Source organism: Rhincodon typus, chromosome 5 (assembly GCF_021869965.1).
Source record: "Rhincodon typus isolate 14 chromosome 5, sRhiTyp1.1, whole genome shotgun sequence".
NCBI classification, from domain to species: Eukaryota; Metazoa; Chordata; class Chondrichthyes; order Orectolobiformes; family Rhincodontidae; genus Rhincodon; species Rhincodon typus.
In genome coordinates this window covers 81,342,745-81,631,102 of record NC_063336.1, presented here as the reverse complement: position 1 = coordinate 81,631,102, position 288,358 = coordinate 81,342,745, and the positions used below count along the sequence as shown (strand labels likewise).

The 288,358-nt window shown below is 40.8% G+C and overlaps 5 protein-coding genes across 13 annotated transcripts in view; 3 read left to right on the top strand and 2 right to left on the bottom strand.

Annotated features, from left to right (window-relative positions):
• Positions 1–122,280, bottom strand: part of dst (dystonin) — a 536,191-nt gene extending 413,911 nt beyond the window's left edge. Inside the window, exons 1-5 of the mRNA XM_048596444.1 lie at positions 121,904–122,280; positions 121,058–121,089; positions 102,122–102,310; positions 99,168–99,375; positions 12,099–12,160 (exon numbers count right to left, since the gene is read on the bottom strand). Coding sequence (XP_048452401.1) covers positions 12,099–12,160; positions 99,168–99,375; positions 102,122–102,310; positions 121,058–121,089; positions 121,904–122,084 — 672 coding nt within the window. The 5' untranslated portion in view covers positions 122,085–122,280. The remainder of the gene's footprint in view (positions 1–12,098; positions 12,161–99,167; positions 99,376–102,121; positions 102,311–121,057; positions 121,090–121,903) is intronic.
• Positions 122,281–137,480: 15,200 nt separating this feature from the next.
• On the top strand, positions 137,481–202,746 carry znf451 (zinc finger protein 451). 4 transcript variants are annotated; one of them, XM_048596958.1, is made up of 15 exons: positions 137,481–137,522; positions 139,494–139,578; positions 142,930–143,010; positions 148,860–148,985; positions 166,934–167,045; positions 171,849–171,996; positions 173,767–173,893; positions 175,409–175,568; positions 179,221–179,368; positions 183,475–185,084; positions 190,862–191,023; positions 195,575–195,705; positions 197,925–198,111; positions 201,029–201,115; positions 201,912–202,746. In XM_048596958.1, the coding sequence occupies exons 2-15, from the start codon at positions 139,510–139,512 to the stop codon at positions 201,956–201,958; spliced, it is 3,195 nt and encodes a 1,064-aa protein (XP_048452915.1). In that variant the 5' UTR covers positions 137,481–137,522; positions 139,494–139,509; the 3' UTR covers positions 201,959–202,746. The 4 variants fall into 4 exon arrangements, with proteins under 4 accessions (XP_048452915.1, XP_048452916.1, XP_048452914.1 ...); XM_048596957.1 differs by lacking the exon at positions 137,481–137,522 and adding an exon at positions 137,533–137,974; XM_048596956.1 differs by lacking the exon at positions 137,481–137,522 and adding an exon at positions 137,533–138,031.
• A 6,078-nt stretch (positions 202,747–208,824) lies between these two features.
• Positions 208,825–217,512, top strand: bag2 (BCL2 associated athanogene 2). Its single transcript, XM_020528158.2, has 3 exons — positions 208,825–209,043; positions 213,291–213,400; positions 215,521–217,512. Exons 1-3 carry the CDS (start codon positions 208,922–208,924, stop codon positions 215,913–215,915), a joined length of 627 nt encoding a protein of 208 aa, XP_020383747.1. The 5' UTR covers positions 208,825–208,921; the 3' UTR covers positions 215,916–217,512.
• A 5,340-nt stretch (positions 217,513–222,852) lies between these two features.
• Positions 222,853–255,306, bottom strand: rab23 (RAB23, member RAS oncogene family). 5 transcript variants are annotated; one of them, XM_048597394.1, is made up of 8 exons: positions 255,212–255,306; positions 253,981–254,334; positions 242,003–242,246; positions 237,999–238,084; positions 236,823–236,979; positions 233,254–233,336; positions 228,876–228,968; positions 222,853–226,809 (listed from the first exon to the last, which is right to left on the bottom strand). In XM_048597394.1, the coding sequence occupies exons 3-8, from the start codon at positions 242,155–242,157 to the stop codon at positions 226,670–226,672; spliced, it is 714 nt and encodes a 237-aa protein (XP_048453351.1). In that variant the 5' UTR covers positions 242,158–242,246; positions 253,981–254,334; positions 255,212–255,306; the 3' UTR covers positions 222,853–226,669. The 5 variants fall into 5 exon arrangements, with proteins under 5 accessions (XP_048453351.1, XP_048453350.1, XP_048453352.1 ...); XM_048597393.1 differs by having other exon boundaries at positions 254,116–254,334; XM_048597395.1 differs by having other exon boundaries at positions 254,147–254,334.
• Positions 255,307–266,322: 11,016 nt separating this feature from the next.
• The window catches only part of prim2 (DNA primase subunit 2), a 166,070-nt gene continuing 144,034 nt past the window's right edge, over positions 266,323–288,358 (top strand). For both annotated transcript variants that reach the window (XM_048596997.1, XM_048596998.1), the window contains exons 1-4: positions 266,323–266,546; positions 267,910–268,013; positions 271,121–271,209; positions 273,857–273,974. In XM_048596997.1, the coding sequence (XP_048452954.1) occupies positions 266,399–266,546; positions 267,910–268,013; positions 271,121–271,209; positions 273,857–273,974 (459 nt within the window). In that variant the 5' untranslated portion in view covers positions 266,323–266,398. The remainder of the gene's footprint in view (positions 266,547–267,909; positions 268,014–271,120; positions 271,210–273,856; positions 273,975–288,358) is intronic.

Below are 288,358 nucleotides of genomic sequence, written 5' to 3'. Positions count from 1 at the left end.
TAGAGAAACACAATTGGCAGCCTAATCATTGCAATATCAGGAAATCCCAATTTCCAGAATTAATGCAGCACAGTTTGGAGTATTAAGAGCAGCATGACATTATTTAACTCTCATATTCACAGCAGGTGAATAAAGCACACAATAACCAACAGCTAACAGAATCATAAGTCACAGGAGGGGGAAGACTGGCACAGCACTCACTTTTATGCAATGTCAGAGCCATCTATCTATCCTTACAATAATCTTTAGCATTTTTCACAGCACGTCGGAATATTAGGCAAGAAAGACAAAGGACCCATCACAAGATACAACATTAATGGAATTATTGGCTCAAATCAAAAGGCTAAAAACATCTATTTGTCCCACATTCCTAAACTTGGCATGTCATGTCTCAAATTACTCATACACTAAGTAAAAACATTTTATCAAATGTCATTTGCATTTGAATAAATTCATATGAACTGCCCCCACCACATTCCAAGGAAGCCTGTTTTATTCATTACCTTGTTGTTGACTGAAATATTGCTCATCATTAAATTCTGATCATTAGACCAAAACAGTGAGGTGGAGAAGTGATGGTGGGTAACGTGAAGGGGTGTGGTGGAGAAGAGATGGCAGGGGCGTCATCAGCTCCCCTCCCTTCATAACCATAATCAGATATTCAATTATCTCAGCATATGGTATCAGACAGAAGAATGAAAACCGGTGCTGATGCAGATAAATGAAGTGTTTTCTGTTTTAGGAAGCTGTTTATGCAAAAACAGCTTGAAATTAGCACGTACGGGCTACACTATGCAGGAACATCTTGCAATTATTTTGGGAAATCTGAAGGCTGCACAAAAGCCTAAAGCAACACGTCCAACCTCCACTGCTCGTGAGCAGTGTTTCAATCACCTTCCTCAACCAGAGCCCATGCCCTCTCTACACAGGACATAATACTGTATTTCTCTCTTATTTGAAACTTGGGCATGGCAGGAATTCCAATCAGTTAGTGTCCAATACACAAGCCCATTTGGATCACAGCATGTTTAGTCAAAATTTGCACTGGACCCATCACATTCATACTAATTGCCAACTTATAAAAAAATAAATTAGCCCAAAATAATAGAAATATGCAAAGGGAATGAAATATACAAGGTACAAAGTACACATTGTGCAACACTGAAATTTTTAAGTTAACAAAATGATTTATGATCTTCTCCAGAAGAAAACTACTCTAACAGGTAGAACCCCATTTAACAGCATATATATTTTGTTTTCCCACACAATCTGCTTCTTCCACAAAGCCATCATACATCGACAGAGCACTTTAGTTGACCAGAATCTTGAAATTAAATATTCACATTCCAATAACTGGCATTGAGAAAGTGCCCAAATTTAGAATGTCAAAAGTTACTGATGACAACTAATGAAGGCCTGTTCATTACAAGAAGGTGCAAAAGGCTTGATCATAAGCTAACACAATACCAGTTTCCAAACAACTTCTTCAAAATTCCCATATGAGAAGCCCAGAAAACCCACACATAGAGCTTACCAGCAGGAATATGGGCTATAGCCAATGCACTTCCCTAAGAAATTAAGCTGTTTTTCAAAGAAGTCAGCCTTGGATTTTCATCTACTGTGTGCAAATAGCCTCACTCATGTTTTCCTCCCTCTCATCTTGCTTTCTGCAACTAAAAGTGACATTCACAGCAAGCTAGACTCACCAAGCTTCTGCTTTCAGAAGTGTTGACCAAGATGGGCAACTGATTTCTTGAGTACTATTGCTGCTGGCAACACAAAAGAACATTTGTGTAGGTGTTGGGGGTTGGAGAGAAAGGAGAGAGGAGGGCGGACAGAGGGAAGGAGAGAGAGAAAGAGCAAGAAAGATGAGGAAAGAGAAAGAGAGAGAAAGAAAGAAGATTGCATAGCACAAACAGGGGGAGCAAATGGCAGTGCATTTGTACTAGTCTGTACTAACTTCGGCAGTAAGAACACTTCTTGATTCACTGTCTACTGCAAAATAATAGCTTCTCTAGTTATACATATGTCTGTCATTGCAAAGATATATCTGACCATTCACCATATGAGATCAAGGTGACAACTGATCAACACAGGTTCCAAGTTGCAACAGGGGTTGACATCTGTTGAGAATGTTTAATGTTTGAATTCTGTCTCAGCTCTAGCAGTGACTTCACAGTTTTATCAAAGTGCAATGTGACTTTCTGTTGCTTCACCCTGAATTTTTCACCCCTGTCTGTTCCTATTTCTGACTTAGTAGTATTTTTGGTTTAGAAAGAATAGTTTATGTGAAGTGTGATAGTAGTTTTTGGAGTGGACTACTTTCCATGCTCTAGCAGGTCTATTTCTCCACTCAAAACCTTGATTTATATGAGTCTGTATTGGAATTGCCAAGTGGTAGAAGATGGGACTTGTGTAGATCTGGCGTAGTTTTGGCAGTGCAGAATTCGATGAGCCGAAGGGTCTCTTTTGTACTGTATGATTCTATGTAGAGAATTTTCTTCACTCAAAAGTTTGTGCATTTCTTCATGATCCTTTGAATGCTTTTCACCGCTACCTTAGCATTTCCTCAAAAATTTCAGGGTTGCACAATGAGATGGTAGTGTGAAAATGATATATGGTGTTGGATTTCCCAATCCTTTATGAAACAGTAGAATTCTTCATCCATGAATTGGCAGTCATCATTACAATTTCTGCAATGTGAGAACATTCGGGTGCTTTCAGGCATTCGATAATCTTACTGGCACTCAGCATTATCAGCTGGACTAACTCCCAATAATCAAAATCGTGGTCAATTGTGACAACATAATCAAGTTGTGTGAAAGTGAAGAGATTAAGAATCACAGAATTATTATAGCATGAAAGGAGGCCATTTGGCCCATTGTGCCTGCAGTGACTTTAATATCCAGTGTCAATCTCCTGCCTATTTCCTAAATCCCTGTACAATATTACAATCCAAAAAAAACCTTTTGAATGTCTCAACTGAACATGCCTCCACCACATTTCCAGACAGTGCATTTCATGCCCTAACAACTTACTGTGTGAAAAAGTTTTTTCCCACATCACCCTTGCATCTTTTGCACATCACTTTAAATCTAAATCATTCTTTTTCTTTTACAAATGGAAACAGCTTCACCAGATCCAGTTGCTCATTGACTTTTAACAGCTCTACCATATCTCCTCCCGGTCTTCTTCTCTCCAGGTAAAACAGTCCCAGTTTCTTTAATATATTCTCACAGCTGAAACTTATCATATCTGGAGCCATTCTTGTAAATCAGTTCTGCACTCTCTCCGATACACCTGGCTTGCTCAGTACAGAAAAAATGTACTTAACTAGAAGACTCAGCAGACATGCTCTAACTGCAGGACCTTTTAGGCTTAAAACATTCCTATCTCTTGGGGGCAGCACGGTGGCTTGGTAGTTAGCACTGCTGACTCATAGAGCCAAGGATCTGGGTTCAAAATCAGCTTTGGGCAACTGTCTGTGTGGAGTTTGCACATTCTCCCTGTGTCTGCGTGGGTTTCCTCCAGGTACCGTGGTTTCCTCCCACTGTCCAAAGGTGTGCAGGCTAGGTGGATCAGCCATGGGAAATGCAGGATTACAAGGATAGGATAGGGTAGGGAATGGGTATGGGTGGGATGGCCTTTGGAAGGCTGGTGTGGACTCGATGGGCCGAGTGGTCTACTTCCACAGTGTACAGATTCTATGATTCTCTGATGAGATCATCTTTCAGTTGCCGAACATCGCAGCATTTAGCTAGATTGGATCAGTTTGGTCACACAGTGATCAACAGTCTCCTGCTCCCGGAGATATGACATTGAATACATCGGGAAGAATTTTACAATATACTTTAACAATTTAGCAATGAAATTCATCTTGTTTAATAGAGGAGCCGCTTCTTGTTAGACTAGTAAGTATTTTTTCTCTACCATAACAGACCAAGCAGGTTCAGGAATTCCCTAACCTAAAAGAGAATGGTGGCAGCAAACCTCACCCAGGATGAGCAAAAGTGCAGACAACCTCATATAATATGGTAGACAGCGATGTTCATTACAACATTGTTGATGCAAAAATATCACGACCAGGTTCTGGAGGCTTTTGACGGATGAAGATTGAAAATTAATGAACATTTATTCACTATATATTCTACTTCCAAAGACATGGGTCAACAGACTCTTTCCTAACCCTTTATACCATATTTGTAGGGATTGGGTGAAGAAGGGTTGAAGTAGCATTTCGGGAAGCAGTAACGCCAAACTAAAGCAGCTAGACAACATGTCACTGCAGCTGTATGTAAATGAGCTTGTCTGGAAAAAAAAGGTTGAGAGAAGCACAGAAAATTAGCCAAGTAAAGTTGGCACATGGAGAGCAATAACGACTCTGTATACTTGAAGTGTGGTTCCTTCCATACATACTGATGTGATATATAGAGTTTGTTGTGTCTCTAGCAAAGTCAAAAAATTAGTGCTGCTGATATTTCATGAGTGTTTCACAAAACTTTCCTTCCCCCTAAAATCATAAGTAGCTGTTCAGAGCACAGTTTTCTTAAAGCTCAACATTTTGACTCAAATGCATTCATGCTCCAAGCACATCTGTTCTTGATATGAATAGGCAGCACAATTAAAGAAAGAAGCCTGGAACATTTAAATGTAAAACAACTTGCATTTGGCTATAAATCATATGGAATGGAGCCACTGCTTCTGAAAAGGCCCTCAGCTCAAAAATGAAGTTTTTGCCCATTGGTCAGCACTAGCCCTGTGGAGTAGCACAAACCTCTGGATGAGGAAATTGTCGTATCCAGCTCCACTCCAGAGATTTGGACACACAATCCAAGTTGACAGTCCAGTACAGCACAGAAGGAGTGTTGCACTGCTGGCGAAGCTGCCTTTCAATGAGGCATTAAACCAAGGCCCACCTGCCTTCTCAGGTAACATATCGAGTGGCACAACTTCAAAGAGCGTGAAGTGTCTAGGCTTTCCTGCTCCTCTGATGCTGCTTGGCCTGCTGCGTTCATCCAGCTCTACACCTTGTTATCTCAGATTCTCCAGCATCTGCAGTTCCTACTATCTCGGAAATTCTCTCTGGTGTCCAGACCAACCTTTATCCCTCAAACAACACCACAACAGAATTATTTGGTCATCATCACATGGTTGTTTGTGGGAGTTTGCCGTGCACAGAAGTCACTGCCACTTTTCCTTTAGTACAGGGAATAATTAGGAAGTACTTCATTGCAAACCACTTTGGAGCAGTTTGCGATCATCAAGGAAGGCATGATACAGATGCCAGTCTTGCTTTTTAACAAGTCTCCCAACAAATGCACTTCTCTATCATTTAATTTTCAAAATGGAAATGTAAACTTCAATTATGTCACTGTTAAATTTTAACAGTAACACAATTAACACAACACCTTTCAAAATCGGGAAAAGCACCCAAGGTTAGATTAACCTTCCTGATTAATTATTATCAATACAAAGGAAAACAAATCAGAAGCCTATAACCTACAGAAAAATGCCATATGTACTGTGTTTGAATGCCCCCCCAGCAGACACTGAATATCAAACGTGATTAAGACTGATACCAAAGATTACTCAGCAATGATCAAAATTGCCTCTCTGAAGATAGTTCTCAAATCCTTCTCTATGGAGTTTTTCATGAAAAAGTGCCACACCAGCTCGTGTAGAATAGGTCAATTAAATCCCTCAAAACATTTCTCTAAATATGTCCTGATTGGCAGCTAAGATTATGCGCCTGAAAATTTATAAAAAGACTACGCACATTAAATAACTTGCAAATAAAATCACAAAATCTAGCTGAACACAACAACTGCAATCTTCAAAAAACCTTTCCTACTCTGCAAGTCTAATTAGTGTGCTGTTTCCAGGGGCTGAATCTTTTCCAAAGTATAGATTTCTGAGCACTTTCACATCACTCACACCCACAGGATATCTGAAAAATGTTCCACAAACCAGCAAAGTACTTATCATGTGTAGTCACTGCACCACTTTTTGCACAGCAAGCTCCCACACAAAACAATGGTTTAGCAGCTGCCTGTGACTTGCCTTGCTCATTAGGAATGGACTGTTTCATTTGCAGACGTTTACGAAAGCAAATGGTGTGTCCTGGTCATACACAGATCAATTAGGATGAAATTCAAAGGCCCTGACTTTTAACATTTCTGGAATATAGCACAAAGATGAAAAAGGATGATTGAATTTTTAACCCCATCGACCAATTAAAGACCTGGGACTTTCATGGACTGAAATGGTTTTAAAAAGACACCAACGTAAAATGACCGCAGTCATCAATCATCAGTGACCATCAGTCACCAAATAGCTTATTCATGTTTCATAAAACCAAAATAACCGAAGAACTGCAGATGCTGGAAGTCAGAGACACAAGCAACAATTGCTGGAAAAGCTCAGCAGGTCTGGCAACACGTATGGAGAGAAATCAGAGTTAATGTTTCCAGCCCAGGAACCCTTCTTCCGAATACTGTTGTATTGTGTTCCAAAGAAGGGTCACTGGACTCAAAATGTTAACTCTGCTTTCTCTCCACGGATGCTGCCAGACCTGCGAGTTTTTCCAGCAATTTTTGTTTTCATTTCATAAAATCAACATAGATTACAAAACAAAAATAAAATTGAACTCATTAAAATTTTATCCAAAAGCTATGAAATTGGTTGACCCAACCGTGGGAGACGTGAAAAGATGCTCAGCTACCATATGATGTTTACGATGTTGAGAATTTTCATATGTTCGAGATGAACTATCACCAACGATTACCAATCCTGGACACAATAAACTCAGTAGATACCAAATACAAAGAAGCTACTATTTCTAGAAGCTCTTTCTGTGGCAAAATCAGAGGAGTTGAATTTTTGCCTGCAGAACACAAACAAGCTGAAGAAGGTTCCTACTTTCTGCTTCTTAGGAAAAGCACAGTACAAATTTGACAAGTGTTGTGATCCCAGCTGATGGTACCTGACTTGATAAGTCTTTTTTTTGTTTAGTTAATATAATGATTATTCACTGAAACGTATTCACGCAAGGCTGCGATATTATTTAACAATAGAACAGAAGTTTATGACGTGATCTCTCAGTTAGCCCTGTGTATGTAGTCTTTTCTTCAAATAAATCACCCACATTGTGTCCTTGTCCTGAGATTGGTAAATTTTCATTGAATGGAGAACATGAATACTTTGCATCAGTCTTCACCAAAGAAGACAGTAATAGCATTCCAAAAATGCAAAATATTCAAGGGCCAAAAGTAGAGAGGAAATAAAATATAATAACCATCACTAGAGAAAAATTATCTTGGAAAATAAAGGGGTTAATGACTGTTAATTTCCCTGGACCTGATGGGATGTACTCCTGGACATTCAAGGAAGTGTTTACAGAGACAGTGGATCACTGATGGTCATTGTAGAGTCCTTACAGCTTGGAAGCAGGCCATTCGGCCCATTGAGTCCACACCAACCTCTACCCTATAACCTTGCATTTCTCATAGCCAATCCTCCTAACCTGCACTGTGGCAGGAAGCTGCAGCACCCAGCAGAAACCAACGCAGACACGGAGAAAATGTGGAAATTGTATACAGACAGTTGCCCAAGGGTGGAATTGAACCCAGGTCCCTGGTGCTGTGAGGCAGCAGTGCTAACCACTGAGCCACCATGCGGCCCTGATCTTCCAGAAATCCATGTCCTCTGGAAAAGTCCCAGAGGATTGGAAAACTGCCAAAGTAACAACCTTATTCAAAAATGGAAGGAAACAAAAGACAGGCACCTACAGACCAGTTAACTTAACAAATTTTATTTGCAAGATGTTCTATTATGAAGCAGAGCATTTAGGGATACATGAAATAAATCAAACAGAGTCAGCATGGCTTCATGAAGGGGAAACAATACCCTTACAAATTTATTAGACTTCTTGAAGGAGCTAACAAGCAGGATAAACAAAGGGAAAGCAGTGGATGTAATATATTTGAATTTTCAGAAGGTGTTTGAAAAGGTATGTTAGCGTGGATAAAGAATTGGGTAACTAACAGAAGACAGATTTGGGGAGAATTTTCAGGATGACACCTGTAACTAATGGAGTGCCGCAGGGATTTGTGCTGGAGGCACAATTAATTACAATATACATTAATCACTTGGACAAGGAAAGTGAATGTAGTATAGCCAAGTTTGCAGATGACACAAAAATACGTGGGAAGGTAAGTGGCAAAGATGACTCAAAGAGCCTACAGTGAGATATAGATGAGTCAAGTGAGTGGGCAAGAACTTGGCAGATGGAATATAATGTGGAAAAGTGGCAGGAAGAACAGGGGGGACTTAATATTATTTACATGGAGAAATACAAATAGTGTCAAAAGTTTATGGCATAGAGGGATTTAAGAGTCCTCGTACAAAAATCTCGCATGCAAGTTTAGCAGGTAATAAGGAAGACAAATGCACTGTTGGCCTTTGTGTTAAAGTGAATGGAGCATAAAAAAATCGGGAAGTCTTGCTAAAACTATACAAGGTACTAATCAGACCACGGCAAGAACACTTCAGAACAGGTCTGCGCCCCTTACCCAAGTAAAGAAAGACTAGTATCGGAACCAATCCAGTGAAGGCTCACTATGTTGATCCTGAGCGTGGAGAGATTGTCTTATGAAGAGAGGTTGAGTAGGTTGGGCCTGCACTTGTGGAATTTAGAAGAATGAGAGACAGGCTTACTGTAATGTACAAAATTGTTAGGAGTCTTGACAGGATAAATGTGGAGAGCTTGTTTCCCTTCATGAGAGTCTAGGACCAGACAGCGTAATCTCAGAGCAGGGGGTGACCGATTTAAGGCAGAGTGGAAGAAAATTTCTTCTTTCAGAGAATAGTGAATCCATGGAATTCTGTATTTTAGATGTTATAGAGGCGGCGTTATTAGTTATATTCAAGGCTGATATAGGCAGATTTTTAATTAATAAGGAAATCAAAAGTAACAGGAGAAAGGCAAGAAAGTGGAGCAGACTCAATGGACTGAATGGTCTAAATCTGCTCCTATATCTTAGTATCATATGGTAACACAACTGATCTGACTTTCCTTCTTGAGGACACTCTTTAAAACTCTGATCAGGTCACCTACCCTCATATCTCAATATGGCTGAGAGTCAAATTTTGTTTGATAACACTTTTGTTAGATAAATACAAGTTGTTATACGCTTCATATCTAAAGCACATAATGTCACATTCGAAAATGACCACATTGAGGCAAAAATAGAAATTTCCCCCCAGTTGTACATTTTAAGTAGGGTAATTTGAAGGTAATCTCTAAAAGGGTTCTAGTGATTTTCACTTCCAGCAAAGATCACTGAAAATGTACATCAAGAGATGAGCAGACCCAGTGAGCTGACAAAGTCCCTGAATCACAATGCTGAAATAACTCCACAAAAGCCACTAAGTCACCATTTATTTAGAAGTGCATAGTACATGACACTGATCCAGCTAGCTCAGAGTCAGCTCTCAGCATTATATGTGTCACCCAGGGCTTCCTGATTGGACCAGGTTAAAAGCCCCAGGCAAGAAACTCATATTTTATGAGATCTACCAAGCTGTCACTGTTCCAATCAATATAAATGCCAGAGCTTCTTATACAAGCTTCAAGCAAATAAAGCTCCACCTGGAGAGCACAAAATTCATACAAGTACAAAATAAACACACTGGTTCAGTGACAGCCAATGAGGTTCAAGATTTTCCAATAAAAGCTTTCAGCAAGACGTCTTTCTGTAAGTGGTACAATTGCTGAATTAACTGCGCAAGAGAAAATGACTCCATAAGACTTCACTGCACTATCTGTCCAGCCCCAATTATAACAAGCAGAATGTTTGAATAAACAAGCCCATTGTCAGAAACACATTCAGCACACATCAAGTCACGACAGAAACATCAAGAGTCCAAAGTATGACCCAAGATGGCATTTGCACACAATGTTCACTCTGGATTCTGTCTACCTCTGCTTCACATCTGAGCTGAGTTTTCTGGTCAATGTTGAACACCTTTTGATTGAACGCAACACTCCTCTCTCTCTGCTTGGAATGAGAAAGCACCCACCACAATTAAATAAATTAAGTTTACCAAAGGTTCTGATTGTACTCTAACACAATTAAAAAAGAGATTGCAGGGAGAAGGAGAGTTACAAAATCTGGAGGAGGTTACAGATATAGGGAGAATTGCAGTATCTAGAGGAAGTTATGTAAAATAATAACAATGGACTAAAGATGTCAGCTTTGTGGAGCTGCTGGAGTCAGAGATCCCATTGGGTGGGCAGCATTTCTCATATAGTTCCCAACGAAGCCCTATGCTGGGAGGCACATTTGTGTGGGCATACCATGGAAATTTACCAATGTGCCAGATCTTGACAGCTGTTGCAGGTCAATTGACACACAAATTCTAAACATAGATTGTGTAACCGCACTCAATATATTTGCTTGTCATCTACTCAAAAAAGATGCATTCAGTCGCAAGAAGGAACACCCAGTCATTTCATTTGAAGGGCCAGCCATCAACTTGCAGTTAAGATATTTAAGACTAACAACTGCATGAGAGAGACTGTGAAAATACTGTGGAGTGTGTTTGGAGGTTGTGGTGAGTCCATGGATCAGTCGAGGACATAGGAGCAGGCGATCCTTCTTCATAACAGGCTGCAACGGATGAAAGGTGGTGGGGTGGGGCAACAGTTGCAGTGTCTCATGGTCTGCAACATGATTGGAGATGAAGCAGAGAGAAAAGAGATATGAGAAAAGACAGAGACACACTGACACCAAGAATGGGCCGTACAGACACGGGAAGGGTTGTAGGAAGTTAGAGAGTGGGAGGGTTGTGGGTCTAAAGGAGATTGCAGGGAGAAGGAGAGTTACAAAATCTGGAGGAGGTTACAGATATAGGGAGAATTGCAGTATCTAGAGGAAGTTATGGAAATACGAGGGTAGTAGGGGTTGGAGAAGGGGTAAAGTTGCAAAAGGATTTCCTCTGGCTCTTCTCACTCCTCTCCTTTACCAATAAATACTTTTCAGCAGGAGACCAATTCACAAGCCAGAGATTCTTCACAATTGCAGCTATCCCGCTAATCGAGGGAGTGTCAGGCACTCTCAGATCATATTTTTCTTTCTAAAATGGAAACATGCAAGTGGCAGGATTTGACTGTATTTCTAAGCATGGTGCGTGTTTTGGAGGAGAACTTCAATGTGGTGGAGGTCACAGGTTTGAGAGGTAGGCTTTCTTCTTGATATCTTCCAAACATGTTCCATTTTGGTATGAATCTTGTAACCATTTTTAAACACTTAGTTCCTTTTAAGTGGAGTCACTGCACTATTGTTACATTGCTATCTACAGACTCTCTTAGCCAGTATGTTCAGCATCCAGAAGTACTCTGATATCCACTGGCAAATGTTAGTCCTTCCACTCAGGGGCTCCCCTCAGCAATGACAGGCAATTCACTCTTGCCTTCAGTAGTCAAAGTTTTCCACTGAAAAAGATTTACTGAATCTGATCCAGAGCTCGTGGGAAAACATCAACTCTACTGACCTGAACCACCAGTAACATCACTGCAATTGCAGTTCCACATTTCACAGTGGTACCAATTAACCTCAACAGTTGCAGCACAAAAAAGGCAGGTTTCATAAGGAGCCCAAAGTCCATGCATAGGAATAGCTGACAACACTGAACTCCAGACCTAATTAATGCAATAAAAGCAGCAGATTGATCCATGAACAACAAGAGAGCAGTTACAGAACAGAAGGTTGCCCATCAAGCACCTACTTTTATTTCGCCACAGGTATCTTAGCTTTCAGTGAATGATGCAAACTCTTCAGCTTGTTTTAACCTTTATGAGATATTATCAAACACAAATGTTCAGGGAAGTTATTATTAGAAAACATTACTTTAATGTTATCCCTGGGAGTAAAGGAGGGTACAACAAAAATCATAAAATTGTTATATTGTTTGTAAAGACTAGGAGAGGAAATACATTAAGTGCCATGGCACCTTATGCTTGAAGCGTCCAGTGGATAATCAGTAAAATGTATTTAAATAAAACAGTTGTGGGAAGTGCCCATGGGAACCTCACTGACCTTAATGAGGTGTTTGTTGATCCATTTTGTGAAGGTCTTCTTCTGCACTTTGTCCCGTTCATCTGAAAGAAAGAGGGAGAAGTAGATGTAAGGTGGGGCTCACAAATTTACCTTCTGAAACATCTTTCCTCTGAGTTAGTGCAAAGGAGTCTGGATAAGGGAAATATTCAGTCTCATAACTGCAAGCTAAGAAACATTTTCTCAGTTGCTGTTGCAAACAAACCTAACAAGAAAAAAAAATAAACATTCCTAAAAGTCTCCTCAGTTAGTTGCTTTTTAAAGCATTTCACACATCGATCAGGAAAAATATTCTGTCTGCAGCCTGCACTCAAAAGCCAGAGACTATGAAGAAAAGGAGTTAGGATCACTCATGCTTTTAGTACATGTCCATACAGCATAGAAATAGGCCATTCAGTCCATCATGTTTGTACAGGGTCTTTGAAAACACTATTCAATTGGTATGACTTAATCATTACTTCTCCCTCCCTCACCAACACATAGTCCCCACACATTTCTTCTTTCCAAGGCAGATCCAATTTCCTTTTGAAACTTATTTCTAAATCTGCTTCCACCATATTTTCAGGCAAGGCATTATAAATGAAACCAATCTTTTACATAAAAAGACCTGGTTCTGTCGCCAATCATTTTAACAGCTCATTCTTACCTACACCATCAAAACCCATTTGCAACTTTGGACAACTCTTAAATCTCCTCATTGAGAAACAATTCCAAGTTTCCTGTCTTCTCACATGACCAAGTCACACATGTGGCATCATTCTAAGTATTACTTGTCAGTCAGATCTCAGCGGAGTTTATGGATGGTACAATAAAACTCATTGTTCTTGTCCAGTTCAATGTTGAGGAGCACCCAGTAAAATCTATGGCATAGATCACTTTCAGCACAGCTTACTCATTCTCTCCTAATCTCAATTTGATGATCACTTATTCAGCCTCTCTTCTGTCCTGGTCTATCAATAATTCCCTCACCTGCCAACCCTTTTCATCTCTCTCCCTCTCTCTGGGCTCCATCACCACATACCTGCTCACCTCCATCACCCCTCCCCCAGTCCTCCCCCACTTCGACATAAATTCAACTTTTTCTTCACTTCTATCAGTTCAGATGAAGAGTCACCAGATTCAAAATGTTAACTCTGCTTTCTACTCACGGATGTCGCCTGAACTGCTGAGTTTCACCAGCAATTTCTGTTCTTGTTTCACAAAAATAGTTGGGTTTTGTCCAAAGTCACATCAATAGGTTAGCTCATTTGGCTGGTGAGTGAGGCCAAAAGCATGGGTTCAATTCCCACACCAGCTTAGGCCACCATGAAGGATTCTCTTTCTCAACCTCTCCCTTGGCACAAGACCCTCAGGTTAAACTACCGCCAGTCATTTCTCTCTCATGGGGTGCAGAACAATGGGTCTGGGAAGTCTCTGACGATGTTGCCCCTGTTTGACAAGAGGGAGCTGGATGTGGCACTTGCGGCTAAAGGGATCAAGGAGTATGGAAAGTGAGAATGGAATACTGAGATTGCATGATCAGCCGTGATCATATTGAATGGTGGTGCAGGCTTGAAGGGCTGAATGGCCTACTCCTGCACCTATTTTCTATGTTTCTATGTCACATTCACCCATGAATTTACTCTCTTAAATTGGTTGCTCGTTCAGCAATACCTTAATTTTAACATTCTTAACCTTGTTTATGAATTTTTACATGGCTTTATCCATCTTATGCCTTTAACATCCTCCAGCTCCACAACACTCCAAGTTCAGCACTCTACTTGAATTCTGACCTCTTCAGTGTCCTTTTGTCCCATCAGTCCATCATTGACACTCGTTCTTTCAACTGTCTAGGCTTTTCAGAAAGTTAATTTGCTTCTTCAAGTCAGTCCCTCATTCCCTTTCTTTAAATCGGTCCTTAAAACTTCGCTCTTTGACCAGCTTTTGGTTTCCTCTCATAATGTCCCTTTGGCTTCATAAAGCACCTGACATGGCTCAGTATGCATTTAAATATTTAGTTATTTAAATATTTAAAACTGGAGAGAAAAGATTGGGCTAGATGGCTGTCCTGACTTCTTTTGTGAATTGAAAGCAGTCCTCATCTCAATAGTGAACATAAGGAACACTGATGTAAATCAAAGCACTTCTCTACAAACAATCAATAAAAGGTATAACCATCAGAATGAACAGATCTTTCAAAAAACAAATACTGACAGTCTCTATTCCTCAAGGTGTTAAACAACTCAGAAAATAATGGAATCAACAAGAATACCTCTCTTTGTTTGGGTAAGGACTTTGACTATATAAAATGTCAAATGATGAGGGATCCAAGTTGTTGTCTGTTTTGAAAATTAGTTGGAAGCTGTTTGCAGGCAATTAGAGTCACAGATCTATAGCACAAAAAAGGCCCTTCAGCCCATGATGTCAGCACCTGTCAAAGACAACCACTGAACTATGCTAACCCCATTTTCCAGCACTTAGCCCATAGCCTTGTATGCCCTAGCACCACAAGTGCACATCTGAATATTTATTAGATGTTATGAGAGTTTCTGCCTTTATCACCCTTACAAGTAGTGAGTTCCAGATTCCCACCACGCTCTCGGTGAAAAGATTTTCCTCACATATCCTTTAAACATTCTGAACATTTTTAAAACAATTTCAAGCTAAAATGTATGCTTCCTGGTCATTCATGCCTTCACCAGGCAGAAAAGTCCCTTCCTGTCTACCCTATCTATGTCCATCATAATTTAATATATTTCAAATCATAGAGTCATAGAGTCATACAGCACAGACACAGACCCTTCGGTCTAACCAGTCCATGCTGAACATAATTTCAAACTAAACTAGTCCCACCTGCCTGCTCTTGGCCCATATCCCTCCACACCGTTCCTATTCATGTACTTATCCAAATGTGTTTGCAATGTTGTAATTGTGCCCACATCCACCATTTCCTCAGGAAGTTCATTCCACATACGAACCACCTTCTGTGTAAAAGATTTGCCCCTCATGTCTTTTTTAAATCTCCCACCTCTCACCTTAAAAATGTGCCTCCTTATCTTGAAATCCTGTCCACTCTCAATCTCGTCTGCTCTCAGGAAAACCACCCCAGTCTGTCAAATCTCTCTTCATAACTAAAGCTCTCCAGACTAGGAAATATCCTGGGAAACTTCCTCGGCACCCTCTCCAGTGATATCACATCCCTTTTTTAGCGTTGATTCTTGAATTGGGCACAATACCCTAGCTGTGGCCTAACCAATGTTTTATACAGTTCCAGCATAACTTCACCACTCAAACTCTATGCCTTGACCATTAAAAGGCAACTCTACCATATGACTTGTTACCCACTTTGCCCACCTGTCCTGATACCTTAAAGGACCAGTGTACATGCACATCAAGATTCGCCTGATCCCCGTTGCTTCCCTAAGTCCTACTGCTCATCGTGTATTCCCTCGTCATGTATGCCTTATCGAAGTGCATCACCTCACATTTATTCTCAGTTCTATCAGAAAGCCAGCAAACTGGCTACAAGTGATCCAAGCAAACAAAGTAACTACAACAATACCTTGGAAGCCAGAAATCCCAACGGGATTCCAGTAAAAGTTTTCCTGAGAACTAGCCTCCTAGAAATTTGACTGTAGGAAACCTCACAGCCTACTGATAATCCTTCTTCTTACAGGCCCCTCACTTCAATTTTAAAACACCAAATTCTGTGCAGGAGATGAGAATCATAAACCAGACGCTGCATTAACCATAGTTTATAACAGTATATACCAATTTTACCTGTAACCATTCATGGTGTGAGTGTGTGTACAGGTTGGAAAGAACGGGAGATATTGTGGTTTTACATTCGGGTAAGTGTGTGACAATAAATAACCTGTGTATTAAACTCACAAAAGTCTGCTGCCGAATTTAATCTGGCATCCAAAGTCAAATGGTAAGAAAAGGACACATCTCTTACCTAAAAAAGTACTGACATGGGCATTAAAGGAAGCATAGATTTGGTCTGTGACAATACCTGTAAAGCACCTTGGGACATTTTATCACATTAAGGGCACTATAAATGCAAGTTACTGTGTTATAATTGAGTGTTTCAATGCTTCTGGAATACACTTGTGGCTGCTGTGATGGGCCCTGATTACTGGGCACCTTAAAAAATGAGCTGGACAGTTTGTTTAGTGGGACAGTGTTTGCAAATTAGAAGGTAAGTGCCTTTATAGTTATGGTCATTTGGTCTACTGGAAAAGTTTCCACCATCCAAAGGAATTTAGAAATAGAAGTAATGGCAAGTCAGGTAGCAGTAGCAGGTTGTATCTAGTTGCGATGCATCAACATTCATGTGTGTTGGGCAAGTTTGACATGGCACAGAGGTGCAGCAAGTAATCAAGTTGGCAAATGGAATTTGGCCTAATGCTCAGGGATTTGGAGATTTTTTTTCTTTATTTATTCACAGGATGAGAGTGTTGCAGGCTAGGCCAGGATTTATTGCCCATCCCTAATTGCCTAGAGGGCAGTTAAGACCCACTGCTGTGGGTCTGGAGTCCCATGTAGGCCAGACCAGGTAAGGATGGCAGTTTCCTTCCTAAAAGGACATTAGTGAACCAAATGGGTTTTTCCAACAATCAATAATGGAGTCACAGTCATCAATAGACTCTCAATTCCAGATATTTACTGAATTCAAAATTCTACCATCTGCTGTGGCGGGATTCAAATCCAGGTCCCCAGAACATTATCTGGATCTCTGGATTAACAGTCCAGCAATAATACCACTAGCCCATCACCTCCCCTTTGCATAAAATCTCAGTTTAAAAATAGGCAGTCTTATTACAACTATAGAGGGCAGTGATGAGGCTGCACTTGGAGTACTGTGTACAGTTTTGGTTTCTGTGTTTAAGAAAGGATGTACTGATATTGGAGGTAGTTTAATAGAGATTCACGAAGCTGATTCTTGGGATGAAGGAGTTAACTTATCAAGAACAGCTAAAAATGTTTAGCTTTTATTCATTAGAGTTTAGAACAATTATTGAAATGTGCAAGATTCTGAAGGGGTTAAATAGAGTAGATGCTGAAAAAATAGTTAGATTCCTCCACAAGTGGAACTAAGGGACACAATTACAGAATAATAGGGCACTCACATAACACTGCAAGAAAAGGAATTTCTTCTCCTGGAACGTAGTGAATATCTGAAATTCTGTGCCCTGGAGAATTATGGAAGCTAGACCACTGGAATTTTTAAAGAGATTTTTAGATAGATTTTTCAAATAGACCAGTTGATGGCTACATTGAGCTGACATGAAAGAGGAGTCAAGGCCTGGGGCAGATAAGCCATGATCTTGTTGAATGGTGAGACAGGCTCAAGGGATGATGGGCCTACTCCTGTTCCTATTCCGTACATTCTTATACTAACTAGTCATTGCTTGTCCATTACTTCCGTCAAGCACTCCAGAAAAGAACAAAACCTCATTTGTATAGCAGCCTTTGTAATTTCTGTAGGTTTTAAAGCGCAATATAGCCAGTGAGGTGCTTTTGAAGATTCATCCATTTCAGAACGTCAGAAAATCTGCAGTATATCTGTATGCAGCAAATTCCCAGAATCAGAGATGAGGTAAATTCCTAGACCAGTGTTTTCTGATGGTGTTTGAGGGAGGAATGTTGCAGAAGAAGACTTCCCCAGCTCCTCCTTTACATCCACCTGGAAGAGAGGAGTGAGCCTTTGCAATAACACCTCAGTTAAAGAGTGCAGCACTCTCTTAGTACGGAGTGTCATTTTGGGGTGGGATCTAAAGTCAACACCTTCTTACAGCTGCATACAACAAGGCTGAACTTGTTAATTTTCATTTTTCCTGTCCAATACCAGGACCAATTTGCTAAAAATTGGCAGCACATGCACAGGAAACGCCTTTGCCAGAAGCCAAATACTTGATATTTCTGTTTCTTTCTTACTATTCTTCGTCCCTTCCCTTAAAGGGATAGACCCAAATTTACCACAGCATGACTGACATAACAGAACACCAACTGAGTCAGTCATCCACAACACACTGAACTGAACAAAACCACACTAATTCTTCAAAATAATGGCGCTGCTGTGGACAAGAATTGTGTATTTGTAGCAAAGAGACTTTACAGAGTGGGGCAACCTAAATAATTGCCTGACTGAGTGATGTTTAGAGGCCACAGTTTGGTAAAATGCACTACATAGGTGGAGAAACAGTCACTGATTCAGCCATGAATTTGCGATGCCTCTGGTACATGCTGGTTTGTTCTTTGATGGGGGAGTGGGGAAGACTGACTGTATTTTTTCATTATTGTGAAAGCAGTGATGGCCTTGCCAGAGAGTGTTTAAAACAACATTGCTTTTAACTTTGACCTCCTGAGCATTTCCAGTATTTTCTGTGATAATTTCAAACGAGATAATCGCTCATAAAGGAATTATCTCTTTTGCATTTGTCACCTCAATGCCTTTTATGAGCAGTCCTCAGTCATTCAAACAGTCCTCTAGGTGCAATGGATCCTTTTAGCAGTAGATCAACAAAGGCCACATCTAGTTTATACTTTAAAATAGTGCTGCCATGGCACCAATTCATGGCAAGTTCAAATCTAGCAACTTTCAATTTTGAAGTTCTTCACTGGAAGGAAAACAGAAGGAATTCAACCCAAAAGTTTCTTCAATGTGTGAAACTGAGATCAGAGGATGGAGTCAGATATTAAAAGCAGTGTTTAAATACAGTGCACTGAAACTAGAACTAGGTGCACAACAACATGGCAATATTCCCACTCCCCAAATAAACAGCTTTATCAATTACTAACAACTGTGAAAGATAGCAAATAGGTGTACTGCTAACAAACAATGTACTGCAATTAATAAATGACCAGTTTATATCAGCCTTGGTGGTGCTGTCTGGAGAATAAATATTTCCCAGGATGCAGTAAGTCACAACCGGCTTGGCAGCTGCTTGAAAAATATGGGGTGTCTCTGACAGTGTGGTACTCCCACAGCAGTGCATGGAAGTGATAGCTCAAGTTGTGTTTCAGCAGTGGCCGCGGTATGAACCCATGACCTTCTAAAGCGATACAGAGGTGTGAACTGGAAGGACCAGGCCCTCTGGATATCCTTGCACACCTCCATAGACTCCAGCATCAACAAGGGTTGGTTATATTCTTGGCCAGGAAAGAAATAGCAGATGCAAAACCATGGATGGGGGTACAAGAAGCAAGGGAGAGACAGTGAGCAGGAGAGGAGCGGTTAAATCCAAGGGAAGACAGGGGAGAAAGAAAATACAAAAAACAGTAGATACACAAATGAGTTGCAATGATTACCAACAAGGACTTTTCTGATTAATCACGACAGGAACATAATTTTTCTCATTCACTTTACCCTGCGAATGCAGACTGCAGTACATTTGAGCTGATCAGTCAGTGGAATGGAGTGGAATGAAGGAAAATCTAGTGATAGTAGGAACTGCAGATGCTGGAGAATCTGAGACAACAAGGTGCAGGGCTGGATGAACACAGCAGGCCAAGCAGCATCATAGGAGCAGAGAGGCTGACGTTTCGGGCCTAGACCCTTCATCAGAAAAGGGGGAGGGGAAGGGGGTTTTGAAATAAATAGGGAGAGAGTGGGAGGCGGATAGAAGAGGGATAGAGGAGAGGATAGGTGGAGAGGAAACAACCAGGTCGAAGAGGCGGGGATGGAGCCAGTAAAGGTGAGTGTAGGTAGGGAGTTAGGAAGGGGATAGGTCAGTCCAGGGAGGACGGACAGGTCAAGGGGGCGGGATGAGGTTGGTCGGTAGGAGATGGAGGTGCGGCTTGAGGTGGGAGGAGGGGATAGGTGGGAGGAAGAACAGGTTAGGGAGGCAGGGACGAGCTGCACTGGTTTTGGGATGCGGTGGGGGGAGGGGAGATTTTGAAACTTGTGAAATCCACATTGAAAATCTAGTGGTCTTTTTCTAGGACACATGGAAATTTCCAGAATTGGTTCACAAGAATGAACTGATTTCGAGACGAGTTTGAAATTTACATACTGTCTTTATGAGAAGAAAACAGTTCAAATGTTTCTCTGACATTCTGTATTCTCCCAAAAGAAGGGATATTTAATGGACTGTATCTCATCTAAAGCCTCCATTTGAGAATGTACACAATTCCAATGCAGCTCTGCTGCTGCAATTTGTTTGATGGATTTTAAATTTGACCACCATTATAGCAGATAGCTCCCTAAATAATGATGACTCAACTTAGATGATAAGCTCTTCACCATCACTCTCAGTTTGCATTTGTACTTAGTCAGTTACAAGGTGTGAGGATAGCATTAAATATTCTGGCCCAAACCCAAAAGAAGTAGGTAACAGCCGCTTAGTTGTAGGTGGAGGGGTGAATGGAGGCAGCCAGGAACTGAAACTTCATTATACCACTGCACTTCATTAAGATATATCTGAGTCAGAATGTTGTGCGGTCTAATCCCACCGTGGATATTTGAGGACCTAATCCAGGCCAACACCATCAGTGAATTTCAACTTCCACCCCCAACCTCCCTCACAATTCTGTGCTCCATGTATCATCCAAATGTGCCTTATTATTTTCTTTCAACAGTTCATTACGTTGGTTTTGACCAAACCTTTTCTCACACAGCAAGCTTTCTCAGATTTTGTCTTATAAAATTGTCTGAAAACAGCCGTGAAACACCTCAAATAATTCACATTGAAGCTTCCCTCCCTCCATCATCCCACAGAACTTTTGAAATAATCTACAGTCTCAAATGGAAACCCAGGCATTGAGGGTTGCCATATGTCTTTAAATGTTTTACACTAGCAGTTCACTTAAACACAAAAGATTGAAGCACTTTTGGGGACTCCATCACATAAAAGGCAGAATGGAGGACAAGTACAAGTTTAATTTAGATGCACAATAAAATGCAGTGTCTTGAGAAACAAAATTGTGAAATCCTCCAAAAAAAAGAAATAAAAATTTTCCAATGGGGCTAATTCCAGCCAAAAGAGATTATCCTTGTCTTCACTGAAGAGTGTTAAACCTTCTAAAGATTCTCTGACACAGTTGTGGTGCCTATTGAAATAAAAGACCAGCAGAAACTAACTGAATTGTTTAGACAGCTCCAGAGTTAGTTTCATTTTAGTTTAGCCAAGTGGAATGCTGGGTGTTCCAGGGAATGATATGCTGTAACATCTAATGCAGCAGTCTTCCACTACAGCACACTGTATTTTATCCTTGCGCTGACTTGGCTTCAGGGAGGGCCACAGTGTGGCAGCAAGGAGCAAATCTGAATTAGATGCACATGTGGTAGAAGTTCCTGGATGGGGATTGGGAAAAAGAACAAGTTTTGGAGGGGACAAAAGGGAAACATAAGAGAATGGTAGGAGAGGGAAGTCAGAAAGAGAGTGGGATTCAGGGAAAGAGAACAACAATGGGAGAACTCCTCTGCTCTTCTTCAAAACAGCATTGTGGGATCTTTGATGCTCAGCTGTGAGCGAAGATGGGACCTTCAACAGCTCATTCAACAGACAATACCACTGATAGTGCAGCAACACCCTCAGTGAAGTGTCAGACTACATGCCCTACTACCACTGCGGTGCAACTGTCTGCTTCAGAGGCAAGAATGCTACTCACCAAGCCTTAGTTGTGTGAAGGGATATGGTTCTAGGGCACACGAGAATCTTCCTGTACCACATAACCCATCATTAACAAAGTGGCAGCCTTGGTAGCAAGTATCAACAGCCAATTCTACAACAGGAGAGGGGCAGTTGTGGGGGGAGGAGGTGGAGGTGGGATTAATAGTGGTGGAAGGCAAGTATTTAAACTGATCCAGATACCATCCTCTTTATATACCCCTGCAAAATAGCAAGAAGCCAGAGGTGATCAAAAGAGTGATGATTATTGACATCATTCACAGGAGCATCATGATCACATCTGGAATATTTTAATCATTCTGTGATTGGCTTGAAAATAATTCAAGTCTTATGTAAGAGTCTACAAACATAGGTAAGCACGTGCATTCCTAATCACAAAGCTACAGACTTCAGTGATACAGGATAAGCAGTATCAGTGTACACTATCACTGACCACTAATCACCTTAAACAGCCAAACAATGAAAAGGACAGATACCAGTCACAAGTCAGATCAAGCTCAGGAGACTGTCCAGTTTCCTCACTGAGCAAAATGTGGAAAATTGCATTTTTGAGCAGAACCCAAAGGCAGCAAAAACATAAATTTGAGAGTTGTAACAAGTTGTTCATTGCAATATACTGCGCCTAGGTTATAAAGTGACTCATAATAACCGTCATCAAAAAAACCTTGAATCTACACAACACATCTAACATCCGGAGGCACTTCACAGAATGTGGCACAGAGGCAGCAAGGAAGATACTGGCATAGGTGACTGAGAGCTTTGTCACAAAGGTAGGTTTGAAGGAACAGGGTCAGTGATAATACCAATCCACATGCACTCAGTACAAATCACATAAGCACAGCTAGCTTAATGGAAGAAGCCAAGAAAAAAAATAAAGAATTTGCACAAACTCCAATCAAACTAACTTTGGGTTACAGTTTAAGATTTGATTTCAACATTTATAGATTTGTATAGCACAGAAGGCACTCGTTCAGCCCATCATGCCAGTATCAGCCTTTTGAAAGCAGTCCACAATAGTCACACCACTGGTGTTCAATCCTTAGAGCCAGCATATTTTACTTTTCTTCAAGTATTTAAAGTCCCCTTTCAAAAAGTTACTTTTGATTCTGCTTCCACCACCCTTTCAGATATAGCACTAACAAAAATCCCACAGCCCCGCTGGTTTCTTTGCCAATCACTTTGAATACAATCAGAGAGGACAGAGGTTTAAACTGTGAAGTGACTAAAGCTGCAAACCATGAAGGAATGAACAGCCACAAGCATTTCAAGTTACAGCTTATTAATGGAACAGCATTTAACCGAAGCAGTGTCTGACTTTACAGCCTGGGTTTGAATTATACACTGTAGCTGAGCCAAAGATACATTTGAGACATACAAGATACTAACCCATACAACACATCCGGTTCACCAGTTGAGCGTTCAGCTCTCTTTCAATGCTGAAAAGGCCCATCTCTCGTCCAGGTTGTTCAATGCAACGATCTGACATTTCCACTTTCAGTGCTGAGACATACAGAAGTAAGGCAGGCGTACTTACTAAAGAAATCCTCCTACTTCATCTCAAGAACAGCCACTCCCCCAACCCATCCTACTGGTCTGGATGGAAAATAAATTTAGCACACCTTTTCTCAAAATTAAAAGATATTCCTCCCCAGCAGTTATCACAATAAAATGTATGTGGTTGAAAAGCATGTAGAATCATGGTATTCCCTGGAACACTCCTATAACAAACAAAACCAGTTTTAAAAAGTTGTCTAATTTATCATGGAACAAAAACATAAAGACACAATTATGAGGGTGAGTCAGAATGACTCGCCAAAGAAAAATTTGTGGGGCTTGTTTTAAAAGTTACTTTATTTGTTAAGTAACTCAGTGAAATTAAAGGCAACGTGTGATTGGCTGACTTGAGGAGGTCCCTCTCTCTCTCTCTCTCACACACACACACACACACAAAAATTCCTTCCGTCAGAAAGGAAAGTGCCTCAAAAGCATTGCACAGGCACAGACCTGCACCTATAGGGATGTCTCCCTTATAGCAAAGCATGCAGTTTTTCATTCCAATCTTCTCCAGTCACAAATAAAGAAAGTTTATTCAAGATTGTGCACAATACAAGATTTCTTATGTACTGCTTTCCAATTATTATCCAACGTGGTAGGGACATAGAAACATCAGCCTCCGGTCTCAGCTTGGCAAGTCCTATCACTGAAACAAAGTAAAAGATGTGAACACAGAAATGGTAAATACGAACACCCTTTTGTTTCTAGCACGGAGTGAGACACACAAGGAGATTATTGCAATCATTTAGCTCAATTTTAGTAGAAAACTCTAATTTTTCCACTTCAGGAGGTACTCCATATCAGTCCTGCAAACCCTACAGGATAGTACCTAAAACAATGCTCACTTTATAACTGGTGTATTTTGATGATGTGAAGGTGATGGTGGTGGACTGGGGTGGACAAGGTCAGAAGTCACATGACACCAGGGTACAGTCCAACAGGGTTATTTGAAATCACAAGCTTTTGGAGTGCTGACTTCGTCCAACAAAGAGCAGCGCTCCAAAAGCTTGTGATCTCAAATAAACCTGTTGGTCTGTAACCTGGTGTAGTGTAATTTCTGACCTGGTGTCGTGTGACTTCTGACCTGGTGTATTTTGAAGTCTTGTTTACAGTAAATTGTTGCATGAATCTCTTCCACTACAATGGGACCTTGATCAGATGGGCCGAGGATTGGCAGATGGAATTTAATTTAGACAAATGTGAGGTTCATAGTTCCTTGAAGGTGGAGTCACAGGTAGACAGGGTAGTGAAGAAGGCATTCAGTACACTTGCCATTTTTGGTCAGTGCATTGAGTTTAGGAGTTGGGAGGTCATGTTGCGGTTGTGGAGGATATTGGTTAGGCCATTTTTGGAATACTGTGTGCAATTCTGGTCTCCCTGCTACAGGGAAAATGTTATCAAACTTGAAATGGTTCAGAGAAGATTTACAAGGATGTTGCCAGTGTTGGAAGATTTAAACTATAGGGAGAGGCTGAATAGGCTGGGGCTATTTCCCTGGAGCATTGGAAGCTGAGGGGTGGCCTTATAGAGGTTTGTAAAATCATGAGGGGTATGGATAGGGTGAATAGCCAAGGTCTTTTCCCAGGGGTCCCAAAACTAGAGGGCATAGGTTTAAGGTGAAAGGGGAAAGATTTATAAGGGATCTAAGGGGCAGCTTTTTCACGCAGAGGGTGGTGCGTGTATGGAATGAGTTGCCAGAGGAAGTGGTGCAGGCTGATGCAAATACGACATTTAAAAGGCATCTGGATGGTACATGAATAGGAACAGTTCAGAGGGATATGGGCCAAATGCTGGCAAATGGGACTAGATTAACTTAGGATATTTAGTCAGCATGGATGAGTTGGAAGGAAGGGTCTGTTTCCATGCTGTACAATTCTATGGCTCTATGAGTAAATGGCTTGACTTATGGTGGCAAATGTGTTTCTCACTCCTATGGTCTAGTTCTAAATGTAAGGTCATGCCCCATTGTCAAAGAATCATCGAATGGTTATAGCAAAGAAGGAGGCCATTCAGGCCCTCAAGTTCATGGCACAAGCCCCTGTGCTTCTCCCTTCAGCACTAAAATCCTTTTGTTCCGGAAAGGAAGACAATCTACCACCACCACCACTTTCTTGGCGCTAACTCCAGGTCCTAAGCACATGGTAAACAAATTTCCCCCTGTTACAGTTAATAGTAGGGAAGTGTTGTCACAATTGTATAAGGCACCAGTGAACCAGCATCTGGAGTATAGCAAATAATTTTGGGCCACTTACTTGAGGGGGATGTATTCTCATTGGTGGCAATTCAAAGAAGGTTCACTTGGTTAATTCCAAAGATGAGGGGTTTGTCTTACGAGGAAAAATTGACCAGTTTAGACCTCTCCTCACTGGAGTTTAAAAGAATGGAAGGAGATCTAATTGAAAAATATAAGATGCTAAAGGAGATTGACAAAATAGATATTGAGTGGATGCTTCCCCTTGTAGAATAATCGAGAATGAGAGGGTATCATTTTAGACGAAAGAGTGGCAAATTTAAAACAGTGATGAAAAGGAATTACTTCTCTCAAAGAGTCACGAACCTGTGGAATTCACTATCCAAAGTGCAGTGGAGGCTAGAACATTGTCCACAGAGTGGACAGTCAGAAGCTTTTTCCCAGGGTGGAAGAGTCAGTTACTAGGGGGCATATGTTTAAGGTGCGAGGGGCAAGGTTTAAAGGTGATGTATGAGGCAAGTTTTTTTACACAGAGGGTGGTGAGTGCCTGGAACTCGCTGCCAGGGGAGGTAGTGGAAGCAGATACTATAGTGACTTTTAAAGGGCATCTTGACAAATACAGGAATATGATGTGAATAGAGGGATACAGTCCCGGAAGGGTAGGGGGTTTTAGTTGTGATCGGTAGCATGTCGGTGCAGGCTTGGAGGGCTGAAGGGCCTGTTCCTGTGCTGTAATTTTCTTTGTTCTTTATTGATTAAATTTAAAGGAGGAGATACAGATTTTTAAATTAGTAATGGGTTAAAGGGTTATGTGGAGTAGGCAGGAAAGCTAAGTTGAGGCCGAGATGAGATCAGCCATGATCATGGTAAATGGTGCAGCAGGCTGGAGAGGCTGAATTGTTTACTTCTGCTCCTATTTCTTCAATCATATATCCTCTGGTTCCTTTGCAAATCATTTCAAATCTGTGTTCTCTGAATATCAACTCTTCTGCCAGTGAGAAGAATTATTTCTGTCTGGAATCCCACTGGCAGGAAAAATATTTTTCTTTCTGAAACTTATCAGGATAATCTAACATGTTAAAGATCTCAGATTAAATAAACTCTAAACTCCAGAAAATACACAATAGGTGGTGGAGCCTGTCTTCATAATTTAATCCATTAATAGATTAGGAATAATTAAATTAATCAAGGGCATAGCAAACAGTTAATTAAATTTGTGATCCTGAAATCCCAGTGAGTGATGTTAGTTACTCAGGTCACACCTTCAATATTTCTCCAGTCAAAGGAAAGTATTTGGCTGACAGCTTTCGTTTGAACAAGTGACCAAAGTTCTAAAGAACTTCAATGGCTTATAAGCCCCTTAGGCACGGTGGCTCAGTGGTTAGCACTGCTGCCTCACAGCACCAGGGATCAAGGTTCAATTCTACACTTGGATGACTGTCTGTGTAGCATTTGCACATTCTCCCTGTGTCTGTATGGGTTTTCTCTGGGTGCTTCAGTTTCCTCACACAGTGCAAAGGTTAGGTGGATTGGCTATGCTAACTAAATTGTCCATAATGTGTAGATTATGTGGATTAGCCATGGGAAATGGAGGGTAATGGGGGAAAGGGGGTGGGACTGGATGGGATACTCTTCGGAGGCTCAATGGGCCGAATGGCCTGCTTCCACATTGCAGGGATCCTATGACTTCCCAAGGTTCTGAAAAATATTATATAATTGCAAATATTTCTTTTTCCATTCACATTTTTGCAAAAGCATTCTACTTTCATTAACAGTGCGTAACCATTTTGTGAACTGCTAAAGATAAAATAAATCAAGTTTGCAATCAATAGCTCCATTTTGTTAAATGTATGCTACTTTTCATTTGGACAGTAAAACTTCTCTTATGGGTGTATTTTGTTTATCAAAACATGAAAACAATAAAAATCTGACTATTTGGGCTTAGGGATCTCTTTTTAAAGAAATTACATATCTGCTGTGTAAATTTTAAAAGACTGCAAAAAACCTTCAGCAAGTATTACTCTATGATTCTACAAAATGAGCATCCACAAAACAATGGTGCAAATAATCTTCTATACTTTCAATGGATTGTCCATGAAAAAAAAATAACTTTCACAAATCCATTTTTACCACTAACTCAGTTGAAGTTTTCAGTTCCACCCAATTCCTAAGTAGTGATGAACATTCTGAAATTAGGTCATTTAAATAAATACAGACAAGAGTCAAGAATCAAAACCACAACATGAATAGACAAGACACAATAACTTGTAGTGTTAGCAGTGGATCAGTTGAATGATCCATACACAGCCTCAAGAGTGAGAAGATTAGAAGTTTAAGCTCTACCTCAGAGATCCAAATATGAACCAACGCTAACATTTTGGAGTTGTACTGAGGGAGTGCAGCACTATTTCAGATGAGACATTAAACCAGGTTTTCAGTGGATGTAAATGATCCCACAGCACTATTCATGCAAGAGTAAGGGGTTTCTTCAAGTGTCCTGCCCAATACGTATCCTGTGTCTAAAACAAGGAAAAGGTATTGTGTAGATGTTTCTCGGATCTTGCTTTGCACAAATGAGTGACAGTGACACTTTTCAGGAGTGCTTCTTTGGCTGTTAAGTGCTTTGAAATATAGTAAGGTTGTGAAAGTGATGCTTAATAAAGTTGACATCCTCTTCGAAATCTATTCCATTGGTCGTGAACCTTTTTAGAACCTTGTTTTTCCTCCAGCCTTGATGATTCATTCCAGGCAAGTAATTATAAATTCCACAAGCTCCTGCCAATTCTTTTTCAAAAATGCTTATTCCTTCTCAGCATATAGGTGTCTCTGACAAAGCCTGTATTTTTGGCCTTAATTGTCTTTCAGAAGTAGTCATGGATCCCTTCATTGAATACTCGGGCCATTACGGAGGAAAGTAAAGGGTCAAAAATGCGGCTTTGGGTCTGGAGTCACATATGTAGCAGACCTCAATTTCCAAAATACATATGTGAACCAGATGCATGACTACATGTAATTCCATGGTCAACGGATACAGATTTGTCTTCCAGATTTTATATAATTAATTGAATTTAAAATGTCTTATTTGCACAGTGGGCTTTTAATTAAGGTTTCTAGATTAAGAGTCCAAAAACATAGCCGCTGTGCTAATATACTTCAAGCCTCTCCAAACTTCCTGGAAAAGAATTAAAGGGGATGACAGGTGGGGGGCAATATGTGGGACAAAGAAGGGATAGACAGGGCAATGGACCATGTCAGGCCCCTTAAGAATCTTCTGTGTTTCAAATAGGTCATTTCTTATTCTTCTAAATTCTATTGAGTACAAGTCCAATCTACTCAACTTCTCCTCTTAAGACAGTCCCTTCATACTTAGTATCAGCCAAGTGAACTTCCTCTGGACCACCTCCAATGCCAGTATATCCTTCATTAGATAAGGGGATCAAAGCTATTCACAGTATTCCAACTGTGCTCAGACATGTGCCTTGTCTAGTTTTAGCAAAACCTTCCTGCATTCTCTTTAAAATAAAAGCCAACATTCCATTTGCCTACCCTATTACTTGCTGAATTTGAATGCTAGCTTTTTCGTGATTCATGGATGAGGGCTCCCAAATCCCTCTGTTCCACAGCTTTCTACAGGTGTTATCTATTTAAACAATGTTCAGCTCCTCTATTATCCTGCCAAAGTGCATAACCTCATATTTCCCCACGTTATATTGCATCTGCCAAGCTTTATCCACTCACTTAACCTGTCTATACCCCTCTGTCATCCTCACCATTTGCCTTTGCACCTACTTTTGAGTCATCTGCAAACTTAGCTATTATATATTCCTCATCCAAGTCATTAATATACATTATGGCCCCAGCAGTAATTCCTACAGCACACACTAGTAACAGGTTGCCAAGTGAAAATGCTCCCCTTATCCCAACTCTGCGTTTCATTAGACAGCCAATTCTCTAACCATGCTACGATACTGCCTCCAACATCATGGGTTCTTGTCTTAAGTAGTCAAATGTGTGGTATCTTATCAAATGCCTGCTGAAAATCTAAATATATTACATTTACTGCTTCTGCTTTATATATCCTGCTTGTTACCTCCTCAAAGAATTCTAGTAAATTTGTCAGGCATGACTTCCCCTTCATGAAGTCATGTGGACTCTACGTGATCTCAGTTAGCATGGTGGCTGAACGACAAAGTGGTGACAACTGCATGGGTTCAACTCCTGTTCCAGCTGAAGTCACCATGAAGGTCCCACCTTCTCAACCTTGCCCATTCCTTAAGGCATGTGACCCTCAAGTTAAACTCACCACCTGTCAGCTCTCTCTAATGAGATAGCAGGTCTATAGTGCTTTGTAACTACAGTGACCTGACTTAATATTATAATCATATTAAGTATTTCCAAATGCTCTGTCATTACATACTTTATAATAGACTAACATTTTCCCAATAATACACATCAGGCTAACCGGTTTATTGTTATTTGCTTTTTGTCTCTTTCCTCTCTTTAATAGAGGTGTGACATTGAAAGTTTTCCAATCCTCTGGGACTTCTCCAGAACCTAAAGGTTCTTGGAACATTTGTACCAGTGGATCCATGATCTTTGGAGCTACTTCCTTGAATATTGTAGGATGCATCTCATCATGTCTGGGGAATGTTAATAGTCTTGAGCCTCATTAGTTTCCTAGCATTTATCTCATATGATGGTTATTGTATTTATTTCTTCTCTTTGAATATTTAGTGATTTTGGAATGCTATTAGTGTCTTTTACTGTGAAGATGGATGCAAAGAATTTATTCAACTCCTCTGCCATTTCTGGGATGACAAGAGACATTATTGGTTCAATTGAAAACTTGGAAGATACTTTTGGAATAAGCAGTGCAGGCCCATGTTCTATTAGAAAACTAATCACATACACACGAGACAATGCTAATATTTTTAAACAGGGTGGAAATAGTATATTGATTTAATTAACTACAGATCAAGGTGTTTCAATTACTTGTATTAAAAAGAATCAGATAAATTACAGCTTGAATGGATGAATTATTTTGCTGATCACATTCAGCACTCAACTGCAATGGCTGTTCAGTAACCATATGCAAATGAAGCTTTATTGTGACACTAGCACATACTGCCCTGGTAGTTTAGTGACAAATGTAATACTCGACCGCTGTGAGGGTTTAAATGCTGCTACAGGTTATGAGAGGCCCAATCTGGTTGAGTGTTCAGTGAGTTGTAACTAGAAAGTTAGACTATTTCTCTGAAAGTAAGGGAAGACAAAGTTTCTGTAAAAACAAAGCATATGAAAACATGTTAGTTTAAAATTAACCTAAGCAAGGCTGTGTTTTGAAAATTAATGATTTCAAATGGGGTTGTTTTGCTTACAAGGTTCAACAAATGGTGGTGTGTATATGTGTGTGTGCACTTGTGCCCACACTTGCATGCACACACACACGAAGAAAGAGGCCTAATTCTTTTACTGACACTTAACCACCAACCAGCAAAATTAATTATATTCAATATACATCACCAACTAGTTGGACACAATGGTGAAATTCTAGGTTGTTATTTACATTCCACACAAGCCTCCTCCCACTCTTCTTGATTTAACTCTGCATTATATCTTTCTGTCACTTTCCCTACTGTGTATTTATCCAGCTACCCTCCAATTACACCAACAAGTAGCCGACATTTTGCAAATCAGGTTTCTTCATGGAGGTTGGTAAACTTCAAAGCCAGACAATTCACAAACTCTCTATTCTTGGCACTGGTTCAAAGGCAGGTGACAGCTCTGTCTAATCAAGAGAACTGAAGTGGATGCAACCTCACAAAAGGGAGAGTAAAGTCTGATTAACTGACATGAAAGCTTAATTATTATTTCCAACACATAACAATTCCAGTGGGTTGTAAACAATGCTCCCTTGAAGATGCATAGGTGTGCAGCTGTACAACCAGTAATATGCCAGGCAGAGAACAGACAGGCTGCATACAAACAACCTTTACTTCAGGGTGCATGCATGTTTTTTTCAATCTTGAAGGAACCATGCACTGCAAAAACCATGCTCCATATAATAAACAGAAATGACAGGAAAGACTGGTTGTCCTGGGGCTTCAGTTGCAGGTCAAACATCAAGCAAAATGTGGATGGAGCGTACAAGTTTGCATGGTAACTAGACAATCCACAACCAAAGTACAGATATAGAACTGAAAAGCACAGCAATTGTGTTAAGCATGCATGAAACCTTGTTTGGGCTGCACTTGGAGAACTGAGCACAGTTCTGGTTCTCAAATCACATGCAGAGCCACCATTGCTGAAATCTGTGCCACTAACATTTTTGGCTGTTGTGATACATGGAATCAGCAAAATCTACAAGAGAACTAAACACTGGCATAGACAAACTGCCAACCCCAAGAGATCACCCAACCCCACCAGCTGGTCAATGCCTGACTTCCTTCATACAAGTCTCATTCCTGCACAAATAATGAGAAGAATGGTCGATCACATTGACCTGTATGTAACTAGTCACGTACCAAGCACCTTACAGAGAATGAGATCAGCCACTGTGTACAGAATATGCATGTATCAAATGCCTTTGACATTCGTGCTTGGAAGCAGTCAAAATAAAAAGAAAACTCCTCAATGCTGGAAATCTAAATGACAAAAAGTGCACAATATGCTGGAAATACACCAGCCACTGGGAGAGAAAGATGATTGCTTTGAATAGAATCCTTTGTCAGGTCACTGATCAAAAAAAAGAGCCTTTGTCGTGACATTCATTTTATTTTCAACAAAATGTTGTCATTGTCTTTCACTGCCACAAGGATATTCACAATAACAAATTAAAATTACAACCTTAAAACACTGAGGCAACTTTGAAAATATACATAGAAACTTCAAAAGCATGTGAATTGCACAGAAGTAGCTGCCATGGAGTTTACGGTGTGCACTTTTATGATGGGCCACAGCTCCCTCCAATGGCAGGGAAAGTTACTGGGTACAAAAGTCTACAAATGGATCTAAACAGAAATAATGCAGTTTTATTATGGAACACAAATAAAAGGATTCAGGTTGGTCTCTGCTGGCTACAGGTAGAATATGTCCAATGAGTTTCAATGGCCTTCAGTGGCAAACTCATCAGCTCCAGCCAGCTGATAACAATGGGTGAGTAGTTTCTGAGAAATTCACACTGTTACAGCACACTATTGGGAAGAGGTATCTATTCAACCAAATGCAAAAATGTCAATGTCCAAAATGGACTCCAGAAAGATTGGCATATATGGAAAGCTAATTCCATTACTCAGTATTTTAGAACGTCAAGTGCTTGTTGAAATCCCCATACAAGCCTTTGTTACCGCTGGACTTAACGACTCCAACACTTCCATTGTTAGTCTCCATTTTTCACCTTCCATGAACTTAAATCCATCCAAAACACCACTGCCCTCCTCCTAACTAACAAAGTGCAATTCACCCTTCACCCCTCCTGATCACTCACCTTACAGTGGCTCCCAATGTAATGCCTCAATTTTAAAAATTTCATCTACATGACAAGAAAATAGGAACAGGAGTAGACCATTCAGCCCTCAAGCCTGTTCCACATTCAAATGAGATCATGGCTGATCTGTGTTCTAACTCCATATACCTGCCTTTCATGCATATCCATTAACACCTTTGCTTAAAAAAATTATCTGAGATTTAAAATTAATAACTAATCCAGAATCTACTTCTTTTTGGGTAAGGGAGTTCCAAACACCTACCACCAAACATCTTTCCTGAACAGTCTGGTCCCAATTCTTAGATTATGCCTTTTAGTTCCAGAACCCCCAACCAGTGGAAATAGCTTATCTTTATCAAACCTGTCTTTTTCTTTGCAGTCTTCAAGATATTAAATCAGTTTACCCCTTAACTTCCAAATTCGAGAGAAAACCGGCCTAATTTCTCCTTATAATTTAACACTGAAGTCCAGGTATCATTCCTGCAAATGTATGTTGTACTCTCTCTAAGGCCAATATATCCTTCCCTGAGGTGTGGTGCCCAGATACAAATATTACTGTTGCTCTGCTTTTTTGTAACCTCACCAGCCCTAACACCCTCCAAGATACCAGTGTTTCTCCAATTCTAGCCCCCTGTGCATCAGATTTCTTTCACCCCAGCATTGGTGGCCTCACCTTTGGTTCCTAAGCTCTTTAATGTCATTTTGAAGCCTGTCCTCCTTTAAGTGGCTCCTCAAAACCTAGCTCTTTGACTACTGTTTGGTCATGTGACTTCCTTTGCTTTGAATGCTGAATTTTATCCAATCATGCTCCAGTGAATGCTTTGGACTACTGCTTAAATTTAGATAAATATTTTCATTTAGATGGGACAGGGAAGCAGTGACTGCAACATTAAGACATAATTGACTGTCAAAGCTTTGAATTTTATCAAACATTTCACTGGCTTATTGCAATAATATAAGACAAAGAACTGCAGATGCTGGAGATACAAAATAAAAACAAATTGCTGGTGAAACCCAGGAGGTCTGGCAGCACTGGTGGAAAGAAATCAGAGTTAACATTTTCAAGAACAGTTCTGATGAAGAGTCACTGGACTCAAAATGTTAACTGCTTTCTTCCTACAGATGCGGCCAGACCTGTAGAGTTTCATCAGCAATTTCTGTTTTGGTTACTGGTCTATCACAGATTTCTTATCTTAATTTCAGCACAAAAAAATCACCACTGATTGAACTTAGATAAGATGTTTGATAGTAACCTTTTAAAATCACTAATAAATGAACAGAACTAGGTAGAAACAGTGCATTGAGTGTTACATCATCAGCGTTGCCAGTAAACTAAGGTGCTGTATATCCTCTCTACTTGGATGTAAAAGATCCCAAGATACTATTTTAAAGAAGACAAAATAAGTTTTCACCAGTGTCATAGCTATTATTTACGCTTCAATTAAAGCAACTTAAAATAAAGTTCTGATCTGCTAACTACTGCATCGATGCTCAAAAGGAGCTTACGTTGCAAAGTTGGGTAGAGTATTTGTGGATTGGAAGACAGGATGTTAGAATGTGAACAAAAACAAAGTTGCTGGAAAAGCCCAGCAGGTCTGGCAGCATCTGTGAAGGAAAAAACAGAGTTAACGTTTCGGGTCCGGTGACCCTTCCTTTGAACTGGTTTTGGCTGGGAAAATGTCAGTTTATGTGCAGAAAATAGGGAGGTGGGTGGGAAAGGGAGTAAACAATAGGATAGGGCCCAAAGAGAGAGAAAGACAGTTGGACAGACAAAGGAGTTGGTAACAATCAGGCTGGGAGGGTGAATAGTTGTTAATGGGGACTGTTAGTGACTAACAACAGGGGGTGTGTAATGGCAGGCTATGTGATAACAAGGCCTGGTGTGTGGGGTAGGGGGCTGGGACATGGGAGGGGTTAGGCCCTAAAATTATTGAACTCAATATTGAGTCCGAAGGGCTGTAGGGTCCCCAAGTGGAAAATGAGATGTTATTCCTCCAGTTTGCATTGGGCTTTGCTAGAACAATGCAGCAAGCCAGAGACGGAGATGTTGGCCAGGGAGCAGGGTGGTGCATTAAAGTGGCAGGCAACAGGTAGTTCAGGGTCTTTTTTGCGAGTAGAACGTAGATGTTCTGCGAAGCGGTCGCCAAGTCTACACTTCATTTCCCCAATGTAGAGGAGACCACATTGTGAGCAGCGAATGCAGTAGACTAGATTCTAGGAAGTGCAGGTGAAGTGTTGTTTCACCTGGAAGGTATGTTTGGGCCCTTGGATAGTGGGGAGGGAGGAGGTAAATGGGCAGGTGTTGCACCTTCACCGGTCACAGGGGAAGGTGCCGTAGGGCTGTGGGGAGGTATTGGGGATGAAGGAGGTGTGGACCAGGGTGTCCCAGAAGGAACGGTCCCTGCGGAAGGTGGACAAGGGAGGGGAGGGGAATATGTATCTGGTGGTGGAATCTCGCTGGAGGTGGCAGAAATGGCACCTGATGATCTTCTGGATGTGGATGCTGGCGGGAAGGTAGGTAAGGATAAGGGGAACCCTATCGCTGTTGCAGGAGGGAAGAGAAAGGGTGAGGACGGAAGTGCAGGAGATGGGTCAGACCTGGTTGAGGACCCTGTCGACATCGGAGCTGGGGAATCCTCGGTTGAGGAAGAAGGTGGACATTTCCCAGGCTCCCTTGTCAAAGTTGGCCTCATCTGAACATATGTGATGGAGACGGAGAAACTGAAAGAATGGGATGGAGTCTTTACAGGAAGTGGGGTGTGAGGATGTATAGTCCAGATAGCTGTGGGAGTCAGTGGGTTTGTAATGGATATTAGTGGCCAGTCTATCCCCAGAAATGGAAACAGAAATGTCGAGGAAGGAAAGAGAGGAGTCAGAGATAGACCAGGTGAAAGGTGAGGGCGGGGTGGAAATTGGAGGTGAAATTGATGAAGTTTTCCAATTCTGGACAAGAGAGGGAAGCAGCCCCAGTGTTGTCATTGATGTATCGGAGAAAGATTTGTGGGTGGGGGCCGGAATAGGACAAACCCACTGACTCCCACAGCTATCAAAGGAGCCATCACCAGAAGGTATAGCAGCACTCTTAGCTAATATTCCTGACACAGTAATTCAACAGAGAGAGGCGTTCCTGACACAACATGTCAGCGGAGAGAGGCGTTCCAGACTGGGGGTCAGCGGAGAGGGTGCGCAGCATTCCAGAAAACATATCCTGGCTGTAATTTTAAGACATTAAGTTTCAATTTATTTTATTTTGGTTTATATAAGTGGGACTTATATTTATTGGAACAGCATATCATTAGAATTTTGTTTTATTCATGAATAGTTAGAAGTTATAGGGGAATTATTCAGTTTGTTAGTAGTTCTGTTAATTTGTTCACCGCTAAAGTTAGATAAATAAGTTGTTACTTGTTGATTATAGAATGAGTGAAAGGATTTCATTTGAGTTAACCACTCCTTGATATGGGGGGTGAGAGGCAGCTTATACCACTTTTCACACTTCTTTTAACAGATTATGAGGAGAGGCGAGCCTCTCTGGGAGTTCTGGTTTTAGTTACCGACTGGCGGAGGGGGAGGGGTGCTTCATAGCACTTATAGTACACTTTGATGAAAAATCTATTTACGTTTTGGGATTTCGATTTAAAATTGAGGCAGATATATTTTGGTTACATTTGTGAAGGTAACTTTATTTAAACAGTGCAGAAATTCATTTGGACCATGACCTAAGAATATCAGTTCCAAGAAAGCATTTCATTGCAGACAACAAGGTGCAGAGCTGGATGAACACAGCGGGCTAAGCAGCATCATAGGAGCAGAAAGGCTGACGTTTCGGGCCTAGACCCTTGTCGTCTCGGATTCTCCAGCATCTGCAGTTCCTACTATCTCTGAAGCATTTGATTGCAGTTGAGTGCCTGGGAGAACATCTTCAGAGTTAAAAGATAAATTGTTTATACTCTTGAGTTTACGACAGGCAGAGTAAGGCAATTACTTTAGTTTTAACTTCAGAACAGATGGTTCAAAGTTTTAGTTCTGAAGAAGCAAGAGTTCGTTCAGAAGGCAAAACATTTTTCCTATGAGGGAATCCAATCAGTTCAGGGGAACCAGTCACTTCAAAAGAAGTGGTTTCTAGTCTGTAAAGTGTCCAAACCAGGAGAGTCTGGATGGAAATCTTGTTATAATTGAGAAAGTTTAGACCATCAGAATTGTGAAAGATTTATGCCCATATATTTGGAAAAGAATCGTAAAAAATATCTTCACAATTCAAGAAAAAGACACTGAGAAAAGTCAGCTGGTAGATTTTTAAAAAGCTTATCTCACAGTGATATCGCTTTGAGATTGGATCTCTGTAATAATGGTGTTGGGAATCTAGGTGAAACTTTATTTTGATGTTTGTGTTAAGAATTTTCTAACTGTCTCCTGTATGTTCTCTGTTTGTTATTTATTCTGTTCTGTAAAGATCATTATAGTCTTATGTGAATGTTTCAATTACTAAGTACCACATGAACTAACAGAAAATATTAAATTTGGTGATCTATCAAGCCAGGCTTCAAAAACAAGAACAGAAATTGTTGGAAAAGCTCAGCAGGTCTGGCAGCATCTGTGGCAAAAAATCAGTGTTAATGTCTCGGGTCGAGTGACCCTTTCACAGTTCTAAGAAAGGGTCATTCAACTCGAAACGTTAACTCTGATTTCTCTCCACAGATGCTGCCAGACCTGCCGAGGTTTTCCAGCAATTTCTGTTTTTGATTTACAGCATCCACAGTTTTTTTGGTTTAAGCCAGGTTTCAATCTGGGATCTGACTTGTCCAGTATTACCATCAGTTGGGATCATAACAGAACAAACGGATTGCTGCATGACCTATATTACAATAACAAGTCCACTTCAAAAATCTCATCAGCTGTAAAGTGCATTGGAGAATCCCAAGGCGGTGAACGGAGGAAAACAACACAAATTATTTCTTTCTTTCAAGTGGTAGCCAAGGATTACTAAAACAATGTCTCATCGCATGAGGAGTGGTCATGAGTCATCACAGCCTTGTTAGCCAATCAGCAGCAATTGGTCTTCAGCTGGGAAGGTGCTTGCAGGAAGGGGAGGAGTCTACAAAATGCTGAATACTTGGACAATTTTTAATTTTGAAACCTAAAAGCAAAGTGTTGCTATGTTAGTTTTACATGAGCGTGCAATTCCTTTTTTATGACATACGATTTTCCATTTGAGTGCAGTTTTTTGCAACTTTCGTCTAACTAATTCACATTTAAATTACCCCGATGTTATTTGGAAAAGGCGTCATAAAACATTTTCAACAGTATTTTCTGATCTTTGAAGATATCCCTTGACTTAAGACATCTAAAGAGAGTTAAGGACATTCCAGTTATGGAAATGCAGCAAAATGGTTGACATACATATCATCCTCAATGAGATATTAGATATTGGGGATGATGGGGGAAGAGAGAGTTGGACAGATTGACACTGAGGGAGAGAGACAGACAAACAAAGACAGACAGACAGACAGACAGAGACACAGACAGACAAAAAGAGACTGACAAATGCAGGAATAAACATACACTGAACTACATTGGTTTAGGAAGGAAGCTCAACACCACCTCTCAGAAGGGGTAAATAGGGATGGACAATAAATGCTGGTACACTCAGTGGCACCCACATCCCATGAGCAATTAAAAAAAACTCGAACATTCAACCCATTAAAGTGTTGCTCAAGAGTAAAAATTCATTATATCAATACATTGCTGACCTACCTAACCTAAACAAATATTCCTGGACTTTGAATTATCTGGAAGAACGTGTGTTCTTTTGGGCCCTTTACAAAGGTGCCATGTATCCTGAAACCATTGAGACTGACATGGAGAATTTAGAAATCCTCAGAGAATTGCAAGCAGAGCTTCTATGCAGCTTCAAGCTCTCATGAGCAGACATTTAGGGGGCCCTTTTCCCTGCCCAGCTTGCACTTGTGCCCAATGATTCACTACATGCTGATTCTGCATCTATGTGCAGCACACATGCACTCTCAGTATCTGAATTAGAAGGCTGTATGCACATGAAAGCCACCAAAAAAGTCATAGGTCTCAAAAAGAAGAAAGACACAAGGGCACGATTGTCATGCACTAAGATCGGAAAATGTCAAGCAGCAGATGTATCTTTAAAGGATATGTTCATGATGTCATCACTATATCATGGCACGTGAGGTAATTCTACAAAGTTCGCACCTTACCAAGTTCTCTTGCAGTATGACACACTGAGGAAAGCATGCCACTTTATACCCAAATTGCTCAGCACAAGCTCAGAACTTGTGATTGTACTGGACATATATGACAGCACCTGGTGTCCACAACGGTTCATTGAATTCTTGAGTGCAAGGAAGAATGCATATGTGAGAAAGACAGAAAAAGAGAAAGAGAAAAAGAGAGAGAAAATGTCTTTGAGATTGTCTTGTTAGAAATATTCTGGTTTGCCTGCTATAGGAAAGATGTTGTTAAACTTGAAAGGGTTCAGAAAAAGGTTTACGAGGACGTTGCCAGGGTTGGAGGATTTGAGCTGTAGGAAGAGGTTGAATAGGTTGGGGCTATTTTTCCTGGACCATCAGAGGCTGAGGGCTCTGACAGAGGTTTATAAATTCATGAGGGGCATGGATAGGGTGAATAGCCAAGGTCTTTTTCCCCAGGGTAGGGGAGTCCAAAACTAGAGGACATAGCTTTAAGGTGACAGGGCAAGGATTTAAAAGGGATCTAAGGGGCAACTATTTCATGCAGAGGTGGTGCATGTATGGAATGAGCTGCCAGTGGAAGTGGTGGAGGCTGGTACAGTTACAACATTTAAGAGGCATCTGGATGCGTACATGAAGAGGAAGGGTTTAAAGGGACATTGGCCAAATGCTGGCAAATGGGACTAATTTAAGTTAGGATATCTAGTCAGCATTGACAGGTTGGACTAAAGGGTATGTTTCCGTGCTGCACAGCTCTATAACTCCACGAATCTGCACTGTCAAAAAATGCTGTTAAAATATGGTTAGTTTATTTCTACCCAAGTCTAGCCCCACTGTCTTTCCAAGCTGAATGCTCCACAAGCAACATTTCATCTCCCAATATGTGACCTTATAATTTAAGTATGAATCTAACAAGCATGCAAATTTCTTACTGTTGACTTAAATGTAGTTTTATTGTCTGTGAACAAAATGGTATTTGCAGTGCCATTTCACACTCCCCCACATGGATCAATGTTTACCATTGTCGTAACATTGTGTAAGCTTTGAGATATGGGAGTAAGGTTTGCAGCAGTGACAAATTAGTATCTTCCTTATACGTTCCTTGGACTTGCTTCAATCTGTGGTCAAGTAAAGCAGAGCAGCCATTCTTGACAATATTTGTCCTCTTTAGAAAATCATTTTAGTCCATGAACTGCTGAGGTATTAATATCAGGTGGTGGAAGATGGATATCAATAGTCCACATTTATCATTACAATAACACGAGGAAAGCTGATAGATGTGGACTAAATATAGAAACATAGAAGATAGGAGCAGGATGAGGCATTCGGCACTTCGAGCCTGTTTCACCATTCTTCACGATCACGGCTGATTATCCAACTCAATAGCCTAATCCTGCTTTCTCCTCATAACCTTTGATCCCATTCACTCCAACTGCTATATCTAGTCGCCTCTTGAATACATTCAACATTTTGGCATCAACTACTTCCTGGGGTTAATGAATTCCACAGGCTTACCACTCTTTGGGTGAAGAAATCCTCACCTCCATCCTAAATCGTCTACCCAGAATCCTCTGGGACATCACTATATCATGGCACGTCAAGTAATTCTTTGTGGACACCAGGTGCTTTCATATATGTCCATTACAATCACTGGTTCTGGGCTTGTGCTGAGCAATTTTGGTATAAATTGGCATGCTTTCCTCAGTGTGTCATACTGCGAGAACTTGGTAAGGTGCGAACTTTGTAGAATTACCTCACGTGCCATGATATAGTGATGACATCATGAACATGTCCTTTACCCTGATACTGTTATCCCTGGTTCTGGACACACCCACCATCGGGAACATCCCCTCTGCATCTATCCTGTCCAGTCCTGTTAGAATTTTATATGTCTCTATGAGATTCCCCCTCTTTCACCTGAACTCCAGTGAAAACAATCCCAACCTAGTCAATCTCTCCACATACGTCAGACCCCCCATCCCCAGAATCTGCCTGGTAAACCTTTGCTGCACTCCCAAGAGCAAGAGCATCTTTCCTCAGAAAGAGAGACCAAAATTGCACACAATATTCCAGGGGTGGTCTCACCAACACATCCCTGCTCCTGGACTCAAAACCTCTTGCAATGAAGGCCAACATACCATTTGCCTTCTTTTATCGCAAACTGTATCTGCATGCTTACCTTCAGTGACTGGTGCACAAGGGCACCCAGGTCCCCCTGCACACTCCCCTCTCCCAATTTACAGCCACAGCAGTGCCAAATCAGTGAAGGTATAGGGCAAAATTTGAAGTTTGTTAGGGATGATAATTGTTGGTTGGCAAGTGATGGACCTATGGTGAATTGAGCAGTGGCTGAAGTCAGTAGTTCAGTTGATAAGAGATGACAGTTAAAGACGCATTTATTTAATTGAACAACTTGAATGAGTGGCTCATTTTTGTTGCAAGACTTAAACTATTTTCTTCCAAAATCATGTCAAATCCCTTGGGGTTTGCTGACCAGCATCGACATATACACCTTGCTACTCTCACTGCCTTCTGAGCATGTGATTGGAGAGCCTTCTGGTCCTCTTCAGACCTCTTCCATTTCTGCTGAAAGGTCAGTGACCTGAAATATAGTTACTATTTATGTCTGTTGATATTGTATTTTAATTTCAGATTTCCAACAATAGCATTATTGTTTCAGTTCATTTCCCAGAACCTGACGTTTTTTGGCACACTTAGAAGTGGAAACATCTTACATTCCAATGATCAATCCGCAGCCAGTGAAGTTGCCCCTGTCATTTCTAATCCCCATCATGCTTGAAATCTATTCTCACTGCTCAGTTCCATGCTCTGACATGTGTGTAGTTTCAGTACAGTGCAGTAACATTGTGGAGGCTGCCCAGTCAGCTTCATGTCTCAGTTGAGATTTTCTAGACTTGTAAACCACCATGCTGGGTACAAAATTTTGGCATATTAACCTGGAATTCTATCAGCTATTTCAATTGCTTCGGTACAATGAGCATTCAGCAGGAGCTGGCAGTAAATACTGTTGCAGCAATTTCAACATAAATATTTTCAAAAGTGACATTCCTATTTATCAGCACTAAATCGTTAATCAGCATTCAAAAAGATAGCTTTATGCACTGTTACTGAACACGAGACCCATTTCTTACTGTAGCTAATTTCTAATTCCAAAATAAAAAATACAAATATTGCGCATTTGGACGTGACCTGTCTTTATATTTATAGTGAATGTGTGTATTTGTCGTCAAAACATTGAGATGGAAAGCCGGAGTGTGGAAGTAATTTTTACTCTGAGTGCACTCATTTTCCATGGTTAATGAATGGTGACAGTTCTTTGCTCAGTAAATAACACAAGATACAGTATTCTGTGTAAGCTATTTCCTATTGAAGTTCAGGCACAAGATGTAGGTGCCACTGGCAAGGTCAGCATTTACAGTTCATATCTAATTACCCTGGAGAAGGTGGCAGTGAGCTGCCTTAGAGTGAAAGATCTACAGCATGGAAAAGGGCCCTTTGGCCCACTGCATCTGCACTGGTCAAAAACAACCACCTAACTGTTCTAACCCCATTTCCCAGCACTTGTCCCATAGCTTTGTATGCCTTAGCATCCCAAGTGCACAAATAAATACTTCTTGAATGTTGTGAGGGATTCTGCCTCTACCACTCTTACAGGCAGTGAGTTCCAGATTCCCACCCCGGGTGAAGTTTTTCCATCACATCTCCTTTCAACCTTCTGCTCCTTACCTTAAATCTATGCCCCTTAGTCAGTAATCTCTTCATCAAGGTTGGGCGGGGAGGGGGGAGAGAAGAGAAAAAGAGTCCCTTTCTGTCCACACTATCTATACCGCTCAAATTTTATGCATCTCAATCATGACCCCTCAATCTCCAGTGCTCAAAGGAAAACAACCCCAGCCTGATCAATCTCTCTTAATAACAAACTCTCCAGCCCAAGCAACATGCCGGTGGAATCACATCCCTCCTATCTATGTGGATTCCAGAACTGCACACAACACTCTAGCTGTGGCCTAACCAACAATTTATACAGCTCCAGCATTCTGCTCTTAAACTGTATGCTTTGACTAATAAAGGTAAGTGTACCAAAGGTGTTCTTAACCACTTTATCCACCTGTCCTGATGCCTTAAGAGTACGGTGCATATGCACATCAAGATCCCCATGATCCTCGGTGCTTCCCAGGGTCCAACCATTCATCATGTATGCCTTTGCCTTGTTTGTCCTGCCCAAATGTATGACGTCATGTTTATCTAGATTGATTTCTGTCTCCTTGTGATCAGTCCACCTGACCAGCCTATCCATATCTTCTTGCAGTCTAAGGCTATCCTTTTCACTATTTACCACCCCACGGATTTTTGTATTGTCTGTGAAATTATTGAACAACCTTCTTACATTCAAGTTTAAATCATTTATATAAACCACGAACAGCAAGGGCCCCAAAACTGACCTCTGTGGGACACCAGTGGACACAAACATTCCGTCAGAAAAACACCCTTCTACTGTCACCTTCTGCTTCCTACCACTCAGCCAATTGTGGATCCAATTTGCCAAATTTCCATGGATCCCATGGTCTCTTAGTTTTGCTATCAGTCTCCCATGCAGGATCTTATCAAAATGCTTGCTAAAATTCAAGTGGACTACATCAAAAGCATTGCCCTCATCTATACACCTGGTCACCTCTTCGAAAAGTCCAATCAAGTTGGTCAGATATGACCTCCCCTAAGAAAAGCCTTGCTGCATGTCCTTGAGTATTCCTGCCTTTCCAAATGCAGATTTATTCTGTCCCTCCAAAATGTTTTCAATAGCTTTCCCCACCAGCAAGGTTAGACTGACTGGCCTGTTGTTTCCTGGTTTATCCCTTGCTCTCTTCTTGAATAACGGTACTACATAGGCTACAAGACAGGTGACGGAGGACAGCCAAAGAAGAATTGAAAATTTTTGCAAGCGCACCTGCTATTTCCTCCCTTGCCTCACGCAACAACCTGGGATACATTTCATGCAGCCCTTGGGATAAATCTACTCTATAGCCTGCCAGATCATGCAGAACCTCCTCTCTGTCTATACTAATTTTTAAAATTGTATCACCGACCTTCTCTCTGGTGTATGTGTTGCGATCAAGGAGATTGCTTTATCCTCGATGGCATTGCACATCTAAAGTTGCATTCATTCAGGCAAGTGGGTAACATTCCATTACATTATTCACCTGCGGCCTCGTGGATAATGGATAGGTTTTGGGGAGTCAGGAGGGGAGTTACTCGCTGCAGAATTTCTAGCCGTTGACTTGCTTTCATAACCACAGTACTGAAATGGCTGGTCCTGTTAAGTATCTGCTCAATGGTAGCCCCATTCAGGGTGCGAACAGTGGGGAATTCAGTGATGCTGATGCCATTGAATGTCATGGAAAAATGATTACATTCTCTCTCATTGGAAATGTTGTTGCCTGACATTAATAAGGAAATGTTGTCGCCTGCCATGTTGCCCCAAGGCTGGATATTGTCTATATCCACCTGCATTTGGACACCGACTATTTCAGCACCTGAGGAGTCACATATAGTGCTGAACTTTGGGCAATCAGCAGCAAACATGCCCACTTCCAACTTTATCAGGGTTGTTGAAGAAGCAGCTGAAGATGGTTAGGCCTAGGACACTAACCTGAACTTAGGGGCCCTTGTGGCAGCTGGTGTCCCTATCCGAAACCTGGGTTCAAGTTCCACCTGCTCCAAATGTGTAATAATATCGGATTTTCTTAGTGTTGATAAAAAACCCATCTATCCCGAGAACTCCCACTTGATCTACTTTACTGTCCTTAATCTCCAACATTCTGGTCTATAAAGATTGCCACTTCAAAACCAAGTCACTTATGAAGAATGATTAATCTCCCACACACATTTAAGCTATACAAAATACTTCGAGTATGTGTAGAATCATACAGCACTGAAGGTGTCCCTTCATCCAACCAATTATCCAACTGGTTCTACTTACTGCTCTTTATGCATAGCTTTGCAAATTTATTCTCTTCATGCATTTATCCAGTTGCATATTTAAAGTCACTGCTGACCCTATTTGCACCATCTCTTCGGCAGTGTATTTCAGATCTTCATAACGCACTGTACAAAAATACTAAGCCCCCTTCTGTTTTTTTAGAAACAGTTTAGGTCTGCGTCCTCTGGATGACAACCCTGACCAGTAGAAATTGTTTAACCTTATTTACTGTATGATCACAACTTTGAACATCTTGAACAAATCCCTTTCCATGGCTCCCTTTGCCCCAAGAAGAACAGCACAAGTTTTTCCAGCATTTCCACGTTTCTGAAGTCTTCCATCTCTGGTATCATTCTAGTAAATCTTCTCGGCATCCTCTCCTAAGCCTTGAACTGGAACTTCCTTCCTAAAGTGGTCCCAGAATTGGACAATGCTCCAGCTGGGGCCTCCTTGTTAGTGATTTATATAACATTTAATGTAACTTCCTTGATTTGTAGTTGATGTCCCTATTTATAAACCCCAGGATCCCTGACTCTTGCAGACATCCAGGCACGCATTGTAATAAGGCAGAATGACGTCAAAATGTTTCATACTTCACCTCTTCGCGTCTATGCTGAAGGGAAAATGGAGGAGGCAGGGAGAAGCAGGGCAGACTTGGAGCTTGTCAATTAGTACACAAGTCAGATGATCCACATCCAAAACACTGTGAATGGGAAATTAGAGGAGAATAAAGCAGCGAGCGGATGAAAACTGACTAACTGACTGAATTTGAATTAGATTTGAATTGCACTGCTTTAAAACAACTCCCCTTCATTTTCCAGTCAATTCCTGTCTTTGTTTATTAAAGGTTGAGCAGTGTGTATTGAATAAGTTTTCATATCATCTCACAAGCAGCAATGTAATTGCTGCTTTAATTATGGACAAGGCAAATGCCTTTAAAAAATTCTAATCTTAAAATTAATTACTGGATTAATTCTGGCTATATTCCAAGTCATTCACAATCCATTCTTATCACTATCGGGTCCACTGTTTCCAGAATTTCACATTTTTAGATCCAAGTTATATTTGTGCCTTCTGTATTCAGGTCTGCAAGAAAAATAATAAACCTAACAACCATCAATATTACAGCAAAGTGTAAAATTGCTCAGATCATGTCATGAAGCAACATATTTTTAATTCAAAAACACTCTCAGGACATGGGACAAGCTAATATTTATCTTGTGCCTCTCATATGCACAGATGACTCCAAAGCACTTTGCAGCCAAATACCTCCCAAGTGTAGGCTGTGCACAGAAACACTCCATAAGTAGCAAGCCAAGAACAACAAATGTCTAATCCTTTGCTGACGGTAATAAATAAGGGAGCAATGCTCGTGAGGATTGCAGAACTTCACGTTCTCCTTGGGACTGGGTTAATGGGTTTTTCATGCATCCACCCAACCACCTTCTGCTGTTTGATCAATGTCCTTCTCTGCATTACAAGATCAGAAGTGAGAATGTTCAATGATGATTGCACAAGTTCAGTACCATTAGCAACTTCACACATACTGAAACAGCTTGTGCCCATCTGCAGTAATACCTGAACAACACCCAAGCTTGGGCTGAACATTTGCATCACAGAAGAGCCACCTCCAACAATAAAGAATCAAACCATCTACCCGTAAGTTCAATAACATTATCATCTCTGAATCTCCCACTATTCAACACCCTGGGGCCCACCACTGGCCTGAAACTGAACTGGGCAAGCAGACAAATACTGCAGTTACAAGAGTGCGTTAGGAGGCTGGGTGCTCAGTGGGTGAGCAATGCACTTCTGGAATCCCTAAAACCTGTCTACTCTCTACAAAGCATAAATCACAAGTGTAAGAGAATGTTCCCCACGCCAAGATGACAGCAGCATCAATAACAGTCAAGACATTCAACACAATCCAGAAGAAGGTAATCCGCTTCATGCAGCGCTGCTTTCCACCACGTGGTTTTGTGCTATAACAAGCTCACAACCCCTCCCACCGAAAAACTGGGCAAGTATGCTCATTGGAACCCCGCCACCTACATGTTCCCCTTCAAGTCCTGAATTCGTAACATATTGTTATTTCTTTAGAATCACTGGCTCAAAATTCAGGAAGTCCACAGTGAACGACACTGAGTGTAGCTTTGCCACATATATTAGAACGCTTCATGGAGGTGGCTTATGATCTGAACGGTAATTTGGATAGGAAATAGATGCTCATCTTTCCAGCAAATAAAAATGTCTAAGCAGAAAGAGAACACCCCTTACAACACTGCAACACTTCACTGTCTTTGTCAAGAGACTCAGTTTAGGTGATTAAATGTCGAGAGTGAGGCTCAAACCCCTAACTACTTGACTCAAAGTTCTGAAATTACTACAGCAGTACTACAGCATTTTGAAAGTACAGTGTTGGCTGTGAAAACATGCTCTAAGTTTGTCAAATGCACTGCATTGAATCAATTTCCTTACAGACGGAACTGTACTATGTCTCAGCCACTCTCCATGCACTATGGCAGAACATCTTATCTCAGTAGAGACAGGACGGTGAAGAAGGCGTGTGGTAGCTTGTTTTTATTGGTCATTGCATTGAGTATAGGAGTTGAGAGGTTATGTTGTGGCTGTACAGGACATTGGTTGGGCCACTTTTGGAATACTGTGCGCAATTCTGGTCTCCGTACTATAGGAAGAATGTTGTGAAACTGGAAAGGATTCAGAAACATTTAAAAGGCATCTGGATGGGTATATAAATAGGAAGGACTTCGAAGCAAATGGGACTAGATTAATTCAGGATATCTGGTCGGCACGGACGAGTTGGGCCGAGCTGTACAGCTCTATGACTCTACGATTTTGAATTTCTTGAATGTTGAGTCAAAGTGTGCACGGAATCTTAGCTAGATTTCTGATTGGTAAAATCATTCCTTAACCCAACTAATGTGCAGGAAACTGAACCCTAGCCTGAGCTAGGATTAGTAACATTACTGGCTGTCATTGTATTTCTGTCTCAATAGGCCAGAGAAAGAACAATAGCAAAGCTGTTGAATCATCAGGTAGGGTAAGAAATAAGTTAATATTGTGAAATTGTGTGTTTGATGATGAAACCACAGATTAACCTATTCACACATGAATATTCACCTCAAAATGAATTTGCAAAGTCATTACACTGAAAGCAACTTACCCAACGATTACTACCTTTGGTCTAAATTATTGATGCTACACCCAGTGACTATGTTACAGCTGTATCACAGTCAACTTATGATGAGTTACTCAGCAGCCAAGCCTGATAAAAGGCTGACCTATTCAGTAACTACTACTTAAGTAACAAACTCCTGTATTGACTGAAAAAGCAGACTATTTACTTAGGATAAATTAATCCTCTGGATCAATAAGAGAGTTTTGAAAGATTTTGACAATTTCCAACTGCAATTTATTTATTCAGTACAGCAATTTACAAAATCCAAGAGTTCACAAGAGTTGATTTACAAGAAAGTACATAGTCAAAAGACATTGACAGAAGCTCATTTATCTTTGTCAGTCAGGATCAAGGCTAACATTGGGCTGCCAAGTTCTGAGGTACAGTCATCAAGACTGGACCTGTCAACCACAGCTTTAGACAGGGTAAATAAAAAGCAAGACCCATGTAATATTGTAAAAAATAAAGCTAACAGCTATACAGAAAGGAGTGCTGGATGTTCAGCTTCCTAGACAAGTTCCATGGACAACTCTTAGATCCCAACAAGACTGAATACTGCAATATCAACTAAAAGTAACAGTAAATACAAGATCCAAGAAATGGGCAGTGTGTTGTTTCAGACACCAGATTCAGAGATTCATCGTCGGAGAAAAAAAATCTTCCAAGAAATTTCTATTTGAGGTTAGTATTTCCTACTTTACAGTGACTAGATTTCAAATGTACTTGAAGGTGATAAAGCATTTTGAGATGTCTGAAGATCATGGACAGCTTTTTATAATTTTACAAAACATTAAAATTGGATGCATGAATATGAACTAACTGCCATTACAGAGATATATCGACATGGTGACTAGGATTGGGAACTGAACGTGCAAGGATATTCCATGTTTAGGAAGGTCAGACAAGAGGGAAAAGGAGGTGGAGTTGTGGTGATAGTAAAAAATGGGATCAGTACATTAGTGAGGGAGGATCTCCGATTGGAAAAACAACATGTGGAATTTGTTTGGGTGGAACTAAGAAATAGCATGGTACAGCAGACATTGGTTGGAGTTATTTTCAGGTCACCAAATAATAGTAGTAGTGTTAGGTGTGCTATTAATCAGGAGATGAGAGAAGCATGCAGCATGGGCTGCACAGTTGTCACGAGTGACTACCTATGGGTGACTGCAAAATTTGTTCTTTTAACTTGTTTAAAAAAATATTCATTCGCAGGTTGTGGAAGTTGCTTCATTGGTCATAAAAGCAAAATCCCGTGGATGCTGGAAATCTGAATAGCTCAGAACACCAGAATCTTAGCAGGTCTGGCAACATCTGAAGAAGAATCAGACCGGACTCGAAACATTAACTCTGCTGCTCTCCCAACAGATGCCGCCAGATCTGATGAGTTTCTCAGCATTCATTGGTGGCACTGAGCTGCCTTCTCAAACCACTATTGCGGTTACAGAGTGCCACAATACAAAGGGGAGCAGATTGACTAAAATATAAAGAAATTGGAAAGCAAACTCATATACTGACATAACGGAATATTTGTTGCTGTTCCTTTCCCTAAATATTTCAGCCTTGACCACAGAAAATGAGGATCTGAATTACAGTCAGTGTTTGGAAGGCTGCCCTTGGAAGATAGCTGAAACTGATGCATTTTTCAGCTGTTTTACAGTCAGATAGCAATAAACATTCATCACCAGAATTTTACTGAAGAATTCTGTTGGAAAATGGGTGACCTGATGAGGTAACTGAAATTTACGGGGCAGGAAAGTCACACACTTGATCCTCGACCTTTAGCAAATTACCTAATGCAGAGTAAAACAACAGCAGCACATTGGCTGGGAAAACTAAAGCTACAGCACAGTCATCATGCAACAGCCAATAATTGAATCATTTGACGAACATCCAAGCTGCAGCTTTCAGAGATATCCTCCAATTCTAGTCTCTTGAATATTCCAGGTTTTCCTCACCTCCACTACTAATGGTTACAGCATTAGCCACTGTATATAACAATACACCGCACAGTACACTACAGTACAGAAACAGACCCTTCAGTATAACTCATCCACGCCAACCAGATATCCTAAATAAAACTAGTCCCATCATGCCAGCATTTGGTCCATATCCCTCTAAACCGTTCCTATTCATATACCCATCCCGATGCCTTTTAAATGTTGTAATTGTACTAGTCTCCATCACTTCCAATTGCCAGCTCATTCTATACATGCACCACCCTCTTGTGAAAAAGTTGCCCCTTAGGTCCCTTTTAAATCTTTCCCCTGTCACCTTCAAACTATACCCTGTAGTTTTGGACTCCCGTACCCTGGGGAAAAAGACCTTAGCTATTCACCCTATCCATGCTCCTCATGATTTTATAAACCTTTAAGAACCCTCAGCCTCTGATGCTCCAGGGAAAATAGCCCCAGCCTATTCAACCTCTTTCTATAGCTCAAACCCTCCAACTGTGGCAACATTCTCATAAATCTTTTTTGAACCCTTTCACGTTTCATAATATCCTTTAGCAGGGAGACCAGAATGGCACACAGTATTCCAAAAGTGGCGTAACCAATGTCCAGTACAGCCATAACATGATCTCCCAACTCCTATACTCAAAACTACAATAAAGGCAAGCATACCAAATGCCTTCTTCACTATCCTGTCTACCTGGGACTCCCACTTTCAAGGAACAATGAACATGTACTCCAAGGCCTCTTTGTTCAGCAATACACCCCGGGACCTTACCATCAAGTGTACAAGTCTTGCCTTGATTTACCTTTCCAAAATGCAGCACCTCACATTTATCTAAATTAAACTCCATCTGCCACTCCTCAGCCCATTGGCCCATCTAATCAAGATCCCGTTGTACTCTGAGATGACCTTCTTCACTGTCCACTACACCTCCAATTTTGGCGTCATCTGCAAACTTACTAACCATACCTCCTACGTTCATATCCAAATCATTTATATAAATCATGAAAAGCAGTGGACCCAGCATCCATTCCTGTGGCACATCTCCAGTCTCAAGCTTCCAGTCTGAAAAGCAACCCTCTACCAGCACCCTCTGTGTCCTACCTTCCAGTCAGTTCTGTATCCAAATGACTAGTTCTCCTTGTATTCCATGTGATCTAACCTTACCAACCAGTCTGCCATGATGAACCTTGTCAAACGCCTTACTGAAGTCCATATAGATCACATCCACTGCTCTGCCCTCAATCCTCTTTGTGACTTCTTCAAAAAGTTAAACAAGTTAATGAGACACGATTTCCCAAGCACAAAGCCATGTACCTCTCTTTGCTTCTTTTATGGAATCCCTAAAATCGCCATCTTCACATTGCATCCTAATGTGGATTGGTGGCAAACTTTGTTTCGATAATTGCTCATGTGAAGCTCTTTTAGACAATTCACTCTGTGACATGTTCCAACAGATGGTGGGGTTGGAAAGGTAAATCTTAAAGTAAAAAGGAGGCAAGAAAATTTGGAGAAAGAAACCACAAACAATTGGAACAGCAAAAAAGGCCAAGAGGAACGTTATTCAATAAAAATCACTGAAGAAATGAAGATAACACTAACACAATTTGATGCAAAATGCAAAGTCATTCACAATTGCCCTTTATAAACAGAAAAACTGCCCTTGGCCTAACACAAATATGAAAAAAACTTGTCAAGAGAGAGCAAGGAACTGTACGTTTCATACTCAGCACAATGTCCTATTATTAATATCCTAGAATAAAATCAGCGTCAGAGGATCATCTGATTAGATGGAAGATTTTTTAAGCATTCTCTAGATATGAAAATGTAACGCTCATTATGTACAGACTCTTGTTTTGCTCATTAGCAGAATATGGACATGCGCTGATATCTAATTTTGTAGTAACAACATTAAGTTAAAGGAAGGGACCAATCAAACGAATCAACAGTGTCACAAATAAGGTTTGATGATAAACCATCCATACAACATGGCAGTATAATTAACTAACGTCGATAGAAATCTTGCAGAGAAGAGGAGAGGAGGAAGGACAGAAGGAGCAAGATGCACTGAACAGATGATGACTGAAAACTCAAAGGTTTCCTTCCACATCCATCCAACATGTTGACACATGAAACCTACACTCTGCTTTGGATCATTACAATGTATAATGTCTACTGTGAGCCAGCCAAACAGACATTATAGAAAGAATGCAGCAACTGGACAACTCATCCGAGTAAAATCTCACCTAAACCGTGTTTGGAGACAGACAAACTACAGGATACAGATATAGACTGAGCCACATCTTGTACTGAAGGGCTAGGGTTCGTCGTGGCCTGCTCTGTGTTAGCAAAGGCCACACATAATGTGAGCTTGATCTACACACAGTGAATACTCGTTTCCAGGGATCACAAAAGAACAAAGAAGCATCTGCTTTAGTTACCAAAGGCAGTACTCAGAACGTGGTGGGGCGGGAAGGGACTGATTTTATCTGATTTGTATCAGAGTTAATTATTACATGGTATTAACTACAAAATATTTAATCGTAATTGTTCAAGTCGGTAATACATTTCAAGTTGGGATCAAAAAATTGAAGGAAAGAAATTATCATTCCAAATTCCAAATTTGTGGTACATGTAACTCAGTGATCAAAGACAGATTTACTAATGAATACTTGAATTAAGTTCAATCTCAACCCTGTTTATTATTTACTGTAATCTGCTGTCAGCCAAGGTCATTTGAGGACTATTAAAATTTAATGAAACAACAAATTAACGTTGGCTCGGATTTTAAAATTGACGGATGAATAGCACATCTCCGATTTAGAGAAGTCTAATGACCAGCCAGTATGTAATTTTGTACTGAAAATAACTCTTAATTGGTAGGATCGATGAAATAAACAATGCTTCAGGTAGAGGGGCCATATTGCAACAAAAGTCTCTTTGCTCCTAACCGAACCCATAAAACTGAGCATTGAAATGCAAAACAGTCAGTGAAGTGACGACAACACCTGAAAATATAAACACAGTGCTATAAAGCACGATCACTTCATAGTCAAGCGTAGCATCCATAAACCCATGACAAATTAATTTGCGAAGGCATTTTCATTAATGAACCTTATATTCCCATTTCATCAAAAGCTTAGTGATGACGAGATAATGTCCTGATAAATGAATAAAGCTCTGATTCACATGGCACAACTTTATTTGTTCTGAAGGTATAGACACTTGCTGAAGCTTTCCACTTGCACCTCTCTCATTACAGACACCCAGCTGATAATTAAGTACTCTATCTTGATAGTACTTGGAGGAAGCAATGATAGTGGTAGGGGCACAGCAGCATGTACTCTAAGTGTGGGACATCAATGCCCATCACCAAGAGTAGCTCAATGGCACCACTGATCGAGTCCGAAAGGGCACTTCTGTTGGACTAGGTCTGCATCTAGTGGCAAGGGAGCCAGCAAGAGAGGAAAACATGCTTGACTTCATCCTTACCAATCTGCCTGCCATAAATGCATCTGTCCATGACAGTAACAGTAAGAGTGACCACCACATAGTCCTTGTGAAGATGAAGCTGTGTCTTCTCTCTGTGCCATACAGCAGACAGACGGTGTCCTCAATCACCATGCTAAACGGGCTAGACTTTGAACAAATCCAGCATCTCAAGACTGGGTATCCATGAAGCATTGAGGGCTATCAACAGCAGTAGTAAAGTTGTAATTCAACCACAATCTGCAACCTCATGGCCCAGCGTAATCCCCACTCCACATTTACTATTAAGCCAAGGGATCAACCCTGGTTTAATGCAGGAGGATATGCCAAGAACAGCACTAAGCATACCAAAAACATGAGGTGCGAAGCAACAACACATGACTACTTGCATAAGAAGCAAGTAATAGATAGGGCTAAATGATTCCACAACAAACAGATCAGGTCTAAGCTCTGCAATCCTGCCACATCCAAACACGAATTGAGCTAGACAATTAAACAACTCACAGGAGATGGGGTTCCACAAATATCTCCAGCCTCAATGAGGGGAGAGCCCAACACATAAAAGTGTAAGAGATGGACTGGGATACTGGTAGTCTAAGAGACAGGTGATCCTACATTATGTTCAAGAGAATTTTCTAAGGGTGTCTGTATCCAGGCCAACAAGAATGGACGCACTATCGGATCCAATTCTTGGAAATGAGTTGGGTCACATAGATTGAGTGTCAGCAGGAGAACACTTAGAAGACTGTGATCATTGTATCATAAGGTTCAGGATAGTGGTGGACAATGACAATCGTTAATCCAGAGTATGGAAAGAAAAAACTGGTAGACAGCGAACTTCACTGGGGCAAGAAGCGAGCTGGGCAGAATAGAACTGAACAAAACAATTACATGAAATACTGTAGCTAAGCAATGAGCTACCTGCAAAGAGCAGATGATTTGGGTACAGTCAAGATGGATTCCCTCAAAGAAAGAAATAGTTAGGACAAACAAATCCAGAGCTCCCTAGATGACCAAGAAGCTGGAAATTAAGTTAAAGAAGAAAGGTGCACTCTTGGCAGATGGGAGGTAGAAAGTACAATTGAGAACCAAGAGCAACACAGAAGGTTCAGAGGGGAGGTTAACAAGCATATTAGAAAAGCAAAGAGAAATTATGAGATAAGACTGGCAGCCAACATTGCAGGTGTCCCAATGTCTTCTGTAAAGCATATAGATAGTAAAGAAAGTGGTAAAAGGAGTAGGGCAAATTAGGCAAGAAAAGGAATTACACAACTAGACAGGGCTATCTGATTTCACCAAGGAGGTGGATGCTATCTAAGCTATGGTGACAGAACAGGAATCTCAGTAACTAGAAGGGCTCAAAATTGATCAGGATGATGTTATGGATAGACTGCTGGTGGTACTTAAAGTAGTCAAGGGATCAGATTAGATGCATCCAAGGATTCCAGGGAAAGCCACAGTGGAAACTGCAAAGTCACAGTCTTCCCTAGACACGGGAGGTGTTGGATGACCATTAAACTGAATAAAAAAACACCCTTGTTTGAAAAAAGATTCCAAGGATAAGCCCAGGAATTACAGACCAGTCAGTTTAAGTTCCATGGTGGGAAGCTTCTAGAAACAATTATTCATCATAGAATTAGTAATCAATGCATTTTTGACCACATGACTGCATATAGCCAGCGTGGATTTCTAAAAGGGAAATTGTTAAATTAATTTGGAATTCTTTGAGAAGGTAAAAAAGGGTTGATAACAGTACTTGGACTTCAGAAGCTGTCTGACACAGTGCCACACAACAAACTTGTGGGAAAAGTTACAGGTCATGGAATGACAGAACGGTAGCAAGATGTACACAAAATTTCTCTTTAGAGAATTTCTCCTGTTCTGCTTAAAGAGAAGAAAGCAAAGATGAGATCTCATAGAAGTTTTCAAAGCTTAAGTTTTTTCAAAATTCAGCAGACTAGATGCAATTGATAAAGAAAAATTGTTCCTGTTCTTGTAGAAGCATCAAGAATGAGATGGCACAGATTTCAAGCTATTCGCAAAAGGAGCAAGTACGATGCAAGAAAAACTTTTTCACACAACAAATTGAGTGTGGAATGCATTGCCTGTAATTGTGGTGGAGACTGTTTCAATTGAGGCATTCAGGAGGGCATTAGTTACAGGGCTAACATTTTATATGTAGAAATTTTACAATAAACTGTTATAAAAGGCAAATTTTGAGGCCAATTTTTAAGCAAAAATTTAAGAAAGTCAGCTCTTACAGAAATACAAGTTCATGCTGTTAGGAATGTGAGGTTTTATTAAAAATAAGCTATGTTTTAACCTGACTCAGGGTAAAATAGAGCATGTGACCTCTTAAAAATTCTGACCAATGATAAGCCAATATGCCCTGCTTGGCCTCAGGATTGGGTATTTTGGTAAAGTTGTTTTGAAACCCAACCACGAAATGTATTAACTGAACATAAAGGCAGAAGCAGCTGGCCTTGCTTTGTGTAAATTCGGACACTGAGACCCAGAAGACAGAGGAAAGATGTTGCTGAGTTAGGGCTCAGAGGGGCTGTTATTTGGAGAGTGTAATCCTGGTGAGAATGGATTTGCCATTGGAAGAGATGCACCATATAGAGGTGTAAAGACTAAAGATTTGCCAAAAGATGCCTTGCTGCTGGAGGTCCATTCGGGTTTGTTCCGGGAGGATTGACTGAAGGAATTTTTAAAAGGACTCTAGAAGACTTGCCTGATGTATCGGGAAGGAAAGCCTACTGAGACATCATAACGGATTCAACATTTTGAAAACAAGGCTACAGTTCTGCTGAGAGCCCAGCATAATCAAGCCTGTCCCAACCTTAAGAGAGCCAGAGTCATAGAATCAGAAATTGATACAGCACGGAAACAGATGCTTTGGTCCAACTTGTCCTTGCCCACCAGACATCCCAATCTGACCTAGTGCCATTTGCCACATTTCGCCATCACGAATGTCCCTTTCTTCTCCCCCAGCTGCATGTAGTCTCCTGGAGAACATGACCAACCTCTTGTGATTCATGCACCAGGGCACCAGATCCCTGCAAATCTCTCATCATTTAGATACTTTACTTATTTTTACTCTTCCTGTCAAAAACCACAATTTTACATTTTCCCACATTATACTCCATTTGACAGATCTTTACTTACTCAGAACCTACCTTTATCCCTTTTGTTGCCTCCTTATGACCTATTCACACCTTAATTTTTCATCCGTCCTTGTCATGAGCAAATTTAACAACTATACCTTCCGCCCATTCATCCAAGTCACTGAGATGAATTCGGAAAGTTGAGGTCCCAGCACTGATCTGGTAGCACACAATTAGTACATCTTGCCAGCTGGAAAATGACCATTTATGCTGACTGCTTCCTGTTAGCTGGCCAATCTTCTATTCATGCCATATGCATTTTATCATACACCAGATACATTTCTTTAAAAAAAACAGTTAACATAACTTTTCAAAAAGCAAATTACTTTGATAGTATTATCGAAATTCAGCTTGTAGATATAGACAAGTTAATTGTTTAAAGTCACCACTTTCCCAGAGGGCTGCTCTCTCACAGAGAGATATGACTGGAGGTAGTTTAACCTAGGGGTCATCACACCCCAGGCAAAGGGTTAAGTTGAGAAAGTGGCAAATTCATGGTGACGTCAGTTAATATTGAACAAAGCTGTAAAAACGGACCAATATCAGTTTTCATTTGTGACTGCCTCTCATCTTCTACACTCTGCAAGCTCGAATTTATCAAAAGTCTTGGTTTTCTTCCCAATTTGTACTGCCATCTTCATCCATCACCCGTGTGCTTGTTTCTTAACACCTCAATTTCAAAGCATTCAATCTTGAGGTCAAATCATCTGCATCTCTTTAATCTCCAAAATCCCTAATGCCTTCAACAAATTTTGCATATATCCAATTCTTGCGCATCTGTCACATGTTTCAGCCTACCAGGGGCAGCCATGCTTTCAGCTGTGTAGGCCTGAGCTACGCAATTCTCTCTCTAAATTTGTCCACCTTCCTATTTCCTTTTCTCCTTTCAGATACTTCTTAAAGTATATTCTTTGACAAAGCATTTGAACAATGTGAAATGCTTCTGTGAAGCGAATTTGGGATGCTTTACTAAGGGACCTTGCAAATACAAGTTGTTGTTCAAAATAAAAATTTCCAATCATTTCTGAGCCAAATCACATGCTTCCTGCAGTTGTTGCAGCTATTAGTGCAACATAATGACTTGGTTTAAAATGTTTGAACATAAAAATATTTCAACAGGGGTTGAAAAGATTTAGAAGTCTAGTAACTCATATGAGGCAAGGGTACTCAACGGACTCACCTAAATACCATTGTACTAAATCATCAGAAATGGGAGCATTTTTTACAGCATCTGCAGGAAATTAAACTCCCTGATAATACATTAGGGAGCGTGAGGTAACTGTATATTAATGAAACAGATTATGATCCCATAGCAACAGGCAGCTGTGTGGATTTATCAAAAAAAACAAAGAAGAATATTCCAAAACATAAAATTAAATTTGGTCTCAATTTAAAGCACCATTTTATTTTGGCTACAAAACGTCATAAATCTCTTAAACTTTGTGCCATGTCAACGGTGCATCTGAAGCATCATCCAATAATTTGGCACTCAAGGCCCTGGAAACGATGGTCAAACTATATATTTCCTGGGACTTTCAAACTGGATTACATTGGGTAAGGGGCTTGAGACAGAGAGGGAGAGATTGTGTCACTGCTGTGTCTGAGGCGCTCACTAATTTGCTGAAATGACTGCCCCGGCAATCAAGGGTTCAACAAGAAGTTGGTTGGGGAAGGGTTTTACAGGAAGCAGGCAGGAGATGAACTATATTACACTCTGGTGGTACCATCATTTCACACGTGACATCTATGACAGGAATAATGTGGATTTTAACCCCCAGAATTTAAAAACAGGTGGGGAATTAACACAGCTTGATCATTTGGCACAGTGCACCCAAAACATAGTATGATCCAACCAACAACCAATTATTTAAACAGGTCTTCAATCATAGAGTTATACAGCACAGAAACAGACCCTTCAGTCCAACTAATCCATGCTGACCATGTTCCCAACCTAAACTAGTCCCAGTTGCCTGCATTTGGCCCATATCTCTCCAAGCCTTTCTTGTTCATGTATTTATCCAAATGTCTCTTAAATGTTGTAACTGTACCTGCATCCACCACTTTCTCTGGCAGTTCATTCCACTCACGAACCACTCTCTGTGTAAAACAACTTGCCCCTCATGTCCTTTTTAAATCTTTCTCCTCTCACCTTAAAAATATGTCCCCTAGTTTTGAACTCCCCCACTCTAGGGAAAAGAGCCTTGATATTCATCTTATCTATGCTCCTGACGATTTTGTAAACTTCTAAACACCCTCAACCTCCTATGTTTCAGTGAAAAAAGTCCCTGCCTATCTTATAACTCAAACCCTCCACTCTCAGCAATATCCTGATAAATCTTATCAAAACCTTCTCCAATTAATGATATCCTTCTTATAGCAGGGTGACCAGAACTACACATAGTATTCCAGAAGAGGCCTTACCAACATCCTGTACAGCCTCAACATGACATCCATCCTTGTACATTCAAAGGTCTGAGCAATGAAAGCAAATGTGCTAAATGCCTTCTTAACCACCCTATCTACCTTTAACACAAATTTCAAAGAATTATGTACTTGAACCCCTAGGCCTCTCTGTTGAACAACATTACCAAAGGCCCTACCATTAATTATGCAAGTCTTGCCTTTGTTTGTTTTACTGAAATGCAATATCTTGCATTTATCCAAATTGAACTCTATCTGCCACTCCTCAGCCCATTGACCAATTGATCAAGATCTTTCCCTCTGCAAAGTATCATCTTAGGTTGGTAAATAAAACTAAATTACTTAACAAGGAACTAATGGTATACCTTCCTGCAAGAGTCAGTCCTGCACACTTCCGAGTCAGACCATTCAGTTTGATGCATCTTGCTAGTGAATAAACCTTTGCTTAGCATTCTAACAACAGAAACTGACATTTCTCGTGCTTCACCGGTTCAACCACTCACTCCGACATTTAACTGAGAGATGAATTGGATACATTCCATTCAACGACGTCAAATGAAGGAAAATTAATCCAAAAATATCATGGAATAGGAAGACTGGCTGCTATTGTCAATGAACTAATTCATTGGTAGTTGCACCACTCACATCAGCCTGTGTTCATTGATCTACACTCACTCTTGGCTCAGCAACACCTCAAATTTTAAATTTCCATCTCTATTTGGTTATCATTCAATGATATATTTTCTCCCGTATCCTCCTCCAACCCTATAGCCATCAAATATCTCTGCAATCCATTAACACCAATCTCTTGCACATTTGATTTTCATTGCTCCACTATTGGCAGCCATGCCTTCAGCTCCAGACTTTGGAGAAACACTGAAACATTTTGGCACAAAAGAATTTACTCAGTGTATCCCCTGATGTGCTCAGTACAAATAGTGTCTGGTCTAGAATTCCAATCACACCCATCTCCAAACTTGGGCAATGACTTGTTGATGCTCCACCATGACTGCACTCATCTATATCCACCTTAATCTAGACAAACATGAGGATGTCCAAAGCTCTGCTTCAAGGCTTGAAAGTGAATATCAGAAGGTAAACTCTCCGCTAGTTGGAGTCACATCCAGCACATAGAAAGATGGTTGTGGTTGCTGGATGTCAGTCATCTCAGCTCCAGGACATCTCTGCAGGAATTCTTCAGGCTGGTGTCCTAGGCCCAACCATCTTCAGCTGCTTCATCAATGACCTTCCCTCTATCATAAGGTCAGAAGTGGGGATGTTCACTGATGACAGTGCAATGTTCAGCACCATTCGCACCTCCTCAAACACTGAAGCAGTCCATGTTCAAATGCAACAGGATCTGGAAAATATCCAGGCTTGGATAACATTCGTACCACACAAATAGCAGGCAATAACCATCTCCAATAAGAGACAAATCTAACCACTGCCTCATGACATTCAATGGTGTTACCATCACTGAATCTCCCATCATCAACATCCAGGGGGATACAACTTACCAGAAACTCAAGTGAACTTGCCACATAAACGTGATGTCTACAAAACAGCTCATAGGAGGCCAGAATACTGCGGTGAGTAACTCAGCTCCTGACTCCCCAAAGCCTGTCCACCATCTACAAGGCACAAGTCAGGAATGTAATGGAACACTCCCCACTTGCTTGGATGAGAGCAGCCCCAACAACACTCAAGAAGCTTGACACCATCCAGGACAAAGCAGCCCACTTAATAGGCACCACTCCCTCCTTCACCGGCAGCAGTGTTGTGTACTATCTACAAGATGCATTGCAGAAATTCCCCAAAGATCCTTAGACAGTGCCTTCCAAACCCATGACCACTTCCACCTGGAAGAACAAGGGCAGTAGATACATGAAAGCACAACCACTTGCAAATTCCCCCCAAATGCCTCACCATCCTGACTTGGAAATTTATTGCCCTTCCTTCACTGTTACTGGGTCAAAATCCCTGAATTCCCTCGTGGAACTGTAGCAGTTCAAGAAGGGAACTCAATACACCTTCTCAAGGGCAACTAGGGATGTGCAAGAAATGTCGGCCCGCAAGCGACTACATCCATGAGTGAATAAAAGAAAGTATTTCTTGAAGGCACTAGGCTTTGGTTATCACACCCGAGGGACACGAGCTAACAATGGAGAAAGTGTCAGACACATGAACATATAAATTAGGAGTAGACCGTTCAGCACCTCCAGACCACTTGGCCATTCGTTAAGATAGGTATTTAGGAACAGCAGTAGGCCATTCAGACCCTTGAGCCTATTCTGCCATTCAATGAGAAATGCCACTGGTTCTAGAATCTCTAACCCATGGAAATAGTTTATAGAATCATAGAGTCATACAGCACAGAAACAGACCCTTTGGTCCAGCTCATTCACACCGACCAGACAGCCCAATCTGACTTCGACCCATTTGCCATAATTTGGCCCAAATCCATCTAAACCCTTCCTGTTCATATACCCATCCAGATGCCTTTTAATTGTTGTAATCGTATCAGCCTCCACTGCTTCCTCTGACAGCTCATTCCGTACATGCACCACCTTCTGCGTGAGAAAGGTACCCCTCAGGTCCTTTTTAAACCTTTCCCCTCTCACCTCTCGTTTTGGACATCCCCTACCCTCAAAAAAGACCTTGGCTATTCAGCATACGCAAGATCCTCATGATTTTATGAACCTCTATGAGATCACCCCTCAGTCTCCAACACTCCATGGAAAATAGTCTAGCCTATTCAGCCTCTCCCTATAGCTTAAATCATCCAAAAGCAGCGACATCTATGTAAATCTTTTCACACCCTCTCAAGTTAAACAACATCCTTCCTGTGGACGTGAGACTAGAATAGCATGTAATATTCCAAAAGTGGCCTCACCAATGTCCTGTACAGCTGCAACATGACACCCCAACTCCTATACTCAATGTTCTGACCAATGAAGGCAAGCGTGCCAAACACCTTCTTCACCACCCTGTCTATCTGCAACTCGACTTTGAAGGAACTATGCACATGCACTCCTAGGTTTCTTTGTTCAGCAACACTTACCAGGAGCCTACCATTAAACCAGTCCTGCCCTGGTTTGCCTTACCGAAAATGCAACATCTCACATTAATCTAAATTAAACTCTTTCTGCCACTGTTCAGCTCATTGACCCATCTGATCAAGGTCCCGTTGTACTCGGAGATAATCTTCTTCACTGTCCACTACACCACTTAAAATGGTGTCATTTGCAAAACTTAAGAACTATGCCTCCTACATTCACATTCAAATCATTTATATAAATGACAAAAAGCAGTGGACACAGCGCTAATCCTTGCGGCACACTGCTGGTCACTGGCCTCCAGTCTGAAAAGCACCCCTGCCTCCTACCTTCAAGCCAATTTTGTATCCAATTGGCTAGCTTCCCCTGGATCCTATGTGAACTAACCAATCTACCATGTGGAACCCAGTAGAACACTTTAGAGACGCCCATATAGACGTTTACTGTTCTGCCTTCATCAATCTTCCTTGTCACCTCTTCATAACAAGTGAGATATGATTTCCCATGAACACAGCCATGCTGAAACTACCACTAAACAGTCCTTGCCTTTCCAAACGCTTGTAAATCCTGTCCCTCAGAATCACTTCCAACAACTTACCCACCACTGACTTAAAGGCTCACTGGTCTAAATTCCCTGACTTTTCCTTACAACCTTTCTTAAATAATAGCTCCACATTAGCCAACATTCAGTTCTCCAGCACCTCACCCGTGGCTATCAATGACACAAATACCTCAGCAAGGGCCCCAGCAATTTCTTCCCTAGCTTCTCACAAAGCTTTGGGAAACACCTGATCAATTCTCGGGGATTTATCCACGTTTATGCATTTTAATACCTCCAGCACCTCTTCTTCTGTAATATGAACACTTTTCAAGACATCATTATTTATTTCCCCAAGTTCCCTGGTGTCCATGTCCCTCTCCACAGTAAATACTGACGCAAAACATTTGTTTAGTGTCTCATCCATCTCCTGCGGTTCCATACATAGACGATTTTGTCAATCTTCAAGGGATCCTATTCTCCCGAGTTACTTTCTTGTCCTTAATGCATTTGTAGAATCCCTCTGGACTCCCCTTAACTCTATTTGCTAAAGCTATCTCATGTACCCTTTTTGCCCTCCCGAGTTCCCTCTTAAGTATACTCCTACTGGTCTTATACTCTTCTAGGGATTCACTCAATCCCTGCTGGCTATACTTGACATATGCCTCCTTCTTTTTCTTGACCAGAACCTCATTTCTCTAGTCATTCATCATTCCCTACACCTACCAGCCTTGCCCTTCACCCTAACAGAAATATACTGTCTCTTAACTCTTGTTATCTCATTCTTGAAGGCCTCCCATTTCCCAATCATTCTAACTATGAATAACCTCCCCAGTCAACTTTTGAATGTTCCTGTCTACTACCATCAAAATTGACTTTACTCCTATTTAGAACTTTAACTTTTTGATAAGTTCTGTCCTTTTCTATAACTGTTTTAAAACTAATAGAATTGTGATCAGTTGCCCCAAAGTGCTTCCTCACTGATACCTCAGTCACTTACCCTGCCTTATTTCCCCAAGAGAAGGTCAAGAATTGTTCCTTCTCTAGTAGGTATATCCACATATTCAATAAGAAAGATTTCTAGTACACACATAACAAATTCCTTCCCATCCAAGACCTTAACACTATGACAATCCCAGACTATGTTTGGAAAGTCCCCTGCCATCACAATCCTATTTTCATACAGATATCTGAGATCTTTTATCTACTCTGTCTTTTCCTGCTAATATCTTGAAGAATTCAACCAAGTCACTCCTCAACTTTCTAAATTCTAGAGAAAATGGATCTATTTTGTATAATCTCTTGTGATAATGTAATCCCTGAAGTCTAGGTATCATTCTCGTAAACCTATGTTGTACTCCCTCCAAGGCCAATATGCCCTTCCTAAGGTGTGGTGCCTAAATCCTTATCGATCTGATTATTCCACATACCTGAATAGCTTTAATTATCTGAGACCAGGTAACTTTTCACCCCTGTCCTTATGAAGAATCTATCTACTTCTGGCTTAAAAATATTCAATAATTCTACTACAGTTGCCTTTTGGGGAAGGGATTTTTTTTTAAAATTCATTCATGGGATGAGGGCATCAATGGTTAGGCCAGTATTTAATTCCCACCTCTAATTGCCCAGAGGGCAGTTAAGAGTCAACCACATTACTGTGGGTCTGGACTCACATGTAGGCCAGACCGGGTGAGGATGGCAGTTTCCTTCCCTAAAGGACATTCGTGGGTTTTTATGACAATCAACAATGGGGTCTTGGTCAACATTAAACATTTAATTGCAGATTCTAACTGAATTCAAATTCCAGAATCTGCCATGGTGGGATTCCAACCCAGGTCGCAAGAACATTACCTGGGTCTCTGGATTAACAGTCCAGTGACAATACCACTAGATCAATGGCTCCCCCTTAATTGTCAAAGACTTGCAGCTCTCCAAAAACAGACTTCTTTATCCGCACCGTAAATCGGTGGCATGATCTTTTAAAGAAGTGATCCCTCATTCTAGATTCCAAGATGAGCAAACATCTTTTCCTCAAGAACCCATGGGATGTTTTTTGTTCCCATCTAACTCTCTGAAGGTTGGACTCACACCTTGCACAAGGAAGAGGGTTATTGTTGTTCAAGGTGAATCGCCTCAGGCCCAGTACATCTCTACAGGAGTTCTAGGGTGATATGCTAGGCCCAAGATCAGAAGTGCAGATGTTCACTGATCAATGGGTAATACTTTTGTGACAACTCAGATACTGAAGCAGTCCATGCTCATGTGCAGCAAGTCCCAGACAACAGTCAGGCATCAGCAGATAAGGGGTAAGTAACATTCTCACCACACAAATGCCTGATAATGACCATACCCAACAAGAGAGAATCTAATCATCACCCTTGACATTCAATGGCATTACCAATGCTGGATTCTACAGTATCAACATCCTGGAGGTTACTATTCACCAAAAACTGTATTGGTCTGGCCATAAAAATATTGTGGCTACATGAGAAGGTCAGAGCCTAGGATTCCTTCAGTGAATAATCCACCTTCTTATTCCACAAAGCCTGTTCACTATCTACAAGGCACAAGTCAAGAGTCTGATGAAATACTTTCCACTTGTTTGGAGGAGTGCAGATTCAACAACACTCAAGAAGCTTGAAACCATCCAAGACAATGCAGCTCGCTTGTCTGGCCACGCACGTTCAATATTGATACATTTTGTCACCAATGCACAATGACAGCAGTGCACACCATCAAAATATACATGGCAAGAACTCAACCAAGGCTGCTTCAACAGCGTAAAAAAAAACACACCAAAAGAACTGCGGATGCTGTAAATCAGCAACAAAAACAAAGTTGCTGGAAAAGCTCAGCAGGTCTGGCAGCATCTGTGAAGGAGAAAACAGAGTTAACGTTTCGTGTCCGGTGACCCTTCCTCAGAACTGAGGAAGTTCTACCAGACCTGCTGAGCTTTTCCAGCAACTTTGTTTTTGTTCCTGCTTCGACAGCACCTCTCAAATCCATGAGTTGGCTGCGGACAAAGGCAGCAATTGCATGGAAACAACAGCATCTGGAAGCTCCCCTCCAAGTCACACACAATCCTGACTTGGAACTGTATCAAAGAAGAAAACAAACTGCAGAGGCTGGAAAGCTGAAACAAACACAGAAAATGCTGTAGAAACTCAGCTGGTCTGGCAGTAACTCTGTTCCTCTCTCCACAGATAATGTTTTGAGTCCAGTAAGATTCTTTTTCATCCAAATGACAGGAGGCAACAGGCAACAGTGGATCTATGATTCCCAAAGTTCTCCACCACTGGAGAGTTCTTTGCTTCATCTCTGGGTATGCTAAAACCCCAGAATAGTACTGCACAAAAGAAAGCCATTTGGTGCACTGTTGTTGTGTTGATGTTTTGAAAAGAGTTGTCTTATCACTCATATTCATTTACTCTTTACCCATTGCCATCTCAAGATTTTTTTTCCTTTAAGTACTAACTTAACTTCCTTTTGAAATTTATCTATGAATCCATTCCCACCCTCCTATCAGGATATGCTTTCCACATCGTAACATGTTAAATACTTTGTTTCCTTCAAGAAACCTGTTTCTTTGACCAATTGACTTAAACCTGCGTGATCTGGTCACGCATTATCTGCTATTGGAAATAGTGTCTCCTCAGTTGTTTATCAAAAAGTATTTGACTAATCGATGGAGACTGACCGCTGTTCATGAATGATTCAGGGTCACTGGATCAAGAAGGTAGAAAGGGAACCAGTTTCTTCACTCTGCAATTCCTATGTCCCATAAACAACAAAAATGATTTTTCAGAAGTGTCCATTGAACCGATCATCCCGACATATAAGCACACCAAGATTGGTTCAGTGGGGTGTATAACCTTGTCTGTCCAGCTGAGCAAACTACTGCTAGATGAACTGGCAGTCAGGTTTGGATGGGTTCTTGATTTCCTCCTTTCCATTCCCTCTACACTGTTGGGCATATGATGGGTTTGGAGAGTGCATAGTACTGCATTTTAGTGAGAGCAGTGCAAATCTGAAATAAGTTGCAACTAATAGCCCATACCAAGCCTCCCAAATCCCCCATGTGAACCTCTAAAAACAAACATGGAAGTTTCCCAGTGGTGGAGGGTCCTATACGTTAGCATCTGTGTTACTGACACAAACTAGCTATTTTGACATTTAGACCAGAATATGAAGCTTCGCCAGGGCATTCTTTTTCATATAGGCGAATGATGGATAACATGAACTTTGCTGCACAAACTTGATTTAACTCAGTGTCCAAGTTATTTAAACAGGAGGTCAAGCTGAATCCAATTCTAATGCTGGCAGTCCCAACTCGTTGATACTATTTTTAAGCAATGAAGGTTGAGTGAACTCAAAGTGACAAACATTTCCATAAACATCAATGCAAATCATTGAGATTGAATTTAGAGAAGAACATCAAAATAAAAACAAATAAAAATCAATAAATCACTGACATCATGGACTCCATGAAACTAGTGGCATTCAGCTTATGAAACTCGTGGCTGAATAAAAGGGAGATGTAAAAAGGTCAACCTCCAGGCTAATCTGCATTACCAGAGGTCACAAATGTTTTTCTCATCTCCAGAACAGGCATCGGTTTATTTTACATCTGACGAGGGAGATCATATTGCATATGGTGTGACATGTGAAAGAACAGGAAAAAAACACACACACACTAACTCAACACTGAAATGAAATAAGGCTGTATCTGGCATTTTGTGAATGTGATAAGACAAATTTCATTGCATCAAATTAAGAATTTTCATCACCACTCTCTGCACATTCAGACAATAAAAACTAAACCACTATATCCTCCCCAACCATAATGGTAGCATAACACATGCATGTTCCAAGTGTTACATGTTACTGACTCATTCTTGGGAAATAGATATGTCCAGCAAGACCAGACTTAATTCTTCAAAAGCAACTTGCATTTATATAGCACCTTTGACAAAGTAGACCAACTCAAGGTATTTTGCAAAAACAAAGTTGCTGGAAAAGCTCAGCAGGTCTGATATCATCTGTGAAGGAAAAAACAGAGTTAACGTTTTGGGTCCGGTGAACAGAACAGGAAGGGTCACTGGACACGAAATGTTAACTCTGTTTTTTCCTTCACAGATGCTGCCAGACCTGCTGAGCTTTTCCAGCAACTTTGTTTCTGTTCCTGATTCACAGCATCCGCAGTTTTGGTTTTTATCAAGTTGCTTTACAGCAGTTTTAACAAAATATGATGCTGAACCATTTGGGAACAGTAAATGAAAGAGAGAACATTTGTGACAGTGCAAAAAGGAATGAGAGAGAGAGAAAAAGAGCTGGAACAAAAAGCCAAAAAAGTCATATATGAGAGCAAAAAGAATGCAAGAAAAAATGCAAGAGACATAAAGGAAAAAATAACAACACAGCATTATTTCAGGAGGCAGTTCCAGAACTTATGACGAAGACAGCTGATCACATAGCAAGCAACGGCAGGGCAATGAAAATCGTAAATGCACAAGAATGAGTATTGTGTGCAGTTTTGGTCTCCTCGTGCGATGAAGGAGATTCTTGATGTTGAGGGAGTCCAGCAAAGGTTCACCAGACTGATTCTCGGGGTGGCAGAACTGACATATGAAGGAAGACTGGATCAACTGGGCTTGTACTCACTGGACTTTAGAAGAATGCCAGGGTGGCGGGGAAGGCTGCGAATCTCAGAAACATAAAATCCTGATGGCTCTGAACAGGCTAGATGTGAGAAATATGTTCCCAATGTTGGTGAAGTCAGAACTAGGGATCATAGTCTAAATAAGGGGTAAGCCATTCAGGACTGAGATGAGAAAGAATTTCTTCACTTAGAGAGCTGTGAACCTGTGGCATTCTCTCCCACAGGAAGCTGTTGGAGCCAGTTCATTAGGTATATTGAAGAGGGAGCTGGGCGTGGCCCCTGCGGCTAAAGGGATCAAGGGGTTTGGGGAGAGGGCAGGAATGGGATACTGAGATTACATGATCATTTTAAATTGTGGTGCAGGCTCAACAGGTTGAATGGCCTACTGCTGCACCTATTTTCTACGTTCCTAAGAGGCTATACAGGAGAAGCCCAGAAATCACAGAAGATTGCTGGGCGTCAGGAGGTTACAAGGTGGGTGGGTAGTAGTGGAGGAGGTTGTTGGGGGGAGGTATCAATATTGATGAGCCATCTTCTTTAACCACTGCAGTTGCTGTGGTGTGGGAACCCTGTAGGCACTGCTGCAAATAAACTTCCAGGAATTTCACCTAGCAACTACACTGACATGTGATGTAGTGACAAGTTGAAATGGTTTGGAAGGTAACCTGCTGGTGGTGGTGTTCCCATGCATTAACTGACCTTGTATTTCCAGGCAGTGGAAATCACATGACTGGAAGGCAATGGTGAGTGCAGCAATTCCCAGCTTCTAACCAGTACTTGTTAGCATCATATTGACATGACTAATCCTGAGGAATTCTGTGATCAGTAACTCACCTCCTGACTTCTCAATATCTACAAAGTACAAGTCAACAGTGATGGGACACTCTCCACTTACCTGATCAATTGTATTAAACACCCACCCCAAAAAAAAGTTCAAGTTTTTCAATCATAATGGCTGAACAATAAGCGCAGGAGGTCATGATGGAACTAGGAACAGCCACATTGGTGACATATAAACTCAGGACTGCTTGCATCCCAAGCAACAAAAGTAACGTGCAGTAGACAGAGCTAAGAGCTCCTTCAAGCAACAGATCGAATCTTGTGCTTATCTATTCATGAATCGCGGTGGGGAATTAAACAGTGGGCAGCATGATGGCTCAGTGGTTAGCACTGGTGCCTCACAGCACCAGGGGCCCAGGTTCAAATCCACCCTCAGCTGACTGTCTGTGCAGTTTGCACATTTTCCCTGTGTTTGTGTGCGTTTTTCTCCGGGTGCTCTGGTTTCCTCCCACAGTCCAAAGATGTGCAGATTAGGTGGATTGGCCATTCCAAAATGCCCATAGTGTCCAGGGATGTGTAGGCTAGGTGGATTTGCCTGGGAAAAACACAGGGTTACAGAGACAGTGTAGGGGTCTGCGTGGGATGCTGTTCGGAGTGGCGGTGTGGACTCAATGGGCCAAATAGCCTGCTTCCACACTGCAGAGATTCTATGATTCGGTGAACTAACCAGATGAAAAAGCTGAACAAGTTTCCCCATCTTTACTGATGAAGGAATCCAGTAGATCAGTGCAAAAAGGCAAAGCCGAAGCATCTACAACCATCCTTCAGCCAGAAATGCTCAGTGGATGATCCATCTTAACCTTCCCCTGAGCTCCCCAGATTCAGATAGTTGCCACTCATCAGCCAATTCAATCCACTCCACAACCTCCAGAAATGACTGGATACAGCAAAGGCTATGGACACCAATAACACCACAGCTGCGATACTGGTAGGTACCCAGCAGTGTGGAAAATTTCCAAGATATGCCATGTTCCCAAAAAGCAAAAACAGACCCAACTCAGGCATTTACTTCCAATTAATCTACTCTCAATGATCAGCAAAGTGAGGTGGCACCTAATTACTGACACTCAGTTTAAATTTCAACAGGATCAGTCAGCTTCTGACCTTTTTACAACTTTGTCCAAAAGAACTGAAGTCCAGAGGTAAGGTGAGACGGTGACTTCCCTTGATATCATGGCAGTATTTGACTGAGTGCAGCATTAAGAAGCCCTGGCAAAACTGGAATCAATGGGAATCATATGAAAAGACTCTCCACTGATTCAAGTCATGCTTAACATAAAGGAAGATGGTTGTGGTTGTTGGAAGTCTTTCACCTTGGTCGCAGAACATTAATGCAGAAGTTCCTCAAGGCAGTGTTTTGAGAGCAACCATCATCAGCTGCCCTGTTTCCACCATGAGGACAGAAGTGGACAGATGTACACTGATAATTACACATTGTTCAGCACCATTCACAGACTGCTTCAGAAAACGAGAACAGTCATGTTCATATGCAAAATGACAGCATCCAGGCTTTGTTTCACAATTCAAAATTAGCATTCTCATCACACAAATTCCAGGCAATGACCATCTGCAGCAAGAGAGAACCTAGTAATTTCCCTTGATATTTTAAAGCTTTACCAACACGGAATCCCCCACAATCCACATCCTGGGGGCCACCACTGGTTCCAAAATGGGATCATGCACACATTATAATCAGCCCCTTTTCGTCCACCATACAAGACAGACAGTTGTTCTCTTGTAGAAACATCACCAATAGTCAGCAATACTTTTCCTGAATTACTTGATGTTATTGAGTGTTTGTACAGTCAGTTCCCTTGATGGTCTACAGTACCTCTGGAGCATTTATAAGCTTTTATTTTGGGATAGCTGTGCAGTACCACTACATTGTGTCTTTACAGTGCGACCATCAATAGCCTTGGCTTGTGCTGTAAACACCATCTTTTAGAGAGGATTTCAATTCTTTACCGAATTTAAATTTAAACTAAATGTTCTTGAAGATACAAGAGGAAAAGAAGATTTGGATCTCCACATGTGAATGAATATTGAAAAGGCATGCCTAAAATTTCTCCTTTTTTTTGAAAACTTTACAAATCTTTTCATCAAGAACAATATGGCAGTCAGTTTTCTTTATTTATTCATGGGATGAGGGCGTTGCTGACTAGGCAGCATTTATTGCCCATCCCTAATTGCCCAGACGGCAGTTCAGAGTCAACCACATTGCTGTGGGTCTGGAGTCACATGTAGGCCAGACCAGGTAAGGATGGCAGTTTCCTTCGCTAAAGGACATCAGTGAACCAGGTGGGTTTTTCCGACAATCATGATCACCATTAGACCCCTAATTCCAGGCATTTATTGAATTCAAATGCCACCATCGGCCATGGTGGGATTCAAACCCAGGTTCCCAGAATGTTATCCGGGTCTCTGGATTAACAGGCCAGCGATAATACCACGAGGCCATTGCCTCCCCTTCAGTTGTTATGAGCCACTCTGCTCTCACATGTACAACACTCCGGATTGACTCCGATGGGTACTCACTTCATTGAATAGCTAATTGCTCTGTACCCCTAAAACTCAGCTGTATGGTGGGACCAGGATCAGCTAGAATAACTCCATTGGCTCATCCAGTCAAAGGTACACTCCCTCCTGCTGTTGCTGCCCCTTGACATGAAGCAGTAACAAGGCTGGGGCAATCACTCCACGATCAAATGTATTTTGAGTGTTGAAGTAGTCCTGTGTGGTCACTTCACCTCATATACCTAATGCTGCTGCTGACAACCACTCCTGCAACTCTTCATTGAACCAGGCTTGACCCTCTTGGTTGCTGGTAATGGTAGAGTGGGGGATATGGTGGACCATGAGGTTACAGATTGTGGTGGGGAATATGGCGGACCGTGGGGTTACAGACTGTGGAGGAATACAATTCTGCTGTTGAAAGCCCACAACATTCCATGAATGTCCAGTTTTGAAATTCCTTTAGGAGTGGTACAGCCACACAGCACAATAGAGGGAAGCATCTCCACAAGAACCCCGTTGGTAAGAGTGGTCACTGAACTGTCATGAACAGAGGTATTTGCCACAAGTAGATTGTGAAGACAACAGAAAGAAGATTTTCCCCTCATGCACCTTATTACCCACTTGTTGAAGGCCCAGTCTAGCGGCTGTGCCCTTTAGAACACAGCCAGCTCAGACAGTAGCAGTGCAACTAAGCACTCTTGACTTTAAAGTCTCTCACCCAGTGTAAAACCTGTGCCTATGCCACCCTCAAGAGCTTCTTCCAAGTGATTTTCAACAAGGGGGAGTACTGATTCATCAGCTGATCAGAGGGCTGTACATGCTAACATAGGATTTCCCTGTCAATGTTTCACCTGATGTTACAGCACTGGCAGTGGGACAAGACGACAATGGGACATGGTCATACACTCCAAATCATGCCTAACAGGAGATAGCAAGAACTGCAGATGCTGAAAGTCAGAGTCAGTACAGTGTGGAGTTGGAAGTACACAGTAGGTCTGGCAGCACCAGAGGAGCAAGTCAATATTTCGGGTCAGAACCCTTCATCATGCCCTACAGACTGTCAGGCTGTTGCTCGACTAATTTGTGGGACAGATCTCCCTTGTTACCCAAGTCCCTTGAAATTAGTGAGGTGGTTTTTGCAGGAATGCCAGGGCTGGGTGTGCAATTGAAATTTCCACTGCTATGGTCAATGTAGGTAGAACAGTTTTATTCTTAGCTGAATTCTATGTATTGGTTTAATACAGCTGGGTAACTTGCTAAGCCATTTCAGAGGGCAGTTGGGAGTCCACCACATGCAGAGCAGAAAGGAGGAGAACAATTAATAGGTCCACAATAGCATTATCAAAGTCTTCTGATTGGAAAGCAGCATGGCTTCGATCTAAATGGAAAATAATTTCAAGATCACTTCAGAAAACAGACAGAAGTGAGCAGGGGACTTCGGCAATGTAGATAGACTAGAAAACAGTCTTCTTCGATTATACAACAGGTTATGAAAAGACAGACAGAGAGAGAGAGACTCATGAGCTGAAATACATCACAAACTGCAAGTACTTTCATAATGGGGTTTAATGTCAATTGAAAGTCTGTTTCTAGAGGAAGCCGGTGAAGAAAAGTCACTGTCAGCACAAGCCCTGAAATGAGAAAATCTTCAGGGCTGGAGGCACCGCAGCCAAATTAATAAAACAGTATTATCAGTCCAGAATTGGAGAGGACACAAAGATGGTTATTCCTCCTTATAGAGTCATAGAGTCATATATCATGGAAACAGTCCCTTTGGTCCAACTCATCCATGCCAACCAGGTTTCCCAAACTGAACTAGTCCCATTTGCCTGGATTTGGCCCATATTCCTCTAGACGTTTGCTATTCGTGTACCTGTCCAAATGTCTCTTAAATGTTGTAAGTGCATCTACCACTTCCTCTGGCAATTCATTCCACATACAAACCATCTTCTGTATGAAAAAGTTGTCCCTTGGGTCTCTTTTAAATCTTTCTCCTCTACCTTAAAATTATGCCTAGTTTTGAACTGCCCAACTCTGCTCCTCTTGATTTTGTAAACCTCTACAAGGTCACCTCTCAATCCCCCATGCTCCAGCAAAAAAAGCCCCAGCCTACCCAGCCTCTCCTTGTAATTCAAACCCTCCAGTCCCAGCAACATCCTTGTAAATCTTTTCTGCACTCTCTCCAACTTAATAATATCCTTCCTGTAGCAGGGTGACCAGAATTGTGCACAGTATTCCAAAAGCAGACCATGTTACTAAAGCAATAAGTTACAAAGGAAAAAGGAAACAAGAAGTCTGGAATTTTTGCAGTGCTTTACACCAAATAATCTACTTTTGAACTGGAGTCACTGTTGGAACGTAGGAAACACTGCAGCCAACTATGTACAACAAACTGTCAAAGAGAGTAACACAATCATGACCAGATAAACTGTTTGTAATCTTAGGGGAGGGATGACTATTGGCCAGATGCCACAGAGGAGTTCACTGTCCTTCAAAATAGTGTCATGAGATCTTACATGTCTACTTGAAACACCATACTCAAAAGACAGCACCTCCGACAGTGCAGCACTCCTCCAGTACTACACTGGAATGTCTGCTCAGACTTGCTCACATCTTTGATTGCAGACTTGAACCATCAAATAATGACGTGAAAGTGGAAGTGCTACCAAGTGAGACACAGCTGACACGTCCATGAGGTAATGACTTGCCGATGTGATGTTACATGAGCAACGATTATTGACCTTGGAACCAGGAAGATGCCACTGCTCATTTTTTTCAAATCACAGCACACAAAATCAAGTTATTTATCAGGGTGTGAAATTCCATTCTTCACGTGGTATGTGTACTGGCTGCACCAAAATGAACGTGGTTATTTATGTCCAGATGCAATTTGTACTTCTACAGCAGTAGAAGTGCTTTCTTTTATCCCCCACTGCTGTCTCTATTAACTAATAATTCTGTTAAGTACTCTTAAGATTAAGGAGGACATGAAAAACATTAAATATTAAGTTTTCTTGCAGTCCATTGTTAGCCAACTTTAAGGGTATCTAAATGGTCATTGGATAAACATATGGATGATAATGGAATAGTTTAGGTTAGATGGGCTTCAGATTGTTGCGCCGACCTGTGAAACCATCGAGGGCCGAAGGGCCTGTACTGCGCTGTAATGTTCTATGTTCTATAAGCATTATTATTCTGTACTCATCATTATTTTCAGTGATATAAAAAAACTTACGTTTCTATAGCACATTTCAAATCTTTGGGACAACCCATGATGCTTTTACATCCAATAAAATAGAATCCCTACAGTGTAGAAGCAGGCCACTCAGCCCATTGAGTCTACACTGACCCACCCAACAGCATGCCACCCAGACTAACCCCCTATCCCTCTAAGCCTGCATTTCCCATGGCTAATCCACCTAGCCTGCTCATTCTTGGACACGGTGGGCAATTTAGCATGGCCAATCCACCTAACCTGCACATCTTTGGACTGTGGGAGAAAACTGGAGCACCTGGAGGAAACTCACGCAGACACAGGGAGAATGTGCATACTCCACACAAACCTGGATTCCTGGTGCTGTGAGGCAGCAGTGCTAACCACTGAGTCACTGTGCCACCCGACTTTATCAAGCGTAGTCACTGTTGTATTGGAGTAAACAGTGCAATTTTTGCACAACAAATTCTCACAGAACAGAAATGTGTTCATTATCAAGTAATTTGTTTGTGATACAGAGCATGAAGATAAGCAGTGGCCGTGGGATCTTTTATATTCACCTGAGAGGACAAACGTGGCCAAAGTTTAATGTCTCCTCCTAAAAGGCAGATTGTACCTTCATTATTAAAACTAGCATTACAGTCAATGCAGCCTGCACAGGCAAAGGCCAGTGGTTCATCAATGGTAAGCAATCATACATTAGACCATAATATCAAACACAGCTTTAGAGGATCAAGGCAGGTATTTTTTTGGGGCCATGAAAATACCAAGTTGTCTTTTAACTGGAATTGAATATAATCCACATAGTACAGGGCAGCCACGGGGAACGAGCCAACTAGTTACTCATGGAAATATCAAACGTCAGTTGAGTTAGTTTAGAAGGTTAAGGCACATTTGCAGCTGTGTAAATGAAAATTATGCAGCAAACTGGCAAGTTATTAAAACACAGCATGATTGAAACAATGCCAGATTATTTTGATGGAAATCGAGATTTCCTGCAAGAGTCCCATAATCAGTTTTACATCCAAATCATCAGTCACAGAAGTTGCTTGTTTGGGGTTTCATTTGTGCAAAGCTATAAGGCCATTAAGTTTCAAAACTCCCTTAATGCTGCAACAATCCAATGAATAGCTGGACCATAACACCCCAGGAAGCCTTTGTTTATTTGCATTCATTCCACAGTTAATGCCCATTTTGAATAGCCAGAGGACAGTTAAGAGTCAACCACATTGCTGAGTGTCTGGAGTCACATGTGGAGCATACCAGATAAGAATGGCAGTTGCCTTCCTTTAAAAGGACATTACTGACAATAAACACCAGTTTCATTGTCATTACCAGACCCTTAATTCCAGATTTTTATTGAATTCAATTTCTACCATCTGCCTTGGCAGGAATTGAACCCAGGTCCCCTTAACAAATGAAAACAGAAATTGTTGGAGAACCTCAGCAGTTCTGGCAGTATCTGTAAAGAGAAAACAGCAATAACATTTTGAGTCTAATGACCCTTCTTTAGAACATTACCTGGGTCTCTTGGGTTAATAATCTAATCTAATGATAACACCACAAAGTCATTGCCCCACCCATTCTGACTATCCCACATGCTATTCTGACTTGCTTGTCAATAGTGAGGTGATAGTAGAAGCAACATAGGCCTCAGTAAGTCTGCTAGGATGAGCGAAAGGGCAAAAAAAAATTTGCATTTCACAAACTCAAGACATCCCAAAATACTTCATGGTTAAAAGAATGTCACAAAACTGTGGTAACACAGAAAACGGGGCATCCAGTTTACAGCCAGCAAAATCCCAGAAGCAGCAATGAATTAACAGCACAGAGATAACAAGGTGTAGAGCTGGATGAACACAGCAGGCCAAGCAGCATCAGAGGAGCAGGAAGGCTGACGTTTCGGGCCTAGACCGTTCTTCAGAAAAATGCTGTGTTCATCCAGCTCCACACCTTGTTATCTCAGATTCTCCAACATCTGCAGTTCCTACTATCTCTGAATTAACAGCATAATCAGTTTTCATGCTGTTGGTTGAGGGATACATGTTGTTAGGATTCCTCTGTTTTTGTTCCAAATTATGTCATGGGATTATTTATACCTACTTGAGGTGTCAGACAAACCACGCTTCAATGTCTCACATAAAAAAGGTGGCGTCACCAGCAATGCAGCTGTTCTGGACCGTATTGAAGTATAACAGCGATCTGTCCAAGGGCAGGTTCTCTATTCATTTCTCTATGCCTCTCAGTCCTGCACTTACCTCTTCAGCTGCTCATAATAGCTTCCTATTTTTGCTGATAATCAGTTACAGAGCTAAGGAAAAGAATACATGGAGTGGCTTCCAGTTGCCTTCCTGATGTTTGCATAAAAGGAAAGCAAAATCGACCATCCAAATGATTTGCCTCCTGTCAGCAGGCACTGCCTGTACCACCATCACCTTAAAAGCATGTGGTTCCATCATTAGCCACGACTTAGAATCCTGAGCATAACTCCCTTACCTAGGCCTGAAAGGATTTACAAAGGAACAGAGAGAACCTCCCTGAGGTTTCAAGTGACCCTGCTTCTTTAACTACACAAAAGTGCTAGCCTAAATTTTGTGTTCAAGTTTATAGGGTAGGACTTGAACCCATAACTTAGAGGTAATATTACTTACTACTCTCTGAACAGTAGCATTTACATTAAGTATTATCAAACTGTTAGCTTGGAAATGTACACTAATAATGCTTAATGGCCTTTTTTTTAAATTCACTTATGGGATGTAGGTGACACTAGCTGGTCAACATTTACTGCCTGCCCCTAATTGTCCTTAAGGTGATGGTGAACTGCCTTCTTGAATCACTGCATGATGCAGGCAGGCCCACAATGCCCTTGGGGAGGGAGTTCCAGCATTTTGACCCAGTGACAGTGAAGGAATGGCAAAATATATTTCCGAGTCGGGATGGTGACTGTCTTAGAGGAAGAACTTGCAGGTTGTTGTGTACACACAGCTGCGACTGAGCATTGGTGATGGAGGGAATGAATGTTTGTGGATGTGGTGTCAATCAAGTGGGCTGCTTTGTCCTGGACAGTGTCAAGCTTCCAGACAGTGGGGAAGCTAGGCAAGTGGGGAGTGTTCCATCACACCCCTGACTTGTGCATTACACATGGTGGACAGGTCTTGGGGAGTCAGGTGGGGAGTTAATCATTGCAGGGTTCCGAGCCTCTGACCTGCTCTTGTAACCACAGCATTTCTATGGTTCATATTTTTCTTATTTTTGGAGGGTGTATACACAGGAAGGAGGTGCAGGAGGAAGTGCAGGAAGAAAAGGAAGCCTAAAAATTTGTTAGAAACAGTAAAATGACCAAATGGACTCAGAATTAGTGATGGGCAATAAATGCTGGCCTAGCCTATGAAGATCACACCACCACCCCTCCCCCCACTCCAACCATGATCTTTTTTACAAACCTTAAGTTTAGTTTTGTGGATACTGTTTGCAGGTCACTAATGCAAGTGGCTAGTGCACTAAAACCCTTCAGCAGACCACCTAAAGATACCATTGGCATATTATAGAAGTAGCATTATACAACAAAAAAAATAAAGAATTCTACATGCAGTCAACAGTTGAAATTCTAGGACTGCGAGTTTAGTTACAAATCCTGATGGGGGTCATGTACATTTGGACATATTGGTCATTCCTAAAATTTCAGACCTCTTCGCTGTAATCAAGTCAACACTCTTCTCAGTCAATTTGATTTTAATTGCCGTTAATGGATCAGCCAGCTAATGAAAAATCTAAAAATACATTTCAGCAGTTGGTATTCCAAAAATGTTAACCATCTTGGTTCGAACACGATGAGAACAACCAGTACAGCATCATTCACATTGTGTTTGTTAAGGGAGATTAATTCAGGCCTGGCAAGTAACTGCAGGAACATAATTACATCATTCTCTTAGAATGAGAGTCTTAGACAGGACTTAATTCATGGACCCTAAAATTATGGGTTGGACAGGGTAGATCTAGACACTCTAAAACAAGTGACCATAAATAGACTTGTTACAAACAAATATTGGAAAGAAACGGGAGAAATTGTTTCTGTTCACAGAGTGTTTACAAAATGGAACTCTACTGCAACAAGTGGTTGAGACATATAGCTTCAATGCTCTCAAGAGGAAATCCCAGTGTATATGAGAGAAAAGGGTATAGAAGGTTATGAGAAAAGGGTGAGATGAGGTAGACAGAATAGGAAGAGGCTGGATTGGAGTACAAACACCAGCATATACTGATTGGGCTGAATAGCCTCCTTTGTTGTTGTGTATTCTAACCAAAATTTAGTACAGTCAAACATCAGCTTCAAAAGACAAGCAAATCTGTGGGTAAATGGCTGTGTCCAACATTTCATGGTAAAAAGATTGCATCTTCAACAAAAAGACAGACGTGAAACTTTGGAAAGCAAACTCCATTGTAACTGCTCAAACTCCTCACCTGGTCTGGCCTACATGTGACTCTAGGCCCACAGGTTGACTCTCAAATGCCTTCTGAAACGGCCGAGCAAGCCAGCCATTCAATTGTATCAATTGCGATGAAGTCTCAATAAAGAAATGCAAGGTAAGCTCCACTTGGCATTGACCTTTGCACTGGAAAAGATAAAGGTAGCAACAGCCCTGTTGACCCTGCGAAGTCCTCCTTACTAACATCTGGGAGTTAGTGCCAAAATTGGGAGAACTGTCTCAGAGACGAATCAAGCAACAGCCTGACATAGCCATACTCATGGAATCATACTTTACAGACAATGTCCCTGGCACCACCTTCACCATCTCTGGATATGTTCTGTGCCACCATTAGGACAGACTCAGCAGAAGTGGTAGCACTATGGTATAAAGTCGGAAGGCAGTTGGCCTGGGAGTCATCAACATTAAATCCAGACCCCATAAAGTCTCATGGCTTCAGGTTAAACATGGGCAAGGAAACTTCCACATACCTCTGATTACCACGAACCATCATCCCTTAATTCCTCCATGTTGAACACTTGGAGAAAGTACTGAGGGTGGCATGGGCAGAAAATGTACTCTGGATGGGGGATTTCAATGTCAACCACCAAGACTGGCTTAGCAATAGGACTGACCACAAGAGAGTCAGAGTTGTCCAACATGGAAACAGAGACTTCAGTCCAACTCATCCGCACTGACCAGACATCCCAATCTGACCTAGTCCCATTTGTCATTTTTGGCCCATATCCCTCTAAGTCCTTCCTATTCACATACGCATACAGTGGCTTTTAGATGTAATTGCAAATGCCTCCACCAATTCCTCTGGCAGCTCATTCCATATACACACCACCTTGTGTGTGAAAAAGTCACCACTCATGAAATTGCTGGAAAAACTCAGCAGGTCTGAAGCACCTGCTCTGAAGAAGGGTCACTGAATCAAAACATTAACTCTGATATCTCTCCAGAGATGCTGCCAGACCTGCCAAGCTATTCCTGCAATTTCTGTTTTTGTTTTTGATTTCCAGCATCCACATTCTTTCAGTTTACCTGCTCAGTGATGTTTGGGTTCCGACAGGGCCACTCAGCTCCTGACCTCATTACAGCCTTGGTTCAAGTATGGACAGCAGACCAGAATTCCAGAGGTGAAGAGAGAGTGACAACCCTTGACATCAAGAAATGATTTGACTGAGTGGCATCAAGGAGCCCCAGCAAAACTGGAATCAATGGGTATCAGGGAGCAACTCTCTGGTGGTTGGAGTCATACCTGGCGCAAAGGAAGATGGTTGTAGTTATTGGAGATCAATCATCTCAGCTCCAGGACATCTCTGCAGGAGTTCCTCAGGGTAATGTCCTCAGGTTAGTGTGGAATGTTGTTAAATTTTGCAGTTATGATTATTTGACCTTTTTTTAAACATTAGTTCTTTTGAAGAATTCATTTTGTTTTAAAATTTGTTCTTTATATTTCAGCTTCTAGACCCATTCCATGCATATGCCCTAATTTTTATCTTACACATAAAATTCTGTTTTTAAAAGCGATTTCAGTGCTTTTTGCTTTCTGGTTGGCTATGGAGTAAATACAAACAAACAAATCAGAAGCAAGAGTATCCATCCAGCCCCTCAATCTGCTCCACCATTCAGTCAAATCATGGGCAATTTGATTATGGCCTTGACTTCACTTTCCTGCCTTATCCGATAACCCATGATTCCTTTGCTGATTCAAAGTCTATCTCCCATAACATTTGGCTCCCTTGTTAATCAAGAAACCATCTACCTCAGTCTTAAAGGTATTCCCTCTGCCTCTTTTATTCTTTGATGTGAGTGACTGCTTAAACAACACTGATCAACTTCACTCCAGCTCACAGATCAGGAAACCCCACTGAAGGAATCTTCAGAAGCCGGATAAATGGTCAAAAGGCTTTTTTGAGGGAGAAGTGGGGTCATAAGGAAAAGGGAATGTTCAGTTGAAAATTTGGTCTAAAGTATGTGTGATTGCATTGTTTTATGCATACTGTCCTGTGTATGTATTCTGTGCCTAATAGCATATGCTTTACTGCTTTCTCGTACAGAAAAAATAATTTGTTTTAAACAATGGAGTCGTACAGCATCATTTCTTTCAGTTGATCACTGGACGTTAAAATATCTCTTCAAACATTAGCAGTCCTCATGTCAGCTGTAGTCAGTAAGCGGCACTCATTTCATGCAGTCAGAACACCACGGATTCAAGTCCCATTACAGAGAGAAATGCACACTAAAACACATTCTGTAACTTTATTTTGAACAGGAGCAAGGATGTTCTTCCCAGTGTCCCAGTCAATATTTATTCCTTCACCAACATCACAAGCAGATTGCTTGGTCATTGTCATACCACTGTTCCTGAATGTTTGCTGTGCATAAACTATCTGCCACTTTTCTGAGATTACAACAGAAAATATACTTCAAAAATGTAGTTAGTTAGCAATGGAGAATTATAAAAGGCACTCTAGAAACACAAATTCTTCTTTCACTCAACAAAGACAACCAGGATACAACAAGGCTTGTAACAGTATTGCACTCCAAATACTCTGCACAAAACACCCCTGGCAAGAACTTCACACACTGGACCTGTTGTTGGAACTCTTCCAGACTAGGTTACCACCTGGAGGCTACATATTTTTTCCAAAATTTATCTTTTGCTGATCTAAGGTTATATCTCCAAGAATGCCCATTTGCAACCACAAATAAAATCCTATACAAATCCTATCAAGACAAGAAACTCAGCAATAAAATTATTATTATTCAAAAGAAACCCCTCTGCCCACAGAATGCGACAAAGTTCTGATATGCTATCACTAGCAATAGCTCATGCAAACTGAATTGTTGCACTTGGAGGGGGGGAAGCTAATTGAACAAGAAAGGAATAAACGATTACAGAGAGGAAGAGAGATGAAGGAAGGTGGATGCAGATTTTTGGAGCTTAATGCCTGAAATGGACCAGCAGAGCTGAATGGCCAGTTTCTTTGATATAGTTTGAATGTTACTGATTACACAGTTCCTGGAGTAAGAATAACTCAAACTCCAGGAAGTATCCAAAGCAAAGACATTCCCAACAAACAAATAGATAGATAAATGAATATCTCCAACATACACGTCTCTAAGTTTTTATGACTAAATTACAGGATGTGACGGTAGGACAGACCTTCATGGACCCACCAAAAGGATGTGCTCAAAGAGTAATAACTATTATCATATGTCAATTCTAAAGGAGCCACAATCATTAGTTTTCACACACATACACTTACGAACGGGTTCAAATCAATATATTACTGTTCTGAGATTTATATTGGCCTGTGTGTAACAGAACACTCAATGGAAAAGGTCATTTGATATAGATCATCAAGATATGCAGTGCAGTGAAAGTGAAAGATTGGAATTGTGGCAGGAAGAAATGGGCTACTCTGGTGCATTAGTGTCTGATCTGTAATGAAACTAGATCACATTTTGAAAACCTGGAGAAAAACATCCGGCAATTTAATCAACCACCAATATTCATACTGAGGGGTCAGATCCATCTTACCATGATGAACACCACATCTCCTAGACATCAAACATGGACCATATTGTTTTGTCTCCCCTCAAGTTATTAAGCTTGAGCAAGCTCCTTTATAAATCATTTGTCCGTTTACGAGAAAGGAATGACTTTTGCACATATAGCTTAAAATTAACATAGAAGAATGGTCCAAAAGCACCCCAGAATTAGTGGACAATTCCTTTTCTTAGTAGAAATTCTTTGTATTACACAGCCAAATGCTCTGCATGGTAATTTTAACAGCCACAAGTCACCAAGAAAGCAAATGACTAAAAAATAACTTGCACATTCCACTTTTCACTTCAGCATTTTACCAACAATTGTTTAGAAAAGGATTAGTTACAGAAACACAAGCTGTGCAAAAAAGACTACATAGTCATACTCCAATGAACACAAGAACTAGGAGCAGGAGTAGTCAATTCAATCCCTCAAGCGTGCTCCCCTATTCAATACGATCATGGCTGACCTCATCTCAGCCTCACCTCCACTTTCATGTCCACTCTCCATAACCCTTCAACCCATTACTAATTTAAAAATCTGTGAGTAAATTTATGGAGGAGATACAATATCCCAGCATGCACCAAACTCTGGGGTCATGAATTCCACAGATTCACAACTAAGAGGTCATTTGTCCTCATTTCTTTTTTAAAATCTATTTAAAACCATCATGAAATAACTCCACAAGAGGCCGGTATCCCATCACCAAGTCACCCTTTATTTACACACAGAGTACTTGACACCAAACCAGTTTCTTCAGTGCCAGCTCTCAGAATGAGCAGAACCTCTGACACTCCTGATTCTCTGTCAGCCAGGGATCCCTGTTTGGGCCAGATTAACAGCCCCAATCAGGGAACTCAATTTCTAGAAGGTCCACTTGGCTGACCTCGTTTCAATCACTACACATGACATCTCATTCTAGCTTGCTCCATGAGAACAAATGTCCTCTTACTTCTACTTTGTCAATCTCCTTCAGCATCTTGTATGCCTCAATTAGATCTCTCCTCATTCTTCTAAATTCCAGAAAGTATAGGCCTAAACTGCTCAATGTCTCTTCACAAGACAAACTCCTCATCTCTGGAATCAATATAGTGAATTGCCTCCAAATCACCTCCAATGCAACTGCATCCCTCTTTATGTAAGGGATCCAAACTATATGCAATACTCCAGGCACAATCTCACTAATGCCTTGTACAGTTGCAGTGACATTGCCCGATTCTTATACTCTATTTCTTTAGCAATAAACATTAGAATTCCATTTGCTTCCTGATTATATGCTGCACCTGTATCCTAGTTTTCTGTCCTTCATGCACAAGAACACCCAGATCCCTATGCATCAAAACACTCTGACGTTTCTCTCCATTTAGATAATAAGTTGTCTTTGTATTCTTCCAATCAAAACATATAACCTTACACTTATCATGTTAGAGGCCATCTGTCAAATTTTGGCCCATTTACCTATCCTACCAATATTCATTTGTAAATTTCCTATTTCTTCATTGTCTATTTTAGTGTCATCTGCAAATTTGGCTATAGTACCTTATTTCCCGCATGAAACCATTATTATAGATTGTAAACATTTGGGGCCCGAGGACCAAACCCTATGGCATCCCACTAGTTACAGCTGGCCAACCAGAAAAAGACCCATTTCTCTAACTTCTGCATTGTCCTTTACTCTTAGAATGGTACCAGTGTCCTCCACCGTGAAAACTAAGGCAAAATATTGATTTGTATTTCTGCCATTTTTGTGGTCTCCACTATTAATCCCCCCACCCCAGTCTCATCCTCCAATGGATCAACATTGAATTTAGCTAGTCTCTTCCCTTTCATATACATATAGAAGGTTTTGCTTTTTTTTATATTTTGCATTAGTTTTCTTTCATAATTTACCTTTGCTCTTTTTATTACTTTTTTAGTAACCCTTTGTTGATCTTTAAAAGTTTTCCATTCTTCCAGCCTGCCACTGTCCTTTACATTATGGTATTACCTTAGTTTTTATCTTTATATTGTCTTTAACTTCCTTGCTCAGCAATGGAAGGTCTTTTTGCCCCTTTTACAATCTTTTTTCCTCCCTGAAATATATTTTGGTTGGGAGAATTGAATATCATAAGATATGCCACTGCTCATCAACTGTCCTACCTTTTAGTCTCCCTGCCAGTCCAGCAAGGCCAAACCTATACTCATGCCTATTGACTTACCTTTGTTTAATTCCAGCATTCAAGTGTAGGGCTCCAGTTTCTCACCTTCAAAATGGATTCAAAATTCTAGGATGTTACAATCACTCTTCCCTACAGGATCCTTTTGATCTCATCCCATTACATAACACCAAATCCAAAATGGCCTGGTTCCTTGATGGTTCCCCAACAGTGCTCCAAAACACAAATTTCTAATACATTCAACAAACTCTCCCTCAAGGCTACCCTTGCCAACCTCGCCATCCTGTGGTTGATCGTAATGAGTGTAGGAGAGTATGCCAACAGTAGCACCTGGCATACATACAACTGAAGTATTAACCCAGTGAAGCTATAACACATGTATAAACATTGGAAACAACATGTAACAAACAGTGCTAAGAAATCCCACAACAAATGATTCAGACAAAGCTCTGCAGTTCTGCACATCCATTCATAAATGGCAGTGAGGAAGTGAACTTATCTGAAGGAGGAGGCACCACAAATATCTTCATCCTCAAAAATGGGGAGCCCAGACATCAGCGCAAAAAGACAAAGCTGAGGCATTTGCATTCATCTTCAACTGTAAGTGCTCAGCGGAAGGAGCCATCTGAGATCATCCAAAGGTTCCCAGATTCAAAGATGCCAGTCTTCAGTCAATTCAAATCACTCCATGCAATGTTAAGAAACAGCTGACAGCACTGGAAACTGCAGAGGTATTGGGCTGCAACAATATTCTGGCAACAGCACTGAAGACTTATTCTCCCAAACTTGTTGCATCCCAAATCAAGCTGTCCCAATAAGTTACAATACCCGGCATCTGCCCAGTAACATGCACAATTGTCCAGATACATCATTTCTACAAAAAGTAGGACAAATTTAACTCAACCAACTAACACCCTATCACAGTAGTCTGATTCCAACAGCTAAATAACAGAAGTCATCAACAGCGTTATAAACAGGGCATTTGCTCAGCAAAAGCCTGCTTACTGATGCTTAGTTGGGTTTCATCAAGGCCACTCAGCTCCTGACCTGATTACAGTCTTGGTTCAAACATGGTCAAAAGAGATGAACTTCAGAGGTGAGGCACAAATTGCAGCCCTTGACATCAAAGCAGCATTTAATTTGCATCAAGTATTCTAAGCAAAACTGAAGTCAGCGTGAACCAGAGGAAAACTCTCCAATGGCTGGAATTATACCTAGCACTAATGAAGAAGATTATGATTGATGGTCAAATCATCTCTGTTACAGAACATCCATGCAGGAGTTACTTGGGGTTGTGCCCTAAGCCCAACCTTCTTACTTTCCAACCATTCTGAGGTCAGAAGTGGAGATGTTCACTGATGACTGCACAATGTTGGTACTATTCACAATTCCTCAGAAATTGAAGTAGTCCATACCCACTTCTGGTCAAAAAAGTAACTAAAATGGGATCAATTAACTCCAAAACTGGATGAGAAGCAGAAGGTAATGTTGGAGGGATGTTTGCATGACTGGAAGTTTATTTCCAGAATGTTTCCACGGGGCTCGGTGCTAGGGCCTTTACTATCTGTGGCATACATTCATGATTGGAAATAAATGCAGGTAAAATGATCAAGACATTTGAGGACAAGATGAAAATTAGTAGGTTGATAAGTAGTGAGGAGGATAGCCATACACTACAGGAGGATATCAACATACTGGTCAGCTGAGCAGAGCAGTGGAAAATGGCATTCAACCTGAAAAAAAATGTGAGATAACACACTTAGGAAGGGCTAACAAGGCAAGGGATTATACTGTGAATGGCAGGACCCTTCAAAGTACTAAAGATCAGAGGAATCTTGGTGTGCATGTCTACAGATCCCTGAAATTAGCAAGGCAGGTTGATAAAGTGGTTATGGTGGCATATGGGATACTTGCCTTTTTTAGCTAAGGCTTAGAATAAAGTGCAAAGATATTATGCTGAAATTGCATAAAATGCTGGTTAGGCACAAGTTTACTGCGTCTAATTCTGGCCATCAAATTATAGCAAGGATGTGATTGCACTACTGAGGATACAGAGGAGAATTACTCAGATGCTGCCTGGGCTAGAGGGTCTGAGCTATTAGAAAATATCAGATAGGTTGGGGTTGTTTTCCCTGAAGCAGTATTGATTCAGAGGGGACCTGATGGAGGTGTAAAAGATGAGAGGCATAGATAGGGTGGATAGGAAGGCACTTTTTCTATTAGTAGAGGGATGAATAACCAAGAGAAATAGTTTCAAGGTAAGAAATAGAAGGTTAGAGGGAGAATAGAATAGAAATTATTTTCACTGAGGGTGGTGAGAAATTGTAACTCACTGCCTGACTGGGTGGTTGGAATCAGAAACTGTTGTAATATTTAAGCAGTTTTTTGATATTCATTTGTGTTGCCATAGCCTCCAGGCTATGGGCCAAAAGCCGGAAAATGGGATTCGTATTGTCAGATTTTTGTCAACTGACATGTACAGGATGGGCTGAATAGCCTTCTTATATGCAGTAAATTTCTACATGCAAGACGTGAATAAAGCAAACAGCAAGTAAAAATTCTTGTCATACAAGTGCCAGGCAGTGAGCACTTCGAACAAGAGAGGATCAACTATCTCTGTTTAACATTCAACGATTTTCCATCCCTGAAACCAAAATAATGCCCTGGGTTTACCACCGGCCAGTAACTGAACTGGACCGGCCACATAAATATAGTGGCTACAAGAGCAAATCAGAGGCTAGGAATACTGCAGTGAGTAAATCACGTCCTGACTCCTCAAAGCCTGCCCACCATCTGCAAAGCACAAATCAGGCGTGTGATAGATAACTCTCCATTTCTCTGGGTGAGTGCAGCTCCCACAACACTCAAGAAGCTTAACATCACCCTTGACTGGCATCCCATCCACCATCTTAATATTTACATTCACTTCACCACTGACACGGTGGCAATGTGTACTAACTACAACACATACAGCAAGATTAACTAAAACTCCTTTGATCGCACCTTCGAATCTATGACCTCTGCCAACTAAAAGGACTAGAGAAAGGAATATCATCACCTGCAAGTTCTCCCCAAGTCGCACACCATCCAAACTTAGATCTCTACCACAATTCCTTCATTGTTTGAGTTAAAATGCATTTCCTCTAACCCTTCCATCCAAGGAACAGCATTATACACGCACCTGCATCACCTGGGCTACAGCAGTTCATGAAGGCACCAACATTTTCCCAAAGATTGTTAAGGATAGGCAAGAAACGCCGGCCCAGCTAATGACATCCACGTTCCATGAATGAATAAAAGATTTTGTTTAAAAAAAAGCAGCAGGCAAGAGCTTCCCCAGTGTGCTAGCCACTATGTACCCCTCAATCAAAATCAACACATCTCACCCACTAATCAGATCCATACACTGCAGCCACAATCTGGACATTATCAACTGGTTTTTGTCCTTGCAGTGTATAAATTGACTATTGTGATTCCTTTGGCTGTCAAGGACTTTCGGTTATATTGAGGATGTGAAAGATGTTGTGGAAATGCAAGGTCTTAAAAACCAGGAAGACATTGGTAGGAAATAGAAATGGAGGATAGAGACCATAATGGTGAAAGGTTAACGCAATTAAAACCAATCACCTCAAAGTAACAGAATTGTTTATAAAGAGTAAGGATGGTGCTTCTTAAAAGAAATATAGAAAAATAGAAGAATGATTTGCATTTGATCAAATTCTGTAACAAAATTCATTTGGGAGCAGTCACCTATACATATCATTCAAGAATAATAGAACTTCATACCTGTATAAACCACTGCAGTTTCTGCACCACCCAGTAAATTGTATTAAACTGTTTTATGTTACATCAATGCTGGTAGTGACAGATTTGTCAACAATAAAATGGGTTTGGTTACCAATCCCCATACAGCCACAGGTGAAAAGAAATAATAAGGGTGGAGAAAAGTAAGGAAACAGTGAAGAAAATCATGGGTTTCTCAAAATCAAGACTGTTGAAGAAAGCATTGCTGAGTAAAGCAGATTTTGCCACTTCTGCCAAAGATCAAACCAGATTAAAGTCGGAGTGGGCTAGACTTTCCACTTTGGGTGCAATCAGGCAACTTAAATCTTAAACCAACTGAAAATTAGTGGAAAACATAAACACGCATGGCTTCAGGCCTAACTCAATTCACATTTCCTGATCCTTGGTGCTGATTTATGGTGACATTATTGTGTAAATTCTACTACAATATATTTGTTTACTAGTAATGTTGGAGCAATGAAAGAAGAAAAAAAAGTAGAAACTACGAGCAATACAGCACTAATAAACAGAGGGGAAAGCAAAAGCAAGAGCAAGAAGATAAAAGGGGAAATAGTGAGAAAAAAGAAAGAATGAAGAGGAAAGGGCATGTGAGTTTACAAGCAAGTACAAGGAAGCAGAGAGAAAAAGAAAGAAACAGAAAAACCTGCATGGGAAAAGCAAATTAAAAAGACAAGCAACAAATCAGAAATTAGATACACAAATGCAGGTTGTCCAGTGTCCAGTACAAACACTATTTAACCAGCTTGGTCAGTTTGTTGGAAGCACTTATGTGAAACATTAAACAGCAGTTGCCCACCTCCCTGTGAGGCATCTGTAGGAAACGGAAAAATCATCACAATGCTCTGAAGGGCTTATAACTTTGAGGAAGCAGAGTAATAACAGCTATCACCAAACCCGATGCAATATATTGGATTTCAGAACACACAGTGACAGTCAACCAGCATAACAAAGTGCTTACTTATATCAAAATTCTGTAGATTGAAAATCACAGGGAAATATTTAAATTCAGGACCACCAACATGGACACAGACTTGTGTCTCCATAAACATTGCAAGAATAAACTGAAACCTTTTATGGCCATGAAATTTCTAACAGCCTTAGGCTAAGGAGATGTAGACAATGGAGTATTGTGATATTTTGCATTGAACTTGCTTGGATGAAACTTAGCCCAAGCTCTTGCCCTCCTAGGCCACACTGTGTGCCCAGAATAGTAGTCATCATCAATCCCATCAATTATTTGCACAAGTTGTCTGTATGAAGAGACCTTGACATTATGATACCATTTATCCAAACGTGAATGGTAAGACACAAGTCCCGTTACAAATCTCCAGGCTGAAAAAAAATCAACCACAACAAATAGTGGTCTAAGCTTTAACTAGAATTTACAGATCACATGAGCTTGGGCTGATCAACTCTGCCAGAGCAATGAAAACAGCTTACATTATCATTTTTGCAGATTTACTAACACAAGATGCCCCAATAATTTTATTGAACACATCTCTCTTGCCCACCCAGCCTCACCAGCCACAAATACAAGGAGTGCAAAGGCTGAGATCATAGAATTACTACAGTGCAGATAGAGGCCATTCAGCTCATCGAGTCTGCATCAACCTGCCAAACAGCATCTGACCCAGACCCATACTCCTACCCTGTCCCCATAACCCCACATTTACCATAGCCAATCCACCTAGCTTGCATGTTATGGGACAATTTAGCATGGCCAATCCACCTAATCTGGACATTTTTGAACTGTGGGAGGAAACCAGAGCACCCAGCGGAAACCCATGCAGACACTGGGAGCATGTGCAAACAGTCACACGAGGTTGGAATCGAACCAGAGTCCCTGGCTCTGTGAAACAGCAGTGCAAACCACTGTGTCACTGTGTTAACCCACAGTGAATCATCCATTCACCTGAAAGTGATGCAACATTTCTCTTCATCCATCAAGCTTAACTTTCCCATGGGTCTCAGGTCTGAACCTCCATCATTTTTCAATTGCTGTCCCATCTCCATCTATGCCGTCTCTCACCCAGTTTAATTTTTAATGAAGTCCATCTCCTGCTCTCCTGATCCTATTCCCATTATATAACTGATCACCTAACTTCCTTTACTGGCCCGCATTATGGATGATGTTGTAAATATTCCTTCGCTTCCATTATGGTCTTCCTACCTTTCAAAATCACTTCTAACCACCTCTCTCCACAAAAAACCCTCAACCTTTCTACCATTGCAAACTTCTGCCCCAGCGCAAACTCCCCTAGCAAAATCAGTGAACATTTTGCCACCTCCCAAATCGGCGATTGCTTTTCCCACAACTCAGTGTGTCAAGCTCTCAAATAATGCTTCCACTAGCCACAAAAATGACATCCTCTCTAACAATTTCAGAGTATTGCTCTGAGTCCCTGATCTTTCTTCCACCTCAAAGGTCTGTCCTTCTGCTGTCAAGATCAGGGAACAGTCCTCATTTTATTCCACCTTCACTTACTCAACCACAGGAGTTTCTTCTAACCATTAGGTGCAGAAAAGCATGTCTGGAAATCTAACACGAAAACAACAACTTTAGTTTCATCATAATATGGCAACACTTTCAGAATAAAACAAATCTGCCCAGGAGAGGTGGGCTATACTCAAATCCAGCAGCAACAAATACTTGGGAGGAACCTGAAGTCAGACAAGCTAGATATTATTTCAAGTCATATGGGAATAAGAGTCATATCAAATTTACAACATTAACTTTGCTTCTCTCACAGCAGATGCTACCAGACCTGGTTTTGTTTCTCCAGCTTTTATGTTCTTATTTCAGATTTCCAGAATTTGCAGTATGTACTTTTATATTGTATCAGAAATTATTTTATCTAGAAATATAGGAGGGAAATGGGCTGGATGTTAATTCAAACAGATTTGGCAATATGATAGAAGGTAGAAACAAGACACAGAAACTCAAGGATATGGACGACACTGACAGTAGGAAAGGTCCTAATATCCTAATACGGCTGTAGTCCTTCTACACAGATTTTGCAAAGACCTTTTCTTTAACATTAAACAGCAGTAGCAACCAACTTCCACAGTGGTTTGCACATGTTTGTTTGGTAATAATAGTGACTGAATATAAAGATAGTGTTTGGTCACTTAGTTTTTTTCCAACTGAATGCAATCATCACTATCTTCTGATATAATACATTAAGTGTATTGCAAGATTTAACAGGTTCAAAGAGAAACGGCTGCATTTTTTACCATGCTTTCCACAACTTCAGGATGGCCCAATGCATTTTACATCTATTGAAGCACTCCTGATCTGTAGGTAAAGCTCTAATGCAGGTACCAGATCAGCAATTTGTGCACAGCAAGACTCCACAAACAGAAACAGCTAAATCATCTCATTATTTTTATGAGCACTAATGTGTGCATAAAAACCAACCAGGATACTCTGTGGGACTCCTATCCTCCTCTTAGAAAAATGTCTTAGGATGTTTTAACACTGAACCAAGAAGGGAGATATAGTCCTGGTTACATATCATTCCTGAAAGAAGGGACTTCCAATAGTGCAGCATTCTGTCAGCATTGCATTGGAACATCAGCACCTCTGGAACCCGTGACCTAACTCCAGAAATGAGCGTGCTACCCACTGAGGCATGGCTGACCCTGGGGATGGTTGGGGTGAGGGAGGAGAAGAGAGTAAAGGAGGCTGTGCAGAATTTATAACATTACAGCACATCCCAGAACAAACAAATTCAGTGTTCCCCAGTAAGTCATTTATTTCCATTTACTGGACAGCTTTCACTTTCCGCCTGCATTGGAGGCGGGAGTCTTGAGGAAGATGCTCTAAATGGAGCTCATTATACAACTAGTCTAATGAAAAAAATTCAGTCATGCCACGACAGGAGGAGGCGGATTCATATGCGACATTTGAAAAGCTTTTAAGGAATTTTAGCTGTTTCAGCCTCATGACAGGATGCATTCAGTGGCACTAAGGCAGAAAATGCACACAATCTCTGAACTACAGGCAACCATTCATTTTTCTAAAGACAGAATGTGACCAGACCACAAAAGCAGACAATAAACTAAGCTGCACATTTTTGTATTTAGACATTAAATCTATATTCGATATTAAAAACAAGAGATTAATTAGAAGCAAGTGGTCAATGGGAAACATGCATATTCCAAGGGAATCCACCGGTTACTACAAAGTCAGTTCCACCCAAGCTGAATCTCAAGACTTTTAAAACTTACAAGGACCTAAGTTACAAACTGATCAACACAGCTGACGCTCTCACACTGATAATCAGAACTAACTTAAAATTACAGAGCACCTTTAACATAGGAAATCCTCAAAAACAAACTTCACTGGAGTATAAATCAGATCAAATTTGACACTGAGCCACACAGGGAGATATTAGTACAGGAGACCAAAAGCGTGAGTCAAAGAGGGAGCTGTGAAAGAAGCAACACTAGAGGATAGGGAGGCAAACATGTTTCGGAAGGGGATTGTAGAGCTTAAATCTTGGGTGGCTGACAGAACAATGTCCAATGGTACAGCAATGGAAATCAGGGATTTCCTGGCAAGTGGCCAGAACCGGAGGAACACAGGGAGGTTTGAAGGATATTTTAGAAATAGGGGAAGGCGGAGATAATGAAAGGATTTGAACACAATGGATGAGAATTTTGAAAACTGGGGCATTGATAGAGCTGGAGTTATTGTAGGTTAGTGAGGAGAGGGATGATGGATGAATCCAAATTAAAATAAAAGGCAATAGAGTATCGGTGGACCTCAAGCTCAGAGGGTGGAATGATGGGTAGCTGGTCAGGACAACATTGGAATAAATAAACCTAGGAAGTAACCAAAGCATAGATGCAGGTTTGTCTGTCCCAATACATGAGCTGAGGGAAGGGTGGACACCAGGTGTTAAAACCCAAATGCCAAAAGTTTTAGCTTGCCCCAGCATATAGTGGAAGCGTCCATAAGTGAAGCACAATTCTGAATCAAACTACGTGGGCTGAAGTCCAGCTACACTACATCACTGCACCAGCATTCCAAAACAGCTTTAACAGAGCATCATGGTCCTGTTTTGAGACGGCCTCCATTCCCGACATTTCACAAGCACCTCCCTGTGTCCGACTATAGACGGGCACACTCAGGGAACTCTCTCAGAGTTCTGGTTTAGATTTAGCCTGGTTACTGCTGATGATGTTTGCATAATAAAGACAAGACAAAATATAAAACTTAAGTTAAATCAAGAGTTAAAGCATGGAGGCAATGCCCATATGAAACTAGAATGTCAGCTATCATCCATATTATTATATGCGAAGAATATTTACAGGACCCAATGAACAGAGCTTCAAGACGGGTTTTCCCAATGCAGAAACCAATTGCAGCAATCAAACAGGCTCTGCCTAACGTCCAACTCAGCAATAATTTCAGAAAACACCTATACTTCAAAGCTTGCCCCATAATGTGAAAAAGTATTACCCTATATTAAAACTACATCACTCATATTGGTTGCCTTATTTTTACTGGTGCAGATTGTACTTTGAAAGGATAAGTGAACAGACCAACATGAAATACATTGTCAATACATCCGTGACAGAACAGCGCAAAATTCTGCATAAAATAAGTCACAACTGAACACAATGAAATACATAAAATTAAAACAGCTTTTGGAGCAAAATTTTCCACTAAAATTTCTACTCCACTGCAGCTTGCATCCAATCTGAAAATTCTAAGTCTACATATAACAAAGCCCTTAAACAGAAGCTGCTTACAGCAGCTGTTAGCATTTTTCAGACCAAAAACTTAATTCCATATAATGAACACTAAAATTAGGATAATTCAGATTAACTAAATTAGCAATTGAACAAATTAGTTTTATTTATGAGAAATACCTGTATTGTATATACACACATACACAATGAAAATAAGTTGCATTTCAAGTTGCAATGGCAATTGATCAGTGAACAATGCAAGGAACAGAATAAATACTCAAAGTTTTTTAACTGTTCTGATAATTCTTAAAAGTTAAATCGTTGCCTACTAATTCACCTGAATGTGGACCATTAACTGAACACCTATAGATTCAAGCTGAATTGTGCAGCAGCAGCATGAATATTTTAGAAAATTCAAGTTTAAAAGCAACATCAAATTCACATTAAGTGTGAAGGGGAAAGATAAATCTTGGAACTCTAGTGGAAAAGACACATTAGGAACAGACTTAATGTGGTGAGTGCATCAGAACAAAAAGCCAAGATTCCACTACTGATGCATCATTCGATTCTGTTCCTTGGAGAGTGCAGCAACTGCTATTTCCACAGCTGACTCTCTACTAGTTACATTATGCAACAGCTGAGATGAAATCTAATTTTGTTCATTTACAGTTTAATCCTGCTTAAAACATGGATTAAAATAGTGAACACACCCCTAATAGACAGTGTGCAACATCGTCAGATTCTGATCATTTACAACCTTTTCATTCATACAGCACCTCTAAGGTGGTAAAGTATTCAAAGGCACTTCCCAGGAATATTATCTGACAAAAATTGGTACCAACCTACATAAAGAAGTATTAGGATAAATAACCTGAAGCTTGGTTAATGAATGAAAAGGGTGCCCACAATTCAAAATACAGTGATAGCAATTTTATTTAACAAAATACAACTTTGACAAGAAAAGACTGAGCCACTCACCAGTTTATTGCATGGAAAGTTTACTTAACACTCCTCAGAAGGCTTAATGAGTAAAGATACCAAGTATCTGGACTATGATGCCAAGGAAACATACCTCAACAAGGTTGAGACTGGTGAAGTTTGAGAAGCAAGTAGAAGTCAACAAGAGGTTCTGATCTATGATCATCACACAATGAACAAACATCAGGGCAGAAAGTGATCAGGGCAGCGTGACATATCAGAATTAAGGCTATCTTATAATAGGAAGAACACTCAGTCAAGGTACCAAAGAACTATCACCAAGTGACAGACTGTACTCAGCAGCTTTCATGGACTAATACAATCTGGACGCAAGGATGTGGTAGATGGGAGAAGGAAGGGAAAGAAATAAAGAAACTACCTCCTCTGCGGCAATACACCAGGGATCATGCTTCAAAAAAAAAAGCATTTCTGATTGTAAAACAGTACCTTTCTGTTAAATAAAACCAACATCCAAGCTTACTTGCCAATTGATGAAAGTACTTATGAACATTGAACATCCTGCATCCGTTCTTACACTTAAGCCAGAAAAGAAATGAAAATTTCAAGCAGTTCACAAGACTGAAATTTGTTAACTTAAAAATAAATCAAGAAACCAAAAGGCTAGGTGATACTCATCTTAAATAAATATGGCAATAGTTATGATTGAGAATACACTGAAAGGACAGTGGTATTAGATTCAATATCAGCTTTCAAACAGGAAACTGGAGGAATACCTGAAGGGGAGAAAACCTAAAAGCAAGGCTATGGGAAAAGAGTATACAATGGGACTAATTGGTTAATTCTTTTGAAGAGTAAGCAGAAGTACGATAAGCTGGATATCCTCCTCCGGTGCTGTAAGATTCTGTTCCATGTTGCCCTCATCAATCTGCCAACGCACTTACAATAGAGCCTTAATTGTTCCCTGCTCTGCACTGGGTAGCACGTCAATGCACAAAGGGACAAAGGTGTCCCTCATTTCCCCATAACAGCTTGGCGGATTTAATTCCCAGTTTCAAAAAGGCAAAAAAAAAATGTTGAGTCATTTCATTCCGTGATCTTCAGAATTGCTCCAATGACTAAGCAGAATCATCATCCTTGTCTCTCTGAAAGATGCGCACACACTCAGATTCAGCAGGCTCAAATTCCTGGCGACTAGGACAAATTCTCTGACAGTATGTGTGCCACATTAGACAGGAGGTATTAGGGCCATTCATATGCTATCTATAAAGAGCCTCCAAGTGTTACACATCACAGGCCAAGTGATGGCCAAATCTCAGAAACTAATGTAATTGAGAGATGAGGTCTGGCCAAACTGGGGCACGATATTATTTATAGAAACATTGATATAAAAAAAAGTAACAACCCAGCCAGACATTGGCAGGGAGGAACACTATGAAAATAAATCAGTCTCCGGATTTATATTTCTGATCTCTCTCGCCCGTTCACAAAAATATATTTGACATCACGGTCTAAACAAAACACTTCATTTTGTCGTTAGTCCAATCATTCGAGACAACACTCAGTCCAAAAGGGAAAAAGGTATAGCGAGAGAGGCGAAACCGTTAGCTGACAGCCATGAAAGCGGATTTACCTTTATACCGCTCCAGCACGTCCTCATAAGCCTGCAGATACTGTAGCTCATCGGCGTAATAATGAGGAGCGGGGCTGAACCCTGAGCTGTAGCCGGCCATGAGTGCAGGAAGGGAGCGGTCGGCAGTGTCTCTACAGCTCTCCGTCAACTTGCAGGGAAGGACTGACACATACACACACACACGAGACACACCGAGGGCTGGGAACTTGGCAGAACCGGTGGGGGGCGAACTGAGCGAAGGACCGCCCTGAAATCACCAGCACCAATCGGTCGAGTTCTCCTTGCGCTTATCCTTCCCGTCCCTCCCCCGGCCACCAGGATTGGTGGGGGAGAGACAGAGACAGAGTAATAACGGCGGCTCTGGTCAATGCTTCTCCCCACCCAGGTCCTCGCTCGTTAACAACACAAGCCACAGCAGCCGGCTGCACATCACTCTCTCCGCTGAACCACATCTAAATCCTGATCCGGACTGCCCTTCCCCCTCACAAGGGGGGAGGCTCCATCAGAAATATTAGAAGAACATTGCTTTGATTTACACATATATGTTAAACAAGCTGCAGAAGATGGCGTGAGATCTCTGCTGTGCAGGAACTGCAGCGTTTTGGTATTGTCTGAGGATGCAGGGAGGGGAAGAGAATCATTCCGTCATATCCACGTTTACCTTCGATTTTTTTTTAATTTTTAAGGGAAATATTTTACATTGATGTTTTATTTTTTTTTTAAATGTTTCTATTTATAAATAAAATCTAACATGCTGGTTTCAAACCGAGCATATCTGGGAGTAAAACTTACACATCATCATTAGTGACTTGGAGACAGTAAGGATTGCAGATGCTGGAAGCCAGAGTATATAGGTGTGAGGCTGGAAAAGCACAGCAGATCAGACAGCATCAGAGGAGCACTAACGAAGGGTTTCGGCCCGAAACGTTGACTTACCTGCTCCTTGGATGCTGTCTGACCTGCTGTGCTTTTCCAGTCTCACACCTATAGGCACATCATCATTAACTGGGCGAAGGTTCGATTTCCGGTTACTCGGGGGGGGGGGGGGTGAGGAAAGGAGGTAAACTAACATTTCTTCCTGAGACACACTGCAAGAAACCCCAGCTGCTTTTTCATTGCTGTCATTCTGTTATATTACAGCACATCACTATTTTTAATGCTAAATTAAAACTGAAAGAACTGCGGATGCTGTAAATGAGAAACAAAAACAGAAACTGCACGTTCTGAAGGTCACTGGACCCGATACATTAAATCTCATTTCTCTTCACAGATGCTATCAGACCTGCTGAGCTTTTCCAGCAATTTCTGTTGTTGTTGCTATCTTGCATGCTAGTCTGCTCTCAGTACAGTCAGGTATATATATACAGGTCGATGGGAGCTGGAGAAATCAGGGAGCTGATCTGTACCTGACCACTAGCAATCAGAAGGAGCCAGTTGATTACAATGCGCATTAGTGAAACTGAAACACTGCTATATAGTGCATTGCTTGTGGGTTTCACGCACCACTCTCAATTAAATCATCGCTCCAATTCAATGGAACAAACAGTAGCTTTCAGTTGGAAGGAAATGAAGGCGTCTGCATGGTAGAATTAAACCCTGCAGCTCTCCTGCACAACAATAAGATTCCTCACTGCGCCCGACGCACAACATTCCAGATTTTTAACCTGATAAATGAAGTCTCACCGGCTATCCGGAGAACGGCTCTTTCTGCCGGATCCAGCACCGACCCTCCGTGAATTTTCCTCTTGGATCTCTCGTGTTTCGGCAGGTTCCACGGCAGCGTGTCCCCTGGAGCTGGCGAGACAGTTCCTGATCTCTGACCAGAATCATCCTCGTCGTCGGAATAATCGGCGGAAGACATGGAGCAGGGGCGAGAGCTGCTGCCGACACTCTGTACGGAGAGGGGAGGGGGTGTGAAAGAGACAAAAGCTCGAATGAAACACATAGACACACATATCTATTGGTTCACAAATGATGAGTAGGGCACATGACTACGTTTTTGAAAAATAAAAATCTGGCGTTAACCATGGACCTACAAATTTATATTCCTCTCCCTTTAATTAGTACACTTTCGCTTTTACTAAGGATATGTTTCCAAAACACACGACTTAATTTCTCATTCCCAATCTCACACAATAACCAAGAACAGAGTTGGCGACTGCTCCCAATAAATTGCATTTGTCTCCCCCATCAGGGCTAACATTGACTTACCATGGTTCACAGGAAACGATGCACTCCACCAGTGTTTCTTTTGTTGAGTCCGGTTATTTTAAAAATAAATAGTTATCCAATTTCTATTGTACACCCAGGGAGATGAAGGATCAGAGCCAGGGCTTGTTTCCTCCGCTGCCGTCGCCTTAACTGAGCACCAGGTGTTGCTTGCGAGTTCTCCTCCCCAGGGTCTGCAGACTGGCGAAATGATAGAGTGCTCTCCTTCCAATCATCCACGGCAAAACCGACAGTGCACTGACAAGAAGCTCCGCACTGGTCAACTGCAACCAGCCGTCGCTTTATGAAGCCGCAGTTCCGGCTACAGGAGACTTTTGGGTTCAGTGCATCACTCAGTGACTCACCACTGCCTGCTTTAAGTTCTCCTTTTCCCTCTCTAACAATGCCTTTTGTTCCACCCAGACATTAAGAGACCCGGAATCGCCATTACATATAAGGGATATTCTGGTCTCCCGGTATATTGTGGAAATATATGAACATTCCATTTCTCGTCACATCCAATTAACAAATTAGCCAACTCGTGTTTTCCCCCCTATGTTTCACCGACAGAATACACCCCCACCTTGCAGCAAAAGAATCATAGGTTCCCAGTTCGGCAGCGATTGGATAAACCTTCCTGTCAATCTGGGCGAGGCGACAGTGTTGCACACTAACGGTCAATGGTGGCATCCCAAACATTACCCTGCATCTCGGAGTCAGACGATACATCGAGGGAAATGTGTAAATATGGCCAAATGATCGCAGTTTCAGAATGAACCAAATTTATGGCTGACACTCCTAACCCTAATTCGCAGGAGGAGAAACACCCTGGTCTTTTTTCCCCCTTGTAAACACTGACAGGAATTTGTTTTGATGCCATAAGGAAAGACCAGAGGGCTAAGACTTCTAGGACAAAGGGCTAGCACCAGCATGACAGGCTGAATGATCTCCTTCCGCGCTGTATCATTTTATGATGTAACCTAAAAAAGAACTGCGGGCGCTGGAGATCTGAAACAAACAAAAACAATGTTGGAGAAACTCAGCAGGTCTGTGGAGTGAGAAACAGAGTTAAGGTTTCGAGTCCAGTCACCCTTCTTCAGAAACAGGTTTAAAGATTCTGCGAAGATTTCTCTTCACAGATGCTGCCAGACCTGCTGAGTTTCTCCAGCACTTTTCGTTTTTGTTTCAGATCACTTTGTGAAGATTCAGTTTGATCCTCCCACTTTAAGGCATGAACATGTAAACATCACACAGTCATCAGTCAAAGTTCAGTTCTACAACATCAAGTGAACCGCGCAGCCGTGCACACTAGCTGGTCTATACTAGAGATTATGCTGCATTGCCTCTTCCCATTTCTCTCCATTCCACGGGATGGGGCAAGACAGTAGAACTTTGAGACAAGATAGCAATTGCAATCAGTTCACGCCGATAGAATTTGAACAGAGGGGTTGGGGATAATTCAAATCCTGCCAATTAAGTCTAAGAAATTGGACCATATCAAAGTTACTCACTTGATGGAGAACTGGCATTAGCTTTAGGTCAAATAATTTACTGCCAGAATTTTTTTTTTGTGAACAGCAGATCAGAGATGAGGTCGGTTGTCTTTCTTTTGTGAGCGCACACTGATTTACAGTTACTGATTTACAGTAAATGTCACAGTTTTTTTCTCACTGTCACTCAAAAGGCACAATTTACTAAAATCGAACAGGTTTAACTGTCCAATTCGGGTCAGAACCTCAAGATTTACGTAGCCGAGTACGCTCACGAGAAATTAATCGGAGATTGTGTCAGAGGCTCCGTTTCACTAGAAATCTCGGCCCATCAAGCCTGTGGCGGGTGTTTGAAGAAGCGGTCCCTCAAGGACCCATTGAGACTCACTCCCAGCTCTCATCCCAGAATCCTGGAATATCACGCCCTTCAAGATTTTACCCAGTTCCCCTTCAGAAAGTTACCACTGAAGCCACTTTGACCACGCTTTCAGACACAATTGGAATATACAATGATTGGAATGGCAACTGTGTGTTATATCATGTCATTGCAGTTTAAAAATTCGTTGATTTCCAAATACGAGCCGTCAGTCGATTTGTCCTTTCCATCGAGATTCCTTGAAAGCAAGAGGAAACTGAAAATATTCCTGCAAGCACAGTATAAGGTTGCTCACTGAGTGATTAATATTGTCAGAATCTGATCCTAATCCGTCGCCGCTAGGTGCGGCGGTTTATTGATCTGTCTGATCAATAAATGGGTCAAAGATAATTGATTAGTATCATTAAGAATTACCTTGAGGGTGAGGAGACAAAGAGTACATGTTGGTGCCAATCGCTGGGAAATTCCAATTTGTTTGATGTTAAGACAACAATCTCTTGTATTGTGCCAGCAGTAGCTAACAGCTAACATTGTTCCCCTTCTATGAACGTGAGAAAACTCACCGCTCTGCGTGTTGGAGTCCCCTGCACGGAGTGGTAAAACTCTGCCTGCACCCGACTGCTCCTCTTGATTTTCCTCCTTCTTGTCAGATGTTCCTGGTCGCTCTCGGGTATCTCCAGCAGAGGTTTGGACTCGTCCGAAACTCGCAATCTGCTGCTTCTCCTGCCATGCCGCGGGCTGTGTCTGAATCCCTGAGAAGAAGCAATAACAACACAGGGTTTGTGTATATGTGTGTGTGTATGTGTGTGTGCTTTGCAAGGAACGCTCTTTTGCTTTCGCTAAGCTGGAACACAACTTGACGTCACTGCCTTGAGTACACCCAAATAGTAAAGTGCAGAGGGCGAGCCGGAGTTCTGCATGGTTTCCAAGCAACTTCTTATCGGTTATTAAATACATACAGTAGAGGAAAATGTAGAACTACAATAAGAATACGGGGTACATCAAACATTCCAGCTTTTAATAAAATCAAACTGAAGGTGAAATTACATAATTGTCAATGGTAAATTGAGTGGTATAGTCAGTGGTGGAGATGAGAGCTGAAGGTTTCAAAGGGGCAGTGATTGATTGAAGTGAGTGGGCAAAGCTGTACCAGAGTTCAGGGTGGGGAATGTGATCTCATCCATTTTGGACCCGATAAAGGATAAGACCAGGTATTTTCAAAATAATGAGAAATCAGGCATATGTAGAAGCACTGGGAGAGAATTGGAGGTCCATGCACAGAAATCAATAAAAAGTATGAGGCAGGTACAAAAACAAAGGAATGCTAGCCATATCATATTAAGGAGGCAGGTGTACAAAGGAGTGCTGCAGCAGTACATAGGTCTGGTTAGGCCACATCTGGAGTACCATACACAGTTCTGGGAATCACTCCAGGAAGCATACATTAGCTTTGGAGGGAGTGCAGTGCATATTCATCAGAATAATACTGGAGCTAAAAGGGTTAAATGATGTGGACATAATTGCCCTCCTCCTGATCCAATGCTTCTGTATCTCTAAGGTGTGGTGTATAGTAAATGACATTTAAAACACTCATGGACCATATTCAGGCCAAGGGTGGCACAGTTAGTTGCACAGCAGAGCTCCCTCTGTACTGATCCTTTCCAGATCCATCATCAGAAAAGTACTGTCCTATTGTGCTAAAGCTTATTCAAGAGCCATCCCCTGATCTTCTTACAGAGTTTGAAAATTTGTGTCAAATCAACAATAAACTCATCGATGTAACAGAGAATTTAAACAACTCAAACTTGAGTGAAGAAATTTCTTCCAATTTCTGTCTTAAATGATTGATCACAGGAAGGAGAAACATCTCTGTCAAAACCCTTCATAGTCTTGTATGAATCTGCCATTAGACTATCTCAGTTTTCCAAACACCAGACAGATTAGGCCCAGTTTATTCAGCCTTTCATCATAGGGCAACCCTCTTATTCTAGGAACCAATATAGTGAATCTTCACTGTACCACTTCAAGGCAAGTATATTCTTCTATAGATTATGAATACCAAAACAATGTACAGTGCTCCGGGTGTGGTCTCACCAAAACCTGACAAAAATATAACACTTTGTTATTATTGTCCTCCAACCTTCTTGCAATGAAGATTAATAAGTCATTTGGCTTCCTAATTATTTGCTGTACCTGCATGCTATTCTTTGTTCCCTCTGCATGCATGTCCAAGTGTCCTCAAACATCAACATTTCAAAGTTCACGCCTTTTAAAAATTATTTTTCTAGTCTTGTTGCAAAAATGAATAACCACATACTTTCCCACATTTTACCCTATCGCTGTCACCTGCTCATTTAATTGCTATAACTTTGTGACCCTCTCAGCTTCCACTCCTAGCTAGATTTGTATCACTACAAAGCCTGGATACATTACTCTTGCTCTCTTCATCTGCCATTAGCACAGATTGCAAATAGCTGAGGTCTCAGCACTGATGCTGATGGCACTCTTCTAATCACAGCCAGGCAATGTGAAAATATCTCAATAATTCTCACTGTCTGCCTCCTTTCCATAAATCTGAAGATCTGTCAATATGTCACCCCCAACTCAATGAACCCTTATTTTGTGTATTATTGTGAACACCTCTTTGAAATATTACATCTACAGACTCCCCTTTAATCTATTTTACAGGCTAGGTCCTCAAAAATTTCTAATCAAATTGACAAACACAATTTCCCTCTCATGAACCAGGGTGATTCTGTCTGATTCTAGTATGATTTTTCTAAGTCCATTGTTTAAAACATCATTAATAAAATATTCCAGCATTTTCCTCATGGCTATAGTTCTGTGTGTTTTTTTCTCCTTAAATAAAGCTGTTACATTGCTAACTTTCAATCCACTGTGACCATTTAGAATGTAGAGAATTTTGTAACAAATATAAACAGTACATCCACTATCTCTGCAGTTTGCTCTTTTTGAACATGATGATGTAGGCCATCAGGTGCAGGGCATTTTCAACTTTATTTTTGTAGATTTCTCACATTTCTCTCTGCAGATATTAATCACCTTAATTTCCTCACTTTTATTAGCCCCTTAGATCTACTCTATTCCAGGTATACACATTGTGTCTTCAGTGATGAAGACAGACAAAATATTTGTTCGATGGCTTTGCCATTTCCTCATTCCCCATGATATTGTCTCCTTCTAAGGAATGAATGTTTAATCTAATCACTCTCTTCCTTTTTGCAAAAGAGTTTCCAATTTGTTTTATATTTTTGGCAGTTTAATTTCATATTTTAAATTCTCCCTCATCAGCTTGTTGATTGCCCTTTGTAGGGTTCTAAAGCACCCTAGATCCTTGGGCTTACTACTGTTCTTCACAACATTATGAGTGCCTTCTTTGAGCCTAATGCTATATTTAAATTCCCTAATAAGCATCTAATGGGTATTTTCCATTGAGCTTTGATTTTGTCAGGGAACATATTTTGTTTCACTTTTTGAATCATTTCTTTGTCCATTTCCCACTGACTATTTCCAGCCATAACTTTTGATCTATTTAACCAAGCATCTGTCCTCTCTTACCTAGTAATTGGCTTTGTTTACACGTAAGATCTTTGTTCTGGGATCAATTATATCACCCTCAAATTTAAGATGAAATTGTTCTTCCCAGACGATCTTTTATTTTAACGTTGCTAATGAATCGTGCCTCATAACACAATACTACATCGTAAATAGCTTTGTCGCTAGTTGTGTCCACAAAATGCTCTTCCAGAAAGCTGACCTGAATACAATTAACCCCATCTTGTAAAGTAACCTTGCCGATTTTATCGTCAATTCGCCGTGAATATTAAATCTCCCCATGATTATAACATTAATCCTATCATTTTATCTCTTTTTGTATTTTACTTCCTGCCTGTTGGTTTATGCAACTAAGCAACTGCATTTTGGTGCCCTATAAATACTGCCTTTAGTGTTTTCTGACTTTCCGCCAAGATTTAATTACCCAGCACAAAGTGTACACGTGTTTAGACGGGGCAGAGGAGGGGATCTTCAGTGACAATCGACTCTGCCCCAACCAACCAGAATGTTCACTCGATAAAGCTGCAATTAGCTAGGTAAGATCTGAATGGCAAGCCTCTCCACAAATCATGGGCCTCAATGTAGAAGTCCCGCCTCACCAGAAGCCACCACACAAAAGTCTCCAACCTTGGGGTCCTAAAGAACATTCTCGAAAGCAAGTCTTGCGTGGATCTGCGTGTGAGGATGTAGCTCTTGAGTCTCGTGAGTTGGAATTTGTTGGGAAAGGAGGGACAATGGGCTTGGAAACAACGACGGGGGAAGTGGGGTTTTCAGAGGCCACACCCTTCCCTGGCATCCTGCCAGATTGGTAACAATGAGTTTCCCCTGAACCCATCAAATGGGTACCCTGGTCTTCAGTGGGAGTTTCTACCACTTTTTTCACTGCCAGGAAAGCCCATAATCAGACTGGCGATGATCAGAGTTTAGGCCCTTAAGTAGCCTTTAATTGACTACTTCAGGGCTTTACTTCCTATCAAGTTGAGGACACCTCCATTGGACCTTCTTGTCCAGCACTTAATTGCCAAGGTGGTAAGAAAAAGACAAGTATCTTGCCAGAGCCAAATCACACAATCTTTTTGTCACTTACAGGGAGGGGATAATTTTGCTTTTTGTTAAAACTCATCTTCACCTGCACTGTTGTTATTTTCCTGATCTGCTGAGCAAAGAAACTTTCTTGTCGCTGTCCTTACATCATCCTTCACTAACACGGCTGGTCCTTTTCCTTTTAGCGTGTCCTTCTGAAATTCGTGTAGCCTGTAATATTTCCTTCCCCAACACTGGTCATCAAGCAACTATGTTTCTGTAATTGTGATTATATCAAATTCATGTATCTCTATTTATGTCTTTGTATTATCTATGATGTTGTTGTTAAGGCTTTGTGCATTCAAGTACAGAGTATTTTTTGTAACCACTGTTCTTTACATGGATCTTATGCACTGATATGTTATTACCATTAAACTTCCTGTCTCACTCTGCTTGCCTTTGCCCAAATTGCTACATAATATCACCTCAACCTTTCTCTTCAGGCTTCCAATTATTCCTTCACCTAATGTCTTTTTCATCTCTTCTAATGTAAAGCACTATCTGCAGCCCTAGCTATATGATTCATCAAGATGCTGATTCCAGCCTAGTATAAATGGAGACCGTCCCAATAGAAGATCTACATTTTTCCCAGTATTGGGGCCAGTATCCCATGAATTGAAATCTCTGTTCCCACATCACTCTTTAAGGTATGTGTTTAATCCTCCAGTCTGCTTGTATTTATGCCATTAATGCATGGTTTGGCTAACAATCCGATTGATTAATATCTTTGCATTGATTCTAATGTGCATTTGATTCTAATTCCTTATATTTTCACAACAGAATGTCATTTCTAGTTCTTTGAGTGTCACTAGTTGTTTTGTAATCCAAGACAACTGGATCCTCCCCTCTTACTCTAGTGATGAAGAGATGCCTTTAACCCTGGCAGTGGGAAGACCACATGATCTGTGAAATTTCTGATTGTGATTCCAGAGAAGAGTATCTATCCCACTGACTGTATTGTACCCCATCACGACTACATTTCTTTTCAATCCCTCCCAATGGAAATGGGTTGCTACACCATGGTGCTATAGTTAGTTTCCCTTCCGTTTTACTGGCCTTGTTCTCACCTACATAGGTAGCACATACCTCACACCTGTTGATTCAAATCATGGGCCACGGGTTATGCATCACTACATAGCGGATCACCGCACCAGCTTGATTTGCAGTCACTCTCTATTTCCTACTACTAACAAAGTTTGAAATCCTACTAAACCTCCGGAAGGTGACCGTTTCCTGGAAAACGGATCTAGATAACTATTCCCCTCCCTAATGCCCTGCACTGGCTGTAGCTTGGACTCCAACACAACAACTGCAGACAAAGGTTGTCTGGGGTTTGCAATATAAACACAAACTCCCATGTTGTTGCCATCATGGCATGCAACCTTCCCAACCATGTCTATGTAGCCATATCTGGTTAGCTAGACAATTAGTTAATAGTTTAATACAGTAATAGCACATTACAGCTTCCTAGCTCAGGGCCAATGGAAAAACATTCAAATGTGCAAAAGTACAGAATCAGAGCAACGAGGAGAATGAAGTGTATTACTCTTCGAAACAGCCGATGTAGTAGACTTGATGGACCAGATGGTCTCCTAAAGTACTACACTAATCTACGATTCTATAAACCAAAGGGGCATGTCTATCCCTGGCTCCTCCATTAGGAGAGGTGAGGTGACTATTTTCAATCCAGCCAGATCATTCCCTAACAGTAGGTCTACACCTTTGATTGGTGAACTGTCTAAAACCCCTACTATTATGTCCCCTGATAGTGTAAGGCTGGATAGGAACACTATATTGTGGAACTGGGATGTGCACTCCATCCTGATCACTTTTTAGTACCTTGGCCTTCACCAAACTTTCAAAAGGAAAAACTAAACCATCCTTCAATTGTAAAAGATTGGCATGCCCCCTGTATTCTTCAAAATTGTTGTGGGCTTTTCTCTTCTGTTAGAAGCAGTAGGTCTCACTGTACCCTTTGACAAAAATCCCTTGTACCCTTCACTTATTTTGTTTCCTCCTGCCTGCTTCATAAGGTTCATCTCCGTCCTATTTACCGTAGTTGCCGTAACTGACTGGGTCGGGATGCTTTCTTCTTTAATTCCGTTTCCTGCTTCTCCTGTCTGAATACCAATGTCCCCAATTGGTTTCCTATGCAGCTTCCAGAAAGTTACCTTAATGTGCCCTACCTTACCGCAGCAAAAAAAACTTCAGTTTCCTGCTTTCTCCTCTGCTTTCAACCATTACCTTTCTGGCCTGAGGTGGTGATTTCTGAGCATTCCCAGCCAACCCTTCCTTATCTTAGCCAACTGCCTTCCTCTCAATTTCCCACTTTCTACTTTTCTCAAATCTGAGGGGTGATGGAATGAGGGCTTATGGAACGTTTCATAGTCATCGGCCATCCAAGCTTCCTGCCTAACATTACCAGCTTTCTGTTCCTCTACATGTATTCTGATTGTGGGTAGTAAGAAGGTTTAAACTCTTCCAATAAACAATCTCTCTTAACCTTTCATAATTTATTTCTACTCTGGATACCCTGATCCATCTGTCAAAATTGGTCTGCTTCTCCCTCTTGAACTCTAAGTATATCTGCCCCAGCTGTTTTCTTAGATTACTAAATCTTTGTCTAAAAGCCCAGGGGACTAGTTCATAAGTTCACCAGTTAAAAATTGTTGTTTTCACAGTTTTCTAAAGTCTTGAGTCCTCCTCTAGCAGGGATGAAAATGCATCTGATATACTTCTAATGACTTTCCTCTGCAAGGCAAAGTCCAGAGGGATCAACGCCATTCTATCTGGGTCGCTACTTTGTCAAAAGATAGGAAAAACTCTTACACATCTCATCCCTCAATCCTCAATAATACCTGTACTACCTTGAATGTTTCCTGACTTAACCATGATTTTCTACCAGGATTCTCTATATCTGTGCTTCCCACAGCTTCTGGACTAATCTGTACAATCTCTGCTAGCTTTTACTTCAGCTGTCTAACTTCTTCTTTCTCTCTGGCTTCAGCCACCAGCTCCATATTTCTTAGAGCTAACTATTGTGCTCTCTCTTCTCTTCTTTCCTGAGCTTCCCATTCTAGCCCCTCCTCATTTCCTTGATGGAGCTACTCAACTCTATCTGTTCCCTAACACTAACTTCAGGTCCATTACTATCATTTCCCCTCTGACTTGCTCGGTTTGTCAAGCAGATTTAAACGTGATGCTATCTGCCGTGGCCACTGTGCCTTACTTGTTTTTGGTGGAATCACTAACCAGAGGTCTCCTTTGGACAGGTCCCCTTCTTTTGTCTTTATGTATCAACAGACATTTCTGTTAGTTGCAAGGTGCTTGAACAATTTCCATTTCTATTTTACACCTCAAAACTCGGTGCCAGAAGTTTCACATTTGGTACAGTAATTCTGTATTACCCTCGATGTCTAACTGTACTAAATCACAGACATGAGCCTCCAGTTGTGTCGGGGTACTGAATTATCCACAAACAAACACAATGTGGAGAAATATAACATGTAATGAAAGTTATGTCAAATTATTGCAATAATATCTCCCAATTGACCTGTCTCGCAATTTAATGCTCCCAAGTTCTACATTTTATGAAGACTTCTGACATCATTTGTATTATGTAAAACCGGAATAACTGTTCATTTCTAATGAAAAGAACTTTGCCATTCCTGGAATTTAATGATATAAACTCTTAAACCACTATCTACCTGGACCATTACCCCAAAATCCCTATTTTACCCCAAGCTGGCACTTAAACCTGATAATCAAGACAGAAAATTGGTAGTGGTGGTTAGACATTAGGTTAAAGACCGAAAGAGAGAAAGGCTATAAGCTATTGGCTGGACTTAGCCTGCAATTCAAACAGTCTAACAGTTCCAACCTCCGAATGTGTTGAACTCTCTGAGCACAGGAATGAACTTGTGCCTTTTGAAAAAGTTACTGAGTTGGGTTGGTTCCTTCTTCTGGGCAGTCTCCTCATGGTATCCTACCAATCAGACACACTCAATATGGCTCCTTGCCAAAAACAGCCTTCCAGTTCAATCTTTGCTGCTCCTGTCACAGTTGTCTGTTCTTCAAGCAGGGTCCCCGTGGTTCCCTCCCAAGTGAGCACTCGGTATGTCTCCTCCAGGAGGAATCCTTTCTGGGGCCTCACTGCTCAAGCTCTAGCTCTTGACTCTCCCCACAGGGCCGCAGGATTTGGCTTTAAAACTTCCAAGCCCCTCCTTGTTTTTCCCTCCAGATTGTAACTTTTTTTTTAACTGGGCAATTTTCCACATATTATGAGGACACAGGGCTAAACTTCCTCTTAGCTTTGGTTGGGTTTCTGTGCTGTAGGGGGTGACCAATCAGTGGACAATCCCAATCCGTGCTGATTCCTGCTGTCCCAAAGTCAATTCCCCAGTGGACAGGGGAGCACTGACTGGATCATGAACCACATTCAGAATCCCATTCTTTTCTAATTAACTTTTTTTAAAGATTAATTTTGATGTTAGTTATAGAAAGAAAACTTAGAAAGAACAGAAGGGCTTATAACAACATGGTTTTAAAACTTTACATTTCTAACTTTTCCTAGTTCTGATAAAAGATCAAGTCTGAGACATTTATTCTGTTCACCGCTCCGCATATGCTGCCTGATCAGCTATGTTTCCAGCATTTTGTTTTGATGTTGAGGTTGGTCATACTCGTATAAATAGGTCCTTTGCAGATGAAGGAAGATTTTAGTACGTTCATGAATGTGAAGAATTATACCACTGATTATGCAGCACTCTATTAATGCTGCACCAGCCTCCGTGCTCAAACCCTGGTTTTGGAGCCTGAACCAATGACCTTGTGCCGCAACAGTTAGAGTGCAATGGCTGAGCCAAACTGTTGCTTTCAACTTGTGGATGCATGTAAATGCTTCTCTGTATCTATTTAACATTCTACAATGTAAATGCCCACAGTTCATAAGTTTTATTTTACACATTTAAAATCAAATCAGTTTATATATTAATCTGTAGCACAACCATAAAGTCTGAATCCATTTTCAACTTTAAGTAATGAGATTGGAAGTGCACTTACAAGTGATTGGAAATGCATGTTTCCTGGTTTTATGATAAAATCTGGGATCATATCAAGTCCTGTATGCCTACATCCCCACCTCCACCATGCTTAACCTACATTAGGTCTTGTGCAGTGACACCTCAAATTTAAAGTTCTTATTATTCCATAGTGTGTTCCTCCCCATCTCTGTAATCTAAAATCAGAGAATTTTACGTTATTGAAGGAGGCTATTCGACCCATCATGTCAGTACAGGCTCCTTGCAGAGCTACCCAGGTAGTCCCACTTTTCAGTCCTATCTCCATAGCCCTCTAACTTCATCTCTTTCAAATATATATCCAGCTGTCTTTGAAGACTCCCATAGAATCCACCTCCACCACTCTCCCAGGCAGAGCATTCCAAACCCTAACAACTGAGTAAAGAAGTTTTCCTTCATCTCACTCCTTGCTCTCTTGCTGACAATCTTGGAGTTGGGACCCCTAGTTACTGACATACCAACCAGTGGAAATAGAACATCCTTCTTTACCCTGTCAAAATTGTTCATAATTTTGAACACCCCGATAAGGATGGCCTCCTACCCTACAAGTCGCAGATATCTCTACTTCTCAAATTCTAGCCTCTTGCACTTCGCCTGCTTTCGTATCTCTACACTTTTTCATGTCTTCAGTTGTCAAGTCCTGAATTTCTGTCATTCTCACAGCGTTGCTTCCCAACATCTTTTTAAAATCATTCCTCCAAAATGTAACTCTTTTTGATCAAGCTTTTGGTTATTGTTCTAGTGCCTATTGTGTGGTATGGAGCAGTCTCTTTGTTGTTCTGTTCTGCTGTCCTCATTTCTGAGGATTGGGCCACGGACTTCCATGAACAAAACAGTGCAGTGGTTTTGCATTGCCTTCTGTTGGTGGCTGACCAGGAAAAACTCTCACTCTTGCTGCCTGTCATCAGAAATATTTAGAAGAAGTTTCAGGCTGATAATAACCCTGTTTGACCACATCAATACACTAATAAATCTTGGTGTGGAACTCAAACACAGAGCTTCAAGCCCAGAGGTATGGACATTATTCATTGCACCATAAGGCCCTCCCATGGAGGAACAGGGTGCAATAAATTTTTTAATCACTTCACACATACCTAAGCCCTTAATAACCTATGTGACTGGATGAATCCAACAGTGTTGGAACTTTAAGAGTTAGAGTTAGATTTAATTCTCATGAGTACTCAAATGCAGGAGTGAAAAGTGTATAATGTCACCACACGTGGCACCATCCTAGGTAGAAAGGTACCTAGGTACAAAAAATTTAGGTACAAAGTAGTAAAAGAAATACAACTAAAAAAGGTAAGCACTATCTTCATAGAATATGTAGAAAAATAAATAATACAGCAATAGTTAACATTAAAGTCCTTCTTAATATAGAGCAGAAAAATAAAGTAATAAAGATAAAAGTTCAGCAGTATTTAATGAATCCTCCGCTTAGCTCACTCTTCAGGAGACCTCAGCTGCCTGTTCTCGACGCCCCTGTTACCAGGGGGCCTCCCTCACAGCTCGCTCTTTCCACCTAGGGCCACAATGCTATCACTGCTGCTGAAGCTCCTGCCTCCCCGGTCTCCTCTTGTGCGTCTGGAAAATGCCCAGGCAGGACCCACTCACGCCGAGATACCACCATGCCAGGCTGAGAGACCAGGCCAAATCACCACCATGCTGGGCCAAGAGACAGCCATGGACCGCCGAGAGACCACCAGGGGCCTGGCCAAGAGGACGCCTCGCCAGGTCTACACTGAGGCAGGTAGTGCAGTAAAGAAACATCAAGAGAGAATAAAAAAAGAGAAAGAAACGAGAAATGAATAGACAGAGATGACAAATTGACTATGCTCGCAGAAAAAAATCTTTCTCAACTTTGTCTTAAATGAATGGCCCCTTGCTCTGAGATTATGCCCAATGGTCCTCGACTTTCCCATAATGGGAAACAATCTCACTGCATCTAACATATCAAGCTCCCTAATAATCTTATTATTCAATAACGTCTCTCCTCATTCTTCTAAACTCCAATGAGTACAAGCCCAACCTACACAGCCATTCCTCATAAAATCCCATCACACCTGGATTCAACCTCAACTTTCCTTGGATAAGGGGACCCCACAGCTGTTCACAGTAATCCAGGAGTGGTCTGTCTACAGTTAGTTATAATTTTAGCAAGACCTCGATATTTTTAGCCTCCATTCCCTTTGAGATAAAGGACTGCATTTCATTTGCCTTTCCAGTCACCTACTGACCTTGAATGCTAGCTTTTTTTTTTGTGATTTAAACGCAAGAAGCTCCAAATTCCTCAGTACTGCAATCTCCTGCAGCCTCTCTATATTTCAATAATATTTAGTTCTTCTATCAGAATCATAGAATCGCTATAATGCAGATAGAGGCCGTTTGGCCCATCGAGTCTACTTTGACCTACCAAACAGCACTCCACCCTATCCCACAATCCCGCATTTATCATGGCTAATCCATTCAGCCTGCACATCTCTGACACTACAGGGCAATGTAGTATGGCCAATCCACCTAACTTACACATTTTTTGACTGTGGGAGGAAACTGGAGCACCCAACGGAAACCCACGCAGACACAGGGAGAATGTACAAACTCCACATACTTACCCGTGGCTATATACAAACCAAGGTCCCTGGTGCTGTGAGGGAGCAGTGCTATCCATTGTGCCACTGTGCTGCTCTTTCTTCCTGCCAAACCTCACATTTTCTGAGATTATATTCCATCTGTCAAGATTTTGCCCACTCACCTAACTTGTCTATATCCCTCTGTAGACTCATTGTGTCAAATGAAATAAATTTTGAACAGATATGACCTAGTAACTCAAGACTAATTATTCATTCAGTGTTGTGGACCATCACCAGCAACCGAATTGTATTCAAGCAAAATCTGCAACCTCATGGCCCAGCATATCCCTCACTCTACCATTACTATAAAGCCAAGGGAACAACATCCTTGAAAATAAGGTGTCACTCTGGTGAAACTACAAAATAGAATAACTTGTAAGGCAAAAAGCAGAAACAGCAAGTGACAAACAGGGTTAAGTGAGTCCACAACCAATGAATCAGATCTGAGCTCTGCAACCCTGCCACATATCATTATGAATGGCGGTGGACAATTTAACAACCACGGGAAGAGGAAGCTCCACAAATATCCCCATCCTCAATAATGAGGAAGACCAAAACATCAGTGCAAAAGACAAGGCTGAAGTGTTTGCCACAATCTTCAGCCAGAAGTGCCAAAGTGAATGATCCACCTCGGCCTCCTTCAGAAATCCCCAGCTTAATTACATGTTTTATGAAGAAAATGAAGGCTGAATGCACTGGGTACTTCAAAGGCTATGGACCCTGACAACCCTCCAGCGTTGGACTCCAGAATTTCCCAAGTCTCTTAAGCCAAGCTATAGCAGTACAGCTACAACTCTGCTATCTATTCGGCAGTGTGGAAAATTACCCAGCTATGTTCTGTTTCGAAAGTGCAGGACATATCTAACTCGGCCAAATACCACCACATCAGTCTACTATTGATCATCAGTAGAATAATGGAAGAAGTCATCAACAGTGCTATCAAACAGCACATAATTAGCAATAATCTGCCCACTGATGCTCAACTTGGGTTCAACAAGGAGCTTGCAGCTCCTGACCTCATTACAAGCTTGGTTCAAACATGGACAAAAGAATTGGAGTTTAGAGGTTAGGCAAGAGCAATTGCCCTTGACATCAAGTCCGCATTTGACCGAATGTAGCATCAAGAAGAGCCTAGCAAGATTAGAGTTAGCTGTAATCATGGGGTAAACTCTCCACTGGTTGGACTCATTCTTAGCACAAATGAAGATGGTTGTTGGAGGTCATTCAACGTAGCTCAATGTCATCTTTGAAGATATCCTCAGGGTAGTTTCCTAGGTCTAACCATCTTTAGCTGTTGTCCTTCCATTTAAGGTCAGACATTGTGTTGTTCGTCGATCATTCCACGTGTTCAACACCATTCCAACTCCTCAAAAAATGAAGCAGTCCATGTCCAAATGCAGCAAGACCTGGACAATATCTGACTTGGGCTAACAAGTGGGAAGTAACATTCACACTACACAGCCATCTCCAACAAAAGAGATTCTAACCATCCTTTGCCATTCAGTGTCATTACCATCTTTGAAATCCCTTCTTAAAACCATTGCAGACTGCAGTTGTTCAAGAATGCAACTCACCACAACTCAAGGGCAATCAGGGATGGGAAATAAATGCTGGTCCAGCCAATATTGCCCACAACCCATGAATAAATAAACAAAACATCCGCACTATTAACATTCACTGACCATAAACTTAAATAGTGTGGCTATAACAGCAGGGCAGAGGAAGGAATCCTGACACATGTAACTCACCTCCTCACCTCCCAAAATTGTCCACCATTTACAAGACACAGGTCAGGGGAGTGATGAAATAATCCCCCTTACCTGAATGAGAGCAGCTCCAACAACACTCAAGAATCTTGATACCATTTAAACAAAGCAGCCCACTTGATTGGCATAATATTCACAAACATTCAGCCCCAGCAGCAATCCTCAGTTGGGTATACAATCTATCAAATGCACTGCAGAAATACCACAGCCATTACCATCCAGAAGGGCAAGGGCGGCAGACACATGGGACACCACCATCTGCAAGTTTATCTCCAAGCCACTCACAATCCTGACTAGGAAATTTATTGCTATTCCTTCAATATCGCTGGGTCAATGTCCTGGAACTCTCTCCCAATGCCATTGTGGGTGTACCTACACAAAATGGACTGCAATACTTCAAGAAATTAACTCACTGCCATATTTTCAAGGGTAATTAGGGATGTGCAATACATGCTAGTCCAGCCAGTGAAACCCATATCTCTTGAATAAGTAAAAGAATCGGGTTGCTTTGTCTTCCTCATGCAGCTCTCGACACATGAATTACTAAGTCTAAGTCAGCATCACTTAAAAAAATTATTTGGACATTACCACAATGCTATGTGTTTTGGATCTTGCTGTAGCAAATTGGACACATTGCCACAATGACTACATTTCAAAAAGTACTCCATGGCATAAGGTGCTTTGGGACATCACTTGGGATTTGTGAGCTGAAGAGGGTGTTGTGGTCACAAGAGCAAGTTGGAAGACCTTCACATGGCTTCACTCTTGCACTAAGCAAAGATTCATAGGTTCAGCATTGAGACTCATGGGGTGCTCACTTGTTGGTGTCCGGATGGTTCTAGAGAGGAAGCAGGCAGTGTTCATTGATATACTCCAGCCTATCATGGCCAGCGTACCCATGATGTATGGGCTGGCTGACTGACTCAGATGCTAATTTAGTTTATAAATTTCTTTTGGCTCTGTTCAAACTAGCTCTCATGTTTAAATTGTTCTAATTGGTGTGTATCCTCACAAGAAGGCTTGTGCATATTTTATCCCACATAGCAACTGGCCCAGGAATAATATATTGCATAGCCTCTTTCTCAGCAGGATCTTCCATGATCTACATCACTGGGACAACCCAAAGTCACTCTTATGCATCAATGAAACAAAAGCATTCTCCCATCTTTGTACTTTTTTGAAAGGCATGTGCAAAGGGAAGTTTAATAACATATACTTTCCACACCTAACTATCTGCGAATAACAAATGCCATCTTGTCCTTTCCCAACATTCCTGCTTAACCACTGATCAAATGGAATAATGCTGTACTTAGATTCTACACCTCAAAATATCTCTATACAATTTACAACCAATGAAGCAGTTTTGAATTACAGTGACTACTATAATTCAGGAAACGTGGCAGACAACACACAGCTAAAAAAGACTTGCATTTACTTAGCACCTTTCTCAATGTCAGGACATAGCAAAATGTTTCATGTCTAATTAATTAGTTTTTGAAATGTATTCACTGTTGCAATTCAGTAGCAAAGTAGTCAAACTGCACAGAGCAAGGTTCCATAAACTGAATTAAATGTGTTTTTAGATCTTTGTTGGTCGGTATTTCCCGTCCATTTGAAAGGATAGACAGGATCTCAATTTCGTGTCTTATCAAAAAATGATATCTCCGACAGTGTAACACTCCCTCAGTACTGCACTCGAGTTTCAACTTGGGTTTTGTGCTTGAATCTCTGAATCTGTGTTTGAACAAATCAGCTCATGACTCAGGCAGGAGAGCTACCCACTGAGCTACTGCTGACATTTGTGGAAATGGTGTCAATGTTTTCAGCTTTCCGTACCTGACATACAAATATTGCATTATCTATGTCTCCAAGGCAATAATTCATATCCTAATTTCTGTGATTGTGTTCCGTATTTACCTATTGATCAGGAAAGCCAAGCCAAACAAATCTTGTCATTTCTACCTGCCCAGTATTAAAATACTTTTACTAAAATGCTTTCTTACTGTAAAACCCATTTTATCATCCAGCTGTTTTTGAAAGCACAATTTATTGAGCAGTTAGCCATCATATCTGTTGTGAACTGTCTGAAACTGAATTGCAGGAATACATGGCTGAAGAAACATTTGCCGACTTCAGTGAATTAATATTGACCATGTGATTTGGATAATATACAGCATCACTATTACATAGATTGGGATTGTTTCTGAGAACAGGATTGACTGGGCTTGCAAGCCTGGCTTGCAATCCCTTAAAGGAGATTGGTGTTGTAACATACTAAATGAAGAGTGGGGCCCTCTGTAAATGACTTGTAATTACAAATAGACCATTATGACCATTCTGTTGTGCTTAATCCATAAGTAAGTGGGTCAGAGTCTGGTACTTTGTGATAGCACTGACCTACACTCAAGGCAGAAACAACTGTAGACAGAGGTATTAATTTCTTTACCCAGACATAGTACTTATTGATTTCTGGGCAGTAGACAAAGAAATATATTAATATACTTAAAATAACAAATATTTTTAAAATGATATATGGGTATTTTAGGATTTCCCCATAAAGTATGAAACAGTGTTTAAAACTTTTGTTTGTGTTGTCATAATCCCTAATGATTATTATGTTTTCATCAGAGATTTAGAAATGAGATCAGAAAAGTCTAAAAAAAGTCAGAAAATATATAAATGAAAAAAATAATCAAGATTCAGGTTCTTTACAACAGATCATTACTGTGGATTGAACATTCAATATTCAGCCTCCCCCTAGGTGGATTTAATGGAAGCCAGAGACATGATGAACTTTCACTTACTTGCCCCTACTATGTAAATTGATCTGAATCTCAAGCACGTACCCACTCATGAGTTCCAATGTGAACTCTTCCATTTTGTTCACACTTGGAACCCTTATGGTTTATTTGGAGAATAGATTTCATAATCTACGTTAATGCTGCCCATGTGGTACAATACTGGAGGAAGTGCTGCATTTCAGATGAGACATTAAACTGAGGTCCTGTCTGCCCTCTCAGGTGAACATAAAACAACCGCTATCTCTGCTTCAAAGACGAGCAGATAGTGTTCCCTGGCATTCCAATCACTATTTATCACACAATGAACCATGAGTGCTGCACTGTCAGAGGTATCATTTCTCAAATAAGGTCTTAAACTGAGGTCCAGTCTGGTCTGTCAGGTGAATGGAAAAGAACATATTGTACTACTTCAAAGAGCATGGAAGTTTTCATTGATCATTTATCCCTCAGTCAAACACAGGAAAAGCGAATTGTCTGATTATTATAATAGTGCCATACTTCATACAGCAGTGGTTTCCTTTAAAAAGTACTGCACTGAAGTTAAAATGATTTGAAACATCCAGAGGTAGTAAATAGTGCTATATCAATGCAAGCCCTGTTTTCCTTCTTTACATTCCGATGGCCAATAGGAATTACCTGGCAACTTCCACAAAGAGTTTCAATTTGCACTCTTATAGCGGGTGCAGAGGAAATTCTTTCATCCCATGTGTGTGGGCCAGATTTAAACATAGATTCAAGAGGTGAACTCACTGTACTGAGTCTCCCTGACACTCTTTTGCAATGTGGTAACAGCTATTCAGATGTTTATCTTTTTAACATTATTTCTTATTTTTCTAACTTACACTATGAATAACTGTAAGGTAATGCAACTTTATTTTGTATCTGAGATCTGTACCTAGGTATTTTATTCCTAAGATAGCACTGTGCGGTGAAACATTGTAAACTTTTGACTGTACTCTGTACTTGAGTACACATGACAATAAATCTAATTCTAAACTCATGCAAAAACAGCTCAGCTGTTTAACACCCTTGTTAATATTCTGGAATCTTTATAAAGGGACACATTTTACTCTATTTTTCAATAACCTTTTAAAGTTCAAGTTTGATGTTATTGGTAATAACTGAACTGTCATGTTCTTGACTGACAGACAATGCACGGGAATGCGAAATCTTCTCCCAGTGATGTATCATATGTACATTTCCTCAAAGAGAGAAAACATGTCGCCAGAGCGGATGTAGTGAGGGACAAAATAAAGAGTAACAACTCAACGGGTCAGGCAGTGTCTGTGGAGAGAAGCATGAGTGAATTTTTCATTTCTAAGACATTTCACCATAACGGATGTAGTAAGGGTGTGTGGAGGGGAGGAAACAGAAGACTGTGCTCCAATTTCCCATCTCAAGACCTTGACTTTATGTTTGACTGGTCCTGAAAGGCCTGCTACAAACACTGCTCACACATTGGCAAATTAAATTCTGTGAACACTGGAAAGTCAACACAAACTGCTGAGAAGTCAGGGGAAAATGAACCACAAAGTTATTTGGAAGGAATACAACAATCTCCCATATATTGATTTAAAATGGGGAAATACGTTCCTTCTGCTCTCAACAATTTGCATTTAGATAGTGCCTTTTGACAGAACAGAACTTCACAAGATGCTTCACAGCAACATTATCAGCAAAAACTGACATGGAGCCTTACAAAATTTTAGGACAGGTGACCAAGAAGTCAACCAAAGAAGTAGGTTTTCAGAAGCATTGTAAAGGAGGAGCAAAAGGTAGGGAGGCAAAATGTAGGGCATCCAGAGTTTAGCAAGCCAATAGTGGGGCAAAAGATATAAGGGATGCACAAGAGTCCAGAATGGGAAGACTGCAGACCTCTCAATGAATTTCAGAGTTGGAGGGGGTTACAGAAACAGGGAGAGTCAAGGCCATGGAGGATTTCAAAACATTGCATCATTTTTGACCAGATAGGGGCAAAACACTAATTATTGTCTTAATCTGAACTTTGCACACAAAGCTCTTAGAGGTTAATTTTGAGGCTGATAGTTACAATCTTATTTTCTAATGTTTCCCTTCTTCCTTATCAAGGATTCTGGTGGAATCTTGTCCAGAGCCAGTGAAACATAATCCATTATTGTCAACCCTGTCACTGGAAGCAGTTATGCAGCTTGCTGGTTGGGGTGCAGGCGAATTGATCCAGAGTTTCTGGTGATTATTGATATTGATGCTGATAACTGCATCTGCCCAAGGAACCCCATTCATTATACTAATTTCAGTACCTCAAACTAACAGTCCCATTCAGTTGTCATCAACATTTGATTGATTTTAATCTAAACATATTCTCAGCAAAGATGAAGTACTGAACAAAGCCCATTTTCCAAAGTCGATCCCATTTTGTACAGCTTTTCCAACCACATATGCCAGCAGTTTGCCCAACCCTGATTATCACATTTTGACAGAGATTTAAAATTTTTATGTTATCGTGAGGTTGAGATGAGTGCTATTGGGAGGCTCAGTAAGTAACTTTATATGACCTTGAGTTGAGAAAGCGAAAACAGCATGCTGTACCTCAGAACGGAAGTGTGATCTCATCCCTGCATCTGGGATAAAATAAGGGAAAAATATTATTTATTGCACAGAAGCAAATACACAAGTTACACAACAATGGTAATGTTACATTTGATGTAGTTTAGTTCAGGGTCAGAATGCACAGCTATAGTTTGATAGCAAAATTACACTGACGTCTCTAAATCATCTCATGCAAATACTTATGTGAATGTAACCTGCTGATGTTGATGGAAGTTATCCTTTAAAAATTTAACACATCACTGAGTTACCAAAGTTGAGGGATTTGATTAGGAGGGAAGCAATAAGGGAGTTGAGGGAGGGGATGAGAAGATGAGACAAGGTTTGAGGGTGGAGAGAGGGAATGATGGGGGCCAGGGAGGGAAGGGGAGAGGAATGGATGAAGGTGAGGGAGGAAGTGGGAAGCCCTGTTCAAGTAAGGGTAGAAGAGATGAGGTGGATGCGAGTGTTGAGAGGTTTGGGAGGAGACCAAGGGGTGGCAATATGAGGGAGGATAGAGTGGGAAAGGGAACGTGGGAAATGTTGGAGGGTGCGGTGGGATGGAAGAGTAAAGGTATGAGGGTCAGCGGCAATAGGGCGACGGATCAGACAGAAGGGAGTGTAGGAGAAGGCAGAGGGAGGGGTGAGTTGAGGGGATATGCGGGAGAATGGAAGGGGATGACCATGCTGCGGAAGAAGAGGGAATAACATTGGGCCTTTGGGGGAGGAGGTGGTGGATGAGGAAACTGAGAGGGAGAACGAGGAGCGCAGAGAGAGCGCCGCGGGTGGGGGACCGCAGAGGAAGAACCGGAGGGGGGTGGGGGCAGCGACAGGGAAACGCACACTCACCTCGACTCCTGGAACGGCCTGAGCTGACCGGCTTGATGGGGTGGCGAGCCTTGCGGAGTTTACGGTGCCAGCAGCAGAAGAACAAGATGGTAGCGATAGTGCCCACCAGCAGGAGCAGCAACAACAAAACGCACTGGACGCTGTAGGGCTTGAGCAGGACCAGAAACGCCGCTGCTATCATTGTAAGTGTCTGGCAAGTAGCTCCTCTCCGCTAGAATATCACCTGCATGTGGGAAAGGTTCAGGGCACTGACTATAGATAGCTCAACGTCTAGACCTCGTTACACATCTCTGTCTCTTTCTCCCTGCAACTCAGAGGGAAGGGGCTCTTGAAATTTTGGAAGCTCTGCTTGCTTCCACTGCAGCCAGCCATCCTGGGACATCTGGGAAGGATGTTGAGGTGGGGGGGGGAGGGGGGCTGGGTGATGAAATTATTGATTCGACGTAGAATTGGAGGACACCAGTCCATGAGTCAGCATGATGCAAAGCAGCAGTCTCACCGCCGTGCACATTTGCAGCCGCAGTTCCCCTGAATTTGAAAAAAAAAACCACCGGGCTTCATCTAAAATGGGCCATTCCTGTCCCACCTCAAGGCAGACAGAGCCGAGAGAGATGCGCCGGCTTCACGTTGCAATCGACATGACCCATTAAAATAACAGTTGCGAGTTTCAGGACGTTAGATCAGACAGTCCGGATCAACATGAACCAAAGCAGCTACTGCAGCGATAACAGCGCGGGGGTGGGCGGCAAGGAGGCCGGTGTTTCTTACACACTGACGCCGATCCTCGCACCGACAGTACCAAACTCTGTCTCAGGTTTTCCCTCCCGCAGAAATCAGACACAACATCCTCAAGATCTGCATCGCCAGGACGCGGGTAGACGCTGGCTTTAAACCAGACACATTGCCCAGTCCATGTCATTCCTCGCAGCAGCGACCAGCCAAACCGCAACAAAATTAGACCCACAGGAAAACTCACACAAACACAAAATGCCCTTTAAAACAGGATGGCCGTTCTCATTTATTTACCCATACAAGTCCGCAACTCGCCGTTGAACACTTTTGCTTCGGGTCCATGACAGGCAATGTTGGGTAGCGAAATAGGTAGTGAGTCGAACTTCTACGATGGGTACATATTTTGTTTGAGTTGCGTCTTCTAAGGATGGAACACCAAAAGATCTTGTCTAATAACAGAATGCTTTCTTAATTACACCCGAAATAAATAGATGTTGCTTATTTTCAGACGTAGAATTATATCAAAATTACAGTGTAGGAATACCACTTCTGTACACTAAATCCATGCCAGTGTTTCTGTCCCACACAAGCCTCCTCCTGCTACTACATCACAGCCTATCAGCATATCCATTCTCCCACATCTAACTTATCGCTGACATTTGATGCTATCTGGTAATTGCATTTCAAGAAGAGGAAAGTTTAATCACTTTTGGTTATCAATGTTTTGAAAAGGTGGGGTTAACCTTTATCCACCCCTACTGTAAATTAATTAAACTTAACAGTGTCACAGAAAGTAGGTACTCCAAAAGGATTGAAACAGAGGAATGTAGGAAGTGGAATGTAGGAAGTGGAGGCAATTTAGCCACTTGAGTCCGTTCATTCAATTAGATCATCACTACAAAAAAAGCCTCTTTCACAAATGTGACTTTCTTAGTTCAACCACCCATTTGACGCACATTCACTCCAGCTTTAGGATCATCAACCTGGTGAAAGATACTGTTTGGTCTGTCTGAAACTTGTTGGTCTTCCAGTGCAAATAACTGTCAACAACTCAGTAATGCAAACATTCCACGATCAGGATTACATGCTGAGGCAACCCACTAATGTTTGGACAGATGCTGAAGGAAACAATGGAGAGAGGTCAGGTCCGAGACCCTCCAGCCATCAGCGCGCAGGGATGAAAACAGAAAATATCGCTCCACACACATGTTTGGCATGTAATGATTATGGTAAAGAGTAACTTAATTGTAAATGTGAGTGACATAAAATATTGGAAGAAACTGATTTGGTTTGCACTTCATGCCATGTCAACTTTGATTTGTCACGCAATGCACTTTTTTAAATGTAACGAATAAACTATATTTTTTGAAAAGATATACCAAGAATATTGCAATTGTGGTGAGGCACACCAGAGTGGAATACATAAGGAGAAAAGTTTAACTTTACTGCACTCTGAAACATGAGTCAAAATGTTTTGCAATATGATTATACAAATTTTATGAATAAAGTACATTTTTGGACAAAAATAATGATCATGGTGAATCTGTATTTTAACTCCTTTGAGGTGTCTTGGTTCCATAAACTTTAACTCTTTTCCCAATTAAAACTTTTCAATTTAAGTTCTAAAGTGTTCCATTGACTCCTCTCCCACCCAAACTCAATCAATGACAGAAAGCCTTTAAAGTGAGACTATATACTTCTTCAGAGCTGTCCAATGTATTCAGGTTGTACTACCATAGTTATTCCAATTGGCAGCACTCCAAACAATAATTTCTAAAAGGGGCAATAGTTTTAAACCCACTGCCAAAGACATAATATGCAGTTTATATACAGATTCACTGAAGTTATAAAGGGGTTAGTGGAAAATGACTATTTTCTCTGGTTGGGCATTAAGTGAGGAAAGCCCATGAGTTTAAAATTGCATTGTCATTCCAAGAGAAAAAAGAAGTGAGAAGAAATTTCCTTATGTGCAGAATTGCTGGAGGTTTGAATTCCTTGCTTGTGATGTAGTGGGAGGAGAAAGGTATTTTTTATGTAAAAAATGGATAAACTAAGATACAAAGCTGAGGGCCAAGAGAAAGCAAGCTTCAGTTTTCTTAACAGCTACAGCTAATGGCGGAGTTATTGGAAAATTGGAAATGTGCAAGAGGCCTCCGTTAGAGGAATACTGGAGAGATCCTGAGACGTATAGGGCTTGAGTCATAGAGGTACATTGAGGGTGAGGCCATGGATGCATTTGAACATAGGATGAGATGTAAAATTTAATCACCACTACCGTCAAGGGCATCTCTGGGTATGAAATAAAAGCTGTCCTTGCCAGCGATACCCACATCATGACCAAATAAAAGAAACTTGAAGCATTGCCACACTGAGAACCAATGTATATGAGTCAGAACAGGAGGGATAGGTGAATAGAACTTAATGCAAGTTAGGATAAGCACAGTGGAGATTTAGATAAGCTTATGTTCTTGAGGATGCAAGATAGCAATCCTGATCCTAAATGAATTGAACAATTTTGGGGTTACAATAGCATGAAGGAGAACTTAGCAGCAAATGAACTGAAATGAGAGAAAATGGACAATGTTACAACAACATATGGGTTACTGGTTCACCTCAACATAAAATAGGATGGCAAGCTTCATTCATTCACAGTGATAACAGAATGTCAACAACAATCTATTGCAGCAAGATGCTGTTACTGCCTTACAAATGTGGGAGCTCATTTCAAAGTTCAGTCTAAAACATGAAAGATTAATCACGAGGCAAATCAAAGTATAAATCACTTGAATCTCCAGTCCTAACAGGCTGAGGTTCACAAGTCAACTGATGATTGCCACACCCACACACAATGCTGTCCTCTGCAATTCTTTAAAAATCTGTTTCATTTAAAAACCCTGTTGATTATCAGTCTATTGAAAAAATATTTCTTGAAAGGAAATTTGACCTTAATATTTGTTGAAAATGACCATTTACATTCCCAAATCTGGGCATAAATCTTCTATTATCATGTGGCAGCTGCTTTCTGCGCAGAAAATATACTCTTTGAGAAAGATTCAACATAAATTTCACCTTAGCAAAGCTTCCTCTTAGTTTTTCAAAATTATTGAAGGCACACGCTGATCAAAAATGCTAGAAGAAAAATATTCCATCCATACAGTGAGCTGAAAGCTATTGATTCATCTTGGGAAATTAGGTATACTGTACATGCTTAGAATGCCAAATCAAAATTCAGTCTCTGGGCACTGGTATTAAAATGCAAGCCAAGGCTTTTGGGAGAGGAAGAGGCCTTCACAGAAAAGCCTGAACGAAGACACAGAAAGACATAAACGAGGATTAATGTGTTGGGAAATAATTAATTGAAACATTTCAGTCATATCCCGAAACAACAAATTGAAATTTTAGTTACTGAGCAAAAAATAACAGATGAAAGAATTTTCAAGGGGTTTTTTCAAAATTTAAAAAAAAACTTTGAAGGAAAAATCCATATGAACATGTTGCCATATTATGATAGTAGGAAATATGGACCATTAAATTTTAACTCACATCATATGATTGCTGTACCTAAAACCTTCCATTGACTAAAATGGGTTTAAACAGAATGAAACATGGACCTAAAATAGCTACAGTGGTAATGATAAGTGGCTAATGATAATTTCACATATTGAGAGATGCAAGATTAAACTGTCAGTTAGCTAGTTTGGAAAGACAGTTTAGGCAGATTCCAAAGTATACACCCAAATATATTTCACCAGTTGATTCTGAGCAGCAAAACCTTGAGAAGGTTACATGGACTTGCAATAATAAGGGCTGGAACTCTCTCCCTACCTGTTTATTTTGCTCATCATCTTGGAATACAGTACTATTGAAATATTCACCAACTGAGTTCTCAAAAATATCTACAGGTATCGCATTTGCTGAAAGTACAAGTCAACATAAAACAACTGTGGTCTCAAGTTAAGAATCTAATACCTCATGGACTACAAAGGTTAACTGGTGGCCTTTGCCTTCCCAGTTCTTACCAGACACTCTCCCTTTTAAACTTATTGCCCATTTTTGTGTGCATGTTTGATGTTGTATTTTGATTAATTTTTCTAAGTATTGGCCAATATATCCTTCCTGCAGTGTGGTGCCCAGATCTGCTGACAGTACTCCTAATGGGGGTTAACCAGGCTTTTGTATAACTAAAACATAACTTCTACATCGTTGTACTCCAGTCTTCTAGATAAAAAGGCCAGCATTCAATTAGCTTTCTTGAATGTTTACTGCACCTGTACATGGCATTTTAAAGACCTGTGCACCTCAATCCCCAAGTATCTTTAGACATCTAATGTTTTAACCTTTCAGTTTGCATGGTTTCTCATAATTTTGTGCTGCTAAAATTGGTATGGTTGTCAGTTCACCTATCGAATTGTCAAAGGCATCTGACAGTCTTTTGTCCATTCAAATTTCTTGTCAGTCTTTCTTCAAAAACTCACCAAGAGAGTCACTACAGTGCTAAACTAGAATGAACCTCTGATAAAATCCACTCATGCCAATATAAAGCACAATTTTGCATTTGTCTCAGTCACAAGGAAATCCAAGATAGCCAGGACTTTTGCTTCTCTTGGTGAAACCTGGCTTTGCACCACTGTATGGCCTAAATAATCATATTTGGCAACTTCTCAATTAGCCAAATTTATGACCAAATTGTTCTTTATAATCAATTAAACAGCTCCTTCGAGTGATGTAAATGCTCTTCCCATAGTTTGCAGAACACACCAAGTTATTTACGTGGACAACACAGTTACATAACCTTTCAATAACTCTGTTGCTTCACCATTGAAAAGTTTCTGGTGCATTTTACATGCCAAGCAGCAGTACTTGACATTGATAAAGTCCATCTATTGTGATAAAAGCTGGCATTTCCTTAACTGCATCAAATAGTGGGATTTGCCAATAGCCTTTTAAGAAGTAAATTTTTGTAACAAATTGTGGTTGTCCAATCTTCTCCATACAACCTTCCAATTGTTGAATCAGATATAACTCCATCTTTGTTATCCTGTTGTCTTTGAGATAATTAATACACAAACTTTGTGTCCCAGCCAGTTTCAGCACCATTATTGATAGGTGAGCTCCAGCAATTGTGACTCAATTCAATAATGCAATTGTCCATCATAATCTCTTGCATCACTTCAGCTACCTTCTCCAGGTTGAGTCTGTAAGGTTGTTGTTTTACGGGTGATGAGTCCCATATATGAATAGCATGTATACCTAAAGACGATTATCCTAGCTCATTCACACAAAATTAATTAATGAGGCTGTAACATCTTTTTAAGTCACCTCAATTGTATTTGTAAGTCACTTTGATAGTATTTGTAAGTCACTTTGATAGTATTCTAGAAGGTAAAGTAATATTCCATCTAACCTTATAAGCACCTCTGTACTGTTCAGTCTGATTACTGGAGGGTTAATTTTTGAATTTTAAATTTCAGATTTATTTTCAAATCATTCTGATATTTTCTTTATCACTCCTTCTTCCTTTCCCCACTGTAAATTCACTTCTGTTCTGACTATCTTCCTTGTCTTGGTTTCTCTTTAACATATTAACATTACATACTCACGGAATTTTCCTTGTGCCTCAATTCATATCATTGAGTTCCTTTCTAATTTGATAAGGTCCAATGAATATTGCTTTTGATGATTTCCCTGAGAGAGGTAACCTAAACAAACTCACGCATGCATGCACATGCACACAAATACAGACACACACAAACATTCATTCACAAATAAGACACAGAAAAGACATGGTTTGACACAAAAGTATGGGTGGGAAAATATCGACAAGGAAAACGGAATTCTGAAGATTCAAAGTCCAATCCACAAGGTGCACAGTAATTTTCACAGTTCTTTTGATTTTAGCAACAATGACTCATTGCAGATTGATGGTATTTCTTGGATTCAATAGTTGATTTCATGGACCGTGGTCTTTTCTTACATTAGAACACTTTTATAAATTACTTGGTATTTTTGTCTTCATGCTCACATAGATAAGAGAGAGATGTTTGTTATTTGCTGGTTCTGGGTGTTTCCTGGTGCACTGCCCTCACAAGTCTATGTAATCTGCAGCTTGACCAATGTGAGGGATGTTGGCAGGCAGTTTCTCCTTACCTGAGAAACTCCTGAAGCTGCTCTGTGTTAACAATGTGAAAATCTCAAGGCTCCAGAAGTAACTCCGTTTAATACAACTAAAAATATGCAGCACTTGATTTTTCATGCTCAAAGTTTCCCTGGTATTTTGGATATACAACAGCATCCAGTTTCCATGACAGTTTATGGTCTTAAAAGGAAAAACGTGTGGTCCATTACACCAGCACTAAAATGATGAGCTTTGGCCTTCTTATCTATTCTATTTGTCAATGTTCTTTGAGCACTTCTTAAGTACTTTTTGGTCAATTCACTATTTCTCTGAACGTTGAAACATAAGCAGGAAGTATTGTCTCTGAGCATTATGTTTACAAGTTTTTCTTTCATCAATTTAAGCAGTCCTCTCAACTCAGGTTCTTTTTTTTAGATTAAAGTTGAAAAGGCACCAGGACCCAATAAGGTCTTTCAGGGAAGGAAATCTGCCATTCTCACTTGCTCTGGCCTACATGTGACTTCAGACCCTCAGCAAGTGATTGACTCTCAATTGCACTCTGAAATGGCCTAACAAGCCACTCAGTTGTACCAATTGCTACAAAGTCTCAAAGAAATGAAACTGGACAGATCACCCGGCATTGAACTAGGCACTGGAAAATACAATAGCAAAAACAGACATGCTGACCCTGCAAAGTCCTCCTCACTAACAGCTGGGGACTCATGCCAGAAATGAGACAGCTGTCTCACAGACTAGTCTAGCAACAGCCTAACATAGTCATACTCACAGAATCATATGTACAGACAATGTGCCAGACACCACCATCACCGTTCCTGGATATGTCCTGTCCCACCGGCAGAACAGACCCAGCAGAGGTGATGGTACAGTCACGAGGGAGTCTCTGTGGGAGTCCTCAACATTCACTCCGGGCCCCATGAAGTCTCATAGCTTCAGGTTAAACATGGGCAAGGAAACCTCCTGCTGATTGCCATATACTGTCCTCCCTCAGCTGATGAATTGGCACTCCTCCATGTTCGACAATACTTGGAGGAAGCACTGAGGATGGCAAGGGCACAAAGTATACTCTGGGTGGGGGATTTCAATGTCCACCACCAAGAGTGGCTCAGCGGTAGCACTACAGATTGAACTGGTCGGGTCCTAAAGGACATAGCTGCTAGACTGGGTCTGCAGCAGGTGGTGAGGGAACCAACAAGAGGGAAAAACATACTTAACCTCATCCTTACCAATCTGCCAGCTGCAAATGCATCAGTCCATGACAGTATCAGTAAGAGTGACCATCGCACAGTCCTTGTTGAGACAAAGTCCCACCTTCACATTGAGAATAACTTCCATCGTGTTGTGTGGCACTATCACTGTACTAAATGGGACAGAGTTCACACAGATCTAGCAACTCAAGACTGGGCATTCATGAGGTGCTGTGGGCCATCAACAGCAACAGAATTGTACTCCAGCGCAGTCTGTAACCTCATGGCCTGGCATATCCCCCAGTCAACCATAACCATCAAGTCAGGGGATCAACCCTCATTCAATGGAGAGTGCAGGAGGGCATGCCAGGAGCAGCACCAGGCATACCTGAAGATGAGGTGTCAACCTGGTGAAGCCACCATACAGGACTACTTGCATGCTAGACAGCAAAAGCAGCAAGTGATAGACAGAGCTAAGCAATCCCAAAACCAACGGATCAGATCTAAGCTCTGCAGTCCTGCCACATCCAGTCATGAATGGTGGTGAACAATTAAACAACTCACTGAGGAGGAGGATCCACAAATAACTCTACCCTCAATGATGGAAGAGCCCAGCACATCAATGCAAAAGATAAGGCTGAAACATTTGCAGCATTCTTCAGTCAGAAGTGCCAAATGGATGATGCATCCCAGCCTTGTCCAGTGGTCCCCAGCATTACAGATACCAGTCTTCAGCCAATTTGATTCACTCCACGTGATATCAAGAAACAGTTGGAGGCACAGGATATTGCAAAGGCTACAGGCCCTGAATATATTCCAGCAATCATACTGAAGACTTGTGTTCCAGAACTTGCCGCTCCCCTACCCAAGCTGTTCCAGTACAGTTATAACACTGGTTTCCACCCAGCAATGTGGAAAATTGCCCCCAAGTATGTCCTGTACACAAAAAGCAGGACAAATCCAACCTGGCCAAATTACTGCCCCATCAGTCTATTCTCAATCATCAATGAAGTGATGGAAGGTGTCATCAAGCAGCACCTGCTCAGCAATAGCCTGCCCAGTGACACCCAATTTGGGTTCCACCAGGGCCACTCAGCTCCTGACCTCATTACAGCCTTGGTTCAAACATGGACAAAAGAGCTGAATTCCAGAGGTGAGGTGAGAGTGACAGCTGTTGATGTCAAGGCTGCATTTGACTGAATGTGGCATTAAGGAGCCCTAGCAAAACTGGCATCAATGGGTATCAGGGGGCAAACTCTCCGGTAGTTGGAATCATACCTGACACATAGGACGATGGTTTTGGTTGTTGGAGGCCAATCATCTCTGCTCCTGGACATCTCTGCAGGAGTTCCTCAGGGTAGTGTCCTCGGCCCAACCATCTTCATCTACTTCATCAATGACCTTCCCTCCAATCATAAGGTCAGAAATGGGGATGTTCGCCCATGATTGCACAATGTTCAGCACCATTTGTGACTACTCAGATACTGAAGCAGTCCGTGTTCAAATGCAACAAACTCCGGATAATATCCAAGCTTGGGCTGACAAGTGGAAGTGACGTTCGCTCCACACAAATGCCAGGCTATGATAATCACCGATAAGAGACAATCTAGCCACCACCCCTTGACATTCAATGGTGTTACTATCAACTTTCTGGGTGTTATCATCGACCAGAAACTCAATTGGACTCACCACATAAACACAGTGGTTACAAGACCAGGTCAAAATTTAGGAATACTGCAGCAAGTAACTCACCTCCTGACTCCTCAAAGCCTGTCCATCATCTACAAGGCACAAGTTAGGAGTGTGATGGAATACTCTCCACTTGCTTGGATGAGTGCAGTCCCAACAACACTCAAAAAGCTTGACACCATCCAAGACAAAGCAGCCTGCTTGATTGGTACTACATCCACAAGCATCCACTTCCTCTACTTTCGACGCTCAGTAGCAGCAGTATGTACTATCTACAAGATACACTGCAGAAATTCACCAAATATCCTCAGACAGCATCTTCTAAACCCACAACCACTTCCATCTAGAAGTCCAAGGGCAGCAGACAAATGGGAACACCACCACCTTCAAGTTCCCCTCCAGGCCACTCACCATCCTGACTTGGAAATATATATCGCCATTCCTTCACTGTCGCTGGGTCAAAATGCTGGAATTCCCTCCCTAATGGCATTATGGACCAACCCACAGCAGGTGGACTGCAGCAGTTCAAGGCAGATCACCATCACCTTCTCAAGGGATGGGCAAGAAATGCTGGCCTGCCAGTAACGCCCACATCCCACAAATGAATAAAAAAAAAATCCAAGGATATAAAAGGAAGTGAGGGTGGAAATTTCTGAGGCACTAGTAATTATGTTGCAATCTTCCCTGGATTCTGCGATGGTGCCAGAGGCCTGGAGAATTGAGAAAATGATGTCCTTGTTCCAAAAAGGTTGTAAAGATTAGACCAGCAATTACAGACCAGTCAGTTTAACTCTGGTGTTGAGGAAACTTCTAGAAACAATCACTCAGCATAGAATTAATAATCACCTAGAAAAATGTGGATAGATTCCCAAGAGTCAGCATGTTGCGCTAAGGGAAAATAATGTCTAACTTGCTGGAGTATTTTGAAGAGGTGATAGAGAGGGTTGACAAGGGCAACACTGTTGATGTGGTGTATATGCATTTCCAAAAGGCATTTGATACAATGTCACATAAACGTTTCAGGTCATGGAATAAAAGGGACAGTAGCAACTTGAGCGCAAAATTTGCTGAAGGATAGGAAACAGAATAATGGTTAATAGATATTTTTCAGGCTGAAAGAATGGTTGTAATGGAGTTCCCCAGGGGTCAGCATTGGGACCCTTGCTTTTCTTGACATATATCAATATCTAGATCTTGGTGTGAAAGGGACAATTTCAAGATTAAAAAACCACACAAAACTTGGAAGAACTGTAAACTGTGAGGGGGGGCAATGAAAGCCTTCAAAAGGACATTGAAATATTCGGGCATTGGGGGGATAGGTCACAGATGAAGTTCAATGCAGAGAGTCATAGAATCATACAGTCATACGTCATGGAAATAGAGCATTCAATCCAGCTAGTCCACGCTGACCAGGTTCCCAAATTAAACTATTCCCACTTGGTCACTTGGTCCATATCTCTCCAAACCCTTCCTATTCATGAACTTACAAAAATGTCTTTTAAATGCTGCAACTGTACCTGCACCTAGCACTTTCTCTGGTGGTTCATTCCGCACATGAACCACTCTCTGTGCAAAACAGTTGCCCTCACGTCCTTTTTAAATCTTCCTCCTCTCACCTTAAAAATATGCCCCATAATTTTGAACTTTAGGGAAAAGACCCATAGTCATTCACCTCATCTATGCCCCTCATGATTTCATAAACCTCAAAAAGGTCACCCCTCAAACTCCTACACTGCAGTGAAAAAAGTCCCAGTATTTCTAGGCTATTCTTAAAACTCAAACCATCCATTCCTGGCAACATCCTGGTAAATCTTTTTTGAACCCTCTCCAGTTTAATAATATCTTTCTTAAAATAGGGCACCCAGAATTGCACACAGTACTTGAGAAGAGGCCTCACCAACTTCAACAGAGAAATGTGAGGTGATGCACTTTGCTCCAAAGAACATGGAGAAACGGTGTAACATAAACGGTGCTATGCTAAAAGTTGTGCAGGAACAGAGAGACCTGCCTGTTTATGTATATAAATCATTAAAGGTGGCAGGACAGCTGTGGAGGACTTTAAAGAAAGAATGCAGTATTCTAGGCTTCATAAACAGGGGCATAGGGTACAAAAGCAGTGAGGTTATGATGAACTTTAAATATACACACTGGCTAGATCTTAACTGGGAGTACACTAGTGTATAGTTCTGGGAGACACTTTAGACAGTGTGTGAAAAAATGTTTACAGGAATGATTCCAAGGATGAGACACTTCAGTTATGCCTTCTCTCCATGGATGCTGCCTGACCTGCTGTGATCGCCACCATTTTTGGTTTTCACTTTGGTTATGAGGATAGGTTGGAGAAGTTGGGACTGTTTTCCTTGGAGAGGAGAAGGCAAAGTGGAGATTTGATGGAAGTTTTCAAAATCATGAAGGGTTTGCACTGATAAGTAGGCAGAAACTTTTCTCACTCATAACTGAATCAAGAACCAGTGGGCACAGTTTCAAAGTGCTTTGCAAAGGAAGAATGTGAGGTGAGAAAAAACATTTTCATACAGCGAGTAGTTAGGGTATGGAATGCCCAGCCTGTGGGCGTGATGGAGGCAGGTTCAATTGAAGTATTCAAGAGGGCATTTGATTTAAAAAAAAAGAAGTAACATGCAGGGTTATGGGAATAAGGCAGGAGAAAAGCACTAAATTAACATGTACAGAAATTACAATGGGATGAATGGCCTCCTTCTGCACTGTAATATTTCTGTGGCTGTGATTCTGTGAACTTCTTCCAGTGCAGCTACAGCCATCCAACAGTCAAAGTGGAAAATTACCCAGCTGTGAGCAAAAACGGCTAACAAATGCAATCCAGGTAATTATTGTCACCAGTCCACTCTCAATCATGAGCAAAAGAAGGTGTCTTCAACAGTGTCATCAGTTGCCATTTACTCACCAACAACCTGTTCACCAATGCTCTTTTTGGATTCTGCCAGGAGCATACAGCTCCTGATTTCATTACAGTCTTTGTTCAAACAAGCAAGAAATGAGGTAAGATGGAGAGATAGGTGAAGAATTGCAATTCATGACTGAAAGGCCATGTTTGTGAGCTAAATAGAGGTGTCCTGCAAAGAGGTCACTCAGTGTGCAAATTAGACTAGAAGAGATCTACAGATTTGCAATGAATGCAAGTAACTAAATTGAAAGAAGTGAAAGTAAATGACCGTTTCCCTTCTAAGGGGGGGTTTGGGGCTTTGCCTGTTGATAAGACGAGTTCTGAGGATGTGTGTTACATGCTCTGCACTTGAGTGAAACTGTGCTGTAGGATAAAGGTTCTTGTGGAGCAGTGATAGTGTCCCTACCTCTCAGCTAGGAGACCTGGCTTTAAGCCCCACCTGCTCCAGTGATGTGTAAATAACATCTCTGAACAGGTTGATTAGAAAATATTTTTTCTGTGCTGCAGGAAATGGAGGAGACGTGAAGATGGCAAAGGATTAAACAAGGGTCTCACCAAGGGAACAAATCCAATAGAATTCTGAAAGTGGAGAGCAAGGTTGTTGCTGGCGTAATGCTGGACGTAGTGAAAATGGCAGAAGACAAGCTGTTGACGTCAGATGCTAGAAGAGTAGAAGGTGACCATTCTAGTAAATCACTTCTGCACCTTCTGAACATTCTGTCTGAAGTTTAGGTCTCAGAATTGGAAACAATACTGCAGATGAGGCCTAACCAATATTTTCTGAAGATTTAGCTAACTTCCTCGCTCTTGTACTCTATGCCTCTATTTTCTGAAGTCAAGTATCTCCTATGGAATTTTTAAAATAGCCTTCATGACGTGGCTAGCCATCTTCAAAGCCTTGTGCTTACATATCCATTGGTCTCTTGTTTCTGCATCTTCTTTAAAACTGTATTCTAAGGGAAAGCCACAGACTGATTCTTTTTCTCAAATTTAAAGGGTGTGAACAGTTAAACCATTTTAGATCCAAACACTTATATTTTCCAAGAAGTGTTTTCTTCAGTTTTGAATGTATAATGGCGTCTTTCCCAAAGGGAACAAAAATTCTCTAAATAGCAACTAAGTATTGAAAATAAGGAAACAGATTTCTTTTTGTTTTCCAAAGCCTGTTAATGAAGGAATTCCAGCAGCTGGTGGCTGTTACTTTTTGTTTCCCCAACTTCAGGCTGAGGATCCCTTATGGTTCACATATTCTCAGCGATACCATGAACTATATTCAGCAGAAGGGGCCAAACTCCACAAAAATTAAGGGAGATGAGTTTTTCTCCCACTCCTACAAAGGAGCCAGCAAAGGAGGTCAGATTTTTGTTATTGTCACTATGTTATAATTTCATATGGCTACTTGCGCCTGCAAATTCTGTTCTTTCACACAAACACAGCACTGCTTTACTTTTACATTTCATGGCCATTTCATTTTTAGAAATTTATTGAATCTACAACACTTCCATGCCCTGCATTCCAGATCATCCTGATTCACTACATAAAAGTAATTCTCATCTCTCATTCTCGTTATTTTACCAGTTATCATGAATCTTCACTGTCTACCCCCGACTCTATTAGTGGAAGCAGTTTCTCCTCATCAACTCTTTCAAACCTCCCTTAATATTGTGCATCCCCTATTTATCATTTATCCTTCAATGCTCATTCTCTAGCCTCTCCAGAAAATTGAAGTTCCTCATCACTGGGAGCGTTCTGACAAATCTACTCTGCACCTCTGTGTTTCTATGGTACAGTGTTTGTGTTAAATGAGTTTGTATCAATGTGTCTCTGACCGGGAAAATTAATCACCTGAAAAATGCACACAGCCATTGCCCATGTTTACATTCTGCAGTCTTTGCTCATGTTTAGCAGTTTGCAAAAGAAAGAACATGCATTTAAATGGTGCCCTTTGATTCTTTGGGAAATCCCAAAGTATATTAGGAACATCTTTAAACATTTCTAACCACATAAAGAAGGAAGCAAAGCAAAATTTCACACAAAGACTATGCTGCATTGTCAGAAATGTTGTCTGCCCTTTCAGAGGTCATAAAATATCCCACAGCAGTATTTAAAAGTATGGTGAGTTGTCCCAATGTCTTATTTCAGTCAATGCACAGATGCCACAAGATCGGAAAGGTCCATCATCATGCTGTCAGTGCTTGTGACAGTACGGTATGCCCTCACAACTGTACCAGGAGAATCAAGCAAAATGTAATAGTCAAGTCTCTGAAATGGGGATTGAATGTACCTCCTTCAGAAACCCGGCTGCAACCCTGAGGAAGTTCTGAGAAAGGGTCACCAGACCCAAAACGTTAAATCTGATTTTTTTCTTCACAGATGCTGCCAGACCTGTTGAGCTTTTCCAGCATCTTCTGTTTTTTGCAACCCACTGAACCTTGGCTGATATTTACAATAAATACTTTTGGTACCATACTCTTCTCCTTGTGAAAGTAAATTGAAATACCTCAGTAAATTAATTCATTTATTAAACTGGACTGACATGCAAGATCTTTTTTTCCCCCACGTTCTTTCATAAATTTCTAATAGCAAGGGAGTTAATTTTTTTATACGTGAAATATCTAACAGCACCACCCCGGTTAGCATTGATGCTGACACACTTGACGTAGACATTGTGAGTCAGGCGCCCCCTCTGTTTGCAGTGGAGATAACAGCGCAGGCGCAGTGAGCAGGGGGTGGGGAAGCAGTGCGGGCTGACGCTGTGCGGCAGCACGGGAGAGAGTGGCGCAGGCGCAGTGACCGGGGGAAGGGGGGGAAGCACAACAGCGTTAGATGGTAGCGCAGGCGCAGTGAGCAAGGAGTTAAGTAATTTCGCAGTGGACGGCGGCGCTGGAGCCGCAGGCGCAGGCAAGGTGCAGGATACGGCCGCGCATGCGTACTGACCAGATTCCGTTGTACAAGGTAGCGCAGGCGCAGTGACCAAGTTCCGGGGGAGACGGTGGTGCAGGCTGAGTGACTGTGTGCAGGGGAGACGGCAGTACAGGCGTAATGATCATGTTCAGTGTGTAAGGGACGGCGGCGCAGGGCAAGTGACCACGTTCTGTTCGAGGAAGACAGCGGCGCAAGCGCAGTGTGGAGCTGGTTCTTCGAGCGGCCTGGCGCGTTAACCTCAATGTGAGGAGTGGGCTGGCAAGCACAGGCTAGTTGTGATCACGTCTGAGCTCCTTTTTTCCCATTCTGCCCATTGGTCACTCTTATTCATTCATTAACCACTGTGTAAACTGTGGTCTAAATACAATGCTGAGAAGAGTGGACATTCGGGCAGCTGAAGCAACGCACTGAGCCCCGGAGTGTGCCAACAAGTTTGCAAGCTGTGGGGGCTGGTGAAGGAGGAAGTTGGTGTTGTGCTGGAGGTTGGTGCAAGTTTAAAGCTGAACTGGGGAAGGAATGCTGCATTGCAAGAAGACCAGGTGCAGGGGGCGGGGAGGTTCAGTATTTTGACTTAAAAAAATGCAGGTGATAGCTTTACCATTATAAGGCAGTTTTATCAGACAATTGATTTGTAAATAATGATTCATTGAGTTTCTGTAATTTGTTCCAAGTCTTCCAAAAGCTTTGCTTCCTCCAACTCTAGTACCTTTTGTGCATCCCTCACATTCATCACCTCATCTTTGGCGGTTGTAATTTCCCAAGGGTCTTGTAAAGGGGATTGGGGCATTAAATATTGGGGACTGATTGCATTGGCTTGTATTTCTTTAAGCGTGGAAAACAAAATGACTGATAAATAAATGTTCAAAGAAAAATTGGAAATTTGGCTAATACTATAACAATTTTTATCATCAATTTTAATATATTTAAAATGATTAAAGGAGTTTAGTGGGCCATTCAGAGATATTACTGAGAAGCAGTTCACACAGAGGCGATGGAAATTTGGAGTTCCCTGCCAAAGAAAACTATTGATGTGAGGTGAGGTGAGGGGTAGTCAATGAAAGATTTCTAAACCAAGGTAGTTTTCTTTATCGTTTAAAGTATTAGAGTTGCAGAATCAAGGTGAGTAGACATTGGCGTTAAGATGCAGGTCAACCATGCATAGTCTTATTGAATGGTAAAGCAAGCTGAATAATCTTGTTTTCCCATGAATGTTCTGGCAAAGGATCAAGCCTGTGGTCTGTTTGAGAGAGAGAAAGCTGAAGAAGGTAAGGAACACATGGGAAATAATTGAGTTACCTGAGATGATTTTTCACAGCACCCGAGAATAGTACATGAATATGGTGATGGTGATGGATTAGTCAAAGGCTTTGGCTAATGCTTTCAGGACACTGGTTCAAGTCCCACCATGGCAGCTAGTCGGATATACTAATTTTGATTAAGAAATTTAGTTAATTAATAGTGGAATTTAAAGCGAGTTTCAATATTGATGACCAGTCGTTGTAATAATTCGTTTCGTTCACTAATGCCTTTCAGGTAAGGGAATTTGGCATATTTAACTGGCCTGATCCACAAGTAATTCCAGATGCACAGCAATGTACTTGATTCTTAACTGCCCTCTGAAGTGGCTTGGCAACCGTACATTGTACCAACCAATCCAGAAAAGTCAAAACAAATGGACTACAATGGTTTAGCTAGACTGCTGAGCATCATTGTCTCAATTAGGAATGTACAGCAAATCCTGGTCTTGCCAGTGACCCCCACATCTCATGGAATAAGTTTTTTGAAAGGTTGCTTCAAGGAACAGTTTGGCAAACATATTCAAATTTGCCATCTCTGAGAAGCAATTTTCAAGTGGCAACATCTCTTTTTAAGCTTGCTTTAGAAATGCTGGCCCAGAAATAGAAGACAGGATTTTTGACAAACCTGCAAGATAGCTCTTTGATTTGTTTCTCCGTGTTTGACAACAACTAGCCAAATTTTTTGTGGTCTTTTCCCATGCAGATCTCTGTTTTCTATCATGTCGTCTAGTGATGGGTTGTTGCCAGCAGAAAAACGTGAAAGTGAAGATGAAGTGATATTTGTGAGCGTATGTATTCTGATATTGTACTCTACTTCAAAATTATGTTATTTCACAAAGTTGTAACTTTTTCCCTCTGGTCTGTTAACCTCATGACATTCTTAAGGAGAACTCTCAAATTCATACAAAGGAGTTAATGCAGCTCTTCCCCTGTATGATACAATACCCTTTGGGGAGTGGCACAAGCTGGTGGGCTGGAATGGTGCAGTGCAACTGTTTTTTATTTCAAAAGTATACTTTTCATAAAACGATCTCTTCGTATATATACATTGTCACAAATGCATTTCAGTTCTGTGCAATATCGTATCAAGTAAACAAACAAACATTTGAGTTTGACTGTATCCAAACAAACCAAAGGAATCTCTGACATGTGTAAGATTATATTTACATAGATTGAGGCACTAGGACACTTAGGCTGGCAGAAATGACTGTGGTGTTAGAGATTTGAAAAAATGTGGAGCTGGAGGAGCACAGCAGATCAGACAGCATCTGAGGAGCAGGAAAGTTGATGTTTTGGGTTTGGACCCTTCATCAGGCCCAGACCCAAATCTTTGACCTTCCTGCTCCTCCAGCTCCACATTATATGGACACTGACTTCCATCTGCAGTCCTTTCTGTCTCCTACTGGAGCTAGATATCATTCTCCTTGTTTTCTCTAAACTACCTTCTGGGAGTAGAACATCTCACTGTGTGTTAGTGACCAGAATTGGACACAATACTTCATGTCCAATTTGATCAGCAGCCTATACCTTTTCATTTTGGCAATAATGCATAAAAACCCCTCTCTTCCTGCAGAGATGGCTGATATATTTGTTGCATTTTTGTAATTTATGCGATTGAAGGGCAACACAATATTTTTTTCTTGTCAGTTTGTTGATAAACAGTTTGTCTCAGATCATGGTTGGATTTCAGTGAAACTTGGCATACAGGGTATGGTTAAAAGAGTAATTAGTCTATGTTTGTGCAGATGTGGATGCAGACCCTGGAATTTTTGTTTAAAAGGATCCATTATCATTGGGTAATGAGACTAATTAAAGTTTTTATAGAATGTTATTGATGTACTTTAGAATATTGTGGAATATCAAAATTTGAACAGGGTTTTTAGAGCATGCTGTTGGATATTTTCTTAGTTAAATTGGGGATCTCAATACAAAGAGTAATTTTTCTCAGTTAGAGCATCAACCAGCCAGGGAAACACCTGAAAAAAGAGCTGCATAATTGTAATAACTTTGAGTTAACACACTGCAGAGAAGCTACTTGATCTAGTGAGTGTCCCATTCACTTGTTTTGATTTCTATTAATTGTATTGAATTTTTTTCTAAATGGGCTGTTACACTTGATAACAAGGTGTAGAGCTGGATGAACACAGCAGGCCAAGCAGCATCAGACCTGCTGTGTTCATCCAACTCTACACCTTGTTATCTCAGATTCTCCAACATCTGCAGTTCCTACTATCTCTGTTACGCTTGATTTTGTTTCTTCTCCCTGTCCTATTGACCACCAGTCACTTAGGTGATGGATATTCTTTTGAAATTCCTGTTGCCCTCAAAACCTGGAGTATGTCGAGGGATTCCGGAAGATTGATTATAGAAGCTTTGGTTTTACGTGAGGCAGGTTGAATAGACTTCACCTACGTACGTCAGCAAGTATGTTGGCTACATTTTTATTTTGGATTCTGTGGAGTGCTGATTTGTTAAGCCACAGATATTACCTTTGAAAAGATTGGAATCATGTCCAGTGACAGGAGTGCATAACCAGTGTACTAACTTACAACTCAACTATTTCAAAATGACTTGAAGTGTTAGGTCACCAGAAAGATACAAGTTCATCCACGGCTTTAATCTAGCTTTCATCTTGAAGCCATGCCTTTTGGATGCCTGAAACGCAAGGGGAAAATTAATAACGTTATAGAGTCATACAGCACGGAAACAGATGCGTTGGTCCAACCAGTCCATGCTGAACATAATCCCAAACTAAAGCAGTCCCACCTTCCTTCTAATCTAGTCCCACTTTCCTGCTTTGAGGATATGGCATGGATGAGGGTTGAACATACATATGGTAAATCATGCCATTGGGTAGTCTTTCCTAATCAGTCTGCTTCGCTTATGCCATTTTCTCCTGCACTTTACATCCTGGTTGGAAAGTGGAAAGTGTTGAGCTTGGTTATCACCTGCCAAAAATGGCATAGTGCTGTCATCTGGGGAGATTGCCCTGAAATGCCAAACAAAGAAGCCATCCTAACTTGGTTTCATGCACTGATGCTTCAAGTTTAACTATTAGAGTTTGAATGCTGTCTTACTCCTTGGCCACAGAGTTTGTTTTCTTCGACTGTGCCTTCAGCTGATTAAAAATCCTGGATCCTATTTACCTTGTTTTCCTCCTTTTTGACACTCCTTAATACACACGTCCCCGTTCTAATATGTGACATGGTGTCAGATTTTGACTGATAATACTATGGAACACCTTTGACTTGTTTAAAATGTTAAAGACACTGTGTTAATGAAAATTGTTTAATACTTTTCATGTGCAATATAACTTCTCCATTTTCCAATTCTATCCCTCAAAATTAACCTGAGTGTTCTTTGCACTTTTTTAACAGCATTAATATGTGTTGATACATGTAGTAATGTTTGTATCTGTGTCCTTGCCCCCCATCGGTTTCCTCTACTGCATATATTACCAATGTCTATCTTCTTTCATTATCAATTTAAAAAGGAAGTCTTGGTCTTTGTGTTGCCATGACCATACTGTTCCTTGACTTAACAGTGCTCCACTGTTGGCTGAGGGCATATAAGTTTCTCAACTGATGATCAAGTGTTTACTGATCCCATGGTATACTTAGTGTACATTGAAGACCATTAATAAGCCAATTTACTCCAAATAAAACTATTTAAAATTTTGTCTCTTTTATACTTGGGAGAGTTGATGGTGCAGAAAGGATAAAGACCCCAGCTGCTCTCCATCACCGATATTACTGAAATAGCCTAGTAGGGAGCACTGAGTCTTGAGAGATGAGAACTGGTGCCTCAGGAGGCCATTCAGCCCCATAGACCTGCTCCAATTCCTAATAGGATTGTGGCCTCGACTCCACTTTACTCTCTTTCCCCTATTACCTATAACTCCCTTGTCAATCAAGAATATACAAACATCACTAATATCTCCATGACAGCAGAAAACTAGGTTTTATTTTTCACTATCTCACTGTGCACATATGTTTTGCAATTTGGTTGATGGAAAGTTTGGTTTCATAGTGCAATGCCTGGGAACAAGTTTCGTGCAGAAACCATGATGATCAGTGTAAGAAATTTGTTTTGAAATTAGTGCATGGGATAATTACTCTTCCTTTCTTTTGTGATTAAAGGAGCAGCCATTAAGGCCAGTGTTGGAATGTATCGATCTATTGAGTGATGAAGACAGTGAAGGAAACAGTGCACAGAACAGGGTGAGTACTTGATTGTACTAGTAGTTATAAAGGTGTTTGAGAGGGACAGGAATACAGCATATAAAACTAGAGAATGTTACTTAAAAATGAATCCAACAAGGAATTCAGGAGAAACATCTTTGAGCCAGAGAATGTGGGATCCGCTACAAGGAGTGATTGAGACCAGTTCTGGATTTGCACGCATGAGAGAAAGGAACAGAAGGAAATGTTGATAGCAAAAGATGAAGTCAGATGGGAGAAAAATTGTGTGGAGTGAAAATGCCATTAAAGATGAATTGGGTCTGTCTCTATGCTGTATATTTAACGTAAATTAATCTTTGTTCTTGTGTTCACTGAAACACCTGGTTACTTTTTTTGTAAGGTGGTAATGTGGTACCAAAGAGTTTTTACATTGTATGTTGCAGGCAAAGAATTAAGCCTAGTCCCTGTTTCTATATGAAGACTATAAAAGAAGTCTTGGCAGGTTATAGTATCGCAACCATGTTGGTGGAATTCCTTGACCAGGGCCGGGGCCGGGCCCGGAGTCACGATTAGGGTTGGGCCGGGGCCAGGGACAAAAAGTTAAAGTAATTGTAGGGTTAGGTGTTCGGTGAGGGTTAGGGTTAGTGTTAGAGCTGGAATTCAGTCTAGGGTTATGGTTGGGTTAGAGCTGGGGCTGGGGATAGGTTTAGGTTTACTCATAGGGTTACAGATACCGTGAGGCCTTGGGCTATTGTTAGGGTTTAGGTTAGTGTTAGGATTTGGGCTGGGCTCGTGTTAGGGTTTAGGTTAGAGCTAGACTTAGCGTTAAGTTTAGGCCTTGATCTGGGGAAGATCTTAGGCTAGGGTTGGGAATTGGTTAGGGTTAATTTTCAAGCTTGAGCTTTAGGGTAAGGGCTAGGACTAAGTTGACCGTTATGTTTACTGTTAGGGCTCGGTCTAGGGTTGAGGTTAGCTTTAGGGCTAGGGTTAAAATTAAGGTTAGGATTAGAGTTGGGGCTGGAGTCACTGTTCAGGTTAGGGTTTGGGCTGGGGTCGGGGTCACTGTTCAGGTCAGGGTTTGGGCTGGGGTCGGGGTCACTCTTCAGGTTAAGGGTTGGGCTCGGTTTAGGATTAGCATTAAATTTAGGCTTTGGGTTACGGCTATGGTTAGGTTTAGGGTAAGGGGTAGGCTTAGGGTTAGAGTTAAGTTGCGGTCTTGGGCCAGAATTAAGTTTTTTTTTTTTAAAAATTGATTAACAGAATGAGGGCATTGCTGGCTAGGCAGCATTTATTGTCCATCCCTAATTGCCCAGAGAGCAGTTCAGAGTCAGACACATTAGTGTGGGTCCGGAGTCCCATGTAAGCCACACCAGGTAAGGATGGCAGTTTCCTTCCCTAATGGGGATTCGTGAACCAGATGGGTTTTTCCCAACAATCAATAATGGATTCATGGTCATTATTAGATTCTTAATTCCAGATATTTTATTGAATTCAAATTCAGTCATCTGCTGTGGCAGGATTTGAACCCAGGTTCCCAGAATGTTATCTGATTAACAGTCCACTGATAATACCACGAGGCCATCGCTTCCCTGAGGTTTGAGGCAAGGGTTATGGTTGGGGTTAAGGCTAGTAGTGTTAGGGTTAAGTTTAAGTGTTGGGCTATGGTTAGCGTTAGCATTAGGCTTCAGATTAAGATTAGGCCTTGGGCTAGGTTTATGGTTAGGGTTGCTTTAGGGTGGGGGCTATGGTTAGGGATAGTTTAGGGGTATGGCTAGGGTTAGGGTTCAGATGCTGGCTTGGGCTTGGGTTATGGTTAGGTCTAGGGTTAGAGTTAGATTGCGGGCTTGGGTTGTGGTTAGGGCTTGGGTTAGGGTTAAGGCTGGGACTGGGGTTAGGTTTAGGATTAGGGCTAGGATTTAGGTGAGTGTGGTCAGTTTGTTGCTACCAGCTTTAGAGATCTCCGTGATAAAAGTGCATCTGTTCCTTTCAAATAATTGCTCCTTGGCCCCTCTTAGCTGTCTGCCACTAATCATAGAATGAGACCATTTGAGCCATTGTGTCTCTACTAGCTCTTTGCATAGGTACCCAATTCAACCCCTTCAGGGTTCTTTCTCTAAGCACCTGTAAATATATCCAGGTTGAAATTTCCAAAATGATTAAAGCGCAGGTACTATCTAAATGATCCAGAGCTGCTGTGGTGGATTTAATTTAAACAGACACCTTCATAAAAATGCCTCACAATTGACTTTTCACCAAGCCCAGTTAACCCTGCAAAGTACTCCTAACATCTGGGCACTTGGATCAAAATTTCTTATCCTATTACTTGTTCTGGAAGCTTTAATAACTTTGCTGAGCGCTTGCCTCCTTTTTCCAGAATTTTCTATACGACTGAACTAATTTTCAAAAGTAATTCGTTATGTATTTGGAGAAAAAAATTGCAGGGCTACAGGGAAAGAACATGGGAATGAACTAGTTAGGTGGCCCTTGATCCAACCGCAAGAGTCTGAAAATGTCCAATCTTGTTTGCTTTTGGAAGCGAAGCAGACTCGGGCCTGGTTTGTACTCGGATGAGAGACTGGCTGTGTATATCAGGTGTAGTTGGCTTTTAATGGTGAAGATAATGCCTTTGACCAGCAGCCTGCTCTCTATCCGGTTGGAGCATTCACCAAATTGTAGCAAGAAAAGCTCAGCATAAACCTGGTCCTGACTTCCATGACAAATATGGAAATGTTATCCTTTTTGGGAAGACTGGCATTCTGTGTTATATCTGGAGTTATGTTTAAATGTACACCGGCCTCATCTGGAACATGTCTCCACTTGGCAACAGTACTTATTTTCATGTCATGCACCGCCAGCACCAGTACTGTGGTAGAAGAGAGCTGTTCCGGTGTGTTACAGACCAGACCAGACCCCCTCAAAATATTTTAAGACGGTAGACTAGACCCTAACCCTTTCTTATTTTAAAGGCAAATGTGGAGTGCTGTGTACCAGATGCAATGCGGCTAGTCAAACTACTCAAATTTAAGCGAAAACAATTTATTTAAACACTATTGTTAAAATACAAACAAAAGAAAGAAGAACTTCGAACAACTTAACTCTGTTGGAACATTTAACCGAATGATAGACACAGTAACTATTACTAATTAACTGTTCCAATATAGTCACATCCCATAAACACACCCCTTGGCCGAAAGATAAATTCAGACACAGATTCTCACATGCAGTTCTCCAATCCGGGAAGAAAAATCATCAAGAGAAAATTCAGAGAGAGTAGCAGCCAGGAGCCGTTCACTGAAGCTTCCAACTCTGTTGAGACCCCAGGAACTTCTGATGCTATTGAAAAACCAAAACCCAGAAATCCTGATCTGACAGAGCTGGCCACACCTATTCAGGCTGTTTTTAAACAAAAAAAAGCACTCGAGGCCTCCCAAGCTGTTTACTCAAGTAGTCCTGGTAGACTGCTTGTCACCTCTGCCTTACAACCTTTTTTTTTAGAAACAAAGACAAAATAACCTCTCAAAGCCACAGCATCGTCACAGATGGGACGGGTTTCACTTGAACTGTGCTGGGACAAGTGTCTTGGTGAATAAAATTACTAGGGCTTTTAACTAATTAGAGTGGAAATGTAGGCTTACCAAGCAAGAGGATATGGCAGCCTTACAGGGTAGCTGTTTGGATAGTCTTACCTAGAATGGGACAAGAACGTCCAAAGGACAGACTGAAAGGGAAGGATAGCAAGCAACACCAAAGTTAGTATGGGATGGAATAAGTGCAATAGCAAAACATGATGTTGGATCAGAAGATGTAGAATCTATATCACAGAAGTGTTACGGTGCAGAAGGAGGCTATTCAGCTCTTAATGACTGCACCAGGAAGAGGTAATACATAAAGAGAAGACGACATTAGTAGGGGAGTAGTCTATAGGCCCCCGAACTGTAGCTATTCAGTGAATTGAGAATGAGTTGAATAATTACTTCATCAGTCTTCACAGCAAAAGACATCAGTAGCATCCCAAAATTACTCAATATCTAAGGGGCAAAAGGAGGTGAGCAAATAAATACAATAACTATCACTCCAGAAAAAGTGCTAGGGAAAGTAATGGGGCTGAAATCCAATAAGTCCTCTGGACTTAATAGAATGCATTCTGGGATTTGAAAGGAAGTGGTTACAGAGATGTTGGATGCACTAGTTATAACCTTTTTAAGAATCCTTACATTGTGAAACAGTCCCAGAGGATTGAAAAGCTGCCAATGTCACACTTTTACTTAAGAAGGGAAGGAGACAAAAAGCAGGTAACTACAGGCCAGTTGACTTAATGTCAATTATTGGGAAAATATTACAGTCTGTTATAAAGGATGTAGTAGCAGAGCATTTAGAAATGCAAAATGTTACTAAGCAGAGTCAGTGTACTTTCATGAAGAGGAAATAATGCCTGAAAAATTTATTGCAATTATTTGAGAAGGTAAAAAGGAGGATAGATAAAGGGAAAATGGGGGATGTAATCTATTTGGATTTTCTGAAAGAGTTTGGGATGGTATCACACATTATGCTTCTAAATAAGATAAGAGCCAATGGTGTTAGAGATAGTATATTAGAATTGGTAGAGGATTGGATAACTAAAAAAGGGCAGAGTTGTAATAAGGGGGCCATTTTCAGGATGGCAATCTGCATCGAGTGAGTGCTGCAGGGATCAATGCTGGGTCATTATTTACAACATATTAGTGACTTGGGTAAGGAAAATTAATGTACAATGGCCAAGTTTGTGGATGATACAAAAGTAGGTTGGAAGGCAAGTGGTGAGGATAACAGTCTACAAGGGACATAGCCAGGGTAAGTGAGTGGGCTAGAACTTGGCGAATGGGGTATAATGTGGCAAAATGAGAGATTATGCACCTTGGCAGGAAGAATAGAAGAGCTGAATATTATTTAAATGGAGGAAGACTGCAGATAATAGGGAAGGCAAGTGGAATATTAGCAAGTGGAATAAGATAATGGAGTATAAAAATGGGGACTTGAGGAGAGGCTGGGTAAGTTGTGCTTATTCTCTTTGGAATTTAAAAGAATAAGAGTAGACCTTGCTCTGAAGCATGTAAGATTTTTAGTGACTTGACAGGGTAGATGCGGAAATGTCGTTTTCCCCTGTTGGAGAGTCTAAGACCAGAGTGCATTATCTCAGAGTAAGGGGTTGTCCAGTTAGGATAAAGTTGAGGAAGAATTTCTTGTCTCAGCCTAATTAAATGGTGGAATTCTTTCCACAGGGCTATCATTGCTGAGATAGAGATTTTTAACATGAGGGCAATCTAGGGTTATGGGGGAAAGGCAGGAAAGTGGAGTTGTGTATAATCAGATCAGTCATGATCTCATTGAATGGTTGTGCAGACTCAGTGGCCCGAATTGCTGCCTTTTGCTCCTACATCTTATGATCACTGTTAAGAAATGGAGAGAAAAGTCGATGAATGGACCAAGTGTTTTCAAAAATTGAGTACGGATGAATTGTCTCCAGGCTCATGCCTCCTATTGTACAATTACCTTTTGTGCATTGAATTTCATAGTATATTGTATGGAAAAAAGACATGACCAGAACAGTGTAGGGCAAATAGTCTCCTTTAGTGTCATTCCATGAAAATGCTGGATTAAGAAAGGCACCCACTTGCCAGGGAATTGATAGTGTCTACCTCCGAGCCAGAAGACCTAGGTTCAAGTCCTACCTGTCCAGAGCAGTGTAACACCATCTCCAAAAAGGTCGATTTTATCTAAATGTCTGGCATCTACGTTCCTGAGAATGAATTTAGAAATAGTGTATGCATACAATTTGGGACAAATGTTTGTTTTGATTTTTTTGTAATAACATGATTAACAATTACTATTTTGTATATATATTTTTTCAGAAACAACAGAAACCAAAAGATCACATTGATTGGCAAAAGGAAAGAGTTCTGTCAACATTGGATCGACTGGCACGTCATGTGGAAGTTGAAAAGCAGCTGAAGGAAGAGAAGTGCAAAGCTTTCCAAGTAAGTCATTAACAGATGCAGCCATCAAGGTTTTGAAACTAGTGTCTGTTGTTTTTGGTATTTGTATTAAGGATGTGTATCTCTGGCAAAGCTAACATTTGTTCATCCCAAGTTATCCTCAAGAAGGTCGTGAGCCCCTGCTGAACAGTATAGGCATTTCTGATGTGAGGGAGGCTGTTACAGGATTTTGACCCAGTGACAGTGAAAGAATGGTGTTACGGTTCCAAATCAGGATGGCGTACGACATGAAGAGGAACTTGCAGGGGGTGGTGTAGCCCTGTTGCCTTTATTGTGCTGAATGGTAGAGTTTGTGGGTTTGGACAGCACTGTCAGAGGATCCTTGGTAAGTTTCTGCAATTCATTTTGTAGATGGTTCACTCTGTTTGAGGAAATGACTACAGTGTCGTGATTCCTGACAAGATTACCGAGTTGTTATCAACTGCTTCAGGACAAGGAATGCTTTTCTGCTTTACAGCAGAAGGTTGCGATTCTGGATATTTAAGAGAATAAAGTGATAAGAGTGCATGGTTTTGAGTAAATAAAATAAGCTTTATTAGACAAAGTTGGACAGCTAACACAATCTACCGTGTTATGTACAACCTGTGCTAACATTTGGAATATGGTTTAAAGAGGAACTGCAGTTGAAAAGCCTACAGAACACATCAACTAGCAGATGTGCTTAATCAGATCCCATGAATTTGAGAGTAATTTCCTCCCACCCCAGTGTTTGGGACACAAAGGATCGCCAAATCTTAGAGTCATGCAATCATGCAACGCAGAAACAGACTTTTCAGTCCAACCAGTCCATGCCAAACATAATCCCAAACTAAATTAATCCCATCTGCCTGCTCCTGGCCCATATCCCTCCAAACATTTCCTATTCATGTACTTATCTAAGTGCCTTTTAAATGTTGTAACTGTGCCTGCATCCACCACTTCCTCAAGAAGTTCATTCCACACGCAAACCACGCTCCGTGTAAAAACATTTACCCCTCATGTCTTTTTAGAATTTTTCTCCCCTCATCTTAAAAATATGCCCCCTACAGTCAGCTTCAGAGATATGGAAAATGGTCCATGTTTTCCAGTTTCTCTCCACTGCTCCTAAATGAATGGGGAGAGCTGTTCTGCTGTGGCAACTGGTTGGAAGAGGACTTAAGATTTCTGCGTGATGAGAATCCATCTGCTCGTATGCTTCAGAGAAAGAGTAGGCAATGACCTTAGCTTAGTTTTTGAGTGAGTGTACACACTAACCTCACCTGAATGCTGCTTTATGATGGAGATGGAGTAGTTTGGTTTTGGAATTGAAGGCTGCATAAATTGAACAGTTCCTGTCCTGTAGAAAATCCCCACAGCTGAGGTGTAATCTTACAACAAGAACATTGAAGAGCTGGCATTATGACAATGCTTTCTTGTCTTTCCTTGCTTTAATGTTTTCACTTGGATAAGGTTTGTAATAGTTCTGTTAGTGCCATCATGGAAAGAGAGTAATGACAACTTTCTGAAGGCAACTAAATTTGAGAAAGATACCTCATTAAGCCTTTGAAATTGGTAAGTGTCAAAAGGATTTTTGAGGTCAAAAAAATCATGTACAGTCTGTCATGCAAATACTTACACTTGAATTTGCGACGCAGTAAACATCATGTCTTTGGTACCTCTCAATGGGTGAAAACTATGCTACAATTCTGGAATAAGTTCATTTCCCACAACATCTTATTTGGAGACAGTAGGAACTGCAGATGCTGGAGAATCTGAGATAACAAGGTGTAGAGCTGGATGAACACAGCAGGCCAAGCAGCATCAGAGGTCTAGGCCCGAAACGTCAGCTTTCCTGCTCCTCTGATGCTGCTTGGCCTGCTGTGTTCACCCAGCTCTACACCTTGTTATTTTATTTGGAGTTATTTGTCTGTTTTTTAAGGGATTCCAATTCTTCATTTTCAAAGATCAAGCTTTGGAAATTTATCAAATGCTGCTCCATCATACTGTTTGAATGTCCTGGTTGTACAGTTGCTTTTTCTCTGTTCCATTGGATTCCTGAGGCTGCACACCGGTACCTTCTCATGGGCATAATTCCAACTGTTTCACAGTGAGTTATTGCAAATAAGCTGTGCACTGCTGCGAGGGTTTTCTCAACTTCAATATTTCTCAGCTACACCAAGCAAATATTGCTTTTGGGTTTCTTTCACCCTGGTCTCGACTGCACTGAATTTTCAAAGGCACCCAGAGCTGCTTCTGAGCACTCACTTTATCGCCAGCCACCTTCTACCACGTTTGCCACTCCCCAAGACTTCTTGAGCGTCCTTACTGCCTGAAACCTGCTAAACACAGAACTTCAGCTGTCTGAAATCTCTAACTAACTTCCAGTTCCCTGGCTTGCTTTATCCCTACTGCCACTTGTGCAATAGTCAGAGTTTCACACCACCACTCCGCGCAGGCATACTATTTTTTTTGTGTAACAGCCACTGAAGAACCCGGAATGCTGGATTGAGTATCTGCAGCTTGTACTGTTTGTGCATGTGTCAGAGCTTTCAGAGCTTGCCAGAAATTGGAGTTGGTTGCCTCTCCACAAACTCCTCCTGAAGAGCCAGGTAAGCCAGGTGTTTCCAAACAAACATCAGATGGATGATGGTCAAGCAAACTTTGTTTTGTGCTTGATGTTGAGGGAATCAGAACCTGGCTCTAACTTGAAGGATAATCCTCTCACATGAATTTATAATGGATAATTGGAAAGAGCTTGTGAGAAACTAATGATTTGGTCCCTATTTGCAATTGGACAAGATTGGTTTGTTTTATTTCTAAATTTAAAAGTCTTCTGGATGGATTCTGGGCAGAATTAAGAAATAGCGAGGATGCAAGTTTTCAGAAGTTATTCAGAGACTTGCTTACAGCTGTGACAACATAACAGACTGAAATTAGTACCCTTCTGATATGCCTAAAGCCAGTATCCATGACATTTTCCCTCTGACTTGATCTTTGTCTCTAATTGCAATGCTTCTACTTCCAAACATCTGATAATTACAACAACTTTAGGACTATATATTTATGTAGGGCTTTGGTGAGACCACCAAAGTGTTGCCCATTTAGGGAAGCTTCCAAGGGGAGAAAATACCCCGCTCAAAGGGTTGTGAACCTTGAAATTCTCCACCCCAGAGAACTGTGGATACTCGCTTGTCAGGTATATTTGAGACAGAGGTCAGTAAAGTTCACAATCAAACACTTTTGTGGATATGGGAATAGTGCTTGATGGTGAGGTTGAAGTAGCTGATCAGCCATAGACTTGTTGAATGGTGGAGCAAGGTGAAAGGATCAAATAGTTCAACTCTTTAGTTTAATAGTTAAACAACTCTAACAGTGTCTACCCAAATATTTTGTTATTTTAAATCTACAGTTAACCTTCAGTCTTCTCTTTTGTAACATGATCATCATTTCATTAAGACCACCCCATCAGTCTACTCTTGATCATCAGTAGAGTGATGGAAGATGTCATTAATAGAACTATCAAACAGCACCTGCCCAGTGATGTTCCACCAGGCCCACTCAGTTCCTGATCTCATTACAGTTTTGGTTTAAACACGGACATGAGAGCTGATTTCTAGAGGTGAGGTAGGAGTAACAGTCCTTAACATCAAGGTCACATTTGATCAAGTGTGGAATCAAGGAGTCCCAGCAAAACTGGAATCGATGGGAATCGGGGCAAACTCTCCACTGGTTGGAGTCATACCTAACACCAAGGAAGATGGTTGTGGTTGTTGGAGGTCAGTCATCTCTGCTGCAGGACATCTCTTCAGGGTAGCGTCTTAGGCCCAACCATCTTCAACTGCTTCATCAATGACCTTCCCTCCATCATAAGGTCAGAATTGGGGATGATTGCACAATGTTCAGCACCATTCACAATTCCTCTGATACTGAAGCAGTGCATGTTCAAACAAATGCAACAAGGTCTGGACAATATCCAGGTCTGGCTTACCAAATGATAAGTAACAAGTGCCAGGCAATGACCATCACACATAAGAGACAATCTAACCACTGCTGTTTGATATTCAGTGGCGTTACCATCACTGAATCCTCAGCTGTCAACATCCTGGGGGTTGCCATTGACTAGAAACTCAAGTGGATTCACCATATAAATATTGTGGCTTCAAGAGCAGGTCAGAGACTGAGGACACCATGCTTTAACTGCTGTCTCCATCTGCACTGCCACCTTCAATAATCTACGCAAATACACCCAGGTCCATCTCCTGTACCCGATTTAGAATTTTACCCTATATTTTGTCGTTCACTGTTCTTCCTACTAAAGCACATCTCTCACTTCTCTGCATTGAAACCCATCTGCCAGGTTTCTGCCCATTCCATGAAATTGTCAGTATCTTTTTGGAGTTCCACACTACTCTCCTTTCAGTTTACAATTTTTCCAAGTTTTGTGTCATCTACTAACGTTGAAATTGTCTCCTGCACACCAAGATCTAGATTATTAATAAATATTGGGGAAAGCAAGGGTCTTGAAACCGACCTCGCAGGACCTCCACAAATCTTCCTCCGATGGAGAAAGTGAGGTCGCATGGGGTCCAGGGTGTACTAGCTAGATGGATAGAGAACTGGCTGGGCAACAGGAGACAGAGTTGTAGTGGAAGGGAGTTTCTCAAAATGGAGAACTGTTACCAGTGGTGTTCCACAGGGATCCGTGTTGGGACCACAGTTGTTTGTGATATACATAAATGATCTGGAGGAAGGTTCAGATGGTCTGATTAGCAAGTTTGCAGATGACACTAAGATTGGTGGAGTAGCAGATTGTGAAGGGGACTGTCGGAGAATGCAGCAGAATATAGATAGATAGATTGGGGAGTTGGGCGGAGAAATGGCAGATGGAGTTCAATCCAGGCAAATGCGAGGTGATGCATTTTGGAAGATCCAATTCAAGACTGAACTATATGGTAAATGGAAAAGCCCTGGGGAAAATTGATGCACAGAGAGATCTGGGTGTTCAGGTCCATTGTACCCTGAAGGTGGCAACGCAGGTCGATAGAGTGGTCAAGAAGGCATACGGCATGCTTGCAGTCATCGGATGGGGTATTGAGTACAAGAGTTGGAAGGTCATGTTACAGTTGTATAGGACTTTGGTTCGACCACATTTGGAATACTGTGTACAGTTCTGGTCGCCACTTTACCAAAAGGATGTGGACGCTTTGGAGAGAGTGCAAAGGACGTTCACCAGGATGTTGCTTGGTATGGAGGGTGCTAGCTATGAAGAGAGGTTGAGTAGATTAGGATTATTTACATTAAAAAGATGGAGGTTGAGGGGGGACCTGATTGAGGTCTACAAAATCATGAGAGGTATAGACAGGGTGGATAGCAAGAAGCTTTTTCCCAGAGTGGGGGACTCAATTATTAGGGGGTCACGATTTCAAGGTGAGAGGGGTAAAGTTTAAGGGAGATATGCGTGGAAAGTTATGCACAGAATCTGCGTAAAGACGCAGAGGGTGGTGGGTGCCTGGAACTCGTTGCTGGTAGAGGCGGGCACGATAACGTCATTTAAGATGTATCTAGACAGATACATGAATGGGCAGGGAGCAGAGGGATACAGATCCTTGGAAAATAGGTGATAGGTTTAGATAGAGGATCTGGATTGGCGTGGGCTTGGAGGGCCGAAGGGCCTGTTCCTGTGCTGTAATTTTCTTTGTTCTTTGACTGGAAAAATGTCAGTTGACCGTTACTCTCTGTTTCCTATCGCTCAGCCAATTTCGTATCCACATTTCTATTGTCCTTTTTATACAATGACCAATAACATTCCTCACTAGTCTGTTGTGTGTCACTGTTTCAATTGACTTTAGGAAATCCATGTATAACACATCAACAGCATTATCCTTGTTGATCCTTTATCTGTTCGTGAAACCTCAAGTGAGTTAAGCATGATTTTCCCATTAGAAATCCATGCTAACTCCTCCTAATCAACCCATGTTTCTCGATGTGACTACTAATTTTATCTCAAATAATTTGTTCTAAAAGATTCCCCACCACTGAAGTTAAACAAACTGGTCTGTAATTGCTATCCTTTAGGCCCTTCTTGAAGATTGCAGTAATGTTCACAATTCTCCAGTCTTGATTCCAGGGAAGACTGAAAGATTATGACCAGCATTCCTGTAATTTCTACTCTCGCTTTCTTTAAAAGCCTTGGATGTTTCTCGTTGGGTCCCTCTGCCTTGTCAACTTTAAGTGCTAATAGTCTATCCAAGCCTACTTTTGTATTCGTTTTGAACCTCTTTAGTAACAAGAGTTCTGTCGTCTCTCAACATGGCCTGGAGTGCATCCCCTTTTTCTTAGTAAAACAGATGCAAAGTATTCATTTAACACCACAACTATACCTCCTGCCATTGTGTGTAAATTCCCTTTGTGGTCTTAAATCAGTTCTAGAAATCCTTTAACCATTTTTTTGCTATTTATTTGCCTGTAGAAGACTTAGGATTCTCCTAAACTAGTAGTCATTTCTTATACCACTACTTTGCTTGTCTAATTTCTTTTTCCTTCCTCTCTAAAACTTCGGAATTGCTCTTGGTTCTTTATTCTATTTTCTGCCTTACAACATGTCGTAAGCATATTTTTCTTCGTAATATTAATTTCTACCTCCTTTGTCATCCAGGGAACCCTGGATTTGTTTATCCTACCTTTCCCATTTGAAGGATTATACTTTTGACTATACTGAAATCATCTGCTGTATGAAGGTAGCCATTGTTCAGTTACTGTGTTTTCCGCCTCTTGTTCCATTCATTCCTGCACAGCTCTGTTATTGCCCTATTGAAGTCAGTCCTCTACCAATTGATTTTTCTAACTCTGGATTGTTGAATGTCTTTCAGCCCCATCAACCTGAGCCTCTTGATGCTATGATCACTCTCTGATAGTTCCCGCAGTGACAGTTGAGACTTAAGAAACAACAATGCTAAGCTTAAAAAGGGATAATTACACAGCAACGAGGCAGACCGAGCTGGAGTGGATTGGGAAAGGAGTTTGTCAGCAAAGACAGTTGAGGAACATTGGCAGATGTTTAAGGAACTTGTTCATGGGTCACAACAAAACTGTATCCCAGCGACAGAAGGATTCTAGGAATTGATGAGCTAATGGTTAATCAGCAATGTTAAGGATATCATCAAATTCAAGGAAAGAACATACAATGTGGCGAAGATTATTGGGCAAGCCAGAGGATTGGCAAAGATTTAAAAACCAACAAAACGGGACCTAAAAGAATAAGTATACAATTGATGGTAAAGTAGTGAGTAGTATCAAGATGGACAGGAAGAGCTTCTTTCCAAAAAAGAAAGTGGGAGAGAGGCTACGGTTAACATAGGCCCCTTGGAGACCGAGGTTGTGGAAATTATAATGGGGGAGCAGGAAATGGCTAAGAGATTTAATACATACTTTGACTCAGCCTTCACAGTAGAAGTCACTAATAGCATCGCAAAAATATGAAATAACCAAGGAGCAAAAAGAGGACAGGAAATAAATACAATAATTAACAGTAGAGAAAAATTGCTAGGGGAAACCAGTGGGGCTAAAGACCAGTAAGTTCTCTGGACCCAATGAGGTTCATCCTGGGGTATTTAAAGAAGTAGCTAGAGATGGTGGATGCACTGATGATAATCTTTTGAGAATCCTTAGTTTCTGGAAAAGTTCCAGAGGATTGGAAAACTGCCAGTGTGACACCTTTGTTTGAAAAGCTACAGAGACAAAAAAGTGAAACTAAAGACCAGTTAGCTTAACATCTGTTATTGGGAAAATTTTGGGGTCTGTTTTAAAGGATGTAATAGCACATATTTATAAATGCATAGTCTAACGAAGCAGAGTCATGAAGTGGAAGTAATGTCTAACAAATTTACTAGAATTTCTTCAGGAAGTAACAAGCAGGGTAGATATAGGAGAAAGGGATAAATCTGGATTTTCTGAAAATGTTTGATAGAATACCACATATTAAGCTACTTAATAAGATGAGAATCTATGTTGTTGGCACTAGGATACTTGAATAAATAATGGATCGGCTAACTAAAAGAAGACAAAGAATTGGGATAAGAAGGGCATTTCCAGGATGGCAACCTATAACCAGAGAGTTTCAGTGGGATCAGTGCTGGGTCGCAATTATTTGCAATATATGTTAATTACTTTGGTGAAAGTGAATGTACAATAGCCAAGTTAGTGAGGACACAAAGATAGTCAAGTGATGAGGCCAGTGCAGAGGGATATAGACAGATTTGGTGAATGGGCAAAAACTTGGCAGATGGAAAATAGTGTGGGAAAAATATGAGGTTATGTCCTTTGACAGGAAGAATAGAAAAGCTGAATATTATTTACAGAAGGAATGCAAAAAGCTACAGAACAGAGGGATTTGGGAGTCTTTGTGAATGAATCACAAAATGTCGCATCAAGTTCAGTAGGTAATAGGGAAGACAAATAGAATGTTGGCCTGTATTTCAAAGGAAATAGAGTATAAAAATGGGGAGATCTTGCTAAAACTAGGCAGTAGTCAAACTGCAGCTGGAATGCTGTGGACAGTTACGGTCCCTTAATCTAAGAAAAGATATACTAGCATTGGAATTAATCCAGAGAAGGTTCACAAAGTTGATCCCAGGTGTGGAGGGAGTTTCTTGAGGAGGGTTCAGCCTGTGCTCACTGGAGTTTAGGAGGACAAGAGGAGACCTTGTTAAAACATATGAGATCCTTAGGTGACTTAACAGGGTAGTTTCAGAAAGGGTTTTTTTTGTGTGGGAGAGTCCAGGACAAGAGGACGTAATCTCAGAACAAAGGATCATCCATTTAAGATGGAGCTGAGGAATTTCTTCCCTCAGCGTAGTGAATCTATGGAATTCTTCGTTGTAGGGGGCTGTCAAGGCTGGATCATTAAGTATATAAAAAGCTGGGATAAACAGATTTTTAATCGGTGAGGGAATCAAGGGTTATAGGATAAAGGCAGGAAAGTGTTGAGGATTTTTAGATCAGTGATGATCTCATTGAGTGGTAGAGTGGACTCAATACACTGAATGGCCTGCTTCTGCTCTTGAGTCTTAGAGTCGCTCAGCACAGTAGTATCCCTTTTGCCCAAGGACTGTGCCACTGAAGAAGACAACTCACCATCACCATTTCCAGGGCAATTAAGGATGACCAATAAATACAGTTCTTGTCAAAATTGCTCACACCCCAGATCAAACTTAACAACAAACGCTAGCATGGAAGGTCTCATTGCATGATTTTGAAGAAGAGCAAGAGAGTTACCTGCAATGTGCTGGCCCCTACTTAATCTTCAAAAAGATATAATCAAATGCAGAGTATCTGACGATTATCTGATTGTGGGGGTTTGCTGTGTTCAAATTGGCTGCTCCCTACTTTACAAGATTGACAACAGCTTAAATTTTTTTTTTGGAACATCCAGAAATTGTGAAAGGCGCTGCATAAATTTTTTTTTACATTTGTTTTTACATTTCGCTAACTGCTTGGCAGAGGTATGTTTAAGTAGCTCAGTGAGTCAGCAGTTATACTGTTGGAAATATGCAATTAGTGCATTCACTAAAAGATCTGGCTATGTGATTGCTTTTGGATTGATTTCCAGAAAGCAATTAGGTAAAATGAATCGAGCATGTTTCCATATTACGAGCAGCCTTCTGTACATTTACTGATTGCAAGTGAAGGATGCAAATTTGAAGTGAGAGAAACCTTTAAAGTTTTAAGAATATTGTTCCTTTCTGCATAGAAATTAGACCAATTAGACCAATTAAACCAATTGTGCTATTCAATCAGTTCCTGTCTGGTCTGTACTTCACTGCAGTTCTCCCCCCACTTTTTATCCATGTTCTTTGGTACCATATCACTAGTAGATTATTGTTCAGTGTGTACTGTGTCAGACTGCAGAACTTGGCCCATTATCCAATGATAGTTCATCTTGAATAATTTGTATTAACGGTTTTGTCAGTGATGGTTTACCATTTGCTCTTCACTCACGGCTGAGTCAGGTCACAAGTCTGTGCTGGCCAGAAGAGGAATCGAATCTGTCATTGGTGTTAATCTGAAACCTGTTTTAGTCATCTTGCTAACTGACTCTCAATCTACTGATTTTAGTCATCAGCAATTCAGTTGATCAATCCAACAGCAACTGCTTTGTTTTTCTGGAAAACATTGTGGATTTCTGTAGGCCAGAATCAGTGCAGAGATCTGAGAGTTGTGGGCTGGAAGAGATTACAACAATGCCAACTTACCAACTTCTGTGCCTTGGTCATCACTCCTTACTGGGACTTGCAAATTTGTTTTTCTTCTCTTGCTCAAAATTCGCCTGCAGAAAGGGGTGAAGCATTTCTTGAAGGTTACCTGGACAACAGCTCTGCGACAGTAGGATAGACAGGTCATACTGGACTGAAGTCAATGTTGTCTCATTCATGATATACCATTATTACTCTCAGGAAACTTGGTTTCTAAAGTGGACAGAATGGTATATAGCTTTATGTTTGATTTGCATTTCTGTGTTGTGTGTATATGTGTTAAGAAGGGGAGACTAATTTCTGAGAGTGGTGAAGGATTTTCTGGAAATGTGTTGACTTTCATTTAAATGATGCTTGTAAAACTTTTTGAGGGGACTAATCCAGTACCTTGGGAAAAGGGTAAGAGAGAAAAATTTGGGCTGTATCCCAGCAACAAGGTGCTTCTGACACGGAGACAGAGCAACAAGCAAGTCATTCAGAGAGAAATAGATCTGTAACATCAGCGCAGTTTAACAGTCTTAAATATGGTGTCGAAGAAAATAAGTCCTGAGTGGGTTAATGTCACTTAGAGAAAAGCTCCAGAAATGAAAGGCTGCTGAAGAGGAGCTTTAAGAAGCCATGTTAAGAAATAAATGAGCTGTGTTGGTCATTTGTTTGAGAGTCTCAGGAAGAGTCATTAACTAGAAAAATGTAATTGAATGCAGAGGGTTGCTGAAAAGAAACAAAGTGCAGTTATCTTATGCAATAAGAACCTTTAAATTGGAAACAGGATGATCCTTCACTGAGGTTTGAGTGTTTGGGTTGTTGTTGAGGTCAGTAAGGTTGAATCTTTTTATTTCTGTTATTTGTAATAAGACTGTTTCAAATAGTTCTTGCACTGTGTAAACCTTTCTCTCCTTTTTGTGTGTAATAAACTTTTCGTTAGAAGTACATTGGAAGCTTCTTGTGAGTTTAGTCACTGGTCACCCACAGTAAACAAATTGCAAAAATAAAACTTATGGTCTCTCTGTCTGTGTGTCTGTGTCTGTGTCTGTGTGTGTGTGTGTGTGTGTGAACACAAGTGGGGGAAATAATAAAGCAAACCAGTAACAGCCAAATTTGTTACACCATGGTTGGCTCTGCTGCTTGGGAGAGGAGGAGAAAGTGTGGGAGTGCAATAGTTGCAGGGGATTCAATTGTAAGGGGAATAAATTAGCATTTCTGTGGCCACAAATGAGACTCCAGGGTTGCCTGCATGGCTATAGGGTTGAGGATGTCTCTGAACAATTACAAGACATTATCAGGGTGAACAGCCAGTGGATGTGGTACACATCAGTACCAAAGATATCAGTTAAAAAAAGAGACAAGGTCCTAAAAGCAGAATATAGGAAGTTAGGAGGTAAGTTGAAAAGTAGGAGTTTATGATGTCAGGATTGCTACCAAAGTCATGTGCTAATCAGCGTAGAAATAGCAGGATAGATGAATGCATGGCTGGAAAGATGGTACAAGGGGGAGGGTTTCATATTCCTGGGATGTTGAAATTGGTTTTGGGGGAGGTGGGATCAGTACAAACTGGACAGGTTATAACTGAGCAGTACCAGGACTGATGTTCCAGGGCATGTATTTGCTAGTGTGATTATGGCGGGTATAAACTAGAATGGTGATGGGGGTAGCCTAAGCAGGGTGACTAGGGAAAGAGAAGTAAGGATAATAATAAAAAGGAAAGGTCGACAGGGTAATCAAAGGCAACAGGCATACGGGGCCACAGTACACATAAAAGTTAGGATGATTAAAAATAGTGAAAAGGTCAGCCTAGAGGCTATCTTTGTGCACTGGCACAAAGCATTCTGAATAACGTAGATGGACGAACGGTACAAATTGCAGTAAATGGACATGATCCCATAACCATTTTGGAGACATGATTACATGAAGATTGGAATTGGGTACTTAACATTCAGGGATATTTGACCTTTTGAAAAGACGGGAGGAAAGGAAAAGGTGATGGAATAGTGCTATTAAAAAGGGATGCAGTGAAGATGGTTGTGAGAAGTGATCTAGACTTGAATGATGCAGAGTCCATTTGTATGGAAGTAAATAACAGCAAGGAAATGAATTCATTGGTTGGAATGATTTATAGACCCCAACAGTAGCCACATTGTAGGAAAGTGAATAAATCAACAAATAATAGGAGCATGTGAAAAGGATAGAGCAATAATTATGGGCGACTTTAATCTTCACATTGATTGGACCAATTAAGTTGGAAAGGGCAGCTACAAAAATGAATTCATAGAGTGCATTAGGACTAGTTTCCTAGAGCAGTATGTCATGGAGCCAGCCAGGGAAAAGGCTATCCTGGTAATAGGTAATGGGTAAATAGGCATTAATAAATGACCTCCAATTAAAAGATCCCCTAGGTGGTAGTAATTATAACATGACTGAATCTAATATTCAGTTTGAACGTGAGAAACTTGGGTCTGAAACAACTATGTTGAACTTAAAGGGCATTACAGTGAAATGAGGATAGAGTTAACTAAAGTGGACTGGGCAAACAGATGAGCAGGAAAGACAGTAAGCAAGCAGTGGCAGGCATTTAAGGAGATAATTCATAACCCTGGACAAAGATATATTTCAGTAAGGAGGAAAGATTTTCACAGAGGGATAAATCAACCATGGCTAACCGAGGACATTAAGGATTGTATTAAGTTGAAAGAGAAAGCATATAAGGAGGCAAAAGTCAGTGATTAGCCCCAAAGACTGGGATATATTCAGAATCCAGCAAAGGAGGACTAAAAAGATAATAGAATATAAAACTATTTTTTAAATATATGTAAAGGAAAAGAAAGGTCAAAGTGAACATAGGCCCATTAGAAAATGAATCCAAGAAGATAGATATGTGGAACAAGGAAATAGCAGAGGAGTTGCACAGGTATTTTGTATCAGTCTTTATGGTGAATGATACTCCAAACATCCCATTAATACTGAAGAATATGAGGGAGGGATTAAGTACTGTCACTGTCACGAGAGCAGTAGTATTATACAAACTAATGAGGCTAAAGGCAGATAAGTCCACTGGCCCTGATGACTTGTATCTGAGGATCCTAAAAGAAGTAGCTACAGACTGTGGATGCATTGGTTGTAATGTTTCAAGAAAAGTAATGGGGGATTGGAAAATGGTCAATGTGATATCTCTATTCAAAAAAAGGAAGGAGGCAAAAAGCAGATATCTATGCTGACTAGCTGAGTACTTCAATTCCAATAAACAATAGCAAATAGCACATTTTGAAAATCATAATCTAATCAAGCAGAGTTAGCATGGCTTCATGAAAAGGAAATTGTCTGACTAATTTTGAGAGTTTTTTTGAGGCAATCTCAACTGGATTTGATAGAGGAGAAACAGTAGATGTGTTGTATTTGAACTTCCAGAAAGCATTCAACAAAGTACCTCACAATGGTTAAGTCATCAGATAAGAACCTATGGTGTTGGAGGTAGTATATGAGTGTGGATAGAGAATTGGATAATGGGCCGGAAACAGCCAATGCGGATAAAGAGTTCTTTTTCAGATTTGTAACCTGTAACCAATGGGGTTCCATAGGAATCAGTGCTGGGACAGCAACTGTTTGCAATATGTATTAATGAATCAAGGAAGAAAGCAAATGTACTGTAGATAGATATGCAGGTAACACCAATAAGTAGGAGAACAGGTTGTGAGAGGGATATAAACAGTTTATAGAGAGATATTGATAGGTTAATTAAGTGGACAGACCATGCCAAATGGGGTATAATATTGGAAAATGTAAGGTGGTTCTTACTTCAAGGGGGTTGGAGTATGAGTTGGAAATCCCCTCCTCCTGTCTTTATCCACCCTCCCCCCAACTTTTTGATGTTAGCAATGCCCTTAACAGGCTTTGTTTGCAAATATTCAGTTGGCCACATGGGTGTTTTCCTGATGGTGGAGGAAAAAAATTTACAAACTCTATTCACAAAGGTGTCTTCATTTTCTGTCACTGTAGACAAAAAAAAGGTGAGAAAAAAGAGAATTTTGAGGGCTTTTGGAGACCGGTCCCTATCCCTGGACCAGAATGCCTGGGTTCAAGTCCCACTTGCTCCAGAAGTCCATAACAGTATCTCTGAACGGGTTGATTAGAAACAAAGATTTAAAAAAAGAGTTGAGAGGATTTATTACAACTGTACAAGGTAATGGTGAGACCACATCTGGAGTATTATGAGCAGTTTTGGTCCCCTTATTTAAAGAAAGATATTGTTTCATTGGAAGTATTTTAGAGAAAGCTCACTAGGATGATTCCTGATTTGGAACGAGTGCCTTATGAGCAAGGGCTAAACAGGTTGAGACTCTGCTCACTGGAGTTTAGAAGACTGAGAGGTGATCTCAATGAAACAAACGGTATTCTTAAGAGACTTGACAGAGTAAATGCTGAGAGGATGGTTCCCCACTTGGGAGAGTCTCGAACCAGAGGGCATAGTTTCAGAATACAGGGGCGTCAATTTAAGACTGAGACGAGGAGGAATTTCTTCTCAGGGTTGGAACTTCTGGCCACAGAGAGCTGTGGGCAGGGTCCTTGTGTATATTAAAGGCTGAGATAGATTGATTTTTGGTTAGTGGGGGAATTGAGGCAGTAATCGGGTGCAAAAGGCAGGAAAATGGATGTAAGGAATATCAGATCAGCCATAATCCTACTGAAAGGTGGCAGAAGCAGGCTTGAGGGGCTGAATCGCCTACTCTCTTCCTATTCCTTAAGGTCAAGTGCTGTCATTTTGTCAATGTTTTTCCTGCGCTAGTAGCTGATTAAGGTGTCTACTGATGTTCTTGAACATTTTGTGCTTATGAGCGGCCTGGTTCAGGAGGGAGGGGAGGCGGGAGGCCACCTTTTGCTGTGATTCTTGGGTGCATTCAGTGAGTAACTGCTGCTCTAGTCCTGCTGAGCATTTCCAGCATTTTCTGTTTGTATTAATCTCTTAATCTGATTCTTGAAATTACTGAACTGCTGTCAGTTTGACTTGCTTAAATCCTCCTAAGTGTTGCAGCAGTCTAAATTCCTTGAATTATTAAATTGTGCTAAGGACCCAGACTGGGTTTGAACAGGCATATATTCTTGTGTCATGTGAATACACTGGAATAGAATTGAAGAAAAATATTCTTGTGTATTAAGCAGTAACTTTTTAAAATTGAAATACTTTGATTTGAGCCTGTTAATACAACACAATTGCTGTTTTATTCATTTGGCCAATAGCAGCTTGTATTGGATAAAATCTATCGACTGATGATGACTGCATGTCAAAAAACAAGCAGTCTTTAAGGGTCTAGGCCCGAAACCTCACCTCTCTTACTCCTCTGATGCTGCCTGACTTGCTGTGTTCCTCCAGCTCTGCACTGTATCGAGTCTTTAACCCTGTTTAAAAGCAATCCATTTGATGCATCAGCGGATGTTAGTGTATCTGTAGTTGCCTCTTTGTTGTCTATATAGCTTGAGACAATTTCACTGAAGTAAACTTGCAGGCTTATGGGGATAAAGCAGCAGAATAAGACTCATTGGTTTGCTGTACAGAGGGATGGCATAGACTAATTGCCTCCTTTGTGCCAAAAACAGCTCTGTTTGTGAAAGGGTAACAGTTACAATGTTTTCTTTGAAAACATTGTTAAAGCACTGTTTACATGCAGCACATTGTCTTATAAGTACTTTGCAGTTTAATTCTGATGGGAAATAGTTAAATATCAGTCTTTTGAAATGGGCTCTCTAACTGAAAATATTTTGAGAACCTCTGCTGGTAAGACATACTTGACTGAAGGCCATAACATTTACAACTTCAGCCAGTTGTGCATTCTGTTGAAATATCCTCCCTCAGCTCTTGGTCGCATAACCGGTAGTGGCAATTGACATGTTCATTGACTTGAGTTTTTGTAATGTGGCTAGCAACAAAACCTCATGGAACCCCTGTATTTGACCCTGAATGATCATCATACCATGTTAGAAGTAGGCTCTTGTTAACTTAATGATTTGACTGCAGCTGTTGCTTGGTTAATTTGGGTAGCTTTTAACTGCATCGTGAAATGTTGTAAAACTTTGGGTAGGCTTTGTTTTTTTTTGACAAATTGCTTGTATTTTACAAGAGAACGTGATTGAAAAATTCACAAGGCTAATCGTGTACTAATTTTGAAGATTATTTAGTGAGGTGACATGATCGAATATTCTGTTAGAATGTGAACTACCTGTTAAGGAGAAGCTGACCTTCTACCTCCTGACTCCAGTTCAGTGCTATTTCCTTGTCAAGCCCTTTTATTTGTCGAATAGTATCTGGATTTATGTAGTACTTTCGTGTTTTTCCTGGCTGTCAAATTAACGCATTAGTTAATATGCTGTATAATATCGGACGAGTAATTACAGGGAGATATATATTTCCTTCTGCCAATTATGCATCTGGCTTTTCTTCCTTGGTTTATGTTTGGAAAAACAACTTGTAGTTTATGACTGGACCACTTGATTTTTAACATCTTTCTTGATGGTGAGGTTGATATTACAATTGCAGGCAGAGACGAGGCTCCGAAAGGATTTGGAAACCAGGGGGTGTGGATTTTAATACTGAGCTGTTACTTACTCAAGTGGGACTTAGACTTGGTGTGAGACAGGACACGGGCAGCATTCCTTCACACATGCTCAAGTTTATGAACAGCGGAACATGGGACCTTGGCCTGCGGTGCATTTGAATAGCAAAGTCTGGAGGTGACAAAGACAGGAATTATGGGATCTAGCAGCACATGAGCTAAGGCAAGGCAGAGTCGGGTAAGAGTCCAGAGGTGGAGGGTGGAAACCTTGATAATGTGGTGACCAACTCATTGCAGGGTCCAACATGACACCTAGGTTGCTAACAGTCTGATTCAGCTTCAGACAGTCGCCAGGGAGAGAGCAGAGTTTGTGGCAGGGACTGAAGGAAATGACTTCAACCTTCCCAAACTTCAGTGGAGGAAGGTTGTGTTTATTCATCAGTAGATAGTGAACAAGTAGCTTAATATTTTAGAGGCAATAAATTCTGGTCCTGGTCCCAGGATATTTGGGTTCTTTTCACCATTATATCCTCCAGTTGTGGCAAAGATCTTGTGAATTGTTGTACTGTTCCCTTTTTCCTGTTCATAAAATGGAGATCATAATTCTGCACAGATTGCTGAGTCTGCTTTCTTCAAAATGAAGGTAAATGCAAATGTGGGAACACAGATCATGGTTGATCTAATAGTGGCCTTAATTTTGTTTTGCTGCCTGTATGCACCCCTCCCCAGTAACGTCTGACTCCTTTGTAGCTCAAAAATCTGTTTACCTTGGACTTGAATCTACTCATTGACCCCACCTCCAGTGCTCTCTGAGGAAGAGAATTGAGAAGATTAATGACCGGCTGAGAGAATAAATTCCCCCTTATGTCCATCTCAGTAGGAGGCCCTGTTTTTGAATTCTAGTTCCCTGTTTCTAGATTCTCCTGTGAGGGGTAACATTCCCTCAACACCTACCATCATGTGTTATCAAATGAAGTCTCTCTAGACTACAACTTTCCATAAATTTAAGTAGTATTGCATACAATTTAAATATTTATTTAGTAGGAGAATTTCTGGATCATTTAATTCCTCAGAACAGTCATTTTATTGGATATGCTTCTTTGTCACCTGTGTTGTTGATCCAGTTTGTTGGCTATTATTGATGAATTTGTCTCTTAGGTTCTAATATTGTGTATTTTTGCAGGAGAAGGTGGATTCACAGCATGCTCACGGCATGCAAGAGTTGGAATTCATTCAAGGACAACCTGCAACTGAAGAAGCAAGAAGATGTGTTGACGGGTGGCTTAAAGTACCAGGTATCTTTTTTTCTGGCATTTTATTTCTAATTGTAATTTTTGTGGGGCCATAATATGGCATACTGAGCTGAAGGGAGGAGAAGAAACCTGGGTGTTTGTTGGGGGGTGGAGTGCAAAGCAGGAGGTGCGCAGAAGAACCTGCTGCACACAAAAATAATAAGCAATAATAATAATAACGGCCATCTGGACCATCATGGATGAATTCTTCCTTTTTCCCACCCTTTGAACCAGAACCTTGGAATCAACAAGAGGGTGCAAAAGGACCAAAACCTATATGAATAAAGAAACAGTTCTGAAAATTGCTGTCCGATACGTTCCCCTTGGTTGTTGAAACTAATCGAGAAAAATCACGTAGGCACCAAGTGTTATCCCGATACACACTTCATTATTATTTGTTTGAGATGTGGATGTTGCTGGCAGGGTTAGTGTTTATTGCCCAGCCCTAACCGTCTTTCACAGCTGCCTTTTGAACTACTACCATCCACATTGTACAAGTATACCCATAGTAATTGAGGAAGGAAGCCCCAGGATTTTAATCTGGACACAACAAATAAAACGGTCAAGATGGTGTGTGATTAAGAGCAGCAGTTCAAGATTTTGGGTGGCTCATCCCACCGTCTTCTCGAAGGTAATTCAAGGAAAGTCAGAGAGGAATTTTCGGGCTTGTTTCTTTTTCCCTTTAGATTTGAGGGTTTTTTTTTTGGCTTGGCTTATTCCAGTTGATTTTGGCCTTTTCCTGCGTGTTACTTTTGTGTAATAAAATGAATAGATGCCCCTGCTCACCACCAGTAAGATTTCCTCTCTCTTCCTTTAACTTGGCAGCCCACATTGTGACCAAATGAAGATAATGATTTACTTGATATATACTCATCATAGGGTTTGAAAAATTAGGCCGAAATATTAATTATCTATTGTTTCAAAGATGCACAATGTCCTGGTATGTATTTCCAGTTTTGCTTTTATTTCAGATCTCAAACATTTATGATGTATCAAATGAATCCAACTTAACTTACTGTACTTAAAACAAACAGAAATTTTTTGATAGCTTCTGTAACCTATAGCTTTTTAATCTTTCCTCTGGCATTTGGTTATTTGTCCAGATTTGGGCGAAGACTATAATAAGGACAGGAGCTGAATGACCCTGGTGGAATGTTCTATGTGATATCATCTTTATCCCATACCCTCCTTGAAATTACCTACCTGCCAATACTTTGCCTCAATTCATGCCTGGAGAAAAATTTCTGTTAATTGGTGGGAGTGCCCAACTGAGATAATTTGAAGATCCTGAGCACACAGCAGCAAGACTTTCTTTGTTTCTTGTGCATGATGCTACAAAAAGGCTGGGTGGAGGAAGCTCCAAGAGTTTTACCTCCTGGGGCGTGAAGCAACTTAACAACGATATTTGTCTTTTGCCAAAAGGTTGTGGACCTGGATGAAGTCTTTGGGGGTGAGTGGATTTGCTGCATGGTGCTAAACTTTTAAGTGTTAGATTTTAGAGTTGCTTGCAACTTCCTCTTCTATAGCTTCTTATGTTACATTGAAAGTGGGTACCCATCAGGTCATTGACCAGGGAGCTCTGGTACATGGTATCGTGTGTGGAGAGATTACTACCTGGAAGCTAGGTTTGTGAAATTAGTGGTGTTTTCTGTGTGGTAAATCTGGTGAGGTTGAGAAGCTGCTCTCTGTAATATTTTTCTTGGAGAAAAACCTCTATAATCCAAGTATCCTGACTGACTTCATCAGTACCCAGGGAAGAATCTATTTGACTATGCTGAGCCATATCTGCCAGTGCAATACATTCCAAAGGATTATTTGTTTACATTTATTTTCATTGATGTTTTACTCACCTTGAAGTGAAAATACCTTAGTAGTTTGGAATATTGAAGGAAAAAAAGGCAGCAAAAATGCATTTAAAAAAAGCTGCTGTTGCTCAGTGACTCAGGAATAGCAAATACAGCCACAGAAAAATCTCAAAGGGAGTCAGTCAGTGTGTATAGTGTGTTGGAGAACGGAAGCAGGAGTGTTAAACTCTTTTTTGTAGGAAATTGTACAAAACTGTTGGAACCTGAGTTTAAGGAGCTCATGTTTTCCCTGAAGTTCAAATGATAGTTTAGTTTGTAGAGTGTTTTGGGTCTCTCAGGGAAAGATACCAGCTGAAGAAAAATAGCTTCTGCTGGAGGCACAGAAATTCATCAGAATGAAACTGGTTGTAGCTATTCCAGCTTGTGAAGTCTTACTGTGGAGATAGAAATCTTCACTGGTGTTTGTAAGGATATTTTTGGGATAAAAGGAGTATCGTGAAGTTGGATCTTTTTCTGGTATTTGTAAATACTATTTTCCAACCTTTTTGTCCATATACTTAATTTTTTTTCTTGTTTTAATAAGTATTCAGTAACTCACCTCCATGGTACAAAGAAAAAGCAAAGTTTGGATCTGTAAGCTCAACTTCGCTCTGAGATCAGACTTGTCTGTTATTAACATCAGCTGGGATCATAACAAAATGGGAGCTTGTCTGGGATCAGTAAACATTGACTTTGAAGGATCTGTGAATCCTTCAATATGATAAGTACTCGAAGCCACTGCATATGGAGCCAGAATTACTCTGAAGTAAGTTATACATTTGGAATTTTAAGGTGGTTTTGACTGTTTTCTAGTCTCCAAGTCCTAGCAACAGTTGATTATTGGAAGTCTTCGACTAAATCTGAATTGTGTGAGTTAGAGAATAAATTGAAGGTAGCATTAAAAACAAACTGTTGTAAGGATGATATGGTTAAGGTGATAATCCAGCATTTAGAATTAAAAGAAAAGCAATTTTAAAATAATAAATAATTAGATTTAGCTAATATTTAGTTGCAACTGAAAGAGAAATAAATGGAAAAACATGAAAGAAGAAAGAAAGAACAAGATAAATGTTAAAGAAGAGAATTTGAGTTGGCAAGAAAGAAGAAAATGGAAGAAAACTGAAAAAAGAAGAATTTGAACTCCAGAGAGTGAAATCAGACAGTACACTTGACTAAAGAAAACTGAAATCGGTTCCTCATTAAGTGGGTCAATTGGCATTTTGTATTTTGACTTGTGTTTGAGTGCTGGGTAAAAAAAATCCAAAGTTTTATTTTGTACAATGCTAATTTTGTTCATAGTTAGCACTTAACTGAAATCTACAGTTAAAATTCTATCATTTTCAGCTTTAAGCTAAGCTTTTAATAAGCCCTACAGTGGATGAACAGGTGGGCTTAGTTAAGAAGCAATTGAACATAATACTTTATTAAGTGGGTCAGCTAGGCCTTTTAACTTAGCATGTAAAACTAGCCAACTTAGTGTGACTTTGTCCTCGAGTACAACTTAGAATAGAGTGCCACAGTTAGCTGATTAAGGGAATATGACCTAGATGTGTGTCGGCATTAAGAGAGTTAACAAAGGAAAGAAAAGAGTTGTTCTACTGCTTTTGCCTTTTCTAAATGTTTTAGCCTCTAGGAATTTATTCTTAACTCTTTTAACAGAGAAGCCAGTTATTTACTGAGTTGCCCATATGCAATGACAGTTTATTCTATTCATAAAATTTAAAATAGCAAAGAAACCGATGGGAAGGTTTATAAAACATTACAAACCATAAGTGAAAATATAATCGAAAAAAAACATTAGGCAGCGAATTAGAACACCGTAAGCATATAAAAATTAATATAGATCTTACAAAGTGGTTCAAAGTTTCAATTAGTCTCAATCACAAAGCCCTTTAAAACTCTGTGTTCCTCATGAAGAATTTCAACTCCTCATTGTCTAGGATTTAGACTGATCCTCAGCCAACAGCAGTGCACAACCAACCTATTTCCTTTGGCATGCACTTCATCAAAAATGACACATGTCTGTGGAAACCCTTCAACTCTGCTGGTGTAAATCCCCAGTATAGTCATCAAGCTGAAGTAACTGTATATTTACCTATTCTCAGCTTTTGGATTTGGCCTTCAACTTCTTCAACCTGCCTTACTTCACTACTGGTATCATCATATGAGCTCCAGTGGCTCTGTGTTCTTTTATGTGGTTTCAACCATTTTAGTCATGGAATCATAGAACTCCAACAGCGTTGAAGCAGGCCATTTGGCCCATCAAGTCCACACCGACCATCCAAAGAGCATCCCACCACTACTACCTTATTCCTGTAACCCTGCATTTACCACGGCTAATCCACTTAATCTACACATCCATGGACTGTGTGAGGAAACCCATGCAGACACGAGGAGAATGTGCAAACTCCACACTGACTGTCGTCTGAGGCTGAAATCGAATCCGAGTCCCTGGCGCTCTGAGGCAGCAGTGCTAACCACTGAGCCAACAACTGGATGGTATCGTCAGAAATTTTGGTTTCTAATCTCCATTGCATTAGAAACTGGAAGAGTCATCTTCCCCTTTTCAGTGATGGCCTATCTCAAAAAGTGAAAGTTTCAAAAACATGTATTCCAATTTAAAAGTCCTAAACAAAATAAAATCTAACGTATTTGATCCTGTATTTGGATCCATCCTTCTGACAACAACCCTAACCATAATTATTTGGTATGCAACTGCAATTTATTCTTCAGTGCAAAATTATGCTCCAAGAATGAAAGAGGTCTTGGTAAAATGGTACTTGGTAAATTCACAAATTAATTTTATCCTGCCTGTACTGTCCAAATTAACTAGATTTATATCATCTTTTGCTGTAGCTTTCTAATTTGCCATATTTTACTCTCTTCTCTCTGGCCCTAACCCCTGACCTCTTCTTCCCAATATCCAACCCTCTACACCCTTCCCAATGTATGTATCAAATAGGGCCAAAGCCTGGGGTTGTCAGTTTTGGTCGTAGAGGAGATAGAAGACACACAAATGCACCAGTGACTCCTGATCCCATTGACTGCCCAATAATGAACTGCAACAGAAAGTTTGACAATAGGCATCTGCTGTTAGGGCATTTGAAAAGGTAGGCATTTTCTTTTAAACATGTTATCCGCAAAAGTAATATGGTTGTACAATACTGTTTAAGAAACCGGAACTACAGATTTGTGAATGAGCCACTGAATAAATACTGAAAATTTAATACTTTGCCAACCTAATTTTTCTATAAATTTTTCCTAATGGAACTGAATGGCTGCAGTGGTTACTGAATTGTAACTGGCTGGTTCAATGACACTTGGTCCCATGTTCCCACAGCGGGAGCACAGGGAACTTGTAATGGACAACACACAGCGTTCCATTTTGGCTCCCGGTTGGGAAAATGGTTGATTATTTGATGAGAAATGAATCTGGGGATCAGTACTGGTGCTTATTGTGGTTGCTTATTGTGTTTTGATAAGAGAAACCTGGGCTTTTTCCAGAGCACATGTGCAGCCACTTGTTCTTTCACTATTGCTGAGTCAAATGTGCAAAAAGACTACACACCTTCATGTTTAATGACATTTCAATTCCCCAGTATCAACTTTCTGAGGGTTACCATTGATCAGAAACTGACCTGGAGCAGCTATATTAATATTGGCTACAACACCAGATCAGAGGTTGAGAATTCTGCCCTGAGTTCCTCACCCCTTGATTCCCTAAAGCCTGTCCTAATTTAAAAGGCGCAAGTCAAGGGCATGTTGAAATGCTGTCCACTTGGTTGGATGGATGCAGCTCCAAGAACACTGAAAAACCTTGAGATCATCCAGGTCAAAACAATCCACTTGATTGGCAATCCATTCACCACCTTCAGCATTGACCCCCTTCTGCCTCCACTCCTTTCCACCTCTGTCCCCTTCACACTGATACACGGTGGCAGCAGTGTATACCATTCACAAGATACACTGCAGCAACTCACCAAGAATCCTTCTACAAGCTTCTTCCTAGCTGTGACCTCTACCACCTAGAAGGTCAAGGGCTGTCATCGCATGAGAATACCAGCACCTGCAAGCTCCATCCCAAGTTTCACTCCATGGCTTGGAACTATATCACCGTTCCTTCAACGTCACTGGGTCAAAATCCTAGAATTTTCCCAAAGGCGATGTCGTTATCCCTACATCTGAAGGACTGCAATGGTTCAAGTAGGCAGCACATCACTACCTTTTTGAGGACTATTAGAAATAGAGAATAAACGCTAATCTAGCAAGCAATATCTGTGCCATGATTTTTTTTTCAGTAAACAATTGCTGGAAAAGTTTGGTGTGTGAAATGCCAAAGAAGACTGGTCCTAATTGTGTCACCTCGAGTGCTGCACTCAGTACGCTCTGGTACCTGGCAAACCTATGATTGTGTGGACCCTGGACTGTGAGAAAACTCCATATTGGAGTAGTATAGATGGACTATTGTCACTGCCGTAAAAGGCTAACATTACATCTGATCGTGGCGGAGTCAGTAAGATTCTTGATCAGCAAGGGAGTCGGGAGTTATAGGAGGCAGGCAGGAGAGTGGAGTTACAGCTGTGATCTTGTTGAATGGTCGTGCAGGCTCCTGGAGCCAAATGGCTGCCTCTTTGTGAAGTGGGGATTCCACATTTAGTCAGAGAGCATAGATATTGTAGCAAGAGACCTTTTAAAATTTTTATTTTTCAACTGAGGAGCACAAGGTGACAGATGGAGTATGATCATTCCTGGACTCTTCCATTGCAACTCATTTTGTAGGGTGCTCTGCTTCTCTACAGTTTGCTATCAGGCAGCTTGGAGGAAGTTCAGTTGATAAGTTGTGCTAACTTTTCAAAATATGCTTTCTTTTTAAAAAAAAGGTTTGACCATTCTCCATGTGATCCCACGATTACACTTCATGGGTCTCCATCCACTTGGTATATTTGTGTTGCATGCTGTCAACGATTCATAAATCTACAGAAATATGAAGAGCATTTGGCTTTAAAGGTATATTATACTGAATGCATGATGAATAAAATTCATTGTTAGTACACCTGTGTAATTATTATTTAACTGTATTCTCCATTTTTTACTTATGTTTAAGTCTAGAAGTTCCTAAATTAATGGTCATAAATTCTCCAGACTAGTTTCGATCTGTTAGTTTTGTTGATCCTTGTTTCCCTCCCCTGCAAACTCTTTTCTAGTCTCCTTCATCCTCTCCTATCCTGTACCACCAACCTCCTCCCCAAGCATCCATTCTGGTCCTCTTTCTCAAACCCAACACCACCCCGCCCCACAACAAAAAAAAACTGGAAAATTTGTGCTCATCTGAGAAGGCCGTTGGGGTCTCAGTTTAATAGCTCATCTGAAAGAGGATAGTGCAGCATTCCCTGATTCCTGCACAGGGATGTCAATTGGATTATGCATTCAAATCCCTATCACAAAATTTGAACCCACAACCTTTTTCAGAGCTGAGGGCAACTGAACCACAGCTGATGCATCTTGGCCCATAGTATCAGATATCCAATGCAGTGTTGCTTGAGTCGGTATAACGTCTTTAAACTAACCTCAATGGGATTGGTTTGCATTGGATGGTTATATAATTAAAAGGATTACAGGCAAGAAGAGCTTTGGGTTTTTTTTATTTTGTTGTACCTTGGACTTCTTAAAAAAGCTTAAACGTCATTGAAAGCAAATAAAAGGTTGTCTATTCGGTCTGGAATCAGATAGTGATGCCAATCACAATCAAAAGACATTCCATTAAGCATACTCAGTACCTTGCTTGTATCTTGTACCTAAATTTTAAGCTGTGCTAAGACTGGATTGGTGACCAGTGAAGCACGTGGAGTTACATGGTACCTTTTATCATGGTTCTCAAATAAAAGAGCTCCTCTTCAAAGTGTAAAATTAGTGATTGAGTTTTAGCTAAGCAAGCCTGTCAACCACTTTGTGCACAGTGAGATCCAATAGAAATGAATGGCCAGTGTTGTTCGTGACTTTTAGCCAGACACCCGACCTCTATTTGCAAGTCACGTTTAGCCATTGGATATTTACTCATGAAGAACCTCTTGAACCTGGAGTTGATGATGTCCTAATAACTTGTAAGTAACCTGGGCCAGTTTTATTTTTGTGAGAGAAGCAAACTGTTTCTGTAGGTGGGTTGGTCGATGATGAGTGGACACTTAATTTATAATTGGCACAAGAACCAAGGGGGTGACGACAGAAACTTTTTTAACTGCGTTGTGTTGCTATTATCTGGCCTGAAAGGGTGGTGGAAACGGATTCACCAATAACTTCCAAAAAGGAATAGGGTAGAATATTTGAAGCAAAAGACTTTTCAGGGCTGTGATGGAAGAGCAAGGGGTGTCGGACTAATTGGTTAGTTCATTCAAAGACCTGATGCAAATGTGGTAGTCTGAATTGCCTCCTGTGTGCTGACTTGCTGTTGTCTGCCAGTTAATGAAGAATATGTAGTTATAATGGAAGAATGCACAGATTAAAAAATTGTCCTTTTCTTTAAAGGTTGATTCACCGGATCATGAAGGTCATCGGTGTGACCTTGAACCACAGGTTACTCAGTGCTTCGCTTGCCCAAGCTGCTACCTCCTTTTCAATTTAAGAGATGAATGCTTGCAGCACATGGCCAAGACAAACCACTTCCTTCAAAGACACAAATTGAGTGGTAGGTTTTGTTGGGGGGTAGGGGTTAGGAGCACGGAATGCACTTTAATAGTTAAATGAATCAATGTTATTGTACATCAAAATTGATATATTAACCTTGTGGAAGTCTGTTACGTAGAGACTAGAAATGATTGTGGTGGCAATGGTGTGTTTGTAAAGTGTTGAATTATGGACGGAGGCATTAGGCCTCTCATGTCTAAGCGAGCTCTTTTTATTAGTTATCCAATTAGTTCTGCTACACCAACTGTTATTCCTATAGCTGAGCACTTTTTTTATTGTTTTCTTGATGCGTATCCAGTTCCTTCTGCAAGTTATTATTTAATCTGTACCCCCACTCTTTCAGGCAATGCATTCTAAATTGCAATTTGCTTTGTAAAACAAGAATTATTTTAACCTCTTCCTCTGATCTGTGCCCATTATCTTAAAACTGTCTCCTCTGGATACTGACTTCCCTACCAGAGGAAACAGTTCTCCCCTGTCCACCACAAAAAAATCCTTATAATGTGTCAATACCTCCGTTAAATTGCCCCTTAACTTCCTCTGCTCAAAAGAGAACTTTCCAGTCTCTTCACTAACTGAAGACCCTCATTCCTTGTCCCATTATGGTAAACTAGTACGTTTCTTTATGCAGCTGAATCATTTGCTTTAGTAAAATAGCATTGAAATTCTCTGCATGTGTATTTAAATCTACTGCATTTTTCATTGATTATAATATTTGTAACGGGACGTCCCTGGAATGCTTGGATTTTTGATGAGCTCCATGAAATAAATAGATCTAAATGAAACAGATTCAAAAATTTCAAATTCACTGGAGATGTCGCTTCTGTGGATTTTTCGATGTGGAACAGTTTTTATTGACAGTAAAGTCTGGTGGTTAATGATTCAGTTAAATAATATGAAACATGAAGTTGATAGGTAATGCTTGGAAACTTAATATCCTGTACATTTGAACAAATGGGAATATTATCCCCCTTCAAATAGTCTTCAACGTTTGTGCAACACTGCTGAACCCAAAGCTATCAGTTCCATTCCTCTCTGTCCCATTGAGATTATCACCATCTTCAAACTTACCTGGTGCTTTCTTCCTTCTCGCCAGTCTCCCCCTGACCTACCCTGCTGTAAGTGTACAAAACATTGCTGGGCTCCTGTGGCACACTGGGTAGTGTCCCTACTTCTGAGCCAGGAAGCCCAGTTCAGATCCAACCTGCTCTGGAGGTGAGCAATAACATCGCTGAAGGGGTTGATTAGAAAGTATATACAAGAACATTTTTACAAGCGTGATCTGCCAAAGCACAGACAATACTGAAACAATCTACAGAGGAAAACTGGTTCCAGATTAAGAGCCTCTGCCAGACCGATAATAGATGTAGCTCCACGAATAAGCCTTGCTATTTTAGCGTGATTTCTGTGACTCTTTACTTTTCATTTGTTGGCAAAGCTATGTTTGTTTTTCTCTCAAAGATTTTAATGTCTATAATGCCTTTTATTTCCTTAGAATATTCAAAAGCTATTAGCCAAAGTAGTTCTGAAATGTAAGGTGCATGGCAGTTAAATTACACATGGCAAGTTGCCACAAACAGCAATGTGATAGCAACGAGATAATCTGCTTTAATGAACTTGGGTTGATGGATGAATATTTGCCAGGATACCAGCGATAAATCCCCCATTACTTTGAAATTGGTCTTTTTTTAAAAACTGGCCTTCTGAAGGGCAAATGGGGTCTTGGTTTGATATTTATCCAAAAAGGCAGCACCTCTGCTTGGGCAGCACTCCATCAGCGTCCCCTTAATTTCGAACTGGCATGGCAGCATGTTCTATGTCCTCAGGTATGTGGAGTGTGGCATGAACCCATAACTGTGATTCTGAGGCAAGGATACCACGACTGAGCAACATCTGACTCAAAACTTTCAAGATACGACAACAGCCCTAGGTTTAATATCAAGAACAATGCAATATGTAGTGAATTGAAAAGTACTGGAAGATGAGGTGAGCTAAACATGATCGTAGAGTCACCAACTAAGCATCCGAGCTTCCAAGTTTTTAACCTCAACCACTTAGAAGGAGGGCAGGAAGTATGTGGGATTACCACCACCTCCAAGTGCCCATCAAGCCACACACTACCATGACTTGAAAATGTACCATAATTCCTTTGCTGTTCACTGGGTCAGAACTGGAACTCCCTCCCTATCTGTGCTATGCATGCACAAAAGCTGTAGTATTTTAAGAAAACAGCTCACCTGGCCTTATTGAGGGCAGTTAGGGTTGGGCAGTGATTTCAAGGCATTCAAGTAGTACCTACATCTCCAAAAATAGTTTATTTTATAAAATAGCAATTGCTGGATATCCCTTCAGAGTAAATCCTTACCCAAGGAATTCTCAGTCCCATGCTAGGCATTGTTCCCTGCATACCACCTAAATAAATGTCAGGCTGGTTTAAATTGGTTCATTCTGCACAGGAGGGTTGAACATTAAATCTTCCTATCTCCATTTCATAAAAATAGTGTGTTCCGCAGGTATTCATGGAGGAATCCACAGAAACCATAGAAAAGTTGCAGGAGCAAAAGAGGTCATTTAAGCCCATTGTGTCTACATTGGTTGAAAACCAAAACAAAATCTGGCCACCCGTTCCATGTTCATCTTCCAGCACTTGGTCCATACTCTTGAGAATTATAGCACCTCAGGTGCAGATCCAGGTACCTTTTTAAATGAGCTGAGGGCTGACGTTTCCTCCATCAAACTAGGCAGCAAATTCCAGACACCAGACACTTGACACCCTCTGGGTGAAAAATTATTTCTTCATGTCACCTTCAATCCTTCTACCTTTGAACTGTGCCCCTAGTAATTGACATGTCCACTGGGGAAATTGAGTTTTCCTGACTATTCTGTCTAAGCCCCTCATAAGTTTGTACAACTTGATTAAGTCACCACAACTTTTTGTTAAGGAAACAAGCCATGGCTTATCCAACCAATCCTCAATTTTCAAATCCTGGCAACGTTCCTGAATATTTCCTCTGTACTCTGTCCGGAGCAATTATGTCCCTACAAAGCAGTGACCAGAACTACATACAAACATAAGTTGTGGCCTACCCAGCATTTTAAACAATTACAGGATTAAACCCTGCTTTTGTATACTATACCACATCTAATGAAGGAAAGCTTTCCATATGCTTTCTTTACTATCTTATCTACCTGCCTCGTCACTTTCAATGACCTGTGGACAAGTACTCTGAGATTTCTCATTTCCTGTATCTCTGTCAATATTTTATTGTTTATTGTGTATTCCCTTGCTTTCTTTGACTTTTCTTTACCCTTGCATCACCCCTTGCTTTTCCAAATTGAATTCCATTTACTATTTTCCGTCTGTAGAAAATGCTGGAGAAGATTCTGTAGGTCGGCTATCATCTGTGGCAAGAGAGTTAAAGTTACAGTTCAATGACCTTGCATCAAAAATGGAAGATGAAAGGCTTGTCTAGGATTGTTTTGTGAAGCTAAAGACTTGTTATCAGCTACAGTTCAACATTAGCCATTTTTATTTAAGCTCTGTTAATTTTATTTGTTAAACTCTGGTGCATTATCAGAAATGTTGGTTTCGTCTGAAACTAACCCGGTGTCGTCTGAAACTAACCCAGTTTCCTCTTGTTTATCTTTAATAGGTGAGCAGGGAACACGCTGCCCTCTTCCATTCCCTAACTATGCAAAAAAGTTGTTGATTTCCTTGTGCCAGGAGGTTCCTTTCCAGGTGAAATGTACAGCTTGTCAACAAATGCTCCGCACACATGTGGAACTAACAGCACATTTCAGGTGGGTTTATATCTGTGTTGGTCTCCCGTTTTCTTCAACCCCCATTGGTGCCTTCAGCTGCCTGGCTGCTAGGCACTGAAATTTCCTCCCTAAATCTTTCTCTTATTTCTCATCTAAATAATCTCCTTACTAAATTGCTATGTGTCTAATCATGTGCTCAACTGTTCTTTTGGCTCTTTATACAACTTAAGTCCATTTTTGTCTGATTTATGCAGTAAAACGTCACAGAAGTGTAAAGGACCTGAACAAATGAAAGTTGTTTATTCAACAATTTGGTAATAGAAGTATTTATTTTTCCTTCATTTTGACTAACTGGAAAGGGTCGCTGGTTCTGGCCATGTTTTGTTAAATCACTGGGATTATTTTCTGTTCCGCCCGCTGTTCTGCCCAACCTCCCAGTGGTTGTTGATTCCTGAACAGAAACAGGAGTTGCTGGAGAAACTCCATAGATCTGGCAGCATCTGTGGAGAGAAAGCAGAGTTGACATTTCAAATCAAGCTCAGTTCTGAAAAAGGCCACTGGACTCAATGTTAACTCTGCTTTCTCTCTGCAGGTGCAGCCAGACCTGAGTTTCACCACAGTTTCTGATTTTCAGATTTACGGCATTTGCAGTCCTTGGTTTTGTTACATTGTCAATCCCTTATTTACTGAAGGCATAGGAGTCTCCCCCTGTGGCATTGTTTTATAGACTGGGAACAGTCATGGCTTGGCCATTGCTGGTCTTCACTTTGTACCTAGACATGCACTTCCGCCAAAGCAACCATCAGCAGTGTGAAGAGAAGCTAATTTTTCCCCTTGCTAACCTGTGGCTGTTGAGACCTGATGTGAGATCCCTTAGCTGAAATGCATGATCAACATTGTTAAACTAAGATTTACTTTATGTACAGTTCCTCACTTCAGTAGCTGAGTGATATTGAGCATTCTTGTCTTTTCCAGTTGAGGTACAGTTCAAAATTGGAAGATAGGGGCTGCAACCAAAAGTTTTATCATGAACTTTGTGAAAGGAGTATAATTTTACTAAAGCTGTCAATTTATAGGGATTTTGATAAGGGGTTAATTTCTTTGAAACTTAACTGACACTTAGTGAGAGCATGCGGGAGCTATGGCATGCGATTTAGAAATCAGTCTTGTGAGCATCTGAGAGCCATGAATTATTTGGTCCATTCGTAAGAGGATTTTCAGTCTCTCAACTCACAACTGCTGCCCTCTAGAAGGACAAGGGCAGCAGATAGAGATGGGAGCACTATCACCTGCAAGTTCCTCTCCAAGCTGCTCATCATCCTGACTTGGAAATATATAATCGTCCCTTCAGTCTTGATGGATGACAATCTTGGAACTTCCTCCCTAAGAGCATTGTGGGGATACCTGCAGCAGATGGACTGTAGCAGTTAAGAAGACAGATCACCACTATATTCTCAAGGGCATAGAGATGGGCAATAAAAGCTGGTTCAGCCAATGACATTCGCATCCTATGGACATTTTTTTAATGGATAGAAAGGCTTGAGATCTTTAGCTTTATAAATTAATGGCAGAGAGTACAGAAGCAAGGACATTGTGATAAACCGTCATAAAATTGTTGTTTGGACACAACTATGCTTGGTGTGAAGGTATTAGAGAGGGTGCAGAAAAGATTTATGAGAAAGGTTCCAGACATGAGGGACTTCATTGATAGATAATCTCTGGTTGTTGTCCTTAGAAGAGAAGGTTGAGAGGAGACATGACAGGTATTCAAAATTATAAAGTGTCTGGACAGAGTAGATAGAGAGAAACTGTTCCCATGCTGGGGAAAAGATTGAGAAACCAGTGATATTTGTTTAGCTGACTAGTAAAAAGGTAATGGCAGTCTGAAGATATATTTTTCCACACAGAATGAGATTAGTATCTGGAAAGCACTATCTAAGATTCTGGTGGAGGCTTATAGAATTGGTACTTTTAAAAGAGACTTGTGTAATTGTCAGCATGTATAAAATTTGCAGGACTAAGTGGAAAGTAAAGGAACAGTGGAGCTAACTGAGTTGCTCTGTGAGATCAATACAGATATAACAGTTCTAATAGCTTCGTCTGTTCTTTGGTTTTATGTTGTTGCAGCAAGCAGATTTAATTGCAATTGAACTAAGTTTGAGGACATATGTTTTTGAAGATTTTTGTTTGTTGCAATTTGAGTTGTACATTTAGGCAAGGATATTAATGGTTACAAAGCAAAGCAGATAGCCGGAGGTAAAAAGCAGTCAGCCATGATCTAACTGAATGATAGAGTTGGCGTGAAGGGCTGAATAGAGGAGTGAAGGCAGCCGGTTTCTGATGCTTGACTTATTGTGTTTTACAATCTCAGTGTGCTGATTGGCCCTGTGTTTAGCTGGATTATAGGTTGACCAAGGTCCTAGCAACCGCAAGGCTCTAGATTTTGGCTGCACAATAAAACCCACTTTAACCTCAGTTGTCATTCTACCGCAGATAAAATCTTTTTTCAAGTCTTCATCTTCACTTCCTTTCTTCAATGCTATCTTTACCATCTTGTCAATTGAGTTATAGAGTCATAAAGCTCACAAACAGACCCTTCAGTTCAACCAGTCCATGCTGAATGTAATCCCAAACTAAACTACTCCTACCTGACTACTCCTGGCCCTTCAAACCTTTCCCATTCATGTACTTGCCCAAATGTCTTTTAAATGTTGTAATTGTGCCTACATCCACCACTTCCTTAGGTGGGCAGGACGGTGGCTCAGTAGTTAGCACTGCAGCCTCACAGCGCCAGACACCCGGGTTCGTTCCCACCCTTGTAGGACTGTCTGTACAGAGTTTGCATGTTCTCCCTGTGACTGCATGGATTTCTGCCGGGTGCTCCAGTTTCCCCCCACCATCCAAAGATGAGCAAGTTAGGGGGATTGGCCATGCTAAATTACCCATTGTATTCAGGGGTGTGTCGGTTAGCCATGGGAAATGTAGGGTTATAGGGATAGGGTCGGGGGATGGGTCTGGGTGGGATGCTGTTTGGAGGATAGGTGTGGACTTGTTGTGCTGAATGGCCTGATTCCAGAATTCTATGAAGTCTTCAAGGAAGTTCATTCCACATGTGAACAAGCTCTGTGTAAAACAAAAAATTGTCCCTCATGTCTTTTTTAAATCTCTCTCCTCTCACCTTAAAAATGTGCCCCTAGTCTTGAAATTTCCCATTCTCAGGAAGCTCTTTGCAAGTTGTAAAAATCATCACCCCAATCCTTTTTTGCAGGGATCCCTGTTTCCTGCTAGTATCTGTCAGCAACAATCTTCACTGGCTCTCAAACTCCCAATTTAATTGATTTTACCATCCTTGCTCCCTTCCGCAAATGCCTTGTCACTCAGGAGGAGTTGGTGGTGTAGTGGTTATGTTTCTAGACGCATATTCAGAACCCAGGTGAATATTCCTAAGGCCTTGGTTCAAATCTTGTTGGGCAGTTGGCGCAAGTTAAATTCAATTAATAAATCTGGAAGCAAAGCTAGTTTCACTAATTGTAACCTTGGTAATTATCGTTAATTGTTGTAAAAGTTCATTTGGTTCTCTAATGTCCTTCAGGGAAGGAAATTGGGCATTTTTACTCTGACTTTTAACTACCCTCTGAAATGGCTTAGGAAAGTCGGTCACTTCAAGGACAGCTCAGAATGGGAAATAAGTGCTGGCCTAGCCAGTGATATCATGAAATAAAGACAAAAATATTCAAGTGTAGAAGATTGAAGGGTGATCTGATTGAGGTTTTTGGAGTTAAAAAAGGATGTGGTAGGGCAAATAATTAAAAGAAAACATGCTTTTGTGGGTGGTATCAGGATTGAAGGGAATATAAAGTTAATGGCGGATAATTTAGGAAGGAGATGAGCAACCACTTTTTCAAATGAAGGGCAATGGAAATCTCCCTATCTGACCATAGATGGTGGGGATAGTAGGAGTGAAAGGTATGAAGAGGTAAGGGCATCAAAGGATGCAGAGAAAACATGGTTAAATGGAATTGCAGTCCACATCAACTAAGATGTAATTGAAAAGAGTAGATTTGGGGGCCTGATTGGTCTCCTCACTATTTCTGTGTAAATTGTTTCAAACCTTTAACTATGTGGTTTTCTTCCTTTTTTTGTAGAACGCGATGCAGAAGGGCTGGCCCTGTTGCTGTGTCCACAAAGGATATTAGCCAAGTTGCTGCAATATTTAAAGTGAGGGGCTGCTGTCTGGACTGTCGAAAGTTGTTTGTGGATGACAATCAGATCAATCAGCACACTCAGCAAACCATGCACAACATCCGGTGGATTCGCACAATGGAGAAGGCCATCTTGGAGTTTTGTCACTTCAATGAGAAAAGCAAGACTCCCTCTGATCTCCGTATGCTTTTGGATCAGTCCAAGGCCAAGAAGAACTCTCCGTTCAAAAGACCTCTGGCTGAGACATGTTCCAGTGAGGCTGGCACGCCCAACTCCAGCAAGAGGACCAGGAGAGAAAGCAACAGCGTGCAAGTCAAGGAGGAAAAGGTAGAGGGTGATAGCCACTTTGGAGCTAGGATGTGGTACTGTGAATGCCACCAACGGTTTGACAATGAAGAAGCGGTGGAGAAACACGTCATGGTAGCCAATGGCATCCTCCACAAGTGCTTGGTGTGCAGCAAATTGGTGCTTGACGCTGGAATTATCGGCTTGCACATGAGCCGTAGTCATGGGGGTGCCCATTTGACCAACTACCGTTTCTGGTGTGAACGCTGCCATACAGAGATCCTAAGGAAAGAGGATCTGATGGCTCACATTGTGGAGTGCCACAGTGGCCATGCTTACTATTACGAAAAGCAGGTGGATAAAGAGGAGTTGGTTTCTTTTGAGCCTTCTTCGTCCAAATCAGCATGGAACTCAGCGGATTCGACAGGCAAGGATGGTGACTGGCTGCAGCTGGATCCAGGTAGCCCCGAGCCAGAAGCTGTTGTGGCCAGTGGCTCCTGGCAGTGTCGGTTGTGCGAAGAGATGTTTGATTCAGAGGATAGTGTCGCCCAACATTGTCGCTGCCTGGCAAACCACCAGTTTCACAAATACAGCTGTGGCTTGTGCAAGAAACACTTCCACAGAGTGGAAACCTTGTACCGTCACAGTCGTGATCAGCACAACAGTGAGCTAAATGTCAAGTACTTCTGTGGATTGTGTGATGACATCGAGTTTGACTCCGAAGGTGAATTTCTTGAGCATTACAAAATTTTCCACAGCACTGATTACGTCTTTGTGGAGCATGGCGATGCTGTGACCACAAAAGAGATGGAGGAAGAAGCTCCAGACGAATATTCACTGATGTCCTGTGGGTGTCGGCTGCACTATAAATCCAAAAAGTTAAGGAAGGAGGACAGCCGCAAGTGCTTGAAGCACCTGTTTGAACAAGGGAAGCTCTGGTTTCGCTGCTCATGTTCAGCAACAACCCAATCTGAGGAAGACCTCCAAAATCATCTGGTGGAATGCCACGGGATGAGTGAGGCAGACACCAGGTCCATTACAGTCAAGTGCATTTGCAGCAAGGCTTTCAATGACTGTGAAGGTGCCCAAATGCATTACCACAGTAAGCACTGCTCTTCTCAGGAGCAGCAGGCGGCTGTTTCCTCGCCAGTTGATGGTGAAGCCACTCTCCCCAATGTGACCACGTTATGCAGCAACGCCAAGGGAGCACCACAGGATGAAAATACAGAGCCTTCGTCCAGTCATGAGGTCCTTCCAACAACCCCAGGTAGCCTTCGTATTACACTTGCCCAATCCATGCCAGCAAGCAGGTCAGTGGCAGCCCTTCCTCAGGAAGGCAGGGAGGTCACTGGTTGTGTCAAGAGACCAAAGCAAAAAGGTAGTGGGCTATGGATTGAACTGAGGGAGGGCATGTTTATCATAAAATTATTAACTGCTAATACTATAGCCCGTATTGCAGCTGACCAAAAGATTTTAAAAATGGCTCACTCTGGCTTGCTGGCTCTTGCACTCTATTTATAGTAAAATCTGTTAATTATATACACTTTGGACATACTGAGATCATTTGTCTTTTCTTCTTTGCGGGCGTCATTATTTTCACAACAACATGTATTTGTATAGTCTCGGTAATTGCATTAAAATCTCTAAAGGCACTGATAGCACCATTATAGAACAAAGTAATCTAGCATCCATATTGAGACCAACTGTTCTATCTCCAGGACAAATGGGTGAGCATTTGATGCTAGAGAGAGGGATTTTTCTGCCACAGTACATGCTGGGTAAAGTGTTCTCCTTTCTACAAAAGTCATTTCTTTCTCAAAATCTATTACTTTCTCAAATTAACCAGAGTACATCACCTCACAGCAGTCTGGGGTCTGAAAGAAAGCAAATTGTAAGGAGAAATGTCATTGATCACAATTTTAAGTTCCAAATGTAGCAGCTTTGTGACGTGTTGCGTCTCTTATTGGTAAGAGTTTAGTGCATTGAAGGCTGCTTTATAGCTTCTAATTTTTCAGTCTGTAGTTTTACAGTGTCACATTTTTTGCCTTGCGAGTTATTTGTGACAGTAAGTAGGGGAGATGGGACATGCATTTATGGAGATTTGACAGTGGTTTATAAGTTTTTGAAGAAATACAGGCTGAGATTTTCCACTGTGCACCTTGAGACTCACTGTAAGGGCTGGTAGATAACATGTGGTAATTGCAAAGGTGGAATAACACTGCCAATAAAATAGAAAATACAGTGAAATCACGCTAAGCCAAATTGGAGGAGGCCCAACTACAAATTGGTGTTAAATGGGGTTTCAATATAGCCAGCGAACCCACTTTATAACGCTCTGTGCCTGCAAATGAACTTGATGTCAAAGAAACCTGAAAAAAAGAAGAGACAGAGTGAATTATGTTAAAATGAATTTATATTTTGATTTGTACATACCTTGCAATGACCTGACCTTGCACAGTAAAAGGTGTTTCAGATTGTTAGGATTTAGCTGTGGGAAAAGCTCAGTAATTTGCTTTTTGCTCAGCACGCCATCTTCAGATGAGTCTGCCATGTCATCAGTGCAGCTGAACATGTTTCATGTAGTTCTGTGCTGCAGTACAAAATCCTGGAACATCTCTGCAGCCTATTCAATGCCATTTGTATTGGGAGAAAATGGGATAAAATTTGGTTGAAATCCTGGTATACATACCTCATCTTCGTCACCCACAAGGGAGAGGGGCATGAGCCCTCCATGGATAACAAAAACGCAGACACTGCAAAGGACCACGTGCTCAAAATGGATGAGTTAATGTGGGGGAGAAAGAAATGGCATCTGGGGCTGACCTTGTGAGTGTGCAGATCCATCAGTAGCAAATCAGCAGATGATGAGGGTGAGGTGTACTTGTTCAGGATGTGAGAAGACCATTCTATCACCATTGCTGCAGGTCTGCTTGCCTGTAAGCTCAAGTGTAGCCTATCTCTGCTCCACTTGATTGACAGGAATGTTCCCTTTAAGCTGCATGGCTGTGCAGGTACAGCTGCTCCAGGGTTCCGTGCATGGCATCCTGATGGCGGCATTGACTTCCGGTTCCAGAAGTTGCCACTGCACATGGACCTTGGAAGCCTGTGCATGGGGGAAAGAAAATTACAGGGAATAGCTGCGTGACAGGTGTGCATGAGTTTGGCTAGTCTGGAGTCACCAGTCTAAAAATCTGGTTCATTATGAGAGATAGTAGGAACTGCAGATGCTGGAGAATCCGAGACAACAAGGTGCAGAGCTGGATGAACACAGCAGGCCAAGCAGCATCATAGGAGCAAAAAGGCTGACGTTTCGGGCCTCGACCCTTCATCAGAAATGGGCTCATTATGAGCACCTTTTTATGGGATCTCATATTTTACCACCAGGAATGGCTGGCAAATTCATATCTGGGGTTTTAGGTAATCCGAATTTCACTCATGGTGATTTCACTGTAGAACTGAGACTGACTTAAGAACATAAGAACTAGGAGCAGGAGTAGGCCGTCCAGCCCTTTGAGCCTGCTCCGCCATTCAATAAGATCATGGCTGATCTTTTCGTGGACTCAGGTCCACTTACCCGCGTTCTCACCGTATCCCTTAATTCCTTTATTTTTCAAAAAAAATCTACCTTATCTTTAAAAACATTTATTGAAGTAGCGTCAACTACTTCACGGGGCAAGGAATTCCGTAGATTAACAACCCTCTGGGTGAAGAAGTTCCTTCTCAATTCAGTCCTAAATCTGCTCCCTCTAATCTTGAGGCTATGCCCTCTTGTCCTAGCTTCACCTGCCAGTGGAAATATCCTCTGTATTTCTATCTTATCTATTCCCTTCATAATTTTATATGTTTCTATAAGATCCCCCCTCAATCTTCTGAATTCCAATGAATATAATCCCAATCTACTCAGTCTCTCCTCATAAGCCAAACCCCTCAACTCCGGAATCAACCTAGTGAACCTCCTTTGCACTCCCTCCAGTGCCAGTACATCCTTTCTCATGTAAGGAGACCAAAACTGCACACAGTACTCCAGGTGTGGCCTCACCAGCACCTTGTACAGCTGCAACATAACCTCTCTGCTTTTAATCTCAATCCCTTTAGCAATGAAGGACAAAATTCCATTTGCCTTCCTAATTACTTGTTGTACCTGCAGACCTACCTTCTGTGATTCATGCTATCATTTCAGTTCAGGGTCTACCTCTTCTGGTTGACAACTCAATGTCTTTTTCTAGCTACAGGATCAGGAGGAGGCCATTCAGCTGCTCAAGCCTATATATAAAGTTAATTCACGCACTTTGTTTCTGTAACACATGTAAACTCTTGCACTGGGGGCGAAAAACAATCTGTCGATCTACCATGACCCGTCCCCAGCCTCATCCATTTGAAAAGCAAGCTCCAGATTTCCACGATCTTTTTATGGAGAAAACTTCCTGACATCACCCCAAATGACTTGTCTGTAATTTTAGGATTGTCTCCCTTAATTCTGAGCCCTTCCACCAAAGGAAATGGCTTCTCTATATATAACGTACCAGATCCTTTAATCATATTGAATAGCTGAATCAATTTGCTATTATAAAGGTTAAAGTAAAGTTGCCATAGTCTGACTCGACCGTAGGACTGCTCTCTACATTAGAGAGGGGACAACTGGTGGTTTAACCTGAGGGTCACCATGCCTCAGGTAAGGGAAGTGGTTGAGAAGGAGAATTCTTCATGGTAACATCATCCGAATCTGTGCTGTTACTCAGCTTCGCAAGCTAGCTGTCCAGCCAACTGAGCTATTTATTAGTTTTCTAAGTAACGTAACCTCTCAGTTTAATCCTTTATAACTCTAGTAGTATTCTACTTAATCTGTGTTATATCCCTTCCCAGACCAAGGTAGTCTTACTTATATACATTTCCGTGATGGCCCCAGTACTGAACACATTTACTCCAAATAGGCTTGATACTGACCACATTCAAATACAAAACACTTGTAGATGTTGGAAATACTTAGGTCAGATATTATCTGTGAACAGAGAAAAAAAGAGTTTATGTTTCATTAGAATTGATGTAAGGTTACTGACCTGAAGTATTAAATTTGTTTATCTCTGCACACGTGCTGGCAGATCCATTAGTAATGAGTCTTTTTGTCTGATCACTGTGGCAGCCATATCTTTTGTTTGGTCTAGGTTTCAAACTGTTGCAAGTTAAATGCACCCAACGTATTTTGAATGCTCCAGACTAATTCAGACTGTATCAGTTGTATATCTTTTAGTCTAGAGATAATAGGAACTGCAGATGCTGGAGAATCTGAGATAACAAGGTGTAGAGCTGGATGAACACTGTAGGCCAAGCTGGATCTGAGGCGGATGAAGGCAGACGTTTCGGGCCTGTAACCTTCTTCAGAAAATTTTCTGAAGAAGGTTCTAGGCCCGAAACGTCAGCCTTCCTGCTCCTCTGATGCTGCTTGGCCTGCTGTGTTCATCCAGCTCTACACCTTGTTATCTTTTAGTCTAACAAGGTTTAAGAAGTAGGGTAGTTTATAGGCCCCTGTTGTTGTTACACAGGTTAACTAAACTGGCTCATTCATGTTTCACGGTAAGGGCAGTAAAGGTGAGAACCATCACAACATTGAAGAAATATTTAGATTATCACTTGAAAAACCATGGAATAAAAGGCTACAGGCCAAGTGCTGGAAATGGGATTGAAATAGGTAGGTGCTTGATGATCAGTGCAGACACAGTGGGTTGAAGGGCCTTTGTCCATGCTGTGAAACTGTATGATCATAGCTGTTATATTCTGTCTTCACCCCCTTACCCCTGTCACCGTTGGAACCAAACTTTTTCCAAACTTGACATCCTATTTGACCGTGAGCTGAGATTCCGAACTTGACTGTCCTAGTGATGGAATACAGTTTACTGTCACCTCCTTAATGGTGGTTACATAGAATGTACAGAATGCCATTTGGCATATCTGGTCATTGACCTCCTCCCACCCCTCTTCTTTAAATTCGTTTATCCACCTGCCTTGAAAATGCATCCACAGCAGGTGTACCCACATCAAAATGTTTCTTCAAAGTAGCCTGTGGAAAGAGGATGGTACATTTGGCTGACTTCTGTTCATTGTTCAGTCTGAACATTGTTCAGTGTGGAAAATGCTTCCATAAAGTTCAGGATAATTTAATTTTATCTGACAGTGCAATACCTTAAACCGAGTAATTTTACTATAACCACCATTAACCTCTCCATTCAAAAAAATGAGGCTGGAGTGACCTGGGTTCTTTTTGAGGAGGAGTTAAATGTAGTTCTTAGCCCTAATGTGAGCAAAGGGTTTGGGGAGAAAGCAGGAACTGAGTTCTGAGTTTAATGATCAGCCATGATCATATTGAATGGGAGAGCAGGCTCAAAAGGCAGAATGGCGTACTCCTGCTCCTATCTTTTGCATTTCTGTATATAGTTGAGTCAGATGTCTCTTTGACAGTCACCTACTTTTTCACTTCACTGAGTGAGTGGATTGGATTAAAAATTCCTTAGTATCTTTTTTAAACAACCCATTCTGCATGCACTTGGTAAAAGCTGGTAAAAACTCCAGTTTTTGCTGGAGTCATGATCTTTTACACTGTTCAACTGTCCACTCTCACTAACTCAACGTTCTGTGATTGCTGGAAGTGTGAATGATGCAGGGAGGCTGATCATGGACTTTAGGAAAAGATGCGACCATCGGTCTGTGTCCTAAACCAATGAGATTTTAGGACTGAGAAATGTGAATGAAGGTGAAGAGTTGAAATCAATTCTAGAAAGAGGAATAAAAAGAGGAACAGAAAGTTGAATTCTGAGAGAGAGAAAATGGACAGATAAGAGAAGATAAAAATACAAAATTTATGCATCAATAATAGGGTTGTTAACAGCCTAATATTGTTCCAGCAAGGCCTGTTGAATTTAACTAAGTGCTTCTTGATATGTAGTGTATTCATACTTTATCCATATGACCTACTGAAGTTGCAAGTTTGCAACAATTTCTTTGCAACAATAAAGTCTTCTGTCTTTTTTTTTCCCCTTCTCTAACTAATAGAAAAGAAAGCCATAAATCAAGAAGAAGACATAGAGTTGCCTGACTTGGACCTACTACGCACAATGACACATCTTGTTTTCATCGATTTGGATAACTGGACAGGCTTTTTCAACCACTTACCAGGACATCTTAATCAAGGCACTTTTTTCTGGGGATTTCAAGGTTAGTTCAAAATATTGACTTTTTTGGGGTAAGGGAGGGTTGCTTTTGAAGGGGAAAACTGTCTTGAAAAAGTTACAACATGCTACCAGGCTTCAGAATGAGGAAACTAAGGTGATTGATAGCACCCGAGTGAACGTGTTGGAGAACAAAAATCTGATAATTCCCCAGGTCCTGATAGTGTATATCCTGGACTTCCAAATGCAATTGATGCAGAGATCGTGGGTATGCTGGCTAACATTCCCTTGAAACTGCATGGCTGTGCATTTGCTCCAAGGGTGCACGCATGTTGATTGCCCTGCTGACAAGTTCACTTTTGCATTCTCCAGCAGCCGCCGCTCCTGCACACAGACTTCAAGGGCCATGTAGCAGCTGGAGAAATGAGGTGCGACATGGATGCTGGTTTTGACTTTGCAAGATTTCAGAGATCCCGCAGCAGTCCCAGTAGATTAGAAATTGAAAGTAACACTGTTATTCAGTTGGGTTACCAACTTCGCATTGACCAGGTTTTGGGAGGTGTTGGCAGAGAAGGCAGTCACTGAATCCTGGCAGTGTGGGTGAATCCATCAAGGCAAGAGGCAAAGTCCAAAGCCCCAGATTCTAGTGGGAGGAAATAGGTTTCTTTGCATGTAAATAAACAAAAGTACTTTGTGTCACTGTCCTTGGTTAGGATTGGCCTATTCAAATATGGCTGCATTCAGGTACCCGTTGGAACTGCAGTTTGGCAGTGGCTCTTTCAAAGCAGCTGCTGCTGAATCTTCATCCCCTTGCGCATGCTCTGACACATGGCTGTCTTGCCTTTTCATTCCCTGGCCAATGATGGCCCTGGCCTGCACTCTCCTGATGGCTATGTTAGTAACAGACTCAGCATTGTAACGTTCCCTGCTCCTGGTTGCAGTGTTGCAGCAAACAGAGCCCAAGTCTGAGTGGAGCAAGCTGCCTTCTGGTGACTGTGGCGCACTGCTTGCTTCCCGCAGAAGTTTGCCTACCTGCTTAGACTGTGTTTAGCCTCACAGGCCAGGAGCAGGTGATTAACCCTCTGAGCCTTCTCACACCCAGAGATACAACAGTCACCAATCCGTTATGCATTTTTACTATATATGGCATACTCATGTATACTTTCTTTACAACAATTTTAGCCTTTAACTATCTTGACGTGAAAGAACAGGCAACAACGTTAGAGTGTAGTATACACGTGTTATCTATATCAATACCAATGTATCATACTGTATACAATGGTTAGCTCACTGTTTACAATGAATGCTGAGCATCTGTGAACAAGTTATGGTGCATAGTAATATAATCCCTTAAATTAACATTTTAAGATCTCCTGGGTTGATTTCAATAGGCAGCAGGAGATCAGTGCTGATTTCAGGAGACTCCCAACCATTTTGGGAGAATTGGAGACCCTATTAGTTAGGGAAGGTTGGAGATAGAAAATGGGGAACTTGACATCTATCATTGGGAAATTGCTGGAATTCATCGTTAAGGATGTCTTAATGTACTTGGAAAGCATAGTATGATTAGAGCAAGTTGATATAGTTTGACCAAATGGAAATCTTGTTTGACAAATTTATTGAGGGATTTTTGAGCATGTAACTAGTAGGGCAGATAAAGGGGCAGCAATAGATGTGTTGAATTATATTTGAATTTTCATAATTTATTACTTGAGGCAAACAAATGGTTAGTATGGAAGACAAGGGCTGATGAAGTTTGGGGGTGTGATATGAGCATGGATAGAGCATTGGTTACAGGATATGGATAAACAGGGCATTTTCAAGTTAATATACTGTGAGTGGTGGAGTGCCATGTGGATCACTGCTGGTGTTTCAGCTATTTACAATTTATATTAATGGCTTAGACAAAGAGACAGAGTAATATGTGTAGGTTTGCTGATGATACAAAGCTAGGTGGGAATGCAAGCTGTGAAGAGACTTGGAGATATTGACAGTTTACATGAATGGACAACAAGGTGAAAGGTCGAGTATAATGTTGGGAAGTATGAGGTTTTACCCTTTGGTTGTAAACATGGAAAAACTGATATTTTAAAGTGTGAAACTTCTCAATGTTGATGTTCAGAGACACTTGGGTTCGTAAGTTAGCATGTAAGCACAGTAAGCAATTAGGAGACAGTTTGTTGGTCTTTATTGCAAAGGGATTGGAATGCAATTGTTGCTACAATTGTACTGGGTTATTGATTCCATCTCTGACAGTGTGGCACACCCTTAGTCTTTTATTGGAGTATCAGTCTATATTGTCATACTCTGATCCTTGTGTGGAAGTTGAACCTACACCTTGTGTCTAGGAAGCAACAGTGTTGTCTACTGAGCCAAGGCTAGCATTAAACTCATGAATGTGAAAATGTCTCTTGTTCCATAGCACTAAACCTACTACTAAGCAGACTAATATTGCTCCCTTTTTTTAAACTACAAAAACATTTCACCTTTTGCTCAGCAAAGTCTTAGAATTTTTGCAAGATGGAAAAAGGACCTTTGGTCCATTGTGTCTGCAACAGCCATCAAGCATCCATCTATTTTAATTCTGTTTTTCACACTTGACCTGTCATCTTTCTTCTGTGGTGTTTTAGGTGCTCATCTAAATACTTTTAAATGTCTCAGAATCCTGTCTCTACTATCCTTTTTAGGCAGTAGGTTCCAGATACCACCATCACTTGGGTGAAAAAAAATTCCTTGCATCCTCTCTATGCCTTCTGTTCATTAACTTGAATCTCCACCCTTGGCTCCTACCTGGGCCAGGGTACTTACACACTGTCATGCCTGCTAAAACCACAAACAACTTCGTCTCATTGCTAATTTAAGTATATTATAGTCTCCCCTCTTCCCTGATTTGGATACCTACAGCTTCATTCTCTTTAGTGAATACAGATTCAAAGTACTTACTTAAAACTGTAACAATGTCTTCTGGCTCCACACACACGTTGCCAATGGGGGTTCTAATGGGCCTTACTCTTTTCCTGGTTATTCTCTTGCCTCTAAAATACTAATAAAACACCTTTGGATTTTCATTAATGTTACCTATCAATCTCCTCATCGCACTCCTAATTTATTTTTTAAGAGACTCCTGCATTTTCTATATTCCTCCAGAAATGTATAGTTTGAGCCCTTGGTATTTGCCATATACTTGCTTTTCTTGATTATCCAATGCTGTACACTTGTCATTCAAGCTTCTCTGGACTTGCTGATCCCACCTTCTCCTTTATGGAACTATGTTGACCCTGCACATTCAAAACTACCCTTTTGAATGATTCCCATGACTTTGATGTGGATTTTCCTGCAAATAGCTGCTCCAAGTCCACTTGGACCAGATGTTGACTTGTATTAAAATAAGCCTTTCCCCAGTTCAGGGTCTTTATTTCTGGTCTGTCTTTGTTCTTGTACATAAGTAACTTAAATCTTATTGAATTACGTTCACTACCACCAAAATGCCACATCCACCACTTGCCTGGCTTTGTTCCCTAAAATTAGGTTCAGTGTCCCTTCTTTTCTTGTAGGACTTTAAACATGCTGGCTTAAAAAGCTCTCCTGGATGCATTTTAAGAATTCTGCTCCCTCTAAACCTTTCAAACTTTGTCTATCCTAGGTAATATTGGGGAAGTTGAAATCTCCTACTATGATTACCCTATTTTTTACACTTATCTAAGATTTGCCTATGCATCTATTTTCTGTTTCTCCCTGATTGTTTACGGGTCTATACTACACCTTTTGCGAAGTGCCCCCTCTTTATTTTAAAGTTCTGCCCAGGCAGCCTCATTTTGGGAACCAAGATATCATTCCTTCTTATTGCAGTAATTGACTCCTTGATCAATATTGTGACCCCACCTCTTTTACAGTACACCGTGTCTTGCCTAAACAATCTATACTCCATCCTGTCTGTCTGTCCTTTCCTCAGCAATGTCTCTATGATGGAATCATGTTGTATCCCCATGTGTTAATCAATACCTTGTTCACAAGACTACTTATACCAATTCAAAATAAAGACTCCTTGCCATGCTCCCGTGAGCATTAATTTGGCTATACTCGCACTGCCTTTAAGGCTGACTTGGTGTTCTTCTATGCTAGTCTGCACATCACCCCCGCATGGTATCTCTGTATCCCTATGAAGTGGCAATATTAATCCTTTTGGGAAATCTTTGCCCACTTGCAACCATCTGAAAACTAATCAACTCTTGTTAACATTTTAGAAGGCACAAGTTCTTATTTGCTGTCATCTCTACTAATGTTATACCCTTAAAGTAAACTTAAGTTATTACTTTACCATAAGATCGATGAGGTTTAGGATGGGAACAGGGAGAAAATTTTAATTTGATTGATATTAAATTTTCATGCGATGTTGTGAGTAAGTAATATCCATTTAGTTACTGAGTGAGAGTTTCCTAGGTGTGCAAAAGCAGCTGTATGCTTTCATTGAGATTGTTATATTATGTGAGTGGCATGTCTGAACATCCTTTCCTTAGCAGTGAACTATGTGTTTTTCTTAAAAAGTGCTCACCTTTTCTTACTATTCAAATTCTCTTTCTAATTCATTTTTACATAGGTGGAAAGACTAATTGGAAACCACCAGAAAACTGTCCTGTCTACAATTTTCTCGTCAACACTGGATGTTTCTTCCTTCATCCGCGATGCAGCACTAGGAAGGATGCTGCTGATTTTGCCATCTGCATGCATGTTTGTGTTCTTTGCTTTTTTTTAAAAAAACTTGTCCTTTTATGCAAATCCATAGATAGAGATAATTGTTCATGTTGAGAGGTGAGAGAAAGCCAAGTCTTGTTTTCTTTTTAGTTCGGGCCATGATGAATTGGGTTCTGAAATGAAAATGCCAAGTTGCAAAGAGCTGTAAGGGAGGACAAATTTTATGGGGTACTGGAATACAAGAGGCAGCTTAGAAATCCCAGAATGAGTTTGGGCATAACTATGGTTGTGGGCAGAATGATGGCAATTAAAGTCAGGAACTTGTATTTCAGTAGCAGCTTTTACACTCTCGGGACATCCCAACGTGCATTACAACCAAGGACGTTCTCTTGAAATGTAATATAGGAAATGCAGTGACCAATTTAAGTGCAGCAAGGCCCCAGTAAACAAAATGTAATAATGAGTCACTAATCTGTTTTAGTTGTGATTTGAAGGCTAAATATTTTGACCAAGTTGCAGGAGTGGGCCATTTAACCCTTTGAACCTGTTCCACCGTTCATTGTGATCTTATTTGCTTTGTAGCCTAACTCCATATATCTGTCTTTGTCCCATATGTCCATGCAAGGGGTCCAATAGAGACCTGGAGGTTAAATCCTTCCAATTGTTTAAGAAACCAAAGGGCAGTTAGCCATAGTCCCCAAAGGGCCATGGACATCTCTCTCCATTATAAAATAGACAATTGGTGATATGTAACTGGAAGGAAACCCCTCCTAAAGCCTTCATGAACTATTATTGAATTGAACTAGCACAACTGGCATTATTCCGCATCACACTTTAGCCACCTGAACTAACTGAACAATGGGGGAAGGAAGGGAAGTGGAGCTCACTTTATGAATGCATGAATTAAATTGGCCAAATGGCCTACCTCATCTATCATTGTGCCATAATCTTTGAAACAGGTGCCATGAATTTTTGGCATTGCCTTGTGTAATCATCAAAAAACCTGTTCCCATTATATATGCCAGCCACATTTGTACTGGCAGCTGCCTGTTCATAACAAATGCACTAACATTTGAGGTAGTCCATTAAGTAATTTTCCTATTTTTAGAAAGCTTTGTTGTCTTAAAGGAAGCCTTGCATTTAGGTAATGGTTTTTGTGACCATGGATATACCAAAGTGGTTTATAGTCAGTGAAGTATTTTGGAAACATATTCATTGTTGTAGCGTAGGAAAAAGCAACATCGGTCCTCAAGCTGTCAGTTGTTCACACCTCACCAAAGTGGAATTAGCCTAGTGGTGAGAGACAGAATGTATCTGGGTAATATTTAGTGTGATTTACTGTTCCCTTAAAAAACTTTGAACGTGTAGTTTTGATTTTACTGAATATGGCAAACAAATTACATGAACACAATGGAGACTATCTTCAAGCTTGTTATCTGCATCTCAATCCAGGAGAGGCTTGACCCTTGACCTGCTACACGAGGTCCATTGCGAGCAATGGCAGACATAAAAAAAGACCTAATTTGGATAATAATTTCAGAAAGTTGATCAACAATTTATTTGCTGAACCCTTTGTAAATCTCATGTAACCAGTGTTCTGTATGGTTCCGTCAATATTAGTAACCAGTAGGGAGAAAGGGGAAAAAAAATCATAGAATCATATAACAGTAAAGAAAGCTATTTGATTCATTGTGTCTGAGCTTACCTTCTGCCACTTTCACTTCATTGACTATCAAAGTCCCTCTAAATACCACTTAGTCTTTTCTGTAGTAAAGTGAATAAACCCCAGCTTCTCCAGTCTCCATATAACAAGAGTGCATTATTCCTTACACCATTTCAGTAAATCTGTGCCCTCTGTAAAGGCCTTTGCATTCTTCTTAATTTGTGCCCAGAATTAGTCTCAATACAGCAGCAGACTCCTAGCCACTGATTTGTAAATGTTTAGCTTAGTTCCTTTGTTTTGTATTCTATGTCATATTTATGAAGCTGAGTATAGTCTAGATTTTTAAACTTCCTCAATCTCTTCTATACCTTCAAAGACTTAGATATTTGAATTCTCTGGTATCTTTCCTGGGTCCTCTTTAGTATTGTGATAGTTAAATGATGCCATTGAGGAATAGACAACTTGAACTTCTAACAAATGAGAGACAGTTAATGTTTTATTTTATGTTCTCTCTCTCCTCCAACTCCTCCTTCCTTTTGTGACCTTCCCTTCCTCTCTGTCCATGTGTCACCCTCACCCCCTAATTTTACAGGCTGGCCGTATGGATGAGCAATTGCCAAAGCATATCCCTTTCACCATACTGTCTGGAGACAAGGGCTTCGAGGAATTGAAGAATCAGTTTAAGAAAACGATGCGTCCTGGCCACGTTCTGAACCCCCACCAGATGGAAGGGGAGCTGATGTGTGCCTTACTGAATAGTATATCAGATATTGGGAAAGGTGGGGCTGAAGCAATAAGATAATTGAGAAAAGGTTAAATCCCATGACACTGCTTATCTAGAATAAATGCGTCTATGACTCCTACATTGACATTAGATGTAATTCTTTACTTTGGCTACCATAGCATTTTTGAGATGCTTTTCTGAAGTTGTTAAAGCTTAGCTGTCAGTGCAAATTTCTCCATTTGGCTATTTAGTTAGAAAACTGCCATCAAACTAAAAGCACAAACAAAAGCAAACTACAGCAGCGACTGCCAGAAATCTGATATAAAAACAAAATGCTGGAAGCACTCAGTACTTCGTGCAGAATCTGTGCAGAGAGAAAGGAGTGTGGATGTTTCCAGTTGATAAGCCTCCGTTAGAACTGGAAGAAGTTAGAGACGTAACTGGTTCTAAATAAATACAGAGGCAAGGAAGAAAGGCCAAAAAGAGAAAAGTGTGTGATCAGGAGAGCGCAAGTAATTAAAGGACACAAGAGGACAGTGCAAGGCATGGTTAATTGACAATTGAAACTGAAAGAACTGTGGGTGCTGTAAATCACAAACAAAAACAGAAATTGCTGGAAAAGCAATGCTCTGAGGAAGAGTCACTCGACCTGAAATGTTAACTCTGATTTTTCTCCACAGACGCTGCCAGACCTGCTGATTTTTTCCAGCAATTTCTGTTTTTGTTTGTAATTGACAGTTGACATTTGCATGCAGACTTAAACTTTGTCGGAGTAAAATAATGAAGACTAAATTTCAACTTTTGTTTTATTATGAATTGAGATTCAACACTTTGTTATTAATGAATTTAAAAAGGGAGAAAAAATTTGACCTTGAGAAATCCTCCGAGTATCTGCCAAATATATGCCACTATATCCTGTGGTACTTAAGGCAATGGTGTAATGGTAATGTCACTGGACTAGTAATCCAGAGCTTCAGGCTGATGTCCTGGGAATATGTTCTGGAATCCCCCATGGCAGACAGTGAAATTTGAATTCAATATTTAAAAGCTGGAATAAAGAAAAACTATCCTAATGATGGCCATTTTACCACTGTTGATTCTCAAAAACACCTATCTCGTTCATTAATGTCCTTTGAGGAAAGAAATCTGCCATTCTAACCTACTCTGGCCAACATGTGATTCACACCCATGTGGTTAACTTTGGGTTATCAGACTCCTAAATATTCTAATCTCAAGCACCTCTGCTCATTCAGTCAGTGGTGATGAATGTAACCAGCATTTTTTTATTTGTTCATTCATGGGATATGGATGTCACTGGCTGGGCTAGCATTTGTTGCCCATTCCCAATTACCCAGAGGGCAGTAAAGAGTAAACACCATTGCTGTGGGTCTGAAGTCATATGTAAGGTCAGAGCAGGTAAGAATGGCAGATTTCAAACAGTTCTCCAACTTTCTTTTGAAAGTTGCTGTTGAATCTGCTTCCACCACCGTTACAAACAACATATCCCAGATTTCCATAACTCACTCAATTAAAACAAAATCTGAGGAGAATACAGAGGTCATTTTTAAAACTCCCCTCAGATTTTTCTTTAAACCAATCATCTTAAATTTGTCTTTACTCTGACTGGTGCCACCTACTCCTCAGCAGTGGGAAATGGTCTCTCCTTATTCACTCTTGTGATCTCTCTGATAATTATCCAACACCCTTGCTACCTACCCTGCACACAGGAGAACAATTCCATCTTCCTCCAGACTCCTAGTAACAGAACAGTATGCTGTTTATTCTTTAGGATAAGAATGATTGACATCATCATCTGAGGGTTTGCTGAGATTCTATTGGGTGTGAACATGATTGGTAAGGTTCATCTGTACCAACAAGATTCTGCTGCCAGTACAATAGGATACCTGAGACCGTTGAGTTTTGGACGAGCTGCTAGATCAGGACATCTCTTCTTGCATTTTCTCTCTGTCTCTGATGATGGCCGCTTTCAAAGGGATCGTTAAGAAAATTGCTAGGCAAAGCATTCAGAGGTCCTTGGTCTTTGGACTATCATTAGAGTGTACCCCAGTTCATGCAAGAGTTGCTTTGTTTTGAGAAGTGAATGTCAGGCATTCTGGTTACATGTGACTGTAGGTGTTATGGATACTTGGGTGAGAACCTGTGTCTGGTGTTTTGTCCTGCTGTCTGATCTTCAGAAGCTTCCAAAAACAATTCACAATGAAAGTAGTTGAGCTCCTTAGCCTAATGGTACTACACGGTCCATGCTTCCTGTGCGGACAGTAAAATGGGCAGGTTTTTCCCCTGGGTGGGCAGGCTAGCTATTATTCTTTCTCAGAGTGATGTTCCTTCTGCTGAAGGGCTACACTTGCTTTGGTAATTATTTCATAAGAGTTCTTGCATATGATTGCATAACAGTATAAGACAGCTCATGAGAATGTGCTGTACATTCTCTTGAGTGCAGCCTAATGGAACATTGTATTAACTTGAGCATTGAACTGCCCAAAGGCCATGTTCCAATAGCTCAGAGCAACCCATTCCAAAAAATAAGCTCTTTGTTCTTCCACACTCACCCTTTCTTACAAGTTCTGGTACAGTTTTATTCTAGACTTGGTGGGCGACAAATTGTAGCGCGCACATATTTGAATTTTCGGGTCAATTGGGGAAAGAGCAAATAGTAACGTGTGTAAGTACTAGAAGCCTGGTCTATTGTATCATATGTAATGCTGAAAGGTCAACAATTAAAGGATATGAAAAAGGGGCAATTGAACACAACTTGCAGTGATGTAGGGTAGCTCTTGAGAGTGCTGGACATTTGTACAGCCAAGTAGTAATTCTGATCTATGACTGAGGGTGAGCAAACAGAGCTGGGCGTTTGTCACTGTCTGGTTAGGTATTAAACAGTTCTGGGTCCTCTTTGACCTCCAGGCTATGCCAATCGTACTGTTAACTTTATTTTCTCTCTTGGATTCCAGATAGTGATGATGAAGATGAGGTCCTCCAGAAAACACTGGTGTTGAGTTTGCAGGAGGCTACGGAAAAGCAGCAAACAACCCAAGAAGGTGCTCTTTCTGTTTTTGTAATCTGTCACTTTTATTGGAGACATTCTTTACTGAAGTTAATGCTCTCGGGTCTTGTCAATGGCTCTCGCAACTTGGAGTTCAAGCTCCAACCAGAACTTGAGAACATTAGAAAGGAAAGCAATGTTTCACTTCATCAAAAACGGGGCACAGGATGAGGTTTATCAAAGACAAACCGACAAAAAGGTAAAACAAGTGAATAGTTGCTGATCCTTTTACAGAAAAGCCAAAAAAGTCTTTACAGTTTGGTGGGGAAACCTTACAAGCTGAAGGCCCAACTGAGTTCAGGAAGTATGGGCTATTAGTTAGTTGGAATATTATTAAACTTTGGACACACTACTTTACAAAGGATGCTGAAGAGATGTATAAGAATGATACCAGGGATCATAAGCGGAACAGGTTGTGTGAAGGATGAGAAACTGAGATTGTGCATTTTGATAGAGTTGATAGCAATTGTGAAGGGCCTTGACAGGATAAATATTAATGGGCTTGGAACACAGATTTAAAGTAATTGGCAAAACAAAAAACATGAGCAGCAATTTGTTTTAATTGTAGTATGGAAGGGCAGAGAAAGCAGGTTTCATTTTTAAAAGAGAATTGGATAAACACTTGAAAAGGGAATAGTTTATACAGCTATGTGCAAAGAGCAAGGGATAGATATTCTGAAGAGCTTGCATAGGCATTGTGGGCCAAAAGGCAGCCTCCTATGCTGTAGAGTTCTATAATTCTGTTTTATCCAAAGAATAAAGATTCGTCACAACCTTGTTATTTGTTTCAGATGCTATTATCGAAGAAGCCATTTTGCGGAGCCTGGAGGAACAATGATTAGGGAGCCATGATGGAAGGGAGGAGTGAAAACACAAACCCCAGTTATCCAAATCAACAAGAGTGCAGAGATGGCAAACAAACCATGAGGAACAGAAGAAAACGTGCTTTAGCATTCCTCCTAAGATGGAGAGCTGCCTTTCTTTACCCGATCTTTCTGCGGCTGGGAAGAAAGATTGCTCTTTCATGGCCCCTGAAAGGATAAAGGACAAGATACCTTGTACATGGTGGGAGAATGGGAACCTACAGATGAGGCAGAGTGAGCACAAGATTGGAATATCTGGTTGCTGTGGCAGTTTATGCAGATAGCTGATTCCAACACAAGAAGTGAACAGTGAGGGCTTGATCTGACAAGTAACAGTTTTTCATGTCCTATCACCTTGCGCACCCTTAATGATGCTGTAGCAACTAAGCACGATTGGCATTTGGGGGTTCAGTAGAGAATACCTGTACATGCAGAGAGAGATGTAAGCATGATTTATTCAAGGATACAGCCAATGGAGGTGAGCTCAGCAACAAGTGTTTCATCAATATTTTATTTTCTACTTTATTTGTCAAATAACAACTTTACAAAATAGAGCAAGTTTTTGAACATGTATAGTAAGAATATGAAAACACATGGAAAATATGTTTTTTGAAAAAGGTTATTATAAATTGTGTAATGTGAGAGGTTTGGAAATGGAGCAGGGAGATCAAAGCAGTAAGTTCCTGGATTGGAATGTTGGTATTACAAATTAACTAGTTGTACATTTTAAGATAACTTTCAATAAAGGAATCTAAATGCTAGAGATCCAGTTAATCATATGATGTCTAATCCAAGTTGAAACTGGAAACTCGGTAGTTGATGCAGACATGTTGCACTAACATGCATTGCACAGATTAGGTACTGATCTGACAAACAGGACAGTAACAACTCTGATACAAATAGTTCTTCATGTCGCATCGTCACGGGCACCCTTTGGAATACCATAGCAGCCAAGCATGATTTGTACTTAGGTCTTAGTAGAAAACATCTATATTGTCAGGGCACTGAATTAACCACACACACAAACACAAAGTAGAGAACTATAAGTCTGTAATGTAATGAAAGTTTTGTTAAGTTTTCGCAATAATTCCTCCTAATTGACCTGTCTCTCAATTTATTGCCCCAGAGTTATACTTATTATGAAAATTACAGACACTGTTTTATGTTAAATATAAGTAACTGCTTGTTACTAACGAAAAGTACCTTGTAAAATTCTAGGAATGGCAATGATACAAACTCTTAAAACCACTAACTATTGGACTATTACCCCAGAATCCTCCTTTCTTCCCTCTAAGCCAGCACTTAAACCTGACAGACAAGACAAAAGGTTAGTAGTGAAGGTTAGATGTTAGGTTAAAGAACGAGAGGAAGGTGGTAAACGAGGCTGGAGTCGGACTGTTTGAATCTCGGGCTAATAGTAGCAATCTTCGAATGTGTTAAACCTTTCTGAGCCGCTCTATGACAGTTTTGTGAGGAAAGAGCTTAAGCCTTTGAAAGAGTCACCGAGGTGAGTTGGTATCTTCTTCTGGGCAGTCTCCTCGTGGTATCCTACCAGTCGGGGACACTCAATACAGCTCCTTTCCAAAAACGGTTTTCCAGTTCAACCTTTATTGCTCCAGTCGCAATTGTCTGTTCTTTGTTTCAAGCAGTGTCCCCCATGGTTCCCTACCAACCGAGCACGCAGTCTGCCTCCTCTCTGGGAGCAATCCTTTCATGGACTTCACTGCCCAAGCTCTAGCTGTCAATTCTCCACACAACTCTGCAGGGTTTGGCTTTACAACTCTATTCCTCCACCACCCTCACCCCATCATTTTTTCCTCCAGATTTGTAATTTTTTTACTAGTTGATTTTCTATCTATTACGAGGTCATAGGGTTAAACTCCCTCTTAGTTTTGGTTAGGTTTCTGCTTTGTGTGTTTATGTGTGTGGTGACCAACTAATGGACAATCTGATCCATAATGATTCCTGCTGTTCCCAAAGTCAATTCCCCAGCAGAGGGGAGGGTGCTGACTGAATCATGAACCTTATACGGAATCCCAGTCTTTTCTGATAAATTTTTTAAAGAATTAAGGTTAGCAGTTGGTTATAGAAGGAAAAGTTATAAAGAATGGATAGGATTCTAACAATACATGCAGGAAGAAGATAATGCAGGATAACTCAGTGGACAGTTTTGATGATGATCTGGAATGCACTACCTAAGAGTGTAATGGAGACAGAGGCTGTCGAAACCTTCAAAAGAAAATTACTGAGGCAGACTTTTAATTCTAGATTTATTGATGGTATTTAAATTCCTCCAGCTGCCTTGGTAGGCTTTGAACCCCTGACCACAGCATATTACAAGGTCTTCTGGATTATTCATCCCCCACCCCCAAAAGTATGAGACATTGAAGTGTAGCATGCTAAACAAAATCTTGATGCCAAGCATCAGAGAGGTTCAAAGCTCAACATGAATCCATGACTTTTCAGCTTCAATTTTTATCTTCAATACTCTTTGAAGAACCATGTTGCACACCATGCTTTGTCATGCACCATATCTTACCTACGTCAAAGGTGCATTTCATAGATAAGACCTCAGGACATCTCTTCCCAAATCCTTTGAAGTAGTATTGCTATTAAAGTGCTTGTATGTTACAAAAACTACTTTCCTCGAATAGGACTACCTCTCTTTTTAAAGACTTTGAAGAAGAGATTTTATTAATCATTATGTATGGTCAATGGATAGCTCTACCTATGTTTATTATCTTTGCCACAAAAATTACACTTTAATTACTCATTGTTAAACATTGCTGTTAGTTAACTTCCACTTTAGAACTATCCTGATATATTGGAAATCCTGTTGTTCAAAGATACAAGGAAATTCAATTAACAATTTTCCAGAATGTCCAACACTCAAAAAAAAAGGTGCAAGATCTCTGATTACCACTTGTCTTTGGGCAGAGATGAGTCGAATCTGTTAAACTAAGTGAAACTGATTGAAATCTTGTTTTGTGTACAGTACACTAATAGATCAGAATACAATTTGAGCCAAGCCTCTCATTTAATATCCACTCTTCTCACCTTCAGTGAAGTTGAAATACAAGGGGTACTTGTGTTAATTGTTCAGATTCACTACATCTAGATAAACATTGGGTAAACCCCCATAAGCATATGACTCAATGGGTATGACTAATGCGGACTAAATTGAAGAAGATATGTACAAACGCTCAAATTCATTGTTGTTCCCATAAAAGCAACACTATAAACTGCAACCAAGAAAGGAGATCTTTTACATGTACTTCCCTGAAATGTATATTTCAGGTTGATTTCCCTTCCCCTCCACTTAGCTTTTTCTGATAGTAGAGTTTTGTTTTGTACAAAATGGTTATGGCATTCCTTACAATAATGAAGAAACTTCCAAAAGTGCTTCATTTGCTATGAAGGAATTTGGGATGTCTGGAGATTGTGATAGGTGCTACGTAAATCAAATATTTTTTCTTTATCCATTGTCATGAGATTTTCTGAGATATTTTGAGAGACATAATTATATTTGCTTAGTGCCTTAACAACAAAAACATCAGCTCAAACTCACTTGACATTATCACCTCTGAGTTCAGTTTGAGTGTTTGAGATCAACCTGAACTTCATTATATAACTTGACCTGATATTTCATTGCAGCAGCGTCAGAAGTGATGTGTTTCGGAAATGGCAAGCAGCTCAGATGGAGGTGAAGAACAGAGTTCTTTCAGTGACTTGGCTATTTCATTCCTCCCTCTATCTCCAAGAGCTTGCCGTTTATATTGCACAGTTAATGTAGCAAACACCACACAGTGCCTTACAACAGTATTAGCAGACAACAGGTGAGGGGGCCAAAGAGGGTGTCAGAACAGGTGAGCAAACGCTTAGTGGAAGAGGATGTGCTGGAAGATCAATCAAATAGAACAACATAACCAGCTTGTCTGGCTGTCTATTTGACTTGATGGAAACATGATCTGATGGGTACTGCATCAATAGTGATTCTTTATTTATACATCTTCAAGTAATGCAACCAACATGTCAGTAACATCCAATGAACCATACAGAGAATAAATGACCAAAGAAAGAAATGTTGTGAAACTGCTTCTATCCAAATTTTCCAAGTAAGATCCTGCTTTTTTTTTTAACCGTTTGCATATGGTTGAAGCCTGGTACACTTTTTGTGCACATGGATGGCCACATGAAGGTTGAAGGAAGAACTTCTATTTAGTGAGATAACAAGGTGTGGAGCTGGATGAACGTAGCAGGCCAAGCAGCATCAGTGGAGCAGGAAAGCTGACGTTTCGGGTCTAGACCCTTCTTCAGAAATGGGGGAGGAGAAGGGGATTCTGAAAGAAATAGGGACAGAGGGGGAGGCAGATAGAAGATGAATAAAGGAGAAGATAGGTGGAGAGGAGACAGACAGGTCAAAGAGGCGGGGATGGAGCCAGTAAAGGTGAGTGTAGGTGTGGAATTAGGGGAGGATAGGTCAGTCCAGGGAGGACGGACAGGTCAAGGGGGCGGGATGAGGCTGGTAGGTAGGAGATGGGGGTGGGGTTTGAGGTGAGAGGAGGGGATAGGTGGGAGGAAGGACAGGTTAGGGAGGCGGGTACGAGCTGGGCTGGTTTTGGAATGTGATCAGGGGAGGGGAGATTTAGAAGCTTGTGAAGCATCCCTCACACCTTCTCCTTGCAATAACAACCAAGACAGGATCCCCTCATCCTCATGTACCACCCCACCAACCTCTGAATCCAACGCATCATCCTCCAGCACTTCCGCCATCTGCAATCTGACCCCACTACCAAAGACATTTTTCCCTCCCCCACCCTTATCTGCTTTCTGGAGGGACCTCACTGTCCATGACTCCCTTGTCCGCTCCACACTCCCCACCAGCCCCACCACCCCCGGCACTTTTTCCTGCAACCGCAGGAAGTGCTACACCTGCCCCTACACCTCCCCCCTCACCCCCATCCCAGGCCCCAAGAAGACCTTCCACATCAAACAGATGTTCACCTGCACATCTGCTAGTGTGGTATACTGTATCCGCTGTTCCCAATGTGGCCTCTTCGACATCGGGGAAACCAAGCAGAGTCTTGGGGACCGCTTTGTGGAACACCTCTGCTCGGTTCGCACTAAGCAACTGCACCTCCCAGTTACAAGCCATTTCAACTTGCCCTCCCACTCCTTGGACGACATGTCCATCCTGGGCCTCCTGCAGTGCCACAACGATGCCACCCGAAGTCTGCAGGAACAGCAACTCATATTCCGCTTGGGAACCCTGCAGCCCGATGGTATCAATGTGGACTTCACAAGCTTCAAAATCTCCCTTCCCCCGACCACATCTCAAAACCAGCCCAGCTTGTCCCTGCCTTCCTAACCTGTCCTCTCACCTATCCCCTCCTCCCACCTCAAGCCCCACCCCCATCTCTTACCTACCAGCCTTGACCTGTCCGTCCTCCCTGGACTGACCTATCCCCCCCCCCAACTCCACACCTACACTCACCTTTACTGGCTCCATCCCCGCCTCTTTGACCTGTCTGTCTCCTCTCCACCTATCTTCTCCTCTATCCATCTTCTATCCACCTCCCCCTCTCTCCCTATTTATTTCAGAACCCCCTTCCCCTTCCCCATTTCTGAAGAAGGGTCTAGACCCGAAAAGTCACCTTTCCTGCTCCTCTGATGCTGCTTGGCCTGCTGTGTTCATCCAGCTCTACACCTTGTTATCTCAGATTCTCCAGCATCTGCAGTTCCTACTATCTCTGAAACTTCTATTTAGTAATTTTTTTATGGTTTCAGATACTCCAAAGTGTTTTGCAGCCACTGAAGTACTTTAAGATGTAGGAAATATTCAGCCAGTTTTTACATTGCACTTGACAATGATCAAGTAGATTTTAGTGATGTTTGTTAAGAGATAACTATTAACTAGGACACCATTTTAAAAAAAAAACTACCGATATCTTTTGCGTTAGTCTGAGACAATCTATTTAATATCATCTCAAAGACAACACCTCCATAGGTGAAGGACATCCTTGATACTGAGCAGTAGTGTCAGCCTAGACTGGGCGCACACATCACCAGGGGTCTTAAAGCGAACGCAACTTACGGACTCAGAGGTGAGTATGTGCAACCCACTGTCACTGACACATGGATCTCCAAGACTCGATCCAACTTCAGAATAATCAAAGAACAATATATGCCTGATCTGGGTAGAGTGGTACATCTCATAGCATTTTTGAATGAACCATTCATCTCAAAATAGGGTTGAGAAAATAAAACAGGATTTTTATTTATTGGTGGTGGAGAGCTGTTGTCTTGAATCAATGCAGTCTTTGGGGTGTAGGGATACCACATTGCTGTTAGGGATGGAGTTCCAGGATTTTGAATCAGAGATATTGAAGGAAGAGCAATATATTTACAAATCAGCATGGTGAGTGGCTCAGAGGGGAACTTGGTGGTGATGGAGTGGGAAATGGAACGAATTAGTCTCAAATCACGTCCAGAAAAAGAAATACAGTGATATAAATTGGATTCACAAAGAATAAACACGAGGATGAAAGATTTTTTCAAAAGGTTTTGACATGTTCACAATCTCCACCAACAGTTGACTAGAAAGATTGAGAAAATGCACCTTGCTAAATATATTGCTTGGCGCCTGTTGAGTTTTTTTTCTAGAAATCCCACTAGCCGGGAACAAATCTGCGCCAGGGACTGTGAGATTTCTGTTGCTTCTGTTCTGCATCCTTCTTTCCTCTGAGTAGAGATTTATCCACCCTACCCCCTCCCCACCCCCCTCCTTGGACAGTGGGGGAGTCCTCACCCTATTTGGAAATCTTCATCTCCTGCAGGGAAACGAGCAGATCCCACAGCAAGAGGAACCAAGATTCCCGGAGGAACGGGAGAGAGAGAGAGAGAAAGGCCAGTTGACAGCCCTGAAGCTTGTCAGCACCATGGCCCAGTGTAAGGTTAATCAGGTAAAGGGGAACGATGTAGAAAACAAGTTCTTCCGCTCTGTGTCCATGGCAGATCGATCGGGGCGGCTACTGGAGACACTGGACAACTTAGAGCTGAGGTAGGAGAGGACACCAGTCACGTCCTTTAAAGCGGTTCATACAGAAACAAAAATAACACACAGGTTGAGAAACGAGTTTAATCCTCGTGTATGTTATAATTTTTTAAAAAAAGCACAGGTGAAAAATGTAATTTGTTATTTTCTGAAATTGTTCTTTGGGATCCTAAACAGAAAAAAAAAATCGTTGAGGTCAGGATGGCCTTACCGAATCGGAAAGAGACTTCTGACTTTCTATTTTTAGTGAAGACTTGGTTCCCCCCGCCCCCTCTCTAGCTGTCTCTCTCTCTCAGTCCCTCTCGCCTGGCCACTGAGCCTCTGTCAAATCTTAATAATCCCGCGTCCCGTCTCACCCAGCAGTTTGCTTCTTGGTGACATTCGGTGCATACCACTGTAGCTTTCAGTCAGCAGTAAATGGTGTGTACCGCTCTGAATTTTTTTAATATCGGATCACAGGCACCGAACTCTTTCAGCCTTCAGCAGGGAATACTGGAGACAGCACTAATATGGGGCTGTTCAAAATCATGAGGAGCTTTTACAGGGGGAAGCCGACGGGAAGCGGGGCTCCTGATCAAAGGACACAGGTTTATGATTATTGATTAAACAAAAGGTTTTGCAGCAGAATGTATTGATACTGCATGTGAACTGCAGTGTTCTCAACTGCTCAAACTTGAAAACCCACTTTGTTCTTTAGGTTTGGTAAACTTACTAACATGCTGTGTACCCGATTCCCGTTTATTCACAATGAATATTCTGTTCCTGCAGTTTAGAATTACATGTCAATACAGTACAGTGACTAAAACTATACCAGTCTGAAAATGCCTGAACTTGTCTGATTTTAAAAGCTAAGCAATTCAGGCCTGGCCAGTACTTCGATGGGAGACGGCCTGGGAAATAAACGTGCAGTAGACCTTTAAGAATTTTTATGGCACAGTTGTCATGTCCCTGTCCCTGGACCAGGGCGTCCAGGTTGAAGACCCACCTGTATGCGAGGTGTGTTATAACATCTGAGCATGTTGATCAAGAAAACATTGAAGAAGAAAATAGCAGTTTCAAAACAGGCCTGTGACTCGGCGGCTAGCATCGCTATCTCTGGGCCAGAAACTTCAGGTTGATCGTGCCTTGGGACTTGATTGCTATGTAAGCTAGGGATGTAAATATTGTTTAAAAATTACCGGTCTTAAACTAATAAAATTATATTGATTAACCATTTAAATGTTAACAGATATGTTTATTCAAACTTAAACTTTTTTAGCTTTTGTAGTTTAAATTGTTCTCAGCAAATATGAAAATGAGCAATGGCTAAATCTACAGAAACATCTGACACCGTCTTACATTGCATCCTCAAACATTACTAACAAATTCCCTTTAAAAAGTTGCTTTCTAGGCAGCATTTTCTCTGATCTGTTTTGCTAATAAATATTGTACTGTAAATATAAGAAGTGAGGAGGTATTGGAGATTTTGGTGGATTTAAAAATGGACAAATCCCAGGTCTAGATGAGTTGTATCCCAAGCTGCTGTGGGAGACGTGGGAGGAAATTACAGGGGCCCTGACCCAAATTTTTAAGTCATCTCTGGCTACAGAGGAAATGCTAGAGGATTGGAGGACAGCTAATGTGGTTCCATTTTACAACAATGGTGGTAGAAATAGGCCAGGGAACTATAGACTACTCAGACTAACATCAGTAGTAGGGAAACTATTGGAGAAAATAGTGAATGAGAAAATTAATCTCCATTTAGAAAAACAAAGTTTGACAGGGATAGTCAACATGGATTTATCAGAGAGAAGTCATGCCTAACAAATCTGGTGGAATTTTTCGAGGAGTTAACCATGTGTTTGAATCAGGGTAGGGTAGTTTGACGTAGTTTATATGGATTTCAGTCAGGCCTTTGACAAAGTTGCAAATCAAAAACTGATAAAGAAGGTAAAAGCTCATGGGATCCAAAGTAACTTGGCAAGTTGGATCCAAAATTGGCTTAGTTGCAGGAGACAGAGGGTGGTGATAGAAGGTTGTTTGTGAGACTGGAGCCCAGTGTGCAGTGGTGTACCACAGGGATCAGTGCTGAGTTCTTGATAGTTTGTGATATTTATCAATGATGATAAGTAAGATTGTGGATGACACAAGATTGGCTGGTTTTTTTTGACAGTGTGGAGGAAGATCTTAGGTTGCGGTTAGAGACAATTGGTCAGCTGGGCAAATCAGTGGCAGATGGAGTTTAACCCTGTTAAATGTCTTGTTCCTTCCACACCAGACAAGGGAATAGAGGGATTTTGACATTCTTGTCGACAGATCCCTGACGGTACAGAACAAGTTAATAGGGTTGTTAAGAAGGCATCTCTAGGATGCTTGCCTTTATCAGTTGTGGTGTAAATTATAAGAACAGGGAGGTCATGTTGGTTAGGTCAAAGCTGGCATGTTGTGTGCAGTTCTGGTCACCACATTATTGGAAGGATGTGACTGTACTGCAGGAGTCCATAGGAAATTTACCAGGATGTTGCCTGGGATGGAGCATTTCACCTTTGAATAAAGGCTGAATAAGCTTGGGTCGTTTCCTTTGGAGCAGAGAAGGTTGAGGTGGGATCTGATGGCGTTGAATCAGATTATGATGGGCACGAACAGGGTGAACAGAAATAACAAGAGCATAATTTTAAAAGAGAAAAGCAAGAGGTTGAGGGGATTTGACGTAAAACATTTTCATTGAGAAAGTGGTAAGGGTCTGAAATGCACTGCCTGAAAGTGTAACTGAGGTGGGAAACTTCATAACCTTTTAAAAAGTATTCGGACAAGCATTTGAACTGTCATAATATTCAAGGCTATGGGCCTAGTGAGGGAAAACGGGACAAGTGTGGGTAGTAGTTTGCTGGTACAAACTTTGTGGGCAGAAGGCCTCTTCTGTACTGTATGAATCTATGATTAACAGTAAATGGTTAACAAAACCAACACTTATTGATTAACTGATTACTATTTTGCATCCTTCATGGAAGGTTTGTCAGAACTATCACTTTCTAAATCCTTCCATTTCACTTATGGCGGGTTTAGGAGCAGGAAAGGTTCCTGGTCAGCCAGAACCACGTGGTAGCTCCAGAACAACACCCACCCCATGTTAAAAGTTTCCACGTGCAGACTCCTGCTGTGACCAAGCCTCTTATTTTGATCCAAAGGACAAGCACACCACAGATTCAATGTTGCACGTAGAACTTCTTTGCCTTTAAGGAGGCTTTTGGATGTCTTGTGATCATGAGATACAGCATAACTACTGATGTTGGCAGATGACATGAAATAAATGCAAATTACTTACCTTCTAGTGTTCCATCGGCACAATACAGAAACATTTTCAACAAGGATTTCAAGTATTGTTGTTTTGACCATCACCAAAACTTGCAATTAACCCTATGTTTGCATGGCAGGTAGAGTGGGAAATTCTCTTTGGTTACTGTTTATTGTCTATAGACAATTGCATGTTTGCTTTTACCATAGACTCTCCAGGCAAAAGTGGATGGAACAGTCACATTGGACAAATTATTGAGAAAGGATGCAACATGCAGAATGTCTGTAACAGAAGGCTTTATCATGAATCAATGAAAAAGGTATTGAAATAAGTTAATTTTGTCACCTTTCAATGGCATTTATGGGCCCTTGAAGTAGTGTTCCATCCCATGGGCCGGAAGATCAGGATTCAAGCTCCACCTGCCCTGAACGTGTGACATAACATGTCCAAATAAGTTGATTTATAACATCTACAATGATATTTATTTCAGTAAGTGGTTTTACTCTGTATTAAAGAGAGGAGAAGCTAAAATCATTCTCCCATTGAGCAGAGAAGGGCGAGAGGAAGTTTAGTCAAGATGTCCAAAATGATGAAGGCTGTTGATATAGAATGGATAGGGAGAAACCAGCAGGCGGGTCAATACGAGGGGACTGATTTCAAGTAAGTGATAAGAGACTGAGATAAGTTGAGCAGAATTTTTTTTGTGCAGAGACTTATGATCTGGATGGAACTGTTTGAAAGGCATAGGCAATTCAATATCTCAAAGGGGAGAGGATGCAGGGTTTTGGGCAAGAGCTAGGGTATTTTGACAAATGGGATAACAACAGATGCATAACAAATGGCCTCCTGCTGTGCTTTGGGACTCTGAGGAGATCATTTAGGAAGATGTACTCACAACGCATTACTAGAATCATTGATTTTCCATCCAAGTCACAACTTTGTGCCCAACACTGAAAAAGTGTGAATGTTGTCATTTCAGGGTGGAAGCTTTGCGGGAAGCAGCAGCTTCAATGGAGCAAGAAAAGGAGACCCTCCTGGAACTGATCCAAAGTGTGCAGAACAGCCAGGATATGAAGCATATTAGTGATGGTGAGCCCTTGCCCAAGTCTTGCTTGTTTGAAATTCTGAGTGAGAATGCGTGTACTTGACTGGGAAAAAAAAAATCGTAACTGGCTTGGTTTTAAATTTACAGCTTTTAGACTTCACATTTTTTCTTTGACAGAAGTGGCAGGTCAGTCCCATTTTCCCAAAATCTTCACTTTTCATAACTCAAGAAGGGGCCTGTGTGTTCACCTGCATCCTTTCCACCCAAAACTTTCCTTAGCAAGGCTTGATCTCTCCTCACCATTAACCTTATTGCACCCTATGCCTTTAGTCACTATGCCAAGGATACTCTGGTGTTTTGAGTTCCTACTAATTTACCAATACCGTAGGACAAACTCCCTTCTTCTATATTAAAATGTTGGAACTCAAGCATGAGAGAGAAATAGAAGCAAGTGGGGTCTCAGATGAAGGGGATACAACATAACATCAGTCCTGAGGAAGGGTCACTGGACCCAAAACGTTAATTCTGTTTTTGCCTTCACAGATGCTGCCAGATCTGCTGAGCTTTTCCAGCAACTTTGTTTTTGTTCCGGATTTACAGCATCTGCAGTTCTTTCGGTTTTTATAATAGCAGTAGCTTACTTGGTGAGAGAAGCATGCAAGTAGTAAGATTTGGAATTGAATCAATTTGTACACTGTAATAGGTACAGGTTTAATCAGAAAACATTACACTGAAAAATCAGCAGGTATATTTGTGTTGATTATAGTCCAGCCTTTTTTGTATTCAAAATGCTCAGTCAGAAACTGATGCAGTCCATGTCCAAATGCAGCAAGTCACTCATGGGATGTGGGCATCTCTGGCTAGGCCAGCATTTATTTGCCCGTTTCTAATTGCCCAGAGATAGCTAAGAGTCAACCACATTGCTGTAGGTCTGGAGTTGTATGCGGGACAACAGATTTCCTTCCCTAAAGGACATCAGTAAACCAGATCGGTTTTTTTCCAACAATAAACAATGGTTTCATTGTCATCAATAGATCCTTAATTCCAGATTCTTTATTAAATTCAAATTCACCATCTGCCAGGGTGGGATTTGAACTCAGGTCCCTAGAGTATTAGCTGAGTTTCTGGATTAATAGTCTAGCAATAATACCAGTAGGCCATTGCCTCCCCGTAAGTTGAAAAGTGGGAAGTAACATTCATGCCACACAAATGCCAGGCGATATCGTCTCTCATAACCACATCCCGTTGACATTCAGTGGCACTACCATCATTGAATCCCACATTATCAACATCCTGGAGGCTACTGTTGACCAGAAACCGAATTGAATTTGCTATATAATACAAGTGGCTACAAGAACCAGTCAGAAATGAGGAATTCTGCAGCAAGTTGACTCACCTAAGCCTGTTCACCATCTACAAGGCACAAGTCAGGAGTATGAAGGAATACTCCCCATTTGCTGATATGAGAGCAGCTCCAATAACATTTAAGAGGCTTGACACCAGCCAGGACAAAGCAACCTGCTCGATTGGCATCATATCCACAAACCTTCACTCCCTTCACCACTGACACACAAAAACAGCAGCATGTCCCATCTACAAGATGCACTGCATAAATTCCCCAAACCTCATGACAACTTTCATCTAAAAAGAAGAGGGCAGCAGGTACATTGGAACACCACTACCTGCAAGTTCCCCTCCAAACTATCCAGACTTGGAAACGTATCATTGTTCCTTCAGTATTGCTGGGTCAAAATCCTGAAATCCCTTCCCTAGGACCTTTGTGGCTCAATCTACAGCACATGGACTGCAGCAGTTCACGAAGGTGCTTACCACCACCTTCTCAAGGGCAACTAAAGATAGTAATAAATGCTAGCCAGCTAGTGATGCCCAAATCCCACTAATGAATTAAAATCAAAATCATGGAAGCAACCTAATTGCTTAATTTTTATATAGCATAGTCAATTGTCCCAAGATGCTTCACATTCATAACATTATCGTATTTTGGAATTTTATCTTTAAATTTAAGATAAACAAATAAGGCATGACTGACAATAAGCAAAAGATTATAACTTATATCACGTATGTCTAGATACGAACACAGATAAAAATACAAGTTCAATCTGGGCGTCATTTTACTGCTCAGTCTATTCCAATCTTTACACAGGCGAACGGGAAGAACTCAACTTAACAGCCGATCGTCTCATTGGCCGAACCCTAACAGTGACGGTTTCTGTGGAAACGATCCGGAGCCTTCAGCAGGAGGAGGCCCTCAGCAAGGCCACTGCATTGATTGATGAGGCGGTCAGCAAGATCCTGGAGGATTTGAGAAGCACCAAGAACAGCTTAATGGCTCTCTACAATGCCTGCTCCTCTGACGCCCCTCAGGGCCCAGTTGACCAGAAGTTCCAATCCATAATCATAGGCTGTGCCTTGGAAGATCAGAAAAAAATCAAAAGCAGACTGGAAAAGCTGATTAGAAATGTCTCCAATGCTAACAGATCGATCACCCTGTTGGACCAGCAGAAAGCGAAGCCTGGCAACTACAATCATGTTTACTGAATCACTCCATACCTGTGCTATTTAAACAACAAAATATACTTAGCCACATTGACACCATCTTGTCAGTGAGTTACAGGTCGGATGACTTGTAGCAAAGCTCCCGGCAGATGGTCTCTTTTACAGCAAGAGGGGTCTATTAACTCAGCAAACCGTCTATTTAAACTACAAGCTGCAGAAAACACACAGTCTATAGAGTCTGTTTAAAGGAGTCACTGCTAATTGCATCAAATCATGCTTATGAAAATATTAGCAAACAGAACTCATGGCCTTATAAAACCTCCTGAGAAAAGCAAGGTTATATTTGCATAATTAATTCAGTGTGTGGAGGATAGTTACATAAAACAAATTATGTGCATAAACCAATCCCAGTCATCATCAGTTCAGTCTCCAGGCGTACTCGTCAGAAGCTATTATCCAGTCATCTCAATCTAACTGGTAATTGTGGTGTCACTACATGCAACCCAAGATATGTTGACTATAACAACGGCACTGGCACATCAAGGAGTAACGTCCCCCTCAAAGGAATCCTAGATAGGAAGAATGTGAGATGATTTAAGAGCCTGGAGATACTGCTGGAGGCAATACTCAAAAGTGAATTGTAATAGGTGGTAAATCTTTCCCATAAATGAGTGATAGATACTTCCAAGGTCAATTTCCAGTTGAATATACTACTGTCCAGTGTACCTTTGGTCTTTTTGCGATTGTATGGTTTGTGGAGACTTCCATTCTTCATATGCAGACATTCCTGATGAGGATTATTTTAGTGCAGAACATGACTGTTAATTACAACATCCACAATAACAAGTATTTTTGTGACTGCCTGCGCTCTGATTAGGGAAATCTCCCACAATGTAACTAAGTAACCTGATTTTAAATAAAAGGAATGATATTAAAACATTCTATATTAGGTCCACTTACCAGTTTTATTGGTGTAAAACTGTCAGTTTCTTAGCAAATTAGTTTTATTATATTAAAAAAATCTTGAAAATATGCCCATATGTTCTTGTGAAAAGAGAAAATGTAATTTTAAAAGCCTTCTTGAAGGCTTGCCAACAAGCAGAAATGCTGCATGGGGATTAATTGTATTTTGGGGTGTGGTCAGCTTTAAGAACAATGTTTTTTATAGACACTAAATTAGAATTATTATTTTAAAGCAAAAAAATTATGGAAATGCAATTGGCATTATGTAATTTGTTTTTGAACCTCCATGTTTTTTGAGGTCAGGTTTAATTGATTTTGGGCAGAAAGAGAAAAGTGCATCAGAGTGGAAACTCTGACTCAGTAGTTCCATTTAACACGTGTCTTAAAGATTTTAAAATACTGACTGGAATCGATGGTGATGATATTGTACTAAGATACAAAAGAGCAAAAATGATAGCTGATTTCTTCCTACAATACACGGCTGAAATATTATTGTACGCTTGCATTACTCACCCTATATGAGTGGGTTTTTCTGTAGTACCTTTCTTAAAGTTGATTTTCACTGCTGTGAATAAAGACTCCAAACTGGCATTTATATAAATGCCACAAATAAAACAAGGTTCTTCATTTCTGACATTTTCAGCTCTAGATATCTGCAGATCCAAATGAAAATGAGCTCTGTACTTGCAGATATGATGTGCATTTCCTTGAATAAAATATATTAAGATGAAAAAAAATTGATATCTCTGAATAAACTGCAACATGAATTGACAAATAGCATGCAAACTAATGTCACAGCTGAACTGCTAATATAATAACAACACTCAGAAGTTTGGTGTCTTGATGAGGGTTCAACTAAAGAATAATTTCCCAACTCAGGTCACTTAATCATGTTATTAATTCTAACTTCAAGCTTTGTTCATGTTTACAACAATTGTGTCTCCCTACTGGAGACAATGATTAGAGAAAACGAATGGTTGGCAATTGTTGACAGTAGTGCGACAAGTTGCATTTGGCGTCATTGTATGGGATGCCAGAGCATAGAACACAAGAGCAAAAGATTTGGGAGCAAGCGTAGGCCATTCGACCTGTTAAACCTGCTTTGTCATTTGCTAAAAATATGACTAATTTGATAATAAAAGCAATATACTGCATATGCCGGAGCTCCAAACTAAAATCCAATGATTCTTCAGAAGAGAAACGTTTTGGACTCAAAGCATTGCCTCTTTCTCTCCCCAGAGGTACAGACAGAGCTGAGTTTCTCTAGCACTTCCTGTTTTCAGTATGAGTGACCTCATTTGGCCTTAACTCCACTTTCATGATTGCACTGCCCTCCTCACCCCACAGCTTTTGACTCTCGTCAATCAAAAATTAACTCAGCCTTGCATATATGTCCATTGATCAGACCCTTCATGATTTTGAATACTTGAATCAGATCTCCATCTAACTTTAAGACATCCTTTTATTCTTTCTTTGTCACGTACTTATCTCTTAGGTTAAATTTTCATCACTTGACTCAACCACTCCCTGACGTAAAGTGTTTCCCAAACTCCACACAGTCCCACTGTTTTCAATCTGTCATCATAATTGAAGTTCCTCATCCTTGGAATCGTTCTTATAAATCAATTCTGCACTCTGTCTGCTGTGTTCACGTCCTTAATGTAAAATGGCACCCAATAAGAGTGCCTTGGGGTTCATTGCTGCATTCAAATATCTGTAGCTATGACAGAGAGCAAAGCATATGGGATCTTAGGCTTCATAAAGAGTGATACTTAGTTATAAAGCAGTGAAATTGTGCTAAACCTTTATAAAATTAGTTAGGTCACGAGTAGAACACTGCATGCAGTGAGGGTGGTAGAAGTAAAAATGATCAGAGTTATATATGTGGCACACAGGAGGATATTTGACCAATGAATCCAAACACCACAATCCAATGAGTTGAAAAATGGCTTCAAATAGGTCACCCAGCGCTGGAGTTGCCATTGTTTGGACAACAGGCCAAATGTCAGCTCTGACGAAAGATAGCATTGATTTCTTATTTAGGTTGACAAGTCTGTTAGGGCATTTTCCCCGTCCACACTGGCCACTACAACTCTCTTTCCTTCAGTGATTCAATGAAAGGCAGAAAAAACAAGTGAGTTTCTACAAGATTCTGTACTCTCCCACTTGCACCGCAAGAACAACAGCTTCTAATTGGCAGCTAAGCTCTATAAAACATGCAGATGAAACAGGAAAATAGAATAGACATGGTTTTAGGAGTAATTGGTGAACATCTTTAGTCATGGTTCATAGCAACATACACAGAATTTGATCCTCAAGAAGCTTAGGGTGGGTCAATGTTACTTATAAATAGACTAAACAACTCAAAAGACGTGATGAGAGATACTTCTCACTATTAAGAAGCAAAAGGCTTTGTGTTACTATTCAGAGAGTTCACCTAGGTACCAAGTGATTGAATCTGTTTGGTAGACACAAAGAATTCAAAAGTCAGAGTTTAATTACATTTTCTTTTTATTAATATTGTTATGCAGATATAATAAAAAAACTGCCAAAATTGTAGGGTGATTAATTTTAGTATGGCACTATGTAACAGAGTTTTACATGCATATCAGCAGTTGGAGCAAAAGAATAACAAACATTTATTAAATTAATCACCATACCACAAAACTAACAGATTACACACCTGAAAGAATAAACCCAATAACCAATTTGCAATGACTGATATATTATGGGATATCAATATGCATCTCACAGGAAACTGATAAAGTCAATCCATGCATGTTTAAATAATCACATCAGTATACTCCTGTTGCCAAAGTGAATTGTTTCCATTGCAGATGGAGCAACTCATTATGAAAACCCTATTGAAGTTCTCCCCTTCCAAAAGCAGAATATAACTGGACTTGGATCCTATAGCAAAACAATGGAGTCTGTCTATACCTTCAGAAAATTTAAATTAAGGCAATACACAGTGCTTTTAGAATTGGGTTAGTTAGCAAAACCTATACAGCAGCAATTCTGTTCCATTAATTTAATTAAACGAGATTGTATACATATTTATGAAAATCTCCCAGTTTTGCAAAATATTCTGCCTGAAAGCAGTATTTTAAAACCGGAATTAAATGCCATTTTGATGCTTTTAGCAAGAGTAAAACTGGCAGAGTATTTCAGGAATGGAATGTCTTGTTTCCAATTTGCATGCTGAAAATTACGAAGCACCATTGGTGCTATTGGCCATTAATTGAAATCACTACAAAAATCAGAATTTTCTTACAAGTTCAACAGCGACTTTCAATAGGGATGCTCCTTGCTGGGAACCTGACACCAGAAAATCACTGCTGTGGTGCTAACACAGCATTTTCTGGTGAAGCAGATCTTGATAGGAATGGTGTACTTCTTCTGACTTTCTGGATTCCCCCTGTTGAGAGCTCAAGTGGCTCCACAATAACTCAACAAGCAAAGCAGCAACTCTCATACCAACCAGAAACATGCCAGGATCAGCTGCCACTATGCACAGCTCAGTGATTTCAACTTCAGCAGAATTATAAAAAGAGAAATTGGACAGAGGTTGATTAACTATAATTTTTCCACTTCTGATCCTTTTAATTGTTTTGTCCTAACAGGTGCCAAACACTGGACCTTGGTCATTACTTCCCTTGGCATTTTGATCAACCCACTAAGTTAACAGGTCAGCGTTTTCTTTACATTCCTGAGAAAGGATCTCTGTTTGCCCTTTACTGAGGAAGACACAAAGGGTCTGAGATTAAGAAGTAATTTTAATCACGTAGATGTAGGCGCGAGTAGGGGCTTGGATTGAAGGGGTAAGAGACTAAATCTGTCACTAACAAATGCAATAAAGAAATTCAGGAGGAACATCTTCACCTGGAGAACCGTGCCAATGTGGTTCTCATTACCACACAGGTAGTAGATAAAGTCTACAACATACACCATCATGGGAAAGCTGGATAAACAAAGGAGAAAAGGAATAAAAAGTATATTGAGAGTGTGAGAGAAGGTTCATATAGAATATAAACAAAGGCCAGGTAAATTGTTTTTATGTTCTGCAATGAACTGAATGTCTGTGTCCACCCATCCCCTCCCCATTTCTATTACTTTATATAGCAGAGCAGGATATGAGAAGATAATAATATCTTTGACAGTTTTGATGAGACAAAGAGAAAATGAGAACTTGTGCAACCATCTATAAGGCAAGTCAGGAGCGTGTTGGATAGTGTTGCCTGATAGTGCAACTGCAACAACGCTACAGAAACTTAAAACTATCTCGGTCAAAACAACCCACTTGATTGGCACCAGATCCACAAACATCCACCACTTACGTTCAGTAGCAATGTGTATCATTTACAAGATGTAATACTGAAATTTACCAAAGATTCTTACACAGCATCTTCCAAACCTCTGACCACTATCACCTAGAAGGACAAGGGCAGCAAATATTTAAGAACACCATCTGCAAGTACCCCACCAAGCCCACTCACAATCCAGACTTGCAAATTTATCGTGGGGTCAGAATGCTGGAACACCCTTTTCTAACAGCATTGAGAGTCTACCCACAGTAGATGGACTGTAGAAGTTCAAGAATGCAGATCACCACCATCTCAAGGGCAACTAGGGACAGGCAATAAATGCCAGTCCAGCTAGTGACAGCCATATCCCATGAATTAATTTTTAAAAGGTGTTCAAGGAAAAAAGTGTTAGCAACCAGAAGAGACAGATCTAATCTCTTTGATAGAAGACCAAAGGTGAAAGAATTTAAAAATATTTGAGTCTTAATGATAATCTGGAAATGTCAAAGTGGAGGGGAAGTCAATTCAATAACTCAAATGGGAGTTGCATAAATGCTCAAAAATATTGCAGAACTAATAGGAGATTATGGAATGGGACTAATTGGATAGTTTTTCATGATGGGCTGAATGAATCATTCTAAGCTGAATTCACAGGGGGTGATTGGGGGGCAAGGTGAGGAGAGAAGAAAGAACACAAGACAGTGAGAGGAGATGAGACAGTGAGGAGGCGGCAAGAGCAGATGAGAGAGTGAGAGGAGAGAAGAGATGGTAATGAACAAAATAGGGGTCAGCATGCCTTTAATCTCTCCCTGTGAAACAATCTCCCAAAAGGAGAGGCAATGGCCTAATGGTATTATTGCTGGATTGTTAATCCAGAGACCCAGATAATGTTTTGGGGACCCAGGTTCGAATCTCACCATGGCAGATGGTGGAATTTGAATTCAATAAATATCTGGAATCAAGAGTCTAATGATGACTGTGAATCCATTGTCGATTGTTTGGAAAAATCCATCTGGTTCACTAATGTCCTTTAGGGAAGGAAACTGTCATCCTTACCTGGTCTGGCCTACATGTAACCCCAGACCCACAGCAATGTGGTTGACTCTTAACTGCCCTCTGGGCAATTAGCCAGCAATGCCCTCATCCCGTGAATGAATTTTTAAAAAATCTCTTCACACTAATTTCTTAGGTTTGATGTATCCTTTTGGGGTAGCAGCAACAGCAACAATGTGCATTTGTATAGGACTTTAATATAGTAAAATGTTGCAAGAGCAAGGAGAAATAGATACAAAAGCTGCATTTTAGTATGTTGAAAGTTGGCCAGAACACAGGAATAACTCCCCTGCTCTTCCTCAAAATAGCACTATAGTAAATCACCCAAGCATTGATACCTGGGTTGAAGATCTCATCTGAAAGATGGCATCTGACAGCACAGTCCTCTCTCAGTACTGTACTGGAGTCTCAGCCTTGATTTTTGTGCTAAGTCATTGAGCATGACTTGAACTTGGAGCCTTGTGTTTCAGAGAAGGGTGCGGTACCCACTGAGCCATGGCTGACATGTGACCTAAAACAATAAAGTCAGAAGTCACATGACACCAGGTTATGATCCAACTGGTTTATTTGAAAGCACAAGCTTTCGGAGCACAGCCCCTTCATAAAGTGAATGGGTTATGCTCCGAAAGCTTGTGATTTCAAAATAAACCTGTTGGATTATGAACCTGGTGTTGTGTGACTTCTTCCTTTGTCCACCCCAGTCCAACACCAGCACCTCCACATCATAGCTAAAATAACAAGCAATGCATCACAAAAATCACTAAAAATGAATGATGACTAATAAGACAGCAAGTGCCAGATGTATACAACACCTCTGACCGTTGACACCTGACCTATCTAATTATAATACTTGCACACTGACAAACTCAAACAAGTATTTCTGGCTGAGAATAGAAGCTGGTAACAGAACTCACTATATCTTGTATATACTTCAACTCTCGATGCTAACCAGCAACTGGCCCTAGTGGTGATCTACTCCTAGGTTTTTGACTTCACAGGCATTTTAAGACCAAAGATGGCAGGATGAAAGGCTCAATTGAGAAAACAAAGCACTTCAGAAATGATTTAGAATGCGGAAATGAGAATATGTTAATAAACATACAAAAAACACAGATGCCTAGAAATCAAAGTAATAAATCTCTACAATCAAATACAAACAAGTTGTATGCAGGGTTTTATCCCTGCCCAACTGTACCACATTCCACCCATCTGAACACCAAGCCACTGTTTGCCACACTGTTGGGATAAGGGTGATTAGTAAGGCTGAGACCTTGTGATGTCACAAGGTACAACTGAGACTTTGATGTTACAGAGGTACAACAGAACTAGGCAGCTGGTTGGAATTCACCTATTCTGTAGATGCTCCAAAATTCAATCTCTGTATGTCACTGCATTCAGACTGATCAGTCAGGAAATGCACAGATCTCCTGTCAGGCAGCGCTGTGACTCAACTACATGCATGTGGGTTTACATGAGTGGATCACTAGTGGGTAGGCCCTGTGCCAGCAATTTTTGTATCATGCAATTTGAAAAGGGGCACAGATCAAGGGAATGGTTCACAGGTGACTGGATTAATAGGTAACTCACTGAAAGAGTTGGCACAGGCACAATAGGCTGAATGGCTTCCAGTGCTGTAACATCATATGTTTAGCTAACTGGAAGGCACAGCTGTGGCACCAATAAAACTACATCCTCTAATGATATGCAACAGTAAACAAATTGTACAAAATGTCTCAGCATCACAACAGAAACAAGGGCTGATATTCTTGATGTACTCTCCCAAGCATGGTGCCTGTTGTTGGGAGATCGTGGGCATACTCAGGCTTTACTCTTAAATTTTCCTGCAAGGCCATATACACCAGAGAATGTATATTGAGAAGTCAGCCCTCATAAAACCAAACAAAAAAATATCTTGGGCATCTCAACACAAAAAAAGCTTTGTCTAAACTTCACAGATTGGATTACTTAACCAAATGGATCAAATCTCAACCCTTCACTTTCAAGCAACAATTTTCAAAACGTAAATATTCATTCAGTCACAGCTCATTGGCAGGGCTAACATTTAACAACTTTGTGCGCATTTCATTTCATATCCCCAGCATTTGCACTTTGCCCCTTCTCCTCGCTTGCATGCGCCATTGGTCCTTCAGCAACTGTATGAAAGTGACACTCGCGTAAACCAGAAGCACAGCTAAGAATTTCAAAACTGCAAAAAAAAAAAACCCACACTGTGGACCACTGCATAAGACTGGCTTTGAAACAAATTACATCAAACCTCAGCTGACATTTTTATATATACATCCATGCACACAAAATACCTTTCTGATCATAAAAATCTATTAGAAAACCTAAATTCAGTAGTGAATGGTATTTCTTGCAATGTTCATGGTTGTTTGTAACATGAACACTAGCAAGGATTGGTTGGTCTGAATGGTGTTTCTATGCCCTAAAATTCTTTAGAAGAAAATGGCAGCTAAGTGTTTTATATTTAACCATCTGAACATAGGGGACAAAAAGCCTTCCAATGCACATTTCTTTGGTGAATGCTAGTATACCGCAAATCTCTTAACAAATTCTACTTACTTTAAATTGGAAATGTTATTTATTGCAAACAGCAAGAATAGAAGAGCATGGATGACCAGTTAGTCAGTGCCTGTAGCAACCTAAGATTGCATTTTAGTTTGACTTATTTTAAAGGTTTAACCTGTCAGTACTGCGTGAATAGCCGAATAATTTATTGATGTCTTTTATTTCAGCTATATTAACATAGAACAATTCTGGCTAGAAGCAAAACAGAAACACACTGTGAAACACCTCTGTAGTGCCACAAAGTGAGAGCACAGTCAGTCAATCTTATTCTCCTGACATCACCTCAGAGTAAGATATTTTATTCGAGGTGTCCCTCCTGGCAGGGCCTTAAATAAGCAGATTTAAAAATCTGAAACAACTGGTCCAGCTCGTTACCCAAACTAGTTTTGATTGCTTGAAGGAAGTGAAGAGGAATTTTCCAAGAATATTTTTTCAGGAATAACTGTCCAGGTGATTAGATGTCAGAGGGGAGAGTTGTGAGAAAAGTAGTGTTCAATCAAGAAGACGTGACTATCGTGAGAGAGGGGGGGCAGGCTTGATGGACCAGCTCATCTATTCCTGCTCACCAAGTCTATACTTTTGCAATTAGACTTAGCTTGTTATAAAAATGGAGATTACATCATAATTCACAAAACCTTGCATCAATGTCTGGGTAACTCATCAGCTGGGTGCTGTTACTTGTCAGAGATGGGCAGTAGTAACTGTATACAATAGAAAGCTCAGGCAAGCCGTACTGCAAGTTTTAATCCACATAAAATAAAAATATAAATCATGCAGTCAGGAGCTTGCGATCTCTAGACACGTAGTATGGCATGAAAGTAGTGTTATTGGGTAAAGCAACTCCAGATATACAGACTCTTGCAGTAGGTTCTACTTACCTTTACATTCAGAATCCTAGTAGGGGTTTCTTATATTCTTGTCAGAAACAATGAAAGACAAAGGCAATATAGTTGTGGTACTGATTTGGCACTCATGCAAATGTCAATCTGAATAATAAAAGGCCTGTGAAGACAATTATTCAAAGCTTACATGCAAGCAATCGACAGGCATGATTACAAAATGTTCCATAAAAAATGTCTCTAGCATACAAACAGTGATTGTATGATTACAAACATTAAAATACCAAATGTGAATCGTTTTAAAACACATCTAAACAGTACAATCAACTCAAACCATCGAAAAAAACAAACTCCTAGTGATAAAATATCTTCAGCTGTATCCAACACTGAAATATTGCACAGGTCATTGAAGTTAGTTCCATCAATTAACAACCACAAATGGCAATGTTTTTGTAATATCTGTTCAAATGACAATAGAATTTCATAATTCAATACAACGTTTTTCTTTTTTAAAAGAAGTGTTTTAGTAAATTCTCTTGAAGGAAAGTATTTTAAGCTCGATCTGGTGGTTCTCGGTCCTGGTAACTGGGCTTTTTCACTTGAAGGAAGTGCTCTCTTGGATTAAATCACACTGCATTCATGACTGCTTTCCTTTTAGGTAATACGGTAGATCTGGCTGGATGCAGAAATGCTGCACAACTTGAGCACATTGATTTTCAGAATAAAACGTGAATAACCTGCAAACAAATCTAACATCTTCAATCCGATCCATGCAAAGCTGCAGTAAATCAGGCAAGTTGGTGGTCATCTGAATCATGTATAGACAGGCATCGTTCCACTTTTAAACTACCACAACTTTCAACCAATTTTGGGTTGAGTGATGTGCTTTCCAAAGCCTCTGTACTATTTTAGCTGTGGGTAGCCAAGTACTGTAGTGTCTTTAATTATAATCTACCTCAGGAGTGTCAGAATGTCCAAATTAAAAACCCTTACTGATCTCAACAGTTGTACAGACAGCACACATTGCTGCCATGCTGCAATGAGACCACTAGAGCTTTCCACAGCGGGCTCCAAGGCCTCTGCTCTTCTTGGTCCTCTGCTTGTTCGGCCGAAGGCTGATAACTGCTCCACCATTTACCATGTTGGAATTCTGGCCAGAGTGACTGCCGCCAGCCGTGTTAAATACTCCTGGGAGAAGAGGGGAACATCATTGATTACATGTTAAGTTGCAGTTACAGTTAACAGCACTGCATGGCAGTTCTTATTATCCCACTTGTTTCAAATCGAATCTATAACTGTACATACACAGTCTTGCAGTAAAATTTATCTTTAGCCCCAAATTGATTCTCATCAAATAATCTACGCAACTTACCCATCAACACAAAAAATGTGTCATCTTCCCAGGAGAAACCAGATGGCGTTTTGTTGAACAAGAGGGATGGGTTATAGCAATGGTCACATCCCATAAATTATTAGAAAATAACCGGCAGTTCAAATTCAGTACATTCAAGGTCTCGCATCCCCACAAAAGGGATCTCTCTGGTTTGGTAATGGGATGCTAATTTGCTCCCATTCCACGGCTTTGTCAGACAATTGCTGCTGCAGGATATGCCAGAGAAGAGGTCTAGCATCTCCTGGTAGTATTAGCAATACTGAATCTGTCAGAAAGTCTGAAGGGGACTACTGGCCCTGTGCGTCCCTGTCATTGCAGCTAGTTTTCAGAAGATTTCTGCATGGCAGGAAATGGATACCACTGGTTTGGACGAACTGTGGCATACAGCCCAAACCACGTGTTTTCAGTGACTACTTGCCAAGTGATACATCGCTCAGATAGGACAGCTTCTGCTGCCGCAAGGTCTATCACTACCAGGGTTTCATTGGGTAGCACTCTTACCTCAGAGTCAGATCATAGGATTCAACCTCACCTGAGGGGAGATAGAATAATCTAGGCTGAAAATCCAGTGCGGCAGGGTGACAGCATTGAACTAAAGTCTTGTCTTTCACATGAGACATTAATCCAAGAATTCATCTAGGATATTCCCTTGAGGCAGAATAGGGACACATCCAGATAGCTGTCTCCACCGTGTTAACTGTGCAATGCAATAAACTGGTCACACTCAGACAAAGAAAATCAGCGAACGCTCCCCTTCTGCCCTCTTGCATCGATTTGTAAGAGCATAGGACAATTATTCTTCTTTCTCAGAGTTAAAATCGAGAAATCTTGGAGATAGTACAAAATTGGTGAACTTGGCTATAGAGGGGAGAAGATTGGTACTGTCAGCCAGAGTGCAGTCAATGGCACTCTGACCTTTGAGTCACAAGGTTATAGGACCCATTCCAGAGACTTAAAGATGTACAGCATGGGAACAGAACCTTCAGTCCAACTTGCCTATGCTGACCAGATATCCTAAATTTTGAATTCAAAAACTTAGGCTGTCACTCTGTGTGCAGCACTGAGGGAATGCTACAGCGTTCAGGGTGTCATCCTTCAGACAAGACATAATCTGAGGCCGCAGCTGCTGTCTGAGGTAGCTGTAAAAAGCCCCCTTAAACTATTTTAACATTTATGATCGGAACAATATATATTTTTCAATCTCCATTCCTAAAATACAGATTATCTGATAACTACAGCATTGGTGTATACAGAATCTTACTGTGAGCAAATTGGCTCACATGTTTCTCACGTCACATCAGTGATTACACTTCAAAGGTATTCCATTGCTGAGCATCTAAAAAGGTGGTAGGATGATTTGCATTAGCTATCACTTGAGGTAAACACTCACATCTGATAGTGAACAATATGCCACAAACTGAAGAGGTGGGGATTGTTCCCAGAGAAACAGTCGAGGGGAGTTACAGAGATTTGTACAGGATAAGGGAATCAAAAGGAGAGGAGACAAGCAAGCCACCGAATAGGCCAAAGATCAACAACATGCCATGATGCAGGAGAGGGCGGAGGGAGAGGAAGATGTGGGTTAGCTATTTCCCGGGGTACAATCTTCATCATAGGAGACTGCCACAAGAAACTAGGTTGTTTTGTATATAACCCTGACAATCAACATTTAAAGCAGACTTGCATCCCTGACTTGAGTTGAAGTTCTACATAAAATGCTTTCGTCTCATCTACTGTAGCATCTGGTCCCTTTTCAACTCTGAAGCCTTTTGACAGCTCAGGCGGACAAGGCACTCAAGGCCTTCAGGTTTTATACAATCAACTCAGGAATTTCTATATGGGTTAAAGAGGTACAAATTACCTATGCGATTGCTTGTCACATGTACTTGTTCCTGTTCTTCAGTGGTATGTTGTTTGAGTCGCTGAAGATACTTCTCAGCCAGATACTTAAAAACTGTGGACACAAAATAACTTGAACTTCGATCTTCCCACCATCGTGTACATTTTCTCAAGTCACTATTGAATACAGTGTCTATTGTGACAGTGAAAGCACTTCAAATGATATTGAAACAAAATCTGTTTCAACAAACTTAAAACGTAAGTAGTTTCAAGAACACGTGAATTCAATAGATTTCAATACATTTAAACAAATCTTTTCACACTGAAAGATACTTACTCTCAATGAATGGCAATAAAACAAGATGTGGGATACATACAGATTACAAAGGGGGTCACGCCATTGATCCCACTATAGATAGTTCTCCCATAACGCGATAGTTGTGTTCTTGTGTGACCTTGTGCTATAGAAAACCATGTTATAGGGACATCGCTATACTTGTACAGCAAAATGTTTGTGTTATCCAAACAGCACCCACTATTCAATCACGTTATAGCCAATTTGTATTAATGAAACACGCATTATAGCAGAACTACCTGTTCCTCTAAAATCCTTCCCTTATGCTCTGTTAATGACACAGCTGATCAATTAGGTTGTGATTTTAGCAATTGTCTTAGAAAACATATTTGAAAACTGGATAAGAATCTTCACTTAAGTCACAGGTCCCCAGTCGCTGTTCAACTCTGGAGCAGATATAAATCAGGCTTGGTACTGCCTTGTCTTGGATTTTCCAGGTGAATAATCCAGTAATTGTGACTTAGACCACTGATGCCCAAAACCACCATGTAGCCCTCATGAAATATTCAACAAATCTCTATAAACAAATCAGTAAATAAGCTGCCACACACTGTCCACTCAAAAACAAAACTGTAACAACCACGATGAATACCGTGAAATAAAAATAAGAGATATTTGCAGGCTAACAGACAAGGAGCAGAAAATGGGACAGAGTAATTTTTATGCAGAGGCGCACAGGTCCAATAGACCAAATGGCCTGTTTTCGTGCTGTATGATTTTATGCTGCCAAGCATTGTGTAAAACAACATGCAATGAGAAGGTTCCCAACATAATTTTAATCAAGGTGATAAATTCATGGAAATGAAGACCCTCAAGGGGGAGGCGATGGCCTAGTGGTATTATCGCTGGACCGTTAATCCAGAGACCCAGATAATGTTCTGGGGACGTGGGTTTGAATCCTGCCATGGCAGATGGTGGAATTTGAATTCAATAAAATATCTGGAATTAAGAATCTGGTGATGACCATGAATCCATTGTCGATTATCAGAAAAACCCATCTGGTTCACTAGTGTCCTTTAGGGAAGGAAACTGCTATCCTTACCTGGTTTGGCCTACATGTGACTCCAGACCCACAGCAATGTGGTTGACTCTGAGCTGCCCTCTGGGCAATTAGGGATGAGCAATAAATGCTGCTTGGTCAGCGATGCCCTCATCCCGTTAATGAATAAAAAAACTCATTAAATAAGTAACAGTTTTCTAGCTAAATACTGCAGGCCTGGTGGCATGTCAGAAATGTCATCAGTGCTTTGCACAAAACAAGATACAGTTATAGGTTGCCTGGTCACATTCAATATTCTATCACTGATGAGCTCTGGTGGTAAAGTGAGAAGTTGTCTTAATGTCTCAAACTGTAATTGTTACTAATCACATTCCTCAAGAGATTAAATTAATATTGGACACTCATCAAACTGACCAATACATAGCAAATAGGAGAACTAAATATTTTTGTCATAATCATGATAAAGACAAACATGGTTTTCCTTGCTTTAAACAGCACACGTTGCACAAAATTTGAACCACTGATTTAAACACAAGCTTCCACATTTAACATGTGGCATTGGGCAATTTTCTTCTGAATGAAGAGATGTACGGCATCAGCCTATAGTTCAAACAATGGTAGACAAATTAGTAAAGTTAGGTCACATGGGATTTAGGGTGAGCTTGCCAATTAGACACATAATTGGCTTAATGGCAAGAGACAGAGTGGTGGTGGAGGGTTGCTTTTTGGACTGAAGGTCTGTCACCAGCGGTGTTCCACAGGGATCGGTTCTGGATTCCCTTTTGTTTGTCATTTATATTAATGATTTGGATGAGAAGAGAGAAGGCATGGTTAATGTGTTTGCGGATGACATCAAAATTGGTGGCATAGAACAACTTCTTCACTATGTACTAAGATGACAAAGAGATCTTGATGAAATGGGTCAACGGCTTAAGAAATGGCAGATGGAGTGCAATCTGGATAAATGCAAGGTACAAACAACAATGGGGCTTATGCAATTAATGGTAGGGCCTTGGGTGGTGTTGTAGAAGGACCTAGGGGTTCAGGTACATAATTCTTTGAAGTTTGTGTCACATAAAGAACGGATGGTTAAAAAGGTGTTTGGCATGCTTGTCCTCATTGCTCAGTCCTTTGAGTATAGGAGTTGGGAAGTCATGTTGAGGTTGCACAAGACATTCGTAAGGCCTCTTCAGGAATACTCTGTCCAGTTCTGGTTGCTCGGTTATAAGAAGGAAATTATTAAGCTGGAGAGGGTTCTGAAGAGATTTACCAGGAGGTTGCCAAGTATGGAAGGTTTGAGTTATAAAGAAAGGCTGGATAGGCTGGGACAATTTTCCACTGGAGCATAGGAATTGAGAGATGACCTTACAAAAGTTTATAAGATAATGTGGGGTACAGATAAAGTGAATGGTAGTTGTCTTTTCCCTAGGATGAGGGATTTCAAGGCTAGGGGGCACATTTTTAAGGTGAGGGGAAAGAGAATTAAAAAAAGACAAGGGGCAATTTTTTGTTTTTTATTTACAGAGGGTGGTTCACATGTGAAATGAAGTTCTAGAAGTGGAGGATGCGGGAATAATTACAATGTTTAAAAGACATTTGGATAAGTACATGAATAGGAAAGGTTTGGAGGAATTTGGGCCAGGAGCAGGCAGGTGAGACTAGTTTAGTTTGGGATTATGTTAGGAATGGACTGGTTGGACAGAAGGGTCTATTTCCACGCTGTATGACTCTATGACTCGAACTATCTCAAAATTGCACACAGTTCTTGCAAATGTATCGAAACAATGCAATCTACTAACTTGTAAATAACTATCCAGGCCTTTTTGTGAGAAAGTAAGGAAATAAATAAGTTATTTTAAAAGACAAGTCGAAGAACATAAATATACAACCAGTGGGATGGGTGAACCTTCCATTACAGAGCTGAGCACATACACAACCTGAAACCAACATGATAAAGAATTAATGTCCTCTGTTTAGCGAAGTGGCACATTTGAAAAATGGTCACTCATTCTATCCTTTGATTGTAGATATTTTTGTGTGGCAGACTCAAAACATATGTAAACCATTCACATTTATTGCAGTTGAGTTGTTTGCAGTCATATGTTGGAAGGTACTGTGATACAAGGTAAGATTTGTATAAACTTAAATATTATATATTTAGATGTTTGGATTTTGAATTAGTGGCGAGTACATTTTGGTCAGTGTTTCAGGGGTTCAATAATTAACTTGTCATTTGACCTGTGACTCTTTTTAAACTGGTATGAGAAAGGGATTCATTGGGGTAATGATGGGAATTTGTTAGCATTTGAACAGTTATGAGCAGACAATGGAGTATTAGCTTGCTTTCCATTGAGAAGGATCAGATTTTCTTCTGCTTAGCTTATGATATTTTTGTTTTACAACTCGCAGAGATCTTGACTGAAGTTAGATGTGTGATTCAGTTTCTCCTGAAGGTAAGAGATAGTTTACAACTACTGGAAATAGGTTCTCTCAGTACAAGGGTGTTAGCTTGAAAGTTCCAAAGCAGAAATGTTTGCTTGAAGCGGTTATTCGAAATTGAGAAAGTGTGAGGTCAGTTATGCGACTAATCAAGGAAGAGGCTACAAAACTTTAAGACCAGCAATTGAAAGAAATCGTTGACTTAAACCTGTAGATCTGATATAGAAGGAAATTCTGACAAAATGCAGAATTCCTGAATGTAGGGTCTAAATTGAAAGCATGGAGGGAGGCCATAAATGGAGCAACAGTTTTCAGAGAAATTTACGTCTGAAAGAGGTCACAGGGTGGGGTGCGGGGAGACAGAAACAGAGGTGTGGGAGTGCCGCGAGGTGGGGGCAACAACCTGTGCAAGGATGGGAACACAACAATTAGAAATGGAGATGAGAATCTTTGGTTTTTAATGTGACAGAATCTTTAGCACAGTCAAATTGCTGCAGAACTTCAATAATCACCAAGGCTATTAGCTTTAATTACAAAGAATTATTATTGATAAAGTTACGAACAAAATACAAAATCAGACAGGCAAGATCCACTCAGTCGGCTCACCTTCATTGACATTGAGATCCTCCTTCACAGAAGCTCGATAAAACCGAAGCTTCAGCTTTTTAGCTAGAGCTTCTGCTTCTTCGCTATATTTCAAAACCAAAGAAAATACAAAGTTTAGCATTGTTCTTTGCAAAGAAACACCTTAGCACCTTAGAGTATCAGTTATCACAGTCCTACATTCATGCATAATATCTTACAGTAGTTCTGTAAATTTATTTGTCAACAAAAGCAAACCTTCTTCCTCTGCATCCTTTGTGCTGCACAGGTTGCTGATGTCAATGCACACTGCTCATACAAAGGCTGGTGGAAATCTGAACTCTTTTTTCCACCACCACGCCAACATGCAGTTGATATTGGGGATCAATTGAATATTATAAAGCTGAGGTAGATAGATTTCTTTTAGATGAGAAGAGTTACAGAAACAGTATACACACAGGAACAGCCATGTTCTCACTGAACAATGGAACAGATTCAAGAGGCTGAATGATCTATTCTTGCTCCCATGTTAGTAGCCTATGTTTCCCATGGCTAATCCAGCTAGCCTGCACATCCCTGGACACTATGGGCAATTAGGCAACCCAGTCATCAGAACTATGACTGTAGGGTTGCTGGATTCACAAAAAGTGACTGCAGGACTCACACTGATGCAAGAACCAGACCATGAGACCCATGAAAATTATAAAAGATAAGCCACATAACATAAAATAAAAAAAAACCAAAAGAACTGCGGATGCTGTAAATCAGGAACAAAAACAATGTAGCTGGAAAAGCTCAGCAGGTCTGGCAGTATCTGTGAAGGAAAAAACAGAGTTAACGTTTCAGGTTGGAAGTGTCACCGGACCTGAAACGTTAACTGTTTTTTCCTTCACAGATGCTGCTAGACCTGCTAAGCTTTTCAAGCCACATAACAGGGTTGAGAGTAAAGTGGTCAGCAGCAGGGAGAAAAGAGTCTTGAATGAGTGAAGAGGGTGCTAAAGTAGCAGGTCCCATTCTCTCCTGGAAGCCAACAGATGCAGTATAGTGTTGGAGTTAGGGCTCAGGACATTCCCCAGGAGCTGTCTTAAAGCTGTGGGGGCTTGGAAGAAACCTGTGAGCCATCAATAATTCTGGAGCCAAGATCGGGAGCTTGGCCCTACTGAGAAACACTGGCAGTACCAGCTTAGTGAAGTTAGATGACTGTGGAAAAGCTTGTACTGTCCACGTGAGGTGGTGTTACAGGGTAGTCTCAAGAGCACACGGTTGTGCAGTCTCAGGACAGGATAGAATGTGACCAGTCATTGAAGCAGTCCATGATGGAGCAACTTTTGAGGGAGATTTAAAGCCAGATCTTTGAAGTTGAAGAATTAGAATCCCTTGTAAAAGTTTAATAAGATTTTGAGAGCCACAATCTTATGAAGGTCTGCTGAGAGATTTGTGGTGTCTGATTTGACTGCATTTTCTGTTTGAGGGGTCGCTGAACACAGTTTGTCTGTTGCCCATATTTACCTCAAGTTTATTCTGGAAGAGAGATTATAACTGATTTATATTGTATTGAAAGTAAAATAGTGTTGATGTTGGAAATCTGAAAGAAAAGCCTTCCTGCTCCTGCTGTGTTCATCCAGCTCTACACTTTGTTATCTCAGATTCTCCAGCATCTGCAGTTCCTACTATCTCTGCTGGAAAAACTCAGCAGATCTGGCAATATCTGTGTGGATAAAAACAGTTAGTGGTTCCAAATCTGATATTACTCTTTCAGAATAGTCATATACATTGTCGATTGTTTTAATATCCTAACATTGTATGGTAAAATTTATTTTGATTCTACAAAACCACGGAATCTAGTGGCTTTATTCTTAGTATGTACCTAGGATCTCAAACTTTATCCATTTTAAACAATGAGCTTATTGACTTCTAGCCAGGCCATTAACAAAGCTGGCAGTGTCAGAGATCATAACACTCCACACTGCACCACTAGCATTTCCAGCAAAGGACAAATTCTATTTACATTTTAAATCAAAATGATCTTTGTTAGCCTGAAATTTTTTTTTTGTCTCTACCATCTTAAATTCTGTCCTGCTAGGTGTTGAACTCACTTAAGATTCTTTTCAATAGGAACCTCTGGTCTTCCACAATGTACCTGGCAATCGCTGGTACCCAGGTATTTAGTAATCCCTTCTGCTCTCCTCAGATTTGATTCATTGCCATTGAAACTGCCATCCCTCCCTTGAATGTGTTTAATAAAATGAGAATGGAATTCTGTCAAACAATGAAACATGTCACAAAAGCCAAATTAAATTTTTTTTTTTGCTGTATGCCAGGTGTCTCAAAATAGCACTTTCCACTGCTTGCTGATCCAAAATTCCCCCTATAACAAAACAACTTGCAAATCAGAATCAAGAATCTCATTGTCTACCCTGATAGTCTTGACAGTTTTAAAATTGCATGCAAATTTGTCGGAGTTTGATTAAGTCTTTGAACATTTGTAAGACAGAGGTATAGATTCTTGGTAGGCAAGAATGAAAGGTTATCTAGGCTAGGCAGGAATATGGATCAAAAGTTACAACCAGATCAACCATGGTTTCACATAATGGCAGAGTAAGCTTTTCAACCTCTCAAGTCATCTCTTGCTCCTTATCTGTGTCTGACATGAACTTCAACTTCTGTACCTATATCAGTAAAGTTGTAAGAAGGGACTGTTTAAAAACTGCATTTAAAACTTTTAACTGAAGCAGTTGAAAACCAAATCATTTTTTCCATTATTCTTCCACTGGTAATGGATTAGGGCCAGCATTTGTTGCACATCGCTGATTGCCCTTGAACTGAATGGCTTTCATTGCAGTGGGTCCGCAGGTATGTGTAGACCAAACCAGGTAAGGATGGTAAATTTGCTTCCCCTAAAGGAATTAATTAAACCAGATTAGTTTTTACATTATGATGACAGTTTCATGCATCATTCGTCATGGTGGCATTTGAATGCAGGCCCTCAGAGCATTAGCATAGATTTCAAGTCCAGTGACATTACCACTATTCACCGTCTTCCTTCAAAGTAATCCCACATGACAGGTGAATAATATTCTATGAGTGACCAGAATTCTCTGTCTAGGTACAAATGACACATTTCATCACAACTTACATAAGTTTACTTTTTCCTTCACCTTCAAAGGCCTCTTTCCATTCCAAGACCACTAGTGTCAAGTTCCTCTCTCTACAGAAATACCTTCATGGCATTCCGTATATTGCATCTCCTCCAATTTTAGCCTCTTGCATTTTAAAAATTTTCTTCAACTCCACCATCAGTGCCTGTGCTGACAAGCTATCTTGCTCCTGGGGTCTGGGATTTCTTTCCTCAACCTCTCCACCACACTCATCTCTTAAAAAGGCTCATTAAAACTACTTTGGGTAAGCTTTTGGTCACCTGTTCTGGTGTGCTTTATGCTTTGGTGCCAAATCTTGTGAAGTGGCTTAGGACATTTTATATTCAAAGTGCTATGTAAATGCAAATTGATGTTCTATATTTTTTGAGGATTCTGAAATATAACTATATAAGCAAGTCGGTCAACTTAAGTTAAACATTTCTATTATAGACATACTTTTTAAGTACAGTTTCATCCAGGAGGTCTATTTTGTTCTGTACCAGGACTGTAGGGATGTCTCCAACTTCAGCCTCAACCTTCTCTTTCCAGCTTGGTATAGCCTCAAAGGACTCTCTGTCAGTAGTGGAGAACACCAGCACACACGCCTGAGCACCTGTAAAAAGGCACAAGAGTGATTAAATTAAAATAGCAACTATTGCTTTCCTCCTGAACATTGTAACAAGCAGAAATTGCTGGAGAAACTCTGCTTTCTTTCCACAGATGCTGCAAGACCAGCTCAGTTAACATTTTGAAGACCTTCACTGGACTTAAAACATTAACACCGCTTTCTCTGATGCTGCTAGACTAGCTGAGTTTGTCCAATAACTTCTGTCTTTATTTTAGATCTTCAGCATCTGCAGTTCTTTGCTTTATTATGTTGTAACATACAGCCACTGCAATGCACAATATTATTTTAAAGAATACCCAGCACTGGAACATTTCAATACCAAAACCACCACTTATGGGCAGAATAAGAACAATGCTTGATGAAAAATACACAAACCTATTCTTTTTATCTTCAAGAAATACTCCAAACAGTGGATATGAAAGAGAGTCACCAAAATAACTTTTCTGGCAAATCTTTCTCAACCATAGTGCAACAGTTATTAATCTCAGCTCAGAAATGGAGTTTACTGAGCATTTATCACAGCTGCAAATTTCATGAGACTATAGCAAAAGACTAAACAAGTGTATTACCTTTAATTGCCAGGAATGCAAGACAGTGGAATTAAAAACACCTATTTGCTGAAGTTAGATAAGAAACAGCTTTCAGATACTGACGATTGCTATTTCTTTGCTATTTTTATGGCTTTTGGTGTTTTTTTGGCACTTGTTACTGAATCCATCCAGTAGTTACTGTGCAACAGATTAATTATTAGCCTCAAAATGATAGATTGTTAATCTGTCTGTACCAGCGATGTGTAATGTGCTACTTCATGTTGCAAATTTATAAAATGCCCCTTTTTATTTACGTAAAGGGAAGATTCAGTCAGAAAACATTTCTTGTACTAAACAATTGGATTTCCCAGGATTCTGTAGCAGGTTTGAATACCTAAATCAGAAGGCAAACGAGTGGTGAATTTTAATCAGCATCCTCTTACAGATGTATTCTCTGGAGATTTATTAGATTACCTCTATAGTAGGCTTTTGTAATAGCATCAAACTCCTCTTGTCCTGCTGTATCCCATAACATTAATCTGACGTCTTCACCATTAACTCTGAAAGATAAATGTGACATCTGAGATCAAATAATGTTTGTTGGAGACTCATAAATTAGTTTGTGACTGCTGTCCATAAGGAACATTTAATGCAGTGTTTATTTAGTCCAACTGTGCTCAATTACAGGCAGCTCACCACATTCAGCCAGTTTACAGCTGAACCACAGCTGTTCAGCATCAACCAGAACAGTTATCACATCACATACAGAGACTGGTATTTTATGACTGTCTTCTATCATTTGCTTCAATATTAGATATCAATTTGCTTGTTATAGTGGCTGCTTTCAAAACATAATACATAGAGAACTCTTGTGCTTAATCACGCTTAAAGTAATTACCAGCAAGTGGAACATTTCTATTTAATTAGTAGCTGATGCTTTATTATAGGATTGTTTGTGAACTGCAATTTGTTCACGCCAACCATTCTACTGCATCTCTCCTAAAGATCTCTGTGCAAATTGTCCTTTCACTCAGAGGGTAGGTAAAAATAAACTCTGCCAACTGCTGGCAGAGGTATAAATGTAACCATAGTGAACAATCGTTCAACTCTCCCTCCAACAAATTCAGGTGAGGGACTTTCCACCCACAATACAACATACTGAAAATTGTAACACAATCATTGCTAACTGAACATTTCACTATTCATCAACTTGGTTCAGTTACAAACATGACTTTGCAGGTCATGGGTCGAAGCCACATCCCAGACTTCAAATACCTCATCTAGGCCGATGTAGTACTGAACGACTGCTGTACTGTCAGAGGACCTGCCTTTCAGATCAGGTATTAAACAAACCAAGGCCCAAGTCAAGTTTTAAATTCTGCAAAGGCACTGCTCACAATGGATATGAGTTCTTCAGAGCCCTAGGTAGGTATTTCTCCTAAACCAAGCCAAAAAAAAAATGAAACTAGTCAATAATTTCATTTAATGCAATGAGATCTTACTGTATACAAACTGTTGACCAATTTTCTCCACACAACAGCTTTGAAAATATTTCATAGAACAAGTAGTACTTTTGGCTATTCTAATGTTGAGGTTGGTTGGCTCGCCGAGCTGGATTCTTGTTTCGCAGACGTTTTGTTACCATGCTTGGTAACATCCTCGATGCAGCCTCTGATGAAGTGTCGGTGTATTTTCCTGCCTGGTTTTTAAACTCTGGGGTCCATTGAGATGGATTGCCTCACATCTGGTTTTCCTTCGTAGTGGAATGTATATGGGGTTGAGTTCAACGTGTTTATTAATAGCATGCTTCGTGGAGTGCCTTGCTTCTAGGAATTCTCATGCCTGTCTCTGCCTAGCCTGTCCCAGTCGAAGTGGTGGTTCTGCTTGTCCACGTGGATTGAGATGAGCAAGTATTGGTCGTGCCTTTTTGTAGTCAGTTGGTGTTCATGTACTCTTGTTGTTAGTTTCCTTCCTGTTTGTCCGATGTAGTGTTTCTCTCAGTCTCTGCAGGGGATCTTGTAGATGACACCGGTCCTGTCTATGGCGGGGAGTGGGTCCTTGGTTCGGGTGAGCAGTTGTCGTAGGATTGACATCAGCTTGTGTGCCACTCTGATGCCCAGCGTCGTAGGAGTCTTGTGGTGAGTTCCAATGTGTTTCTGATATAGGGTCGTGTGATGAGTATGTCAGGGCATGTAGTCTCTTTCTGATGCTGTTCATGTAGGCATCTTCTGACCCAATTATCCTTGAAAACCTGGAAGAGGTATTATTCTTCTTGGCGTAGTTCCGTGTTGCTGCAGCGTATTGTTGCCCCTTTAAATAGTGTTCGCACGCAGCTTCGTTTGTGTGTGCTGTTGAAGTTCAGTACCTGGTCTGTGTGTGTGGCTTTTCGGTGTACTTTCATTTGCAGTTCCCCATTTGTCTTGTGCTCTACCATGACGTCCAGGAATGGGAGCTGTTTGTTCTTCTCCTCCTCTCTGGTGAATTTTTTTTTGACACACAAACTTATAAACAACACCCTCACCAGAATAACTCGCCCAAACCAAGGATCCACTCCACACCATGGACAGGGCCAATGTCATCTACAAGATCCCCTGCAGAGACTGCGAGAAACACTATAATCGGACAAACAGGAAGGAAACTATTAACAAGAGTGCAAGAACACCAACTGGCTACAAAAAGGCACGACCAATACTCACTCATCTCAATCCACATGGACAAGGAGAACCACCACTTCAACTGGGACAACACCAAGGTCCTGGGACAGGGTAGGCAGAGACAGGCACGAGAATTCCTAGAAGCATGGCACTCCACGAAGCATGCTATTAATAAACACGTTGAACTCGACCCTGTACACATTCCACTATGAAGGAAAACCAGAAGTGACACAATCCTCAATGGACACCAGAGTTTAAAAACCAGGCGGGAAAACACACTGACGCTTCATTGGAGGTTGCACGGAGGAGGTTACCAAGCATGGTAATGAAATGTCTGCGAAACAAGAATCCAGCTTGGCAAGCCAACCAACCTCAACAACCTCTACACCCACAACCTGAGCCACAAATCTACTCCAAAACCTTAGAGGCTATTCTAATGATTATGAAAGAAAGTAATTTTTAAAATAAGTCAAAATATGGATTTATTTGGAAGTTGTAATGTTTCATAGATTTATATGCTCAGAAAGGACTGTATTGTACATCACTGCTGAGGCAGATGATGTTTCAGCTTTGTTACCTGCAACAAATCAAATGGATTTCTAAGTCAGTTATATCACAAGCTATGCACACTTGTAAAGTATCCCTCTGCTCCAATATATCATTTTAATACCAAGCAAACCAGTGTCCCTTCTTCTGAAGCACTGACATTCACATCCATCCTTCCCTGACAATTTTGTTCCCCTTCCCTGACCCTCATTTCCTGGACGAACAATGTTAACTGCTTGCCACTGTGATGCCATTTCTATATTGGGGGGCAACATCCATCAGAAACAGAGAACAGACTTACTGAAATAATAACATGTCAGATTCTCACGCACAAGGAGGGAACTCATCCGTTTAGTATGAATTTAAATTGAGGATTCAAAGGAAAGCAAACCCACTTGGTTGACTGACTCCAACTTTCAGAAACTGGTGTGGTTTCTCTGGTTTTTAAAGGTTTGCACATTTTCTAGAGTGATTTTCTCAATTTCCCTGCCCCACGTCTGTCCGGAAATTTTTCTCTACTCTTTCCATAGATATTCGTTTTCTTTTCCCTCCTGTACTAAAACCATCCACCTGATCTTGCAGCATGTGGTTCTACAGTCATGGTATCTTGCTCTCACTGGATTGTGTCCACATCCAGCAACAGGACCTAATGACTTATTAATCTGAAAGAACTCAGCCACCTTCCTCTTTCCTAATTTGGGTGCGCCTAAGCCAGTTAATTTAGAAACAAAGCTGAGATTTAGCAATTCTCTAATTCACCAGCTGTTCACTACCTTAACCAGTCACATCATTGATAAAATGTTCAAGGTAATTAGTAAGACAGCCAGAGGAAAGGGGGGAACCATTTTCACTCTGAGTTGTAGCGGTCAGGAATGTAAATGCCATGCCAGAAAGATTCAATAATGACATTTTAAAAAGTAACTAGACATCTGCCTAAAGTGGAACAAACTACAAGACTATGGGAAAGAAGAAGATAGTCTACAGGCATCTGCCTGTGCTTTAAAATTGTATCAAATCAAGGTAAACTAATTACAGCAATGATGAACTGTATTAAAGTGAACAGCTAAAGCAAGAATTTTGCTGCTAGCACCCATCACTGACATGGAATGGCACATTGAGTTTTGAATGCCTTGGAACCTGCATTCTGTTTATCGTTAATATTGATTTTTCCTTCTCATGATTCTATTGCCAAGCCCCAACATCACAAACATCTGGAGTGACTCAGGAACGACAAATCACACCTAAACGTTTTACAGTACAGCACAGGTCTCCACTCACTGAATTTGTCTTTCCAGGAAGTCCACTCCAATGGTTTTCTTGTAGTCCTTGGTGAAAATACCCTTGCAGTACCGCTGAATCATACTGGATTTACCAACAGCTCCATTGCCAACAACTACCACCTTTATAGCTACTTCGATATCCTCTTCCAGCATGGTCGGGCTGCACTTACAGATCTGATTTAACAGTTGAGCAATATTCTCCTTTGGCCAACCACCTGCAGATAGAACTCTACTTCATGAACCTAGAACAGAGACAGAGGGTTACTGGATCTCACATATTATAAGCACTAGTTTATAATCTCAGTAAGCTATTTTAGTCTGTTATAATTGCAAGCTTTTGACAAAGATTATAATATACTGTCCACCTGAAACGAAACTGAACCAATGACACTGCATTACACACATCATGAAAAATTCATCACAGCCCTCCATTATCCACACGCATCATCATGTGGCCGAAAAGAGAGCTGTCAAGTTGCTCTTCAGAAACTCTTGTTTTGGAACAAGTTAGCAGTTGCTCAGGAGCAGTCAGGATTATCAGTGCTTCCTTTGTGTCTGTCTCCTGGCAATATCCAACCACTGTCAGCATCTCCTAGAATCACATCCAAGATCTGGAACATTTATTCCAGTATGCCACAGCAATTTGACAGCTGTTTTGTCTGTAACTCAAGTCAAATAGAGAGAAGGCTAAGAGAAGAGAAAGGTAAAAGGTAAAGCTAAATTAACAAGGGAACTAAGTAGAAAGATATGCTGATTTGATTAGGTGAAAATACGTGGAGGAGTGGTTGATTTTAGCCATTTTGCTTTTAAGTACTGCAGAACTAATGCTAAAAATAATTTATTGTAATAACAAAACCAGCAAAGAGCAATTCTGAGTTTCACCTGTCTATTTCAAAGTCAAAAAGTTAAACTAATAACTGCCTAATTGTTCAAAATCCCAAATTAACAGAAACAATGGTGATTAATGTATTTTCTTAAAAAAAAACATGCTCTGCTCAGTAAGTTTAGAAACTGAATAAATGTCAAGTACACAGCTGAATATCAACCATTGATACCCAAGTTGGTGGAGCTTAGTCACTGATGCCAGTTCATCCTTTCAAGGTATCCAGTGAAATTAAGGGTGGCTGCATTTCTCTCGTCATCTCTTCCCATTGTCGAAATCCCCTTTGTTAGGATATAGTCTCAAGAATCAAAAAGGTGGTGATGGAATAAATGGAATAACTATCACTAGGGAAAAAGTAAAAACGATACTGATGGGGTTAAAGGCTGATAAATCCCCACGACCTGATAGGTTGCATCCTTGCATAATGAAAGGAATTAATTGCAGAGGTAATGGATGACACTGGTCATAATCTTCCAAGAATCTAAGGATTCTGGAGAAGCCCCAGAGATTGGAACACTACCAACATAACACCTTTATTTATAAAAAGAAAGAATCAAGAAACAGGTTAGTTTCTACTAACCAGAGGCCAGTTAGCTTAATGAATGTTATTAGGAAAATGTTAAAGTTATTCTAACTGTAAAAGTAATTGCAGCATTTAGAAATACATATGATCAAGGAAGGGAAATCATATTTGACAAATTTCCTGGAATTCTTTGAGGTAACAAATGGGATGGAGAAAGGAGAAGCAGTGGCTGTAATATGTTTGGATTTTCAGCAGGCATCAGTACTACACATTAGACTACTTCATAAGATAAGAGCCCATGGTGTTGGAGGTAGTATATTAGCATGGTTAAAGGTTTAGCTGTCATGAATAGATGAGTGTGTTAGGATAAAGGGAGCATTTTCAAGATGGCTACCTGTAAGTAGTGGAGTGCCACAGGTATTAGCACTGGGTTCATTATTGTTGATAATTAATGACTGATAAGAGAAGTGAATGTACTATAGCCAAGTTTGCAGATGACATAATAATAGGTGGGAAGGCAAATGATAGGAATGACAAGTCTACAAAGGGATATAAATAGGTGGCGAGTGCGCAAAAACTTGGTAGAAGGAATATAATGCAGGAAAGCGTGAAGTTATGCACGGAAAGGTTGAAAGAAACTGTAGCACAGAGAGATTTATAAGTCCTTGCAATTGAATCACAAAAAGCTAGCATCCAAGTTCGGCATATAAGAGATGGAAAATGGAATGTTGGCCTTTATTTCAAAGGGAATTGAGTATAAAAGTAGGGAAGACTTGCTAAAACTATACAAGGCATGGGTTAGAGCAAACATAGAATATTGTAAACAGTTTGGTCCCCTTAGCACTGGAGACAATCCTAAGAAAGTTCACTAAGTTTACCAAGTTGATCACGGGTATGGAGAGATTGCCTTACGAGGAAAAGTGTTGCATCTGTATTCATTGGAGTTTAACAGAATAAGTAACCTTATCAAAACATACAGGGTGAATCTAGAAAAGTTGTTTCTCCTTATGGGTGTCCAGGACCAGAGGGCATAATCACAGAATAAAGGGTTGCACAGTTAGGGCAGAGACGAGAAGGAAACTCTTCTCTCAAAGCGTTGTGAATCTGTGGAGTTATTTACCAAAGACAGCTGTCAATGCTGGGTTATTGAGTATATTCAAGGCTAAGGTAGACAGATTTTAAATCAGTATGGGAATCAAGGATTATGGGGAAAAAGGCAGGAAAGTTTAGTTGAACGTTATTAGATCAGGCAGTATCTCACTGAATGACAAAGTAGACTGAATGGGCTGAATAGCCTCCCCCTGTTCCTACGTCTCATCATAATTATGGATTGGCAATAAACATTGGCCTTGCGAGTGACACTCTCACCCTCCGAATTATTAAAAACTTTCACCCCATTCCCCTGTGCATTCTCTTTCCATGTAGCCATGATTCTATTTAGTCAGAGTCCTGGAACATGCCTAGCCTGTATGGCTCAACTATTCAGGTAGGTTTAAGTGTATGTGGCAAGTGTCAATTTGATAGATTAAAAATGTTGGATTCTAAATATGACAAGATTTTAAATAAAGGCTGATTATTTGGCAATTTGTTAAATGATTGCATTGGCTGCCCATTTGACAGCCTTTCCTTCTGGTTACTTGTTGCCAAATGTCACAAGCAAAACACTCCTTTAAGAGGCAGCTGCAACTACAGAACAGAACAAAGAGAGATAATCATTTAATCTATGATTGAGTGTACGGTCATTACAAATATAATGAAACCTTTAGATAGGAACGCAAGTATATTTAAAATCAAATACTGGCTGGCAAAATTAATCTTCTTCAGCAGTCCCTTGGGATCGAGGAGGACTTGCTTCCACGTTTCAAGGGGTTTTAAGGTGACTGATAAGTCCAATGAGCAATCGACATACACCTGCAGCATGCAGGGCAAATGGTGCTTGGAAGGTCAGATAGATGAAATGCTGGGAGGTTTGTGCACTCTTTCGAAACCTTGACTTTGCTCCTGCATGTTCCTATCAAAGTCTCCCCATTTTAGTTTGTCACTAAGGGATTTCAGGGAGTTGGCTTGGCATCTTTGTGGTTGCTTTGAAGACATTCCCGTTGCATCTCAGTTGTCATCTTGGGGGTCTCTTGCAAAGTTTAAGCAAAGCTGGCTTTGAATGGTTAGGGCTTCATGTTGGTTTGGGAGAGGATGCTACTTTTGCACTACTTTTATGGTCTCTGAATTTGAAGGATCTTGCGAAACGTCAGTAGTGATACTGCCACCTGCTTTGAGGGACCTGTTATAGGTTGTCCAAGTCACCAAAGCACCCTGGAATGCAATTACTATTGACGAGTAAACCAAGTTTTGGCTGGAATTGTAGTGGAAGGAACTGAACAAGGAAATCTTTCAGAGGGTCGGTGCAAGTCAAGTTAAAACTAAAGCCATCCAAGATAGTTCACTGTTTAACTGTATACGTGCAGGCTCTGTAAGCTGTTGTTTGATTTATTCTACAGTAGCAGGGAGCACAGATAGGCACATTATTATTAAATATAAAACTCTGTTCAACAAAAGAATGTAAGTGTCAGAATCAAATCAGCACAACTCAACATGAATGGGTCAATGATAAACTTCATTTACATAAGCAGAATTCCTATGACATTTTGAAATAAAAAAAACAGATGGGGGCAACAAATGCTGACTTTACCTGCAGCACTTACAATCCATGAATGAACACAGAACATAAAACACAGAACAATACAACATAGGAATGGGCCCTTTGGTCCACTATGTTGTGCCGAACAGATTATTCGCTTCTGCCTGTGCTTGGTCCATATCCCACCATTCCTTGCATATTCACATGCTTATCTCAAAGTCTCTTAAATGCCCCTATCGTTTTTGCCTCCACCACCACCCCTGGCAGCGCATTCCAAACTCCTACCATGGTGTGTTAAAAAAAAACTTGTCCCTCACATCTCCTCTGAACTTACCCCCCCTCCCCACCTTAAGTTCATATCCACTAGTTGTAGACATTTCAACTATGGGAAAAAGATTCTGACTGTCAACCCTATCTATTTTATAGACTTCTATCAAGTGTCCCCTCAGCCTCTGCCACTCCAGACAAAACAACCAGAGTTTTTCTAGCCTTTCCTTATAGCTCATATCTTCTAATCCAGGCAGCATCATGGTAAACCTCTTCTGCACCCTCTCCAAGGCCTTCCTGTAATGTGGCGACGAGCTGAAAGCAATAATCTAAGTGCGGCCTAACCAGAGTCCCGTAAAACTGCAACATGACATCCTCAATTCTCTGACCAATAAAGGCAAGCATGTCATATGTCTTCTGTACCATCCTATCTACTTGCATGGCCAATGAATAAAAGAGTTCCAAACCATCTCCTAAATGCTGAGACAAGGTCATTGTCTTCATATTGCTCTACAGCTCCTCATTATTACAATGAAAATAACACATGGTATGAATCCACCATGGGGAGATGGAGCACGTTTTTACGAGTTTTTTTTCAGAAAGGGAATGATAACTTTAAAACAGAGGGGTATAGCACTCAGACAGCAAAATGCACAATGTCAAGTAGCATAAAATGCTGCGGTTGGTTTGCTCGCTGAGCTGGTTTGTTAGTTTGCAGAGTTTCATTACCCTGTTGGGTAACATCATCAGTGCAGCCTCCGATGAAGCGCTGTTGTGTTTTCCCGCCTGGTATTTAAACTCTGGGGTCCATTGGAATTGGTTACCTCATTTCCGGTTTTTCTTCGCAGTGGTGTATATATAGGGTCTAATTCTATGTATCTATTGATGGCCTTCTTGGTGGAGAACCAAAGCTCAAGAAATTCCCGTGCTTGTCTCTGGTTAGCCTGCCTAGGATCCTGATGTTGTCCCAATCGAACTGGCGGTTCTCCTTATCCGTGTGAATGGAGATGAGTGAGTACTGGTCATATCTTTTTGTTGCTAGTTGGTGTTCATGCATTCTTGTGGCCAGTTTCCTTCCTGTCTGTCCAATGTAATGTTTGTCACAGTCTTTGTGTGGGCTTTTTTAAATTGGACAGACAGGAAGAAAACTGGCCACAAGAACACATGAACACCAACTAGCAACAAAAAGACATGACCAGTACTCACTTGTCTCCATTCACACGGCTAAGGAGAACCACCAGTTCGACTGGGACAACGTCAGGATTCTATGACAGGCCAAACAGAGACAAGCACAAGAATTTCTAGAGGCTTGGTTCTCCACCAAGAAGGCCATCAATAAACATGTAGAATTAGACCCTATATATACACTACTGCGAAGAAAAACCGGAAAAGAGGTAACCAATTCCAACGGACCCCAGAGTTTAAATACCAAGCGGGAAAACACAACAGTGCTTCATCAGAGGTTGCACTGCTGACATTACCCAGCAGGGTAATGAAATGTCTGCGAACTAACAAACCAGCTCGGCGAGCGAACCAACCACAGCATCCACAACCCGAGCTACAAATCTATTCAAGAACGTTAGTAGCATAAAACGGCGAAGCGATTTGGATTGTCGTAACTGGCAACAACAAATGCTGCAGATCACAGTGGGTCAGGCAGCATCCATGGAGAGAAAGCAAACTAACGTTGAGTCTAGATGACTCAACATCAGAGACTCGAAATGTTAGATTGATCTCTCTCCATGGATGCTGCCTGACCCGCTGTGATCCCCAGCATTTATTGTTTTCAGTACAGATTCCAGTATCTGCAGTAATTTGCTCTTTTGTTGTAAGTGGAAATGGGATAATGGGAGTAAGGGGTGAGTATCATCGTTGATATAGACTGTAAAATAGCTAGAGGCAACTGCCTGTGTGGAGTTTGCACATTCTCCCCATGTCTGCGTGTTTCCTCCAAATGCTCCAGTTTCCTCCAACAGTCCAAAGGTGTGTAGGTTAGGTGGATTGTCCATGCTAAATTGCCCAGTGTCCAGGGTTGTGTAGGTTAGGTGGATTAGCCATAGGATATTCAGAGTTACAGAGGTGGAATGGTCTTTGGAGGGTCAGTGTGAACTTGATGGGCTGAATAGCCTGCTTCTACACTGTAGGGATTCTATGAAAAACAGCAGAGAAACAAATAAGGAAATACAAGGTTAGGAAATGGGAATGCTTGGGGCATTTTGCAGGCTCAGAGAAGGAAGAAAGTGGAGCAAATGCAACTTTTTAAAATGGTAAGTGATATTAATTTATAACTGATGCAGCCCAGACAGGACAGTGTCAGCAAATGTGTGACATTTAAAATACACTTGATTTGTCGATTCTAATTTGTTATAAATCAGAAGCAGCTTTTGATTGGTTGAAATTGAAGATTGCCAAACACCAATGGGCAGTGTCTCTAATCTCCTAATATTCTTGTCTGCAGACTGCAATAACTTAGATTTAAACAGAGTGTCTAGTGCAGCAGACTGTCCCAGTTCACGTCATAGAAACATCATATTTTACAGTGAGCAATATAATGAGTTATTTGGACATGTGTCCAAAACCCCAAGCACAGTAGTACATTTTATGGAGTGCCTTAAAGGAGGTAGCAAGCTTTATTTTACGTATTCCAGAAATCAGGGAGATGAAGGCACAACCTCCAATGGACAACTCACTAAAGCAATCTGGCATATGTGAAGAGACACAACATCCCACTTTCATCTTTGTACTGAAGGGCATCACTTGCTCTAATTAAAAACATTCATCCATTTATCCTTGATGCCTTGCTGTAAATGTATTAATTTCAAACGTTGTGGAGTAAATGCTGGCCCTCATTGTTGTGGTATGTATTGCCCTGAATGCTTGCAATGTCCGCAAGATGTAGAAGCAGAAGTAGGCCATTCAGTCCATCAAATCCTCACAGAATAATGAGTGCTCTCATCTACTTTTTAATATGTTAGTCGTCATCATGAAGCCATTAGTTGCCTTTGAATTCATTCATTTTAATGTAATCTACAGCGCCAAGTAACATTTGTGCCCTTGAAATGCCAGGCAAATAACCTTCTCCAACAAGAGAAAAACCTGATCATATCCCCATAGCATTCAAAAGCCTGACAAGAATTCAGAAGCCTCCACTATCAGCATCTTGCGGGAATACCATTGATCAAAAACTGAACTGGACCAGCCATATAAATACTGTGGCTACTAGAACACAGAGACTGGAAATCGTGAAGCAAATAACTCACCTCCTGACTCCCCAGAGCCTGTTCACCATCTACAAAGCGATGATGTACTCTCCACTTGCCTGGATGAGTGCAGCTCTAAATTGCAAAAAGCTTGATACATTCTAGGACCATGCAGACCTCTTAATTAGCACCCCTTCTACCAACGATGCACAGTGGCAACAGTGTGTATATAAAATGCACTGCAATAACTCACAAGCCTCCTTCAACAGCATGTTCCAAGCCCGTAACCTCCACACCCCTTAAGGACAGATGATGCACAGAAACATCATAACCTTCAAGCTCCCTTCCAAGCCTTGCAACATCCTGAGTTGTAACTAAATCGCTTTTCCCACACTGCCACAAGATCAAAATTGTTGAACTCCCTTCCCAGCAGGACTGTAAGCATACTTACTCCACTTGGACTGCAGCAGTTCAAGAAGGTAGCTTAACTCTTGCGGTCTCCATGTTAATCCATTACCCACTCTGAAACTGCTACTTATTTAATTCGGATCACCATAACAGAAAATAGGAAAGACTTTAGGACACAATACTGTATTTGCAGAAATTTTTTTATGCAACTCCTCATTGTAGATCAGCAAAGAAACACCATATCCTCCTCTTAGGGTGCAGCACTGAATAAGGAATAATTGACATTTCAGTTAAGTGGCTTAGCACACGTTGCAAAAAGGAAAATGTCAGAATGCTCCACACAAAGGCAATAAAGCAGGAAAATCCTTTGGGGTGCAAGGGGAAGTAGTCTATACTCTTGAAGATACGGCCACTCAAAGCCTGTGGAAGCCTTTCAATGACAGAAACGACAGTATCAACATTGTGATTTTTGACAAGAATTCCAGAGGGCAAGATCCCAGTGATTGAGTCAATGAAGCAAAAACAAGCACAAATCAACACAAGTAAGTGGAGAAACAAAAAAAAAACTTAGTGAGAAAAAACTTTTCCATGGGACTTCAAAGAAAGTAATGTCTGGATTACTTCCAGTGTTGTGCAGTAGAGAGAATAGGAATAAAAGGATACAGCAGAGGTTTGTATGGCTGGAGAGACAGTGCAGGAGGACGACTTTAGAATCTGGACACTGAGGCATGGCCCAGTGGTATTATTGTTAGGCTATTAACCAAGAAACTCAGCTAACATTCTGGGGACCCAGGACTGAATGCCACCGCGACAGTTGGTGAAATTTGAATTCAAAGAAAAAGATCCGGAATTAAGAATTTACTAATGACCATGAAACCCTTGTTAATTGTTGGACAAGGATGACATGGTGTAGACATTAGGTTGCAGGATTGAGACAGCAAGCAAGTTTAGAAACCTTAAAAGTGGACAAAGCCACAGGTACCCTGGCAATAATTTTCGAATGCTCTCTGGCCAAAGTACTGAAGGTTACGTGCCAGAAGATTGTTAAACATTGTCCCATTATTTAAAAAGGAAGAGATAAGCCAGGAAATTAAAGGTCAGTTAGTCTAACCTCTGTGGTGGGGAGGTTATTAGAGAAAATTCTGAAAATCAGAATTTAACTGCACTTGGACAAGGGTCAGAGATCATCAGTCATGGATTTGTTAAGGGAAGGTCACGTATGACAAATTCAATTGAATTTTGAGGTAACATGGACTGTTGATGACAGTAATGCATGTAATGTGGTCTACATGGACTTCAGCAAGATTTTAGTAACGTCGCGCATGGCAGACGGGTCAAGAAATTAACAGCCCATGGGATCCATGACAAAGTGGCATGTTGGATCCAAAACTGGCTGAGAGGCAGGAAGCAGAAGATGACAAAGAAAAATGTTTTTGTGATCAAGATCTGTTTAAAATGGGGTTCCATACGGCTTAGTGCTGGGCCCTGTTTCTTGCTTAAGTTGAGGATTTGGACTTAAATGTAGGGGATATGATTAAAATGTTCTTGAAAGCAGCCCAGATACATGAAAAAAATTCTCAACTTTGGAATAAATATGGTGCTAAGATAACTCCTTTCCAGATACAGCCAACCATTTAGTTCGGTTTACAAAAAAAAATTCAGATAGTTGGATGTGAAGTTAATATATTTGGTCAAATCAGATCAGAGAGTTTTTATATTAATAGCAAGTTGTCTTTTTTGATAATTTTCACAAAGAGTGATAAAAATTTGGATTAATGTAACAGCAACAGCTGAATACTGGAGATTGGGTGATATTAAAAGGACAAGTTGTGAAATGCCAAAACGTTTTTTTTTCCTAACTATTGGCCTTTCTCCCAATGTACATTCAGCTCCAGTTACATCAGCAAATTATGTATTTATAAAAATGCACGTATTATCCAGCAACTGTACAGGATTTTTAAAAAAAATTCAGTTGTGCAAAAACATTTATGATTATTAAAATACAGCATACTTATAAATGACTGGGTTATTTTACCCAACGCTACAATAAAGGATACAGCCAAACAAAATTTGCAGCCATGCAATATGTTGCTCAATTAGTTGCTGAAGAAATTGCATCATGTTTCAGAGCTGTTTTGTCTGCAATCATTTGGTATGAAAATGTGATACCCTTTCTACAAGCAGCCCAATATTAAATCATACCAAAGTGTTAAGTTTTGCATTCTACCAAGTAATCCCTTCTCACTTACACTGCTTTTCTGCAAATGGGAAACATGATTAATGGCTTCGATCTTTGAGTGTATGTGAGACATTACAATTACTTAAAGTATGAAAAAAAAATTGACAGGCTCCTCAACAGTTACAAAAACTGCCATGCTAATGACCCTTGCAGAATAAAGTACAAGTGATTACAACCTTTGCAAAGGAAAATGTATTGGATTAGATGCCAAGATTATTTGACATTCTAAATTGTTTGTATTTATATAGCCATGAAGAATTTATTCCATAATAATAGGTGCGACCACAGTACATTATCTTGCCATCCTTCCGACTTCCATGTGTCTTCTTACATGGTGCACCATATGATGCCTACTCCAAAGCTCTCATACACTCTTCAGATAGGTCAGAATTAATCAATCTACTCTTCACAGTTCTGTTGCCTCCATTTTACCCTGCACCCTGTCTGATGTACTCACAATCCTCACTAACCCACAATTATCTCCAGCTCACATTTAAAATTCTGGTTGTCATACTCACCAAAGCACTTCTTCTCTCCCATTACGTGCTGGTTCCTCTTAATTGCCTTCGGGTATTTTTACACATAAAAAGGTGGTATTTAACTACAAGATGTTTGCTGTTGTATGTTTTAAATACAGAATGGTAGCGGTTGAAATACACAATCTGCTAACCCTCTAACCCCTTCAAGAAGAACTTCTCTTACCCAGTATACACAACAAAGATCCCGCAATATTACCTAACTGGGTTACATAGCTCATGACATTTAGACCTTCAAACTGCTAGTAGCAGAATTTATTATGTGCACCTCACTGCAGGAATTGTATAACTGTGACCAAACAGACGTAAACAGAGATAAAACAGAAGGTACTCCTCCTACCATTTTACCACTGTCTCCAAGATGCAGCTTAAATGAGTCATAATTTCTTCCAGTTTCGTAGTTTCTAACAACACCCCCATTTCTATGCTCTGGAGCACACCCAACTATCAGTCAGCTGTTGGTCAAAAAGCCCCACTGTCATGCTCATTTCAACCTTCATCTGCTCTTTCCAACTAGTGTTCTACCGTCATACCTACCTTTAATTCACTGATAGTGGTGCCCGCTGATTGGCTAAGCAGACAAGGTTATTTGAAGAGGAGTGTCAGAAAACTCATGTGGAGTAGGGACCTAAAAATCAAATCAGCCTGTTTTTGCGCTGTGCATCCTACAGAAATCTATGCAGTATCCAATCATCTTCCAGGCATGGCTGATCACAAGCTCTGATTGCCCATTTACACAGGTTACCGGAAACGTGTTGCATTAAAAATGCTTCTTGTCTGTTCAAGATCTGAGTCAACCTAACTAGACATAGTAGATCTAACATTCCTGCCACAGTTTAGTGTTAGAATCGTTTGAAAAAAACCCAGTAATTTTGAACTGCTTCCTATTGCCCAGGAGCTGGTACATTTACAAGTACTGCCAATCTCAACTTTCCCACACAAACAGAATACAACCTGTAACTAACTCAAAGCAGTGCTCAAATACAATTAAAATTTAGCTGCAAAGAACCAGTCAAAACGCAGTAGGATGATGCAATGTACACTAAAAATCATTAGAAATACTGGAGGCAAAAACAGACATCCACCCAGTTTACTTCCAATACCCTGGTAAGCCCATGCTATAAACATACACCTAATGGACAAATATAGGTTATTGGGCCCCCTCAAGCATATTCCACCATTCAACACTACGATGGTTGATCTGCGTTTTGGATTTCATGTTCCTGTCTATCGCCCCACCAATATCTTTTAATCAACAGAATCAAAGGTTATCTATATACCCTACCTCAAAAATATAAAACGACCCTGCTTCCACTGCTTTTACGGCACGGAGTTTCAAAGTTGCACGACACTCAAAAAGAAAATTTGCATCTTTGACCTAACTTGACTTTAAAGCACTGTCCCCTGGTTATGGACTAACCTAGATGAGAAAAGATAATTTCAATGTCCACCTTGACAAGAGTATTCAGACTCTGCATACTTCAATCAAGTCTTAACTCTTAACTGCAGTGGAAACAAGCCCAGTCTGTTCAATTCTTCTTCATAAGACATCAATCCAGTGATGAACACAATGAACAGTGGATGCTGGAAATCTGAAATAAAACAGTGTGCTGGAGAAACAGAGGGGGTTTGGCAGCATCTGTAGAGAGAAAACAGAGTTAACGCTTTGAGAGTTAACACAGTGACCCTTCCTCAGAACGGATCAATCTAGTAAACCTCTTCTGAACTGTCTCCAAAACATTTACATCTTTCTTAAATAAGGCCAAAACTTCAGACGTCATGGGTGATGCACTGCACCGCACTAACAACAGAATTGCGAACATCAAACTCAGGAGTAGGTGGACATTCGGCCCTTTGAACCTTCTCTGCCAATTGATGAGATCGGGGCCGATCTAATTGTGGCCTCAACTGCACTGTCCTGCCTAGCACCGATACCATTTGAAACCTTCATCAGTCAAAGATCTACCAACCTCTGCCTTAAAAATATTCAATAGCTGTTGCTGCCCAACTGTCGTAAAATAAACGTCTATTAGTGAACCTACAAAAGACCCTGACAGAGACCAAACTAAGAATCCCCAGAGCCGGAGAACTTTGGCAGCCATACAGCTTGTATTTGCGTAGTGTGAGCTTCCCTACCTCTCCAATTGAAAGGGGTGAATGCCGTACGTACCTTGCAGGCACATCGAGGCAGCATCATCATCATCACCACCACCACCACCACCAAAAACAAAATCCATGGGGAAAGACACCGACCCCGTTCTCTCTCAAACAAAGCAAACTGGACTCAAAGCGGAGGTGAGGGAAGTGGCCAGCCCAGATCTAATTATTGTGGAGGGGGCAATGCCTAAGCATGGGCAGGGGTAAGGGAAGGTAAGACGGGTTCACCGCTGGCCGGTGGGGGGTAGTGGGGTCGGTCGATAACCCGAGACACAGGTTAGGGGTCAGGTACTGGTATAACCCTCCTATTCTCTCTCAGACACTGGGAGTGAGGATCATCTCCCCTCACTCTCACTTACCTCGTCTGTCACTCCGCCATCTCCTCTCTCCGTGTGAAACCCAGACCGAGATCAAGCTCAGAGCCGGTAACCCGTGACAACTGGCGGAACCGGAACTGATAACGTGCCGCCGCGAGCGGGCATCCAGCCGGCCGGCACTGCGCAAACTCACCAGCTGCACGACCGCATCTGGCAGGCGTTAGCCCCGAGTCGTCTGCAGTTAGAGTGAGGGAGTTCTCCTGGCTTTGGTCACCAATGGAGTGATTCCAGGAAATTCAGCTTGATGGGCTTTCCAATACCTTGGTCACTTCCAAACTCAGCTTAGGGACAGCTTTGCACACACACAAACTGTTTGTGGATTGATTGTGAAATCATTTTCACTTTTCAAATGTAAATGATTTTTTTTATCTGTATGGGTTTTACAATCTGGCAGGGTAAATGTTGTCCCTCTTCTCTCGTATGTACTTTCCACAGCGAATAAAAGGAATGTTTGCCAGAATAGCCAACATATTTTTACCACTGATGTCATCACACATATGCTATTACTCAAAACACCGCATTAAAGCTGACAGTGCTACTTCAATCGCAATTCACTTAACCCACTGTCTGCAAATATATTGTAGTTGAAAAAGTGGTTTTAAAAAGTGTGATACTGTACTTGTGTGTCACTGCCAAGTAACGGGTGCAACTACCTTCCAATGGGAAGGATAGTCTATTAAGACAGCCCTTGGGCATTCAGTGAGATGGGGAGGGTGGTGGAGATATGGTGCGGGGTGTCCTCAGTGCAGTCAGTACTCCCCACAAATCCAAATTCAGCCTAGGGCTAATTTCTCATCCACCATGAGCAGCTGCTTGACTACACTACTCAATGTCTGCCACTACTTTACTGGCCTTTGCTTCTGATTCTCAGTCTATAGCTCCCCAGGACATGTGGAAATTCGGTCTCAGTAGGGCCATCTGTACAAACACAGACAGTTTGACATTGTTACATACAGAGTATAGTGACATTGACCACACATGTGCAAATACATTCTGACTTTGGGATATCTCTCACCAGTAACTGTCATCATCAGGCCCATTCGCACATGTGTAGATAGTGAACTAAATGGTCATCTTAGCTTTCAGGCCAAATAATCCATCATTTCAATAACTATTTACAACTGTTATTCTGGATTGTAATTATTTTTATTTGCATTTTTATTGCCATTTAGCACAGGTCACTATGGTGATTTTTAACTAATGATCTATCTATCTAAATCTGGACATTAGATGACTTCAATAAGATGTATTACTTATGAAATGCATTGAGAGGTATTGTATTAGGATACCACATAGATTCAAGTTCTTCTCCATAGAAGCTATTTGACCCGCTGTGCACTTTCATATGTTTTTGTATTAATTTCGGGATTTCAATGTCTGCAGCATTTTGAATGTAGAATATTTATTTATTTTTACTAAGGGCAACCTGAAATTATAACATTAACTACTTTTCAGCGATGACAAGAGTTGGATTTGTCTCTTTGTTCATCCCCTCAAAAGCAACTGCACTGATTTCTCCTTGACGTAAGCTTACGTGCAGTTCCTCATTGACCTTTGTCGGTCTTCCCACCTGGAGATGGCACACTATCAAACCACTGGGTGGTACTGCAACAGCCTCTGCAGTCAGTCAGTCTGCAGAGACCAAGCATGTCTTCCCACTGAGGAGACACTTCATTGAGTCGTGTGGTCCTACCATCATGCAAAGTGGGCCAGATTCAGGACTGATTCAGTTGCTCAAAACCTGAACACCCATGAAGGGTGTGTGGTCCATAAACAGCGGAATTAAATTCAACAATAATGTGTAACAGCCCAGCATATCAACTTCCCTACCATTACCATCAAACCAAAAGACCATCTCTGGTTCAATGATAACTGTAGGATGGCATGCCAGGAGGGGAACAGAAACATCTAAAAATGAAGTGCCAAACTGGCGAGGCTATAACAATGTACTGCATGCCAAAAAGGAGAAACAATAATCCAAAGACAGCGCTGAGCAATTGTACAATCAACTGAACAAATCAAATATTTGCAGTCTTGCCAAATCCAGTCATGAATGATAGTGGATAACTAAACAACTAACAGGAGGTAACAACCCACTAATATCCGCAACCTCAAATTATGTCCAAAAGACAAAATTGAAGCATTTGCATCCATCTTCATCCAGAAGTGCTGAGTGGATGATCCATCTTAGTGTCATCCTGAGGTCCTCAGCATCACAGAATAGGATACTGCAAAGATTCTAACATCATTCCTGCTATTGTGTTGTAATTTTGTATTCCAGAACTAATTATGTCCCTAGCCAAGCTGTTGCAGTACAGCTAGAAAACTGCGTCTCCCTGTCAAGGTTGAAAATTGCCTGGATATGTCCTGCCCACAAATAGACAGAATTACCACCCTTGAGTGCACTGAATCATTAGCAAAATAAAGGAAGGTATTGAAGACAGTGCTATCCAGTGACACCTAGTGAACAATAGCCCACCAATGCTCAGTGCACATTTCACCCAGATCTGACTATGGTGCTCGTTGAAACAAGTATAAGACTGCCAAATTCAAGTGGAGACATGAGGGGAACAGTCCTTGATATCAAGGCAGTATTTGACCGAGTGTAACATGATGCACACAAGCAAACTTGAATGAATGGGAAGTAGGGGCAAAACATCCCATTGGCTGGAGTTACCTCTAGCACAAAGGAAGTCATTTCCGTTCCTGGAAATCACTGCAGGAGTTCCTCAGGATATTGTCCTTAACTGAACAATCTTCAGCTGCTTCATCAATGACCTTCCGTTTTCATACAGTCAGAGGGGATGTTCACCAATAATTGCACAATTTCCTACTTTATTTGCAAGTTTTCAGATAATGGAATAAAAACAGGAAATGTTGAATCTGAAAATCAGAACATTTGAATCAGAATCATTTTCATACTTAATCAGAATCATTCTGAATTCAAATCTGATTCATTTTGAATCCAAATCTAAATCAATCTGGTTCATTCTGAATGTGAAATTGAAACATCCGAATCCAAATCTGAATCATTCTAATGTAAATCTGAACATATCTAACTCAGAATCTGAACGATTATGTACATGAATCTGAACCAATCCAAAACAGAGTATAAAACATTCTGTGAATCCAATACAATTTGAATCCAAATTTGAGTCATTGTGAATGTGAATCTAAATAATTCTGCAAGTGAGTCTGAACCAATTTGTATCCAAACTTTAATCATTCTGAATGTGAATCTGAATCAATCTTAAACAGATACTGAAACATTCTGAGTATGAATCTAAATCGATTTGAATCTGAGTTTTAATCATAAAATTCAGAAACAGCCTGGTATTGAATTTAAAGCATTCCCAATATGAATCTCAGTCAATCTGTACCTGAACCTTAATCATCCTCCTCTGAATCTGAATCTATCTGTTTCTGATTTCCAGTATCTGCAGTTCTTTCAGGTTTTATAACTGAATCTGAATCATTCAAAACAGAAATGTTCGCAATCTCAATTATTCTGAATGTGAAATTGAATCAGTGTGAATCTGAGTTTAAATCATCCTCAGTTTGAATTTGAATCAATCAGGATCATGATCTGAATCTGAATAATTCTGAATCAGAATAGCACAAAAATCTGTATAATATTGAATGTAAATCTGAATCAAATTTGAATAATTATGTACATGAATCTGAGTCAATCTGAATCGGCGTGTAAACTATTCTGAATGTAAGTTTTTAACAATTTGTATCTGAATTAGAATAATTCAAAATTTAAATCTGAACATGACTGAATTAGAATCATTCTGAATCTGGATCATTCTGATTTTGAGTCCAAATCAATCATTTAATGGTAACATGAATTAATTGAGTTCAAATCTTAAACAATTTTGAATAGTTCTGAATGTCAATCTAAATCAATCTGAACCCAAATCTGAATCAAAACACAACTTAATCATTTTGTTTCTGAATCTTAACCAATTTGACAAAGAATTTGTATAGTTTGTGGATTTGATTCTGAATCAATCTTAATGTGAATCTGAATCAATCTGAATCATTCTGATTTTGAATCTGAATCGATCAGTAAATGTGAGTGTGAATTAATTTGAATGTAAACTTAAATCATTTTGAATGTTAATCCCAATCAATTTGAGTATCTGATTGCTTTGCCTGGTGTGACATGCATTTCCTAAAATTAATTCAAGTTGTAAGGTGATTTTCTAAAATTTGAAAAAAAGTGTGTCAGGATCTTAGAAATCATCGTCAGACTTACTACAGCAATTTTTTCTAATTAAGTTTTCAGTGAACAAATTGGAAAAAACGTTACTGCTTTCAATACCTTGTCAGTTATGTGCCATTCATAAAATAAAGATTGTGTCTTCCTTTAAACAACTGATTTATGTCAACCAATTCTGTGGTGTGAAGTTTGCTTTCCATCATTCTCGTGTAGCTTCATGCTCTTAAACATGCCAATGACTGAATCTGTACTGCAGTATGGTGCTTTTCCTGTTTTTTATTTGCTTTGGGTTCTCTCCTCTTTTGTATTATTTTACAAGACAACAAGGTGCAGGGCTGGATGAACACAGCAGGTCAAGCAGCATCATAGGAGCAGAGAGGCTGACGTTTCGGGCCTTGACCCTTCATCAGAAAAGGGGGAGGGGAAGGGGGTTCTGAAATAAATAGGGAGAGAGTGGGAGGCGGTTAGAAGATGGATAGAGGAGAGGATAGGTTTTACGTTTTTTTCCCCTATGAAAGTTGCAGACTCACGCCTCTAGGTGGTGTTCATGTCCAAAAAATCAATGATGACATCATTTGCAATTTATTGTATGTTTACAATGCTTCAGAAAAAGCAAATGGCAGATGTGACTGACTAAGTCAGATTAGCAAAAACCAAAGAAATGCAGATGTGGTTCTGAAGAAGTGTCACTGGACCTGAAACATTGATTTTAATTTCTTTCCACAGATGCTGCCAGACCTGCTGAATTTAAGACCATAAGACGTGGGAGCAGAAATTAGGCCATTCGGCCCATTGAGTCTGCTCCGCCATTCAATCATGGCTGATAAGTTCCTCAACCCCATTCTCCTGCTTTCTCCCCGTAACCCTTGATCCCCTTGATAATCAAGAACCTATCTATCTCAGTCTTAAATGTACTCAATGACCTCGCCTCCACAGCCTTCTGTGGCAGTGAATTCCATAGATTCACCACTCTCTGGCTGAAGAAGTTTTTCCTTATCTCCGTTCTAAAAGGTCTTCCCTTTACTCTAAGGCTGTGCCCTCGGGTCCTAGTCTCTCCTACCAATGGAAGCATCTTCACAACATCCACTCCGTCCAGGCCATTCAGTATTCTGTAAGTTTCAATTAGACCCCCCTCATCCTTCTAAACTCCAATGAGTATAGTCCCAGAGTCCTCAAATGTTCCTCAGATGTTAAGCTTTCCATTCCTGGGACCATTCTCGTGAACCACCTCTGAACCCGCTCCAGGGCCAGTACATCCTTCCTGAGATATGGGGCCCAAAACTGCACGCAGTACTCGAAATGTGATCTGACCAGAGCCTTATAAAGCCTCAGTAGTACCTCCCTGCTTTTATGTTCAAGTCCTCTCAAAATAAATGCCAACATTGCATTTCCCTTCCTGACTACTGATTCAACCTGCAAGTTTACCTTGAGAGAATCCTGGACCAGAACTCCCAAGTCTCTTTGCACTTCAGACTTCTGAATTTTCTCTCCATTTAGAAAATAGTCCATGCTTTTATTCTTCTTACCAAAGTGCATGACCTCACACTTTCCCACATTGTACTCCATCTGCCACTTCTTTGCCCACTCTCCTAACCTGTACAAATCCTTCTGCAGCCTCCTCACCTCTTCAATATTACCTGTCCCTCCACATATCTTTGTATCGTCTGCAAACTTAGCCAGAATGCCCACAGTTCCTTCATCTAGATCATTAATGTATAAAGTGAAAAGTTGTGGTCCCAACACTGACCCTTGCGGAACACCACTTGTCTCCGGCTGCCATCCTGAGAAAGACCCTTTTATCCCCACTCTCTGCTTTCTGCCAGACAGCCAATCTTCTATCCATGCTAGCACCTTGCCTCTAATACCTCGGGACCTTATCTTACTCAGCAGCCTCCTGTGTGGCACCTTATCAAAGGCCTTCTTGAAGTCCAGGTAGATAACATCCATTGCCTCTCCTTGGTCTACCCTGCTCGTTACTTCCTCAAAGAATTCTAGCAGATTTGTCAGGCATGACTTCCCCTTGCTGAAGCCATGCTGACTTTGCCCTACTTTACCATACACTTCCAAATATTCAGAAATCTCATCCTTTACAATGGACTCCAAAATCTTACCCACCACCGAGGTTAGGCTAATCGGCCTGTAATTTTCCATCTTTTGCCTTACTCCCTTTTTAAACATGGGTGTCACGTTAGCGATTTTCCAGTCCTCTGGGACCCCCCCCTGACTCTAGCAATTCCTGAAAGGTCACCACTAACGCTTCCACTATCTCTTCAGCTATCTCCTTTAGAACTCGGGGTGTAGTTCATATGGTCCAGATGATTTGTCCACCTTCAGGCCAATCAGTTTTACTAGCACCTTTTCCTTGGTAATGGCCACCATACTCAACTTTGCCCCCGACTCTCTTGAATTTTTGGGACATTACACGTGTCTTCCACTGTGAAGACTGACGCAAAGTAATTATTCAGTTCCTCAGCCTTTTCCTTGTTCCCCACTACGATCTCTCCACTGTCATTTTCCAGTGGTCCAATGTCCACTTTTGCCTCTCTTTTGCCCTTAATATATTTAAAGAAACTCTTACAGTCTTCATTTATTTTACTGGCTAGCTTACCCTCATATTTAATCTTCTCCCTCCTTATTTCTTTTTTTGTTGCCCTCTGTTGGTTTTGTAAGCTTCCCAGTCCTCTGGTTTCCCACTGCCCTTCGCCACACTATACGCTTTCTCTTTTGCTTTTATGCTTTCCCTGACTTCCTTAGTCAGCCATGGTTGCCTCATCCTCCCTGTACCATGCTTCTTTTTCCTAGGGATGAATTTTTGCTGCATCTCCTGAATTACTCCCAGAAACTCCTGCCATTGCTGTTCCACTGTCGTTCCTGCTAGTCTCCTCTTCCAGTCAATTCTGCCCAGCTCCTCCCTCATACCTCTGTAGTTGCCTTTATTTAGCTGTAATACCACTACCTCTGATTCTATCTTCTCCCTCTCAAATTGCAGAGTAAATTCTATCATTTTATGATCACTGTCTCCTAAGGGTTCCTTTACCTTAAGCTCCCTTATCAAGTCTGCCTTATTGCACAACATTAAATCCAGTATTGCTTGTTCTGTTGTGGGCTCCACCACAAGCTGCTCCAAAAAGCCATCTCGTAGACATTCCACAAACTCCTTTTCTTCCAATCCACTACCAACATGATTTTCCCAGTCCATCTGCATATTGAAATCCCCTGTGATCACTGTGACTTTGCCTTTCTTACACACCTTTTCTATCTCCTGGTGTATCTTGCGTCCCAGCTCCTGACTACTGTTTGGAGGTCTGTACACAACCCCAACTATGGTTTTTTTTAATCTTTGTGGTTCCTCAATTCTACCCACACAGATTCTACACCATCTGACCCTACTTTGTTTCTTCCTATTGATTTAATTTCATTTCTCACCAATAAGGCAACCCCACCCCCTTGGCCCACCTGCCTATCTTTTCAATAGGATGTATATCCTTGGATATTCAGTTCCCAATCCTGATCCCCTTGCAGCTACATCTCCATGACGCCTACCATGTCATACCTGCCAGTTTCGATCTGAGCCACAAGCTCATTTACCTTATTCCTTATACTGCGTGCATTCAGATATAACACCTTCAGTCCTGTATTAACCCTCCCTCTTCTCATTTTCATGTGTTTTTCCAGTGTTTGATTGCTAGCCTTTTCCAAACACTCTGTCCTATTTGTGTCTGTGCTGGAGACTTTAATAACCTCTCCTGAATTCTCCTTCCCTGTCATTTCTTTCATATTTTTCCACTTAGTTGAATCCACCACTACTGATGTTAACTTGCTGCTTTGTTTCCCACTGGGGCAAGTTTCACGATTCCCTTGCCTCCTGCTTTCTAGTTTAAAGTCCTGTTGACCAGCCTATTTACCCTTTTCGCTAGAACATTGGTCCCAGCTTGATTCAGGTGGAGACCGTCCCATGGTACAGATCCCGTCTGTTCCAATACTGATGCCAATGCCCCATGAAAAGGAACCCCTCTTTCCCACACCACTCTTTTAGCCACGTGTTTACTTCCCTTATTCTCATGTCCCTATGCCAATTAGCACATGGCTCAGGCAGTAATCCGGAGATTATAACCCTAATTTCTCCGGCAATATCTGTTTTTGAATCAGATCAGCAGTTGCTTCTAATTTTTGTTTTTAAACAGGTAGAGAAATAAAGTACTCACTGTGCTTCAATGCAAGTTTTTTTTTTCCAGAAGGCTTTGACAAGGGTGCTGCATAAGAGGCTGTTAGAAAAGAAGAGTCCATGGTGTTAGGGGCAAGGTACTGATATGGGAAAGAGGACTGGCTGACTGGCAGAAGGCAGAGAGTAGGGCTAAAGGGGACTTTTCAGGATGGCAGCCAGTGACTATAGGACTTCCACAGGGGTCAGTGTTGGGACCGCAACTATTCATGTTGTACTTAACTATCCGGATGAAGGAACTGAGGACATTGTAGCTAACTCTGCAGATGACACAAAGATAACTGGAGGGACAGGTCATGTTGAGGAAACCAGGAGTCTGCAGGAGGACTTAGATAGGCTTGGAAAATGGGCATAGAAGTAGCAGATGGAGTACAATGTGGGAAAGATGAAGTTATGCACTTTTGTAGGAAGAATAGAAGTGCAGACTATTTTCTAACACAAAGGTGCTTGAGAGTCCGAGTTCACCAATTTCTTAAGGTTAATGTGCAGGGTCAGTTGGCAATTAGGAAGGCAAATGCAATGTCAGCATTCACTTCAAGACAGCTAGAATGCAAGAGCAAAGATATACTACTGATGCTCTGTAAGGCTCTGGTCAGACAGCATTTGGAATATTGGTTTCTGATGAAGGGTCTAGGCCCGAAACGTCAGCCTTTCTGCTCCTATGATGCTGCTTGGCCTGCTGTGTTCATCCAGCTCTGCACCTTGTTGTCTCGGATTCTCCAGCATCTGCAGTTCCTGCTATCTTGGAATATTGTGAGCAGTTTTGAACCCCGTATCTAATGAAGGATGTGCTGGTGCTGGAGGGGTCCAGAGGTTTACATGAATGGTCCCAGGGACGAAGTGCTTATCACTTGAGGAGTATTTGAGGACTCTGGGTCTGTAATCGATGGAGTTTAGAAGTATGTGGGGGAGATCTCATTGAAATTTAGTGAATATTGAAAGGCCTGGATACAGTGAACATGGAGAAGATGTTTCCATTATTAAGAGACAAAGTCCTGAGGGCACAGCATCAGACTGAAGGGATGACACTGTACAATTTATATGGGAGGTGATGGCCTAGTGATAATCGCTGGACTGTTAATCCAGAGACCCAGATAATGTTTTGGGGACCTGGGTTCAAATCCCACTACAACAGATGGTGGAATTTGAAATCCATTAAAAAAAAACTTCTGGAATTAAGAGTCAAATGATGACCATGAATCCATTATTGGGAAAAATCCGTCTGGTTCACTAAAGGGAACGAAACTGGAATCCTTACCTAGTCTGGCCTACATATGACTCCAGACCCCCAGCAATGTGGTTGACTCTTAACTGCCCTCTGGGCACTTAGGGATGGGCAATAAATGCTGCCCTAGTCAGCGATGCCCTCATCCAATGAATGAACAAATAAATAACTGAGATAAGGAGAAATTTCTTTAGCCAGCGAGTGGTTAATCTGTGAAATCCATTGCCTCAGAAGGCTGTGGAGGCCAAGTCATTGAGTGTATTTAAGATAGAGATAGTTTATTGATTAGTAAGGGGATCAAGTGGGAGAGGCAGGAGAATGGAGTTGAGAGGCCATGATCGAATGGTAGAGCAGCCTTCCTGTGCTGAATGGCCTACTTCTGCTCCTATGGTCTCATAACCACCAGTTTTGGTCAGAGCACTTGACTGTAGTTTTACCTTCAGCTCTGAACTGGGACAGATTGATAGATAACTATAAATAATGGCTGCACAAAGGTTATCATCTTTTAGCATCCACTCTCTGACAAAAGAAACCAAGATAAATTGTACTGTTCAGCAAGTGGATTCTTCAATATTCTGATCTAGCCAAGTTCACTATGTTGAAAGTAGATGCTGTTATGTGGTGCAACTCAACAGGTTGCTTTGTCCTGGATGACGTCATGCTTCTTGAAGTGTTGTTGGAGCTGCACTCATCCAGATGAGGAGGAGTATTCATCATACTCCCTAAACCATTCAACAGAGTGAGAGTTTGGTAGAATGAAACGGAATGGATTCTCACAGGAAGCCGCATGTGAGCCAGGTCAGGACAGCTCCTTTTGGCGTCTGGCTCAAGGGGAAAATGTAAAACAAAAACAGAAATTGCTGGAAAAGCTCAGCAGATCTGGCAGCATCTGTGAAGAGAAATCAGAGTTAACGTTTCGGGTTCAGTGATCCTTTCTCAAAACTGGGAAAGTGTGGCTGCTGACAGATAGTAAGAACTGCCGATGCTGGAGTCAGAGATAACACAGTGTGAAGCTAGTTGAACTCAGCAGTCCAGGCAGCATCAGAGGAGCAGGAAAGCTAATATTTCGGATCGGGACCCTTCTTCAGAACGTGCTATGACTGACTGTTTGGGCACAGGTATTGACCAGTAATAGGTTGCTGTTTCCTAGCCGCGCGACCTATGGTTGCACGTGTATAAATCTTATCCAATGAAATAATGTGGACTCACGGACCATTTTACAATTGGCTATTTCGTTTCACGTTATGGCCAATAGAAGAGTTGAAAACGCGAAGCACACTGTCATTGGCTAAACTGGTGGAAAATCCGACAAAGAGGTGGGCGCGACTGCTTGATCCGCACTATGATTGGTCAATCTGCTGACAGTCCTGGCCAATAGGACTCTGTGGCTCACCGGAACGCGCTGTGATTGGTGGCCCGAATGGCGGGAGATTACAGGCGGCTCGGGCTAGCTCGGTTGCTGGGACATACCGGTTGTAGTGCGCTAGGCCCTGGGTTATGGAGTTCTCCAGGAGTAGGCCGCGTCGCCTGCGATGCTCCCCCTTGGCTGAGATCTATCCGTTTCCGATCCAGTTCTATGAGCAACCGCCGACTGAGAACGTCTCGTTGCAGGATTTCGAGAATTTCGCGATGGAGAGGCTGAAACGTAGGAGCAGGCGCGGGGCGGATGGAGGGAGGGAGGGATAGGGGAGGGTGCGAGGTATGAAATGGGAAGGCAGAGGTTATAGGTAGGAGAGGAGGAGACGTGTAAAGAAAAGCATATGGGGTAATGGAAGAGATAGGTGAAAGGGACAAGGAGGTTAGACCTCGGTTGGAGTATTGTGTACAGTTCTGGATGCCATACTGTAGCCTTTAGTGAATACATTGGAGGGAGTGCATAAGAGGTTTGCGAGAATAGTTCCAGGAATGAAAAGTTTCAGTTACGAGGGTAGGTTGGAAAGCTGAACGTGTCTTTCTTGGAGAGGTGAGAGCTGAGGTGTGATTTGACAGAGGTTTTTTAAATCCTGAGATGCCTGGACAGTGTTGATTAAGAGAAACTTTTCCTGGTTGTAAACGGATCAAGAATCAAAGTGCGCGGGCTTAAAGAAGAACTGAATGTGAGATAAGAATCTTTTAGATGCAGTAAATGGCTCTGACCTGGAATGCACTGTGTTATAAGTGCAATGGAGACAGGTTTAACTGAGGTATCAAGACAATCACAGAATCCTTACAGAACGTATAGAGGTTGTTAGGCCCAATGGGTCTACACCGATCCTCCGAAGTGCCAGATCCAGCCCATGCACCCTCTTGCCATAATCCACATTTACTGTGACTAATCTGTTTAGCCTGCACGTCCCTGGACAGCATGGGGCAATTTAGCATGGCCAAACTAGCTAACCTGCACATCTTTGGTCTGTGGGAGGAAACCACAAGAAGCCCACGCAGACATAGGGCAAATGTGCAAACTCCGTACAGTCACCCAAGGTTGGAATCGTACCTGGGTCCCTGGCATTGTGAGGCAGCAGTTCTAACCACTGAGCCACCTTGCTGTCCTAAAGAGAACCTTGAGACGGTTGTTTACATTTAAACATTGTGCTGTTGGGTTACTGACAAAAGTTAACAGTTTGGCATTGAGTGAAATTGCTCAGAGAGCTGGTGCAGACGTGATGGGTTGAATGGACACCAGCATTGTATCAATTCTGATTCATTAGCGTGTTGGTAACTGCAGGTCATACAGCCAAGGTTGTGGGGTGTGAGCATTATTAAGACCATTCATACTGAACAAGCTGATGTCTCCTAGCTGCAGCATCCATTTCTCAACAGGATCTGAATCCAGCTCAAATTTAGTAGAAACAAAACTTCTTCCCGATAATGAACTCAAACAAACAACATGGAATTTGTCGATGGGAATGATAGGTCTGGTTCAGTGGGTAATTCTCTGTCTCACCTGACGTTTCAATTACTTTTATCGCAGACTTGAACAACTTCAGTGTTTATCATAAACTAGAACAATTTTTTTTCCCTTCTAGTTCTCAAGTGTGTAGAAACACTTGGCGTTAGCCATGTCAGGACATCGGAGGCCTATAACAAGAAACTGGAAAATGAATTTCGAAAGCTGAAGTTTCCTTACAGAGTAAGTATCGATATTGTGTTGTTAGTATTTTGTTAATAAAAGAAATCAGCACCTTATGTCTGGTATTTCACCCATGGCTTTCTCCATATTGTTCTCTTTTTCTCACATGAAGTCATATAGGTGTTGCCTTGGGTGAAGCCATTCTTTCCATTTGCCATCTTTCTGAAAGAGCTATTGGTGCCACTCCTGCCATGTCTTGCTTTCTTCGTTTGTTCACTCTCCTTCTTGATGGGAGTTTTAATAATGATCACTTGTCTTGATATAGTGACTTTGTTAAATAGTCCACAGTGCTTCACAGAGATATTACAAGTGAGACTTTCGGGTAAATGAGCAAAAACTTAAACCTGAATTGACCTATGGATTCAGTTACTGTGAATCAATAACTGGGTCAGTTTGAGCTGAGGCAAATAACTGATAAGTACTTCCCCTTAAATTTGGGTGACAGAATGATCTGATTATAGTACACCGTGTCACTTGAAGCTTCCTCTTGCACTTCTTCCTCAACGCTATCACCTTGCTGTCACTTCTGTTCTCCCTCTGCAATCCTTCTGTATATCCTTTCAATTCATTGTAACTCTTGTGTTTCTCCTTTCCTTTAAGTGTTTACATGCTATTCACTTAGACGGCTACCTATCTTGTATAGTTCCATGTTCTCACCTCTCTTTAATGAACAAGTATGGGTGAGAAATTTCCCCCATTTGACGGGATTCTAAATTTCCACTAGGAAATTTGTGCTTTTTGAATTGTTTTTCTCCCCAGGTGGGCCCCAGAGGTGCTGCTGCTCAGCCTGGTACCCACCTGTAGTGGCTACTTTCATTCATCCTGCTGGCAGGCTGTTTGTGGTAGTGGTTGCTGGTAGACTCACTGGCTTCGGGAGGTATGGGGTGAGGTTTTGGCAGGAGGTGACATTTGGCAGCAAAGTTGGAATCTGCTGAGTTTGGCAAGTGTGGTGGAGGGCAACAGAACCTGAGCGTTTGGTGGTAATAGCAGTGGTTGGTTGGGCAGAATGATTAATTGAGAGGAAAAGGAAGTGGGGGATTGGTAGAGGAGTTGCTGGGAGGTGGGCTGCAGGGGTTGGGTGAGAGTCAGTGTGGAGTGAGATTTAGGGGAGGGCTGATTAAAGTGAGTGTGGGGAGAGGGCCTTCACTGAGCCTTCTGTCACCAGGAAATGTGGAGAGGCTGGCTGAAACATAGGTTTTCACAAAGTTATTTAACAATGCAAATGTTCACGTTTCTGTGACTTGTGTGCTTATCTATCACATTTGAATGTTAATAATTAAACTGGCTGTTGGTACACTGCTTTGTTGCTGTTTAATTTTTGCTGGCAGTTAATTTTCAAGAATTTGTTTCATGTTTTTTATTCCTGGAAGGAAGGCATCGCTGGCAAGGCAGCGTTATTCCTATTTGTTCTTGAAGGTGGTAGTGAACTAAATTCGGGTTCTCTTTAGAAAATAGTTTTCAAACCAGTCTTCTAGCCCTTTGCTTTTCTTTGCAAGTATGTAGTCCTGCAAGGTCATGTTCTGTTGTTTGTACGGACTTCAGCTTGTATTACATGCACTAACCGTATTAAATGCTGAAATATTGGGGGTCATTTTGATGATTTGTTAAAATGCATTGGTCCACAATAAGTGTTGGTGATGACAGGAGGTAACAAAGGGAAAACTACTATTCCTGCCCACTTAGTTGGAGTTGAAAAATTTTACCCATTTGAAATGGCCTGTAAACATTTCCATTCACTACAGTTCATAAAAGATGATATTACTGTATTAGGATTCCTCAGCATGAATATTTCAGAAGTTTTTTTTTGTCTTTGACCATTTTTACCCCAAAAGTAGTTTCTCCTGTATTCATTATTAGATATATGAGCATCTGTATCCTATTTATGGTCACTAGGTTTGGTTTTCCTCACAAAAAAATCTCTCCATAACTACTACATGGAGCTTCTTCAAATGTTGAAGACCTCTATTGGCTCATCGTTCAGCTTTCTAGAGAAGAAAGTTCTGGCTTGTTCAGTCTTTCCTGTCTTGCTATCATTCTTTGGAAAACATTTTTGTTATTTGCACCTTTGCCAGTTCTCTCCATCTTTGAGAATATCCTGGGTCAAATAATCTGTTCCACCAACATTTGTACTTTTCTTTCTAAAGTGACATAATAATTGCAGCTTCATGTTAACATTATTAGGAATCCTTTGAAAGCATCACAAACTTTGTTGTCAACTGACATAAACTGACACTGGACGGCTGGTGAACATGCCATTTAGATTTTGTTACTTCCATCATCGGGTGTGAAGTATGGAATAGGTTACTAGAGGAGCTAGGTAATGTTGGAGGGTTTAAGTGTGAACTGGATTGGCATTGGCTGTTAGAAGGGAAGAAAAGAACAGTTGTGATACCTGTTGGGAATGGCCAACTTTGGATTTATTCGTGGATGTGTTTGTCGCAAGTTAGGACAGCAGTTATTGCCCTGGACAAGGTGGCACTGAGCCTTATTGAACTACTTCTATCCTTGGGATGTGGAGCACCAACAGTGCATAGGGGTTATATAGGGGCTTTGATCCAATGTTGATGAAGGCGCTATATAGTTCCAGTCAGGATGGTGTATGACTTGGAGGGAAAGATTCATCACATTTGTTACGTCAAAACGTTTTCAAAATTTCAAACACCTTGAATAAATTTTCTTCTCCCCATCTCTGCTCTGAGGAGAAAAATCCTTGAATTTTAATTCACCCATCTTAAAATCATAATTTTTAATTCCTCTTGTAAATCTGCCTTTGCTTTCTAACTGTTCTTGTTTTATGATTTTAGTAACAGCGGTTTTATTTTGTTTAAAAGCAAAATATTGTGGATCCTGGAAATCTGAAATAATGACAAATTGCTGGAGGAACTTAGCAGATCTGACAGCATCTAAGGAGAGTAAAACAGTTGATCTTGCCAGTTTTCAGAACAGTTTTGAAGAAGAGTCATTTGGATTTGAAACAATAACTCTGTTTCTCTCTCCACAAATACTGCCTGACCCACTGAGTTTCTCCAGCATTTTTTAATATTTTCTTTTATTTTTGGGATTGATTAATTATTCAAGGTCCTTTTCTCTCCTTGCTTCCTTCCCAGGTTTCAAGTGAAGAGAGGCTGGATGAGTATGAAATAAGAAGGAAAGATCACATTTCTCATTTCATATTGCGTCTTGCTTACTGCCAGTCGTGAGTAAAACCTGCAGAACACCTTTTGATGTGGTCTTTTAGAAACTGTGACTCTTTTGCGGCCAGAAAAGTGCAGGGATTCTGACATGTCCGTTTTCAAATTCTAAATACATAACATTCAATTCACGGGAATAGTAATCTTCTCTTGTTAATCCATGGTAATAAATTTACAAGGTACCTGATCAGTTGTGTGACCTTTTGATCTTTTACTTGTAAATTCTGTGTCTGACCCTCCTTTCTCGCTGGCGCCTGGGGAGGGAGTGAGGCTCCGAAGGCTTGTGTTTTCGGGTTGACCTGTTGACTATGGCCTGGTGTCGTGCGATTTCTGACCTTGTCCACCCCAGGCCAACACCGGCATCTCCACATCAGTTTCTCATATTCGTTGTCTAAAGTTAAAGAAAATGTCATTCTTCCTCATTTACTGGAGGTGACAACACTTTACAATTTACTGGAGGGGCGGCACGGTGGCTCAGTGGTTAGCACTGCTGCCTCACAGAACCAGGAACCCAGGTTCAATTCCACCCTCGGCGACTGTCTGTGTGGAGTTTGCACATTCTCCCTGTGTCTGCGTGGGTTTCCTCCGGGTGATCTGGTTTCCTGCCGCTGTCCAAAGATGTGCAGGGTAGGTGGATTGGCCGTGCTAAATTGCCCATGGTGTTCAGGGATGTGTAGATTAGGTGGGTTATAAGGATGGGTTTGGGTGGGATGTCTGAGGTCCGGTGTGGACTTGTTGGGGCGAAGGGCCTATTTCCACACTAGGGATTCTATGATTCTATGATTTGCAAAGCATTCAGAAAGAAGAAATTCAATAATTTAAACAAAAATGAATAGCCACCAGAGGGTGCTGTGGGATCATTTATGAGCTTGTATGATTTTATTAATCATGGTTCAGTGGGTTGTCCCAAATTTGTGGTGACTTTTAAAATCAAATTAATCATCAGATGTATGTGGAGAGAGACCAGTGGTTTGGGATCTGATAGGAAAATTTCTTTTTCCAATGCATCTTGTATGTTGAAGCTTGCATGGTTACAGGCAGAGTTCCCCCTCCCCATCTCCTCAGATATTGCTCAGTAAACAGTAATTCATTTCCAAAGTTTGCCATCCCTAGCCTAACTTGGGCCAGTGTCCAGTTCATTCATTTGCCTAAATTAAATTAGTCTGGTTAAGCAATCCTTCGACTTCTAAAACTCTGATCCTTGTGTTTAGATCCTCCTATGGCATCAACTCTCTTGCTCTACTAAATATCTCCCTCTTGGACCAAACGTTTATAAAAGCAAGTACTGTCCTCCGGATCCCTCCATTGCATGCGGCATCTACCTCTGTGTCCAAAGCTCTGTTGTCATTACCCTGGTGCAGAGAGTGTATCAGAAATCGGTTCCAAAACTCTGTTAGGTGTCACAAGTATGAAATAGACCAATTGAATCTCCAGTATGGTCAATGCCTGACTGTGACCACGGTCTAAGATAAAAAAATACTTTTAGCAGGTTTCATTAATGAATAAGAGAATATTTTAAAGAAAACAGTTTAAGCACTTACTTGTTAGAGGATACCTTTGTTATAACACGTGCCAAAAACGTGACTAATTAGTAATAGGCAAATGGAGACTCCAAGTCATTTTATTTTTTTTTCTTTTGAATTCTGGACCTAAATGGGAAAGTGCTGTTTGATATTAAGGATTGCGGAAGATATTCCTGCGCTTCTCAACCAAGTTGCTGGTAACTTATGAGTTACATCCACATTGTTACTTTCTTCAAGCTGTGAGGGAAGATGTCTAAGGTGCCATGGCATTGTGTGTGATGTGTGTGTGTGTATCCGAGGAGAGATTGTTGATTAGTTTGTGGAGGCCAAAGGTCAGCAGCATGACCACAACACTCTCTCCTGGGCAGGCCTGCAGAATATGTGTAAACAACGCAAGGATAGAAACCCCCAGACTGCAAAAGGAAAGTCTCTGTGCAGCGAAGCCACTAAAAAAGTGAAAGATACCAACCAACCTCTCCCACCATTTACTGTAAAGTGTTGCCTCTAACCAGAGAGTGAAAGAGTGAACAATTAATATGCCAGAAAGTATTGGAGGAGCCAAAGGGACATCTCATCAAATCCGAGAGATTCACCCCCCACAGAAGTAGAAAGATTCAGCTTCCAGCAAAAGAACACCATGTGGTTCAATTTTTCCATTGAGTTTTTTGTAAGAAAAACTAATATTACATATTTCCATTTGGAAACATAAACCAGAGATATCTCACACTTCCATTTTTTGTCTTATATTTCCAAATAAAATATCATTTTTACAGTGTGAGTCAAGATTCTGCCTGTTCAGTGACTCTGAAATGATGGTGGCTTCGAATCAAGGAAAAGCCAGCAATGCCTTGTTGAAGTGCAATTTCCCATCCAATCTTGCTGTGTGACATTGGTGTGTTGTGAATTGCTGAGCAACTGCTTTTACGATCACTCATTCCACTAACCTTCAGTGGCCTCTAAAATGCCATACTTTTCCTATTTCCTAATTTCCTGAAACTCTGGGAGGAGCAGTTATTGCTGGAGGTGTCCCAATCTATTATGTAGGAATAGTTACTTGAGATCTGAACTGTAGTGTGCTAAATGTATGGTTGGTCTGATTTTTTTTTTTCCCCTCCCCTTATTTCCTCAGGGAAGATCTGAGACGATGGTTTATCCAGCAAGAATTGGAAGTATTCCGTTTCCGATTCAACGAACTGTATAACAAGCAGCTAGAATTTCTCAAGCACAATAAGCTGGAATATCAAGCTGTGAGTACAGAATCAACCTTCGTGCACATTGTCCATTTTCAACTGTTTTGTTTTTCTCATTGTTCATAGTGATCGACTTAAATCATAATCCCACTGCATCAAAGTGCATAGGATATACAGAAATGGGCTTTTCAATTCAAACTTACAAACTTTCTCTTCTTTCCTTATCGAACTCTATTAGTGTTTCTGCCTTTCTACATTTGTTATTCTGTTGTATGCAAGAACCTTTTTTTTTTGTGGGGGGAAGGTGGTGTTTACCTGCCTGGTGTCAGAATCAGAATCTCTCTCTCGTTCATTCCAACTCACCCTGTCTTAATTTAAATGTTTAAATTTTATCTGTACAGTTGTTGTGATTATGTTATAACGATTTTCCCATTACCCATCTTTGGCCATCACCTCCTCCTCTGCCATAGCTGAACTTTGGTTTAGAACTTCCTCCACTCCAAAGAGACCTTAAGTGGCTGCTGACCGATGATGGTAGTAGCTGTTGGACCATTTCACAAAGTTTGGAAGTTGATGTTTCTGAATTTAAAAAAACCTTTGACCCTTGATAATTATCTTCCAGAACCTTCTTTCACAAGATAAAAATTGTCAACGCTGTGTTTTTAATCTGATGCAAATTCAGAAGTTATTAAGGATAGCAGCGCAGATTAATAAAGATATAAAAATGTAAATAAAATGCTGGCATTAGTTTAGTTAGGATAGAACTGAAAAGCAGAAGGGTTATGCCAACTTTAATAGAGCCTTAGTTAGACTCTACACAGTTCTGGTTTGCATATTTTAATAAGGACATGGAAGCTCTGGCAAAAGGGCAATAAAGGATTTGCAGGGATCATACCAGAACTGAGGCTATAACAAAACAAAAAGACTGAGCAAGCTGGGACTCCCTTTTATTCTAGATAAGTGTGAACTGATCTTTATGTCTGTGAAATGATTTGATATGGTGAACATTTGTGGAAAAAGTCCAAAACTCAAAGTCATAAATATGTGACAATTGCTAAGAACTATATAGTAGGGAATTCCAGGGGAAAACTTGTTACTCGGAGTGGTGAGAATGTGCAACTTGCAGGCAGCAGCAATCGACCTGCCTCAGGGCTGAACATTCTCCAGTTCATGTTTGATGGTGTCACAGTCTGTTGTGTTCATTTGGGAGTACTGAGATGTTATTACATTTCTCAAAGGAAAGAGGTATGAATTCTGTGGGTTGACTGTACACAAACATTTGGTCCATCTGTTCAAGAATAATGTACGTAAAAGCTAGACCAAGTTCACTTCTCAGTGCTTGAGGATGTGTGGCTTCTCAAAAGTGAAGGGATAGGAATCTGATATTAACAAAGAAATCGCTCTATTCACCAGAACCCAATTACTGTGCTTATTTCTGACACTTTGATCTGTGTGTTTAAAATGGCTTTCTGAAACTAGATAGTCTCCTGAAATTAAGTCTGTTTGAAATGTACTTGCACCACTTCAGGCTAGTACCTTCTTTGATAATTTCTGTTGAAAAGCAGAAAATCTGGATTGCCAAGATTGCAAGTCAACTAGAGTCTTTCATTTGGAACCCATGACTGTTGCTTTCTTGGTTGTACACTGTTTGTTTCCAATCTGCTTCCTGGTGAGGCAGCAGTATCAGTTGATGATAAACATGCTAAAATATCTGCAACTGCATCTAGTGCAGTTAATTCTCTGCTTGTAAAGAGAAGTACTCGCTGAAGGCATAACCATTACACTTCCTGTGCTCCCATCAACTGTGCTATAGTCATGAACAAACTCATCATCTTGATGCGCAGTTGAGGTAATTGGAGGCCAATGATTAATTGATTGAAAAGTGCTTTAGGAGGAACCAGACACATTGATATGTTGCAGAAGTGCATTTTTGCTTCCTTAACAGATTAACCTTGTAGACCATGCTTACCCCAAACACAGGTTATTAATATTATTAGCTTCCCACTGGGTTCATGCTTAGGTTTACTAAAAATCCATGTCATTGCAGACAATTGCATACTCTAGACCTGTAACTAAAGGAACTGCATTGAGAGTTGAAGAATAATTTATTTATTGCATTTATGTATTATTTAATGTCTTTCAAAACTTTGGGACTTCCTAGTGATGTTGTACAGCGAATTAATTAACTACTTTTGAAGTCTAGCTACTGCTGTAATGTAGGAATTGCAGAAACCAATTTATACACACGAAACTCCTTTAAATAACAATGTGGTCATGACTAGGTAATCCATTTTGTATCTTTGTGGATAAATATCGTCCAAGCTTCTGGGGCCATTTCTCAGAGGTTCAGCATAATAATGTGGGAAATTTTGCATCCATCTGAGAGAGTAGAACAGGCCTTGGTTTAAAATCTTATCTGAAAGACGACACCTCTGACAATGTTGCACTCCTTAGGAACATATTGGGATGTCAGCTTAAATGGTGGCCGAGTTTCCAGAGTGGGATTTGAACTTGTAACCTTGTGCGTCAGGTGAGAAAGCTACTTACTGAAGTTGTTGTCATTCTGTTTCATGTAGAATCTCAACACTGGGAGAAAACTTTCTTCCAATAAATTTGAGGTGGATTCAGTGCCTGTTTGAGATGGACTATGGCAGCTAACAGACGATAACACGTTTGGTTTAAATGGTTTTCAGAAGGTACACAAGTACCTCATGTTTCCACGAAGTGTAATCTGCAGTTCCCAATGTGCTGTTGGAAAAACAAACTTGAGACATTGTGCTGTAATTTGCTGATCACTTAATATTGCCTGTTTTCCAATAGTGTTGGACCTGTAGCCATGAGCAGTTCAGCCTAGTATTCTCTGCAGATATGAACCAAATTCAGTAGGGCAAAAGCCATGCATAGAATTATAGAATCATACTGTACAGAAGAGGCCCTTTGCTCGTCCAAATCCTATTCATGCCCTAAGATGCCGAATTATGTTTACAACTTTGCAGATTTTGGGTGGACATGTAATTGGCATTTGAATAAAGGAGTTGGGTACTGGCTCCAGATTCAAGACTCTTGGTCTGTGCACTGATCCAATTTGTAATATGGAAAGGCCCCTTGACAACTGCAATTTACGCATACAATGGTGAACGAGTGGGTCTAACTGGAATGCTCTTTGATAGAACACAGCCTCAATGGGCTAAGTGTCCTCTTACAGCATGCTGTTCTATGAAGCAAGTGGTGTGATTTTTTTTTTTGAAAAGTAGAGTATTGCTTTTTCTTTGGTGTAATCCTCATTATTTCGAGCCTAAATAATGCTGTTAAGTTGCACAGGGGAATGAAATCTTCCCTTTCTTTATAGTTGAAAGTACGAGTTCAGAGTTGAAGTAGGCCATACAGCCCCTGCACCTGTTCCACCATTCAATAAGATCATGTTTGATCTGACTACTCCATGATCCTGCCTAATCCTGATAACCTTTCACCCCCATGCTGGTTGAGAATCTAGCCACCTCTGCCTTAAAAATTTTCAAAGACTCTGCTTCCACCTCCTTTTTGAGGAAGGGGTTTTCAAAGGCACTCTACCCTCTGAGAAAAAAATATTTTACTGATTGGTCCTAAATGGGAGATCCCTTACTAGATTATATTAAGATTTAAGGAGGGTCAGTTAATTCATTTGGCTAAGTGGTGGTTTGTGACATAGATTGACGCCAACCATGTGGGTTTAATTCCTACACCGACTGAGGTTATCATGAAGTACCCTTCTTAACATCTCCCCTTGTCTGAGGCGTGGTGAGCCTCGGGTTAAACCACCACAGTCTTCTCTATTTAATCAGAGAGCAGCCCTATCTTCCTCTGGGACTGTGGCAACTTTACTTTCATGAATGCTTAAGTTTTGTGGTCAGAAATCTTTCTTGTTTTCACTGTAAAAAAACATATTACCGTTCCAAGATGGCTGGAAGTTTGGAATGTGAATCATACAAGTTTGAACTCCAGGGAAGTGGGACTTTTGCTGTGAGGTGATATTGAAAATTAAGACCGGAGGTCGATCATGACCTGTAAACAGCAAATTTGTAAACTGAGACCATTTGTGTTTCAAGCATGTCAGTTTGAATCTGTGGTTCATAAAATCAAGGAATGCAAGATCTGTGTAAGTTTGCTTTTTTTTTTGCTGACTGGGTTAAGCATGTGCTAATCAAATCTTCCATTCACCAGTATCTAAGAGTAAAAGATGACAAAGGTGTTTTTTTCTTTTGAGACAAATAACTGAAGAGTCTTTCACATTGGTCTTCTAACTCAGTTTTCAGCAGCTGACTCCCAATTTTATGTTTGCTGGTTTAGGGAGACTGGTGGCAAATCTATACATTTTGGTCTTCCAGTCTAATGCTAGGCTGCAATAACAATGCTTAATAGCACAACTGCCAGGCTCATGTGTGCTGGCTCCTGGAAACCAATTCAAGAGAAACTTGTAGGAAAACTGCCTTCAATTTGTGAAATAGTCAGAAATCCACATTTCAGGGATGGGTGTAAAAACAGCAGTTGGCCATGAAGCCTGCTTCACAATCGTGATGGCTATAGAATCAAGGCTGAACTTTTCGTACCATCACCTGTTTTCTTCAGCTATCTATTCTCTTCCAAAATGCAAAGATCTATGGCAGATTGCGGGTGGGGAGAAACACTCTGGAAAATGTATCTCTGTGCCGTAAAGCTACTAAGGATTACAGTACCACAGTGGGTAAATGAAATTATGCATTTGACCCACGATTATGATTTGTGTGGGGGTGTGGAAAAGAGGCTAGTTGGGTTCATTGTTCCTATGACAACTCCTCTGCCCCACAAAGCAACTGAAAGCAGCTGAAATGATCAAATTGATCAAAGATCAGTTCTGAGTCCAGTATTAAGAGTCAGAAACTTACAATGTCTGAAGTTAAAACATAACTGCATAGAGCAGTTGATGCTGAACCAAGCAGAAAAACACCTCCAGGAATTCTGCCTTTGCAGTTGAAACATGCTTTTGCCCTTTCTGTCTATGTTCTCATTTGTATGTTGAGGGCAGAACCATCTCCTTAGAACAGAAGGGTTTAAAGTGAGACCTATTGGAGGTTTTTGAAGTTATGAGGTATTTTACTAGAGCAAGTTTGAAAAGCCTTTTCCTCTGGCACTTGTTTGGTAACCAAAGGTTGTGTTGGGCAAACCCACTGGAGATGAAGTTGGAAGTGTTCTTACCCAGGGATACATTTCAGAAGAGATGGTGGAAGTAGATTTCATCAGAACTTAAGGCAATTGTATATGAACATGATGAATGAACTTGATGAAATGATGCTGTGTTAGTGTTGGCATCAGTCTTTATGTTCAATTCTGTTGTTTGGCACAGCAGTTCACCTTTACCTGGACTGTTTCACAGAATTGTTACAGTGCCGAAGAAAGCTGCTTGAGCCATCATGCCTGCGCTGGATCTCAAAACATGCATTTCACTTAATGCGTTCTCCACTAGCACTTTATTTGTTTTCAAATAACTGTCTAATTCCCTTTTAAATGTCTACTTCATGCTTTTGTGCAGTGCATTGTAGACCGAAAACTCACTGTGAAAATGTTCTTCCCCCAATCGCTTCTTTTCCTTGTTTACTCTGTCTGGATTCCTCATGGTTTTGAATGAATCAATTAGATCTCCTCTCAGCCGTGTGAAGTATTTGGTTCTTGATGCTTGATTGAAGTGATTTTTGATACTTAATCCATAAATAATTATTGTCTGTCATTGAGTTGAATCTCATTGTAGCCTTGTTTTTGAATCCTTTTGTGGGCATTGTCTCTCTCTAAAATTTCTTCCAGCCCCATAACCCCTGAGATCTCTGTGCTCTTCCAATTCTGACTTTTTGCTTGCACCTCCCCCCCCCCACCCTGGTTCCATTATGTTGCTGTTAGGTTTTCAGCTGTTGAAACTGTAATTACTTGAATGTCTTTCCTTAAGGTGCTACCTTACTAGAACTTGCCTGAACATTCATGACTGTAGCTCATTGTCAACTGCTGTCTGATTGTGCTCCTGTGATGCCTTTTGACAAACTTTATGTTAAAAGCCCAATATAAATTTAAATGGCTACTGTTCTCCTTTTGTCTGCCATTTCTCCTACACTATGAGGTGTAATATGGCTCCATAGTTTCTAGCTAGCTTGGAAAGTTGCAAAAGGCGAACCCAATGAGTTTAAAACTCACTTGTCAATAAATAAAAGCTATCTGGCTATGTCCACGAATACCCACCAAAGCTTTGAATTGCTTGGTGTCATAGAGCGCTAGATCCATTAAACTAAACCTTTTTCATTAAAGATCAAAGCTGTGATATCAGACAAGCCTGGTGAATAGAAACCATTTCAAATGAAAGAATTAGTGTCTGCATGCTTTTAGTTTTGATTCTGACATTCCTTGCTGTCAGGGTTAGATGCTGTGTGTCTTTGCTCCACACTTGACATGTCACTGTTATAGGGGAAAGGAATTGCTGAACATTATTGTGCCTTGAACTTTGTATCTGGAGTAATGAAATATGCTTTTAAGGCTAGAACTATAATGCAGTCTGTGCTCCAACTGGAGTGATGTGATCCAGAAAGTGATATTCTATTTTGAGGCTTTCAACGTCCTTGGAAGGTTCTAAAGTCATTGTTTGCATTGGTATTTTCCAAAAATCTTTTCACCTTAATAACACAATGCTGTGTTCTATAACTTAAAACAGAACATGTTGGATAGCACTTAATACCAATAGAAGATGGTATGCATGGGAGAGATAAGTGTTGAGATGGAGGAACACAGCAGGCCAGGCAGCATCAGAGGAGTAGGAAAGTTGACGTTTCGGGTGGGGACCCTTCTTCAGAAACCTTCCTGAAGCAGCCTGGCTTGCTGTGTTCCTCCAGCTCGCACTATGTTATCTTTGACTCCAACATCTGTAGTTCTTGCTATCTCTGCATGGGAGAGATTCCTGATTGGCTTTGTGATGAAAAGAAATTAGAGCCTTTACCCCGTAACTCCAGCCTTCAAGGTGCATGGAAAAAGCAATGTTACCACAGAAACTGACTCATTGGAGGTGTGGTTGGCTAGCTGTTTGGTGTGGATCAGATTGGTGCTAACACCTGACACGCTGTTGTGGATCTTGGACATGGCTGCTTGCCCAACCAATGGCTCAGTTTGTTGTGCTCTGTTTCCAGCCTGTTTTTGGGCAAAGAACTGGAGGAGAAGAAGTAAGTCAGTCAGTATCTGTGCTTCAGGTTGGTGACTTTACACCAGAAGTGGAGAATTTGTGTATTTGACCATTTGTAAATTGCAGAACTAGGAGAAAGAATGGAGAGGGCGATAGAACAAAAGGGAATTCCTGTCAGGGGAGAAGGGGTAGTGGAGATTAAATAATCAAATGTGACAGCAGAATACAGTACTGTGTGGTGGCAATGGAAAAGAAAGATGAATAAGGTGTAAAAAACAAAGTAAGTTACCACTGAACAAAAGAGCAGAATTTCTGCAAGACCTGAAGAATTGACTGTAACTTTTCTATTTTCATCTTTCTTTCACACTCCCCATCAAGTGGTAACTTCTGTTTTTGAGATCCAAGGAAGCTCTGAAGTGGTTCCTCGCATTATCTACTTTGACCAGATAACATCATTAATTGCACTATACATATGTCAGTTTGTAGATCTTATCAAGAAAATAGTTGCCAATGTTAACCTTTAATCTCATCATCTCACCAGGAGCTGCTTACCCATAAATAATGGTGAGCCCACCATTAGTCTTGCAAATAGATTTACAAATGCCCTGGAGAATGTGATATGCCAAAGGTGCTCTGTCCCGAGTAGGGCATCTATCCCAGCAGTGCAAGTATTGTGTTTTTCAAGGATGGGAATTAAAAGCAATGTTGAATTCGAAAGTTTTTTTTTGAGTTTTCCAGTGACAGAATGAATAATCAGAAAGCACAGATTTGAAGGTGATTGGCCAAAGAGATGTAAGAAAGACCATCAAGTGCGTAGGATTTGGAATACCTGCCTGCCGGGATGGTGGATACAGACTGAAGAATGATGCTCTTGAACTTCAACACAGCCTTAAACAGATACTGAAGAAAACGATTGCAAAAGTAGAGGAAAAAGCTAAGGAGTGGGATGAACTGGATTGTTCTTTTGCACATGACTACCTGGCCTCTTAGAATATTTTATCATTCTGTATCAATAGAAAAGAGCCATAGGTAAATGATCAGTCTGTTGAGAGTGAGAAGAGAAACTGAGTAGTTGAGTGTGACGTTTTGGAAGATTGTAATTGCTGATTGGTTTAAGTTTATGGTGCAAACCCTCATCAAAGGTTTTTGAGAAGTTCAAGGAAATTAATTCCTCTTTAAGAATTCCTGAGGTGTGCGATCTAAACAGGATTATCAGTAGTGAAAAGTTTATGGCAAAATTATATTCGCTCATTATCGTTTGTTTTGTGAGGAGGTAGAAGTTGGGCTTGGGGTCGGGGGGGATGCATGGAGTTAGTGACAGTAATTTCTACAGAAATCAAAGATAGATGATCTAAGGGTCTTTCAAGCTACTATACTGAACCCTGATACTGATGAAATAATAAATGAGATGCATTCTTGAGGACCCTGAAAAGAAAGGTGGATGTTGAAGATAACGTGAATGTTGTGATTTGACATCCTGTGAATACTAGGGTTTTTGATGACAGTTTTTAATGTCTAATCCAGTGGGTGGTGCTATTATTCTGGTGCATTTTTTTTCTTGCTGCTCTGCCACTTGTCATTAAAACAGTTTTCAAAAGTTCAAGAATCCTAGTCCTCGGCCTCCATGCTTTTAGTGAAATTGCTGTACCCTGCTGAATGATCAGATAATGGATGAAGGTAATGATTGCAATCTGTACTGAATTTTTTTGTTTTAGAAGTGAAGGACAGATTAATGATGGAGCAGTTGCCGCAGTTTATGTTCGTGCTTACTGAGAACAACAAATGTTGAAGTTGTCTAGGGGAAGTAGGGTAACAGGTGTAAGCTCTCTATAAAACTTTATCCCCATTGCACGAAGAATTGTTTTTGGGTTGGAATTAGAGAAGCAAAGATAGCTCACATTATGGGGCTGGAGAAGATTGCAATGATGAGGAGGGGTGAGGAATTGGTAGGGGAGAAAAAGGATGAATTTTAAAATTTGTGTTGCTGCATTGAGAGCCTGTGTCGGTGGCATGACAAGCAAATGGGACTCGCTGTGAGTTATGATGTGGGCAAAAGAGTTTTAGATAACTTCAAGTGTATTGTCCAGAATGTGAGGGACCAGCTGCTTTGGAACAGCCAAGTCTAGAGATCATGAAAGCATGAATGAGGGTTTCAGGAGTATATGAGCTGGCATGGTGAAAGTAGGTAGTCTCAGCTATTTGAAGGTTTTTGTTTTTTTTTCTTTTCTTGGGTTTCAGGCCACTCTTTCGGTGAGTCATCCCTTATGGAGTCATATAGCACAGAAACAGACTCTGTGGTCCAACCCATCCATGCTGAACATAGTCCCACCTGCCTGCTCCTGGCTTTTATCCCTCCAAACCTTTACTATTTATATATTTATACAAATGTCTTTTAAATGTAATTGTACCCACATCCACCACTTCCTCTGGAATTCTTCCATCTCTCTATTTGTATTTGTCCTGATATTTTGGTAAGTTTAATAATGCTGTCAGGGTAACAGAAATTTCTTTTTTTGAATTTTTTTAGCCAATAGTTCTGTATCTTTTAAGAAATTGCAAGATGCCATGAGTTAAACTTTTAACTATCAAACAAATATGCAGCAGCAAGCAAATGCTCTCATTACGTGGCCACCAGCCTAGCCAGGCTAATCTGACCACACCGTCCAAACCCCAACCTCAATTACCTAGAAGTCAATGGTATCGGCGGCAATGGAACACCTGTACCTGCAAGTTCTCTCCAAACCCCACAGTGTCTTGACTCGGAACTGTTATCACCATTCCTTCACTGTCGCTGAGTCAAAATTCTAGGCATTGCTTAATTCACAGTACTGTCACTGCACTTCCACAACATGACTACAGTTGTTATGTAGTTATCTGACCACCACCTTCCTGAGGACAGGCAACAAATGTTGGCTTAGTCAGTGATGTCCACTTTCCATGAAAGAACAAGAAATGGTGAAATGTAAAGGTGTAGGAGCAGGCTTATCTGGAACATGAACATGGTCTAAGCTGGTTGGGTGAAATGCCTGTTTGTGCATTAAATACTATTCCGAATAATATGTTCTTTCTGCAGAAGAGGTCCCCTCAACTTTAAAGGACTTTGGGGAAAACCATTTAGACACAAAAAATGAAAACCTGCTAGAAATGTGAAACGAGAACAAAAAGTACTGGAAATAACTCAGCAGCTTTGGTGGCATCTGTGTACCGGGAAACAGTTAACCTTTTTGGTCAATGAATTCGTCATCAGATGTGTGATGGCTCTGAGTTGAAAGGAAGCGCTTTCTTAAAGATCTAGGAAAAATGGAAGTCCAATAGACGGAAGGTTTTTTTAAAATAAAAGATGGGGGTGGATTAAAAAAGTATGAAAGATGCAGAAAAGGTGCATCATAAAGAAACTTCAAATCAAAAATGTCATCAAGCTGAAATTTTTAGTCTTCCTAAGAGCTGCCTTACCTGCTGAGCACTTTCTATCATTCTTTGTTCTTGGTGCAGTTTTAAAAATAAACTCCTGCTTTGATTATTGAACTTGGGAATTGCAATACATTGGTAATTTGAAGCTGGTTGGTACTGTTGCAAGGACTATTGTTTGTTTAAAACATGGAGAAAAAATATGGAAATGATTTTCTCAGGTTGATTAACATAGCTGTGATTTAACAAATGTACTGTCCATATGTTTAATGAGCATATGAGCATCAGCATTTTCAGCTGGAGCTACTATGTTAACTGATTTCTCTGGTGATTTTTACAAAACAGATTGATTTAGTGGAGTATTGCAAGGGTTTCCTGTTTGATCCAGTATTTTTCTAAATTTATAGTTGTAATTTACATGATATAGAATGGGCAGTGTAGAAACAGGCTACCTACTGAATTCAACATGTTCACACTGGACTTTATGCTGCAAATGAAACTTCTCTCATTTTACTGAACCCTATTACCATAGCCTTCTGTTCCATTCACCCTCCTTTAAGTATATAGAAAGTACAAGCCGGTTTGATTTGAAGAAAGGAAATTTTGATATCTTGCAGGTCTGTGAAAGATATCTAGGGAGAGCGTTTGGATTGTTAGAAATACTCTGTTCCATGTTTTGACTCCTGATGTTTTTGATCAAAAAGAGAGCTAATGGCAAGTATAAATGTGCCAGATACCTTTTCTTTTTAAAAAAAGTACCAGTGCTAGGCAAATACCATTTTTAATGAGATGGAATTGAACCATCTGCCATGACATTTTGTTTTCTATTTGTTCAAAGGATGTGGTGTCGCTGACTAGGCCAGCATTTATCGCCTATGCCTAAGTGCCAAGAGGGCATTTGAGAGTCAGTGACATTGCTGTGGGTCTGGTGGCTCACGTAGGACTGACAAGATAAAGATTGCATATTTCTTCCCTAAAGGGCATTGGTGAACCAAATGGATCTTTTAAGGATTTGATCTCCTGTTGTTGGAACATTAGCTTGGGATTCTGGATTAACTAGTCTACTGTCACTACCACTCTGTGACTGCCTCTTCAAAATTAAGGCCTGGCTTGCAACCCAGTGTTACTGGCTGTTGAAGCTGTGACCTTGGCATTATTAGCACTGTGTTCGAACCATCTGAGCTATTCAGTGCAATATAATTGTTGAATCCCATGCCATCAACATCCTGGGGGTTATATTAACAGGAGTTAACTTAGACCAGACATACATATACTGTGGCTGCAAGACTTGCATCAGAGGCTGGGGATTCTGCAGAAAGTAACTCACTTCTGACTCTCCAATATCTGTCCACTATTCAGAAGGTACAAGATGGGAGTGTGATGGGATACGCTCAGCTTGCGTGGATGGATGCAGCTCCAACGTTATTAAAAAAGTTTGAATCTAGGATGAAGAAGCTGCTTGTTCCTATCCCTCTCATTGAAAATTTACTTTCTCCTCCATTGATGCATAAGGGCAGCATTGTGTACCAATATTACAGAGACTCCCAAACTCTGTTCCGCCTGGACCCCATTTCAAAGCTGGAAAATTGTTGTGACCCCTTACCATTGACTGACTAAAAGTTCTGAGGTTGGGATGAGGGCTTTGGATCTGTAAGGGCAGTTGTGGGGTTGGAATGGGGGGTATATTTAGGGTTAGAGAATGTGGGAGGGCTGTATAGAAAAGTGAGTGTTTCATGGTCAGTGTTACATGCTTCTAACCAAACCATTTTTATTGCAGCAGGATCATCACTTGGAGGTTCAGTAATTTAGATCACACACAGTCTGACAAAATGTGAGGGTTAACCACTGCCTGACAGCTTGGAGCACCATTAAAGGCATTGTTGCCTTGGAGCTTGGGACCCCACATGGCTTTGTGGATTCTGCTTTTAGGAAGCTGTGATGTACAAGATGCACTTTCCAAATGCTTTGATGTCTACCATCTAGAAAGACAAGGGTAGCCCATAGAGTATTCAAAAGAATGTAACCATAGAGCATTTAGAAATATATAAATACATAATATAATCAAACAGAGATAGTAGGAACTGCTGATGCTGGAGAATCTGAGATAACAAGGTGTCAGAGCTGGATGAACACAGCAGGCCAAGCAGCATCAGAGAAGAAGGGTCCAGACCCGAAACATCAGCTTTCCTGCTCCTCTGATGTTGCTTGGCCTGCTGTGTTCATCCAGCTCTATACCTTGTTATCTCATATAATCAAGCAGCTTCATGAATGGGAAATAATGCCTGATTTTTTTTTGGAATTTTTGAGGAAGTAACAAACAGGTTAGATAATAGGGGAATCATTAATTGTAATGTATTTGAATTTCTAAAAGGTGTTCAAAAAGGTTAGGTGTGAAAGGCTACTTAAGAAAATAAGAGCTTTTTGCTGGAGGGAGAAATCTATTCGCATGGATTGAGAATTGCCTAACTAGTAAAAAGAATTAGGATAAAGGGGGCTTTTTTTTTTCAGGACAGCAACCTGTAATTAATGGAGTACCACAGGGATCAATGATAGGGTCAAAATTAACTGCAATATATATTGTTGACTTGAATGAAGGAAGTGGTTTACTATAGCCAAGTTCTTACGGATGACACGCAAATAGGTGGGAGGGCAAGTGGTGAAGATAATACAGTCTGCAGAGGGACATTAGGCAGGTTAAATGAGTGGGTAAAATCTTCAGGTGGAATATAATGTCAGAAAGTCTGACATTAATGTATTTTGGCTGGAAGAACAGAGGAGCTGAATGCTAATTAAATGGAGAAAGACTGCTAACAGAGGGATTTGAAAGTCCTCGTGCATAAATCATAAAAAAACTAGTGTCTAAGTTCTTTGGGCAATAGAGAAGACAAATCAAATGTTGACCTTTTATTTCAAAGGGAATGGAGTAAAAAATAGGGAGGTCTTGCTGAAACTACACAAGGCAGACCACACCTAGAATGCTGTGAACAGCTTTGGTCCTTTATCGAAGGAAAGATATACTGGCATTGTTTTTCCCTTGTGGGAGAGTCTAAGATTTGAGGGCATAATCGCAGAGTAATGGGTTGCCTATTTAAAACAGAGATGAAGAAGAATTTCTTCTTGGGCAAGTGAATCTATACTGCAGAGGGCTGTAGATGCTGGGTCATTTAGTATAAGACTGAGATTTTTAATCAGTAAGCTAATCAATAGTTACAGAAAAAGGCAGCGAAGTGCAGTTGTTCATTATCATGATCTCATTGAATGGTGGAGCAGACTCATTGGGCTGAATGCTACTATGACTTGGGTCTTGTAGCAAATGTATCGAAACACCACAACCTGCATGTTTCCCTATCAACCATGCACTATCCTGACTTGGAGCTAAATTACTATTCCTTTGCTGTTGTTGGGCCAAAATCTCTAACCTGGAATTCCCTTCCAAGTAGCATTGTAGCTGTATCTATGTACGTACCAAACATTGCAAAAGTTTATGAAGACAGCAATAAATGCCGGCCTTAGTGGACGCACTTGCATCAGATGAATAAATATTTTTAAAAAAATTATAACACTGAGTCTGAGTTGGCTTTTTCAAAGTGGAATCTACTTGGTCTGTCACCTCTTGCTCTTTTTCTCCACACCCTTACAATTTTCTCTCCCAAGTCCCAAGTGTATCCTGGTCTCTTTTTGAAAGCTACTGTTGAATCTGTTTCTATTGCTCGTACCTCTAAATTCATAGTTTGAAAGTCAGTGTAGGCACGGAGATTTCCAAATAAGAGAGTTGAATGTTGCCCTTCACTTTCTTTAGTAAGACTTTTGAGAACATGATCTTGATAGAATGAAGCAACATCCTTGAGGTAGCTTTCCAAGAAAT

What these genes read in the sequence shown, in the direction of transcription:
- znf451 (XM_048596956.1), top strand. Translation starts at nt 138,009, where the DNA reads ATGCTGCATTGCAAGAAGACCAG. An exon ending in GAACTAACAGCACATTTCAG is followed by an intron (nt 179,369 to 183,474) that starts GTGGGTTTATAT and finishes CTTTTTTTGTAG; the next exon opens with AACGCGATGCAGAAGGGCTG. An exon ending in GCAGCAAACAACCCAAGAAG is followed by an intron (nt 201,116 to 201,911) that starts GTGCTCTTTCTG and finishes TATTTGTTTCAG; the next exon opens with ATGCTATTATCGAAGAAGCC.
- bag2 (XM_020528158.2), top strand. Translation starts at nt 208,922, where the DNA reads ATGGCCCAGTGTAAGGTTAATCAGGTAAAGGGGAACGATGTAGAAAAC. An exon ending in CTGGACAACTTAGAGCTGAG is followed by an intron (nt 209,044 to 213,290) that starts GTAGGAGAGGAC and finishes TTGTCATTTCAG; the next exon opens with GGTGGAAGCTTTGCGGGAAG. An exon ending in TATGAAGCATATTAGTGATG is followed by an intron (nt 213,401 to 215,520) that starts GTGAGCCCTTGC and finishes ATCTTTACACAG; the next exon opens with GCGAACGGGAAGAACTCAAC.
- rab23 (XM_048597394.1), bottom strand. Translation starts at nt 242,157, where the DNA reads ATGCTGGAAGAGGATATCGAAGTAGCTATAAAGGTGGTAGTTGTTGGC. An exon ending in GATGAAACTGTACTTAAAAA is followed by an intron (nt 233,337 to 236,822) that starts GTATGTCTATAA and finishes TTTGAAATATAG; the next exon opens with CGAAGAAGCAGAAGCTCTAG. An exon ending in GGATCTCAATGTCAATGAAG is followed by an intron (nt 228,969 to 233,253) that starts GTGAGCCGACTG and finishes TTGTGTCCACAG; the next exon opens with TTTTTAAGTATCTGGCTGAG.